At 36.3% G+C, this 229,668-nt stretch overlaps 29 protein-coding genes, 4 long non-coding RNA genes, 2 other non-coding genes and 1 pseudogene across 68 annotated transcripts; 20 read left to right on the top strand and 16 right to left on the bottom strand.

The window, feature by feature from the left end:
- The first annotated feature begins 939 nt into the window (after positions 1-939).
- Positions 940-3,221, top strand: LOC130713583 (uncharacterized). Its single transcript, XM_057563358.1, has one exon. It carries the CDS (start codon positions 1,027-1,029, stop codon positions 2,995-2,997), a length of 1,971 nt encoding a protein of 656 aa, XP_057419341.1. The 5' UTR covers positions 940-1,026; the 3' UTR covers positions 2,998-3,221.
- Positions 3,222-3,324: 103 nt separating this feature from the next.
- On the top strand, positions 3,325-11,446 carry LOC130713584 (endo-1,3;1,4-beta-D-glucanase-like; annotated as a pseudogene).
- A 954-nt stretch (positions 11,447-12,400) lies between these two features.
- Positions 12,401-13,820, top strand: LOC130715514 (40S ribosomal protein S15a-1-like). Its single transcript, XM_057565620.1, has 4 exons — positions 12,401-12,558; positions 12,674-12,811; positions 12,932-13,092; positions 13,541-13,820. Exons 2-4 carry the CDS (start codon positions 12,679-12,681, stop codon positions 13,637-13,639), a joined length of 393 nt encoding a protein of 130 aa, XP_057421603.1. The 5' UTR covers positions 12,401-12,558; positions 12,674-12,678; the 3' UTR covers positions 13,640-13,820.
- A 1,742-nt stretch (positions 13,821-15,562) lies between these two features.
- On the top strand, positions 15,563-20,543 carry LOC130711058 (mitogen-activated protein kinase 15-like). The gene is made up of 10 exons (XM_057560508.1): positions 15,563-16,189; positions 16,627-17,035; positions 17,136-17,263; positions 17,353-17,412; positions 17,833-17,982; positions 18,061-18,216; positions 18,299-18,510; positions 18,652-18,753; positions 18,884-19,062; positions 19,802-20,543. The coding sequence occupies exons 1-10, from the start codon at positions 16,166-16,168 to the stop codon at positions 20,092-20,094; spliced, it is 1,713 nt and encodes a 570-aa protein (XP_057416491.1). The 5' UTR covers positions 15,563-16,165; the 3' UTR covers positions 20,095-20,543.
- A 1,790-nt stretch (positions 20,544-22,333) lies between these two features.
- On the bottom strand, positions 22,334-34,564 carry LOC130713319 (uncharacterized). The gene is made up of 14 exons (XM_057563094.1): positions 34,244-34,564; positions 33,086-33,167; positions 32,212-32,315; positions 31,542-31,668; positions 30,903-30,997; positions 30,342-30,465; positions 25,043-25,123; positions 24,761-24,859; positions 24,448-24,600; positions 24,286-24,346; positions 24,092-24,162; positions 23,416-23,464; positions 22,974-23,161; positions 22,334-22,864 (listed from the first exon to the last, which is right to left on the bottom strand). The coding sequence occupies exons 1-14, from the start codon at positions 34,279-34,281 to the stop codon at positions 22,334-22,336; spliced, it is 1,803 nt and encodes a 600-aa protein (XP_057419077.1). The 5' UTR covers positions 34,282-34,564.
- A 2,636-nt stretch (positions 34,565-37,200) lies between these two features.
- LOC130712103 (membrane protein PM19L) lies at positions 37,201-38,332 on the top strand. The gene is made up of 4 exons (XM_057561943.1): positions 37,201-37,422; positions 37,550-37,769; positions 37,842-37,887; positions 38,006-38,332. Exons 1-4 carry the CDS (start codon positions 37,296-37,298, stop codon positions 38,114-38,116), a joined length of 504 nt encoding a protein of 167 aa, XP_057417926.1. The 5' UTR covers positions 37,201-37,295; the 3' UTR covers positions 38,117-38,332.
- A 72-nt stretch (positions 38,333-38,404) lies between these two features.
- On the bottom strand, positions 38,405-38,476 carry TRNAP-UGG (transfer RNA proline (anticodon UGG)). The gene has a single exon. It is a non-coding gene; the product is annotated as a tRNA-Pro (tRNA).
- A 7,257-nt stretch (positions 38,477-45,733) lies between these two features.
- On the top strand, positions 45,734-49,351 carry LOC130715076 (primary amine oxidase-like). The gene is made up of 5 exons (XM_057565076.1): positions 45,734-46,592; positions 47,542-47,923; positions 48,046-48,159; positions 48,269-48,810; positions 48,931-49,351. The coding sequence occupies exons 1-5, from the start codon at positions 45,784-45,786 to the stop codon at positions 49,127-49,129; spliced, it is 2,046 nt and encodes a 681-aa protein (XP_057421059.1). The 5' UTR covers positions 45,734-45,783; the 3' UTR covers positions 49,130-49,351.
- An 831-nt stretch (positions 49,352-50,182) lies between these two features.
- LOC130713551 (F-box/kelch-repeat protein At3g23880-like) lies at positions 50,183-51,574 on the top strand. The gene has a single exon (XM_057563322.1). It carries the CDS (start codon positions 50,316-50,318, stop codon positions 51,447-51,449), a length of 1,134 nt encoding a protein of 377 aa, XP_057419305.1. The 5' UTR covers positions 50,183-50,315; the 3' UTR covers positions 51,450-51,574.
- Positions 51,575-51,646: 72 nt separating this feature from the next.
- LOC130713550 (protein FAR1-RELATED SEQUENCE 12-like) lies at positions 51,647-54,316 on the bottom strand. Its single transcript, XM_057563321.1, is given in 4 exon segments — positions 51,647-52,031; positions 52,034-52,102; positions 52,105-54,133; positions 54,214-54,316. Coding segments are annotated over 3 exon segments (2,133 nt in total). The 5' UTR covers positions 54,095-54,133; positions 54,214-54,316; the 3' UTR covers positions 51,647-51,957.
- An 873-nt stretch (positions 54,317-55,189) lies between these two features.
- On the top strand, positions 55,190-60,966 carry LOC130714277 (uncharacterized). Of its 14 annotated transcripts, XR_009011221.1 has the most exons (8): positions 55,190-55,461; positions 55,643-55,702; positions 56,008-56,284; positions 56,393-56,496; positions 56,597-56,743; positions 56,984-57,034; positions 57,433-57,519; positions 57,868-60,966. It is a non-coding gene; the product is annotated as an uncharacterized LOC130714277 (long non-coding RNA). The 14 variants fall into 14 exon arrangements; XR_009011219.1 differs by lacking the exon at positions 56,984-57,034 and having other exon boundaries at positions 57,433-57,508; XR_009011216.1 differs by lacking the exon at positions 56,984-57,034.
- A 2,798-nt stretch (positions 60,967-63,764) lies between these two features.
- Positions 63,765-65,589, bottom strand: LOC130714152 (scopoletin glucosyltransferase-like). Its single transcript, XM_057564047.1, has one exon. The coding sequence runs from the start codon at positions 65,489-65,491 to the stop codon at positions 64,001-64,003; it is 1,491 nt and encodes a 496-aa protein (XP_057420030.1). The 5' UTR covers positions 65,492-65,589; the 3' UTR covers positions 63,765-64,000.
- A 9,798-nt stretch (positions 65,590-75,387) lies between these two features.
- Positions 75,388-77,207, bottom strand: LOC130710187 (UDP-glucose flavonoid 3-O-glucosyltransferase 7-like). Its single transcript, XM_057559368.1, has one exon. The coding sequence runs from the start codon at positions 76,959-76,961 to the stop codon at positions 75,516-75,518; it is 1,446 nt and encodes a 481-aa protein (XP_057415351.1). The 5' UTR covers positions 76,962-77,207; the 3' UTR covers positions 75,388-75,515.
- An 875-nt stretch (positions 77,208-78,082) lies between these two features.
- On the bottom strand, positions 78,083-80,740 carry LOC130710189 (UDP-glucose flavonoid 3-O-glucosyltransferase 7-like). Of its 2 annotated transcripts, none has more exons than XM_057559371.1 (2): positions 79,151-80,740; positions 78,083-78,233 (listed from the first exon to the last, which is right to left on the bottom strand). In XM_057559371.1, exon 1 carries the CDS (start codon positions 80,561-80,563, stop codon positions 79,163-79,165), a length of 1,401 nt encoding a protein of 466 aa, XP_057415354.1. In that variant the 5' UTR covers positions 80,564-80,740; the 3' UTR covers positions 78,083-78,233; positions 79,151-79,162. The 2 variants fall into 2 exon arrangements, with proteins under 2 accessions (XP_057415354.1, XP_057415353.1); XM_057559370.1 differs by lacking the exon at positions 78,083-78,233 and adding an exon at positions 78,457-78,824.
- On the top strand, positions 78,833-87,216 carry LOC130710191 (uncharacterized). Of its 2 annotated transcripts, XR_009010322.1 has the most exons (4): positions 78,833-79,004; positions 82,425-82,525; positions 83,018-83,118; positions 84,192-87,216. It is a non-coding gene; the product is annotated as an uncharacterized LOC130710191 (long non-coding RNA). The 2 variants fall into 2 exon arrangements; XR_009010321.1 differs by lacking the exon at positions 82,425-82,525.
- Positions 87,217-99,676: 12,460 nt separating this feature from the next.
- On the bottom strand, positions 99,677-100,009 carry LOC130713318 (glycine-rich RNA-binding protein 1-like). The gene has a single exon (XM_057563092.1). The coding sequence runs from the start codon at positions 100,007-100,009 to the stop codon at positions 99,677-99,679; it is 333 nt and encodes a 110-aa protein (XP_057419075.1).
- Positions 100,010-101,053: 1,044 nt separating this feature from the next.
- LOC130710188 (UDP-glucose flavonoid 3-O-glucosyltransferase 7-like) lies at positions 101,054-102,688 on the bottom strand. Its single transcript, XM_057559369.1, has one exon. It carries the CDS (start codon positions 102,632-102,634, stop codon positions 101,216-101,218), a length of 1,419 nt encoding a protein of 472 aa, XP_057415352.1. The 5' UTR covers positions 102,635-102,688; the 3' UTR covers positions 101,054-101,215.
- Positions 102,689-103,460: 772 nt separating this feature from the next.
- LOC130710190 (trihelix transcription factor ENAP1-like) lies at positions 103,461-105,095 on the top strand. The gene has a single exon (XM_057559372.1). It carries the CDS (start codon positions 103,609-103,611, stop codon positions 104,842-104,844), a length of 1,236 nt encoding a protein of 411 aa, XP_057415355.1. The 5' UTR covers positions 103,461-103,608; the 3' UTR covers positions 104,845-105,095.
- A 2,089-nt stretch (positions 105,096-107,184) lies between these two features.
- Positions 107,185-109,214, bottom strand: LOC130713514 (probable UDP-glucosyl transferase 73B6). Its single transcript, XM_057563280.1, has one exon. The coding sequence runs from the start codon at positions 109,042-109,044 to the stop codon at positions 107,521-107,523; it is 1,524 nt and encodes a 507-aa protein (XP_057419263.1). The 5' UTR covers positions 109,045-109,214; the 3' UTR covers positions 107,185-107,520.
- Positions 109,215-115,598: 6,384 nt separating this feature from the next.
- LOC130710166 (uncharacterized) lies at positions 115,599-123,081 on the top strand. Of its 8 annotated transcripts, none has more exons than XM_057559333.1 (8): positions 115,599-116,277; positions 116,893-116,996; positions 117,548-117,623; positions 118,751-118,804; positions 119,079-119,201; positions 120,524-120,586; positions 121,249-121,338; positions 121,842-122,268. In XM_057559333.1, the coding sequence occupies exons 3-8, from the start codon at positions 117,573-117,575 to the stop codon at positions 121,911-121,913; spliced, it is 453 nt and encodes a 150-aa protein (XP_057415316.1). In that variant the 5' UTR covers positions 115,599-116,277; positions 116,893-116,996; positions 117,548-117,572; the 3' UTR covers positions 121,914-122,268. The 8 variants fall into 8 exon arrangements, with proteins under 8 accessions (XP_057415316.1, XP_057415318.1, XP_057415317.1 ...); XM_057559334.1 differs by having other exon boundaries at positions 115,625-116,262; XM_057559332.1 differs by having other exon boundaries at positions 115,625-116,580.
- A 15,456-nt stretch (positions 123,082-138,537) lies between these two features.
- On the bottom strand, positions 138,538-141,009 carry LOC130714717 (uncharacterized). Of its 2 annotated transcripts, XM_057564651.1 has the most exons (7): positions 140,907-141,009; positions 140,671-140,707; positions 140,574-140,592; positions 139,902-139,982; positions 139,705-139,809; positions 139,461-139,626; positions 138,538-138,906 (listed from the first exon to the last, which is right to left on the bottom strand). In XM_057564651.1, the coding sequence occupies exons 2-6, from the start codon at positions 140,673-140,675 to the stop codon at positions 139,510-139,512; spliced, it is 327 nt and encodes a 108-aa protein (XP_057420634.1). In that variant the 5' UTR covers positions 140,676-140,707; positions 140,907-141,009; the 3' UTR covers positions 138,538-138,906; positions 139,461-139,509. The 2 variants fall into 2 exon arrangements, with proteins under 2 accessions (XP_057420634.1, XP_057420633.1); XM_057564650.1 differs by lacking the exon at positions 138,538-138,906 and having other exon boundaries at positions 139,195-139,626.
- A 302-nt stretch (positions 141,010-141,311) lies between these two features.
- LOC130711278 (uncharacterized) lies at positions 141,312-143,091 on the bottom strand. Its single transcript, XR_009010637.1, has 3 exons — positions 142,955-143,091; positions 141,610-141,779; positions 141,312-141,536 (listed from the first exon to the last, which is right to left on the bottom strand). It is a non-coding gene; the product is annotated as an uncharacterized LOC130711278 (long non-coding RNA).
- LOC130711277 (AP-5 complex subunit mu) lies at positions 142,092-147,630 on the top strand. The gene is made up of 7 exons (XM_057560828.1): positions 142,092-142,371; positions 142,458-142,769; positions 144,186-144,466; positions 144,585-145,477; positions 146,732-146,788; positions 147,065-147,112; positions 147,260-147,630. The coding sequence occupies exons 1-7, from the start codon at positions 142,187-142,189 to the stop codon at positions 147,329-147,331; spliced, it is 1,848 nt and encodes a 615-aa protein (XP_057416811.1). The 5' UTR covers positions 142,092-142,186; the 3' UTR covers positions 147,332-147,630.
- A 1,114-nt stretch (positions 147,631-148,744) lies between these two features.
- On the top strand, positions 148,745-152,441 carry LOC130712309 (probable protein phosphatase 2C 35). The gene is made up of 5 exons (XM_057562149.1): positions 148,745-150,314; positions 150,966-151,097; positions 151,392-151,607; positions 151,716-151,768; positions 151,852-152,441. The coding sequence occupies exons 1-4, from the start codon at positions 149,397-149,399 to the stop codon at positions 151,716-151,718; spliced, it is 1,269 nt and encodes a 422-aa protein (XP_057418132.1). The 5' UTR covers positions 148,745-149,396; the 3' UTR covers positions 151,719-151,768; positions 151,852-152,441.
- A 1,188-nt stretch (positions 152,442-153,629) lies between these two features.
- On the top strand, positions 153,630-157,861 carry LOC130711426 (putative E3 ubiquitin-protein ligase RF298). Of its 5 annotated transcripts, none has more exons than XM_057561036.1 (4): positions 153,630-153,794; positions 154,054-154,106; positions 154,450-156,541; positions 157,195-157,331. In XM_057561036.1, exons 3-4 carry the CDS (start codon positions 154,463-154,465, stop codon positions 157,210-157,212), a joined length of 2,097 nt encoding a protein of 698 aa, XP_057417019.1. In that variant the 5' UTR covers positions 153,630-153,794; positions 154,054-154,106; positions 154,450-154,462; the 3' UTR covers positions 157,213-157,331. The 5 variants fall into 5 exon arrangements, with proteins under 5 accessions (XP_057417019.1, XP_057417018.1, XP_057417016.1 ...); XM_057561035.1 differs by having other exon boundaries at positions 157,175-157,313; XM_057561033.1 differs by having other exon boundaries at positions 153,633-153,794; positions 154,420-156,541; positions 157,208-157,861.
- A 1,411-nt stretch (positions 157,862-159,272) lies between these two features.
- LOC130716235 (uncharacterized) lies at positions 159,273-162,307 on the top strand. 4 transcript variants are annotated; one of them, XR_009011900.1, is made up of 7 exons: positions 159,277-159,710; positions 159,786-159,845; positions 160,723-161,146; positions 161,435-161,509; positions 161,603-161,717; positions 161,841-161,966; positions 162,173-162,307. It is a non-coding gene; the product is annotated as an uncharacterized LOC130716235 (long non-coding RNA). The 4 variants fall into 4 exon arrangements; XR_009011899.1 differs by having other exon boundaries at positions 159,279-159,710; positions 161,435-161,481; XR_009011898.1 differs by having other exon boundaries at positions 159,273-159,710; positions 160,723-161,509.
- An 11,158-nt stretch (positions 162,308-173,465) lies between these two features.
- LOC130711422 (pyruvate, phosphate dikinase, chloroplastic) lies at positions 173,466-182,309 on the top strand. 3 transcript variants are annotated; one of them, XM_057561024.1, is made up of 20 exons: positions 173,466-173,613; positions 174,045-174,330; positions 175,917-175,973; positions 176,129-176,362; positions 176,978-177,115; positions 177,198-177,360; positions 177,462-177,697; positions 177,793-177,921; positions 178,099-178,278; positions 178,438-178,575; positions 178,942-179,106; positions 179,480-179,641; positions 179,718-179,807; positions 179,925-180,241; positions 180,657-180,786; positions 181,020-181,148; positions 181,314-181,451; positions 181,527-181,604; positions 181,750-181,841; positions 181,928-182,309. In XM_057561024.1, exons 2-20 carry the CDS (start codon positions 174,082-174,084, stop codon positions 181,968-181,970), a joined length of 2,868 nt encoding a protein of 955 aa, XP_057417007.1. In that variant the 5' UTR covers positions 173,466-173,613; positions 174,045-174,081; the 3' UTR covers positions 181,971-182,309. The 3 variants fall into 3 exon arrangements, with proteins under 3 accessions (XP_057417007.1, XP_057417009.1, XP_057417010.1); XM_057561026.1 differs by lacking the exon at positions 173,466-173,613 and adding an exon at positions 173,704-173,719; XM_057561027.1 differs by lacking the exons at positions 173,466-173,613; positions 174,045-174,330 and adding an exon at positions 175,115-175,334.
- A 135-nt stretch (positions 182,310-182,444) lies between these two features.
- Positions 182,445-182,563, top strand: LOC130716368 (U5 spliceosomal RNA). Its single transcript, XR_009011985.1, has one exon. It is a non-coding gene; the product is annotated as a U5 spliceosomal RNA (small nuclear RNA).
- A 2,556-nt stretch (positions 182,564-185,119) lies between these two features.
- LOC130714011 (uncharacterized) lies at positions 185,120-187,035 on the top strand. Its single transcript, XM_057563863.1, has 2 exons — positions 185,120-185,697; positions 186,416-187,035. The coding sequence occupies exons 1-2, from the start codon at positions 185,259-185,261 to the stop codon at positions 186,637-186,639; spliced, it is 663 nt and encodes a 220-aa protein (XP_057419846.1). The 5' UTR covers positions 185,120-185,258; the 3' UTR covers positions 186,640-187,035.
- Positions 187,036-187,894: 859 nt separating this feature from the next.
- LOC130714012 (uncharacterized) lies at positions 187,895-188,969 on the bottom strand. Its single transcript, XM_057563864.1, has one exon. The coding sequence runs from the start codon at positions 188,819-188,821 to the stop codon at positions 188,306-188,308; it is 516 nt and encodes a 171-aa protein (XP_057419847.1). The 5' UTR covers positions 188,822-188,969; the 3' UTR covers positions 187,895-188,305.
- A 3,825-nt stretch (positions 188,970-192,794) lies between these two features.
- LOC130714010 (uncharacterized protein At4g15545) lies at positions 192,795-197,174 on the top strand. The gene is made up of 9 exons (XM_057563862.1): positions 192,795-193,195; positions 193,286-193,354; positions 193,542-193,598; positions 193,844-193,913; positions 195,663-195,755; positions 195,967-196,206; positions 196,424-196,466; positions 196,734-196,812; positions 196,929-197,174. Exons 1-9 carry the CDS (start codon positions 192,920-192,922, stop codon positions 197,019-197,021), a joined length of 1,020 nt encoding a protein of 339 aa, XP_057419845.1. The 5' UTR covers positions 192,795-192,919; the 3' UTR covers positions 197,022-197,174.
- LOC130714009 (nucleoside hydrolase 3) lies at positions 197,166-200,536 on the bottom strand. Its single transcript, XM_057563861.1, has 7 exons — positions 200,153-200,536; positions 199,823-199,945; positions 199,442-199,639; positions 198,808-199,061; positions 198,397-198,598; positions 197,855-198,160; positions 197,166-197,568 (listed from the first exon to the last, which is right to left on the bottom strand). The coding sequence occupies exons 1-7, from the start codon at positions 200,426-200,428 to the stop codon at positions 197,278-197,280; spliced, it is 1,650 nt and encodes a 549-aa protein (XP_057419844.1). The 5' UTR covers positions 200,429-200,536; the 3' UTR covers positions 197,166-197,277.
- Positions 200,537-200,640: 104 nt separating this feature from the next.
- On the bottom strand, positions 200,641-203,372 carry LOC130713317 (nucleoside hydrolase 3). Its single transcript, XM_057563091.1, has 4 exons — positions 203,166-203,372; positions 201,650-201,829; positions 201,450-201,554; positions 200,641-201,338 (listed from the first exon to the last, which is right to left on the bottom strand). The coding sequence occupies exons 1-4, from the start codon at positions 203,370-203,372 to the stop codon at positions 200,958-200,960; spliced, it is 873 nt and encodes a 290-aa protein (XP_057419074.1). The 3' UTR covers positions 200,641-200,957.
- Positions 203,373-205,074: 1,702 nt separating this feature from the next.
- On the top strand, positions 205,075-207,842 carry LOC130710254 (probable prolyl 4-hydroxylase 4). Of its 2 annotated transcripts, XM_057559457.1 has the most exons (8): positions 205,075-205,302; positions 205,403-205,460; positions 205,555-205,659; positions 205,748-205,805; positions 206,530-206,705; positions 207,172-207,241; positions 207,366-207,694; positions 207,791-207,842. In XM_057559457.1, exons 1-7 carry the CDS (start codon positions 205,172-205,174, stop codon positions 207,659-207,661), a joined length of 894 nt encoding a protein of 297 aa, XP_057415440.1. In that variant the 5' UTR covers positions 205,075-205,171; the 3' UTR covers positions 207,662-207,694; positions 207,791-207,842. The 2 variants fall into 2 exon arrangements, with proteins under 2 accessions (XP_057415440.1, XP_057415438.1); XM_057559455.1 differs by having other exon boundaries at positions 205,076-205,302; positions 207,366-207,842.
- Positions 207,843-209,465: 1,623 nt separating this feature from the next.
- On the bottom strand, positions 209,466-218,978 carry LOC130710253 (nucleoside hydrolase 3-like). Its single transcript, XM_057559454.1, has 13 exons — positions 218,870-218,978; positions 218,474-218,719; positions 214,040-214,219; positions 213,769-213,879; positions 213,114-213,452; positions 212,778-212,954; positions 212,405-212,689; positions 212,070-212,192; positions 211,502-211,699; positions 210,998-211,251; positions 210,557-210,758; positions 210,029-210,334; positions 209,466-209,908 (listed from the first exon to the last, which is right to left on the bottom strand). Exons 2-13 carry the CDS (start codon positions 218,687-218,689, stop codon positions 209,618-209,620), a joined length of 2,682 nt encoding a protein of 893 aa, XP_057415437.1. The 5' UTR covers positions 218,690-218,719; positions 218,870-218,978; the 3' UTR covers positions 209,466-209,617.
- Positions 218,979-222,374: 3,396 nt separating this feature from the next.
- LOC130711887 (uncharacterized) lies at positions 222,375-223,137 on the bottom strand. The gene is made up of 2 exons (XM_057561660.1): positions 222,876-223,137; positions 222,375-222,778 (listed from the first exon to the last, which is right to left on the bottom strand). The coding sequence occupies exons 1-2, from the start codon at positions 223,021-223,023 to the stop codon at positions 222,648-222,650; spliced, it is 279 nt and encodes a 92-aa protein (XP_057417643.1). The 5' UTR covers positions 223,024-223,137; the 3' UTR covers positions 222,375-222,647.
- Between the last annotated feature and the right edge of the window lie 6,531 nt (positions 223,138-229,668).

Raw genomic sequence — 229,668 nt, 5'->3', positions numbered from 1 at the left:
TGTGCGATACGGGCGATACTAGGAGCGATACGAACACAAAAAGATACATGTATGGGATACGCATCGTTGAGTCGATTTTCGTATCGTATCGCGATACGTATTGTACGATACTTGTGATACTAACTACCATGGCTAGTAGGGGCATAAGTATAACCCTTCGATATTTTAATTTTCTTTCATGGATCTATCTATATATAACATATAACATTTTACTAATTCTTAATCCTCTTCTCCCAAATATTTTTTTATTTGCTATTATAATTTGACAAAAAAAAAACTTACTATTTTATCTCTTAATCCGATCCTCTAAATATTTTTGTAGATTATTAATCCAGTGCCCAATTACCATGTGGCTTCATTCTTTCAAAAAGATCAAATTAATTCAAATTTTAAAATAAATAAAAACGATTGATTAAGTTTATCTGTATTTCTCTATCAAAAAATTTATTTTATCTGCATTTCAAATTTTCAGAATTGAAGAATCAATCATATCTCTGACTATTTTTTTTTTGAAACACATATCTCTGACTATGATAAACTCTATTTTTTTCTTTTTTAAGGGAAGATAAACTCTTATATTTTTTTTTAAAGAAACTTTAAGAGTATCTCCAATGCAAGGTTCTTAGTTTTTATTTTGGAGTTAAAAACTAAGAACTTTACCATTGAAGGTGCTGACATGGACTTTTTAGTTCTTAAAAATAAGAACTCAGTTCTTATATAAGAGTTTTGCTTTTTGAGTTATTAACTTAAAATATTAATTATTTCTCTCTCATCCAAATTACTTTATTACTTTATGAGTTTTGTTTTATTATTTTATGAAAATAAAAAGTATAAATAATGTGGTTAGTAATAACAAAAATAAAAATAAAAAGTCAATCACATATTTCCATATAAAAAATAAAATGCAGATGAGATTTATTTTTGGAAACATCCCAACGAGGTTTGCATAACACGATACTCACTCACAACGTTGTCAATCCCGTCCACGGAGTTTACGAAATTCCCGCGATTCCAATCACCGCCACCATGTCTGGGTCTCCGACAATTCCATCTCCGTCAACCTCGGTGGTTTCCACCGTCAGAGCGTACGCGATTCCTCTAATTCTCCTCGCCGGCGCCATGCTCTTCCAACTCGTTCTCATTCCCAACGCCTCACCTCCTTCCCACTACGACGTTCTGCAAATCGAGAGGTACAGTTCAATCGAAACGGTGCAGGAGGCATATAACAACCTTGAATCCAAATGGTCTATGAAGAATTCGGATGCAGAAGCTTCTGATATTCGCGAGTTCATGAAGATCAGATATGCCTACGAGTTGCTCACAAACCGTTTGTGGAAAAGAGACTACGATAGATTCGGCATTGATGAACAATTCCATGTTCTTGAGAGTGCTATCAAGCTGAAAAACATTTCACAATTGAATTTGGACTTTCCTTTGCTGCATTCCCCTTCTGGGTCTGTTGATCATTCTTCTTCAAAAGAGATTTCTGCAAGTGATTTTGGGTCCATGTTTCCAGATTCAAAGCCATGGATCATTCAATTGTATTCATCCGGGAGCAATCGTTGTGTTGAGTTTTCCAAGCCATGGAATCAAATTGCTTCCTTGTTGGATGGTGTTGCAAATTCTGGTGTAATGGAACTTGGTGAGATTGAGAATGAGAATGATTTAGCAGTTTTTCTTGCTGATAGAAGTTCAACAGGAAAGCCTCTTTTCAGAAAGGGTCTTCCATTGATTGTTGCTATTCCTCCAGGATGTGTTTCTGCAAAATGTTTCAGTAGGTTTGATGGTGAGCTTACTGTTGACACGGTCACAGATTGGTTTGCTACAACTATATTGGCTTTACCCCAAATCAACTACTACTCCATGGGGACACTTGTGCCAAATTTTCTTGGAAAATCCAGCCATCATAAGGTGAAAGTCATATTTTTTTCGGAAACTGGGGACCGTGCTGCTCCGTTTATTCGACAAGCAGTGAAAGACTATTGGGGTTATGCTTCCTTTGCAAACATTCTTTGGCGGGAAGAGGATTCTTCATACTGGTTGGGAGCTTTTGGGGTGCAATCTGCACCTGCTTTAGTCTTTCTTAAAGACCCTGGTGTGAAACCTGTTGTGCACCATGGTTCAGTTAATGATACACTTTTTCTGAATATGATGGAGGATAACAAAAAGCAAGAGCTTCCACAACTGCGGAGCGCGACATCTATGGAGCTAGGCTGCGATCCTCGCGGCTACTCTCGCGCGGGATTTGATACAACTATTTGGTACTGTGCTGTTGCGGTAGGAAGGCCAAGTTTGGAATTGAACAAGTTGCGCGAAACCATGTGCAGGGTTCAAGAAAAATTGTCTGTAAATCAATCTTTAGCTCCAGCTGTGGATGCATTGAAGAGAAAGAGGTTGACATTTGCCTGGCTTGATGGTGAAAAGGAAAAGGACTATTGTCGATTTTACCTTGGTTCTACCGGGAGCGAGCATACTTGTGGACAACGGAGGGATATGACAGATACTCCTCGCTTATTTGTTGTTCGGTACATGAGAAATAGCAGTGCTCTTGATAACAGGAAACAGGAAATGGCAAAGTGGAAAACTAAAATTTCACTGGTTCAAGATCTAATTGATGATTCTGATCAGGCAGGGCAGTTTGTAGCTGGGTACAAGGGTGCAGTTGATGATGTTTCACAGATAAACGAGTGGCTTACAAATATAATTCAATATGGTGACTCCAGAGATTTACCGTTCTTTTTACTAAGCACTCCTAAGCTTGTTCCCGATGATGACACAGAAGCTGTTTGGTCCAAACCTTCACCTGTGGCTCCTTTGAAAAATCTGAAGCAGAGTATTCTGGGTGTTCTAAGTGGACTCTCAGTATACCGTGAAGATCCAAGAATTGGTCCAACTTTGCTTCTAGGCGCATTGATCTCTTGGGGTACCATATGGTTACGGAGGAGCCAACGAGTTCAGCCGTCTCAATCAAACCAACCAAGCCAACCCAGTTCATAAGCGCTTCCCAGGAAGACAGAAAACAGAGATAACACTTCTTGTTGATAGATTGATACATGTTGTGCTAACATTTCTTTGTTTCAACGGCAACAAGCTTTTTGTGCAATGAAATTTGTTAGGATTCGGCTTCGCAATAAGATAAAAGATAACTTAGAAATTTATGAGTTCTATAAATCGAGAGGAACATTGCTGAAAATTTTGTAGTTGAATAATTTTTTTCTTAATTTATGTATACATGTCTAACATTTACTGACTACAAGTTTTTATTATTTATTGACTACAAGTAGATATGCCCATGTTTTTGTATATATATCTGCTTTAGCTCGTCTTAGGTGTAATATTGGTTGTGTAGGTTTAAATATAAATAGTTTAACAATAAACTCAAAAAATTACCATGTTTAATCTTGGTTCTCTCGGCGAAGACTTTGTGTGAACTTGAAATTCAGACTTATCCAAGCTGTTCTTATATCACATCCAACATATATACTGTGGATGACATGGCATTGATGGTATGGGGTTTCAATGTTCAGATTATTTCTTAACTCTTGCAAGTTCTTTGTTCAGGAGTTCCATAGCACTTTCTAATGAGAAAAAATGCTATAACCATGTTGCAGCTTCTTTTAGGAAGATTAGTCAAATGTATATAGACAGCTAGATTAGAAAGATTAGTCAAACGTATACATTAATGTTAGATTATAACTAAAACAAAAAGGACAAGCTTGAAATATTAAAAGTCCTAATTAACTTTATCAATGGAAAAGCTGAATGGAGTTAGAATGGTTGAGTGAAGCAAAGCAAGCAAAGGAGTCAGAGTAAGAGAGACGAGGAAATGTCAAAATTAGGTGCAGCATGCTGTTCAAACCCTCCAAAACTGAACCCTTGTAGTGGAGATGGCCAGTTCAGAAATTCGCTAGCCTGGACTCTTACCTCACTGGCTCCCCTGACTCCTACCGAACCATTCTATTCATTTCCGATATTTTTGGTATTAACTTACAATCTCTTGAACAGTTTTTTCCTTTAACCAATACCTTCCTCTAACATCATATGCTTCATTTGTCTTGTAGGATATGAAGCACCAGTTTTAAGGTATGGCTCTTTCTCATGTTTGCTCATTTCTATCTCTAATTGAGAAAACTTTGATAATCCGGCAAGTTATTTATGGCTTCATTAGGTCCAAATTCAAATCAACGTAGACCTATTAATATGCTGTTAGATTATAGCTAGAGGTTTAATTTTCATAAATGATGCATTTGTGGTGTGATATTTGATTTATTGAGATGGCTTCCCTTTTTCACTTGCAATTTTATTTATTTTGTGGTAAATTATACGCCAACAGAGTTGGCTCTTAATTTCATTCAACTATTCTGCCCTCTTTGTCTATTTTCTCTTATGTATGCAATTGTGATAGAGACTCGAACACAAAAGGGGAAATGGGCTTAGGAAAGCCCAAGGTGTGGAAAGTTTATGAAAGAAAGAAAGGGAAAGGTGCTGAGGTGTCTCAGGCAAAATGGAGAGGAGGGAGTTAGTTAGTAAGTTAGTATATAGAGTAGTGAGGTGTGGGGTGAGAGGGGGAAAGGAGAATCATATTCGGTTATAGGAGAGAGAAAGAGGAATCTTTCTAGGAAGAGAGCCATTAGAGCTTCTCTGGGTTGTTAGAGCTTTCTCTAACAATACACCATCTATCTTTTTCTATTCCTGTATTACTCCCTACCTTCATCAATATAATTCTCATTTCAGTATTAATCTTCTCTGTTCTTCACTTGCACAATTTACATACTTATCAATTGGTCCGACCTGCCGGATCAATACACCCCCAGAAAACCAGTGTAGTAGATGCCACCCAAGATGGTTGATCGTATGGAAGCTCTGGAGACACAGATGGGCACCGTGACTGACACGTTGCAGGAACTCGCGCTCCAGCTGCAGCAGCAGAGCATGTTTCTGAAGGAGTTGAGCAATCAGATGGGAAAGAAAGTGGTCCACGAAGGGGAAACCTCGACGGGTGACTCCAGTTCCGGCGAATCGCGTCTCGCCGGGAAGAAGGTCAAGCTGCCCGTGTTTGAGGGAGACGATCCTGTAGCCTGGATCACGAGAGCGGAGATCTATTTCGATGTGCAAGGCACCCCCGATGAGCTTCGCGTGAAGCTCGCACGCTTGAGTATGGAAGGATCTACCATCCATTGGTTCAATCTGTTGAGGGAAACAGAGGATGAGCTTTCCTGGGAAAAGCTCAAACGAGCGTTGATTGCACGCTATGGAGGACGACGATTGGAGAATCCTTTCGAGGAGTTATCGACGCTAAGGCAACGCGGCAGCGTGGAGGAGTTCGTGGAAGCCTTTGAGTTGCTCTCCTCACAGGTAGGACGGTTGCCGGAGGATCAGTATCTGGGGTATTTCATGAGTGGGTTGAAACCACCGATTCGACGGCGGGTGCGTACCTTGAATCCCAGCACTCGCATGGAGATGATGCGAATTGCGAAAGATGTTGAAGACGAGCTTAAGGAAGAAGACGAAGAAGAGGGAAAGCGGGTGATAAGAAAAGGCGGGTACGAACGCTCGGGTCAAGGCGATTGGGCCGGGTCAGCCTCAAATAGGAGTGGGCTGTTCAATAGAGATGTAACCCGTTTTACCAAGGCCAGCGGGTCAAACCAAACCCGATTCCGGAGTTCTGTTGGATCCCACGCACACTCATCTTCATCGCTGGGCTCAACGGCGAGAAAGGGTGACAACGACCACCGTGCAGGCTCGACGGAGCGTTGGAAAGGGGTCAGGAGTTTCCAGGTTGACGAAATCGCAGAGCGAAGGGCCAAGGGACTCTGTTTTAAATGTGGGGGCAAATACCACCCCACTTTGCACAAGTGCCCGGAGCGCGCGATGAGAGTTCTCATCCTGGGAGAGGGAGAGACCATGAATGAGGAGGGGGAAATCGTGATGCTGGAACAGGAAGTAGAGGAGGTCGAAGAAGAAGAAGCTGTAGAATGCAAAGCTATGGGAGTTCTGGGTTGTTTGGGGGATCACCAGACAATGAAGTTAGCTGGCCAAGTGGGCGATGTGGAACTTCTCATCCTTGTTGACAGTGGCGCGAGCCACAACTTCATTGACCCAAAGATCACCTCTGCTCTGGGACTTACCATCACCCCGATCACCACAAGGAGCATTAAACTTGGAGATGGCCATAAGGTGATAACCAGGGGAGTTTGTAAGGGAATCAAAGCCAAAGTGGGGAACATTGAAATTACCATTGATGCACTGGTGCTGGACTTAGGAGGGCTGGATCTGGTCTTGGGAGTGTCCTGGCTCAGTACACTTGGGAAAGTCATCATGGATTGGAAGCACTTGACTATGCAGTTTGTGCAAGGGGAACATGTGGTGAAATTGCAGGGAATGAAGGGTAGAAGCAGCTATCAGAGCAACCTGCACTTTTTTTTGAGTGACACTCAAGGCAGAAACCTTGGGGAAGGATGGTGGCCTCAATTCCAAGCTACAGAAGCAACCAAGGAACACCATGACATACCTCAGGAACTGAGAGTTGTGCTTACAGAATTCCCAGCAGTATTCACAAAGAAAATGCAATTGCCCCCTGTCAGGTCCAAAGTACACCAGATTGTTCTTAATCCTGAGCATGGGCCAATTAATGTCAGACCCTATAGGTATCCTCATCACCAAAAGGAGGAAATTGAGAGGCAGGTGGCTGATCTCTTGGAGGCAGGGATCATAAGACCTAGCATGAGTGCCTTCTCCAGTCCTGTCATCTTGGTAAAAAAGAAGGATAAGAGTTGGAGAATGTGTGTGGACTACAGGGCTCTGAACAAGGCTACAATCCCAGATAAGTATCCAATTCCAATTGTGGATGAATTACTTGATGAGTTGAATGGGGCAGTAATGTTCTCTAAAATTGATCTTAAATCGGGATACCACCAGATTAGAGTTCTTGAGGCAGATATCCCTAAAACTGCTTTCAGGACTCACAATGGACATTATGAGTACCTTGTCATGCCCTTTGGGCTGATGAATGCTCCTGCCACTTTTCAAGCCATCATGAATGACATTTTTAGGCCATATCTGAGGAAGTTTGTGTTGGTTTTCTTTGATGATATCTTAATTTACAGTAGGAGTTTGTTGGAACACCAAAACCACTTAAAGCTAGTCTTGACAGTGTTATCATCTAATTGTTTTGTAGCCAATCAAGCAAAATGCAAGTTTGGTTGTGCCCAAATAGATTATTTGGGTCACATTATATCTGGGAAAGGAGTGGCAGTTGACCCCGAGAAAATTAAGTGCATTGTGGAGTGGCCAGAGCCCAAGAATGTTAAGGGAGTAAGGGGATTTTTAGGGTTAACAGGCTACTACAGGAAATTTGTCAAGAATTATGGGAAGATGGCCAAACCCCTCACAGAACTGACAAAAAAAGACAATTTCACATGGGGTGAAGAGACCAAGCAAGCTTTCCACAAGTTGAAGACCGTAATGATAAGTTCTCCTGTGCTAGCTCTCCCTGATTTTGAAAAACCTTTTGAGGTTGAATGTGATGCAGCTGGGAGAGGCATTGGTGCCGTTTTGATGCAACAAAGGCAACCAATTGCTTATTATAGCAAGGCTCTATCTCCTGGGAATTTATCCAAGTCAGTTTATGAGAAAGAATTGATGGCATTGGTTCTTTGCATCCAACATTGGAGGCACTACTTGTTGGGCAAGGCTTTCATTGTCTACACAGATCACAAGAGCCTCAAACATTTCTTGCAACAAAAAATTACTTCCCCTGATCAACAATGCTGGTTGGCAAAGCTCCTTGGATATCAGTTTGAAGTGAGGTACAAACCAGGTCAGGAAAATAAGGCAGCAGATGCACTTTCTAGATGCTATGATGAGAGTGATCTCATGAGCCTGGTATCTTTTCCTCTGTGGGAAGATAGAAAGAAGCTCTTGGAGGAGATAGCCTCTGATGCTTACATCCAGAACTTGACACAGGAAGTGCAACAAAATCCCCAAGCCAAACCTGGGTTCTCAGTCCAGCAAGGGGTGCTGTTATACCAAGGCAGGCTTGTGCTCTCTCCTACATCACCTTCAATTCCATGGCTTCTGCAGGAATACCACAGCACACCTACTGGGGGTCATTCAGGGTTTCTACGAACCTACAGAAGGCTGGCTGAAACTCTATATTGGGTGGGAATGCAGAGAACAGTGAGTGATTTTGTAAGGGGTTGTGACACTTGTCAGAGGCAGAAGTATAGTGCAATTTCTCCAGGGGGTCTGCTCCAACCACTTCCTGTTCCAAATGCTATCTGGGAGGATATATCCCTTGACTTTATCACAGGGTTACCTAAATCTAAAGGCTTTGAGGCAATCTTGGTTGTAGTGGATAGGCTATCCAAGTACAGTCATTTCATCTTGCTTAAACACCCCTACACTGCTAAGTCCATTGCTGAGGTCTTTGTCAGGGAAATAGTAAGGCTCCATGGGATTCCAAACACTGTTATCAGTGATAGAGACCCAATTTTTGTGAGTCACTTCTGGTCTGAGCTATTCAAATTACAGGGTACCAAGTTGAAAATGAGCTCCTCCTACCACCCTGAGACTGATGGCCAGACAGAGGTCATAAACAGGTGCTTAGAGAGTTATTTGAGATGCTTTGCCTCTGAGCATCCGAGGACTTGGTCTTATTGGGTTCCTTGGGCTGAGTTTTGGTATAATTCTACCTTTCATTGCTCCATTGGCCAAACTCCTTTTGAGGTGGTTTATGGCAGAAAAGCACCTCCCATCATCAGGTTTCTAGCTAATGAGACCAAGGTAGCAGCTGTTGCTCTAGAATTAAGTGAGAGAGATGAGGCTTTGAAGCAATTGAGGGCACATTTACAGCGAGCACAGGAGCAGATGGTCAGTTATGCTAATAAGAAGAGAAGGGATTTGAGCTTTGACATAGGAGAATGGGTCTTCCTCAAGCTCAGGCCCCACAGGCAGCATTCTGTTGTCAAGAGAATTAATCAAAAACTAGCAGCAAGGTTCTATGGCCCTTTTCAAATTGAAGACAAAATTGGAGCTGTTGCTTACAAGCTCAAACTGCCAGCAGAATCAAGAATCCACCCTGTCTTCCATGTGTCTCTTTTAAAAAAGGCTATAGGCAATTACCAAGTCCAAGGGGAGCTGCCTACTGATTTAGATATTGGGGAAACTCCTGACTTTTATCCTGAGGAGATTCTGGGCACCAGAAGTATCAGGCAAGGTGACAGAGAGGTTCACCAAAGTTTGATTAAGTGGACCAACAGATCAGTGGATGATGTCACTTGGGAGGATAATGAGGTCTTAGTTGGTCAATTTCCAGACTTCTGCCTTGAGGACAAGGCTGTTTCTAAGGGGGAGGGAATTGATAGAGACTCGAACACAAAAGGGGAAATGGGCTTAGGAAAGCCCAAGGTGTGGAAAGTTTATGAAAGAAAGAAAGGGAAAGGTGCTGAGGTGTCTCAGGCAAAATGGAGAGGAGGGAGTTAGTTAGTAAGTTAGTATATAGAGTAGTGAGGTGTGGGGTGAGAGGGGGAAAGGAGAATCATATTCGGTTATAGGAGAGAGAAAGAGGAATCTTTCTAGGAAGAGAGCCATTAGAGCTTCTCTGGGTTGTTAGAGCTTTCTCTAACAATACACCATCTATCTTTTTCTATTCCTGTATTACTCCCTACCTTCATCAATATAATTCTCATTTCAGTATTAATCTTCTCTGTTCTTCACTTGCACAATTTACATACTTATCAAATTGTTCCCCTAGTAAGTAATTTAGTTTGTTGTAAAGGAAGCTTGCAGACAAGGTTGCAGCAGCTGGGTATTTTGTGGTGGTTCCTGACTTTTTTAATGGTGATCCCTTTGATTCTGAAGATGCTAACAGACCTTTATCTGTTTGGATAAAGGATCATGAACCGGTTAGTTCTCTTTTTAATGATACTTGGCTGTTTATGGTAATTTTTATAAAGAGAAACAAAAACTCTTGAGTATCCTGAAATCTGATTTTTGGCATCCTTATTGGAACTTTGATAACTATTGATTTTGGGTGATGATTTCAATGTTTGCCCTGTATAATGTTATTGTCATTCTTGCTATTGGTTTGCCACCTTTATATGTGGTTTGAATATTTTGATTGAATATTATGGTTTGTTTCAAATAGATGTGCAAAAAATTATGACTTTTTGTAGATTGTAATACATCATTTTCTAGTGCTTATATTTATAGGAAACAGGTTTTAAAGCTGCGAAACCCGTAATTGAAGGCTTAGAAAGTAAAGGTGCTTGTGTTATCGGGGCTGCTGGTTTTTGTTGGGGTGGTGAGTGCCTTTCACTTATTTGAATTCGGATCCTCTGCTAACTCTGCAGCAGCAAAATGACAAGATTGTAAACATTTTGACCTATTTAACCTTTTTTGAATTAATCTGAAACATTTAGTATAAGAATCAATGGCTAAGAATTTGTAGCTGAGAATGTGGCTGCAGAGGATCCCTGTTGCACTTATTTGCTGTTGCCCCCCCCCCCCCTCCCCTTGTGTATATGGCTGCTTTAGCTCACTTAGGTGTAATATTGGTTGTATAGGTTTAAATACAACTATGTTAACTATAAACTCAGAAGAATTTAACATGTTTTCTTGCTTGTCTCCGCTAAGACCGTGTGTGAACTTGCGAAATACAGACTTATCCAAGCTGTTGTGAGAGCACATCCGTCATCTATCACCGTGGAAGACATGATGGTATGGATTTTCAATGTTTTGTTTTGGGGTTCCATAGCAATTTCTAAGGAGAAAAGATTACTATAACCATATTGCAGCTTTTCAATTGTTATGTCATCAATTTGACTATTTGAGTATGCATGGATGTAAGAGGCTCAGATGTTCACAACTTCCTGTTCTAAAAAACTTAAGTATTGGTTTTACTTTCTGGTGTTAATATTCCTATTGCTATACTTGGAGCTGAGCTTGACACAATTACTCCTCCAAAACTCATAAAACAAGTTCAACAAGTCCTGGCTGCTAAACCTGGGGTTGGATGAACCTTCACTATTTCCTTTTCTGGTTATATACATTACAAGATGTTATGTTAACTCTTTCTTTTTGTTTTGCGCAGGTTGATAGCTATGTAAAAATATTTCCTAACGTCTCACATGACTTCACTTTGAGGTACGATGATAAATATCCAGAAGCTGTGAAGGCTGCAAAAAAGGCCCATAAAATATTGTTGGACTGGTTTGACAAACATCTTGAGTGGGAAAACTTATTTTTTTTGCTGCAATTAGAGATTCTGTGTTGATTGCATCATCGTGCGCTGAAGTGGAGGATAGAAAGTAGCTCTAGATTACAATAAAATTTCATGTTTATGATTTGAGATCCTAAAGACATCATGTTTTAAGGCTCTTTATGTTGCAACTTACAACCTTTTGCATTATTTATAAATCTATACTAGTTCTTTTGACATTGGACTTTGTTTCACTAATTAAGAAGTTCGAGCGGGTATAGAAATTGCAAGAGTTAGAAAAGATAATGTGTTGCAAATAGAAAAAGGAACTACTCCCTTTATTCTATTTTGTTTGACGTTTTAGCAATTTTTTGTTCACTTTAATTGTCATTTGACAATGAACAATTTTTTCCCCTAATTCCACCCAAACAAGTAATTATTTCAAATGAAAAAAAAATGACTGATATGAGAAATAATAAGGGCAATGGAAAATAAAAATATTGACTTGATTGCATATCTTGATTCCCTTAAAAAGAAATGAAAGGAAAAGGATGAAGTATTTTAAAGCGATTCTATCTAAAGTAAATTCATCCTTGGGATTTTATAAAATTATGATGAACATTAAAAAAACAAAGGATACAACTGTTTTTATTCATTTATTTTATGATGAAGATGATGTGTGAAGAAGATGAATATCCATCATTTTATGGGTTTCCAATTTTATTTGTATTTTTTGTTAATTTTTTTTTCTTTTTCAAAATTGGGTTTGAAGGAGGAAGAGATGAAATGAGAGTTTTGATATGATTTTAGTAGGAGTATAAGTTAGGTTAGTGTTAGTGTTAATTTTAAGGTTAGAAATTAAATTAGGAAAAATTTGGGGGGCTTAATTAAAATTTAATTATGTTAGTTTTTATTTTATTTTAAAAAATTACACGCTATTCACTAAATGACGTGGCATGTCCACATAAGTTCAAAACTGCCAACTGGGCACGTCCCCCAGAGCTCCATCAAAGACAAGGATGATTTCGAAACTAAAAAGGTGGTTTAAGGGCGTCTTTAGGAAGATTTTCCGGCGATAGACGAAAATCAAATCTCGGTCAAAGTTCAAGGACGGTTTTGAGGTTTAACCCATTTCTTTTCAATGGATTGGTTTTCAATTCATTAACTTATCAAAACAAAAAAACTCTCCCCAGGCCCAAAAGGAGAAAGGTGTTGAGGCCCAAAAGACCCATGAGCATTGCCTGTCTCTATATTTCAGTGCTTCTAAAATCTAAACCCTAATTACACAGAGCCGTGCGTGTGTTCTCTTTCTTTCTTCACTGAGCACAAAATCACCGATCTCGGAGTTTTCTCTGCTGGTAAAGATCTCTCTGACCCTTTTCTTCTTCTCAAAACGTTTCGGTTCGATTGTGATTCGGTTTTAGGACACCATTTCATTGCTTTACTAGTGGTTTGATTTTCATTGAAACTCAGTTGCCATGGTGAGGGTTAGCGTGCTGAACGATGCTCTGAAGAGTATGTACAATGCTGAGAAAAGGGGCAAGCGTCAGGTCATGATCAGACCATCATCCAAAGTCATCATCAAATTTCTCTTGGTTATGCAGAAGCATGGTATTTCTCAATTAATCACTGTTTTTTTTTTATTTGAAATTTGTAGTAGTCTCTTAATTGTTTATATTTTTTAGGGTTTTGATTTGATTTTGATGATAAAGTTTGGTTTTTGATGATTAGGTTACATTGGGGAGTTTGAGTATGTTGATGACCACAGGGCTGGGAAAATTGTGGTTGAATTGAACGGTAGACTGAACAAGTGTGGGGTTATTAGTCCCCGTTTTGATGTTGGTGTCAAGGAGATTGAAGGTTGGACTGCTAGGCTTCTCCCTTCAAGACAGGTAAGCTGAATTGCCTTGTTTACTTCATTGCTCTGAATCGGATTGGTTGCTTTAGAGATGCACTGAGGTCTTTAATTTGTGCAGTAACATGGAAATAATTGATTTTACTTTATCTCTAATAAGAGCTTATTTAAGTGTTTTCAAGTGATACTATTGTGTCCAGATCAGTAGATTAGTTCAGACCAATGATCCTTCATATGAAAGTGTTGAATTGTTACTTGTGGTGATGTATTAATTGTGTTGTGGGATTTTCATGTAATGTTTGAGTTGTTTGATCAAGACTTTGGTTGGTAGTGTACTGAGCTTGATTTATTTTCTAATGTTGCTGACATTATGCCCTTATCATCAGATCAAACATCGGACTTTATGTGATTGATTACTTGGTTCTGTTGAATAGATATGGCTCCTCCTGTTATCTCTGACCTTTTGATTTTCACAAATTATGTAGTTTGGGTACATTGTTCTCACCACCTCTGCTGGCATCATGGATCACGAAGAGGCAAGGAGGAAGAATGTTGGTGGCAAGGTCTTGGGCTTCTTCTACTAGGTAGTTTTGGATTTGAGGATGGTACTGATTTCAATTTTGAGATTTACTGGTTGTAATGGAGGATGTGCTTAGTCCTCTTAGTAATATCAAGCATAGCAGAATCTTTTTTTTAATGTGCTTCATTTTGTTTGTAAAACCAAGTTGTTAAGTGTTAACTATAATTTATCTGGTTTCTTTGTCATTTTTCTTATACCACAATGTTCTGGATGAATTGTTTTAACTGGTTAGAATGTTGATTGGAAAGTAAGAGCACTAGTCACGTTTGAATTGGTGGTCCAGTTAGAGTTTGATATTGAACACTTAAGTTCCATTAAGCTAATTCATAAGCTACAATATGTAGCCTTTTAGCTGTTATATTTTGAAGTGTTCAACACATTCAAGTATGATGTGAGTCCCATATGTCCAAAGTGCAGTGAGTTTTAATTAATCGAACACAATAAGTCCCCCATAGCTATGTGTTCAATTCATTCATTTGTTATCAATGTTTTTATTAGTTATGGGTGATATACTGAAAGCTACGATGAAGCTTCACCAAATTGAAGTTAGGGAAGAGAAAAGTTAGGTGTAAGAAAAGGCAGGGATAGAGAAATAAATGGTAGTTACAACTTACAAAGGTGACTGATAGGCTTTTTCTTAGGTGTGAAAGAGATATACTATCAAAGATAGAGGTAGAAAGAGAAATTGAGGTGGTTACAAACATTAAATGGACACTGAGCTTAAATTTCATTAGCAGTTATGTGTCAATATTTTATTGGGATTTATAAGCCAAGGTTATAAATGGAGCTTAAGGTTTATCCTTTTCCTGTAACCCTTTTAAGCATCTAGAAATTCTGTATGGGTATAATGATAGGAACGTTAGGAACTATGTGGATGGAACACCATATAATTTAGAAGTGACAGATACAGCTGAAGTATGCTGGAAAGGAACACTTGGATATGTATTATTTTGTGGTTTGTCTTCTACAAAAGGACAGATGAAACAAAAATCTTGAGGTTAGAACTTTGAAGTTCAAACTTTGAACTCGTTACCCCATTTTTGACCTAATTTAAAGTTGGAGATATAATTTCCCTCAAGTTGGGAACTAAAAAAGTATAAATATTTTTCATGTGTCATCAGTGTTCGGCCAAAAAAGGATTTGTATGTGTGCGGATGTCATCATAGTGGAAAAGAGTGATAGTAAAATTTTGTGTTTGAAATAACATAGCGGGAATTAGATCATAATGTCACAGAATTAGATCATAATGTCACAGTACATAAATTAATCCGAACCTTGTATCTAACATCATTTCGACAATGATCATTGATTAGCTCTTGCTTGAATATGTAAGAATAAAATTCAAGTTATGGTTAAGATGCTTTGTTGGTACTTGGTAAAAATGAGGTTTGTGAACTTTTAAAATTTTGTTAGTTAATATACGAAGACAAATAATATTGGTAGGAAGAGACAAATTAATTGAGATTAATTTATATGCACCTAAAATTAATTTTGTCAACCAATTTTCATCTTCTCCTATGCTTCCTTTATTATTGTTATTACTCATTAACCATGAATTGATGCAAACTCTCTTCTAAAATTTACCAAGTCATTCGAGAAACCGCTCAGTTTTCTGAAAAGTTTTACATCCATCAAAGATAAGAAAAAAAAAACTCTATCACTCTATTCAACATTCTAACAATCGGTTCAATGGTACATGTCTATTTTTCCTTATGTATAACCTCTGGTTCGAGTCTTATAAATGAAATGATCCTCCACTCAGAAAGCTCCTACCTCAAACATTTTGTTTTCTATGGAAAATACATATGATGTACACAAAAATGACACCCACATGATTAGTCTTTTAATACCACAGAAAAAATATATACATCAAACGACAAAGCTGTCCTTATGTACCTGTCGTTTTTTAAATCAAACTCATCCTTAGAATTATTTTCCATTTATGTTCCCTTCATGTGTTTCTCTCTCTTTCTGAGCTCTACACACAATCACACCCTTCTTCAGCTTCAAACTCTCTGCAAATTCTCTCTTTGAGATCCAAAACTTTCCGTTTTGTCAACACCCGATTCGAGAACACGCTTGCTTCTTCTTCTTCACTCTCCGCTTTCTGCATAACAACAAAACCAATCTTGTTCTGCTCTCTCAACCATTTCCCATTATAGTTATTATCATTTTATTCACAACGCTAGTGATTATCGCCGCAATTGATCCTTTAAGATTAGTTTCTTCCGTTGATTCAACCCTTTTAACTCATGCTCCAACGTGATCTGTAACCTGGGCATTTTGTTACTTCCTAGGAATTGTCTTGTTTATGTTCCTTTGTTCCAACTGTAATTGTTGTTTAAGCAGTCCAACTTTACTGGGTCGTTCTTCTTAACGAGACCTGTTCAATTTTGAGTTGAAAAACTCTCTTTTTACCCTTAATTTCTCCAATTTTGCTTTTTACATTTTTGGAGTATTTCCCTAGTGAATTGAAGATTCTTGTGCCATTTAAATCACTCACCAGTTTGTTTTATGCTTAGTTTGCAAGATGCATCCTGATCAGAGAAAAAAGGTAAAGTTACTCAATTTGATGTAAATGAATACATACTTATCAATAGATGTGTGTTTATACAGCAATGCATTATTATTAGCATTTGATTGTTGGCTGATATTCCAGGGAACATTTTGGGTGGGTAATGAAGACAATGAATGCTCTTCCTTTTGTAATTATATGAATAGGATTTATTAGTACTGAGATTTTGATCTTTTAGACTACATTATATTCATAACCTACAAGTTTTTAGCTAGTTTTACCCTTCTTTGTTTATAGATGGACACAAACTTTAGATGCTGAGCTTGCAACTTTATTGTATAAAATATACGAAGCCTTGTATTGTTTTTCCTTCAGTAGAATATATGTGTTTTGTGTTGCAGAACATTTCAATCATATTTGTGATTTTGACTTTTGCTTGGTACCTTCTTTAAGTTTAATTCGCTGTGTTTGTGCAGTCGTCTGTAGATGTAGACTTCTTTACAGAATATGGTGAAGGGAGTAGATACAGAATAGAGGAAGTAATTGGTAAAGGAAGCTATGGCGTTGTTTGCTCTGCATATGATACGCACACTGGGGAAAAGGTCGCAATAAAGAAAATAAATGACATATTTGAACATGTTTCTGATGCCACCCGCATTCTTCGCGAGATCAAGCTTCTTAGACTCTTACGTCATCCTGATATTGTGGAGATCAAGCATGTTCTGTTACCTCCTTCGAGAAGGGAATTCAAAGATATATATGTTGTTTTTGAACTTATGGAATCTGATTTACATCAGGTTATTAAAGCAAATGATGATTTGACTCCAGAGCATTACCAGTTTTTTCTTTATCAGCTTCTTCGAAGTTTGAAGTATATACACACAGGTATCTTTATATTTAGTTAATTATGAGTTTTATAATGAATACTAGTTGCTATATTATATGATCATCGTTACTAACTATAAACTTTTTAATGGGCATGTAGCAAATGTTTTTCACCGAGATCTAAAGCCAAAAAACATTTTAGCGAATGCTGACTGCAAACTGAAGATTTGTGACTTTGGTCTTGCAAGAGTAGCTTTCAACGATACACCCACTGCTATATTCTGGACAGTAAGAATCTTCTCCCTCCGAAATATAATCACCTTGAACATAGTTCTCCTTCTCAGGTGATGATGTTGATGCCCATATGTTGTTCACAGGATTATGTTGCAACAAGGTGGTACAGGGCTCCTGAGTTGTGTGGATCCTTTTTCTCCAAGGTTTAATCTCTAATACAACTTTTATCTTTGACTATTGATCTTTTATCTCATATTCGCCCCTGTTTAGAATCTAAAAGTTTAGAGCAATCTCTTTCCTCCTCACCACCCTCCAGTCCTCCTTATCTCTTTCCTCAACTGAACGTGTCAAGAATCTCCTGTTCTTTTGTGTTTCGTATGGTACAATATTATTATTATTTTTCATGCTATGGATCTTGCTCCTTTGAAACTAGACTTTAGTTTTGTTTTTGGAATTATTCAATGATTTTTCTAAATGCTCTTAACAACTTATAAGGGGTTATTATAGGATGCTCATATTTGTGTAATAAAGATGGATAATGTTTCCAATTCTATGATGCTTTTTATGTTATTTATTATCCTGCTTTTGGTCAATGTATGTGGTTATTAACTTTTTTCTTTCAGTATACACCGGCTATAGACATATGGGGCATTGGATGCATTTTCGCTGAACTTTTAACTGGAAAACCTCTTTTCCCGGGGAAGAATGTTGTCCATCAATTGGATCTCATGACTGATTTTCTTGGAACCCCATCTCCTGAAGCCATTGCCAGGGTCTGTTCTATTGCCCATCCTTCCAGCAATTTGTATTTTATTTAATTACTTAATACAACCATGGTATTATATTAACAGATACGAAATGAGAAAGCTCGGAGATACTTGAGCAGCATGCGTAAGAAGAAACCAGTTCCTTTCTCCCAAAAATTTCCTAATGCAGATCCCCTTGCTCTTCGTGTGTTAGAAAAAATGCTGGCCTTTGAACCTAAGGATCGACCTACTGCTGAAGAGGTTGAATTTCCTTCTGTCTGTAGGTCAATTTCTGCACATCATGTTTGGTTTTAACAGGGAATATTGTGGATGAAATTTTCAGGCTCTAGCAGATCCATATTTTAAAGGCTTGGCCAGGGTTGAGAGAGAGCCTTCTTCTCAGCCAGTTACCAAGATGGAATTTGAATTTGAGAGACGCAGGATAACAAAGGATGATGTGCGAGAGCTTATTTATAGAGAGATTCTGGAGTACCATCCGAATATGTTAAAGGAACATCTAGAGGGTGCAGAGACACTGGGATTCATGTATCCAAGGTATTATTATTGTCAACAGCACCCATTTTTCTGTTTCCTTTTTCATTCTTTTGCATGAGTTTGAAACCTTGTTGAAATCTATAAATTTATAATCATTGTTTATTTTTTTATCCTTTTTTTCCTAACACCTATTTTGGATAGTGCTGTGGACCATTTCAAGAAGCAATTTGCATATCTTGAAGAGCATTATGGAAAAGGTGGAACTGTTACTCCACCTGAGAGGCAACATGCATCATTACCCAGGTATCCTAATTTGTTAATGCTTCAGAAAAATCTGGCTTTGTTCTTAGGCTACTGCTCGTTTATGTTGTCGACAGACCCATTTATCTGCTCTTGAACTGCCAACTGTGCTGATTTTAATCTGTAAATGCAGGCCTTGTGTGTTGTATTCAGATAACTCAAGACAGAATACGGCCGAGGTTGTAGATGATCTCTCCAAGTGTGTCATCAAGGAAGTTGAGAAGCCAGCCGTAGATAGGACCGGCGGTGTCCCTATGAACAAGATTCCTTTTCATGCTCCTCAAAATATGCAAGGTGTAATGACTGATCGGAGTATGTATTTTGTTCCTCCTCCTCCATTTCCCTCTTTTACTTTCTTCCTTTATCATCTTAAAAGAGTGTTCTGCTCATTGATTCTTTGAACTAATAAGTATGTTTCTGGCTGAGTGAATTTGTACCACTGGATGAGAATTATGTGTAAATGGATGTGTCATGAACCAATTATTCCAAATGCTTAAGCTATTGGATAAAAGACACATGAATGGTTTTATAATATATAATCTTTCTAACACGCCCCATCACACAAGAGCCCACTTGGGCTTGAAGCATGGACAATGCACAGGCTCACCTACCTTGTGCTGAAATCAACTTTTTATTAGAATAACTGGGTGCAACAAGGATCAAACTCTAGACCACTTGGTCATAGAGGCTCCGATACCATGTCATGAACCAATTATACCCAAAAGCTTATATTATATAATATTTTATATTATATAATATTTCTAACAGGATGAAAGCCACACAATTTGTGTTAAAGAAACAAAGCTTTAGATTATTTTCAGCATGTTATTCTTTGTGCTAGATACATGAACACATCTTTAGGCACATACGCTAGACAATTGGCTGTTCAGTGGCTTATAGGATATGGTGATATTGCAAAATTTAGATTTATAGACTCATGTGTTCCCTTAGACCTTTCTCGCGTGTACATCTTCAGGTGCGGTTTTATTAAAAGATGCTTCTGTTGAGTAGATTTAAATTTGCTGCTTTTGTTTCAATTTACTTGCTTCAGATATTGCTGCACGGCCCAGAAGAGCTGTGGGTTCAGCATTGCATCACAACAAACGTGGAGTGACATTGACAGCAGCAGAGGCCGAGCAGCGGAGGATGATTAGAAATCCATCAGTTTCAGCCGCCCAGTATGCTGCTTCAAGCTGTTCATATCCTAAAAGAAACCCAAGCTGTAAAAATGAGAGAGCAGAAGATGGGATTGAAGGCTCTAATGGACTTCAGCCGAAGCCTCAGTACATAGCACAAAAAGTTGTTGCTGCTGCTCAAGGCGGAGCTGGTGGTAATTGGCATTAAGTTTGGATATCTTGCTTTTGAAGCTGACAACAACCTCGTGCCAGCAAATGGTATCTCAGACCAATCATCTGAATTGAACAAAAGATACCAGTGGCATTACCTTGATTGTTATCAAACAGTGGGAAAGCTAAAAGGACTAACAGCTAAAGAAGTCTCTAGCTGATGTTCTATTAGTTCTTCAATTTGAAGTTTCGAAGGTTCCACGCGGTCCAGCTAACAGAGAACGAACTACATGAAAAGAGCATGAAAAGAAGGAAGGCAATGCAGTTGCTTTCCCGTATTTGTGTTGTACTCTTCTTTGTAGAATGTAAACTATTAATATTGCCTTCATTTTTGGGCGGCATAACATTGATGTTGTAATTTTACTACTTGCTCTTGTAATCAGAATAATCGTCTCTTTCACTGTAATGTCTCCTTAGACTGAATTTTTTATTTTCTAAGTTGCTTCACATGTATGCATATCAAATCCGATGTATTTTCCTCTTGTAACAAAAAAATATCAAATCCGATGTATTTTCCTCTTGTAACCAAAAAATATCAAATCCGATGCACAATAGATATTAGGGGGTTCTGCTTGCATGTTTTAAGCCTATGAAGGGGCTATGACTATATATCTTTGTTACTTTCTTGTAGAAAATGTAATCCGATATATAAAAAAACTCCACTTACTCATGATCATTGTATATGGTCCATTTTTTTTATTTCACGCCAAGAGACTAAGTGTATGCTTATGGTTTTAAAATAAAATATAGAGTAAAATACACTCACCCCCTCAAGGTTTGCAAGAATGACACTCCACCCCATTGTTTTTTTAAATCTACACTCCACCCCATTTTTTATAAAGGTAAAATTTAGTGACGAAAACAAATTCGTAACTAATAAAAAATAATTACTAATTAGTTAAAATTTAAATAAATTAAATGCATATACACTATCATACATCAATTTATGAAAATAATTTTACTGAATTAAATTTAAAAAAACCATCCACTCTGTCTGTTAAGTCCACGTCTCATCTATCTCCAAATCATATTTCTCACCACAAACGGTCACCACCAAACCTTTGCTCCCTTTAACACGACGACAACAATCCTAGAATGTGAAACCCCATGGCACCACCATGCCTCAAAGTTTTGTTTCGACCTGAACCCCAGAACGTGAATCGCACATCCCCAAAGCCACTTGTTCAACTACTTGTTGTGAACTTCACCCCTTTAAGTTGTGAGCGAACGCTTTGTTGGTTTAAGATGTTGTTGGATTTTGTTAAAAACGGTGCTCCACCGCATCGTTGGGTTCTAATAACCTCCGATCCACTTCATATTTCTTAATTTTGTTTATCTATTTTCTTCACCCATTTGTGTTGCTTTTTAGGTCTACAACCCAATTTTAAAAATTGGAGGTATAAATAGATTATTTTGATTAAAATTGAATTATTACCAAATATGAAAACATAAGCATGTTTCACTATGTTCGAGATATGGTTTGTCAACCGGTCATGTGTGCTATTGCAGAATTTGCATTGTGAATTTACAGAGGAAGAATGTGATTGAGAGAATGAGGAGGACTGTGATGTTTTCATTTTTATATTTATTGGATTATATTGAAAATATTTTTTGAAATTATTGATTAACAATTTAAATAATAACTAATTAGTAATGAAGAATATTTTTCGTCACTAAATTTGCCTCTATATAAAATGGGGTGGGGTGCAGATTTTTGATAAGAATGGGGTGGAGTATTATTCTAACAAAAACTTGAGGTGGGTGAGTGTACTTTACTCTAAAATATATATATATGGGCAAATTATAACTTTTTTGTGGTTTAATCAAGTCAACACTTTGATTGAGATTTAGACGCATTGTAGCCTGTGAGGTTTCAACTCCAGAACTGAACATGGACTAGTTCCCAATAGAACTAACACAGAATAATTGTGCCCCATGAGCTATTCTCATATAAAAACTCACGTTTTGTTAGGAAAATGATCATTTAATTGTTTTTTTTAGCTAAAAGAATTGACATCTAAATTCAGAAAAACAAAACTACAAAACTAAGTATGACAATTATCACTTACAGTCAAAGAATATTGCGATAATTTGTTAGATGAGAATCTGAACATAACTACATTTTACACACGTGCAACCTATTTCAGTATTTCTTTGGTACAAACTATGGCAATCTTTTTTAGTTACAAAAACAATGTATGAACAACCATGGATATAAGAGAATCTCATCTCTTATTTCATCTGTTGTTACCGTTTCTGAAAAAATTGAAATCCCAACGACGCATTAAGCCATCCATGACATTGCTTGCAGGGTTCTTAACAACAGTTACTGTGGCTTTTGTACTATGTGATATGTCACTCTCTGATGAACTTTGTAAACTACCAGAACTGTCACAACGTGCAGAACCACTTGCGTGGCTGGACTCTGTTGCTGATGATGTCTCCAGTGGCGGTGGCGGTGGCAGCACTTCCCCATCTGAGCTTGTCTCAGAACCCAAATCTTGGGAACGGTTCACTGAAACATGATTTGACTCAGTTTTCAATGGTGCACATTCTTCTGAAGCAGTGGAAATGGTTTTAGATTTTGAATCTGTGCAGTGTTTAACTAAAGAGGACGCTTTCTTCACAGTTGTAGAAATCTCCTGGGAAGAAGTATGTGAGTCATCTTTATCTGATGGTTCTACAGATACAGTACTAACACTACTTTCTGCCTTTGGATTTTGTACTTCCAGGTCCTTCAGTGACTCCATCACTGCTTGCATGAGCATCTGAATAACATGAACAACTCAAATGTAAAAAATATAATCCAATTTTCATCTCTTCATTCATGTCATCAGGGTATTTAGATAATGTAAGAGTCACATCAAGTTGACTCACTCTTTCTTCCTCCTCTGCACTAGATGGGAAGCCTGTGAGATCGTCAAGTTGATATTCCACATATTGATCGTCATCGGACGTGGTGGGAACAAGGGGACCATAGGGATGGCCATTTGACAAATCAAAGCTTATCATGGATGAGGACGGTGGGGAAAAATCACCGCGCTTCTCTTCCTGCTTGCAAGAAAATCATGCAAGTTGTAAGACACTAGTTCATTTGTGTGTTTGATCTCATCTTCCTTAACTCCTCTTGTTAGACTTTTCTTGCTTATACCAATGTTCCACTCAGTGTGTGATTGCTGATGATCATATAACATACAAAGGTACCGCAACCATACATGACGCGTGATGCCATGTACACAACAGCATAAATTGACAACATATATGACGAATAAAAGAAATCATGGTACAAAGAAAAAAAGGGGGGATAAGTGAAAAAGACATGCCTCATTTTCTCCATGTTCATCTTTTGAAGAAATATCCGATGGAACCTGACAAAAGTCATACAATATTTACTTCAAAAATCAAAAATTAAAAATCATGGAACAAAGAAATAAACAAAAACTGAAATCATCATAAAGCTCAGACAGCTACATCTTCGCTGGTCATGTAATAACATTTTACAGGTATTAATACAAAGGAGTTTAGTAAACCACAAAAAACACTCCCACAATAACTTTAATATACTTATTTCAATTTGGTCCCCATGAAAAAAGTTATCACTTTAGTTCGTATACACATTCATTTTCAATGTCATATTCACTGCCTGGCCGTCATAACACTTAAGACTAGCATGCAATAATAGTACAGGGACCACATATATAGGGACAAAAGTATTATATTTATGGACTATGGTCCTACTCATATACATGATACTCACTTTAAACTTGGTCCTTCACTAAATCAATTGACAGTATTATTTCTGTAGCAGATAGCAAGGAGCCGAGGACCAAATAAGGAAAAAATCATAAAGTTATTTCATATAAGGTCCAAATTCAAATGAGTATCACTTATAAACACCAAATTTTTTTAATATTTTATAGTACATGGTACATTTCCTAGAAAACCAATGTCATCATCCTATTCTAACAATGACCTAAGTGCTAATAAGAACAAACCTCCATCCTACTCATCGGTCGTTTTGAACGAACTTCCTTAATAGCATCTATTGTACTGCTAGTTGATGGTTCTGCATCCAACAAAACAACAAGTGAGAGGTTTTTCAAAACAATAAAGAAGTTACCAAGTTCAGATCCTCAAAGAAACCAGAACAGAAGAAATAGTTAAAGGAAACTAGGAATTCGAGTCATGCCTTTGTTTTTAGATGACGATTCATTGCTGTAGCCTAATTCATGCACAGATCTCCAGACATCCTGAGTAAAAAAACTACAAATAGTCAAATTTCAAAGATGTACAAGATGGAAAATTGCAATTTGATTAAAATGGAACAGATGAGGTGTATTTTTTATTTTACCTTACCAAAGTAATCGGTGTCAAAAATTGATTCCCCAACCTCATCCTCTGGAGGTTGCAAAACATTGTGAAAAAAAATGTTTATGGAATCAAAGTAAAACTGAGGACGGGGAGAATTGTGATCTCCCTCAAATTTAATTATATTTTTGTCTCCCTGCAAAGCATCAACAACCCATATTACAATTTCGAAACGATCACCTACTCTCTAAACTCCCATGATATGAGAACTTAGCCTAACCCAATAAAACAAGAAGTTCAACTATGTAAACCAGTTTGTAATTCAAAAAAATAAAAAAATCTTATTACATACTTACCATGTAAGCTTCAAATATACGATCAGAGTGATGGGGATGTATAAAATCATCGTCAATGGCATGGCCAAGCAGAGCTGGAACAAAACATGATTTTGCTACCTGCAAAATTTGTATAACCAAAAGGAATGCAATTTTATTAATTTTCCCTCAATATTCCCAAAAACAAACAGCTCATACTTTTTCCCCTTTTAAAAGATATCTATGCTCATGAATATTCCAGAAATCCATATCTACTCAAGAGGCCAGCAAAGCAATCGTAATATGTTATAAAGGAAAAACAACCTTAATAGTATTGAGGTCCGTAATGTCAAATTTTGCCTTCTTTTGGATTGCTCTTTTCATGTACTGGATTGCAAACTTCACCTGTAACAAGAAAAATAAAACAAATCAGCAAAACAATAAATGACGGCACTGAAAATTTAATTATTAGTAGCACAAATAAATGATTTATCAATAGATGGGGAGTGCTTATGGCACGTAATGTATTCTCATGATATGAACAAACAAGTATTGGCACTAAATCAGATGTCAGCCAGATAATGTAAAGTATTTAAAATGTTCACTATAAGATGTTTATTTGAAGCTTTGACTAAAAGAAGAAATCAGCTAAATTGATTTTTTATTTTTCACATGAAGTGCATAAGACAGCCCAGCTGTTTCACTGCTTAAAAGCTTTCTGATCTAAATGGTGTCTTATATGCCAGTGAGAGTGTTTCATGCCTTTTTCAAATGCAGAAATGAGCTAAATGGTTATTTTCTGAGAAGTGATTCCGACAAGTATTTTTTATCAGAATCAATTTCACTGACACTATAAGTTTCACAGGAAGTCTAAATAGGACATGGTAGGTGGTTTACAACCCCTATAAAAAAAGAGACTTAACCAAGTGTCTAATAATTTATTTCAATGCATCATGAATCTCTTATGTTGGTTTATTTAATCCTTTACTTTATTCTATCAATAAGATCAGTTGGTCAATGTTAGGAACCCGGTTTTCAGCAAGGAAATGTAGAAACAATATTAGATACTAGGAATAGAACTAGAAAATAGAGATGGAATTGCATAATATCACTGAACCCTCTGGTAGAAACCCAGAAGCAGTGCTGCAGAAGATTACAGGGAAAAGGAAAAACGAAAAGATAGCAGAGGCAAATTAGAGAGTGCCTCTATTCTCTCCCAAGTCCCAAGCCTAAACCCAATTCAAGCCTAACCTCTCTCTCACAATACACGCTTATATAGCCATTCTCACCTCAGCATTCTCTCTCTTTCACACTCCTAGCACCCTGAAGATACTGCCACATCAGCTTGGCAGTTATCACTAGTGGGAATCAATTTTATTTCCCTTTCTACCCTTCCTAACAAATACCTTAGCAATACTAGGACTACTAATATCTGGGTTCCTATCATCTCTCCCTTCCTCAAAAACATCCTTGTCCTCAAGGATGGAAGTTGGAAACATTCCTTCATGGCTGCCAAGGACTCCCATGAGCTGTCAGAATCAGGTAGGGTCTTCCACTTCATAGGCACTTCCCTATCTCCCTGCTGTCCAGATCTTGAAATCAGTAGTTGCTCAAGTTCAGGTTGCAGTTCCCCCTCTTCATTTAAGCAAGACGGAAGAGGTTGACTCAGTAATACACCTCCTGAATCTCATTGTTTGAAACAGGATGTAGACCAAGTCGTTGCTGAAAAATAAGAACAACCTCCAGGGTCCCATGTATTCATCTTGCATTCAATCGCAACAAGCAACCCAAGCAATAGAGTCTTAGCTGCTATCATATGTGTCCAGGACTTGCTAAAAATTTCCTCAGCAAAATCAGCTTGTGTGCAAGCATAGCAGACAGCCTGGGCAACAAGGTCAGGTGTCCTCACCCTTCTAGAGATGAACATATGGCTAGAGATCACCGGTTGTTGTTCAGTCTCTTCATTGGCCCTCTTGACATCAAGTGTACTACAAGTCATTGTGGTAATAATGCAGACAGCTGTGTTCTTCATTCTTACTCTTACTGTAACTATGTCACCTTCCCCCTCAATGAGCTTCTGAATTTCCTGGGTCAACCTTCCGTATTCCAACGAGCAAATGACATAGGAGGGGTCCATGTGCTTCTCCATTGGAATGTTATTTGTGTTTTTAGCAACTGCTTTAACAACTCTCAATATCATGTAAATTACACAAGAGTCTAGTAAGCATGACTTAGAATCTTTCTGCCACTTCACATACCAAATTCCATCTGTGTTGTGAAAGGAAACAGCTTGTACCCCTTGCTTGATCATCTCATTAGGAGTAAGAGCTTTTAAAGTACTGCAGAATGGTATTTTAGATTGTACCTGGAGCTGTATTATTGTTGGAAAATCCACATCTATACTCACTTCTACTGAGAGCCTTCTAATCCAGGGAAAACGCAAACCCGAACCAGTTGTGGCTACTTCAACAATAGCAATTTCAACCCGACATATCTGAAGTGTGAGAATCCATGAAGAATTCTTATTACACTTTTCAGGAGGATGAGGCAATTCCACCATGCCATTTTCAATTTCCCAGTAGAGTTGTGCTACCATCATGTTATCTTCTCCAGAAACCTCTAAAGGACCTCTTAGAACAGGTCCAGACCCAACCTTGCTATTAGTAAGTAATGATAAAATTAGATGTTGGGCTTCAATCAAATTTCCAAGTTCAGACAAGTTCAAAAAGCTTTGTCCACGAACTCCCAAGTTTGCATTAGAATGAATAAGAGATGAATCTTTGAGAACTTGTAGGTTGCTAGCCTCAAAGAAGGATATTTGAACAATTGAACCATGTTTAGCATCCATAAACATCTTGGGATTCAACCATAGATGAACTATAACACAAGTACGAAGAACTCCACATATCTGATTCCCTTTTTGAGAAGGCTTATTTCTATTTTCAGTTATTGGGCCACAATCTATTGATTCATATAATGGGCCCAAATTTTGTAACTTTCTCTCTATTTTGCCAAAAGCAATCAGAAGTTTAAGAAGCAAATTACCTGTTGCAACACAGCTACTATCACGTTGGGCCAGGCCCATTATGCTGAGAGAAGGGTCCAATTCCTGTTTCACCCACTTTGCCCATGCACTTGCCTTCAGACGTCTAGAAACTTCTGCTATCTTCTCTCTCATTCTCGTCGCCGGTGTAGCCTTGTCCTCCGACCTCGCCGGCGCCGGCGTTGTGGCGTACGCCGCCGGATTACATCCACAGTCCAAGTACTCCGGTGGTTTTGGTGGTGGATGTTTTTGAGTTTGCTTCCATTTTGCTCCTCTGAGCGTCTCTTCAACCACCGCATGACACGACTTATCTGGTGGTTGTGGTGGTGGCAAATTGGCCAATCCGCTTTCCGTTGCCTGCAGAGTATACAACCGTTGGTCGTAAACTGACCTTGTCCTCGTTATGAACATGGGCGTCGCCGATGTTAGCGCTGCCCCACGATATGATTGGTCTGGTGGTACTTGTTCGATCTTCTTCTCTTCCTGATTTATCATCTCCGGTGGTGGTGGTTGCTTGACACTTAGCATCACTCCCGCCGCCTCATCTCTTGATTCCTGAAGAGTGTCGCAGATCTGGAGTTTCGCAGCAATGGTCATCTCTTCCCTTGCAACGATGATGTTCTCTGTCAGATCCTCTTCAGTTTCCTCATTCTCTGAAATCCGGTCACCTTCGAACCGTTCATCACCAGTGCAACGAAACTTGACCCATTCTTCACACCAATTTCTTCTCAGTTCCAGGTTTGTGGCTTTGGCTTTTCTGGTTTCATCCGTCTGTTTTTCTTCCTCCCCAGTATCTTGAACTGGATCTGGCAGAAACAAATCAGAATCTGGTTCGAATTTTCTGAGTAGAGCTATCACAAAATCCATCCATGTTGCCCTCTGATTTCTTCTTTTCCAGTCGTTCCACCAAAGGAGCGCATCACGCGTCAATGCCTTCTCCGCCACTGAGAATTTCTTCTCCTCTGATATTCCCTTGGCCTCACAGTACTGCTCTACGGTGATGATCCATCCATAAGCCACTCTTCCATCAAATTCTGGAAACATCTTAGCAAATCAAAGGCTACCACAGCACCTAGATCGGTGCTCTGATACCAATGTTAGGAACCCGGTTTTCAGCAAGGAAATGTAGAAACAATATTAGATACTAGGAATAGAACTAGAAAATAGAGATGGAATTGCATAATATCACTGAACCCTCTGGTAGAAACCCAGAAGCAGTGCTGCAGAAGATTACAGGGAAAAGGAAAAACGAAAAGATAGCAGAGGCAAATTAGAGAGTGCCTCTATTCTCTCCCAAGTCCCAAGCCTAAAACCAATTCAAGCCTAACCTCTCTCTCACAATACACGCCTATATAGCCATTCTCACCTCAGCATTCTCTCTCTTTCACACTCCTAGCACCCTGAAGATACTGCCACATCAGCTTGGCAGTTATCACTAGTGGGAATCAATTTTATTTCCCTTTCTACCCTTCCTAACAAATACCTTAGCAATACTAGGACTACTAATATCTGGGTTCCTATCATCTCGATGTTAGGACCCCATTGCAAGGTATGAGACTTGTGCCCCACATTGGAAGTATGGGATTCTAATGTGGGGTTTATAAGGCCTTGGGCTCTCCAACTACAACAGCTAGCTTTTGTGGTGTGGTTCTCCCAAGGTTCTTATCAATGATATCAGAGCCTTCCACCATGTCTCTGAGCTGCAAACGAGCGGCGCGGGTGGTGACGCCGGCATTGCAGTGTTCGCCCGGGACTAGTCGTGGGGCTAGTGCACAGCCAGCCCGCGTGGGCGCCGGGGCTGCGGAGCGTGGTGGGATGTTAGGACCCCATTGCAAGGTATGGGACTTGTGTCCCACATTGGAAGTATGGGATTCTAATGTGGGGTTTATAAGGCCTTGGGCTCTCCAACTACAACAGCTAGCTTTTGTGGTGTGGTTCTCCCAAGGTTCTTATCAGTCAACCTGAAAATGCATTAAACTTGGAGTAATGAATTTGATATTATAGTCCACCGGAGGTATGATAGACACCCTAGTATTAAGGTCTATGCTACAAGGTAGGGCATGAGCAATAGAAAATCAGTACATGTGGGTAAAGAGGAAAGAATGGGAAATATTCAACTGTGGCATAATAGAATGCCTGTGGCAGTAATAAATGAGGAGGGAGGAGGGAATTCAGTTTGGGGGAGTGAGATAAATGTAAAAAGCAGCATAAGTAGGAGTTAGAGGTAAACTGTTAGAGGCTGTCGTCAAGTTCCATAGGCTCCATAATTTCATTGTGGGTCCCTTAATTCCCTCATAGTTTTAATCAAGAGGAACAAATTCAATAAAACAAATTTTGGTCACAATGTCATGGCAAGAAAAGTTATTAAGTTTCTGACTGCATAGACAGGGAAGATCATTGGTATTGATATGCCATCTTCAAACTTTTTCATAATAGGTCACAGCATAGACTGAAGATAGTTTCAATAATCTCAATGTGAAGTGAAATAAAATATTATGAGACTATAAATTCAAAACTTTGAATAGATTATTTCTATAGAATGTATTTTCACTTTCACCCAAAAAAGCATAATATACTCACTGTGAACTTTGGCAGACGAATTTTATATGTATCTACAAGCTCCATCATCAAATCAACCAAATCAGAGAAGGGACTGTCTAAAACCATCCCTGCAATTGAAGGATCCTCAGCGCCATACATTAGGCTGCAAGGAATAACACCATCAATGGCATGAAGAAAAGACATATATATTAGCCTAAATGGTAGGTTTGGCCGGCTACATAATCATAGAGTTCATAAATTGAGTACATATTCAAATCAGAAGAGAATAAACATTATGCATTAGTTTCTAATTCATGAATATGTTACCAAATTGGTCACCATCCAACAAACTGTAATTTTCTTACATTTTAGTTTTCTATGATCATTGTCAAATAATAACAAAATCTTAATGGCGAGAGTATTAAACAAATCAGTGAAAACTTCTTCGTCACAATTTACAATTTATGCAAGAATTGAGTAATTATGAAACAAATTACAATTTCTTGCTACAGGCTGCACAATGCCATGTTGCCTAAAAACCTTTCCTAAGCCACAAACCAAATGAAATTTCAGAGGAAGAAGTGAATGAGGAAAATGAACCTCGTTACAGCTCCCATTGAGCGGCCCCACAAGCCAATCATAGAGACATTTCCATCATCTCGCAGATAGTTGACCACAGCTTTCAGATCATCTTTCTGAGAACAGCCAAGATTGTCCAACAATCAAATAACAATAACAACAAAAGCCTTATCCCACTAAAAATGAATGTCAAACAATCATTTCACAATAAATGATGACAACAAAGCAAGTGGTAGTAATGCATATGCAGAGTCCAAGTAGAGAATAAACTCAGGCATTTTGTGTTTTAAAATGTAGAAGAAAATTGTGAAAAATTAATAAGGATAAGTGTCCTGCCCAAGAAAATGACGAGTTTTATACTTTCCACTGATGACATAGACATGGAATTAAATTTACAGGATAAGTGTCTTTAAGCTATCTTTACATAAAGTTCCCTAATGTATATTATGCCAATCTGCGTGCAAGATCACAGAAGGCAGAAAAAGGAACTTGTGAACTTATGCACTTCTGACATTAACTCGTAATAATAAAAGGACAAAAGTGGAGAAAAGTATCCCTCCCAAACAATGGATAAATAACACAGTAACAAGACTAAGCTATATCAATGATGAAAACCCAGATATATGATATCTTTAGAAAGGTAATTGAGCGAGTATTTACTTCATTCCAGCCCAAAGTGACATGCTCCCCTCCAGAAATTCCAGATCCCGAGAAATCCAGAGTAAAAACTGTAATATTTGAAGGAAGTAAAATTATAGCAGCTTCACTCCCATCAGCCCTACATCCACTGTCATAAACATTGAACACAGTCAGCATGATCTAGTAATATTGAAATCTATAAGCTATGCAACACCAAACAAACAAAGACCAGCAAAGAACCTCATAGAAGACATTAGAATTTATGTGCGTCTAAATTTCAAAACTGAAATTGGTGTAAATTTCTGTTCAGAGTAGTCCAAAACATGGAAGGAAAAAAGGATCTAATAAGATCATATATTATGGATGCAAATCAATTTCTAATTTCAAGTTAAATAGTATCCCAGTAAAAATATGTGCACACAAAATAGCTGTTGGAATTTATCAAATTGCACGTACCAATCAATCAAACTCACATAATCAAATAAAATGCACTTACATCCCTGTTAAATTATTTGTACAACTTACAGAAAAACACAGTAAAAACTAAAAAGTGAAAAGGAAAGGAAAACACAGATTTCAAAGAAGAAGAGTCTGAAATGCCCAGGAGGAAGTGTACAGTTTCAATGGAACTTTTTCAAATGACAACTATTTATTTGGCCAACAAAAAAGAAGAAAATTGTCACCCAGTCACCTGTTTCCATGACAATATATTACACAAGGCAGAGGCTTTCCTTCAGGACTGACGATAGGCAAGTAATGGCTGCATTGAAGAACATCACCCCGACTGTTTTTTATCTGCAGAATATCAATGTTACATAACAGGCAGACCATGCTCGTTGTCCAAGAAAATAGACAGAGTAAGACTTAATCACAAATATGCTTATGATGGGAGGGGAAAACAGTCAAATCAACAAGTAAAGAAGTTTTAGAAGTTAGAACATCACTTGCACAACTTATATGAATGGTAATCACCAAGAAGTAATGTAAAAAAAAGAAATTACCACACCACTTAAAGATACAAAGTTCAGTTAAAAATAGTTCGTCTAGAGTAGAACTCCTCTTATCCTCTTATTATGTCACTGTTTAAATCTGACCAACTTGTCCTTTCATGCTGACATTCTAGGAAATAAACCCTTCTCATGGCAGTTTCCCATAAGGGCAATAAAATAACTGAGGGATGAAAGAAATCATGAACTGTATTTCTTTCAACACAAAAGCCATGTCTTCATAATTAGAATCATAAGCATATTATCAAATACACTCTAAAATTTTATGGCACCGCACCAATTTAACAGGCTTGTAATCTTCATCAAAGTCAACAATGACCTGCCTATTGGATCTCTCTTTTGCCACTGATTTTGTCTAACGATGGTAACCGTTAAAGGAACTCTTTATTTATGATAAAATTATTAAGAAGACAAAGACAAACACAGCAACTGAAGGTTCAGGTTTGTAAATCCATTACTAAATGAAGTATGAAATAGGATAAAATAGTTCTTCGAATGAACTTCCACATAGCCAATGTTAAAAAATGTTACTGATATACTGTACTTTTTTAAGCTTACCTCTATATCCTTCCGTTGAAACCATTTCCCTTTCAGCATGAACTCTTGATCCAATAAATCGCTTTTGGGGTCATATTCAGCTCTGCATCCAAGTAATGGATACGGTCAAAATATCACACTGATATGAAATTGAAATGAAAAGAGTGCAAAATAATTATTGAGGCGTGATGACAACATAAGTCAATTCATCTCTAGGTCATCATTGCAGATAGATGGCCTGGAGTAGAAGTAAGTAGCTACTCTGTCATAGGCCTATATTGCAATTGAGCTTCTTCTAATAATATCCTCAGAATTGGAAGGATAATCATGATTCTTGAAAAAATAATATTAAATTATTATCTCTATTCCTTTTCTGTCTCTTTTTTGGGAAGAATATATTATATTCTCATTTGCCTAAAGTATGATTCTTAGGTGTAAAAAACAAAATATGAAATATCCTACTCAGATAATCAAATTATAAACAGAGAAATATCTAAGAGCCAAATAATTAAAACAGGCTAGAGTTTTTCAAAACTTTGGAAATTATTGTTACCAATTATCACTCAATTTTATAGATCTCACTTTCAGAACACAAAAATGCCATAAGAAATGACAAATTAAGCATAAACAACCAATCAAAAACTAAGTTTCAGATGTGTGTTCAGATCAACAAGAGTTTATATGCATATTAAGTGTGTTTATCATCTCAGTAGGCATGTAAAGCAGTAGTTACATGACAGAAGCATTGAATCCTCAAGAACACACCCCAAAAAAAAAAAAACAATACCAGTAATAAAACTAATTATATGAATATTTAAATAAGACCCTTTATTGTGAGAAGAATGAAAATTGAAAACCTACCAAAATTCTCCAAGTTTGCTTAAAAAAACAGATCTCAAAATTTCCAAATACACAAACAGTGAGCCAAGTAAACATGATGCTAAGCAAATACAATTTTGAATAAAAAAGAGGACTTTGGGAAATTCATGATGAAACCAAAATTCAATTATGCCAAGCTGAGTTGGGGTTTATCAAAAAGACTCAAAATTCAAAGCTTCGAATTGAATTCCAATACTATTCCAACTGAATAATACCATACCCATCTGGGAATTTTGATTGAAAAGGAATCTAGAGACACAAAAAAAGTGAGATTATCAAGAAAGGTGGAAATTTTGATACCTTGGTGGCCGGATGATGAAGTTGACAAGCTGTTCCATAGATTCAAACGATCAAGACGATAACTTTCAGCTCCTGAAAGCAAATATACCCTTAACACATACCAATTATTATTGATTTGGTATATAAATATTGGCAGGGGAAAGAGGATAATAAAAAGAGCAAAAAAAAAAAATAAAGGTAGTGGAATGAGGGTTGATGACGGTTTATTCAGAGAAACAAGTAACCAAGACCAAGAGAAGAAGGAGATGCTTTTGTTTTGTTACTGTGCCTTGTATTGTGGTGGGTCTGCTCTGTCTCTTTCCAACTTGTGTTTTCTTTTGTTACAATAAAGCTTGAATGGGTTCGGCTCAATTTATCATGAAGAATTATGGTTTTAAAGTTTGAGACTATATAGATCGTTTATAGATGTACTTATAAATTGTTCATAAGATAATTTTTTTTAGTAGAAATTGAACACACCATCTTTTAAAGATGTAATTCTTCCATACAAATATAATCATTTTTTTACTTTGTTTGTATCTTTTCAAGTTTACTAAGAATCATTCAAATTAAATTGAATTAGGGTTTAAAAATAGTCATAAATCGGTAATAATGAATGATAATTGTGTTTTAAAGAGAGAAAAACAACAAAACAAACCGAATAACATGTTTCTGTTGTTGCCTTCCTAGTTCCTACCTCCGTATGCGTGCTATGCGAAGCTTCCAAGTAGATAAAGGTGGTGGTTGCAAAAGTGGTAACCGAGGTTAATATTAATTTCGAGCTATGAAGAAGATTTTTTATAGATGGAGATTAATGTGTTTTCATGCTTTTTTGTTGCTATAATTTTTTTTATATTAACTTAATTAATATTCAAACACGTATTATATCATTTTCACTTGTGTGGGCTCATTTGCATGTGTGAGTTGAGCTCACCCAGTTTCATATTTAATGGGCTACTTGGACCTTCTAGTTTTTTTTTTTTTAATTTGACCCTATTTCCTTTATCTCTACCATTTATCATTCCATTTTTAAAAAATAATAATAATTTACGTAAACACAAGATGTGTAAACTACTCATATGAGATTGTTCTAATAGAAGTCTCAGATTTAAGTGTTTGTGACTGAAGCCGTCTTAAATTAAGTTATACCCAACATGAATATTGTTATTTTAATAGAAGATACTTGAGGTTTAAATTAAAAACTAATAAAATTATTATTCATGTAAATATTCTCTTAACTTTTCTGATTAGCACACCTTATGTTGATGTTAAGTGTTACCCACCATCACACAATTTTCTTGGTGCTACTACATTGATACACCTACCACGTAACATGATAATGATATGGTTCCACTTGCATTGGTTTTTTGGTTGTGTCACTATAACATTAATTGATGATGGATTAAATGCAGTATGACAAGTCTTACTGTTTCAGAATATATTACCCTGATCAGTCATGATGAATTGGTGATGAGTAGTAATAGTTAATGAATGTCCAAATTCTCCAGTGAATCAATCGGTGACTTCACATGTGCGGAATCAGCTTTGATTCTTTTTTGTCTGTGAAAAATCAGCTTTTGAGGCATGAATGAATCATGAAAGTAAAAGATTGCATCGGACAGGTCATAGATGTGCTCACCATGGTTGTTTAATTTAAATGAATAGTCATTATTTACTTAGACACTCAATTATTGTTTTGTCATATCAGCAAATTTACTTCCGATACTCAACTATTGCATCGGACCTTATTTTGGGGATAGATTATAAAAAACAATTAGGTTCCAAAATCTAAAATCCAAACAGTGATGGTATAGATAGGGTTTTTTTTTCTTTCAAGTTTTGCAGTCTTGTTGAAACTCCTTTAACTTCTTTTTTTTTGGTCAATAAACTCCTTTAACTTCAAACTAGTTCTTTGTACTTTCTTTGTAGTTCACGTGTCAGTAGCGTTTATTCTCTGGAGCCTCTTTTTGGGGTCCAAGAGTCAATAGTATTAAAAAGGCCGAAGCCAAGCCCATATGCTACAAGGGGAAGGACCTGGATCCTATTAACCATACTACAAATTTTATACAAAAAATTAAAGGAAAAACTAAACCAAAATCTGATTCAATCCAAATCAGTTTAAATTAGATTGTATGAGGCATCGAAAAATTTAATTAACTGTGGCATTTCCTTAAAGTTGGGACTAAGCTCCGTTTGATAATGGGGATTGGATTTGGCACTCCACTAATTAGAAATGTCACCCCACTTAAAACACTTTCGGGAACTTAATTTCCGAAATATTTCGGAACTTAAAAATCCGAAGTATTTTTCTCACTTAAAAGTGTGGTGTTACATTGTATTTTGCACTGCTCGGTATGTAAATCCCAAATTAATTTAGGAATATAAAATTCCGAAATAATTCGGAACTTAAAAATCCGAAAATATGGGATGTGAAATCTAGTAGTGGGGGTGGGAAATCTAATCCCTTTGATAATCAATAACCCTAACAATCTCCCGATTGAATAAAAAACACATGGATTGATTTTTCTTTTTGTTTCAATCTCTAATTGAAGTGGAATGAATATTCAATGTGGTGGAGCTATTGACCTATTTCATATTCAATGTGAGAATTTCTTAGTTACTGTTGAGCTGAGATAGGTTGAGGAAAACACATTAGAAAATTAATGATTTGAACATAATTCACATAAGTGAGTCTTCAACTATTGCTTTCTAATGTGAGACTTCTTTAATTTTCCCTTCTAAGATGAAGAATCAGTGATGCTCATGGTGAAATATAATATCATAATATATGAAGAAGAAAAAAAATTCCTTCCCCCTTGACAAGGCAAACCAAATAATGATCAAAGTATAGACGCCATTTCTTTGCATTGAAGAAAGCATTTTCAATGCATGACAGCAAAGAAGAACTACTCTGCAGGACAACCTTTTCTAGAAAATTTCTAATAATATAATCCAGACTCCAGAGGATAAGTCTCAGTCCATATATATGTCAAGACAACGACCTAAGCTAGAGCAGGACAAACCAAACCCCAAGAATTTTGCTTTAGATTTTTTTGGTGTTTGAGATTCAAGAATGGCTTCTGCAGGATCCAAATCAGCAGCCTCCTTCATCTTGGCACTTAATCTATTTCTGTACTTCATAGTGATTGTAATTGCATCCTGGGCAGTGAATCATGGGATTCATAGGTCTAAGGAAGCAGGTAATTAAAAGTGCATGTTTTATTTTATCAGCTGCAAAAAACAACAATAAGAAATTGTTATTATTTTTCAATTTTTAGTATCACATGATTTGATGACTTTTGCTCTGCATTTTTTGTATATATACAGCATCTGTCTTATCCCCTCCTGCTAAGCTATTTCCAATATACTTCCCAATGGGAAACATGGCAACCGGTTTCTTCGTGATTTTGACTCTCATTGCTGGTGTTGTGGGATTCACAACCTCACTCACCGGATTGCACAACATTTTGCAGTGGAATGCTCCCAATCTACATGCAGCAGCCATGTCTTCATTGGCCACATGGGTACTCACTCTACTAGCCATGGGGTGAGCCTTATTAAAATTCTGTTGTTTGAGAATAAATGTTATATGCCAAATTAATGGCTTCTTTTCTTGCAGATTTGCTTGCAAAGAGATTGAACTTGGATGGACAGACTCAAACCTGGTAAGTCCTATACTTAGAATGCTACAATTTCAAACCTTCCATAACTAGCTAGTTACTCAAATTGGATCATAAATAAGGGAAATTAATTTGCCTACTTTTTGTTTGTGTTTCATTCCAGCGTACCTTGGAGGTTATCACGATAATTGTAAGCGCAACACAACTGTTATGTACGGGAGTTATCCATGTTGGGGTTTCAGAAGTGATTCCACACAGAATGGGAAGAGTATGATGAGTTTCAGACTCAATTTCAGGTTTAGCTGGTGGCAATGACATGTATTGATGTATATATATATACACACTCAGTCTTGGAAAATAATGACCAGAATTGTAAACTTCCTTATTTCAAAGGAAGCAAATTTGTGGTTTTCTGTGTTGTCTTTTTTCTTAATTGTTTCATTTGTGAAGTGAAAATAAATAACTACAGATACATTTTTTTTTAAGCAAAGGCGTTTTCTTTTCCATAGAAGAAGTGTCAGATATATAGCTGATAAAAATAGCAGTATTTTTTCACAAAAAGGGGGCATTCGGAGAATCGAACTCCGGACCTCTCGCACCCAAAGCGAGAATCATACCACTAGACCAAATGCCCGTTGTTGGTGAATTCAAATGATGTATTTATTTAAACCCTATTTATTCAACATCCATGAACAAATTAAATGTGATAGACACATGCAAAAAGAATTTTAATAATAGTTTATGTGTGGGGCCTCATGTGTCTAAGATTATTTGACTGCTAAAAGTAAAATATATTTGTTTTTTTGTCAATATATAAAAACATGTTCAACTAAGGAATATTATATATTTATTCGAAATTGTTATTGCCACTCACATTTAGTTATATCACCATTAAATTTGAAAAAAATCTGAAAAGGCCTTTAAAATTTCCTCAGTCACATTTTTTAAGTGCGTAATGCGTCACTTTAAAAATACGTTACACACACATTTTAAAAGCGCAAAAGTTACGCACTTTAAAATGTATACATGTATGCGAGCCACCTGCAGCCAAGTTTAAATACTAGGGATTGAATTTGGTAAAAATATCATTGGGACCAAAATCAAAGATCGGCTATATATAGCAGAAGGACTAAAAATATATTCCAATAAATATTTTAATATTTATATTTCATTAAAGAATTTTTTTTACAATTAACATTAAATATGATATAAAATTCATATATAATCATTAAAATATTTTTTACTTACAACTTTAGAAAATTATAACTTAAATATATTTTTATATATTCTTTTTTTTATATCGAAAAGATAAATTGCACTTGTTATGAATTGATCGTTAGACCTCTCCCACCCATGCAACTTACATGTCTTATAGCTCTTGCCCCTTGAACTATATTTTTATATAAATCTATATTTATATCAATGAAATTAATTTTAAATACAAAATTTAATTAATTACTTTTAACATTTGTATTGAGCATATGAAATCTTCATGTTTTGTAAAATTAAAGAATACTCCGTGCAAAACACGGATATATTTATAAAATTATAAAAGTCAACTTAAAAATATTAAACAAACTAGATAGAGACAAGTCATTTCATGTAAACGAGGTATTTCGTTTGTCATCTTAGGAGTATATTTATGTAGATAGGTTACACCAACTATGCATTGACTAATTTGTAGTTCCACGCGATTTCATGGATACAGAAACCAATTAAATTTGCTGGCTTAGAAACTGGTTTAGTGTAAATGATACTTAATTGTTTGGGAAAATACGGCATGTTAATTTAGTGGATAGTCTCACTTCTTAAATTTGCTAGTACATCGTTATTAATATTAATATATGTATCACGTGGGAATTTTATTTAATTTGATCCAATTAGGTTAAAGTGTTAAACTACTATTACTATGGAGTAGAAGGGGGGGAAAAACGGATGGTGGAGCCTTGGAGGGACAACTAGTATATTAAAGGGCAAGGGGGGGCTTATGAATTGCACAATAAAACAATTAATTTGTCTCTTACTTTGAATGAATCCGGCCTAGTCTTTAAATATAAAGATCAATGAATGAAATTTAATTTGCTGGAGAAGGATCCTATCTCACAACACATAACAAGATAAGGCCTACCTAGCCAGCTTAAATTAGTCATTAATATTGTACCATGTGTAGATTTTATAAATCCAATTGGTTTAAACTATTAGTTTTTTAAAATTTTTATAGAAAAATGTTAATTGTTAGTAAATTAATTCTTTTGTGAGGGTCCAAGTATTTCTCACCTTCTCTTTGCTGATGATGTTTTGTTGTTTGCCAAAGCGGAGGTATCTCAGATAAGGGTACTTCAGGCGGTGCTCGATGAATTCTGTCATGCTTTTGGGCTTAAAATTAATTTTGCCAAGTCCAAGGCAATGGCTTCCTGGTGTGTGGATAGTGCTTTAAAGGATAGGTTGGTCTCGATTACCACTATTCCTTTCACTGATAACATAGGGAAGTTTCTGGGATTTCCTATTCATCAGGGTCGTGTAAAGAGGGATGATTTTGCGTTTATTGTGGATCGGGTCACTTCTAGACTGTCCTCTTGGAAGGCTAATTTATTGAATAAACCGGCTCGCCTTACTCTTGCCAAATCTGTGTTGTCTGCCATTCCGGTGTATGTGATGCAATTAAATTGGCTTCCTCAATCTGTTTGTGATCAAATTGATGTTGTTGTTCGCCGTTTTATTTGGGGGAATACTAATGGCACTGGTATTCCTTTAGTTGCTTGGGAAATGATTACGAAGCCAAAGCGGCATGGAGGGCTTGGTATCCGTAGTGCTCGGTTGAATAATGTGGCTTTGTTGGGAAAAAATTTGTGGAGTTTAGTGCAGCGGCAGGATAAGTTTTGGGTCCGGGTGGTTGAGGATCGCTACTTTGCTGGCTCTTCTGTGTTGTCTCATGAGGGGAATTAGGGGTCGTATTTTTGGCAGTCCATTCTGAAAGCTAAGAAAGTCCTTAAGGATGGTTTTAGCGTGCGGTTTGGTAATGGGAGCTCTTCCTTTTGGTATGATACCTGGTCCCCTTTGGGCCCTCTTTGTCATAGGGTCCCTTTTGTGGATATTCATGATATGGAGCTTAAGCTTCAGGATGTCTATGCTTCAGGATATTTTAATGTTAACCTGTTGTATTCTGGTCTCCCCCCGGATTTATTACAGTACCTTGGCAGCTTTCAGCAAGTGTTGTTTGATAAGGATACTCCAGATTGTTTGATTTGGTCCCATAATGTGAATGGTGACTATAGCGTCAGGGATGGGTACCGGTGGTTGGTGGATCGAGATCAAGCTTCGCCCGCTGTCCCCTTTTGGCACGCGCTCTGGAAGCTTCAGGTTCCGCATAATATTCAGTTCTTTGCTTGGCAAATTGTTCATAATGCCCTACCTACCTCTGAGTTTTTGTGTCGCCGTCATATATCTGGTTCTGGGATTTGTGGTCGGTGTGGCTCCGCGATTGAGACTGTGGTTCATTGCCTGCGGGATTGTCCGGCTTCGCTTCAGGTTTGGCGGGGGATTGGTTTGAATGTGTGCTTCCGGCGGCTTTTTTCACGCTACAGGATTTTCAGGATGTGTTGCATGAATTCGAGGGGTTTAGCCTGCTTGTAGTTTTGTCGACAGCTTGGACAATTTGGAAAGCTAGATGTAAGGCCTTGATTGCTGGTCAGAATCTTGAGGCCTTTCAGGTGGTGCGCGAGGCTCGTTCTCTGTGGGTGCTGGTGGCCCATGGCTTTCACCGTTCGACACCCCCTGCTGTGGAGCGATGGGTTAGATGGATCCCTCCTAAGACGAGCTTCGTTTCTCTTAATACTGATGGCAGCTCGATTGGGAATCCAGGTCCCTCTGGGTTTGGAGGTGTCGTGCGTACCTCCCAGGGTTCTTGGATATTTGGCTTTGCTGGGTTTGCGGGTGTTGGTGATAGCCTTCGTGCGGAGTTGTTGGCTATTCTTAAAGGTTTGACGTTGTGTTGGGAGCATGGATATAGGAGTGTGGAGCTTTTCACAGACTCTATGCTTGCGTTGGGGCTTTTGGCTTCTGATCATCCCCCATTTCATCAGTATGCGTGCATAATTAATGGCATCAAGGGTCTTCTTCGCCGGAGTTGGGTTGTCCACTATCATCACTTGCTCCGTGAAGGAAATGTTGTTGCTGATTATTTGGCTAAGCTTGGAGCGTCTTCTACGACCACTATTAGCTTTTGGGATTCTCCTTTAGCAGGGGTCATGCCTGCTTTGCATGCTGACGCCCTTGGGGTTGCCTTCTTGAGGCAGTAGTTTTCTTTCTGTTGTTTTTCTTTCTTTGCTTCTTTTATCCAAAAAAAAAAAAAAAATTCTTTCGTCATGATTTGAACTTTGGTCTTTCACCCTGTAAAACCCTATTAGTACAATGAAAATTTTGGCAACCATCACTAAATAAAAAACATTCACACTCTATGATTAAGACTTACTTAAAATTTGAGTCTCACTTTAAATTTAGTATGACTTATTTGAATTTCAAGTAATAGGCGACGTTGACTGTCAAAAAAAAAAGTAATAAATGAGTGAATGTTAAAATAATATATTAAAGTGAGTGTTGCTAACACTCTCTTAGTACACGTGTAATCATAAATACAATAAGGGACGACTAATATTTAAGAGTGCTATATATGACACGTATGATACGTAGAGACAAAATAAACCATACGCAGATTCACATGCATACACATCATTTTTTTCTTTATATTTCATTCCTTTGTGGAAAAAGTAACGTGTATTGTGAGATAATGATTGTCTCCCCCAACGCCTACTTTTGTGACTTTTTCTAACCGCCACATGTGATAATTTTTTCTTTTTATTTCTCACTTTGTTGTGATAAACAACCGTCGCTAAAGTGTGTTGGAATAGTGGTTACTATATATTCGGTAATACATATATCATGATTAATTTCTTTATTACTTCTCTATCTTCTTTTATTTTCTCACTTCAGGGGTCTACGTGGGTTAGGTATGATGAAGTGATGTTATGTTTACACTTTACTTTCTTTTACAATTCATTTTTGCTCAGTTTTTTCCTACATCTCTCTACTGTTTCTATCAAATTACATATCATATATATCATTTATTTCTCTTTCTTGAGTTTTATATCTCTCCAAATTAAAGTGTAGAGGTAGGTGTTAATTAATACCAATACTTAATTCGGTACGGTAATGTGTATGGTGACATCTATATATATTAGTAAAGCAGACTTGAAAAAATAGTGTCATTGCAATTAATTACATTCACTTGAAAAAATTGCATGATTGCAATTAAACACATTCAGTTACTTTTTGTATGTAGTAGCACAACACCTACGGGCAGAAGGTATCTGAAGAAAAGTTGCACAAGTTGCAATTAAAATTAACATTACGTTAGAATTGAAAATAACACTACAATTGAAACATTCACTTGAAAAAATAAAATCATTTCAATTAAAAAAATTCAGTTACATTTTGTATGCAGCACCACAAAGATTAAAATAAAATTAAAAATGGTAGAAATTGGCAATGTCAAGAACCTATCCATCTACCAACATTAAATTCAAAAAATGCAATGTAGTGGACTAAATCAGGCCCTACTCCATATCTCTATATAAACAAACCACTCACACTCAAATCATGCATATCTTAGACTCCAGCATCCTACAGGAAAAAGAATGGCAACTGTCATAAGCTATTTCAACAAGTATGTCATGTTCCATCACATTAGCAAATTTAAAAACTTTTATTTTTTTTATTACTCATTTCTTATTTCTTTGTTTCAGGAGAAAGGTCATCAACAACAACAAAAAACTCACATTCCTTAGTTAACTATCTTCCACTGCAGATGATTGGAAAATAAAAGTGCGGGTTTCACGGATAGTGCATTAAGTAATAACAAATTACATTTGTAATAAATATATTAAATAATAAGATTAAAAACTGAAAAAAAAAATTGTATTGTCAAAAGCTATTAAACTACCTACATTAAATATTCACAAAAATACATATATTAAATAATAATAGTTATAATTTTTAAAAATAACTTGAGTTGACAAATATTAAGAATTAAAATTAATTAATTTAGATAAAATATATTTAAAATTAATAAATATTTGTTATTAAATCATTATTGATGGTTAAGATTATCATAGAGTAATTTTTCTGTTTAACTAAATATATGATGATAAATAAATTAAATAAATTAAAAAATAAGTTAATTAAACTAGGAGATATATACTAAATATGTTATGCCTGTGATGTTAGTTATAAAAAATAATAAAATAATTTAATTTTAAAATATTTGATCGATAATAGTTATAATTTTGATTTAAAATATGTTTTCTAATAATATATAATATGACTTTATGACCTCCTATGAGATTTATCATTGTTGCACTCATTTACAACAGACTAAAAATGTAGTATGCAATGGTATTTAATAAATTTCATAAATGAAATTATATTTGATATAGTCATATAGCTACAATATTTCTTCAGTGATAAAAAATAACAATCATTCTTAACCAGCTTTCACTTTTGCACATTACTATGGTACACGAGTTAAAGAATCTTTTTAACTAAGTCCTTATAATTTATTTGTGCTAACCACATGTATCATCTACTGAGGGAATCAAGTTCTACTCAAGTGTAGTGAAAGTTAAAGATCTATCATAAAGTGCATTCCTTAAGGACAGAATCTCAGGGATCAAAAGAGTTAATTTTAACCATTGTAATAGACATTCATTAGGTTGAACGATTTGTGTTTTCAAATTGTCTTACGAGGTTCTATAATTTTTTACTTTCTATAAAACTATAAAAATTTATCGAATAGTTTAAATTATTATTCTAATTCATAATTAAGTTAAAAAATATATGCTCTTACAAATTACAAATTGCATATTAACTAATTAAATACTCATATGCAATAAATAGTATAATTTTTATATGTGTGACTAAGAATATGTTTCGGCATTAAATTTTTATTAGCACACTTACCATAGAGTTTCAACTGAAAACACAACTTTTCTTGGCCAAAACATGAAAGCAAGATATAAATACCACTTTATAAAAGTCTTTTTACTTTTATAGATGATTTTACACAAACACGGACTAAATTATTCAGCTCTAATTATATATTTTCATCATTTTACTTAATATTGAGAGTGCATTACTATTTAAACATATAATCACCAAATAAATTGAAAATAATTTTATTTAATAAACATAAAATATTAAATATGTGTTTTAATATACTAAAAAATTAACCCAAGAAGGGTAGCTCAGTTGGCAACGCAGGCTGAGTGTGAATGAAGAGCTCTCGGTTTCAATCCCCACACAGTACACTCTGGGGGAGGGATGATGAGCCTTAATTGTGACTAAATCTCGAATCTGTGGTATATCCTAATGGTGATGGTACCAAATTCTTATAAAAAAAACAACGAAAAAATTAGTGTACAATAAATTTTTTTTTAGCTTCATTAATGTTATTACATTACATATGTTTATCATATTCTTAATTATCTATTATTCAATAATTTTTCATATTCAAAAATTATTTTTACAAATAATAGACACATAACTTAAAAACAAACCCGGGCGTTGCACGAGTTTAATTTCTAGGATCCTTTATTTACATAGAGAGAACTCTAACTAAGTAATTTAATGCATTAAAAAAACTCTAATACTATCTATTTCGATGTCTAAACACAATAATTTTTTTCTGTTATATTTATATTTAATAAATATTTTAATATTTATTATTTATATAATTACACTATAATAATTTTCATATAATATTAAAAAATATCGTAAATAAACCCGTGCAACGCACGGGTATAATATCTAGTTTTCCTATTAAAGGGTACGAGGGGGAGCTTCCATTCCCCACAGCAAACAGCAAGCTAGGGCTTAAGCCAGCTAGCAATGGCTTCTTCCACCATGAAAGCAACACTACTCTTCTCTGCAGCTCTCACCTTATTCTTCTCCTTACCAATAGCAGTACTCTCCCAAACCCCTCCTCCTGTGTCTTTCCATCATCCACTAGACCCTTTAACCGAACAAGAGATAAACCTTGTCCGAACCATAGTCCTAGCCAAGTACCCAGCCACTTCAAGAAACACTCTAAGGTTCCACTATATCGGCCTAGACGACCCAGAAAAAGAATCAATCCTTAAATGGGAGCACGACAAAACCATCGCGATCCCTCGCATAGCCTCAGTCATCACCATCATCAACACCAAGATCCACGACATGTTAATCGATCTCAAGCTAAAGCGCTTTCTCTCGGACAAGATCCACACCGGGAATGGTTTCCCCACCATCTCTGTTGAGGAACAAAACGAGGCCAGCGCGTTGGCGCTGTCATATCCTCAGTTCATTGCTTCAATGAACAAGAGAGGACTGAACCTCTCCGCGGTGGTGTGCGCCTCTTACAGCACCGGGTGGTTCGGAGAAGTTAAGGACACGAGGGTTGTGAGGATCGATTGTTTCATGAATGAAGAGTCTTCTGCTAATATCTGGATGAGGCCTATTACTGGACTCATAATAGCGGTTGATCTTGACACCATGAAGATTATTCAGTACAGTGATAGAGAAGTTGTGCCGGTACCCACGGCGGAGAACACTGAGTTTCGAGCTTCACATCAGAAGCCACCATTCGGTCCAAAGCAGCATGGTCTTGCCTCTCATCAACCACAAGGTGCAGGCTTCCAGATCAACGGCCACAGTGTTAGGTATATATATCTCGTTTTTTATAAGTCAATAATTTTTTTGAAAGTTATTCAAATAGTTAAAAAAAAAATTGAAATTAAATATTTAATTAATTAAACTACGGGTGCGCTCAGAACAACTTTATTAAATATTTATTTTATGACAACAATAAAAATTATTTATAAAATAATTTGAGTATGTTATTAATAATGTAAGTTCAAATTTATAAATTAATTTGAATAGCTTATAAAAATATACAGTTTTCGATAAGTTATCTCAAATATTTTATAAGTGTTTATGTTAGAACAAATTCAAATATCGAGCCCTAATTCACATTGAAGAAAAATAGTTAATATTATTTATAGTCTCAAATGTATACAAATATTTGCTGCAGTTTATTTTACTAAAAGCATAAGTTAGTTATATATAAGTCTCAAACGTTAATTTTTCTATCCGAATATCTTAAGTGATAAGAGTTTGGTGATATATAGATTGGGAGAAAAAGGTTCAGATTTTAATTTTTAACGAGTGTAATTTAATTATCTTTTCAATGAAAAAATAATAATTTTTCTAAATTACTCCCATATTGAAAAACTTACCGGAATTATTATTAAGTTTTAGATAATTGAAAATGATCAATTGATACCGTTGTTGAAGGACATCCACAACACCTGTAATTTATTGTACTTTATAATCAACATAAATTACAGAGTTGAAGAAAAAATTGTGAGGGGATTAGAAACCGCCTTAAATTAAAATGTTACGTCCAATAAAAATAAAGTCTTCAAATCGCTACTATTTAGATAATTGAATATGGAACATGAAATGTTACTAGTTAATGTTAAATTAAACCTTAGAAAAATTTATTTTATAGGATTGGTGAGTTTGACTTTGTGATGTTAATCTAAGTTTGTCCTTAAAAAATGTGTGTGGTTTGATCGAGATTGACATGTATATATATTTTATGTTCAGCTGGGCCAACTGGAAGTTTCATCTAGGATTTGATGTACGAGCTGGTCTTATAGTATCACTGGCTTCAATTTACGATCTAGAGAAGCACAAGTCTCGTAGAGTGTTATACAAAGGGTACACTTCTGAGCTTTTTGTGCCATACCAAGACCCAGGAGAAGATTTTTACTTCAAGACTTTCTTCGATGCTGGAGAGTTTGGGTTTGGTCTCATGACTGTTCCTCTGGTCCCAAACCGTGATTGCCCTTCAAATGCTCAGTTCATAGATGCATACATCAACACAGATGATGGTAAACCACTCCTTGTGAAGAGGGCAGTTTGTGTCTTTGAACAATACGACAACATCATGTGGCGCCACTCTGAGTCAACCGTTCCTAATGAATTCGTAAGAGATCAATGGATCGATCGCTAATTAACCCACCATTTTAATCTTAATTAATTTGCTACGTGCCTACACGTTTGTTTCTATTATTTGCAATCTCACATGTTTTTAATTATGATTGACAGATTGAAGAATCTAGGACAGAAGTGAACTTAGTGGTAAGGACCATAGTCACAGTGAGTAACTACGACAACATAGTAGATTGGGTGTTCAAAACAACCGGCTCCATCAAGACCGTGGTATGTCTCGCAAAAAATACCTATTTCACATAAGGAGCATATTATAATTAACACACATTAAATGTTACATTTTATAACAAAGTAATATATTTTATATGTATGTACTTAGATTTCGCTGACGGCTATGTTAGAAGTTAGAGCAACGGATATTAAGCACAAGGATGAGATCAAGAGTGAACAATATGGTAGCTTGGTGTCAGCAAACACAATAGGCACTTACCATGACCACTTCTTCATTTTCTATCTTGACTTGGACATTGATGGTGTGGACAACTCGTTTGAGAAGGTTCATTTGAAGACTAAAAGAATCACTGATGGAAGTTCAAAGAGGAAGAGTTACTGGACAACTGAGACAGAAATTGCAAAGACTGAATCAGATGCGAAGATCATCACACTTGGGCTGTCACCAGCTGAGCTTGTTGTGGTGAATCCTAACAAGAAAACCGCCATCGGAAATGAAATTGGATACCGTTTGATTCCTTCTATCCCAGCTCATCCCCTAAACACACTTGATGATTACCCGCAAATTCGTGGTGCATTTAGCAACTTCAACGTGTGGGTCACGCCGTATAACAGGTCTGAGAAGTGGGCTGCTGGGCTCTATGTTGATCACAGCCGTGGAGATGATACCTTAGCTACTTGGACTCAAAAGTATGTATGCATCATTTAATTTTACACATTTAACTTTTAATTGAAGTTACAGTTTCTCAAATAGGTGAAGACATATGTTAAAAGGCCAAAGGCTAATAATTTGAAATTTGATAATTGCAGGAATAGAGACATTGTGAACAAGGACATTGTGCTGTGGCATGTTGTGGGAATTAATCATGTTCCAACCCAGGAAGATTTCCCAGTAATGCCGATGTTGAGCATTGGATTTGAGTTGAGACCAACCAATTTCTTTGAGAGGAACAATGCTCTCAAAACCCTTTCACCACCTGATGTTAAGTGGCCTGGTTGCCCTGCCTAAAATCATTAGAACTGGCCTAGCTAGCTAACTAGCTGCTGATTTGCATAATAATAAGTATGTGTATGTGTTACTAGTGTAACCACTTTGTTTCTTGCTGAAGTATGTAAACGTGCATGTTGTCTGTTCAATATTTGCATGTGTACAAGAATAAGATGATGAAATAATATGTACCATTAGCAGCTACATATTATATGTTTATAAAAATGCAAGTTCACTTGTCAATGAGCGGGTCATTTCTCAACCTTTTGTTCTCATTTTTTCTTTAATCTATAACTTTGTCATACGGTGGGGAAAAAAATCTAATTCACAAGTTAACATGATTTTTTGCAGAATTACTTTTAGTATATAGAATTTTTGTCCTCATTTTCTGAAATAGTGAAAAAAGATGTTAGAATAAATCCATTTTGAATCTACCAAAAAAAAAAATCCAATTTTGATTGTAAGTGTGAAACACTGAGACCAAAAGCTTGTTTAAACCTAAAATATAAGGAGGCTTGCCTGTTGGGCTGAACAGAAAAGCCTTTAAAAAAATAACTAGTCCAATTGTGACCAAAAGCATTGGATTTCCGGGCACCATTCTCGTGCTTAATCTTCCATAACCAGATCAAAATTTATGTCGCTAAATATGTTTCATTTAATTTCTTTGTGAAACTTTGTCACGTGAATTAACTCTTATATGTTTGTAACCACCTCATGGTTTTAAAATTGTCAGGAAAAAGTTTCAAATACTACATGAGATAGAGATTTTTAATAAAAAATAGTATCCACCGAATGAGTGTAAATTACTAGGGAGATATGAAGAGAGAAAAAAATGTGACAAATGTAATACATGATGTGATAGGACCGATGGTGTATGATCATCATAACTAGATTATTGTCCACTTGACATCTAGTTATTAAAATATATATGCATTACCGAATGAAACACATTATTTGAAGAAAATCTGTATTTTGTTGACGTCGTATGGTAACTTTATGTGGTATACAATACTTGTTGACTCATACTATTGACCGTTGATGTCCATATAGGAAGAGTGCTAAAGAAGGAAGAGTACCAAAGAAGGAAGAATGCTGAAGATGGAAGAGTACCATAGAAGGAACAAGAAACGTTACTTTCTCCTATCTATATATAAAATTATAACATCACGGACTTCATATATACTACAAAGTGATCAAGTGCACCAAAATGAAGAGATACAGCCGCAGAGGACGAACAAACATGAACAAAAAGACCCTCAATCTACCAATGGATTTGATAATTCAGATCCTGTTGAGGTTGCCAGTGAAGTCTCTTGTACGTTTCAAGTGCGTTTGTAAGTCATGGCTTTCACTCATCACTGATCCCCACTTTGCAAAATCACATTTTCAACTAGCTGCGGCACTCACCCATAGGCTCTTGTTAGCACCAGCTTCTGTTCCTGAAACTCGATCTATAGACTTAGATGATGCATCACTAAACGATGATTCTGCATCTACTACAATAGAACTTAAATTCATGCTTCCTTCATATTACTTTCATCTTAGTTCGTGTAGAGGGTTTCTGTTTTTGGATTGTAATCCAAACCTGTTTCTTTGGAATCCATCCACTGGTGTTCACAACCAAATACCACATCCACCTATTTCCTCCAATGTGGATGCCTTCCTTTTCACCTATCTATATGGTTTTGGCTACGACCCATCACAAGATGACTATTTAGTGGTTCTAGCTTCATATGATCCAAACTCAGCTGATTATTTAACCCATTTGGAGTTTTTCTCTTGGAGAGCCAATACATGGAAAGAAATTGAGGGTACCCATTTGCCTTATATGAACGCTGGCGATGATCCCAGAGTTGGGTCACTCTTGCATGATGCTATTCATTGGGTGGCTTTTCGTCACGATATAAATGTTGATCTTATTGTTGCATTTGATTTAGTTGAAAAAAGACTTTCTGATATACCTCTGCCAGATGAATTTTACCATGAATCTGCAGATTATGATGTGTGGGTGTTTCGAGGATTTCTCAGTCTATGGGTTGTGGAGGCTGATACAGTTAGTATATGGGTGATGGAAAGGTACAAATTGCAGTCATCTTGGGTTATGACTCTTGCTCTATCTTTAAATGACATTCCCAATAAATACTTTTCCCCAATATGTTGTACAAAAAATGGTGATATTGTTGGAACAGATGGTTATAAGGAGCTGGTGAAGTATAATGGCGAAGGAGAGGTACTAGAGCACTGCTCTTATGATGAATATCCTTATACTTATGTTTCCCTGGCCATGTATACAGAGTCTCTGCTTTCACTCCCTGCTGGTGAACAAGTTGAAGATGTGTGATGATAACAAACAAGAAGAATGAGGTTGTGTAATATGCTATATGACTTGTAAGAATGAGGTTTCACATCTTATTTGTATTATGATGATATATAATTTTTTTTTGAACTAGATGATATATAATATTAATGGAATCTAAGTTTTTTTAAAGACGAACCTTACAAAAACTATTACTTACAACAGAATAACTCAATAAAGTATGTGAAGACTGAAGGGATTGAAAATGATACCATATCAAAAGGTCCCTAGTATTATCAAAATGCCATAAAAGAACTGGCGTCATTTCATTTATGGAGTCAACAACACAATCTCCATTGTGCAAACCAATGGTTAAAAGAAACTGCAATCCTAAACCATGCATCATTGGCTTAAAATTAAAGTATTGTTATCATCTATGCAAGAAAAACATTGGAATTTTTGTTATAAAGGCATAAATGTCACTAGAAAGAACATCACAAACTATAATGTTTAATTGTGCAGCTATGTACAACCCCGCACAAAATAGAAGTATTCACCTATACCAACAGAGCTTCCTTCCACCCTCTCGCAAAATCTCAGAAGCAAGTTTATACGTTTCAATTGAGATGCAGTTTCTCTTAAACTCCATAACATCAAATTCCTCAGTTTCTGAGAGCTACTCTAGGATTCAATGTCAGGAAAACACCATCATCCGCATTTCTTGTCCATCGGTGTAAGATGTAGCGAGACGGAACTTCTCTCAATTCCAATATTTGGAAAACCCTTAAAACATGTCTACAAAGGACACCTTCATGCTCAAACATCTGACAGCTGCAACTAATGCCTAGATTGGACGCAATACATGTAACAAAATGCTTCTCCAGATCATTCCCGCACCTCCGCACCAAATATCTGCTAAGCCCCCCTTCTTCATAGCTTTTATATCCGAGATAACTATAGCATTGCAAAAGCTCTTTTTGAAATACTTTGAATATGGTAGGAGTGTAAAGCCTTCTAAATTGTTCTTCAACCGGTTCTTTTGTTTGCAAAGATGTTTGAAAATTGGAAGCATTTAAATCCTCTTTTCTTTCTTCTTCCCGACGTCGCTCAAGGCCTCTCTCATACCGTGAAATGAACTCCATGACAGGTGTTTGGGCATTTAAAAGTGCACCAAAGAATGAATCAACACTATCATTAATGGGAATGCCAGCGAAAAAAAATCCCCTCAAATATATTGGAACCCACGATGCACGCTTCTCATACATCTCTTTTAACCAAGCATTATCCTTCAATCCGTATTTGTTGAGCAAGGCATTCCATGCAGTGTCAAATTCGTCAACTGCTTGACTCTGGTAAACACACTTTTCATAATCATTTAAAAATTCATTGCCCATCAGACCCAGATTATCTTGTACCTTTTCCTTAATTTGCCATGATGAAAAGCGATGATGGGTTTCCGAAAAGACTTTAGCTATTGCCGTCTGGATTGCAATGTCTTGATCAGCTATTATTGAGAGGGGTTGCCGACCAGACATTGCCTTCAGCCAAGTCTGAAACAACCAGGTGAAAGACTCCTCAGATTCATCAGCAATTAGAGCACATCCAAGAAGCACAGGTTGCTTGTGATGGTTAACGCCAACAAAAGTAGCGAAGGGTACCAAATAGTCAGTTTTTCGATAAGACGTGTCTAAAACAAGGACATCGCCAAACTGACTACATGAATATCTAGATCTTCCATCAGCCCAAAATATGCTCATGCATTTACCGTTTTCAACTTCCACAGCATAAAAGAATCCTGTATCTTCGGCTTGTCTTGATTGGAAATACTGTAAAAGCACAGTATACCAGTCATCTTTAATGTGATTTTGTCTACACTCTTTTTCCATATCCAGATTATGATTGTAGTCTTTTTCGAGACGGTCCACTACCCACTTGCCAGATGACTGACTCTTAATCCTCAAATAAACCCCACAACCAACTCTCGAAGGGTGCTGAAACCCTTCCTTCGAGCACACAAATCGACGGGATGTGATCGAGCCATCATTCTTCGAACGAAACAGCTGACCAATTCGGACTCCAAAACCAACGGATGCTGCATATGCATGATAAAATTGGTAGGCTTCATTAGCTGAATTGAACACTTGACCTACAAATGGTTCAAACTTAGACTGTCCATCACCCCCTTCTTTTCTCAGGCGTTTGAAATCAATAACCTTGGCTTCTCCAAGCAACAATTTCTTCTTCCTTCGCCTGTGGGGCACATTAACAAAAGAATTGATAGTTGCAGCACCCTTCTGCTTCAAATCTGGATTGCAATATGCACTTTCAGTTTCAAGATCATGATTGTGGCTCTTGAAGCAATGATCAACAACCCACTTCCCAGAATCTTGTCTTTGCACCCTTATGAATGCTGGACAACCTGTTCTTGAACTGAGCTGATAACCCTCCTTTGAGCAGACAAATCTTCGAGAAGAAACAGACCCATCAGTCCTCGACCGGTACAGCTGACCAATCCGAACCTTAAATCCTGTTCGCTTTGCATATGATTCATAAAACTTAAGCGCCTCATCTGATGTATCAAATTCTAACCCTATGTATGGTTCACAGGAAAATTCAATTACTTCAACAACAACACTAGCATTGTTCATTGCTAGTTCAGTACCCACTGGGTTTTCCATTGCAATCATCATCCCAAATTCAAATTCTCCTCCATAAAAATCTAACAAAATCTGAGACAAAATCACATCAATTCAAAAAGGGGGAAAAGGAATAGATTGATGAAAGCTAGGGTTTTGTGAAGAAAATTTACCTCAAGGTTGCAGGAATCGATTTGGTGGTGAAAGTGAGATGGGGATGGTGTATGTTGTGAAGTGTGTGGGGGGAATTTATATGGATCAAGAAAATTTATTGACTGTTTTTTTACAAGAGGAAGAAAAGTAAGTCAAATTGACTTGAATTTTACATAATAATATAAAATATAAAATAATATAAAATATTTATTAATATTTTTTATATTATTCATTATTGGACATGTACATTAATAATAATATTAATTATTATTAATATGTTTCTTATATTATTCATTATATTAATTATTGACTGTAAAAATAATAATTCTCATGTTTAAAAATAAATGATTTGATTATTTTAATTTTAATTATTAATCAGAACTGGTGGAAAAAAATTAATAATGATAATAATAATATAAAAGTAAATTTGACTTGACATTCACACTAATAATAATATTAATTAGTTATTAATAACAATCTTATATTATAAATTATATTGATTACTAATTGTAAACTAAAATATTCCATTTATCATATTTAAAATTAAATATTAAAAAATAATACGTTGAGGAATTTTTTTTAATAAAATAATAAGACAAACTAAGCTGATTTGACCTTTATATTGATATTAATATTAATAATTTATGAATAATATTTATATTAATTACTAAAAGTAAAAAATTTCAATTTATTATATATTTAAATTAAGGTTATATTATTTTAATTTTAATTATTAATCAAAAATTGATGATTTTTTTAAATATAATCATTACTCTTTATATATAAAAAGTATATCAAGTAGCTAAGTATATCTATAATTAAGTATTAAAGTTAAGTAAATCTAAAATTTATATTTAAAAAGTTATTTTACCATTGACTAACTTTAATGTTTTATATATTTATAAAATATAAAATTTATCATTTTGTAAAATATATTATTATTATTATTATTATTATTATAATTTCCGTATTGAACCCAATAGGTGGGGTGTAAAACCCAAATCCCCACATTCACCATCGAGACGTTTGTATTCTCCCCTTTCTCCAGACCGTTTCAGAACGCAATGGGCATGAATTCATGGGCAGCTGGCATTCAAATTCCCTACAATTTCCATAAGCCCTTTCACAGTAAACGGCCGTGTGAAGTGAACTAAGAAGTCCAATCATCATTGTTGCTCGAGTGGTGGCAAAGGTTGTGCGTATAGCCGTATACGAAGACAGGGTTAGCGGACGTGGACAGCGCAAGACGAATAGTGGAACCGTGAAAGGTAAATAAGCGGTGACAATCCATCTCAAGCGGCACACGGTCCCCTCCCAATTTGATATTGTTCTTGCCTTTACATTCCCATTTTGTCTTCCTGTTTCGTTAAGCCATGTTCATTTCGTCTTCTACCTTCCAATTGGTTCTGCCTTATCAGATTGAAAATCTAATTAATTATTTCTGCACAGTTGGGTTTGGTTGCAATGGTGGTTACAGCAATAGTGGCAAATTTCTTCATCTTCCATCTGGTAAGAATTTTATAAATCTGAATTCTCTTTTCTTTTCAATTCACCATTTACTTATTTCACCCCAGTTCTTCTCTCCATTAGTAAAATCATCATTTTTTGAGGTTGAAAGCAGTGAGATATGTATAATTTTGAAATCTCATAGCATGTTTATAAGGACAATATAAGCCTGCATCAAAAATAAAAACTTTACTTCTCTAGAGTTTGTGCGTTTTTCCTGTTTTAGTTATCTTAGATTTAGGGGTTATATTCAACATGGTTGGTCGAGATCTTGCTTTTCTAATATTTCTTTTGGTTCCCTTTGAAAGATTCAGGTTGCATTTGAGGGTGCAATTTCAGGGGACATTGAAAAGCAAACAAGGAGATTATAGAAAGTCATGGTTTGATGGGTTTCTTGCTCCACTGCTGTTGTGCGCCTTTGATTTCTTCGCTGCTGCTATAAGCTGCCACTGCCTCCACCTTGGTTTTCTTACTCCGTCGCGGCTGGGTTCATAACGGTGTCACTTCAAACTGCTAATTGAACTTACTCTTGGTGCATGTTACTCTTTGATATGTATTATAGATTGGTTGGTGGTTACAGTTGAGGTTTTTGTACACTTCAAACTGTCCAGATATTCTTTTCATGGCTACATTTTACCTTAAAGATGTTTAATTTCATGGTACATTATTGATATTTGTCATATTTTCTTTCAGGTCCATTGAGCCTTCTGCTTGCACTTTTCATTCCCACGGGATGTTATTACTTCTAATAGCATTCTTAGTGCCAGATAGCATACCCAATTTCCCTCACTGAAAAGGTGGATCTTTTACTTTTTTAATTTTATTTCTGAAATCTATCTGTTCTAATCTCTTTGATGCTGTTAAAAAATGACTTCTTCCATTTGTGAAAAATTGTAGGTATTATTAAACGGAGAGAACATTAGAGAAAGACATAGGGAAAGATTGTCCAGTAGTTTATGGGCAAGACTTACAATGCAGAAGAGATGACACAAATCGAAATCAAAAGTATATATGGCCGTACTTTTAGATATGACAATTTTAAATGTGAGTTTACTCCTCTCCCACCCTTCAAACATGTTTATTTTGTTTGTGTGCTTCTTTTTCTTGAACCGACTTTAGTGCTTATTTTCTTCTGCATTTGGAGCTGATTCTCTCGACACAGTATTTCCATTTCTTATGTGTGAATTATCATTGTGATTTAAAATCGCAATACTTTAATTATTTTAAACAAACCAAACTTTTGAGTATTCGATATACCTGATTGTATCTATCATGTATTTTAAGGGATAAAAACGCCAATTTCAAATATGATTCCCCGTTTCAGTGAGTACAAAGGTACTTATTTTCTTCTTTGATTTCAATTTTTTATCACATCATTGTTCTTATTCTCTGTGATAAAAATACAAATTTCAAATATGATTCCCGTTTCACTGAGTACAAAGGCTCTTCTTTCCTTCTTTGATTTCATTTATTTATCACATCATTGTTCTTATTCTCTGTGATGCAAGGTTTTCAGTCGCATGAGAAGATTAGGTTATAGTTACAATTTGTTTCAATTTTGGGTTTGATTCGTTGATTAATTCTTCCAATTTTTGTTCCTTGAACTTTGTTTAGTGAATCATCTCTAAACATCCATTGGTGTCTTCAAAATTAGTAAGGCAAATTTCTCTTAAATTCAGGTGGATGCAGAGGTGTAAGGATTTGAGAGTGATGTGTGCTTATTTTTTGAACAGGGCGATCCCAATGTTAAAAGGAATCAAATTTGATAATTTCATTCAGCTCTCATTGATTTGCAATGACCCATTGCCAGTGAGTTAAAGGTTCATATATCACCAATTTACTATTTAGTTGATAAGTTATGAATAATAATATTGCTTATTTTGATTTTTGCCAATAACAGTAAAAATAATTGTTTATTGTCAGTTTTATTTTTTGCTCTTAATCTTGGTTAAAGTGTCTTTAAGAGTCAGTTACAAAGTGTAATGTTATTGCGCTTTATTGGGAGTCATTGAGTTAGTTTTCGGGTTTCCAAGAGTTACATTTCTTTGATACTTGCCAATTACTATTAAAATTAATTGCTTATTGTCAATTTTGTTTTCAGCTTTTAATCTTGGTTAAAGTGTCTTTAAGAGTTAGTTACAATGTCTAATGTTATTGCACTTTATTAGGAGTCATTGAGTAAGCTTTTGGGTTTCCAAGAGTTACATTTCAGCTCAATAATATAGCACCTTCTTCAAGAGGTAATGATTATGTGATGAGTATCCTTTAAATTTGACATTCTTTCTGTCTCTTTTTTGCCTTCTTTGTTCTGCATTCAGTACCGCCATTTCTTCGCCGCATTTCATTCTTAGGTTGACACCTTCATAAGTTTCCATTTCATACAACTTCTCCCAGATGGATTCACTTTGTGTCTTTGGTTGCCATTGCTGCCTACTATACATGGTATATTCCTCTTCTAATGTTTTTCAACTTTATAATTAACTTTTATCAGTATACCATAATCTAATATAACTTTTAGCTGATAAGTACGACTTCTTATATAGCTTCTCCTTTAATCGCTATTCATTTGTCGAGAATTGCAATGCAAATCCTTCCTTTTTACTATGCAAAATTGCAGTAATTTCTTCAAATGTATCTAAATCACATATTTAATATTTATAAAAATATAAAATTAAGGGGTGTTTTCAAATTGGCACTGCACCGTCTCATTTTACAGAGAAGGGTGACAGGGCTGATGGAGTACAAACCAGGTATCATAATCATTGTCCATCCCTTAATGCAGCATATTCCACAATGGGTTCTGAAGTTTCAAGGTTTGCAAAAGAAAGTATTGATTTTGCTCTTGATAATAGTTGTAGAGTGTCTTAGATGCTACTTGATTGATGGTTATGGAAGCTTTAATGCCAAACTTATCAAACCTACAAAAGAAGAATGATCAATCCTTTATTTAGTTATGTTTTTGTTTCGTATTTATGATCCATTTAATCTTTATACGCCGACAATGTATAATTTACTTTGAAATTATTTGAATTAGTTTTTCCTAAGTTGACCCCCAAAGGTCATATCAGATTGATAAAGACTAAGGTCCGTCAACAATTCATATGGAACATGGTGGAGAAGTTCTGAGAAGCAATTTGGGTCCCATAAATAATATGAAAAGAACTTGAAAAAAATGAGTGGTTGTTAATAACTTTAGAAAGTTACTATCATACAATTTCTTCTTATTACTATTATATCCCTCCCTCTTTTATCTCATGGTTACTGTTACACCCCTCACCCCTCATATTTTGCTTTGACAACAGTCGGACCCCATTCACCATATTCGGAAACTCACTTGAGATCAATGTCCAAAGCACCAAGACTTTCCTCACGAAAATCTCCACATCCAGTTGCAGCAAAATATAAAAATTTAAGCTAACAATGACTTCAAAAATTATTAAATTGTTCTATAGGATAAAAATTAAAAAATGTAGCATTTAGTAAAATTAGGGTAAAAACCACAAATAAATAAAATGATTGCGCTTTTACAAAATATAAACAAACACATTCATTATGAAAAAAACAAATTTTTCTTTTCTTATATATATAATTAATTTTTTTAATCCTTAAATTATCTTTTAACAACACATATTTAAAAAAAATACGCAATAAACTAAAATGAAAATCCCCCGTGCATCGCACGGGTAAAAGTACTAGTATAATATAATATCATATCATATCGTATAATATAATAATTATTAAATAGTATAAATCCTCTTCAGACTTCGATCAACCACTTCTAACAAGTTAGAGAAGGAATGAAAGCCATGGAGAACTTCACTTTCCCTGAAGAGTTGATGGTAGAAATATTGTTGAGGTTGCCGGTAAAGTTTGTAGTGCGTTACAAATGCGTGTACAAGTCTTAGCTCTCCATAATTTCTAGTCCCCAATTCGCTAAATCTCATTTTGACCTAGTCGCTAGACCCACCCATCGTGTTCTCACATCATTTGACAATGGTTCCCAAATCACGTCCCTCACTTTTGAGGGATTATTAACTGATGTCTCTGACAAATTCCTACCTGCACCTTGTAAACTTGATGTTCCTCTCCCTTCTTACAGTCATCTTGCTCTTCGGCCTGTGGTTTGTTGTAGAGGGTTTGTGTTGTTACCAATGAGAAAGGTTGTGATGTCGCTGTCTGGTTTTTGGTATGATAAATCAACGAATGACTACTTGCTAGTTCTTATACGACAATATTATTGTAAGCAGTGCGTACGCATCCCTAAGATTATGAATTCACATACTTCGCATCCTCGAATTCGGGTTTTCTGATTGAAAACCAATGCACCATCCTTTATTTCTGGTTTTGAATTTGATTATATGATTCTCCTAATATGAAGGGCTTGTTCTTGAATCAGTATATTCAGTGGTTAGTTGAATCTAACGTCACACACCTTCCGCTAATTGTTGCCTTTGATTTGATAAATAGAAGTTTATCAGAGATTCCTCTATCAGATGATTATGTCGAATTGTGGCATAATAAAGATTGTTGTTATCTCACGGTACTAGGAGGATGTCTCGGTCTCCATTATTGGGGTTTCCCGTACGAGGGTGTAAATGGTGTTCGTGGTCATATATGGGTCATGAAAAAATATAAATTGTCGTCTTCTTGGATTAAATGTTTTGTTCTGCAGGATAACATCAGTTGCAGGAAGAACCACTCGTGGACCATATGCTTAACAAGAGATGGCGCTCTTCTTGCATCAAGGGGCGATGGAAGAATAGTGAAATTGAATGACAATGGAAAAGTGTTAAAGCAACACAGAGATGATGGGTTGAAGAATAGTTACTTTCCACATCATTATATGTATAGAGAGAGTTTGCTACCACTCCCTTAATTGGTGGAAGGAAATATCCCAAGAAGCAAATGTAAGAGAAAAGTTATTATGCAACCTTCCTTACATTGTGCAGTGGGAGTGGTTCGCCTAACCTTCGATCCTAGTTCCCTGCTAGTTTTCCTGGTTATGTTTACTGTTGATGCAGGCTAGTGGAATCGTCTCTGCTCTCTTGGGCCCTTTGCTGTTGTGCATTGATGCTTCACCTTTCAGACTTGAAGCTTTCCTTGCCTTTGTCCTGCCGAGTTATTGATGTTGGTTGTGTTTGTATCTGTGTGTTTGTTGTTATTGTTTTTCTTCTGTTGTTTTCCTGCTCTTTTGTTTTTTTGGGCTCACTAGCGAGAGCTTTGTTCCCTAGCATTTGTTTCATCAATAATATTTAATATTTCCTTCATTTTTGTAAAAAAATTAATATACTAGAATATGAATATGAATATTGTAAGCAAGTATATATATATATATATATATATATATATATATATTATAGTAAGATTGATTTGAATGATTATTAAATTTTATATTTAATATTTTTTTATTTTTCAATTTCAACTAAGGTACCCTCACAAAATAGTGTAAGATCAATATTTTGTCTCACTTTCAGTGGTCGAACGATATATAGGGGTTGATCAATGCATTTTTTTCGTTCACCATACTTAATTAGATGCGGTCAAAACACTAATTTTAGTGGTTCGATCATGAAACCATATCAGTTGTTTTATCACACTATCATGTCAAAAAAAATCCATTTCGTGCCACACATCAATGAAGTTTGAGAGCATTTACTAGCTCAAATTTTAGAAGAACACCGTAAAATTGTTTGTTTTCTATACCCCATACGGCCATATCCATAGGGATCTCAAGTTCCGAACTCTCACTATCAAAGACAACAATTTCGAATTGTTTCGTTGTTTCTTTTGTGTGGGTCTAATTGTTGTTGAATTGTTCTACTCTGTTAATACATTGATCTGACTATATATGGACAAAACTCTTGCAGGAAAATATGTCATCAGAACATGGATTTTGACCGTTTCCTCTCAAACGGTATTTGATTCCTTGCCTCTTGGCTAGCTTGCAAGAAGCGTGAGGAACTATGTACCTTTGGGTTCAATGTTTTTCCGCCGTGTCTGTACTCTGTTCCTGACTAGTGACTACCATGATGCAGGCCAGAATTTTTATTACATAATATGAATATATGATATAAAAAAATTCTCTAGTGCTAAAAAAATACCACGAGAAAGCACATTTATATATATAATGAATGTTTTTTTTTTGAAATGATATATATAATGAATGGTTGTAACCCTTTACCGTTGTCTTCTAATGTAGATTTTAATTTGCTCTTGGGCCTACCACTACCACCAATGATATTTCTGTCGCGCATTCATTATTAAATATAATTTTTTTTATAGGCATTATTAAATATAATATGTTTTCTGGTTATATTATGTTCATCAAATCACCTTGCTACATAAGATGAGTATATTGGGTCCTCAGTCACTCTTTATCTTGACACAGTGAACCTGTTCCTTTCCATCTTGATTCTTGAGAGTCATGCGGCAGAAATAGTTCTTTTTACTGATATTGGGGTAGGTTGATGTCGACTATTCGAGTAATTAACAATAATGATACGACATTTTGGGGCCTAAAACGAAAAATGTTTAAGAGTTTTTTTTACAAGAATCTTAAAGAAACTTATAATATTATATAAAATATTAATTTTTATATTAAATTTTTAGTTTTTTGAGCTGCAAAATCATTTATATAAGTTTTTTTTAATAAATCATTTATATAAGTTTTATAATCAAGCAAATCTAACATTTCGCTTTCAATACATAAAATAGCTAACCAATTCAATTTTAATTTTGAGAAACATTTTCAACAGTAATTGTTACAAGAATTGTTAATAGAATTCTATTCGTAATATATAATTATGGATAGCAATTTTAATAGTTAGTAACCCAAAAATGCATCAATTATGATTCCTTATTTTTTGTAGTATTCCAATCTGCTTATTACCCAACTCCATTCACTACTCAGTTTGTACCAAAACCATAGTAATTAAATTTTTTTTTGGTGCCTTAGGCTATTGCTTCTTTTTTTTTATCTAATGGCCTACACGGCCCTGCTTTTATCACATTTATTATTTTCCTCTTTATATATCTTTAGTGATCTATACCCATTAAGTATACATTAATCTTATCGTTCGAGTTTGAAACTAAAATCCCTTTGAATATCAATTTAAAAAAAAACAAAAAAGTAATATAAAAAGTTCATCAAGATGTGTTATTTTCTAGTTTTTATATTCAAATAGACTCTAATTTCATGTTGTTTCTCTACAATACAATATAAACAATCAAGCATTATAAAATAGCATTACTATTGTTCTTCCTGGATCTTGTTCTCCTTCTCAACGGCGGCATGTAGGCTGAGGTGGTGACGGTAGCTCGACGGAGCTGCTTGAGCATGACTAACAACGTACCTACAGAAGACCACGCTTAATTTATGAAAAAAGCATAGAATCTTCTAACAGTTTAAAGAATAAATAGTATTTTAAGTAAATGAACAATCACTCTTGTATTTATAGGTTCGAGGTTCGTTATCATATATAATTATCTCTACAAGTTCATGAAAAGTCATTATGAAAACTCTTTCAAGCACAAGGTTGGCTCTAACTCACTTTACTTCCTCATTATGCTTTTAATTTTCGTGTAACTACTCGGCGTTTGGCTGGGTCGAGCTTCTCATTTACTAAGTTATTCAGTCTGCCCTTATAAAACTTTCTTAATCACAAATTTGCTAGGTCGTATAAAATGCTAGCTATTAGAGTTTTTGGTCTTTTAAGCCGGACGAACCAACTATTATTTATTTACATGTGAAATAAACACATTAAACAAATGTATCTTAAAAGATCATCAATCAGGAGACTTAAAATAAAGTCTTTTTTGGGCTCTTTAAATCTTAGTGGTCTATCAAGCAGTAAGAGTTAAATTTAATATTCAAACCGGATATTTATTTTATTTTATTTTATTCAAACCGGAAATTGCCAAATTGTATAATTGACAAAAAAAAAAACATTTGTGATAAAGAAGAATACGGACCAGTAATAATTATTCTTTCACACCTCAAAAATGAGGTGGAAAGAGATGGAGGAGGAGAGAGATAGAAAGAAAAGAAAAAATAAGAGAGAGAAAGTATAAGATATGATAGATAATATAAGGAGAGAGTTAAAAATAAAAATAGGTGGAAATGAAGTGGAGAAAAAATGAGGTGTGAATATATCATTATTGAACCGATACCTACACTTGATCTATAACGATAAGTAGCAATGCTACACCACAATTATACCTTCTTTTCCTGGTCTTAATTGATCCATTTTTCACCTCCATATTCATATGAACCATACAGCAAAGATAAGTAGATAATGAATACTAGGCTATGGATTCATGGACCACCTTACGGTCCCTCAATTGTTTAAGATCATCAATCAAAGCCGTTAAATTATTATGTGATGAACCGCCATCCTGAACGGCTAGTCTAGCCTTCACACCAAACTCTTCTGCCCGTCGTCTGATCTGCTCCGCTTCATCACCACCGTCCATCAACCTCCTCACCGCCTTCTCTATACTCTCCCTACTCACCACCTTCTCCCTCTCCCCAAAACCAATAGAGGTCCACTCCTCTGCACCCACCTCCACTCCAATTCCCCGCACCTGAGTTATTAGCCTCTCATTGTAAAATTGCTCCCCATGCACCGGCCACGTGATCATCGGAACCCCCGCGCTAACCGCCTCAACTGTCGAGTTCCACCCGCAATGCGTCACAAACGCACCCAAAGCACGGTGGCCGAGTATAACCACCTGCGGGGCCCACCCTCTAACAATCATCCCCTTCTCTCTATTCCTCTTTTCAAATCCCTTTGGCAGCCATTTTTCCTTCTCTTCTTCACTCTCTTCCTCTTCCTCTTTCGCCTTTTTCTCGGGAACCACCCAAACAAATCGGTAACCCGATGCTTCGATTCCGCTTGCGATCTCGTAAAGTTGTTTATCTGAGAATTGGCAGAGACTACCGAAGCAGATGTAAACAACCGAGTTGAGCGGCTTCGAGTTGAGCCAACTCACGCACTCGTCCACGCTCACCACACTTTTTTGCCCTCTCTCTGCTTTCTCTTGCTCTGTTCTGCGAATCAGAGATACAGGGCCGAGATGCCAAGCTTTGTGACCGGTGGTTCTCTCGTAATACTCAATGTACTCTTCTCCGTCAAGCTCAGCAAAACTGTTCACTATCAGCCCGTGGCTTTTGAGCTCTATTTCCAGCACGGACTCAAAGAATTCTCCTATCTCCTTTGGCGGTGTTGCTTTCATGGAGATAGGGTGAGGAAGGTCTGGAATGATGTAAGAACCGCCACCGGTGGCGGCATCAGCGGAGATGGAGTCTGAGTTTCTTCTGGCGGCTTCTATAGCGCAGATGGCGAAGAGGGAGAAGCCGTTGAAAACGAGCCTGGGGATTGAAAGCTTGTTAGCGAGGTCATCGACCCAGGTGAAGATGAAGTCGGCGACGATGCAGTCCGGCGGGTTGTCCTGGATGAATTGTTCGATGGGCGGTTGGAGGAGGGCGGTGGCTTGGAAGACCTTGATCAAGCCGTCGATGTCGTTGACGGCGGAGAGGCTTTCGACGCCGTCGGGGAGGCCAAGCTCTTGCGCGGGGAATTTGACGGCGTGGAGTTTGAGGTTGTGGGAAGGGATTGATTTTTGGAGGATTTGAGCGTTGGAAGGGGTGGTGATAATGGTCACGTGGTGGCCACGTGAGGCGAAGAGTGTGGCTATGTCGCAGAGAGGGATCATGTGACCTGCTGCTAGGTAGTGTATGAAGTAGAGTTTCAATGGCTTCTCTTCTGGTTCCTGATTCACCTTCATCGTCATCGTGTTCACAAAGAAGCTTCAATTTGCTTGCAAGTTGTGTTCAGGAGTGTGTGGTATAAATAGTCAATGGTTAACAGGGACAACAAACAATGTTGTGTGCTGGTTTATTGGCTTATTGTGGTTTTAACTTTTAAGTTTTATCGCCTAACTACATTGACAATATCACTCCCATAAAAAATCAACCCACCCTGCCACAATGATGAAATTTAATAAACTTTCAATTTTAAGCTATAACCTACGTAAGGTAGATTACTGAAAAGAATTTAAGCGGCTGAAATTTGCTAATTTATTAAATAATTTTGAAGAACATTTAAGCTAATTAAATAAGTTTTAAAGTTAAACGAATACACCCCCGGTCACTATTATAAACAAAAGTTAGCTTTGTAAATTCATTTAATGACCACATACATCATTTATTGAATGAATCTAAAATACTAACTTTTTGCTTATAATAGTGATCGGAGAGTGTAAGTTATAAGCTTATATACCTCTTAAATATAGCTTGAAAGAAAAAAAGTTAGTGCTTGGGCCTTGGTGTGCTAAGCAAGGGGTGAGAGTTTGGTGTGCTTGAGCAAGGGATGAGAGATTGATTTTACCCCTACTTTAATGAAAGTAAATTGTTTTAAGATTAAAAAAATTGTTTAAACTTAGTCAAAAGAGAAATATGGCAATTGAAAGAAAGGACTAGAAAGACTAACACGGTGCCACAATAGTCAATAACGAGTTATGATTTATTCATACACAATTTTACTCTTTTTTCATTTTTTTCATTTTCTCTTTTTCTTAATTTTTGGCATCTTGAGTTTCTCTTTCCTACTGCTTCTTCATTTAATGCTTGAACAACAAAATAAGGACGGGAAAATTTGAACAAAGGGCCCATGGACATGATATAATATAATAGCCTAATAGGGCAATTTTTTTTTTTTTGCGCTTCGGAAAATAAGAGGGCAATTTCTTATGATTACAGCACGAATAAAAAATTTCTTTATAACGAATAATTAATCTATATAAAGTTACTATATACAAAAATGCTATTAGTGATATCAAACAAAATTGAAATATATATATATATATATATATATATATATATATATACACTTTCGTATCCTATTTTAATCTCTTGAATCATTAAAGAAAATTATATTACAAAAACGGGAACTTAGTGTCTGTTGAAGCCGCCATAAAACAAAACAAAAATCTCACTAACAACCCAGTTTGCTACTTGGTGGCGCTTTACCCAAACCGCTGCAAATAAACCGCCTCCGGTTAAAGTGCCACTAATATAACTATTTTATTTTGATAGACAAATGTTAGTAGTTAGTTGTTAGTAAGTAAGAAAATTCCTTCAAATTTTTCTTGCAGAATTCGAACTCTGGACCTTCCCCACCCCAACCCTTATGTCCCCTAACTCTTACAACTTGAGCTAAACCCATATAACTATCTAATTGTTACCTCTATAAAGAAAACTCATTATAGGTAATACTAAATAAACTAATATATATACTAGCAAGCAAAGGTGCGGCTGGTGCACACTTTGCGTGAGAGAAATTTGTGCGTTGATTGTTTTAGCTAAGATGGAAGCTAGTCAAGACTCAAATTTCTTCCTTGTTGAGAATCCCCTCCTGATTTGGAGCCTTTGTTATTGGCTGAATCTCTAGGGTCAACTTTTGTTAGGTTGTAGAGGGTCTCTTTCTTTTTCCTGTTTTGTTTTCTGTTTTCTTTGTTGTTGAGCATAAAAAAACACTATTAAACTTTTTTTTTTCACAATAAAAAAACATAGTTGAGTTGTTACGTTCAAAAAAATAACTGAGCTGTTTAACGTTTAAAAAAAAACTTGAGTTGTTTAAATGACATATGTGAGATTCAAAAAAAATGATCTATGTGAATGATTTTACTCACCCTAATATATTGATATAATAAATTAATAAATAGAATATAAAATTCTTAACTCATTTATCTTAAATGTGATAAACCATTTAAAATTTGTGATCGATTTAGTTCAAACTTTACCATAAGTCGTTCACAGAAACCATTTAAATTTGATGGGCTTGGCCCAAAGGCACAAAAACAACTAAAACTAATTTTCTTCACACACTTGTACAGAAAATAGAAGAATCGGGGTAGGAGCCCGCTTGCTCTTCCTGGTAAGAGCCTCTTTCTCCCCAGTTATGGTGGAGCATTAATTCCACCTTATTCTCCAGCCATGGTGGATCTTTAAACTCACTTACTTGCTCCTAAGCTTTAGTGTTGTCCCCTGTCTCTACTTCTACCATAGTTATTGCTTTCCGTTCTTTAATACCTTCACCCTCGTCATTTATTGCAATACCCATGCACCCTACCAAACCACTAGCTAACAACTAAGCCCCTTTCTCTCCATATCCACCATTGTTCTCACTATAACCACCACAAAGACCCTTGTTCCGCAACTAGCCACAGGTTACTCCATTACCACCACATAGACCCCTCTACCCCAGCTACCCACTTCCCATCCCTCGCACCCTCTCTTGACCAAGAGGTTTCACCTCCATTTTCCCTCCCTGCAACCTTCCCCCTAACTGTTACCATTATGGATCTGAGGGGGCGAAACCCACATGATCCTGAGGGGACCACTGTAGAGCTAGATCTGGAGGACAACTGCCCTACCACGTTGGTAGAATCCTCCCTGGTGGGGAAATTACTCACGGATAAGTCCATCAACAAAGGGGTGGTGAAGGACATGTTGGAGAAAGCTTGGGGTAAACCTAGGGGGCTGTTGATCTCCGACCTAGGTCCTAACCTCTACCTCTTCCAGTTTCCTAGTAAGGAGGACTCCCTGAAGGCCCTTAGAGGAGCTCCATGGTTAGTTTTGGATCAAGTTCTGAGCCTGCAACTTTGGAAGCCGGAGGTCTCCATTAATGAGGTTAACTTCGACCTGGTACCATTCTGGCTCCAGATTCACGGCGTACAACTTGAAGCCATGAGCTCCAATAATGCAACCAAGATTGCTGCTAGTGTTGGTACGCTGGTTGAGGTGGAAAATCCCATTATCAATGGCCAACTCCTACGCACCTTCCTCAGAGCAAAAGTTTTGGTTAACACTAAGCAACCGCTTCCGGCCGGCGTCTGGGTCCCTAGGAAGAACCAACCCAAGAGTTGGGTGCACTTCCGGTATGAAAGGCTTCAAGATTTCTGCTATAACTGCGGATTAGTGGGACATGATCTACGCAAATGCAGACGGGAGAGGGTCGTGGCTGTCCATAATAAATCAAAGCCCAGGTATGGTCCTAAACTATGTGCGCCTCCGGCCAAGTCACTGGCCTCCGTCGTGGCTGGAATGCAATCGGGAAAAGTTGGTGAAGAGGAAACAGACTCGTCTGACAAAGGGGGTACAAGTGGGGCCCCAGACTTTAATGCTGAGAGTACTAGGAAGCATGTTACAGGGATTGACCCGGATCTCCTTGCATCCCTTTCCCTTGATAACAACACCCCATCATACTTTCAACCTCTCCCACCTGGGAAACCCCACCAAAATCCCAACTTGTCCCATCCTGAAACAATAGTCAGATTTGAAGAGATTAATGACTGTGTCTGCCATTTTGAAAAATCCCCTCCGTGCCACCCTAAAGGGTCACTTCTACAGAACAGCTCAGTACCTACTAGAGTTGACCTGCAATTTGGAAGGGTCCGTGCTGGATTGGGCCCCAAACACCTAGAAGACCTTGCACTCTCTCCAGAAGACATTGGGCTTTCCAGGCCCACTATCACCATGGATTATCCCAGCCCCACCCGCTGTGGGTCAGCTCACTTTGGAGTCAACCTAACCTTAGAGGAAATAAGGAAGTGCAAGATGATCATTCAAAAAGGCCCCACTGGCTCCACCAAACCCACCCAACATACACCTCTGCAACCCCCTAATTGGTCCACAAACCAAGCGGCCTCCAACAAAACCCCTTACACCGTGGAGTTCCCTCATGATGACCAAAGTGAGGAAGCTAAGGATGCCCTAGTCTCCATGAACCCTAATCATGGAACCAAAGATGATTATGAGGCAGGAGCGCGCGCTAACAGGATCAAACTCAAAAGAGGCCTTCTCCAATGTTCCTCTAATAACTCCCCTATCCCGACTTTGTCCAAAAGATCTAGAAGAGAGTTCCAGGAGGCAGTGGTTTCAGTTAGTAATGTTACTAGTTCCCTTGAAGTTCCCGATTACATGGCCGAGGAGGCGGGCCTTAACTTGCCCCCAATGGGGCCATGAGGACAATCAGTTGGAATTGTCGTGGTTTGGCGGCCGCCACGACAATCAATGAGCTTAAAGATGCGATAAAAAAACACAGACCGTCGATAGTGTTTCTCATGGAGACACGAGCTACTAAGAGGAAGATGGAAACCCTAAAGAGGAAGTTTACGTTCAGAAACTCCTATGTGATAGAACCGGTTGGCTTATCAGGAGGACTCTGTCTATTGTGGAACCAAGAGGTGGATATAGAGATTATCGAGGAATCCCAGAACTTCATTCACACCATAGTCACCCCCAAGCAGGACATTTTAGGGTGGCAATGCACCTTCACCTATGGGGACCCTATCCCTCGTAGAAGGAAGGATCTTTGGGATAAACTTACTACCCTGCATCTTAGAAGGGCAAACCCTTGGTGTTGTATTGGAGATTTCAATGAGATATTGCATCAACATGAAAAGGAGGGGCTGAAACCACAATCTGAAAGAAGAATGGCAATTTTCCGAAGCTTCATGGACACGGCAGAGCTGATGGACCTTACACTCAAAGGCCCAAAATTTACGTGGACCAGTAACCCTCGTCAAGGCTTCTATACGAGAGAGAAATTGGACCGGGTGCTGCTTAATTGGGCCTGGCGAGACAAGTATCCCCATGCATTAGCCCATGTCTTCCCTACCATAAGTTCAGACCATGCCATGATCCTCCTTGATCCAAAGCCACGTAACAGTAGTGGCAAACCCTTCAGGTATGAGGCCTATTGGGATGAGCATGTTGACTGCCCAAAAATTGTAGAAAAAGGTTGGAATGATGCCCCAACAATGGTGGATGCCTGGGCTGATTACTTAGCTCGCACCAAGGCTTGCAAAAGACATTTAACCTCTTGGCACAGTACCACCTTTTCTGCTGCAAACAAGGAGATTACCAAACTCCAACAGGAACTAACCTACCTCACCAACAAACCCCAGGCTGAGGTAGACTGGAACCAAATCGCCACAATCAAGGGTAGGATTAGTCAATTATGGCAGCAGGAGGAGATGCATTGGGGTATGAGGTCTAGGCTGAAATGGGCTAAGTGGGGAGACCGGAATACTAAATTTTTTCATGCCACAACTATACAAAGAAGAGACCTTAACAGAATGGAGAGACTAAAGGATGAGAATGAAATTTGGATGGAGGGTCAAGACAAGATTATGAGTGCGTTTGTCCATCATTATCAACATATCTACTCAAGTGACAACTCACAAGGGGTCGAAGATTGCCTAAGGAACATCACTACTACCATCCCTCCCTCCTTGAATGAGGACCTAAACATGCCAGTCCTAGATGAAGAAATCAAGTTGGCTGTGAATAGCTTGGGGAGCACCAAAGCACCGGGGCCCGATGGGCTAAATGGCTTGTTCTACAAGAATCACTGGGATACCATCAAGGAGACTTTCTGCACCTCGGTTAGGACTTTTTTCTCTACAGGAGAGCTTCCCCAAGAAGTTAATGAAGCTGTTATCACCTTGGTTCCAAAGGTTAACAACCCTGAAACTATCTTGCACTACCGCCCCATTAGCTGTTGCAATTTCATGTACAAAGTGATCTCAAGGATAATGGTCTCTAGGCTCAAGGGTGGCCTTGACCACATCATTACCCCGAACCAAAGTGCCTTTATTGGAGGGAGAAGAATCCAAGACAATATTATGATAGCACAAGAGGCTTTTCACAACATTTTGAAGAAGGGGAAGGAAAACAAGAATCATATTGCTCTCAAGTTAGACATGAGTAAAGCCTATGAAAGAGTGGAGTGGAACTTCTTGGAGAAAACCTTAGTAGCTTTTGGCTTTGAAAGGAATTGGATCAGCCTTGTGATGAACTTAGTCAAGGGAGTGACTTACAAAATCAAGATCAATGGCTTCACTTCACGGAAGATCACTCCACACAGAGGGCTCCGACAAGGGGATCCCCTATCACCCTACCTCTTTGTTCTATGTGCGGATGTCCTATCTCATATGCTAAGACAAGCTTTGGCGAAGGAAACCATAGAAGGAATCAAGCTTGCCCCAACAGCTCCTACACTAACACATCTCTTTTTTGCAGATGATTCTCTTGTTTTCATCAAGGCCAATGTCCCGGAGGCTTACCACCTTGTGCACATTCTCAATAGCTTCTCCCTTGCCTCTGGTCAACGAATAAACACACAAAAGTCCGGAATGATTTGCAGCAAATTCATTGACCACAATCTTAAGGGTCAGCTAGCGGACATACTAAAGGTCCAAGTTTGGGACACTCCCGGAATGTATCTAGGGTTACCGGGCATTTGGGGAAGGAGCAAAACGTGTTCCTTAAAGTGGATTAAAGATAGAATTGAGGGTAAATTGGCAGGTTGGAAGGAAGTGCTTTTAAATCAAGCGGGCAAAGAGGTTCTCATCAAGGCCGTTATTCAAGCTATCCCCACTTACACCATGGCTATTGTTAAATTCCCCAAAGGTTTTTGCACCACACTCAACTCATTGGTTGCAAGGTTTTGGTGGAGGGGCCAACACAACAATCGGGGAGTACACTGGAAGAGTTGGGACCTTCTCACTAGGCGTAAGATGGATGGTGGAATGGGTTTTAGGGAATTTCAACATCAAAATATAGCGCACCTTGCTGGCCAAGCATGGAGAATCTTAGATAACCCTAATGCACTTTGGGTCCAGATTTTGAAAGCCATTTACTTCCCAGATCATGACTTCCTTGATGCTCCTAAACCCAAACTCTCATCATGGATGTGGGACAGCATGCTAGAAGGGAGAAACTTCATTAAAAGACAAGGAAGATGGGCTGTTGCCAAAGGAAGAACCATTGATGTTTGGCAAGAGAATTGGGTGTGGAATGGGGAAAATTTACAACAGTGGAATAATGGGCAATCACTCATGGTGGGAGACCTTATAGACCATTCTACTGGTAAATGGAATGTGGCAAGAATTAGCTCAATCTTCCCACCTACACAAACAAAGGCAATCCTCCAGACCCCAAAGAGCATATTTGAAGACCGCGACAGGTTCTATTGGCCCCACCACCCCTCTGGAAGTTACAGTGTCAGTTCAGGCTACCATACTATGAAGAACTCTTCCTCCAATACAACAATGCAAAGTGGCCCATCCCACCTTATTCCTAATGAGCTTTGGTCTGCCATATGGAGTTCTATTGTACCCCAAAAAATCAAACATTTCATTTGGAAAGCTTGCCATAATGCCTTGGCAGTCAAGAGCAATCTGCTTAGAAGGAGGATCTCTCAATCTGGTATGTGCCCTATCTGCCAGTGTGACTCAGAGACCATTGAGCACACTCTCCTACTCTGCCCCTGGACTAGGGTTGTGTGGTTCGGGTCCCCTCTGCAACTAACCATCTCACCCTCCATCTCTAGCTTCGACCGCTGGCTTGCTTCCATGCTAGATAGACTACAAGCCGCTTCATCCCCTGAACCGAGTATTGCATTGTTGTTTTGTACCCTTTGGGGTATCTGGAAGGATCGAAACCGAGTAATCTTCAATACTGAAAGCCCCAACCCGCAAGCTGTTGTTGCCAACGCCCTTCTCCTACTACGGGACTGCACCAACACTGAAGAGAAAGTCAAGACTAACGCAGTCTCAGGTAACGTGAGGTCCAATACACAAACTGTATGGAAAGCCCCTGCCAGAGGGTTTATCAAAATCAATACAGATGCATCTTGGTGTACCAAATCCCACATGAGTTCCCTTGCTTACATAGTCAGAAACCATGAGGGTGTGGTTCTTACCGGGGGAGTATCCAAATTACCGTGCCCCTCTCCCCTTCTTGCAGAAGCATGTGCGCTGAGGGAGGCCTTGGTTTTCGACAATAATTTGGGGGAGGACAAAGTCCTTATGGAATCTGACTGTCTGCAACTCATTGAGGCATGCAACAGGAAGAAAACAATTGGAGAAATCCAAGTTATTGTGGAAGATATAATTAAGCTTGGAGGCAATCTGCAGTTATGTACCTTTACCTGGATCCCACGAAAGATCAACAAGGTTGCCCACTCCATAGCGCAGCTACACAGCAGGAACAACCTTCCTCCAAATTGGTGCTTCGCCCCTCCCCACAGCTTAGCCATGGACTTTCGTGCTGATCTGTCATTGATCGAAAGGGAACCAGATTGATTTTGCTGTGTATTTGGAAATTCACAAGGAGCTTCAGAAGGGGCACAAGGCATTCTGCGTTCTTGGCCTCTCCCTTAGTCTAACTTTGCCCCCTTGTGTTTCAGAGCCTAGTTATTACTGGTTTTAATTGATGTAGTGGGACAAGTTGTCGCTTGGACCGCGTTTTTTTCCACTGCCCCTGTTTTATTGTTTTTCCGCCAGCTATAATTGGCTCTGAATTTATGAAATAGCATTCCGTTGACCAAAAAAAAAGAAAGAAACGACTTCAGTGAGATAACATAACAGGGGATGAAAACAGAGTAAAGTGATTGAGAGGCAAACCGATCGAGAGGAAGAAAAACATAGTTAAGCTCGCAGCGGTTCACGGTTGTCCCTATGGAGGTCTTGTTGGATGGTGGAAGTGGTTGCGAGGGAAAACGACATGGTGGGTTGAGTTGTGTGCTGATTCGGTGGTTGTTCCTAGTTGTTCTGAATTGATACTATGTGGTGGTAACGATGATGAAGTAACGGTATGGTGATGTTTAGTTGTGAAGAAGATTAGGGAAGGAGAAGATGGGAGAGCTTAGAGTTATGGCTCTTTTATCTCACTGTTGTGTTGCTCTCCCCTCCACCCCCTGCAGTGTTGATCGATCCCTCTCTTTATGGAGCAAAGATCACCTCGAGTCTCTATCAATATGAACCAAGGGCATTCATCATCCCTCTCCCATTTCCCTTTTTTTATGATCATGTTCTTTTCTTTTTATTTCCTCTTTTCTGATGCTTCTATAAAATTCTCTTGAAGTTACACATCCTTGATCCTTATAGTCAACCCTTTCTTTTGTCATTTTCACTTGTTGGCATCCTAAGGCAGCAGAGGAACCTTTCCTCTTTTCTCTTTGTCTCTTGCCTTCTTCATTTATGCACCCACAATTTTCTAATCTTTTTAACATGACAAAAGAGAAAAGGCCATAAGGAAATATCATCTTCATATTTTTTGGAATTTTTTTAACTTTGTAATTTTTTATGTTTATGGAAAATTAAATATAAGGTAAAACTGAAATTCAAATAAGAAAATAAAGAGTAAAATAAAGCAGAATCTGGCCGAGGTTGAAAAAGGGAAAATGTGATGAGAAGCTTGAACAGAATCTGGGTTGAAGAAGATGGATGAAAGTAAAAAGCGAACGGGAAATTGACGGAAGCACATTGGAGAATGTTGCCTTCACACATCTCCACCTTCCACATTTATAGCGATATAGAAATAAATGAGAAAAATAAGTGATACAATAAGTGATGTAATAAAAAAATATATGAATGAAAATAATATGTAAGAGAAACAAGAGTATTATCTTATCAAAGTTCAAACACGTAGTTGCATGACTGACGTCGGCAGATCTTGGCATGGGCGGTTTTAGAAAGACGAAGAAATAGTTTTTGGCCATGGAAAAGTAGGGTCACTTTCTTTTCTTCCAGAAAGTGGTGAAGGTTTTAGGTGAGTTAAAGAAGCAACAAATTTTTTTGTATTCAGTAATTAGTTAATAAAACATGACTCTTCAAAATGACAAATTGGAGAGATATTATTGGATGCTAATGTAAAACACTTTTGCACTGACAGTGTATATTCATTAAGCTCACATTATATTATACTATATATGGTAATGAAAATAATAATGTCGTGGCATCTCAATTATTGAAGAGACTTGGAGGCTTTCAATTGCTTAAGTTCTTCAATCAAGGTCGTTAAATTCTTATGTGATGAGCCACCTTCTTGAATAGCTTGTCTAGCCTTTTTCCCGTACTCTTGAGCGCACTGTCTGATTCGCTCAGCTTCATCACCACCGTCCATTAGTCTCCTCACAGCCTTCTCAATGACATCTTTGCTTACTAACTTCTCATTTTCACGATAAGCAGAGATTCTCCATTCCGCCACACCCACCTCCACCCCGATCCCCCTCACCTCTGTAATCAGCTTCTCATTGTAGTATTGCTCGCTGTGAAGTGGCCATGTAATCATCGAAACCCCCGCGCAAACCGCCTCCACCGTTGAGTTCCACCCGCAATGTGTGATGAACGCGCCAACAGCAGGGTTGTCCAAGATAAGCACTTGCGGGGCCCACCCCCTAATGATAATCCCCTTCTCTCGATTCCTCTCTTCAAATCCCTTTGGCAGCCACTTTTCCTGCTCCTCTTCGCTCTCTTCTTCATTCCCTTTCTTCTCAGGAACCACCCAAATGAATCCATAACCGGATGCTTCTATAGCGCTTGCGATCTCGTATAGTTGTTTATCAGACCAATAACAAAGGGTACCGAAGGATATGTAGAGCACCGAGTTGGGCGGGTTTGAGTTGAGCCAACTCAGACACTCATGCACACTCACCACGCTCTTTTCCCCCCTCTCTGCTTTCTCTTTATTGGTGCGGCGAGTAAGAGAGGCTGGGCCAAGGTGCCAAGCCTTGTGACCGATGGTTTTGTGGTAGTAATTGACGTACTCTTCTCCGTCGAGCTCGGCGAAGCTATTGATGATGAAGCCGTGGCTTCTGAGCGCCACTGTGAGCAGAGGATCCATGAACTCCTTGGAGAATTGCGGCGGTGCTGAGTTAATAGTAATGTGATGAGGAAAATTGGGGATTACAAACGAACCGGAAGGGTGAGCGTCCACAATGGGGTGTGCTTTGAGGGCCTCCATGGCACAAATGGCAAAGAGGGAGAATCCGTTGAAGACTAGCCAAGGGATGTGAAGCTTGTTTGCCAAGTCTTCCACCCATGGGTATAAAAAATCCGCAACGATGCAGTCAGGCGGGTTTTGCTCCACAAAGTCCTCAATGTTGTTGCGGAGGATGACGGAGGCTTGGTAGATCTTCCACGAGGACTCCAGGTCGGTGCTACCGGTGAGATTCTCAACGCCATCGGGGAGGCCCACTTCTTGGGAGGGGAAGTCGAAGGTGTGGACTCGAAAGTGGTGATTAGGTGTTGTGGGAAGGGTTTTGGCGTTGGAGGGAGTGGTGATGATGGTCGTGTGGTGGCCGTGTGAGGCGAAGAGCATGGCTATGTCTACGAGGGGGATCATGTGACCAGCTGCAAGGTATGGAATGAAGTAAATCTTGAGAGGCTGTGGTTCTTCTTCGAAGGCCATTTTGGTGGGGCTGGCCGTGGAAGGGGAGAGGAAGTGCTAGCTTTACCTAAGACTATACAAACTTAACTACGACTTTATATTGTTGGAGAATTGAATACAATACTACAAGTTTGAGTTAGACAAAGCCAATTTGATATCATCGTTCTTTCTGTATGAAACATCTTTCGTATTGAAAGAAACATTTTCCATTGTTAATTACCAATCCCCAAGAAAAGTGTTTGCAGGAAAAAACAAAACGTCCAAGTACTTCCCCCTGTTGTTATCGATGTCGCCGGCCTTGGTCTGTAATATTGGGTATCAATGATGCGGCTTCAACAGTCTAGCAATTAAGATATTAAATGGACCACACCATAATTATATGAAGGAAAATACCATAAACACAGTAAGTTCGTGTTTCTTTGAAGAGTGCCCATAACTAGTATGAGGAGGTTACGTACGAAATATAGGATTTTCGTACTAAAATTATTTGACTAGGTCTGGTTCTTACGAGGGATGAATAATTGTTAATTGATTAAACTATGTCCCAAGCATAGCATATGAGAAATGCCTGAATTGCTATGCTATGGCCCTTTGTGCGTTTGTGGTTATTAGTAGGTGAATATGTCAATTGCTTCAGGGTTTTGATTTCATATCACTCCTATCATATTACTCATCACATCTCTCATTTTTCTCCTTGTTTTTTTCTTCTTACATTTACTTCATGTTGGCATGTTTTTGGCTCGAAGGTTACTCTTACTCTATTATGGGGCAAGGCCCAACATAAAAAAAGCCAGAGGCCTACATTTACGCCACAAACAAATTAGCTCTTTAACATAGACCCCGTTTAGAAGAGCTTATTTGAGCTTATCTGATAGCATAAGCTCTTATGCCAGTGTTTGGGAGAGCTTATGCAAACAGCTTATGACATACCATAAGCTGTTTTGAGCTTATTTTCATAAGCTATTCAGGATAGCTTATGAAAAAGAGCTTATGCTTATATATAGCTTATTTTCAATTTATTTCAATAAATATTTTAAAATAACTTATGCATAAGCGCTTATAGTATAAGCGCTTAATTAAGCTGTGTTTCCAAACGGGGCCATAATCAACTAGGCCTTGAGCTAGTATGTTGACCCCTCCAATCCATATGGAGTCAACTAGTTCTAAGAAAAACAAGTAAAAAAAATAAAAATAAAAAACCATTTTTCTAACAAGCATTTAAAACTCCTTCAAGATGTTTCTACCCCTCCAGCTAAAAATAACAGTAGAGCCCCTTCTTCTCCAACCCAACCTCTACAAAGAGAAATTTTTGTGTGTTTAGAATGATATAGTATAAAAGTTAGTACAGTAAATAGATTGACAATGGAGGAAATAAAAATTAGGATAAACCTAAGTAGAAAGAATTTTTTGAAGTGATCAAATCCTATTATTTACAATAATAAGAGCTTATGACATAATTTTAATTTATGTACAACTATGGTTATATATAATCACTACCAATTGTGAAGTTTCATACTACCAAATAATGTATAGATTAACTGACAGTCTGACACATAATTTTTCTAATTTAAGCATAGATTTTAGGCTTGATATCCTATGAATGCTACATTAAATATTGGTAGAGAGACCTCATGGGAAGCTCTGTCAGGATAAAACTCTCTAGATTGGTAGAGAGAGTTGTTATGTAAATACCAACCTAAAGCACCACATGCTCATTTGTTGCCTCACAAGACAAGACTACAAGAGCAACGTACTGTTGCTTCACATGCAATCTCTTGTAGCCTCACAAGACTGCTATTGCCTCACAGTATAGAAATTGTTGCCTCTCATGAACCTTGTTTGTGTTTGCCTTTGGTTGTACTATAAATACCCAACAAGTGCTAACTGCAAAGTGAATGTGCATAAGAGTTAAGAGAAGTGTTCGAGAGTTTGAGAGACATCATATCTATAAGAGGGAAGAAGTAGAGAGTGAGTGATTGTATGAGAAGTTTTGAATCAATATGGAAAATCTCTCTGAATGCAGGTCAACTATTAGGGGCTGAACCACATAAATCATGGTCTCAGGTTTGTTCCCTATCCTCGTCTAATCCTTACAATTGATATGAGAAGTTCCAAATTGCATCTACTAACAGAAATGCATGAGCAGCAAGAAGCTAAAGTAAGATGCAAGTCACAAACATTTTACACATTAAAAAAGGCAAGAAGCATACACATAAACACATTTAGGCCCTCAATCTTTTAATATCATCAATCAAAGCCGTCAAATTGTTGTGGGAGGAGCCACCTTCTTCAACAGCCAGCCTAGCCTTCCTCCCATACTCATGTGCCCGCCGTCTGATCTGCTCCGCTTCATCACCACCGTCCATCAACCTCCTCACAGCCTTCTCTATACTCTCCCTGCTCACCACCTTCTCCCTCTCCCCAAACCCAATGGAGCTCCACTCCTCTGCACCCACCTCCACGCCAATCCCCCGCACCTCCGTAATCAGCTTCTCGTTATAGAATTGCTCACTGTGCACCGGCCACGTGATCATCGGAACCCCCTCGCTAACCGCCTCCAAAGTGGAGTTCCACCCACAATGCGTCACAAACGCACCCACCGCACGGTGGCCCAGTATAACCACCTGCGGAGCCCACCCCCTGATAATTATCCCCTTCTTTTCAAACCCAATCGGAAGCCATTTTCTCTTCTCTTCTTCACTCTCTTCCTCTTTCCCCTTCTTCTCAGGAACCACCCATATGAATCCATAACCTGAAGCTTCAATAGCGCTTGCAATCTCGTAAAGCTGATTATCAGGAAAATGGCACACGCTACCGAAGCAGATGTAGAGAACTGAGTTTAGTGGCTTCGAGTTGAGCCAACTCAGTAACTCGTCCACTTTCACCACGCTGTTCTGCCCCCTCTCTGCTTTATCTTGCTCTGTTCTTCGAATCAGAGAAACAGGGCCAAGATGCCAAGCCTTGTGACCAGTGATTCTCTCGTAGTGCTCGATGTACTCTTCTCCGTCGAGCTCGGCGAAGTTGTTCACTATCAACCCGTGGCTTGTGAGCTCTTTCTCCAGCAGAGATTCCATGAATCCGGTGGTGGATTTCGGTGGTCTCGCGCGCAGGGTGATATGGTGAGGAAAATCCGGGATGGTAAACGGGTCGGTTTGGGAGCGGTGTTTTCTGATGGATTCCATGGCGGAGACGGTGAAGAGGGAGAAGCCGTTGAAGGCGAGTCTCGGGATTCGAAGCCTGTTGGCGAGGTCACCAACCCATGGCATCATGAAATCGGCAACGATGCAGTCGGGTGGGTTCTGCTCCACGAAATCTCCGATTGGGCCTTGGAGGAGCATGGCGGCTTGGTAGAATTTGGCGGAGTCAGCGAGGTTAGTGAGGGCGGTCATGGTTTCGACGCCGTCGGGGAGGCCAACTTGTTTGGAGGGGAATTGGACGGTGTGGAGGTGGATGACGGCATCGGAGATGGATTTTCGAAGGATTTGGGCGTTGGAGGGAGTGGTGATGATGGTCACGTGTTGGCCACGTGAGGCGAAGAGTGTGGCTATGTCACACAGAGGTATCATGTGACCAGCTGCTAGGTATGGAATGAAGTAGAGTTTCAGTGTATTTTCTTCATCCATGGTGGTCGGTGGAAGGCGGACGGTGGTGGAGACACTGACACAGTTGGAGCTTTTGGGTTCAACTTCAACTGGTTGCTTTCTTTGAAGACTCAAGGGCAGACTTTAGTTTAGTTTGGAAATTTAGTTCAAATTTTGTGGTACTAAAATAATGTCTTGGAGTGGGGTAATTTAAGTAAGATATTCAAAATGTGTTGATTCAATAATAATAAAGACTTATAAAATTTTTATTTTGTTCCGTGATAGTAATGCAATATTTCATTCTTAAGGACGTTAGATATACGAGTTGTGTTTTCTAAGGTTTGTTTATCGATTAACCTTGATTTTTTTATGCGTATCTTCATCATTATCATTCGTTTCTACTATTCGTTCATTTTTCATTAAAAAATGAATTTTATAAGATAAAGTTAATTGACAAGTGAAGTAAAATCTAAAGATGTAATAGTTACCTTAAATAATATGACAATAATCTATTAAATTATTTAAAATGGGGACCACACATGAAAAAAAATTAAGGTACCACATAATTTATCTTAAAAGAATGCATAAACGTGAACCACGAGCTCCTAGTTTGTCAATGATTGACGACACTACCTTTTCATTTATTTTATCTTATTTTTTATGGAAAAATCAATATCAATATCAATATCAATCAATCAATATATATTAGAAAAGAAGAACTTTCATAGTGACGTGTCAGCACCAGATTAATTCTTAGTGACGTGTCAGCACCAGATTAATTGTCATAAAAAATATTCCACGTGTCAATTTGTTAGAGGGTAGAATTTTCAATTCATATATGTTTTAATTTATATATTCTAAACTAATTGATTGATATTATTTTAGAAGATATAATTTTCAATTGATATATCTTTTAATTTTATATATTCTAAAATAATTGATTGATATTATTTTAAAAGATAAGATTTGGTCTTTTAATTTATTTTTAGAATATATTAATTAATTTTTATTGAATTTTCGAATTTTTTATTAATTCGGGATTTTATGAGTTTTTATTGTGATTTGCTAGATTTTGTTAGTTTTTATCTATCTTTATTTAGTACCTTTTTTAATATTAGATTTGATTGGGATTTAGGTTGTTTATTTCTTAATTTTATCTTAATTTATCTTATTATTTATTTAATTTTAATTCTATAAAATATTTTATTTTATTTTAGATTTATTTTTAGTTATATTAATTAATTTTTCTTGAATTTTCGGTTTTTTAATTAATTCAGGATTTTATGAGTTTTTATTGTGATTTGCTAGATTTGGTAGTTTTTATCTATCTTTATTTAGTACCTTTTTAAATTTTAGATTTGATTAGGATTTAGGTTGTTTATTTCTTAATTTTATCTTATTATTTATTTAATTTTACTTCCGGGATTTGATTAGAATTTAGGTTGTTTATTTCCTAATTTTATTCAATTAGGATTAGGATTTAGGTTATTTATTTTCTTAATTTTATTTTACATTTATTTATAGAGTATAATAATTAATTTTTATTAAATTTTCGGATTTTTAATTAATGCAGGATTTTATGAGTTTTTATTGTGATTTGGTAGTTTTTATCTATCTTTATTTATTATTTATTTAATTTTAATTTCGTGAAATATTTTATTTTATTTTTGAGTTATTTTTAGAGTATAAATGAATTTTTATCGTATTTTTATTGAATTTTCATATTTTTATTTAATTCAGGATTTTATGAGTTTTTATTGTGATTTGCTAGATTTTGGTAGTTTTTATCTATCTTTATTTAGTACCTTTTTAAAGTTTAGATTTGATTAGGATTTAGGTAGTTTATTTCTTGATTTTATCTTAATTTATTTTATTATTAATTTGATGCTAATTCTAAGAAAAGGGAGTTGATTTGGTGCTGAGGGTCCACAAAGCTACCATGGACACGTAGAGATTTGATAGCTGTTATTTCTACCTCTGCCACATGTCGCGATTAGGACAGAGGTATGTCATAAGATGATGTTACGTGAAGTAGAGTTTATCATGTTGTGATTGATGGTTTGTGCCATTTCAGTTTATCCTTTGTTCGTAATTTAATCATGAATTCTTAAATTTCACATATTTTGTGTGTTTCGATCCAAAAGTTTACAAATTTTTGAATATGCAAGGGACCCTTTAACGAATTATTATTATTGAAGACGTAATGTTTTGATTCTGATGTAATGTTTTTTCTATTGTTCTCTTTTCGCTTTCGTATTTTTTTAAACCAGATTTTGGTATAGTTTGTAGAAATCCATGCGTGTGAAGCTATTCTAAACCAGATTTTGGTATTATTTGTAGAAATTCACGAAACTTAGGATAGCCTGAATTTATATTCATTTCTCAAATTTTGCTCCTTTTTATTCATCATGTTTGAGCTGTGTGTATAAACATACTATTTGCACTGTATGTGAATGATGCACAACTTACTAATTTTATTTTTTTTATGATGCACAGGTCAGTCAAATTGATGAAAGCATATGAAGAGCTCATATTTAATCTTCATGAGTATGTTTAGCCCTGTTCAAAAAAAAGAGTATGTTTAGCACATTCTTAAGGTTGGTTCATGTTTTCCTCAAACTCATCAGTTTTGCATATAATCATGTTTTAGTATGTCAATTGGGTGACTTATCTTACTTTGCTCTATATATTTTCTTAAGTTCAATTTAAATTGATTGTTAGTATAAGTTCATTGGTAAAGTAACCACAATTATTTTGGGTGGGAGAATTATTTTGTTTTTTTCTCGCATATATAGATAATTTGTTAGGGTGTGCACATGTGGGGCATTGCACCATTTTTTGTTTCTCTTGACTGAAATGTGTCTTTGATTTTTTTTTACCCGCGCGTTGCACGGGTAATACATCTATTGTATTTGATAGGTCAATTAATACCTTGATCATTAAAAATATAATAAACAACTGATAAAATAGAAGAGTATGAAATGATGAGCAAAGTGGACAAAAACTCTTAAATTAAAACCCTTGTTGCATACATTAAACTTCGTACAATTGAATAACTAATAAAAAAATTGGTTAACCAAATCTCAAATTATGCAAAGCATATTAGAGGATGTGGTTTAATGATGACTAATAAACAATAGCTGATTTAATCTACAATGAAAAAAAGAGAAAAGATTCTTTATGTACGTGATTATGCGAGTTCATTTTTTACACAATAAAATAAACTAAGTTTGACCCATATCAACATGAAGTCGTTTCACATTCTTCATGAGCCTAAAGACAATAACACAAATTATAGATATGAAGAATCACCAATAAAGCATTCAGAACACATTTTAATCTTAGAAAAAAAAGAATGTACCGCGAAATTTGTTATTGTATTTGAGACATTAATTAATACTTAATGAAGGTACTTTCTTGTTAAAATATATTTATTCTCGTAGGAGAATTTAACTCCTATAATAATATGTACAAAAAAAATTAAAATGGACTATATTATTATGTAGTAAAAAATTAACATCAAACTATATTATATTATGTTTTTCTTGTAACAAACAAAAATTCCGATGAAATCTTATTAACATTTATTTTTATGTAGAAGTATTTTCATGTAAAATATTCTTCCTATATATAAAAGCTTTTAGGCTCTTTCTAATACATTTAGATCCAGCTTCTCCTTACTCTCAGGATGCCTGAAAGTCTTTTCTCAAGTCTATCTGGTGGGTAATATCGATGAAGATGATGACACCCACCATACCTTGCTTGCTTCAAGGTCGATCTCTTGTATCCTCCTCCTGCCGAAGACTTTAAGAGTAAACCTTGTCATTCCAACTTTCATCGATCGAGTTTCAGTTGCTTTTTCTGTTGATCCAGGTGAGAAAGCTTACTAATTAAGGCAACCTCTGCTTTTGTCTATCTCCCAATATAAGAAGCATGTTGCTTTGCTCTTATAGTAGTACTAATGGGCGTACTTTAGAACAAATTTCTAGCGAAGGTCTTGACAGTTTGGAACTGAAAGGTTTGGTTCATTAATAATATCTAGTAGTTTCATCATGCTATTCTGCTTTTGAGCTTGTTGTACTTACCAGAGCATTTCTACGATAAAAAAATTCAGAATAGTAAAGCAGTCGTAGTATGCTCCCTTTATTTGCTCTAGTGCTCAAGTGATAGCTGAGCGCATGCTGTTTGCATCTGAATTATATATAAAAGACTCTTAAAAACAACTACTTAATTCTCCATTACAAAGAATATACATTACATCAGAACCTAATTATTATTTGTCAGTGACATAAGTGTCGAAAATAATAGTAATGGAAATTTCGAATGGTGTGGAAAAGGGTTAAAAGTTCAATCTCATAAGAAAGAAAAATCTCCATTTACATCAAAATCTCTTTCAGATTTCTCTACCTCACTATCACCACCGTTTTTCTTATAAATTATCCACAAACACACTCACAAATTCCACACAGTACCTAACATCATATGCAAATTTTGTTTTCACTGCAACCAGAGTCTGTTCTCTGGCATAAAAAAACACTTCATAAAGTAAGAAGGTATCACATTTTGAATTTAAATCATTAAAATATTTATTTCTAATTAAAAAAACAAATGAAACTTGTTTCCAAATCAGCAGCAATCCTAGGTGCTATCCCTGATTGTTGTCCAACTTTAACATGAATTAATATGAACTCGTGCTAATTCAAATGAAACTTGCTTCCAAATCAGCAGCTTCCAGCCGTATCTGCATTCTAAATAACAGAAAATCAAGAACTCATGAAGTGAGATTGATAGACATGTTAGAGTAGGATAGACTAAAGACCATCAAACATAATAGCAATATGTGCAACATCAATCTAGCTATGATAGTGCAAAGATAGCAATCAAATTTGCAGACAGATATGAAAGCCAAAGAATGAATTGAAGCCACTTTTTGGCTATGGCCTTTCAGTGGTTTCCATAACCAATCAGATCTATTTGTAAGGGGAAACTAATCACATGCTACTAAAGAAGATGAATGGAAGAAAACCCCTCTAGAAATTTTAGACCCATTATATTTGTTGAACGGCTAAAACAACTCTTTGCTTTATGTAGCACTGTTGTTGAAAGTACAATAACCAAATCAAAAACATATGCTGATACTAAATCGTAATGTGATAATTACACACTCATGCAAGCAAGACTTCCAATCACACTAAAGTTTGATTAATTGAACCATAGTAGAACAATGATTAATTATAAAATCTAATATTGCCTTCGAAAAGTGACTTTTAATATATGTAATGATGATAGATAGATGTAGAATTGATGAACTAAGTCAGTAAAACTATATATGCATCACAGTAGTGCAACACCAAACACACATCTCTATCTCTTATCTGGTGAATATATACATATGTTTCACAGTAGTGCAACACCAAACACACATCTCTATCTCTTATCTGGTGAATATATATATATAATGGACTGAGAAAAACCTCCATGAGTACTGGTCTCACATGTTTCGTGGCTTACTTGAAATGAGAGCAAGATAAGATCTTGAGTCATCAATCATGTTTCATCTTCAGCTAGCTGAGAATCAGAGAGTGTAGTCAGAAAGAGGTATGCACCTCATTATCGTTCTGTACCTACGGATAAATTCATGTCAAATGTTTCCAGGGAAGCCAAGGAAATCAATTTATTGTTAGAACATTGGTTTAGGCGTTTAGCATATTAGAAAGGATAGCACCAGTTTTAAAAGTTTAACCTCAATAGTATAGCTTGAGCGAACAAAGATAAGCAGTAAAATCTCATCCATGATATGTAGTTCTGTAGTTGTAACGGCAAGCACCAACAATAATAATTAATTTCCTCGGTGCAAGAAGCCGGCAAAAAGAAAAAATTACCAAATAAAAAAGTTGCAAGGAAAAAATCTACAACTTCTCCTTTCTCTCCCCTCAATTCTTTCACTCCCTCAATCCACTTCACTGACAATGATTAGGTTAATCAAAACATACACAGATCAATGTTTCACCTCCTATAACATAGGACACAAATTTTAGATGCAAATTAAGAAAAACGAATAAAATAGAATCACATACAAAGGAGAATCAGAAAACATAAAAAACAAATCAAAATATTGCAAAATTTCATATAGAATATAAAATGGACTCACCATCCATGGCTTCCAAAGAATCTCTTTTGGTGGAATATCTATAAAAAAAACCTGAAGAAAAGAATTTGAAATTAGCATGGCAAGTGATGAACGAAATTGACCTTGAAGTCAAACATGAGTGAATGAAAGTTAAAGGTAAAGTAAAATAAAATTGAAAAAAACCATAACATATTATGCAAGCAAAGGAAGAAAATAATTTGAAACCTCCATCTGCAACCTTCCCAATCAGTCAAAGGCAGCAAATCGGAGGGATGCGATTGCAAGTCGATGGCAAAATGGTTCCGTTGAGAGATGAGACGATTTTGTGGGGGTGGTTCCGTTCAGTGGAGAGATGAGATGAAAATTGCATGGAGGAGATGAATTCCATGGAGGAGATAGTGGAGGTAGGCAGGGTTTTAAGAGGGTTTTTGCTGATGGGATGTATTATTGATTTAAATCACTTATCACAGATTTTATATTAAGATAAAATCATGAAATAAACAACATAAATCCTAATCAAATCTAAAATTTAAAAATGTACTAAATAAATATAGATAAAAACTATCAAAATCTAGCAAATCACAATAAAAACTCATAAAATCCGGAATTAATTAAAAATCCGAAAATTCAATAAAAATACCATAAAAAATAATTAATACTCTAAAAATAAATAATAATATAAATTAAGATAAAATACAGAAATAAACAAAATAAATCCTAATCAAATCTAAAATTTAAAAATGTACTAAATAAAAATAGATAAAAACTATCAAAATCTAGCAAATCACAATAAAAACTCATAAAATCCGGAATTAATTAAAAATCCAAAAATTCAATAAAAATACCATAAAAATTAATTAATACTCTAAAAACAAATCTAAAATAAATTAAAATAAAATTAAGAAATAAAAAACCTAAATCCTAATCAAATCTAAAATTTAAAAATGTATTTTTTATTAAGGAGAAATAAGGTAAGGAAAAATCAGGGCACGTGTGGCAAGTGGGGCCAAGGAGAAAGAGCTTACATGTAAAATATTAGGTGAGAATTAATCTGGGAGCGACACGTCACTAACTTTTATATGCTTATACGTTGTAAGTATTTTTAATATGCTTAAAGATATTTGACAGTTCACAGAATCTATGGTGGCAGTAACGTTGGAAGAATGCTTCAGGTAATCAATTCATAAAATTCTATGTAAATATACATATAATCACCATATTATTTCATTTGTTATAAATAAATTTGTGTCCTTCTAACAAACCCCTTGACGACATATAGTAGTGTTACAACCAAAGATTTTGGATGTAACACTACTATATTACGATGATTTTGGTGCATTTCCTCTTCTATCTCATTCTTATGTCTTTTTCTGCTTCATGTGGATTAATCTATGTATTAAGCTTCTTTTACTATGTTAATTAATCAAGTCAGATTATTTAAGCATAAGTAGAACTGTTTGAAATGTTTTTATTGTACTTTTCCCCTTGACAAGGTCCATCTTTTTTTAAAACAAAATTGGTGTTGTGGATTGAAGTGAAAGATTCATGTTTTGATTGTTTGGGTTACTTTTGGTTTCAGAGACATGGTGAGCATCTTTAAGGTATCCCAATGATATGTTTTGTTTCAGAATTCTTCTCCCCACCATCAACCTCTTCGTCCCGCAACATAATAAATTCAAACGAACTCGCATAATCACATTCATGATTAATTGATGTATCAAATACAATAGACATATTCCCCGTGCAACGCACGGAAAAAAAACACTAGTATATACCACTTGGAGAGGTAATTAACTAGTTAGAAAATCAAATTAACAAATGACATAAAAAGAAAAAAACTAATTTTGATTAAAAACATAATCTATTCAATATGTTCAGAGATGATGGACGAGATCCTTAAATGATAGCTCAAATCGTAAGAGTTAGGGAATGACGGTCCAGAAATCAATTTCTAAAGGATGCAATAAATTTTTTCAATGTACCAAACAAAAGAGGTGATTGAGGAAGCTTGGAGGTTTGGGGAGATGTGATTGGGAACATTCAGTGCACGGCGGAAGCCCTAGGAATGCAGTGGTGATACATAAACCACGGTAAGTGTTTGGACACGCAAAGTGAAAAATGTGAGAAAAAATAAACACGTTTACCGCCACAAATATAGGTGTCCAATGTGTTTACCACTGTAGAGTGGTTCACCAATCATTTTTTGTTAGAAATGTGTGGTGATATAACTCTTGGGTTCCTCCCGCGCCAAATAGCTGACTGTAAGGAGGTGCTTAAGGTTTTCTCCTAAAACAGAGGTATGCATTAGGAGAGATGTGAGGATGGATAGGCTACTAGATGCACTGCTTGGTTGAAATGCGGTGACCGCGACACTAAATTTTTTCATAAGAAGGCAACTCAGAAGCAGAAGAGGAATACCATTGATAAAATCCAAGAGGAATGCCATTGATAAAATCCAAAAGGACGAGGGCGTGAAAAGAGATAAATTAACATAGATAAACATAAACTAGATTAAAAACCAATTTTCTAGTGTGCACAATTCCTTTTCCATATAGCTTTATTGTTTCCTAATTCCTGGATCTATGAAATTCCTAGACCAAGGACTATTCTAGAGGAGAATATTACAACAGTTACATAGCTGAAAGTTAACTAGAACCCAATAAAATCATTGAGCCACTTGACTCTCAATTTGCTCCTTTTGGGTCTTACGTGTGGCTGAATAAAAGAGAGATCCAAAATTGGAGCTATCAGAAGATAACATCCATAATGCTTTCAATGAAAGATTTCAATGCCTTTATACATTCATGGTTCATTTACATCCAAATTAAAAATAAAAGGACAATAAGCTTGGGGGACAATTTGTATATGTTCTTGGAATGAACATTGAAGAGAGGTATAGTACCTAGAGGTAGAGGATTGAGCTAAGAGAGGGTGAGAATGAGAGAGAGAGTGCTGAATTTCATGTGCTATTTCATCAAATGAGCCAAAAGTCCCTTCCACTTGATAACTACCTCCTATTTATAGAGCTTGGGTACTACCTATTGGGCCAATTGGGCCTCCGAGGTCAAGGCCCATCTGAAGGCCAGGGCCCCGCCTCAGGGCGGGATACATGCTGGGCGTTGCTCCTCTAGGGGCTCGCCCAGTCCACTAGTCCACAAGACACCGAGCTCGAGGTATGAGAGCTAAGTGTGTCTTTTAAATGCTTTTACATATGTCTTACAGTACACCGGAATCTGCACTGCCAACATGGCTTGAGAAAAGAGAAGTAAACTATATCGCCAACATGGCGTGAGCAAAAGGAAACTAGCATTTTCGGTTACCCAGTCCACTGACTTGACGAGCAATCCGAGCTGGCAAGTCCACAAGTCCACAAGCGGCGAGACCGATTACTTCGTATTGGCGATAAGTTGGAGCAAGTGTATGACCGTTCGCCGGCGGGAAAGGTGGCAGGCATGGGTCATGTGCTGATCATTCAATCATTGACTGGCGGTAACCCCGGCGAGCGACTGAACTTTGTTGTTGGTGTCACCCGTCAGGCGATGGTGTTTGATCCTTATAGTGGCGAGGCTTTTCGCACTTTCCCTTATTTTAAAACCTTTTCAAATCTTTATCCGCCTCACGTGGCTGCCCCACGTGATGTGTCGGTTACATCAATTTCCCTCTTTCTCCGGAACCGTCACTTCACCTTTCATAACCGTCCCATCGTGCGCGGTAACTCCCCATTGCACGCGACCCACCTCCCCAAACCATCATGACTTCCAACCTTCCACACGCGTCCAACACGCGTCACCCTTCCAGCTTCTCCCCTTCCCCTATAAAAACCCTTCTTCCCCACAGTCATCCCTTTCCGAGACCCCTCTTTACTTCCCTAATCGCTTACCAAACTCCCTCTGCCCACTTCCGCTCCGGAGCCGTCGCTTATCACCCTTTCCGCTACCCACTCTTCACATCCTACTCCGGTGAGTCCCACTGTCCTTATCTTTGCATCACACACATACTAATCTTTTCCTTTCTTTCACTTCACTGTCTTCTACAAATGGCTTCAAACCCTACCTCCCCTAACCACTCCTCTTCTTCCTCCGGAAGCGACCCTGATGTCACCGCCGCCGGCGGCCTCCATTTAGAGGCCCCGGAGATCCCACCTTACCGACTAAAAACCTACGCCACTCTGCCCCTTCCAGTCCAAATAGCTCCCACTCACGAGGCTATAGACCAACCTTCTATTTTCCAGAACAGCGATCTCATCGTGCAGTTCGTGAACTCCCTGGGTGGTTTGTCGAATGACGATGAGTTTAGCGCGAAACTCAGGATCTGGATTTGCAGTCCTGGGGACCGCCCCTGGCTTCATAAGCCAGACGGCGACGTAAAGAGATCTCATTTCTTCTTTGCGTATGAATACATGTTTAGCGAGCTTGGAATCAGGCTTCCTTTCTCGCCCTTTGTCCAGACCGTCCTCCGCGACATCAACGCGGCTCCCTGCCAACTCCACCCTAACGCCTGGGCCTTCATTCGGTGTTTTGAAATCCTAAGCGCCGCTGTCGGCATCGCCCCATCCCCCACCAGTTTCTTCTACCTCTACGACGTCGACCCCAAGTCCATCAAAAACAAAGGATGGATTTCCTTGAAGGCCCGAGCCGGCCGGAAATGCTTGCATCCCCACAAAAGTAACGCGAAGTCCACCTTCGCACGGAAGTACTTCCGTGTGGCGGTTCATCCCGCCTACCCAGAGGCATTCACCCTTAGAGACGGGACCGCCCTTTTTCCTCTTTACTGGACGGAGAAGCCCAATGGGATCACCGATCCTTCAGAGGAATCTTTGTCCGCCAACGACAAAGCCTTTCTTAATCTCCTTGCCCCACTTCCCATCCTTGACTGCACAACAGTTCTTGAGGGCGCTGACCTCTCAAGAACTCCCAAATACTTAGGTTGCCCATAGCTCACTTTTTATTATTGACATTTCCTTTCTCGTCTCCTATGTTGTCACTGATCGTATTTCTTATTGTTACAGAAGATATGAATTTCACGAACGCCGAGCTCCTGAAGGCCCGTGAGAGGAGAATGGCTCGCTTTTCCCCAAAATTCAACACCGAGGGCGACGCGAAAAAACGGGGCGGTGCTGAGAACCAAGCCGAGAGCACCAAAGCTCCCAAGAGGAGAAGATTGGTCAAAGCCTCCTCCGGCGCCGGCACATCCAATCCTGGCGCTCAGCCCACCACTGCTGCTGCGCCTAAAGGCAAAAATGTCACTGAAGCCTCCGTCGTCGCGACTATCGAGCCAACCACCGTACCAGCTTCTACTCCTGCCACCGCCGGTGCGACCGCTGCTGCTGCCGCCGAGTCCTCTGTTGGCGCCACAGCCGCCTCTGCCGGCGCCAACGCCACAAAAGCTGTTGCGTCTTCCGACACTCCTATTGGAGAGAAGGAAAAAGAAAACGAAACTCCGAAGTCTCCCCCTCGCCAAGATGCGCCTCCTAGCCCGCCCCCAACACATGATGCGGGCTCCATGCCTTCCCCGCCTCATCAAGGGGAAAAATCCTGTCCTGGCGCTGCCACTACCTCTGAAGCGGCTCAAATTGAACAAGCCCCTGCTCCCGCGGTCGGTTCCTCAAGCTATTATAATATGCTCCCCAACGCCATTGAACCCTCAGAATTCTTACTTGCTGGTCTTAACCGTGACGTCATAGAAAAAGATGAAGGTATGAAAAACGGTAGAAAGGGGGGGGTTTGAATAACGTTTTCAGTACAAAACTACCACCTTAAAGATTTTGACAAATCTTTCGAGAACTTAAGTGCTAAAGATAAGAGATAGAAAAGCACACAAGTATTTTATCCTGGTTCACTTGATAAATCCCTCAAGCTAATCCAGTCCACCCGTTAAGGTGATTTCTTCCTTCTTAGAATGAAGGCAATCCACTAATCAGATAATTGTTACAACTGCACTTGAAACCTACAAGTGACTAACAATACACTGACTTAGCTCTCACTAAGATTCACTCTCTTAGTCTTCTCTAGGATCCGATCAACCTTGATCTCCTAAAGGAATCACCACTAAGATTCACTCTCTTAGTCTTCTTAAGGATACTGACCTACCCGGTCCCTTAAGGAAAATCAAACAACTGTTTGAGGTTGGTGTTTACAAAGGTTTGCTTCTAAATAAGCTGAGTGTAAACTAAATAAGAATAGATGAAGAAAGTAGAGGCTTGAATCTTTTCTTGTATTGCAGCTCTGGGTTTCTCTTACTCTTGGTCTTTCTTCTTTTCTTCAGCCTTTTATAGTCCAAGGTGCAAAGGATATTTCTGTTGAGAGAATATGACCGTTGGAGGGCATTTCTGGAACTTCCAGAACCTGCAGTGGCTGAACTTTGGTAGGTAGGCATTTCAGAATAGTACACTGCTCTTGTACTTCTCGATAGAGACATTTGCCTTTAACCATTGACTTCTGATCAGAGTTATGCTTCGTGTTGGAACTTGTGAAGCTTGGTGATCAGAGTCAGAGGGAAGCTTGGATCCTCTGACCTTCGTAACTTCTGCTTCTGGACCTTCAGAGCTTCTGAACCTTCAGAGCCTCTGGTCCCTCAGAGCTTCTGGTCTTCAGATCTTCTGATCCTCAGATCTTCTGATCCTCTGATCTTCTGATCCTCTGATCCTCAGATCCTCTGATCTTCAGATCTTCTGATCTTCTGACGAATATATCTTCTGGTGTCAGAATCAGAACCTGTTTGTCAAAACACTCAAGACAAACATTAGAGTATCATAGTTGTTCATCCACAAATAAATACTTGTTATCATCAAAACATAGAGTTGTACCACATGACCAAATCTTGATCTTACAAAAGAAGTTTTGAGTCGGGGCCTTAATGACACCAAGGAGGAGACTCTTGCTTGCCTCCTACGCGCTGGGTGCATTTTTGCTCACGCATTTGAGAAGTTCAATGCCGCCACCGTTGAAGCTGAGCGGTTGAAGGCCGAAAGTGCTAAGCATCAAGAAGCCGCCGCTGCTTGGGAAAAGCGTTTCGACAAACTGGCGACGCAGGCAGGAAAAGACAAAGTCTATGCCGACAAGATGATTGGCACGGCGGGGATTAAAATCGGCGAGCTGGAGGATCAGCTGGCGCTGATGAAGGAAGAAGCAGATGAGCTTGATGCAAGCCTTCAAGCTTGCAAAAAGGAAAAAGAGCAAGCTGAGAAGGACTTGATCGCCCGAGGCGAGGCGCTGATTTCTAAGGAGTCAGAGCTTGCCATACTGCGCACTGAGCTGGAGTTAGTGAAGAAGGCGTTGGCGGAGCAAGAGAAAAAGTCTGCGGAGTCCTTGGCCTTGGCGAAGTCTGATATGGAGGCGGTGATGCAGGCTACGTCCGAGGAGATCAAGAAAGCGACCGAAACTCATGCCGAGGCCCTCGCCACGAAAGATGCTGAGATTGCTTCCCAACTGGCAAAGATCAAAAGACTAGAGGACGAGCTAGCGACGGAGAAGGCCAAAGCCACTGAGGCGAGGGAACAAGCCGCTGATATCGCCCTTGACAACCGCGAGCGCGGTTTCTACCTCGCCAAAGATCAGGCCCAACATTTGTACCCGAACTTTGACTTTAGCGCCATGGGAGTAATGAAAGAAATAACCGCCAAAGGACTGGTTGGTCCCGACGATCCTCCCCTGATTGACCAAAACCTCTGGACAGCGACTGTAGAAGAAGAGGAAGAAGAAGAACAGGAGAAAGAAAACAATGAATAATGTAATTTTAACATTACTTTAGCTTTTACTGTCGCCTTGTAGTGTACTTTTCCGCCATTCGTCTATGTTTAAGCAACCCTTCGCCATAGCTTTTTATATCGCCGTTGGATATTTTGTAAATCATGTTGGAATGCTTCCGCCGTACATTTTTTAGTCGCCGCCTTCTTATGGCTTAAAAGATTTAAGAATAAGTTTCATAGTTTAACCCCTCAACACGCCAGAGTAGTAAAATACTCAACATCCTGAGTGACCAAGCACTCGCCTTCCACCTTATTCATTCGCCGACCTTATATCTTGCGCTATTTTTCACGCGTCATATGATTGAATTACGCCTAACGATTTCGTGCCTTAATTTTAACTAGGACTTGTTGCTTGGTATTCCACCACCAAGACTTTAGACGTTTTCCCCAATAGGAAGAAACGGCCTCCATTCTCGAGGACTTCGCCCGGGGCTTTGCCCGCTCGGGGCTTACAATGCTTGGATCCCAATGGCCATTTGGGGGTCCCAAGACTTTTGCCTAGCTAACGGCGCTCGTCGTATTCTGGCGAGACTTACCCAGCACATCGTTTACGGGACCGGCGATCACGTCAGACTTTCCGGAGGGTGATTCCCAGGCGTCAAAGGCCATTTGTGGAATCGCCACAACCTTCAGGGTTCCAGCAAGCCCCTTTGGGGATCAAGCTTGTCCCACTTAGTGATCGCCGTAATTCTTTATGTCGATCGGCAATTCCGATCGTCAGGGAATCCCTGGAATTTTTGGACACGAATTTCGTGAATTTTCGTTTTCTTTTATTGATGGAGCGCCTCATTAAAAAACTCCTTTCGGAGAAAAAGAGCACGCCTTGTTATTGCAATACATTGGAGAATTTGAAAACACTTCAGAAAATCTTAAAGATATCTGGCTCCGGCGATTCCGCCTTGTTCACTTTCTCGCCTGCGATCAACTATAAAAGTAGCGCAAGCTCAAACCATTGAACGATCGAGGTAACCGCCTTCCATCCAGCTCTTCTAAGTGATAGGCCCCATTACCAAGAACTTTAATAATGCGGTAGGGCCCTTCCCAGTTGGGAGTAAGCTTGTTCCCCGGGGCTCCCGACCGCCACTTGAGGACAAGGTCGCCGACCTGCATATCCCGGACGCGAACCCTGCTGTTGAACTTTGCCGCCACGCGCTGCTTCATCGCTGTTTCCCGAATGTGCGCCTCGTCGCGCGTTTCCGACAAAAGGTCCAGCTCCATTGCCATGTTGGCCTGATTTTCCCCTTCAAAACCTGGTTGAGTCCGCCATGTAAAGTTGTCAATCTCCACCGGCAACATGGCGTCTACCCCATAGGTCATTCTAAAGGGGGTTTCCCTTGTAGTAGATTGCTCGGTGGTGTTGTACGACCACAGCACCACCGGAAGTTCATCCAACCACGCTCCCTTAGCCTTCGCAAGCCGTCGTCTTAGTCCTCGCAGGATTACCCTGTTTGCAGATTCCACCTGCCCGTTCGTCTGCGGATGCTCAACAGAGGCGAACCTCATCTGTATGCCCATTTCCCTGCAGAACTCCCTTGTTTGGCTGCTTGAAAACTGGGTCCCGTTGTCAGATACGATCGCCCTTGGGATTCCGAACCTGCAAACAATATGCTTCCAGTAGAAATTGACTATCTTTGCAGAAGTAATCTTGGCCAAGGGTTCGGCCTCAATCCACTTAGTGAAGTAGTCCACCGCCACTAATATAAACTTCATTTGTGCCCTGGCGGTCGGAAAAGGTCCGACTAAGTCCACACCCCACATGGCGAAAGGCCACGGGGCGCTCATCGTTACCAACTCCTTTGGCGGTGCCTTAGACAAATCCGCAAACACTTGACATTTCTTGCACTGCTTCACGAAGTCCATACAATCTTTCCTGAGGGTGGGCCAGTAAAAACCCGCCCTCAACACCTTGCAAGCCAAAGACCTTCCCCCGATGTGGCTCGCGCACACTCCTTCATGTACCTCAGACATTATCACTTCGTACTTCTCTGGCGGTACGCATTTCAACAATGGCGTTGAGAAACCACGGCGATACAAGTGTCCGTCAATGAGAGTATAGTGACTCGCCTCCCGCCGTTGTTCCTTCGTGCATTGCTCCACTTCTGTCGGGTCCCCCGCCAAGATAGATTTTATGGAATCCATCCATGTTCCCCCTCTGTTCACGCAAGCCATGAGCTCGCCTTCGATGCTTGGGTACGCCAGCGTTTCCTGAATCACACTTTTGTTATTGCCGGGCTTCCGCGTGCTCGCCAATTTGGCCAGCGCGTCCGCCCGCTGATTTTCTGCCCGAGGAACGTACTCCACCACGACCTCTTGAAAAAGTGTCATCAAATACCGTACCCACTCAAGGTACTTGATCAGATTAGGATCTTTGACCTGGAAAGTTCCCTTTACTTGATTCTCCACCAATTGTGAGTCCGTTCTTATCAACAAACTCCCGATCTTCACTTCCCGCGCCAACTTCAAGCCGGCGATGAGAGCTTCATATTCTGCTTGGTTGTTCGTTGCTTTGAACTCGAATTTCAGGGATTGCTCCAACACTAGTTCTCCCGGCCCTTCTAACGTTACTCCCGCGCCGCTGCCACTACTATTGGAGGATCCATCCACGAAGAGAGTCCACTGAGTGTCCACTCTTTCAAACCGATCTGGAGTCAACTCGACCACAAAGTCAGCTAGCGACTGCGCACCAACCGTGCCCCGCTTATCATATTGCAAACCATACTCTGACAATTCAACCGACCAGGCGACCAATCTACCTGATAAATCCGGTTTTTGTAATACTTGTCTCAAGGGCAAATCCGTCCGCACCTTCACGGGAAAACTCTGAAAATAAGGTCTCAACCGCCGGGCGGTGACGAGGACCGCCAGCGCCGCCTTCTCAATTTTCTGATATCTGACCTCCGCGCCCTGGAGTGTGTGACTAACAAAATAAACAATTCGATGCTCGCCATCTATCTCCTGCAACATCACAGAACTCAGAGCACTATCGCTCACAGCAAAATACAAATGCAGCGGGTGTCCCTGTATTGGTTTCGACAAGATTGGCGGTGACGATAGGAGTTCCTTGAGGCGAACAAAAGCTTCCTCACACTCCGCCGTCCACTCAAATGCGACATTCTTGCGAAGACACTTGAAAAAAGGGAAAGATCTGTCACCAGACTTGGGAAGAAACCGAGACAAAGCTGCTATTCGCCCCGTCAAACGTTGGACCTCTTTCACATTAGAAGGGCTTTTCATCTGCTGAATCGCCTTGCATTTTTCTGGGTTTATCTCGATTCCTCTGGATGTGATCATGAATCCCAAAAACTTGCCCCCCTGAACACCAAAAGAGCATTTCTCCGGGTTGAGGCGCATATTGTGCTTCCTTATTTCGCCAAATGCTTCCTCCAGATCTTGATGATGGTCTAAACCACGTACTGACTTAACAATCATGTCATCAACGTAAACCTCCATGTTTCTTCCCACCTGCCCGGCAAAAACCCTATCCATCAATCTTTGGTAGGTCGCCCCAGCGTTCTTTAGTCCAAACGGCATGGTGCGATAGCAATAATTGACTCTGGCGGTCATAAAAGCCGTTTTGTCCTCGTCTGCCGGGTGCATGCGGATTTGATGATAGCCAGAATAAGCATCCATCAAGCTAAGCAGTTCGTTGCCCGAGGCACCATCAACAAGGCTATCGATGCTGGGAAGGGGATACGAATCCTTTGGACATGCTTTGTTTAAGTCTGTGTAATCTACACACATTCGCCATTTCCCGTTCGCCTTCTTCACCATTACGACGTTCGCCAACCACGTCGGATACTTCACCTCCCTGATGAACTCTGCCGCCAGCAACTTGTCGACTTCCTGTTGCACGTGGTCGTGGGTTCGATCCCCACAGACGGCGCCAAATGTTCTTGGAATGAACATTGAAGAGAGGTATAGTACCTAGAGGTAGAGGATTGAGCTAAGAGAGGGTGAGAATGAGAGAGAGAGTGCTGAATTTCATGTGCTATTTCATCAAATGAGCCAAAAGTCCCTTCCACTTGATAACTACCTCCTATTTATAGAGCTTGGGTACTACCTATTGGGCCAATTGGGCCTCCGAGGTCAAGGCCCATCTGAAGGCCAGGGCCCCGCCTCAGGGCGGGATACATGCTGGGCGTTGCCCCTCTAGGGGCTCGCCCAGTCCAGTATACAACTTGTTCCAAATCACATTCATTTGCAGCCTTGATGGAAGAGAAGAAATCGGAAAATCAGAAAATGTAGCAAATAACATTTTGATTCAAAACTGCCAGTGCCACAGGACATATTTATACATTTCAAAATTAAAGCAGATTCTATACTGTTAAAGAGATCTATTCAATACATATCAAAGGCTTTTAAGAGTATAGACTGCTAGCAATATGAAATTCAGTGGCACTTGCCAGACAAATTTACAGTCAATTGATGGAACTCAACTTGTATAAGAGCTAAATTTACTGACAAATACTGAACTTTATGTGTTGCTGCATTGGAATATAGACTAAACATAGTTATAAACTTAACTATATTGATGCCAAATGATCAAATAACATTGAATTCATGCCCTTCTTAGTTCTTGTGCCTTGTGGACAAGAAGATGCACCAAACCTCATTGACCATTGTTACTATTTTTGCTTGAATCGATTTTTGTGAAGTGCCCCATCCTTCCGATCGTGAGTAATTTGTGATACAATTCTGAAGTGTACAAAGAATTCTGACTCAATCAAACTATTTGATTAGCGGATTCTACATTCTCTAATATGCTGAAAATCAAATTCAACGAAAGTGAAAAATGACCGTGAGAGCAAAGGAAGGAAATGAGTCAAATGACAAAGACCAATCTAAGAAGTTACTCCCTCCGTTCCTTTTTTAAGTTCCGTTTTAGAAGATTTTTTTTTTCTTATTTAACTGTCATTTTGATGTTTGAATGTTACAATTTGTCAATTATACCCTTACTTTTTTAATAAATTCACTTCACATTTTCCATAAAATTCTTCTTTCTCAATAATTATGAAAAGTTTTATGACTTTATGAATAGAAGAGAGTGGTAAATGGTTTAATGATATCAGAGACTGGGAAAAAAACTAACAATTCACTATCTTTGTTGTAGAGCTTTATGACTTTATAATTGAAATGTAAGGGTTTCATAAACTGACCCACGGTGCTTCAGTTTAATTATCACCCTTCGATATAATATTAAAATATTCAATGGTTCAGATTTAAAATACAAAAATTATGCAATGACCAAAACACCCGTGATTTATCTTCCTCATTTCTCCTAACTGTTCAACTTGGAAAAACCATAGCCATTGCCGGAGAACGAGCCTCCGCCTACTGCTCCTCCACCGCCACCTCTTCCTCCTCCCTCCTTCTCATCATCTACCTCCTCAGATCGTCCTTCTTTCTCTCCCCCTTCCCCTCCACCGCTCCTCTGACCCAACACTGTGCCCCTCCTCTCCTCAGCCTCCTTCAACCTTTGTTTTGAGCCCAACCAGACCACAAAAACAGAGCCAACAAGAATTCCAGATCTACAACCAAAACATCCAGATCTGCCACCAAATCTCCCAGCTAGCAAGACCCACCGGCCTCGGGACCAGCTTTCCCCGTCCATAGGTCCACAACCACCACATTATCTTATGTTCTTCTCCACCAAATCATCCCTCTTATCATCTTCTGTAAATTTGTGGGTGAGGAAAAACCTTGTTGTCAAGAAAAAAAATGGAAAGAATTGGGGGTGCTGGGTTTGATAGATTGTTGGTGGTGTTCGTAGGGTAGAGAAAGAAATTAGTTGCAGTTTTATGTATTGGATTATAGGTAGGACTTTCCTTGTTGTTCTGCAATGTAACTACTTGTTGCGATGTGTAACAATTTATGTTTAAAATTCACTTTTATGTTCAATGATTTTTATTTTAACAAAAAAAAAGAAGAAGCTAGCAGTACCATTGGATCTAGATTTCGAAGAAGGAAGATGTAGTGTGGTGGCAGTGCCAGGTTCTAAGGAAGAGGAGATGGGCAAATGGTGGGGAAAGTCAGCAACCTGGATCAAGCCGGCAGCATGGCTCGCCGGAGAGCCAGCAAGAGTAAAGAGGAAGAAAGAAATTTTATAATTAAAATGGGTAATTTTGTAATTTACATGGAGAACAGTAACTGAAGCACCGTGTGTCTGTTTCAAACTGACACACGGTAGATGCAGCCAAATGTAAGAGGATAGAATGAGAAAAAAAAAAAACTCTAACAACTCACTATGTTAGTTAAAAAGGAATAAATGGAGTATTTTCTTTCAAAACTCTAGCATGTTGATCCAATTCAATCTAAGTAGTAATGCTGACATTTAGCACAAGTTTATTAATTACATATACAAAAATATCTTGATTTTGAAAAATAGAAGACACAAACTAAAACAAAATTTGACTGTCACTAAAATTAAAAAGCAAATATGTGTTACTTTCAATTTTTTTGTGTGTGTGATACCCACATTAAGTAATACAATAGATTATTATAATATTATTAAAGGTAAATACTACATCTTTAAATTTCATTTTATGTTGTCAATTAATTTTGTCTCATGAAATCTAATTTTTAATGAAAAATTGACGAGTGATGAAGATGCGAATGGTTGATAGATTAACAAAGCTTAAAAAACACAACTCGCAAATTTTACATTCTAAAAAAGAAATGTTGCATTACTATAATATAATAAAATAAAAAATTTAATCGATACAAAGTCTTTGTTATTAAACAACTCCTTTTAGATCTCACACCTCAATTTGGCCTGAGGTACTGCAACCAGCACCAAATTCAAAAACTCACAAATAGTTTAAGGCTTAACCCTCAATCTTTTAAGATCATCAATCAATGCAGTCAAATTCTTGTGGGAGGAGCCACCTTCTTCAACAGCCTGCCTAGCCTTTTCCCCATACTCTTGTGCGCGCCGTCTGATCTGCTCCCCCTCATCACCACCGTCCATCAACCTCCTCACAGCCTTCTCTATACTCTCCCTGCTAACCAATTTCTCCCTCTTATCAAAACCCATCAGGCAACACTCCTCTGCACCCACCTCCACCCCAATCCCCCGCACCTCAGTAATCAGCTTCTCATTGTAAAATTGCTCCCCAACCACCGGCCACGTTATCATCGGAACCCCCGCGCTAACCGCCTCAACTGTCGAGTTCCACCCACAATGGGTCACAAACGCACCCACAGCACGGTGGCCTAGTATAACCACCTGCGGAACCCAACCTCTGATAATCATCCCCTTCTCTCGATTCCTCTCTTCAAACCCCTTCGGCAACCACTTTCCCTTCTCCTCTTCGCTCTCTTCCTCTTTCCCTTTCTTCTCAGGAACCACCCATATGAATCCATAGCCCGATGCTTCGATGGCACTTGCAATCTCGTAAAGCTGTTCATCTGAGTAATGACACACGCTACCAAAGCAGATGTAGACAACCGAGTTGGGTGGCTTCGAGTTGAGCCAGCTCAGTAACTCGTCCGCACTCACCACACTGTTCTGCCCCCTCTCTGCTCTCTCTTGCTCTGTTCTGCGAATCAGAGAAGCAGGGCCAAGATGCCATGCCTTGTGACCGGTGATTCTCTCGTAGTGCTCGATGTACTCTTCTCCGTCGAGCTCGGCGAAGTTGTTCACGATCAGCCCGTGGCTTGTGAGCTCTTTCTCCAGCAGATATTCCAAGAACCCGGTGGAGGATTTCTCTGGTATCGCACGCAGGGTGATTTGATGAGGAAAATCCGGGATCACAAACGGCTCTGCTTCGAAGGGGTGTTTTCTAACGGACTCCATGGCCGCAACGGTGAAGAGGGAGAAGCCGTTGAATGCAAGCATCGGGATCTGAAGCCTGTTGGCGAGGTCACCAACCCATTGCATCATGAAGTCACCGACGATGCAGTCGGGTGGGTTTTGCTCCACGAAATCACCGATTGGTCCTTGGAGGAGCATGGCGGCTTGGTAGAATTTGGCGGAGTCAGCGAGGTTAGTGAGGGCGGTCATGGTTTCGACGCCGTCGGGGAGGCCAACTTGTTTGGAGGGGAATTGGACGGTGTGGAGGTGGATGACGGCATCGGAGATGGATTTTCGAAGGATTTGGGCGTTGGAGGGAGTGGTGATGATGGTCACGTGTTGGCCACGTGAGGCGAAGAGTGTGGCTATGTCACACAGAGGGATCATGTGACCAGCTGCTAGGTATGGAATGAAGTAGAGTTTCAGTGTATTTTCTTCATCCATGGTGGTCGGTGGAGGGTGGGGGAGACACTAATAGTGACACAGTTCAATTGTTATTTGAAGACAGAGGTCAGATGAAGGATAATATTAAAAAATGCACAAACGAGGAGCACGCGCTAAGATCGTTAGTTTTTGAATCTTTGCAATTTAATTTGACATAAACAATAAAATCAAATGATATTGTTTTTGTCAATGAAGGATAGCTAGTTTCCAAAAAAAATGAAGGATAGTTGCTATTTTAGTGGCCCAAAGTTGATCAAAATACGGAACGAATCTGGAGTCCATGGGCTGGGCCTTGAAATATACAAGTATACATGGACAGACAATATCCCATTGGCCTGCCAGACAAATCTGAACACCTAGTACTTGGATACTCCCTTAGATTTACTTACATCATCGAATTTACCAATTGGAAAGGTAGTTAAACCAAATGGTAAAATTATTCATGTAATCCCCAAACCTAGCCATTGCCTTTTTTCAAAAACCCAAATATTCCCCTAAATTCAAAACTTCCCCACCATACTCATTCTACTCTCTCACCACATTTACCTTCTCAAATCAAATCCATCATCTCCTTCAACAAAGACATTAAAGCACCTATGGCATCCAATAAGTTTCTACTTCATTGTTGTTGTTATTGGTATGTATTTTTTTTAAAGCTGGAAAAACACATACAATACTTAAAAAGTGAGGAATGTAAAATTTGGTGTGTAAGAAATAAAAGTGTGAAATGTAAATTTGGCTGCTCCATTTTTAGTTAGTGGTATGTAATTTTGAAATATATACCACATTTTTTTGTTTTGTTTATACAACTAACTAAAAGAAATTGCATGAGCTTATGAGTATCCTCTCCTTGTGTTTGAGGAGGGTGAGTGAAGTGAGCTACTCCTACTCCCACTCCCACGGGTAGCCCATATGAAACAGAAAGTGGTTAGTTAGTTACTGGTTAGGTTTGTTAGATTAAATAACCCAATGAAATGAAAGATGATCAAGGTGCGGGAAGTGGGGGTGGGTGGATGAGTGGGTGCGTGTTGTTGAGGTGGGCGCATGTTAGCCTCTCCCCCCACCAAATCGGTGGTGCCCTCCTCCTCATCCTATCCTGTCCCCATCTCACGCGCACCACCACCACCACCCAATATGTCCTTACCCTACTCCACCACCACCACCCAATATGTCCTTACCCTACTCCACCACCAAACTCCACAATACATACATTTTCTCCACACCCTTCTCCTCCTCCTTCTTCCATGGCTTCTCCTCCTCACTCCTCCCCTCCTCCAGATCCACCCTCCGCCCTCCCCCTCGCCCTCATCCCAATCCCTCCTCCCCCCACCGCCACCCCCACCTCCTCCCGCCGCCTCCCTCCCCCCTGCTGGTCCCCGGACGAAACCTTCGCCCTCATCGACGCCTACCGTGACAAATGGTACTCCCTCGGCCGCGGAAACCTCAAAGCCTCCCACTGGCAAGACGTCGCCGACGCCGTCTCCCACCGCTGCCCTGAAAAAACCCCGGCCAAGACCCCCATCCAGTGCCGCCACAAGATGGAGAAGCTTCGCAAACGCTACCGCACCGAGATCCAACGCGCTCGCTCCCTCCCCATCTCCCGCTTCACCTCCTCCTGGGCCCACTTCTCCCTCATGGATTCCATGGAGAAAGGCCCCTCCCCTGTCAAACCCGAAATCGACTCCGACCACAGCCCCCACCACGACGACAACAACAACGACGATCACGATCAGGATTTCTACGGCGGCAACGACGGCCACGGATCTAGCACCAGGAGCCTGAACAAGCTCTACAAGAACGGATTCTCCAGCGGCGGGTTCAGGATCCGGATTCCAACCGGGTCGGGCGCGGCGCAACCCGGACCCAAACTCTTCGGGTTCGGGAAGGTTGCGAATCAGAAATTCAATGCTAATCTGAATCACAACGCTAGCAATGACCACGAGGCGAGGGATTCGGGGAAGAAGAGGGAGAGAGATCCGGTGGGGGAAGTGGTGTCTGCGATTAAGGTTTTGGGTGATGGGTTTGTGCGGATGGAGCAGATGAAGATGGAGATGGCGAAGGAGATTGAAATGATGCGGATTGAGACAGAGATGAAGCGCACTGAGATGATTCTGGAGTCTCAACAGCGAATTGTGGAGTCGTTTGCGAGGGCGATTTCGGAGAACAACAAGAAGAAGAACATGAGAGTTTCCTCACCTCAAGAACCCTAGCAATAGCATAGAGATGATAATATACTTGTTAGCGAGTTTGATCTAAGCGTTTAATTAAGTTGTTTTCCCTAATTTTAGTAATTAAAGCAATGTGAGTTTAGTTCCTGCTTCTGCTCATTGTTTAGATGCTGCATTGTCTCAATTTTTTTGTAATTTTAGGATGTAATGCTGAGAAGTGGAATCAGTGAAGGTTAAGCTTTAGATGTGCTTTATTTTGTATGCGATAAACTCTTATGGTTATAAACACTTAATTAAGTTGTTTTTACGAAGACAACAGAAAGTTGTGTTGTTGCCATTGTGTGATATTTTTGTCTTACTTTTATGGGTTGCTGACTTGCTGTATCCTCTCTCTTGTGATGATTATTCCCTCTCTATCCAACATTTTTACATTCCTTGTCTTGTTTCCAATGCCATGTTGTTCTTTGGTTATATTGTTTTGTTGCCTACAACACTAACAACCTTGTCAAAGGGTTTCCTATGACCATGTTGGAGCCTCAGTCACCCTTTGTTCCTTTCATCTTGGAATGTCCTGAAATGAATTTGAGTAGAATCATTATTATTCATTGGAATTAACTCCCTTGTTTCTTCTTTTTAAGTACTAAAGAACATAAAAAGAGATCCATTGACCATTAGTGACAAGGTATGTAAATCTTTTCTGTTGGATATACCAAAGTTTATTCACGATTGAGCTATGGAATATTGGAATACTCAATACTACTTTTGGATAGAACGAAACTTGTCGCTTAACATAGCTATAGTTACAGTGAAGTACATCCTCTATTCATTGTAATTCTTTATAATTATCCAATAATGACTATGACTTAAATTGATTTAAAAGACCATAATGTTGGATAAAGAAAGGGTGGAAGTGAAATCTGATGAAAATGATCCGGCATAATATAAGAAAAGTGACTGGAATTACATAAGTGATACAATCCCCTTATTTTAATTTATTATTTCAGCCAACCAGCAAGCAAAATATCTGGAGGAGTGAATAAAGTGTTTAGGCTAATTTGAAATAAAAGATTGTAATTTAAGTAGAAACTTTGGAAGGTTATGGATTATTCGGTTAGGCAGATTGCACGAGGATGATCTTAAACAGGTTCAATCTGAGTTGTGAACACACATGCTCGTCTGAGACCGAGCATAATTGTGATACAACTGAAGGAGACTTCGATTATAGAAGATACTCCTTTCTGTCTAATGAAACCATGTATACTTAAGATTTTTTTGAGACTAGCAATATTTGTGACTGAGTTTGTATCAGGAATTTTCTGTGACCAAAACTGAAATAAGTTTTTTTTGAATTGTAATAATTCACATCATCATGGAGTTAGAGGTGTTCATCGGTTCAAATTGATCAATGAAGTCGTTGATCCACACCAAACTAATGTAATCGGTTTAGATAATAAGTTCTCTTTGCGTTAAAGTCGAACCAAACTGATCATCCAATCACCCGATTTGATACATAATTTTTATATCTATACCAAGATGACAACCCCATGGGTTGTCTAAATGACCCATGGGAAAGTTTAAGTTAAATAACTTATTATCCAATGAAGATAAGTGAGTTAAAATTTCAATATTTTATTTATTAATTTATTTCCAACTCACTTATCTCCATTGTGATTGAATGATGAATTATTTAACCCAAACTTTCTCATGAGTCATTTAGACAACCCCAAATAAGTTACATAAAATTATAATTATACAAATTTATGTTAATTAAAAGTGATATCAACATTTATATTTGCATTCGGGATTAAGCCAGTTGGGTCTGCCATCGCGATTAATTGTGATGGGAGCTCGCTTGGTTCTCCGCTGCGTTCGGGATATGGTGGTTGCCTCCGGAATTCTAGCGGAGATTGGATCGTGGGGTTCCTTGGTTATGGTAGGCAGGAATCGGTTCTCCATATGGAGCTTCTGGCGATTTTCCATGGGTTACGCGTGGCTTGGGACTTGGGAATCAGACATGTTTGTTTCTCAGATTCCATGCTAGCTATTTCATTGGTGCGTGCTCCCCCCTCTCAGTTTCATGTTTTTACTGTTTTGGTGAATAACATTTGTGCCCTATTGAGGCGTGACTGGGAGGTGCGAGGGGAGCATATTTTACGTGAGGGGAATTCGTGCGCGGACTTCTTGGCCAAGGCGGGTGCTATGCAAGATCAGAAGCTTCTATATGGTGCACCATCCTCTGTCAGGGATGGAGAGTCTTCTTCTGGCTGATTCCATGGGGACTGTGGTGATTAGGCAGTAGGATTTTTTTTCTTTTCTATTTTTCTTTTCCTTTGCTCTTTGTTGTTAAGCATAAAAAAAACATTTATATTTGCATAAAATATAGACGAACAAGAAACTCTAAAATTCATAAATGTATACATAAAGAATAATAATACACACAAATAAATTTTAAAAACTAATAATTTAAGTTTATGTACCAACCCGAACCAAACCGATATGATTTTAGTCGGATTAGTTTGGTTTGGATTTACTGATTTTTTTTACAAAATCAAACCAAACGAAACCAAACGAATTGATTGATTCAAATTATACTTGCTCCAAATCTGAATCAACTCAACTCGTGAACAACCCAAGGTGCAATGCATCAATGGGCTTCACTTCGCAATGGTTTTTATTTTGTGCTGAATGAATAGTAAAGTTGAACAAAAATCAAGTTGATTAATCAAGTGGCTTAGAGTCCCTTAATCGTTTGAGATCATCAATCAAGGCCGTCAAATTTTGGTGGGAAGAGCCACCTTCTTGAACAGCTTGCCTAGCCTTTTTCCCATACTCTTGGGCACGTTGTCTGATGTTCTCAGCTTCAACACCACCATCCATCAACCTCCTCATAGCTTTCTCAATGTTATCTCTGCCCACTAAAGTCTTTCTCTCCATGAAACCAATGATGCTCCATTCCCATGCACCAACCTCCACCCCAATCCCTCGCACCTCTGTTATCAATTTTTCATTGTAGAACTGCTCGTCGTGCACAGGCCATGTGATCATCGGAACCCCCGCACTAACCGCCTCAACCGTTGAGTTCCACCCGCAATGCGTCAGAAAACCACCAATCGCGTAATGGCCTAGTATAACCACTTGCGGTGCCCACCCCTTAACGATCATCCCCTTCTCTCGATTCCTCTCTTCAAATCCCTTTGGCAACCACTTTTCCTTCTCCTCTTCACTCTCATCCTCTTTCCCTTTCTTCTCAGGAACCACCCATATGAATTCATAACCAGATGCATCGATTGCGCTTGCAATCTCGTAAAGTTGTTTATCCGAAAAATAGCAAAGGCTACCAAAGCATATGTATAGTACTGAGTTGGACGGCTTTGAGTTGAGCCAACTTAGGAACTCGTCCACTCCCACCACGCTTTTGTGTCCCCTCTCTGCTTTCTCTTGATCAGTTCTATGAATAAGAGAGACTGGACCAAGGTGCCATGCCTTGTGACCGGTGGTTCTCTCGTAGTGCTCGATGTACTCCTCTCCGTCAAGCTCAACAAAATTGTTCACGATTAGCCCGTAGCTTTTGAGCTCTGTTGCTAGTAGAGGTTCCAAGAATCTAGTTAGTGTCTTCGGTGGCGTTGCGTTCAAGGTGATGTTGTGAGGAAGGCCTTGAATGATGGAGGAATTACCGGAGTCTTTGCGTGCTTTGACAGACTCCATGGCGCAGATGGCGAAGAGGGAGTATCCATTGAAGGCGAGCCTAGGAACGCGAAGCTTGCTGGCCACTTCATCAACCCACGGGAACAAAAAGTCAGCCACAATGCAATCTGGCGGGTGGTGCTCTACAAAATGTTGAATTTGTTGTCGGAGCATCATGACAGCTTGGTTGACCTTGAGAGAGTTGGTGAGTTCGGTGACGGCGGAGAGATTCTCAACGCCGTCCGGAAGGCCGACTTCTCGGGAGGGGAATGGGACTGTGTGAAGGTGGAGGTTGTGGGAAGGGATGGATTTGTGAATGAGTTGGGCGTTGGAGGGAGTGGTGATGATGGTCACATGGTGGCCGCGTGAGGAGAAGAGTGTGGCTATGTCACATAGAGGGATCATGTGGCCGGATGCAGGGTAAGGAATGAAGTAGAGTTTGAGTGGGCGTTCTTGAAAATTAAGAGCACCCATGAAGATGAATGAATTGTGATTAGAGGGAAGCAAGAACAATAAAGGAAGGGTCTGAATGTGTGATCGAGTAGACGAGCCATGCATTTTGAAAATACACGTATTTTTATAGTTAAATTGTATTTCTCCATGGAAAAGCCAAGTAGTTGTGCGAGTACTACAAAGTCTTAGTCGACAAATGACAGCAATGCTGATGATATGGAAAAGGAAAATCTTTTATCTAATAGCATGTGGATCCCAAGCGTACAATGAGACTTCCTTTTTATACTATTATTATTATTATTTTAGTGTTTGCTATGGTACTTTAACCCAAATCAAGATATGATATCTAAAATGAGATAATTCAATAATGAAGAAGCATGTATAAGTTATAATTTTGATGTTATTTTATCGTAATTATGCAACGTTTCATTCTTAGAGACATGAGATTTGTAGGTTGTATTTTTTTAGGCTTTGTTCATCCGTCAATCATGGTCGTTTTGCTCGCATCTCAACCATTATCGTTTATCTCTACAACTAAACCATTTTTCATTAAAAAAACAAATTTCATGAGATGAAATTAATTGAATAGTAAAATGAAATGCGAAAATGTAAAATTTACTTAAAAAAATATAATAATCATCTATGAAATTACTCAACGTGGGTACCAACCATACCCAAAATATTTTATGGGTACCACAGAAGTGCCATGGCACCGCTTGTTTCTAAATAGTTAAAAACAATTATGATTGGTAATACACTTAAGATATATATACATTATTTTTCTCGTTTTCACTTCATATTACATCACATCATGTCGTATATATATTCATTATTACTGTCAAAAAAAAAATGTCGTATATTCATTATTGATTTATATTTCATTCTTTTGTCACTTTGAATGTCTTTTTTAGATAGAAAGTAATTCACATCAATTTTTAAAAAGAACTATGAACATGTTTTCCTAACTTAGACAACTCACAAGACAGCATAGATAACTTGGAAAGGTCGGTAGGCAACTCACAAGACAGCACATATAACTTGGAAAGGCTGGAACTTGATATTGCAACTTGGCAAGGCTCTTGGATGAGCAATTGAGCATGGATGAGTTTAGGAGAATCCACCAACGAGCCCGCATAAGCAGAGGTCTGAATTAGGTAAAGTCCATTAGACTCACTCTAGATGTCAACACTTATTGAATGTCTACAACCATTGATTATCTACTCAACATTTTCCTTATAAAAACACCTTCAAAATTATCTGTCTAATTCTTTCAACCCATTGGGTTCTCAAACACTAACTGAATTATCTGTCCAATTCATGTTTATTCAAATTAACAATCAGGATTTTGAAACATTTGTTTTTAACTAAAGAACCATTATTATATTTGGGTGAGAAAATACAACTTACATGCTTAACCTCGGTAGTCTTGTTTGTAGAAATAGTTGATGCAAAATAAAGTGGTTAGTTAAGTTTCGAACAACCATGATTATTGTTTTACTTCACAAATTATTGTTTAATAAAATTAATAAACAATATTAATGCTGGATGTGGTTGTCACTTCCATCTGAAATGAAACTTTTTACTGCATAAACTGCTCCCTCCTCCATCCGGTCTGTGGTTTTGCTATTTACCCCTATGATAGTGCAACTTTCCCCCATGAGCTTGCTGTTGGTCTATATGTGAGCTTGTTATGCTCCCCTCTAGTTACTTTTGCTACCGGATTGGATAGGTTGCAGGAGCGTATCCAGGATTTGCTTGTTGGGGAGCGAAATATAAGACTAAAAAAATTTCATTGAATATTATATAAACCTTAAATAATTACAAATTATTTAAATACAACTCTTCGTTCTTTGTTAGTACTAAATTTATCTATTATTATTGTATCAATGAAGATTTTTTCAGCAATTTCTCTCTTGATATATACAACCAATAAATTTATGAGAAGATCATCTTCGATTTTGTTGCAAATCTGAAGTCTTAACAACTTTCATTACCGAAAAAGACCGCTTTGTAGATGTTGTTGAAACAGGGAGAGTCAAAACAAGACGTATCAATGTATCAACTAACTTCCGGTACGACTCGGATAAACTGAGATTTTTTCCTAAATTAGGATCTCGAGAAACATCTGAATGATAATGTCTCAGTTTGAACGACAAATGATTTAAATTTTTCCTTATGAGGATCTAAAGCTGAACTAATTAGTATGAAAAGTTCAACTACCTCTGGATTAAATCTTCTATTTAATTCAGATAGTTGCAAATCAATTGCAGAATAGAATACATATATTATATAATTATGTTCCATATCTCCATCTTGTTTCTTATGACAACCATTACCCATAAAATAATGAGTTTTTCTATCAGGAATTTCAACTTGATGAGTATCACAAAATGTTATAATATTTTCTATATAAAATCACCTATAGTCGGTGAAAATTTCAAAATTTTTGGGGGGCGATGACCCCTGCCTGCCCCTCCCTAATAGGTTGTGCATGTTAGTTCTTCCAATATAATGCCTAACATTTTGGTTTTGCGTTTTTGACTTCGTTCCGGCTTTGGGGTCTTAGTAGCTTTTATTAAGAGCCTTATTTTTGGGACATACTTTTATTAGTGCAGGGGGGTACCTCTTTGTTGTAAGTCTCATTGCGTGAACTGGTGCTTCCACCTATATCTTTCTGAAGGTAGTTCTTAGGTCTGTAAATATCATTAATAAATCTATCTTTATCTTACAAAAAATTAATGTTCAAAAGAAAATAAAGTACGAGATAAAAGATTAAAAAAAGAATTGAAACATAAGAATATCAAAATTAGTAAAAAAAAGGAAAATAATATAAATTGAATTTAAAATAATTTAGTTTATTATTTAACTTTTTCCGAAAGCAGAAATATTATTGAAAGAGAAACCTACCTGAGAACAACCCTCTCACAAATGAGAACGAAGCTCACGGATAAATTGGAGATACTTAGGCCACCTTTGACATCGTCATAAAGACATGGAAAAGTCAAATTCTCGCTCTAACCCTAGTCGTAGTTTGGTGTTGTTCCTACAACCAGGCGTCGTCATCGAACTAACCAATCTAATAATGTCGTTCCAAAACACGTCACAGAAAAGATAGTCGCATTGACATGAGTCAAAAACTTATAATCTTACTAGTATTGATCCCGCGCCATGCACGGATGGAAATAAAAGTATTTTATCGACATACATTAGACTTTTTCATATTTCTTCTCTTGTTTTTTCTCTTTTAAATACATATATCATATATTTAAGTTTTTTTAAATCCTAGTTTAATTCTAATTCCATTTTTTCTAATTTGTTATGCTTTGAATCAATATACCAAAACCATTTTAATCTTCCACATGTATATACGAAAACATAAAATATAAATTTTGTAGTAAATTTCCAAATCAATCTATAACTATTTGATATCAATTTTTTAATGGCATATTTGATATCATTTTTGAACGTAAGCTATTACATTCATATTTTGTAATATAAAAAATAAAGAAATATTAAAAAAAGACTTTGTCAGCAATGAGCATATATTCTAATGATAGAAAAATCACATTTGATTTTTATTAATTATTCTAATGTCATTTAAAATCATTAAATGTCAAATTAATACAGTAGTCCTTTTTTAAAAAAGTCACAAATTGACTTTTGTAATTATTCTAATGTCATTAATAACTATTAAATGAAATATTAATAAATTAATTCTTTTAAAAAATATAGAATTATTTAATATTTAAATTACTAAAAAATCATAAAATATAATTATGACATCAACTGCCTACTAATTATAGTATGAGAGAGAAAATTTATGAAGAAATGCATAGAATGAGGGTGACACTTATCGGAGTTTCCACAACGTTACAAATTAATAGCAAAATATTTTTTTAAGGAGATAGTAAAGTCACATTTGTCATTTATTTCTAATCCAAATCATATATTAATTTTTTTCTCATCCTAGTTACGTTCAATACCTTGATATCCAATTATATTATAGTTACTTTTTTATTTTAAATATAAAAAATAAACATAATCATTAAAAAAACATACTTTTTTCCTAATCCTAGTTATGTTCAATACCTTGATATCCAATTATATTATGGTATTTTAGTTTTTTAATATAAAAAATAAACATAATCTTTAATAAAAAAGATTTTGTCTACTTACATCTTTTCTTAAACTATTTTGATATACATATTTTTGATCCCTAGACCTCCCATAGTAGAAAAGTCACAATTTACTTTTGTTAATTAGTCTAATATCAATAATAACCATTAAATGTCATAAACTATTTTCGTATACAAATCTTATACTATATATGTCAAATATGTTTAATGGTAGAAAAGTTAAAATTGAACTTTGTTAATTATTATAATTTCAATAATAATCATTAAATGTCATAAATACGTTTAATGGTATAAAAGTCACAATTGATTTTTGTTAATTATTTTAATGTCAAAAATTATTTTGAAAAATATAGAACTATTTGATATTTAAATTATTGAAAAATCATAAAATATAAATATGACATGATGTACCTACTAATAATAGTATGAAAGAGAAAATTAATCAAGAAAGACATAGCATAATGGGGTGACACTTGTCGGAGTTGTCACTTTTTTCTTGGGAAAATAGTACTCCCTCCGTCCCCTATTATAAGTCACTTTTACCCAATTATCTAGGATTAAGAAAAATTGTTAAGAACAATAAATTTGTAGTTTTTTAAAGACACTTTCCAAAATCACCCTCATATGAAATTCTCTCTCCATATTAACATTGCACTACCTTTAAACTATAAGGGTCTTGGAAATAAAGCAAAATTTTGGGACCATAAAAATTCTTTGAATGTGGAGTATTAAATATGAGGGTAAACATGGAAAAATATAATTAATGCTCCATATATAATGTAAAGTGATGTATATTATGAGACAAAAAAACTCAAAAAAAGTGACTTATAATAGGGGACGGAGGGAGTATATAGTATATGATATGATATAAAAGCAGGCAAAGCACAATAAACACTTAAAAATAACTTATTAATTAATCGCATAAACTATATGGATCATTTTATATTTTTTTCACGTTGTATAACTAAAATTTTAAATATTTATGATACATATAAAAAATTAAAATTAATATAATATAATGGTCATTAGTAGGTATTAAATACGTTCATAAATGTAAAACTTAAGTCACCAGTTTTAGTTACATCATTAAAAATATTAATTTTTTTTTGTAAATAATATGGCCATAAATTGGAATTAATATCAAACATATTATTTATTAAATAGTGTTGTTGACGAATTATGATAAATAATGCATTTTACATATATGAAAATTATTAATTCATTTTTGCCCTTCAAATTCATAATAGTTTTTTTTTTTGAAAAGGAAAATTTATTAATAAAAAATATAAACAAGAGAACAACCCTCTCCTCAAAGAGGTAAAATCCACCCAACAACTAAATACAAAAGTCAAACAAAAAACCCCTCTAAAGGACTCACAAATAGTTAAAATGCTAATATTTTATTTATATAAAGAAATTTTTTAGAATTATTAATTAATAAATAGTTTCTATAATTTAATTCAGATTATATGTACAAGTCGATAATATTTAACATTTTAAATACTTTTGATATATATAAATTAATTATAGATTTATATGACAACTTTTACAGTTGATAATAATATAATGATCATTTATAACTATTATTGTCATTAATGTAAATGTAAAATCAATGGTTGAGGTAGTGGTCTATATATAACAAAAATTCTCAACTCAAGGACTCACAAATAGTCCACTAAAGTGAAATGGATCTATTTACACGAGTTTTTCTTTTACTATGCATGTTCTTGTTATCATACGCCAGGAACGATGGTCTTATTAAGACAAATCATGTGACGGTCGTAAATGCTCTAGATGGGAATCTGGACCTAACCATTCACATCAAGTCTGGGGATGATGATCTTGGAGTGCGCGTTCTCCATCCGGGTACCTTTTGGGATTGGAGGTTTAAAAACAGTTTTTTTGGTGTAACACAATTTTATGGTACATTTCAGTGGAAAAATGTCATTCAACGGTTTGATATATACCTAGAAACAAGGGATGAATCAATATGTGGTCATGAGTGTTATTGGCTTATAAAGCAAGGGGGACCATGTGTGAAGACATCAAGCCAAGTAATATGCTACCAATGGAATAAGAATTTAGAAATCGTTTAGATTTCATTTTAGTATAAATTACTTAATTACTTAAGTTGTATGCCTATTCCATGGGTTTAAAGAGTGTTGAATAAAAATTAACAAATTCTTGTCTATATTTCATTTATTTTCATGTTAGACTAATTTGTCAATTTTTTTTAAATCTTTTTTCAGTTTCATTATTAATGAACATCATTTAAGAATAAAACGAGTATATATATATATATATATATATATGGGGTTTGTTAACTTACTCCCACTTGTTTTTAAGAAGGAGTAAGTTAACACTCAACACCTTTTCTATTAGACAAAAAACTCCACTAATTTATTCTTAATGATAACTAACTTCAAGGTTATTTATGTAATTCAATTTTATTTAAATTTTAAAATTAACAATTTCTCTCTCCTCATTATTCTCTCTCATTAATTTCAAATTAAAGCAGTTTTTTTTTCTCTTCTTCTCTCCTCCGTCTTTTACCTCTGACTATGTATCTGGGTTTATGCTGCTGCTGTTTTAGCATGCAAAGTGATTTTGGCTCCAAGCTAGGCTGGATAGATGATGAGGTTTATGCCTCATCTACTACACTTGAAAGGGAACCTCAAAGGGGTACTGTTCATAAGAGAACTACACATCTCGACCGTTCAATTTAATTTTTGTTGATCTATGTTTCCATTCAAGCAATCTTGCCCGTTCATATTTGGCTGACCCAAAGAGACGTCATCAATGTTTTTTTTCACGCTTTCTCCCTCTAGCTAACGACGTCATTGCCTTTGCCGAAGAAGGATGGATGGGTTGAAGGTCAAGGGCGTGCGTTTGGCAGGGTCGCATCCCATACAAGTCAGTTTCTCATCTGTTCCTGTCAAATCGGGTCTCTGCTTCCTTCAATTTCATCATCACGCATGCTCGCTTTCCCTTCCGTGTTCAAGGAGGTTTCCCTCGCCGAAGAAGGAGAAGAGTGTTTGCTAGGGTTTGCGTTCGCGAGATTAGGTGAAAATGGTCAGGAGTGAGTGAGGTGACAATGAGAAGGAATAGAATAGATTGTTGAAGGAGAAGAGCAAAATCACAAGCCAAAGACGTCCTTTACTTTCGTCAGCTGATGCTTTCCCTCTCAGTTGAGTACAAGAGGGTTGGTATTCATCGTGGTCCAGCAGTTTCTTTCTTCCATTCAATTGTCTGTTTCGTCTCAATCACCATAAATTTTATTGATTTTTTTTGTACTTCTCATTCAACCTTATCTGTTTCACTTGATTTTTCCATTTAATTTGATTTTTTGAACAAGCAATGCAGGCTCTCTATAAATACCCCTGTTGTGAATTTACAATCAGTTTGCTTCCCATTTCCCCTTTGTTAAACTATTTGTTGATTTGTTGATTTCCACTGATTTCCCCAATGTCTGAACCTGTGAATTCATTTCGAAGCTTATGCCCAGGTTTGATTGCATTTCCAATGCCCACAAGGATTTAGAGTTTGTTGACAATTTTTAGTTTTTAATTTTTCCTTTTGGCAGGCCGATCCAGAAACAGATGAAGTTATCTTGTATTTGTTACTGCCAATTTGAGCTGAAGTTAGGTTTAGGTTCTAGCTGTAGAACTAGATTGTGATGGCTTAGCAGAAGCTCTCCTCTTCTACGTGTTTCTTCAGTTGGTGTTGGCTATAAATATTCCCACAATTGGTCTTTCATTTCAGATTTTGTATTTGTCTCCATGTATCTCATTCTTTTCCTCTTCTTCCATGCTTACAGAGAAAACACTTTAACCCACGGTGAGAGCACTCAGACATGGGGAAAGAAGGATGGAAGTCTGTAGGCAGAGGACAGGTGGAAGCTAGATGACCATGTGTGCCAAGGTATGTGAATCGCTCTATCTTTAGTTTTGAAATCCTAATTCTAAGTTTCAGTCTTATCATTCTCTTTTCATATTTGAAATCTTGTTCGGTTATTTTTTCTGGTTACATGAAATCTTCTTGTTTGAATTTGTGAACCACGAACTAAGAAATGTGAGCTAAGATCTACTTTGTAATGACAGTGTTCCAGTAATTTACTTGCTGGCATCCTTCAGTTTAATTAATTTGAAATTGAAATTTGTAATGACCTACCTGTCTCACTTTGTATCCGTCTATAAATACTGGTGTATGGTGGTCTCTTTGTTGCTATTGCTCATATCCTGGTTTGATTTTGATATTGCTATTGCTTCATTGCTACCTATCTTCATATCTGATATCTGATATTTGTCTTGTGCCTTAATCTCAATCATGGCCTTTACTTTTGCACTTGCACTTGTCTATAAATACTGTCATTTTGTGATCTTCTTGCTGTGCTTGCTCATAACCCTTTTCTTTTGCTATTTCTACATTTCTACATAACTGATAATTTTCTTTTGATTGTGATCGACTCACAGGTTCGTGTTATTTGATGCCTTGCAAATGGAAGACATCACTGAGTCATATGATGAGGGTGGTTCTTTTGATTCTGTGGTTGGTTCTTTTGGCTTATATAAAGTATTGCTTTTAAGTTTTTAAATTAAACTGCTCAATGGATTTACCATATTGTTCTTAGCATTGCCTGTTTGTTCTTCAATGCTATCTATGAAAAACCATCTCTGTGCTATGCTATCTACTGATTCCTGGTACATATAGTCACGTACCAAGGATTTCTGAAGGGACACTTAATTGTTGTATGGAATTATTCTTTGTTTTATTGTTTTATTGCGGTTTTGAAGATTTTTCAAGAAAAGAGAAATGGAAGGAAAGATTAAAACCCTACTTCTGTTGGTTTTATGCTCACCATGATTTAGTTAATGCTTAGCAAGTTCATTTTTGTTTGAAAAAACAGAAAATTCTAATCCAGTTTACCTCGTCTGTTTAGTTTGCAAATGATTTTGTTTTGTAAGCAGGTAGAACTAAGAATGGTTACTGAAGTACTTTCAATGGACTAATCTTGAGCTGTAGGATGTTCCAATGTGATGGCTTGTCCTGCTCCTGCTTAATGTAGATAATAGTTTGTTATCTTGCTGTGCAAATTATGTTACTTTGTTCTGATTTCTGAAGCTTAGGCTGAATGGCGTGGGCAATCTGGCAACATCGGAACTATGTAATCTTCAAGGAGGGGAGAAATCAAGATGTGTCAATCTTTGAAGGTGCTCAACTTAGAGCTTGGCATTGGTTTACAGGAAGAGTGAAGGGATTCAATTGCTCAACATATGAATGGTTGGCTCAACCTATACTATGTATTAAGGCAGCGGTTCTATGATTTTGATGCACTCACCAGTTCCTCTGGGCGGCGAAAAGGGATTTTTATTTTTTTGAAACAAAGAGAGAAAGAGAAGGAAATTTACCAAAAAGAAAAAACGCGAGAACGCTGTTCCCCTAAACTCTGATCAAATCGAGGTTAGCGATCTGTTCCAAATTCACAATTAATCCTCTCTATTGCTGTGTAGTTTATATTCGTAGTTAAAGTTCAATTTTTGGTTCAGTTTTCTTCATAAAAATATTGGTTCAGTTTTCTTCTATTGCTGTGTAGTTATAGATTTTTATTTTTATTTTCTGTCATTCCTTTTTTTCCTCCTTCATGTAAATATAATTGGGGATGTTGTTTTCTGCAGCTATTAAAGAAGCAAGGTTGGAAAGAAGGGAATGGTCTTGGGATATCTGAGCAGGTTTTGTTTCTTACTCTCTTTTCTTTTTCACTGAAAGATAAAATCAACAATTACAAATGTTGTTTTAGATGTTGGGAATGTGTATTTTGTTGGTGAAATTAGTCCCTATAACCAGCAACTGATTTGACCAAAGAAATTCATACTTGGTGATGAATTTAATCAGTGAAATGCTCCTGTTTGTGCACTTGTCTCATTCCCATAATTGTAGTCTATTAATCCTATGTTTGAAATTTTCTTGCATTGATTATGATAAATGGATTCATGATGGAAACAGGGTAGACTAGAACCCATGGAAACTTGTGTGAAGAATAACAAACGAGGTTTGGGAGCGGACAAAGGGAAGAAAAAGGCTGTGAAGTCTGATGATAGTAATGTCTCTGAAGGGAACTATCAGCAGGTAACTTTTTGCTCCTAGATCATCATCTATAAATCATCAGCTTATGGACATATTCCATAGGAATAAGATAACTATGGAAAATGGTAATAGTTCATTCATTTGGAATTGGAAGTTTATATGGTTGTCAAAGATTTTCTTATCTAAGATTGTGCTAGCTGTCCAAGTTATTTTGATTGGAATAGATTGAATTTTCAAGTTTTATTCCATTCAATTTGATGGGGGAGTTTAAGAAATATGATATAGTATTCAGTAGTGAATAAACTCTGATGATTGAGTAATTAGTTTATTCAGTGCAACCAAAGTAATGGTTATTTGTATCTTTATGTAACATAGTAGTACTATAAAATAAATGAGGTATTCAGTCAGCTTTTGTATCGAACTATTCTCAGTCATTACTAATTAGTAAAATACTGCATTCCCTTTGTCTTGCACTACTCCATTCTGAAATAAATTTATTAGTATGTTAGACATCTCTAATATCACCTAATGTCTAACATACCACGTTGCTAGAGAAGCGCTACATGGCAGAACTGAATCAATTTAAGAATCACTCTTTTACTATGTAATATACCATGAAGTAAAAGAAAGATTACATGGCAGTAGAAGATGCATTATATGTGGTAATACATGTAATTATTTGAATCAATCTAGGAAAACAAGAAGTCATACTAACTGCTTTATAATTTATGTACATTGAGAGTGGTAGCTTGATCTTTAAAATGAAGAAAAGCTTACCATAAACAAAGTAATACTGCATTGCCTTTGTGTTTGTTTATTGATCATGTTGCTACAAATTCATAAAATGTGCAGCTTGATTTTTATTTTAAATAAAGCTCACCTTGCTTTGTTAATTTCTTTGATAAGCTTGGCTTTCCTTAGCTTGCTGCACAACAGTCTTAGATTCCCTTAGTTTGTTTCATATTAAGCTTAACTGTGTGTTGTTGATTTGTTGCATTAAAGAAGGTTGGCTTTCCTTAGCTTGTCTCACAATAATCTTAGATTCCCTTAGTTTGTTCCATATTGATTCCCTTATAGATTGTTGCATAAATGACTAGGCTTTCATTAGTTTGCTGCATAATATGCTTGGATTTCCTTAACATTGCTGCATATTAAGCTTAGCATTGCTTGATGTTAATTTACTGCATACTAAGCTTAGCTTAACTACGGTGTAAGTTTAGAATGACACATTATTTATCATTGGAAATGTTTGACTTTTGAATCAAAGTGGTAGTATTTTCTCTTGATCGTCAAGTGCTCAAAGTGGTAGTATTTCAAATTTTGATTTACAAATATCTGTTAACCTCTTTCTTCTTCCATTGTAGATAACCAAGGGTCTGTTGGAGAAGTATGGCCCTGAGAGGGTTCTTGATACTCCAATCACTGAGGTTCTTTTTCTTACCTCACTCCAGGCACAATTTTTTTTCTTCCACGTAGAATTTACTGCTCCTTGCTTTTGTTTTGATACAATTTAGACACATTTGGAATAGAAGGACAAATGTCTCTGATTTTATCTTATTTCAACTATTTGTTGATTTATTTTATTGGCATATTTTATTTTATTTTCAAAAAATAATACAGCAGTCGTGCATCGCACGGGTAAATTACCTAGTGATTTACAAAGTTGGTAGTACTTTTATTGATCTTATGTGTTTTTGCCTATTTTTCCTTCAGCCTCAGATTACTTTTTTAAACTGGAAAATAGTCCCTTGACACCAAATTCCACCTCCACCTATAGCAAAAGATAGGAATAGAAGAGAGAAAAGTGAGACATATGGTGTGCGATTGGATAGGAAAAGAAGAAAGATATAACAAGGAAAAGTGAGTGGAAATTAAATTGAAGAGAAAGTGTGAACATATCAAAACTGTATAATCATCTTATTTTCAAAATTGAATCTTTATCCCATTCTTTGGTTACATGCATAGTAATATGTAAACACACTCGAGTAATTAAAGTGGTTTGTTATGTTTAATGTTGCATAACAGTTGTTGATGTTAAATTATTTTAGTGAATGTTTTGGATGTTAAAATGTGGGAGTGTTGTTGACAGATAGAAACAAGCCTGTACCTGAGGCAGTATGCACGTACAAATTCTGAAAAGTATCAGCTTTTCATCAATTTATATGCAAAAGTTCTTGAGGTTAGTGTGTTTGGAAATTTAGTATGTTCATTGTTGTGTAAAGTTAATTTAGTATGTTCATTATATGTTCACTAGCGTACTAAGTGAGCACCCTTTTTTGTGGTTTACTCTACTGGTGTTTCATACCAATTTATTGGTCTTCAAGGCTACTAAAATGTGGTTTTTGATTTATGTTGCAGTTCCTTTTTGTTTATTTTTTTATCCGACTTGGTTCATATATCTCTTTTGGTTCAAATGCCTTCATATTCGCTGATTGGTTCTTTCTATCATATGGGGTTGTATAACTCATGCTTTCATGAGCTATTTTGTAACATTGACTTATTACTCTTCAATACAATTTTTCTCTTTAAAGAAAAACCAGCAAAGCAAAAGAGCAAGAGTAACTACTTTATGAAATAATTAATTCCAAGTGGAGAAAATAACTTACTTTTTTGTTACTTTTAAAATGATGGTGCCTAAAACGTATTCCTGTTTGTAACTCTACCTGATTAATTTCCCCTCAGGGACATTCACCACTGAGCTCACTAGGCGTTCTCAATAATGACACCCTTAAGACCCCTTTGACACTGATCTAAGAAGTTGCGGAGAAAATTGAGGGCGATACTAGCCCAACTCGCTCTCTGGTCGGGCCTGCAAGTAAGGCACAGTGTGCTGCCTAAGATCACAAATGAGTCCAGGATCAACTGAAATTTTGATGTATTTGAGTTGTCTGTTCGTGAAGGCCTGATGGCCAAGTTCTCTGGTGTTAACCAAGCAAGTAGAGAGTTACTTAGTTTAATTTAGTTTTTCTTATATCTCTTAATATTTATTTGCTCTGCATTATTTTTTGAGGCCTGACCATATAATTGTGAAAATGTGATATTAATGCTAGAGATACTAAAAAAATTTCATTAATGCTAGAGATACTTGAAGCTCGCATGTTTTATGTTATTTGGTTCTGTTCCCCTATCTATCTACTACTTCTTATTGGTCTGTTTTCAAATTACTATTCATAAGAGACTTTTTTTTTACCAGGACTCATTTCTGGGCTCCGCCAGTACTAGGCAACTACAGCCCATTCACTTTAGTACTTTACTTCATTTTTAGGGTGGCCAATCACTTTACTACTTCACCCCATTTTTAGGGATTTCCCTGGATCCCTGGCACGAACGTGAACTCCAGCCAACACTGCAAAGCTATTCTGGATCTCTCATTATTTTTCTCTCACTTTCCTTCATTTGTCAATCTTGCATGGAAAATATATGAGACTATGGGCAAGACATCCAAAGTTGTGGCAGTGAACTTCTGAAAGAGGATAACGTTATAGCGTCATGGTCACTTGTGTGGGGAGGTTGGGTCGCTATGCTTGCAGAGAATGAATTTGAGGGAGAAAGGGAGAGTGCGAGAGGTAGTGCACTCCACTGTGGGAAAAAGATGGGGAGGAAAATCTTAATATAGTGAGACAGTGGGAAACAACTTCATAGCAGGCTATTTTAGATTTTGATGTATTCTCTTTTTCCTTTTATTCATTAACAAATTTTCACTTGGTTTAAATATATTTTAGAAGGCTTTTTTAATTTCACTGGTTTTAATACTTGTGCTACCTACAAGATTTCCCTATGCCTCCCCTTGTATCCATCTATATTGGAGAAAAATGAATTTGCAGTTGTTTGTTAATATATATTGGGTAATGTGTCCATGTAGTAATTTTAATTGGCTATTATTGCAACCAGCTTCAATTATCGTTGGCATCTCCAATTAACAGTTTGATTGAGTGGATCTGTTTTGCTCTTTCCTCACTTATGCTTGGTGACAAGTTAATTTGATTTGTAACCTTTCATGTAATATGTTTGAGGGTTTTTTTAGTCAAATTTGAAGTGAAAGTTAGGTTTTTTTGTGAATGTTAGCCGAAGTAATAGGACTAATTTCACGTAGGGGATGAGAAGGGTTAAGTGTGAAGGGAACTAGGTTCGAAGCTTGTGGATGTGAGTAAGTTATTTGTAAAGCTAGACTATCATTCGAACTTATTAGATTTAAATAGTTCAACTATTATTTTTAAGTATATTTTTTATTCACTTTGAAGATTGGAATATATTTCCGATTATATGCCTTAGTATTTTAGAGTTGATATTATTTCGCTTTGGAGTTCAAATTTGAAGTGAAAGTTAGGGTTTTTTGTGAATGTTAGCCGAAGTGATAGGACTAATTTCGCGTAGGGGATGGGAAAGGTTAAGTGTAAAGGGGACAGGGTTCGAAGCTTGTGGATGTGAGTAAGTTATTTGTAAAGCTAGGCTATCATTTGAATTTATTAGATTTAAATAGTTCAACTATTATTTTTAAGTGTATTTTTTATTCACTTTGAAGATTGGAATATATTTCCTATTATATGTCTTAGTATTTTAGAGTTGATATTATTCAGCTTTGGAGTTTAAATTTAAAATGAAAGTTATTGTTTTTTGTGAATGTTAGCCGAAGTGATAGGACTAATTTCGCGTAGGGGATGAGAATGGTTAAGTGTGAATGAGACAGGGTTCGAAGCTTGTGAATGTGAGTAAGTTATTTGTAAAGCTAGACTATCATTTGAACTTATTAGATTTAAATAGTTCAACTATTATTTTGAAGTATATTTTTTATTCACTTATTGGAATATATTTTCTATTTTATGCCTTAGTATTTTAGAGTTGATATTATTTAGCTTTGGAGTTCAAATTTGAAGTGAAAGTTAGGGTATTTTGTGAATGTTAGCCGAAGTGATAGGACTAATTTCGCGTAGGGCATGAGAAGTTTTAAGTGTGAAGGGGGCATGGTTCGAAGCTTGTGGATGTGGGTAAGTTATTTGTAAAGCTAGGTTATCATTTGAACTTATTAGATTTAAATAGTTCAACTATTATTTTTAAGTATATTTTTTATTCACTTTAAAGATTAGAATATATTTCATATTATGTGTCTTAGTATTTTAGAGTTGATATTATTTAGCTTTGGAGTTCAAATTTGAAGTGAAAGTTAGTGTTTTTTGTGAATGTTAGCCGAAGTGATAGGACTAATTTCGCGTAGGGGATGAGAAGGGTTAAGTGTGAAGGGGACAGAGTTCGAAGCTTGTGGATGTGAGTAAGTTATGTGTAAAGCTAGGCTATCATTTGAACTTATTAGATTTAAATTGTTCAACTAGTATATTTTTTATTCACTTTGAAGATTGGAATATATTTTCTATTATACGTCTTAGTATTTTAGAGTTGATATTATTTAGCTTTGGAGTTTAAATTTGAAGTGAAAGTTAGGGTTTTTTTAAGAATGTTAGCCGAAGTGATAGGACTAATTTCGCGTAGGGGATGGGAAGGGTTAAGTGTGAAGGGGACAATGTTCGAAGCATGTGGATGTGAGCAAGTTTTGTGTAAAGTTAGGCTATCATTTGAACTTATTAGATTTAAATAGTTCAACTATTATTTTTAAGTATATTTTTTATTCACTTTGAAGATTGGAATATATTTTCTATTATACGTCTTAGTATTTTAGAGTTGATATTATTTAGCTTTGGAGTTCAAATTTGAAGTGAAAGTTAGTGTTTTTTTAAGAATGTTAGCCGTAGTGATACGACTAATTTCGCGTAGGGGATGGGAAGGGTTAAGTGTGAAGGTGACAGGGTTCGAAGCTTGTGGATCTGAGTAAGTTATTTGTAAAGTTAGGCTATCATTTGAACTTATTAGATTTAAATAGTTCAACTATTATTTTTAAGTATATTTTTTATTCACTTTGAATATTGGAATATATTTCCTATTATATGTCTTAGTATTTTAGAGTTGATATTATTTAGCTTTGGAGTTCAAATTTGAAGTGAAAGTTTGAGTTTTTTTGTAAATGTTAGCCGAAGTGATAGGTCTAATTTCGCGTAGGGGATGAGAAGGGTTAAGTGTGAAGGGGACAGGGTTCGAAGCTTGTGAATGTGAGTAAGTTATTTGTAAAGCTAGGCTATCATATGAACTTATTAGATTTAAATAGTTCAACTATTATTTTTAAGTATATTTTTTATTCACTTTGAGATTGGAATATATTTCCTATTATATGTCTTAGTATTTTAGAGTTGATATTATTTAGCTTTGGAGTTCAAATTTAAAATGAAAGTTACTGTTTTTTGTGAATGTTAGCAGAAGTGATATGATTAATTTCGCGTAGGGGATGGGAAGGGTTAAGTGTGAATGAGACAGGGTTCGAAGCTTGTGGATGTGAGTAAGTTATTTGTAAAGCTAGACTATCATTTGAACTTATTAGATTTAAATAGTTCAACTATTATTTTTAAGTATATTTTTTATTCACTTTAAAGATTGGAATATATTTTCTATTTTATGCCTTAGTATTTTAGAGTTGATATTTTTTAACTTTGGAGTTCAAATTTGAAGTGAAAGTTAGGGTTTTTTGTGAATGTAAGCCGAAGTGATAGGACTAATTTCGCGTAGGGATGAGAAGTTTTAAGTGTGAAGGGGACAGAGTTTGAAGCTTGTGGATGAATTATGTATTACCATTATTTGATAACTAGGATATTTATAATAAAAAAGTAAGATAATTGTTTTACTTAAATGTTGTGATGGTCCACTTATTTCATGTGGATTGAGTGGGACATGATTTTTTTCATTTGTCTTAACTATGTAGAGTTTTTTTTTATGAAACTTATGTTATTTTTCTTTTTGTTTTGGGTAAGTATGTTAATTTTTTTTGCTAACTAGAAATTATCTCTATGGGCCAATTTATTTTCTGAAACTCTGGGCGGCTCAATATTTTTTTGTTGAATGAGGAAATTTAATTTTTTGTTAAATGTTAGGGCATGTCTATGATCTTTGTTTTTCTTTTCCCAGGGACGTGAATTTGTCATAATAAAATTAATTTTCTTATTCTCTCCCTTTTAGTTTGGGTTCACTTTTTCTCCTTTCCTTTTCAGCCTTTCATTGTTTGTGACCTGAGTTTTGTTTTGTTTCCTGTTCAACAATGGACAAAGTTGTGTTCGTCCCACTTTGTGCAGCAGTTAGGCTTCGCGTCAGCGTCGTTGTTCCTACTAATTGCTGAACATGGAGAAGAGATGTTGAACTCTATCTCTTTGTATATCTTCTATCATGTGACAAGTAGGTCTTTGACAAATTATATTTTCTAATCTCTTCTTCTTTGTGCATCCGGGTAAGATATTTATCAGTACATATAATGTACTAATTAGTAGTAAAAAAGTAACAGTAATCATGATTTTCATTTACGCACCCCCAACTGCTCTCAGATGTAATCATATTTGGAAGTAGATTAAAATAATTTTTTTACTTGATCATCATTTGTTTACATGACTAGCGTGGGGCAATTTTCTTGTGTAAGTAGGTCAATTGCTTGAACTAAATTTGTACAATAAGGAAATTAGTACTTTCTGTGTTTTTTGGTTGTGTATTTGACACTGGAATTTCTTTATGAATATATGTATGAGAATTGTTATTCAGACCCCCCACAACTATTCAGACCCCCTTAAATGTGTATAAATACTAAAATGTCCTTAATGAAAAAAAATATAAAAAATTCTCACTCACTTTCTCTCTCCTCTCTCCTTACCTCTTTCTTCAACCACCACCACCCTCCACCTCCGCCGCCACCACCTCCGTCACCACCACCACCACCATCACCACAACAACAACCTCAATATTCTCCTCTCTATCTCCTCTTTCCTCTTTCCTCCACCACCACCACCACCACAACAACAACCTCCATCTTCTCTTCTCTCTCTCTTCTTTTCTACTGTTAAAGTGTCGTTTTTAGAATTGCTGTTTTTTTTTTCTGCAACCTAACGCGCTGTCTCACTTTGACACCTGTCTGAGAGTGAGACAACTATCGCACTTTGAAAGTGAGACTGCGCTTTCACCTGTCTCACTTTCAAAGTGAGAGAGGGGTCGCACTTTCAAAGTGCGTTTGACAAGGGTATTTTTGGATTTCTGAAAATGTTTTGGGTCTGAATAGCTGTGGGGGGGTCTGAATAACAACTCTCTATATGTATACTGTTGACCATACCCTGTTGTGAAGAGATTTTCATCATTTTCACGCCGAGGCTTCGTATATTTATAACAGAAATTTTAAACATTGTAATTGTGTTCGAGTTATTTTGACAAAGACAAATGAAAATACAACTTTTGTTATACATATTAATGTTTATAACTGGTCGTTGATGTCTATGTTTCGGTTAAGCCATATTTTGTGTTGTGTTTAGTAAATGTTACAATAATTGATATGTGATTTAAATAGATGAAACTAAATAAGTTGATTGAATAAATATGATAAATTGAAGAACTGCTCATCCGTGCATCGCACGGAGACGGGCTAAAAGCCTAGTAACCCATTAGTTGGAAGATTGGCTCCAAGGCTAAGGGTAAATCTTGATAGGTTTTACCCCTTTCCGTAGGATCAAAATTACTCTTCTGAAAACGCATAAGATTTGGTGCATAAATAACTAAAGAAACTTGTTTGGTGCTTTAGTACTTTAAGCGGGTGAACAATTTTTGTATCCTAGCAATTAGGCATAGGCGAGACTCAAGAGTGCACAACGCATATACTGGATGAAGAAGATGGTGAGAAGGAAGCGCAGCAAACGTTTTTGGGAATAGGGCACGAACAGAGTGTGAGCTGTTAGGGGAAGTTGCAGTTTCTGTAAAAACCAATTTACAATTATGCCCACACATGTCTATTATTTTAAAACTGAACAATTTGGTTTTTTAGTCAAAATATAAAAGGTGTTGAGTGTTAACTTACTCCTTCTAAAAAACAAGTGGGAGTAAGTTAACAAACCCCATATATATATATATATATATATATATATATATATATATATATATATATATATATATATATATATATATATATATATATATATATATATATATATATATACTTACTTCATGGAGTATCATAATATCATAACACAGTTATAGGCGTTTAGACCCACTAATGATCATAAAACTCGCACTAATAGTTAATTTTATATGTGCACTAAGTCAATGAGACATTGTTTAATCAGTGGGTCATTGGAAAAACCAATTGATATAAAATGTTTTAAATTTACATTTATAAATTGAGATTTAAAAGTGAGTACGTACTAATTTTTTTTGAAATTGAGTACGTAGTAATTAGAGGCACGACTTTCCCTGGTCTACTGGAGTCACGTTTCTTTTTTCCTTGCCAGCTTTGGTTTTAGGTAGTTTTCTTTATTTTCTTTGTTTATCCATTTTTTTAGCCTAGCTCTTTAGTCTTCTTTGTAATCTTTAGATCTGTACTTGTTTCGTTTTCTCTGTTTCGCTTCATGTCTGTAAGGGTTTTTAGACCCTACTTCTTATTTTAATCAATATTATATCTTTATTTCTCAGAAGAAAAAAACAATATAAAAGCCTAAGTAAAGTCCGTATCATAGATTTTTTATTAATATTTTTTATTTTAATAAATTAAAAATAAAAGCTAAATAACATAGATTAATAAAACATTATTATTTGAAGTGAGAAAATAAAATTAAACGAAAAATAAATAAAAATTTAACTTGCCATTTTCTTGGTAGTTTTATTTTGAGTACTCCCTCCGTTCTACAAAAATTGTTATTTTAGTCTCTCTTCATATTTTCTAAAATGTTTGTTGTTTTATAAAATCAAGTTTTTTTTTTACTTATGTTCTTATTTAATAAATTTTTCTTTCACTTATCACCTTTCATATATATCAACCAACTACAAATCTTATCTATCAACTACATTCTTCTCTATCTAGAGTAGAATTTAATAATTGTACATGGTACTAGTAATATTAAATAAAGGTATTTTAGTAACATTATACTATCAACAATTGTCATCATACTCTTTGTGTCACAACCTTAAACAATAAATCTTTGTGGAATGGAGAGAGTGAGTTACTCTCCCTCACTTGGGAGATTCTTAAAGTACACTCATCTCCTCCTCTTATTCAAAACCTACACACCCTTCCTCTGAGAAAAGTTTAAATTAATTACATTTACCTCCTTATTATTTTAAAACCTACACTCCTCTCCCCTAAGATAAGTACATGTAACACTTTAGTATATTTTATTTTAAATAAATATTTTAATAGTTTAAATGACTATCTATCAATGAGTTTCTTTTAGAGAATCAAAAGGTTATATTAATATTAAGAATATGCATATATACAAAAGTGAAAGTCCACTACAAACACTCACCCCAACAAAAGTGAACAAAAAGAAAGGTATGTAACTAAACCATAGAGAAAAAGACCAAAACACCAAAAAAAAAACTCAAAACAAGAAGGAAAAACAAAACTCATAACAACAACATGCCAATTTTCCCTTAAATCCTCCTCAAGGCCACATATGGCGTCCTCATCGCTTCCATTGAAAACCATGTCCACTTTTTTGTCGCAAAATCCAAGCCTTCTTTGCACGCGTAAAGTAAGTGCAAGAAAAGGTAGAGGGAATGGCAAGTAGCGGGGTGTCTAGATTTCCCATGACGACAAATTTCTTGGAAGCCCACGAGGTCTACTTGGACCCGCCAAGGCGCCCCACTTTTGATCAAGCTTTTTCTTAGGACGACCACGAGGTCTCGGGTAGGGACCTCAAGATCAGGATCCACAAAACTCAAGTCCCCCACGTTAGAGGGGGAAGAACACGACGAACACTCATCTTCGACCTCCCTCTCCTAATCCAAACATTCATATCTTGCATTAATAAAACCAAATTCAACTTGTCTCGGACCAGAAGCGCCAAGCACAAAGCCTGCCGAAGTCGAAACAAGACAGCCAGCCTCCATGTGAAATAATGCAGGGGCACAAGAAAGGGGGGTGTGAATTATGTCTTTGAAAAACGACCTTTTTAGACAAATATTAGTTCTTAAAAGTTTTTTCATAAGAGTTTGATGCAGCGCATAATATATGAGCAATAAAGAACAAAAGCAAATTACATCGATAGGCTACGTCAGGTCTTGGTATCCACGCAAGAGATTTGTAACACCCCGATTTCGGTGGCGTCACTTTAGTAACCAAAAGTAAACTTAATGCGGAAAAACGTGAAATTTTTTTTTTTTTGATAATAACTAAGACAAGACTGAATTAAATAAAACCCAACAATAACAAAATCAGAACTAATATACAATATATAAACAGCCCCCGCTGTAGTAGTAACCTCGTCACGAGTAAACCTCCAGTGACGGAAAGAAAAGTGTAGCGCCCGAAGGCAATATGTACAGACTAAAAATAAAGGTGAAGTGTCCGCAACACCATCCCTCAAAACTGAGAATCAGCTGGCCCATCGGCCTGAAGCAAGACCTCCTAAGTCCAACCAACTCTCTGTGATTCCTGTAAAGAAACCACACAAAAAGCTATAGGTGGGAAGCTACCCTGTCCCAAAAGAAACAAATGATGTTCAGAGCTAAGACTCTACTCCTACACTAATCCCATCTTGAGGAGCTCACACCAGCACTAAAACCTACATGCTAGCATGATCGTCGTCCGAATTCGAAATCCAGAACGACCTAGTCTATGTACACCATCCGTCATCCTCTCGCTACCGCGACGCGCTCCTGTTCCAGCATCCCAACCTAGTTCCCCCCGAAGGGTGAACCATGGTGAACCAATCCGCAATATTCATCTGACAAAAGGCGTTGTCCGCCAAAACACACACAGAAGACGCGAGGGTCAACTCTAAAGAACTATGTAGATAATAAACCCAATAGGTACAAATAATAGATAGCCACTTAGGCTTATAACTAGAGATATCATTCCTAGGGTTGCATGTTCCACAAAATCATAACGACAATAATAACAATTAGCATGTTCCAAGTAAGTTTATCAAATAGCAACCACACTCATCAACTAAGTCAGTATGCATGTTGCGTGATATGTATGCAGGTTAACCCAGTCAACCAATATGCAATCCGGAACGGATGGACATCAACGGATCAGCCCTTCACCAGCCACGGTGGTGCCATTTCGGCCCGCGTGCCTCTTACTCCAACAACAACGGTAGTCAGATCAGCCGTAACCCATAGGTCTGCCATTTCGGTCTGCTACAAGAGACGTCTACAGACGCTCTATCACGGAAATCCGGGTCTTATGACCATTTTGGAATCCGACGAGGTCCAGAGTACGTCCTGTGTTAATACCCCATTAATGTTGCATGAATGCAGGATGATTAGTCAAACAACGTCTCCGTCCTCACTCGACACGTCGCCACGTGTTCTAGGTAAATTAAAGTCTCTAAAATCTTACCCTAAGGCAAAGTCGATTCTGCGACAAAAGACACACTTCACAACACACATCGCTGCTCCAACAGCACAAGAGTATCACATACTCGGGAACTAACGGTTCCCCGGACTTATCCCCAGGATAGCCCCACAACATAGCTGCTCCAACAGCACAACAACCAACGCTGCTCCAACAGCACAACAACAAACGCTGCTCCAACAGCACATCAACAAACGCTGCTCCAACAGCACATCAACAACAGACTCAACACTTGGATCCGATGACACTTCTCGTTTTCCAAAACTATGATTTTCATCCAAAGCCTCCTTTCGAGATTATTACCCTTACTTAAAGATTTAGAGGTTGTTTAATGTCTTATGAATTTTCTTTTCAAAATAATATCCTTTTTAGTCTTATCGCAATTCCTATAAGTTCTCGGGATCTTCGAATCCCCAAATGACTCCAGAGAATGTCTCGATCCATAAACCCCATACAAGGCCCGAACCTCGTTCGTCCTATCAAACTTTCTCAAAACTCTCAAAATAAAATCGGCATGACCTGCCCGCTATTCTCACCGTTCAGAATCTCAGATTTCCAGTACAGAGCATATTTAAATCATCACAATCAACAACATGTCATATATCAATAAATCGCATCATAAACACTTAGCACTTAGCATATAAAGCATGCACCACACATCCTAGATTACCCACATAGCACATAGCATGTAAGACAATCTCAAAAACATTAAGTAGATGAGTCATCTACATTGTCAGCCGAAGCCTCAGAAAACATTTTCCAATCACACACAATTCCAGTGCATAAACAGTAAACAATGTCGAAACATCGACCCTAAGCATTAACTAGAGATTCAGTGAGAAGCCCTCACCTGTAGGTTCTCCAGAGTTATCTCCTAAAGCTCCTTCACAATCAAAGCCTTGCTCCGCTGGAAATTCCTCAAAATCACCTTTAGAGCAAAACCACAGAAATACTATCAGAATCTATCGAAAACTAAGCTATCGATACTTACTAAGGTTACACGAAGTAATCTATACTCTAAGGTACGATAATCTAGCGCGAAAGACAAGTTTTCGGAAAAGGAAATTTCCTCCTCCCCCCTCTAATAGGCTCGACCACTTTTCACAATTAAGGGGCTCGATTTTTCTTCGATCAAACTTGGTTCCTATGCTTTCATAAGCCGTAACTAAGGGTATTCTGAACTCGGAAAAATTATCGGATCAAAAACTGTCGCAGGGGTATTTTGGTCATGATTTTTAACTTAGGATTTTCAAAACTGAAATCCCAAAAATAAAATTTTGCAGGGACGTCACCAACGACGTTTATGACAACTAATCCTACTAGCACTAAGCTAAGGCGATAGTTTTCAGCCTAGAGGTTGGAACTTTACTCAAAAACTACATAAATGGGTATTTTAGGCTAGAATTGATTCCGGCGGAATTCCGGCGACATAACGGAAAATCTAATCCGGCAGAAGTGATCTTGGGCACATATAGAAGAGGTTTAGAATCAGAAATGAAAGATACAGGATAGTTTTGCAAAAACCCATAAACTATCCGCTCAGAAAACTCTACAGAAAAGCTATGGAAAAAGCGATCAGAGGTAAGGATTAGCGACTATACCTCGAAACCTTGAAGTAGCAACTGATTGATCGACGATCAAGCAAGGATTGAACAAAATCTTCTCCTCCTCCTCTCCTCTCAAACTCGCGGCCTTTGGGTGGGTTTTGGGTAGTTTGTTTTGATTTTTCTTCCTTTCTTTGCTATATATAAAGGTTGGAAATTCGCGGGAAAATGAAAGTTTCGCGAATCTGATTTTTCCGGCGTCATTCTCCGTGAATTAATAGATAGGTTTTGGCGAAAGAATTCCAAAACTAAAATGAGGTCTCCTTATATTTTTGGCAACTAAAGCATAGTCGGTATAAAACTATTTTACCCGATAAGTTGCTTTTTGCATCGGATGTCGGAATGGAAAACTTCCTTCTGAAGAAAGATTGAAATCATCAAGAGAAATGGGTGTACGCGTGTAGAATATTCATTTGAAGCTCTGCATAGATAAAGTCTTCATTGTCGAGAAATTCTAGGGTTTCGAAATACCAGGGTTTCGGTTTCGGCAAACTTCCGATGATTGGAATCGGACGTTCGTAGATCCTAGAGTTTCGCCTCGAAACGATTGTGATATATGGAAAAAGAGAAGTTCTAACATTTCTCTGAAGATTTTTGGAATTAACTTCCGTCGTGCCTAAAAGTGAAAATTAGCTATATATTAGGGTTTCTGACCTAGGTTTAAGCGTATAACGATCGTGCTATAACTTTTATCGACTTCGATACGATCCTTTGACTTTTCCTGAACTTTCTCCTTCATAAATTTATTTCATTTGGTAAACTCTAGTTCAGGTTTCCCTTCACGATACATCAACCCTAATCGTGAATAAGACTTTATTCACTTAGCATAAGCTTAAAAACTTGGGTCTTACAAGATTTATCCTGGTTCACCTTAAATCGATGGGCTACGTCCAGGTCTTGGTATCCACCAAGATTTTCCACTAAGCCAAGCAAGTATCAATGACTTATCCTACACAAGTATAATACAAGACCTCTCCTCACAAGTATTCTAAATGACTTCTTCTTGAAAGTATTATCCAAGACTTCTCTTAAATACAATAGAAGATCTTTCTTCTACTTAGATCTCATCACAAATAGAGATGTATAAATATTTGACACTTATGAATATCAAGAGTATTTCATAGACGAATTAAACGTGTAAGAGCTCTAAAGTTGTTGAACAAGAAATTTCTTAACGCTTTGAGATTTTTGCTTGCTTTTCAATTATGAGTAAGTTCCTTGTTTCTTCAGTTCTTTAAGTCTTCCTTTTATATTTCTCACCTTAGGTCAAGAGATGTTTCATCGCATGTTGCCTTCTATTAGTTGACCATCCAAGGTATCCATGGTACAAACAGACATCTAGTTTGCATTTAATGATTTTTCTTGTTGTTGTACTTTGGTTCAGAAAAGACTTTCAAAAAGATGATCAAAAGGTAGGTAGAAGCCTTGAGCACTGGATCTTTGTTCTTTGAGTGAATGTTGAAGTCGGTAGATAGTTGTTTGATGTGACATGTATGACAACGTTATACTTTCACTTCATTCATATAGCCTTTTTGTAGCCCACGTGATATACTTTAGGTCTTCAACCTATATATTTCTTAGGCTTCGAACTTAAGCTTCTTCAGTAGACCATACTTGCTTCTTCAAAGGTATGGACGTTGGCCCTTTTGTTGACGTGTCAAATGCATTGGTCAATACATTCTTTTAAGTATGCTTTAAGGACGTTAGGGAGGCGGGACAATGACTTCCCTGAAATGATAAGGCATAAGATCTTTAGAGATTTTTTTTGTGTCTTATAGCAATTTAAATAAGAACATTGTTATTACTGAAAACATGAGATTAAGGAATTAGATATCTCATTTGAACTTTACACTCCATGCCCTCTACTCTAGATGCAAACGGCGAGAGCATGCCTCGAAAGAAGAACCTTGAATATCAGAACTTGAGTCATTTGAACAATGCATAAACGCTAGGAGAAGGAAGGCCAAGATGCAAACGGCGAGAGCGTGCCTCGAAAGAAGAACCTTGAATATCAAAACTTGAGTCACTGGAACAAAGCATAAATTTTTCAAAATATTAGCCATGAAGGACCCGAAGGAAAGATGCATCACATTTTTTTTTTGATAAGCAAAGAATTGTATTGATGGGACTACTAGGGGTACTCAACCCATAATACAAATAGCAAATGACCAATAAGAACAACATAACAGAACAATCAAAACAAAGAATGCAAGGGAAACAAAATAATATAATGAAAACAAAAAAAGAAGAAATGAGCCCAAGCCCCCCACCACCAGGACCTCGTGACGAGGCATCCTACAACAATCATGAAGAAACCCGAGGATACCACAACAACACTCTAAAAGAACCACTTCCAGGACCTTATGACCAAAACCAAACACATAATTCCATGGTAGCAGCAAGCACGACCCACCCCACAGTACCCCTTCGGAGAGCTTGGATACACAAAATTGGATTAGAATGCCATTCAAACATAGAGTAAGAGAAGCCAGCAGTGTTTGCCTTAATTCATTGCCATGAACTCCACTTAATGAGTTCTAACGCACTGGTCATACAAAATTCACCTCCCTAAAGACCACCTCATTCTGCAGCAGCCAAATCGTCCAGATCTTCACTAAGTTTTTCACTACCAATTAAGTGTGGATAATATATAATATTAATACAATTAATAAGAACCATTTCAAAGAAGAGAGCATCAAACTTGCCAAGTCTATGAATAATCATTTCAATGAAACTTGATAAAATAATGTCAATTATATGAAAGCATTTTAAATCAGAAATACAATTTAATAGGGTCACACATGTAGAATTGTGAGGTGGCTCCATCTTGTTGATAGCTCTCTCCTCCTAAGGGATGGCCTCTCCGATAGGGGCGGCTCCGTCTAACGGATAACTCTTTCCTCTCTCGTATCACATGTCGTATCGTATCATCGGGGGAAGCTACATTTCTTTGATAGCCCTCTTCATGCACTGACGGCTCTATCTAACGGATAACCCTCTCCTCCAAGAATTAAACTAGCTAGGTGCACCTAGGTTGTTACCTCCGCTAACGACTACGAGCTTCTGTCATGGATCCCAAAAACAGTTTCTCAAACCGTATAAAGTCTCATCAACAATCTCAACATCAACTTTTCAATGTTCATCAAAGTTTTTCAAGTTCACAATCAATTTCACATAATTTCAAAATCAAATCAGTGTAAATTCTCTTCTCATATCAATTCATACGCAAACTCAATATCAACTTCATAAAATCAGCTTTCAAAGAACTCAAGAACTTTAAAACATATTTTTCTAATTTAGATGAATACAGAATGACATATTAATTATAATATCAGTTATGGAATGAGTTTTTGAACTAGGAAATATGTAGGGCCTGCTTGTTTGCAGTTTTCAAAATAGTTTTCAGTTTTAAAAAACTGAAAACATGTTTGATACGATCTGTTTGTTTTTTAAAACAGTTCACATTTTTAGTTTTTAAAACTATAAAACCAAAACAGCTAAAATGTGTTTTCAGTTTCTTTTTTAGTTTTTAGATACCAGTTTTCTAAATGTTGGAAAACATATCATTCAGACTGTTTTCTTCTTCTGAAAACTATTTTTAAAAATTGTTTCTAAAAATTATTTTAAAAACTAAAACTATGATGAAACAGGCCCGTAATGTCTCGCACATGGTTATGGGAATGGGTTTTTGAATTAGGAAATATGTAATGTAATGGGTGGGGTGGTGCTGTCGTGGGTTTATTCTTTTTTGTAGGTAAGTTTTAGTTTTTTTTCTATTTCCCTTTGTTTTGCTTTAATTACTACTATTATTATATATTATTATTTTTTATAAGAGAAACACATATCGTTTCAATCTTCCCCCTTAAGGAAAATTCGTCCTCAAATTTTGAAGCTTTAACTAACCTTGGGTTTCAAATAAGAGGGGATACTTCTCACGCATGATTATCATGGTTCCCAAATCATCCCTTTGCCATATAATTATCGTCCAAACACTTTAACTGAACCAATAATCTTATAACAGACGCTTCACTCTTCTATCAATTATGACCACCAGACATTCCATATGAGATCAATGTTTATCTAATTACGAACGGTGTGGGATGGATCATATAGGTATTTTCGAAGCATAGGAATATGAAAAAATTGATGAGCTGCTGAAAGATCTAGGGGATGTGCTAATCCATAATCTGCAAGGTCAACTCCCTCTAAGATCTCAAACGGTTCAATGAATCTTGGACTTAGCTCTCCCTAACTTCAAAACTTCCTATTAGTGATCTACCTCACCAAACAAGACCTCAAATGGTGTCGTTTGTATGCATGACTGATAGTTGTTAGTATAAACGAATTCCAATAAAACAAGTACAAATTCAAACTCCCTATAAATTATAAAACACAAGCATGAAATATATTCTCGAATACCTTGATAGTCCTCTCAAATTAGCTATCAGTTTACATAGAAAGTTGTACCCAAATTTGATTGATACCCACAACAATTTTGAAAAGTCTTCTAAAATTGTGCACTCAATTGAGCTCCTTGATTTGAAATCATAGACTTGCTTATACCAAGCAAACAACAATCTCATCCAAGGTAAATCTTAGTAGACATAGCAGCATAGGCAAGAAATGTTCATCCTCAGCCATTTGATCCATAATCACCGATATAAAATCATAACGCATTAAATTCCTAAACAAATCTCTCACCAAGTTCATTACAACAGCTTCTCACTTCCCCTAAGGTATCTCAATAACTTGAAGCAACATTACTTGCTTTAATGCTCAACCTTCACTTGTAGACATGCTAAACATTCGGGATCAAGTTTCTAGGTCTTTCTTCATCATTTCCCATAAATACAATTTCTTCATATCTTAATACATTTTGTTAGAACCCATAATTCAAAAATAATGATAAGCATCCTCTAATATTTTCCTCCTCAACTATATGTGTTAGGCTCACACAACCAACATCAAAGTCATAAAATGTCGTCAGAGTCTACTTTTAACCTCTGTAGTCTTGTTTGTAGAAATGGTTGATGCAAAATGAAGTGGTTAGTTAAGTTTCGAACAACCATGATCATCATTTAACTTCACAAATTATTGTTTAATGAAATTAACAAACAATGCTGGATGCGGTTGTCACTTCCATCTGAAATAAAAAATTGTGTACTGCATAAACTACTCCCTCCTCCATCCGGTCCTCGTTATAACAAAATTAGCGGCATGATTTGGTCTTTTATATTAGAACAAGCTTGAATTCTGTGTTGCACTATTTTTTTAAAAAAGTACACTTATTTATTTGTCAACCATATACTACTTAATGCGTCACAACATAATAATCAATGATGTGCAGTTTCTGTTACAAATAAAAATTGCAGACTGAAAATCTACAACTTGAAAGCAAATGAACTCCCCAAAGAAATTCATAGTTAAGTCGAAAGTATAATAATGACATGCAAGAAGTACTCTTAGCACATGGAACTAATAGATGATAAATCTAAGCATGAAAGGGAAATGAAACTCAAGGAACACTTCCTAGTCAAGCAGAAACATATATTTATATATCAAGAACCTTGCATAAACTGCTACTAAGCATTTGAATTCAACCTTAGAATAGGAAATCGGAAAACAATCATATTTCGTACAAGCAAATGCCCCTTTTGCTGCATAATTTCTGCTTAGAAACAGGCAATTTTGACTGGTGCTACATCCTTACTACCAAAATCAACTGAAAACAAAAAAAAAACGACAATGATGGGATCAGTAGCAAGTTTTTTCTATTGCACTTATACTACGAGAAGCTATGATATGTCCACCAAACATTTAATTGCAGAATAATGCCAAAATGAGAAGTCACTAACTCACGGCATAATTTTCTGTCTGTCACATCACATATGACCGATCAAAACATGCCTGTAATAGTAATTGTCTCCAAATTGAACTTCATTTTCAAATCAAAAAGCAAAAGGGAGCAACAAAATTATTGTAGAAGCCAACAACCAAAGACAACGGCACATTCCAAAGTTAATGTACTCATCTTGCTGTTTATCCAATAACTCAGGAACCTAATTTGGGGGGGGGGGGGGATCTTCAATGAAAAGTTCCACAGAAATTCCACAAAAGTACTACATTCAAAAGCTACACCAAGTTGAATAAGCTTTCACTAAAACCTAACACAAATGGAACCATAACACATTGAAAATTACAGATTTCATTGTTTGCATGCACGAAATTAGCACAAACATTTAAAGCATTAGCTCCCCCAAGGATGCCATCCCGTACCTGAACGAAATACCTATTCAGAACTCAAACTGATGAACAAGTTACTAGCTTATTTTGGGTTCCTGAGGACGATGATGACAGAATCTCCGCGGAGGAACATTTTACTGATGAATCTATCCTTGTTGACAGGCTGAGCCTTTTTCTTTCCTTTACCAGTCTTAGGCACCTGATTGTACACACACAGCATTTAGATGATGTAGTAACTAGTAAGGGAAAGAAAATAAAACGAAGTAACAAACCATACCTCGGTCCACATTTCTCTGACATTTTCAAGAACCATGTTGCAGTGCCTATCAAAAGCCCTGACACGACCCAGAAGCTTTTTGTTGTTCCGACAATTTATGAGTACCTGCGTAGGTGAAGTAAAACACATCAACTACCTTTCTGGACTGCCTAAGAAGTGAGAACTCATAGTACTACATGATTTAAAAACAAACATACCTGGGTGTTATTTTTAACACTCATCATGAGGACAGATAGTGGTCCAGTGTTGAATTCCTCTTCCTCATTCTTACCTGGTGCCTGTAACAATTAAGCATGTTAACTACAAAAAATATTAAAGCACAGTAACAGCCTAGGTGAGATTAAAAGGTAAAAAAACAGTACAGTAGGGAAATCAATTTGTTAAGCATGAAGAGAGAAATGGCTAAAATTAGAATTCTAGCAACAAAGAACATTCCCTTCCATATGATCTCAAACAACTACATCATATAATGGAAACATAGCTACTAACTTCAGGCTTCCAAGTTTAACAGATCATTTTCTGTTCACAACCTGCAACCCAATCTAGGCGGAAAGATCTAGGTAGACATCATAAACTAAAATATCCCTGGCTAAGCAAATGGTGAAACCAAATTTGGGGGGGTTCAACAGAAATTCCACAAAAGTACAACATTCAAAAGCGTACAAGCTCTCACTAAAATCTAACACAAATGGAGCCATAACACAGACAAATTACAGCAGTCCAATAAACCAAAACCAAAGATTTCATTGTTTGCATGGTATTTAAAGCATTAGCATAAATGGTAAAATTAATTAAGATAATACGCGAACAAATTGCATAAATGTATACAGAAGATGGAGAACAAGCATTAAAGGGATATAAGAACTTACATCTTCCTCCATTGGGCGGCTTGAAAAGAGAAAACAAAATGTTAGTATATAATTAAAAAGCAGAAAAAATTGATACAAAATTCAGCAAAAAAAATACCTCATTTTGGAAGAAACAGCAGAGCAGTTGCAAAATCCTTCAAAAAAACCAGCATAAGAGAGAAAATCAGTCAAATGGAAAATAAAATAGAGAAAATAAGGAGCTAGATACATAAATTATAAATAATTGCAAAGAATAAGAAACATCATGATAGAAATTTGAGAAACATCATGTAATTTCCGCATGGATAACTCGGAAGAAGAAGAAGAAGCATGAGAGTAGGAGGAGGAACTCACCACAGCAAGAGCGAGAGATGTGCAGAGTCGAGAAGAAAAGTGAAGAATGTAAGAATTAGGGTTTATATTGACCCCATCAAAAATTAGAACTGGGGTTTCTGGAGTAATGGACCACTTTAGCCTTGGGCCGGAGTACTTTTAATTTTAATATACATCTTTTTTTTGTTACCAGTTTTTGCCATATCAAAATGTAAATTTTGAATTTAATTAAAATTAAAAATTCTACGATTGGTTAAGAAAAGAAAAAAACAAATTGGATTGAATTATGAAAAGATAAATCCGATGAGTTTGATTCAAATTTGGGATTTAAGGAAATGAAATCTAAACTAAATCATGAACCTGAACATATATAAGTTTTATTGTTCCACAACCCTAATCCCCCCCCCCCCTTCTCACTCACTTCTCTCATCTAGGTGAGTTGTTATCACTCATCCAACATCTCTCTCCCTTCTCACTCTCACCTGTGAAGCTATCTTCGACCATCACAGTCGCTGTTAATCTCAATCATAAAGCCGTCTCTGATGTCGTATTCCCTGCCCTTTCATCGTGAAGCCACAGTGCCATCTTTCTTCTTCTTTAAGTCACCGACTCATAACCACCACCACCACATAGGTAGGTGCAGCGACGAATCTATAAAACAAAAAAGTTGTGAAGCAATATATACAAACACATATACATAAACATATAATGTTAAAATACTAACTTAGTGGCAGATTGCTTAGCTAAGTTGGCGCATGTGTTTGGTGTTGGGATGCATTTGTTGTACCTTCCAATAGCGGAATGTCGTAGTTTTCTTATTCAGGACACTGATGAAGCTCTTGGCTTCTCCGTTTTCCTGTAGGGTAGCGTCTTTTCGCTTTCGGGGCCTTGGCCCTCCATGTTACAAAAAAAAATGTTAAAATACTAAACTTTAGTGGAGGCAATTCATACATTCTATATAGTATTTAGTAAGTATAAAATTCTTATGAGGTGCTTGTCCCCATTATAATGTGAATGGATTCGACCTTAGGTAGGTGATCTCCTCACCCTTCTTCTCCTTCACTTAATAAAGGAAGACAAACTACAAAAACTAATTTCTCATATTTCGAGACTAAAATCAATAAAAATAACTAAAGGATCAATTTCAATTCACCCATTAAAAAAATACTATCCAATTGTAATTTGTTTTTTCGAGGGTCCAATTGTAATTTCATTTTAACCGAAAACTTGCACACTGCGAGTTCATCATGGACACCGTACGCTAGTTCCTTCTCCGTCCCAGTCCGCTCGGAGAAACTACCATGCCCAGCGGTTGCTGCATCAGAGCAATCTGGATTCTCAACAACCTCGACGCCGTCGCTTTCTCCAGGAAGTTTCCGGTGGTAGAGAAGCGGTGGCGAGCTGCTTGCACCACCGCCGATCATGTCTTCTCTTCCTTACCCCCTGACTCTGACCTAGCCGATGCTTTTCTCCAAAGAAGACACAGGTTCCATTCATTTCACGCTCTAATTGCTTCTACTCTGAACGAATCTCATTATTCGAATGCGAAAATGGTAACTAAATTCCTTGCAGGGAAGGATCTGCGCGAGGATTTGGCATCCGCAAGAGCAATTCATCTGTGGGGTCAGATTCGTGGGTGGATGATCCTATTACTCGTCATGTAATTGGTCTTTACATTAACAAGGAAGAGGAGGACGATGATAATCTTCTGTGGCCTCTAATCTTGCACATTAGGGGCCATTACAGTATACTTGTTCTGCCATTGGTTGAGCCTAGGCATTTGAAGGCTTATGCCAAGTTATGTAAAAGAGCTGATTGTGGAAGTGCTCTTGGGCTTGATGGTAGTTTGTCTTCTCTCTTGCTGGATCTTCCTTCAATAACAGGGTATTATATTTATGCTAAGTTACTTTACTTGTAAATGGCTTCAGCATTCAGGAATTAGTATACCATATAGTTTAGATTGTGTAGTTGTAGTGTAATTAGTATTATAATTTTTTATTGGATCAATGGATGATTTATTGGGTTACTACCCATGTCAGAAGTTTTGATAAATTGTGTGAGAAATTTACCTAATTTTGCTGAGAATGCTACTGAATGAGGTTTTTGTTCAGCTTGTACTGGCAGATGCCAAGGCAATTGCCCATTGGAGCCCCAACTTAGATTACAACTAATAAGCCATTATGTGGGTTAAGAAAATAACACTGGCATGCTTAAACATTAGTGTCTTATTGGAGAAGTGGTTGATGCAAAAGGAATGGTGGGTTTAGTTTTCTTTTGGGAACTAGATTCCCCAAGGTATTCTAACTAAGAGATATAGTCTCATTGATGAGTCTCCACCTAACAGTTTAAACTTTGTAGGATACTGATCCTTTACATAGTAAGAGACCTTTATGATCAGATGGTTAGGAATATGATCATTACCACCCCTTTCTTCATAAATAAACAGAATTTTGGTACTAGACAAAGTTGGCATGGGGCAATTGCATGAGGAAGCATATTAAAGATAATATTAGACCACTCATGGGTGTCTCTACCTAACAGCTTAAGCTTTTAAGATGGTTAGTTCTTGATAGATCAACTACTTTTAAAATGGAGAGCTCTTGGGCTTGTTGGGTCTTCCCATCATGTTAGGATGTAAGCTTATTTGCTTGTAACAACTTCCAAGTATCAGTGTGTTTTTTAGTGCTGACTCCTCTCCCTTTAAGTTGAGGGTGGGAGGTGAGATTTTAACATCGATTTTCATTCATTTCGTGTATGTGCTCATTGTATTGTGTGGGAAAATAGAAGCCACATATCCCAATGCCCTTCTTACAATGTGCTTGAAGTGCACTTTCAGTGGACTTTTAGAGAAATTTTTTAGTAGCCCATACTTAAGAAAATATGATAGTCTCACCTTAGGTTGTCTAGACCTGTAATGGGAGGACCTATAGATGCACTGGTTAGGAGGGTTCACCAAATGGAGGATAGTCCTATATGTAGACTCGTAGAGGCAGAGGGAGACTAAGAAAAGGTATAAGCCAAATCATTAAGAGAGATTTACAGGTAAGCGGTCTATTTTAAAATTTAATACATTAAACATGATAGAGATATATGGGGTGGTGTGCATGTAGCCGACTGCACCTAGTGGCAAAAGGCAGAGTTGTTTATATATTTATGACACACACAGTCATGCACACACACACCCACATTAACATGGGTCCGACTATAGTTTGTTTGCAGTATTGATGGTCATGGAGTGTTACTTAATCGCATGTACTTTTAATGAGAGATATCAGGCTACTTTTTCCTTTAATTTCACAGGGCATTTATGATAGCTCATGCCATTGGTGACATAATTACTGGCGACACCGCAGAACCTGAAGTAATCGTGAGTGCAGCTCCCTCTGTTGGAGGGCTGTTTGATTCATTGACCGGCAGTATAGGCATCTCCTCCAGGGCAAAACCCGTGGCTCCACCAGTTGCCTCCTCTCCTTTGAGTGCAGCTGCACCAGGATCTGTTTCAGCTGATACTCCGAAAATTGGGTCTAAGCCTTTGGATAAAGATGCACTCAGGACATTTATAAGTAGTTCAATGCCCTTTGGTTGGTACCTTTTATTCTGGTATTTCTCATCTCGTAATTTTGTTGTAACGTTTAAAGATAACCTGACAGTTATCTATTGCTTGTAACTTTATTTTATCAATGTATATTTTTTATACAGGTACACCCTTGGACCTTAATTATTCCAATATTTTCACCATCAAGGTCAATGGCTTTTCTGCATCAGATTTGCCTCCTGCAGACCAGAAGCAACCAGCTTGGAAGCCATATCTATACAAAGGAAAGCAGAAAATGCTGTTCACGATTCATGAGATTGTTCATGCAGCTCTGTATGATAGAGATGAAATTCCAGATATTATATCAGTTTCTGGTCAAATAAATTGTAGAGCTGAACTGGAAGGGTTGCCAGACGTGTCATTTCCCTTAACAGGATTGAACACAGCAAACCTTGAGGTTTCATCATATCATCCTTGTGCTCAAGTTTCAGATCAGGGTTTGGATAAGCAGGGTCTGGTGTTTTCTCCTCCATTAGGTAATTTTGTGTTGATGCGCTATCAGGCAACTTGTACCCTTGGACCCCCTATTAAGGGATTCTATCAATTATCAATGGTTTCTGAGGATGAAGGTGCATTTCTATTCAAGTTACGTCTAATGGGAGGTTATAAGGCTCCTTTAACAATGGAGTTCTGTACTGTGACTATGCCCTTTCCTAGGAGGAGGATTGTATCTTTGGATGGGACTCCTTCTGTTGGATCAGTTTCAACTTCAGAGCACTCTGTTGAATGGAAAATTGTGCCAAGTGGACGGGGACTGTCTGGGAAAAGTATTGAAGTGACTTTCCCTGGAACAGTCAAGTTTGCGCCATGGAAAATCCAAAGGGTGTCTTCCTCTAAGTCATCATTTGGAACCATTGCTGATGAGGATAGTGATAATGAGGCAGAAAATGCTAGCAACATGGTTAATGAAGAACATTTGATGGAGAAAATGAACAAGGATCTTCCTCCAGTTGATCTAGAGGAACCATTTTGCTGGCAAGCATACAATTATGCTAAAGTACGTGCCTCCCCATTTTTATATTATCTTTTAGCACAGGATCTTCTTTATCTTTTAACATTTAATGAAGTTTGCATTTCTCTGTCAATTGATATTTGTTTCATTATTTTGTTTTCATTCTTGATTAGTTTATGCTGTTGGTAATTTTATCATGTAATCATATTGTCGTCTCCTTAGTGCTGAAATTAAGGGATGGGAAGAAGAAGAGATAACAGAGAATATATTTCAATAATGTGACACTGAAGCAGAATAACCGTATTGCTGTGAAAATGCTCAAAGCAATAATTTAATACCCCTATTTCTGTAATGATAGGTGCCAAGGGAAATATTGGTTTCTAGTTATGAGTAGTATCATCATCAATAAGCAGGGGCGGTCATATTTCATTGGATTTAAACATTTGTGTTTTAAGGGTCTTAGTACCCTTGTAACTCACCATTCAATAAATTTATTTTACTTATAAAAAGATAAGCGAAGTCCTACTAATATTCTAGGCGAGATGCAAATATAGTACACATTGTACAATACAAACCAATTGGACATGTTACGTACTAGACTCCTGACAAATTAATAATCTCAACATTCTGACTTTAACTCCTTTTGGAACAAATTTGTACTAAATATTCTATCTGTTTAATTTGTTACCCGATTTGTCCAATCTTCATTCTTCTAATTTTAGTTTCTCCTATGTTATCCAATCATCATAAGAATTTCAGGCATTAAGACTTAAGTTTCATATCTTATACCCCGAAGCAGATAAGGGTTGGCATACAGTATAATAAAGTAATATCTTTTTGTGATCATTTATTCATTTTCTTTTATTGTTTTTTGTTTATGCCAGTCTCTTTGATGGTTAGAGTAATAAATAATGATAATCTTTCCATGTTTACTCATTATGAGTTAGTTCATGGCCCTCAGGTATGTGTGTTATTGGCTTCTTTTTAGCATGTTATATGCTTTTCTGTACTTCTAAATTGGAGTATATTTATCCTAGCTAACTTCTTGATACGACTAGTCAGTCAAGCTTTCAATAGTTGTGCACTTGGACACTGTTCTATCGAGCTTTTGGGAAAAATTTCCTTGTTTATGCTACTTAACTGTCTACGAATAGATTGATTATATATTCCATGTATAAAAAAGTAATTATTGTAAAATTTAAGAGCATGCGTTTGGTTAGACTACATATCTTGAAATTACGTTGAAGCATCTAACTCCATGAGGATTATATTTTATAGTTGTTTTGTTATTAATCACAGGTATCATTCAAGATCATTGGGGCATCTGTATCTGGAATTGCGGTTGATCCTAAATCTGTGAGTCTAGGAGTCCATCTTTGTTGACATTCATATTTTAGATAAAGAATTAAGATCCATCTAATTTTGTTTTAGTATCACAAATATATGTTCACGGTAATTGATAATAACCTTATGTTTCTGTGTTTTGTTCCGATGCCACTCCCTGTAGTGTATTTATCGTACAACTTGCCCTTTCTATTCTTTGATTTTAACATCAAAGGGTAAAGAGGAGTCATCAGCCATAGTGAAAGTTCTATCTTTTGTTGTCCATCTGATAGTTTGTGCATTTTGTAGGTGAGCATCTACCCAGCTGTAAAAGCACCCATGGAGTTTTCAACTCAGGTATGTTTACAATTTTTGTTCGTTTTAGATCAGTGGTTCATATTTCAAGCAAGCCCCACATCTATGATAAATCTCCCAAAATTTTGGGCTCCTTCCAGTGTCGATGATATTTGTTCGGATTTTCACAATTTCTTGGTTTGTAAACAGGTTACTTCTGGAGACTATATTTTGTGGAATACTCTTGGTAAGTGCCCACATGTTGCCACAATGAAGGTGTAAAATATGAATGGCCACTGAGGATTGTCTGAAATGGCAGAGGCACCATCAGATATCTGATGGAAACTCTTAACTGATGTTCTTTATTCTCTGCCAAGTTATGTGGAGACAGGCAATTAAGAAAGAAAGAAAGAAATGTTGTGTTAGCTGTTAATTTTTTTTTTGGTATGTTTTGTAAGTGCTCGTTAACAAATTCATTGTTATTTTACCCAACAATAATAGTTTCTTTTTGTTTTTGAAACAAACAATAATAGTTGGTTGCAGTAAAAGTAAAGTATAAAGCAATGTCAATATGGGAAGGATTTTACTAATCTTCTTCTTCAACCCTCACGTCTCACTCTCTAAACTCTAAAATTAAAAATGGAGGTCCTCTTCCTTTATCCTTTTCATGAGACTGAAGGTGACCCAGAGAGCTGCACTGAAAGCGGTGGAAGAGCTCAATCTCTCCAACCGAAAACACAAAAACTTCCCACCTATTCATCATCACTACAACGCCAGTTTCAATTTTAAATTTGTTAGAGAAAAGTCTTCCCCAATGATGAAAAAAAACTCACTTCTTGATCTAAACCCAGATTCAACTCCCACATTCCCAATGCAATATAGTTCATCCTCCTAACAGTCACATTCCAAAACTCTCACCCCATTTTCTTCACCCATGACCAAGGCTAACAATGAGAAATATTGATCTGAAGGGCAAATGTTCTCAACAAGGATTTTGTGACGGATATGTTTTCTGTCGCAAAACTTTGGAGACAGACTTCTTTTCTGTCGCAAACAATGAATTTCTCTCTACCACCAACTAGCCCATGTTGATACAAAAATTTGGTAAATAGTTTTATTTTTTATAATATTATTTTAAAAAAACCAACAAACTGGTTATCAATCTTTTGCTATTTAAGAATTTCAAAAAAAACTTATTATTTAAAACATATGAATAAAAACATAATATATTTCCTTGAAAAATATCATATACTATTTCACTACAAATAAAAAGTCACATATTCTCCTATCTTTTTTTTGTTACATCGGTAGCAACACTAACACACACACATGAAATCCCTAAACATAAGGGGCTTCAAAAAATCTAACGCACGGATTAAAGAATCTCAATCTTGTTCTAGCCAACCAACCTGCAGCTATATTACAGTCCCTCGGAATCCATCTAATGACCACGTATTCTCATTTCAAACCTAAATTTACATTTTATATTCAAATTTATTAAAGCTTCACTAAATCTATATCCTAGATCATTTAAATAATTTTTCGTTTCAACACTCTCATAAATTCTAACTGCTTTAGTCCAACACGTTCTTTTTAGAAAATTAATTAATAAAAGAACATGGTTACCTTAATTTAAAAACAATTAAAAATACAAAACCACATATTTAATGACTCATTATCACGATATAGCGCGTAGAAAGTAAACGAAGAGCTGAATTTTCCAACGTTTTGTTTCTTGGAAGACGGGGTTTGGTTCTCTTTCTGCAGAGAAAATTCCATGGTGCGTCGTGTCATGCAATGCAAATATGCACGCACGCATTCATGGCAATAGAATCTGAATTCATCTTCTTCCATCATCCCTCTCATTCCAATTCCAATTCTCTGATTCTCAACTTGAATTTCAACTCTTCATTCTCCTTTTGAATTGGTGTCTGTTTCCTTCAATTCTCATATCTCTTCTTTTTTCACTCTCATACGCAAAGTACAATTCTTTTCCCCCTTTCTGATAACCCCATTTCACGTTTTGGGTGTAGCAGGTGTTTCTTCCTTTTCTGGGTTTGCTCTAGGGTTCTGTTTTTTCTCACCCTTTTGAGCTCAATTCATTGTTTTCTTTTCCGCACAATTGGACAAATACCCTCTTGTTTTTTCCACCCGCAGACCACTATTCCCACCTCAAAATCCTAAATTTCCTTCTGATTTTATCTCTAGGGTTTGTTCATGTTCTCCCAAATTCCCAAAATGCGACAATGCGGTAGAGTTTTAGAATTATCTACCCTGTAGTTACTGCTTGCAACATCACATTTGGTCTTAAGCTTTTGTTTCCAGCTGAATAGTTTGAAATTGAAACATGGGTTGTGTCAATTGCAAGTTTTGCTGTGCCAACCCTTCTTCATTAGATGGTGATTCTGGGAACTACAGAGAACATGGCTTCCCACGTGGCCATAAGAAGAACATAATCTCTCAGAGATCAGTGAAGTCTGTTCCTGTTCCTTCCCACAACTTCAAGTTGGAGTATACTTTTCTCACGCTGAGAGGATACTACCCTGACTCTCCGGATAAAGAAAACCAAGACAGTTTTTGCATTAGGACACAAATTCAAGGTAACCCCAGTGTCCATTTCTTTGGTGTTTATGATGGACATGGTCAATTAGGCAGCCGGTGTTCGAACTTTGTTAAGGATAGACTGGTAGAAAATTTATCAAATGATCCTGCATTGTTGGAGGACCCTGTTCAAGCATACACTTCTGCGTTCTCGACGACGAATCACGAGTTGCGTATTAGTGAGATCGATGATTCAATGAGTGGCACTACTGCAATTACGGTGCTTGTTATTGGAGATACCCTCTATGTGGCTAATGTTGGTGATTCTAGAGCTGTCATAGCTGTTAAGGATGGGAATCGCGTTATTGCTCAGGACTTGTCCTCTGATCAGACACCGTTTCGGAGAGATGAATATGAGAGGGTGAAACTTTGCGGGGCAAGGGTGTTGAGTGTTGATCAAGTGGAAGGGCTCAAGGATCCGGATATCCAGCATTGGGGTGATGAAGAGAGTCGGGGTAATGATCCTCCAAGACTGTGGGTTCCAAATGGGATGTATCCTGGAACTGCGTTTACAAGGAGTTTAGGGGATAGTTTGGCCGAGACTATTGGTGTTGTTGCAATTCCAGAAGTTTTACAACTCCAGCTGACACCTAATCATCTTTTCTTTATAGTTGCAAGTGATGGAGTATTTGAATTCCTGTCAAGCCAAACTGTTGTTGATATGGTACGATATGCAACCTGTTCTCTTAGTTCATTTTCTTGACTTTTAATGTCTAATTGTGTGTTTGGTTAATGACAGTCCTTTTAATTTGTATGGGAAAGTGGGATTCCACTTTCCAATAATCAAAACATCAAAGGAGCCTTCGGTCTTCATTAGCGTTCTGTCAAACGCAAAGAGGATACAAACATGTGCTAAGTTTTATCAAATGTTTGGATAATGTCTTCACAGGTTGAACAAAATCACAAATTGATTGACTGATTTATTCTGACTTACTCTGATGATTGTAAATCTTATTGTCTACTTCTGTTAATGAAAATCATGTCATCGGTTAACGGTATACAAGTTGCAGTATTAGATTTTAATGGTTAATAGTCCCTTGAGGCTATGACTCATTTGGCAACTACAGGGTAAAAAGATGACAATTAGTAATAGTTATTTTTACATTCTTAGTGTTTGCACAATCCTTGTAAGTTAGATGTTCAATTGAGAACCTTAAAATTTTGCACTTGCTGCTGATCATCCGTAATCTGCTGCATTTCTGTAGACTAAGATTTCAATGTTTACTTCCATGTTGCAAAACTGTAGGTAATATCTTAACTTCGGCAGGGTTCATCTTCTTGTCTTCGTTAACCTGTGATTCATTTTACAATGTAGGCAGCACGCTATACAAATCCTCATGATGCGTGTGTGGCTATTGCTGAAGAGTCATATAAACGCTGGTTGGAACTTGAGAACCGAACAGATGATATAACAATTATCATTGTTCAGATCAAAGGCCTCAATAATGTATGGTTTCTTGAATATTTTCCTTCGGTGTCATTTGCTTTTTGTGTTTTCAATATTCAAGCTTGTATAAGTAGCTGTAATATTAAATGAGCTGGTTATCACTTGAATAAGCGGTGTGACGGTGTCTTATCCCATCAGGTGGAGTCCAATTACACCAACTAATTGACTAACCAGAGTGTCAATCTTTTAAAAGTGCAGTATGCAAAATCAAAATTTCGCTACTGCATGTTCAATATTTAGATTTATCCAGTCATTGATTAAATTTTTCATCTAATCTTTAGTATGATATTGTAGTCAAGTGCATCTGGAGTAGAATCCGGTGAGGTCAATGTTGCTACTGCAACAAGGTCCAGGAGAGGAACTTCTGAGATATCTGCTACCACTGGATCTGATGTTTATCGTTCTGTGAGGAACAGTCTCTCTGACTTAGAATCCTGTCAGCATGTGGCTTCAATAAGAAGCCCTGCCACACCGGTTCACTCTTCAGCACATCCAGGATCAATTGAGTCGGTATGATCTCAATTTTCTTGGACATAGTTCATTTGTTTCATATTAATCATTTGATACTAATCTATGTAATTATTCTTTCTTTTCGGTTTTCCCCTTTTTGCTGTACAGTGATTAAAGAGAGATGCTTAATGGAAACTTCACAATTGTCCTTGTAGTTTCTCGTAAGTGGTACATTTTGATGTTCCAAATTTGTCTTTTGCATTGCTTCATTTACACTGATCAATGAATGGTTATTATATTTTAGGCTGCTCAAGGTTGCCATATGAGGTGCATTGTATTGACAGCAAAAGGACCTTGTTCAGAAATTGAAGTCACGGTTGAATTCAAGTTACGTGTTGTTTAACCATACTGAACCACCTCAAGGGACACCTCAGCTCGCCTTCCTGGGACGCCATTGCTGCTCCGCTCTACAGATTTAAACTTTGGAAGGGAATCAATGGTGAACTTGAAGCAAAAGGGAGTTATGCAGGGAGATTGGGTTGTGAGTTGTAATTATCATTTGCATTGAATTGTGGAAGAAACTGAAAAGATGGTTGAAAGGAAGACCTGATGCTACTTGACATTTAAATGCATTGATCTCTTTATCCTGTAGATGCTGGATCCGGCGTATGCTTCTGGAACATATCTGGCTTATTTGTTGCATTCAATATTAATTTCATGTTCTTACTATAAATTTGTCTTGGGTTTAGACAAATAGGCTTTCTAGCAACAACTGTGTTGATGAGAATTGTTGTTTCATCTGTTAGGACTTTGTTAAATGTGAGAGGATAAAGAAATATTTGGCAAGCACATTTTCCTTAAATATAAATAGAAATAGTAGCTGAGTTCAGGACTCTCTCATTATGAAAATATTAGTTGAGTTTGTGGTGGCCTTTGAGAGTCTTCCTAGTGTTTCTAGAGTTCAGATGTTAGGTTTATTTATTTCAGTTTTTTTTTTTAATTTTAATCTATTACTTCTAAAAATATTTTTTATTTCTTGAAAGATATGAAATCAGTCACTTTAATCCGTAAAATACAAAATCACAATTTTCATCTTTAAAAGAGAAAATCCAATTAGCTTAGTTCTTTAAGGACTAAATTGACTATGAAGAATTTATTTTTCATTTTTTAGACTTAGTCCATTTTCATATTTTTGGATGTCACTCTATTTTCACTTTATTTCCTATGGTCGTGTGTGTGATGAGACTTGTCATTGTTTTCCCCACCTTTTCCAATTGTTTCTTTTTCTTTCTTAAATAAGCTATTGAAGCTTCCTATAATTGATTTAACATGATAAAATTTGGGCAATAAGATTAATTATGGTACTAAAGTTTAGGAGATGAAAGTAACAAATGAAGACTTGTATCTAACCTTAAACATCACATAATCACATGTATCTAACCTTAAACATCACATCTCAATGATACCACCATAACCACCAGTGATGTGTTTGGGAAACCTTTAACTTCTACTCTTCTTCAATTCCAATGAAATATAAACCGAAAAACACTTCTCCCAAAATAAAATTGTGAAAGCTCGAAAATGGAGCATTAAAAAAATGTGGCCATTTAATTTTTAAAAGTTATCACAATTTGGTTAACTTTTTGGTTGGTAGATGACCATAGCCAAATAAAGTAAAAACAAAATGGGAATAAATTATATTAACTTAAAAAAATATATGGACTAAATTTTAAAAAAGTAGGGGCTCAAACCAAATAAATAAATGTATGAACTAAAACTAAATATTTCTCATATTATGAGACCTAAAAAAATATTGAAATCTTAAAATTTCAATATTAAAATGACTATTTATAAAGTAAAAAAATACAGAAAAAACTACAATAGCATGTTATTGTAGTAAAATATATTTTTGTGTTAATATGAACAAATTTTAAAGGGTAGGTGCAGCCTCTGGTTTTTCTTTTTTGTCCAAAATAGCTGATATCATTTAGAAATTGTTGTCTTATTTAGAAATTTAGAAATACTTGCAGCCCAAAAATTATCATTTTATTATTGTCTTATTTATCTTTTTTAGTGAGGAAGAGAGAGAGACATTCAATTCAATGCTAGCTCTGATGTCTCAGCCTCAGCACAAAAATAATTAATTAAATAAACAAAAACAAAACCAAACAAAAAAAGTGTGAATTCTCTTTTGGATTCTCCGATTTCGATCCTACCTTAGATTACTCGAAAAATCTCTCCGATCGGGTACGTATCATTGTCAGTTTCGTATCCGATGATTATTGAGGATCTTATGCTCTGTTTGATGTCAAAAACACAATCTCTGAGGATTTTTTTTTTGTTTTTTTATCACTTTTTCTGAGTATTGATATGAATTATAATTCATTTTGCTGTTTTCAATTTCCATTTTTGTCAATGGAATCTGCTCCTATGTTGTAATTACTGGATATATACGTTTCTGGGTAGTTGATTCATTCATTGCTTTTTTTTTTCTGAACCTTTTCAGGAAGTTTACTATTGTAGATTGCAGATTGCAGATTGCAATACTGAATTTCACAGGTGATTATTTTTCCAGTGCTTATATGCATGAAAATATGCAATGCCATATAATCTGGTGTTAGTATTACAAATTATATTCATTTAGATGAACAATGTTTTAAAATTTCATCTGTATTTTCCTCATCAATATCTTTTTCCATGTAGATACATCTATGTTACGCGCCATGAGTGTATGTAATGCATATTCTAATTCATGGAGCTTGATTTTTGAATAAGTAAATCATGGATGCTTGTGAATAGATGCTAGATAAATCTTGATAAGCATGTTCATAGGTTTTATGTTTTTACTCTTCTTTGATCTTTCTTATTTTAGTTTGCAGCTAAGATAGTTGTTTATTGGCAGTGGTAGCAGTCAGATGGCTCTTTCAGTTTCTGTTCAAGAAAAACGAAGCAGGAACAAGAGAAAATTCAGGTCTGATCCATTTTTAGGGGAGCCAAATAAGATTTTTCCGGCGCCTCAACACGAGAGCCTTTGCTATGAATTCTCTGCTGGGAAGTTTGAAATAGCCCCAGGTCATAGACAAGTTGCTGCTTGTGATCTGTGCAGTGTTAGCCTAGATCATCCTCATGGATTGAAGCTTGACCTTGGATTGTATGGTCCTGGAATTTCACCGGAGGCCTGGCCTCGTCAACCGAAGGAAGAGCTCGAGGCAAATGAATTCAATGATGCTGATTGGAGTGATCTAACAGAAGCCCAATTGGAAGAACTTGTCCTGAGTAGTTTGGACACCATTTTCAAGAGTGCAATAAAAAGAATTGTTGCGTGTGGCTACACTGAAGAAGTTACTATTAAGGCCATCTTAAGGTCCGGCACCTGTTATGGATGTAAAGATACTGTGTCTAATATAGTTGATAATACTTTAGCATTTCTTAGAAGTGGCCAAAGGATCGATTCTTCACCAGAGCACTATTTTGAAGATTTGATGCAACTTGAAAAGTATATATTGGCTGAATTGGTTTGTGTTCTTCGAGAGGTTAGGCCATTCTTCAGTACTGGGGATGCAATGTGGTGTTTGTTAATTTGCGACATGAATGTGTCACATGCTTGTGCAATGGATTATGACCCTTTAAGTAGTTTAGGAAGTGATGGCACTGCTGATGTCTCATCATCCAGCCTAGCAGCATTGCAATCAAACACGGAAACCCAATCTCTTGAATTAGGTCCTCCAAGTTCTTATAAATCAATTCCTGCACGTTCTCATAACCCTCAATCTAGGAAACCCTTCGTGGCAGGCGTGAACAACCCAAAAAAATCTCAAATTATTGGTGGACTCTTCCAGAATGGAGGCACTGTTTGTGGATCCAATTGTGCTAATAAATCAATTAGTACTGCTGGAACATCTCAATCTCCCCGGGTGGAAGAAAAATGTGGAACTGTTAGAAAGGTCCATTCTGGGAGCACCAAGCGGGACTACTCTCTTCGGCAGAAGTCATTTCATTTAGAAAAGAGTTATCGGACTTATGGACCTAAAGGGTCCTCAAGAGCTGGGAAGCTGAGTGGTTTAATCTTGGATAAAAAACTCAAATCTGTGTCGGAATCTTCTACCATAAACTTAAAGAGTGCATCCTTACAGATAAATAAAGCAATGGGAGTTGATGTGGCTCAAGACAATCTTAATGCTAATTTCTTATCTAATGTCGGACCATCAACCCTCACTGCATTTAGCCAGGATTCTGCTGGTTCTAATTCTAAATCAGCCAATACTTCGTATGCAGTATATGCAGCAAATACTTTACCTGTATTCAGTGCCTCAAGTTCATTACCAGCTACAGATACAGATCTTTCTCTTTCATTGCCTTCAAAAAACAAATCTTCTACACAACCTTTCGGCTGCAACAATGCGGCACCTAATAGTGTTAAAATGGGGATAACATGTGACAAGTCCCTGGGGAAGCGGACACCCCAAGATGGAAAGGATGAGATGATTTTGAAGCTGGTTCCAAAGGTCCGGGAGCTGAAAAATCAGCTTCAAGAATGGACTGAGTGGACCAATCAGAAGATAATGCAGGCTGCTCGTCGACTGAGTAAGGACAAGGCGGAGCTTCAGACACTAAGGCAAGAGAAAGAGGAAGTTGAACGTCTTAAGAAAGAGAAGCAATCTCTCGAGGAAAATACCATGAAGAAGCTTTCTGAGATGGAAAGTGCCTTGTCTAAAGCTAGTGGGCAGGTTAAGAGAGCAAATGCTGCTGTCCGGAAACTTGAGGGGGAGAAGGCTGCACTGAGGAGAGAGATGGAGGCTGCTAAGCTACATGCTACGGAAACTGCCACAAGCTGTCAAGAGGTTTCAAGGAGAGAAAAGAAGACCCAAATGAAGTTTCAGTCATGGGAAAAACAGAAATCCTTGTTTCAGGGAGAGTTAATGATTGAAAAACAAAAATTGGCCCAGCTGCTACCAGAATTAGAGCAAGCTAGAATGCAACAGGAGCAATTTGAGGTATGCTATTTCAAGTTTATTCAACTTCTTTCTCATGTCTCTTTGTATCTTGTAAACATCCACCTTATACTAAACGACTATAATATGGCTGAGTTAGTAGTTTCATGGTGTACTTTTAGATGAAGGAAATTATGATTAATGAGTAGTTATCTGAAGTTAAAAAGATGTAGATCGGCCTATATTGATTAAATGATATAATTGTGTTGTATCAAAAACCATTTCTTAAGAAATTATTTGAATCTTTATATTTTTAACTGTTTCACTTAGATTTTTTTTCTTCCTTTTCCTATCTTAATTTTTGAGGTTACCTCAGTTATAACAAGTGCATTCATTGGCCTCCATTGACATTGATATCCACCTCATGATCTAGTTAGCAGAGAAACAGAAAGAGAGGTCTTATGAAAACTCCGACAACTTTTTTCATTCCTTGTTTGTTTTGTTTTGTTTGAAGGTGTTATCCATATATAGTAGTTACAACTCTCATCCTTGAACATTTGACATGATAAGGACAAACACATAAATATAGTTGTGAAGTAAACATGATAGAACAGGTTGGTACACAATCACATGCGCCACTCGTAAAATTCCGCAAATGCAACCATTCTTCTAAGTGCTAAATGAGATTTGTTATAGGGTCTGTTCTCATTGTAAAGGGAAATATCACAGGCTAGATGGCAGCAGGAAGCAAAGGCAAAAGAAGAACTTCTCAAACAGGCCAGTTCTATAAGAAAAGAAAGAGGACAAATTGAGGAATCTGGAAAATCCAAGGAGGGTATCATCAAATTGAAAGCAGAGAAGAATTGGCAAAAGTACAGAGATGATATCTGTAAACTTGAAAAAGAAATCTCCCAACTGAGACTGAAGAGTGATTCTTCAAAAATTGCAGCACTAAGGAAGGGCATTGATGGATGCTATGCCAGCAGATGCATGGACATGAAAAATGACACTTCTTTTATTTCAGAACTAGTCATTGGCTACTCGATGACTGGTGGTGTAAAACGAGAAAGGGAATGTGTGATGTGCCTTTCAGAGGAGATGTCTGTTGTATTCCTCCCATGTGCACATCAGGTTGTTTGCACAACATGCAATGAGCTCCATGAGAAACAAGGCATGCTAGATTGTCCTTCTTGTAGGAGCCCCATCAAGCAGCGTATTGCTGTACGTTTTCCATGTACTTAATTTAATTTTTTTCTTGAGTGAGTTGAGTGTTTTGAATAATAATGTCTATGTGACTCATGCAATGAATAATGCATTCAAATTGTGCATCTCAAAAGTTTGAGATACATTTGCTTTCAATACCAGGGTTGATTCTTCTGTGCACTTGCTGTCTTTTGAATATCTATAAAATAAAAGATAGACAAAATGTTTCACTTAATATTGTTCATGTGAGAGTATGCTTGATTTTTCAACCATTAGCCCATTCAACCATATTTTGTTTATTGAAGGGCGGACATATATTAATAAATATATTTATTAAAATAAATTTAAACTAAAAAATGAAATATTTATTGTGGTATAATTTTTTTGTAGTACAAATTTGGTGCTATTTTTTTTTCTCTTATGAACCCATTGAAAGTATTTTTGATTTTTCAACATCTATGTTATGAATTTGTCTAATTAAAAGCTTTGTTTGTAAATTAATTCCAACACATAAGGGGCATATTATGAATAGCATTTATAGTAAAAACATTCCCTAAAAAAACTTTATTCATGGTGAAACAGGTTTGAACATGATACACAATAGAACTACCATTACTATTTACTTTATACCTGTTCATATTTTGTTGTCATTTTATTTGTGCGCTCATAATATGTTGGTGGTTAATAAAATGTAATTGGTATTCTTATTATGATAGTATTATTATGTATGTTAAAGTATTGACTGTCTTTTTATTCTTAGTAAAAGAAGTATTATATGAAATTCAAATATGTTAAAAAATGAAAAATGAAACAAATCTAATATATATATATATATATATAATAAAAATACTTAATTAAAATTAAATGTAAGATAAATAAATTATTTTAATAATAACAATACTATAATATGTATATATGATGTTGATATTATTAAATTTTAATGGTATACTAAATTTTTTGTTATTAAGATAATGAGTTGTAATTTTGATGAGTTATATAGAAATACTAAAGGTATTTGAAGAGTGGAGACAATGTTGATTGACACCACACTTAAAAAATTGATACGATAAAAAATATATTAAGTGGAGTGATTGAAGTGTCAGCGTAATAGTACGCGCTTCAAAAGTTATGTACTATAATAGAAGTGTGGAAAAGTGAATTAAATAGATGTGGTAAAACAAAGATCAGAAGGTTTTTTTTCTTCTTAAAATCAAAGATCAGAAGGTGAAAACACTACCAGAAATTCGCTGTTTAGTGACTGATTTAGTGACCGAATTAATTCGGTCACAGTTGTGACCGATTTTGTAACCCAATTAAGGTTTTTTTTCACTACCTCCAAATATGAACGATTAGTGACTGATTTTGTAACGGAAAAGTTTGTGACGGACTATTTCGTCGCTATTTTAAGTAATTCATCAATTGATAATTCGTCGCTATTTTTGTGACCAACTTTTCCGTCACAAATTCACGTTAAAATTCTTTGTAAAATTAGAATATAATACAAAAGTCTCTCAATTGGGGATTCGATCCTTGGCCTCCTTTGAATAGGTGTACTAACCTTGCTTCCACTTGCCAACTGGACTGAAATCTCTTCTAACCTGTGTAACGCGTTTGTTTTTGTTAAGTGTTTTATAAAACACTGGAAACAAAATCCTCAATCTTACTAAACACTCGAACCTTGATAGTTTCTTTCTCAGTACATCTTCGACTCTTTCTCTCAAACTCAACGATGTCGCTCCTTTGCTCTCCGTCGCGGCTGCACCGTCCTCCGTCGAATGGAGGAGGGGAGATGGTTCGGATCTGGGTGGCTCGCTGGAGGTTCTGGGTTCGTGGGGTTGTTCTGGAAGGGTTCTAGTGCCGAGGAAGGGAGGATCGTGGTGGTTCGTGGCTGGTTGGGTTTGGTTGTTAGTTAGGTGGTGCGGTGGTGTGGTGGGTAGTCTCTCTTCCAGTTCACAACTCTGCATCTGAGTTATGGAACCAGTTGCAGCAAAATGTCTCTAAGCATTCCTTCGATACCCCTCTTTACAGAGTAACCAACTACCTCATCTTCTTCTTCTTCAATTCACTACTTTTATTGATTCACAATTTCACATTGATTTCGCAGTTCAACGTCCCCAATCTCCGGGTCGGAACCCTAGACTCTCTCAGCGATGATCTCGCCGAAGTAAGTCCCCCTTTTCCCCCTTCTCGATTTCGTCGGAACCCCACCATGTCTCCGTTGAAGGAGATCGTGGATGGTATACAAAAATCTCATGGTTTTTATTTTGTTTTCCACCCTTGAATCTAGTTAGATTTAGGAGATGTGTAGTTAGTTAGTTTTGAGCATAGTATAAGTCTTTGTTATTCATGGTCTGTGTAGTGATAAATCATTGCTTTATAGTGATATAGCAGCTCTATCACCCAGCTATATGTGATTTGATTAAGTGATGCAGAGTTGAATACTCAGTTTGTGGAGTTTTTATGTTTATTTAGTTTAATGGGTTTGGGGGAGGAGAAGAATGAGGCTAAGTGGAGATTATAAAATTGAGAATAAATTTTTTTCCCTTAACCCACTGAATTGATTATAGTCAAATTTCACGTATTTATGTCACCTGCAATGGTTCTCTTGCTGCTCTCCCCCCTTTGTGTCTCCTTTCTTCATTAACAGATCAAAAGACCTTTCTTTCCGGCAGGGGGAGAGGGGCAGGGGGTTGTTAAAAGATCTTATGTGTAATTTTAGGAAGGTCTTACAAGTTAAAATGGTTTCCCCTTATCCCTGATTATATATATTTTTTTTTGCAAGAGAAATGCCTTTCCATTTTATATATTACATTATTCTTATCTGTTGATGCTGATCATCATGAGAGCAGCATCAATAATACAGGGTAAATAATATATACAGTAATATACAGTCATTTGCAACAAATTATAGGATCCAGAAGGAATGAGATATACAAATTTGGAAGAATCAACTTCATAAATTTTCCTGCTGTGTTAAGAATGTAATGTAACTCCTCTTTCCCTGCTCAGAATAACCTTATCTAGACTACATTTGTTGACAGTGAAACGATATTTATGTAGAAGCTGTTGCTGGAACACGAAGTACTTGTTGCAGAAAGCGTGCTGCAAGACGCTGAGTGATGCCACCCATAACACTCCCCCCAAGTCTTCGTGCCTTAGGTTGCTGAAGGACCTGTAGTATAGGTAGCAAAAGTGCTGGATCAAAATCATTAGAGGACTGCAGAAGTCTCCATATCCTGAATACTTGATCTCTAAGCTCTATCATGTATTGTAATTCAGCTTCTGACATCATAAGGGGTGCATTCGCATTGCCATTGAAAACAAGAGTCCTTATAAAATCAGGAACTGACTTGAATGAATCAGAAATTGTGCTAAGAGTAAAAGCTTCAGTGACACGAACAACCTCTTTGATAACAAGAGTCCTGAGCACTTCTCCATCAGAACTCAATAATACCTTTAGGACAGGTTGTAAAGATTCTTTAGCAGAGAAATCTCGGTCCACTCTCCCCTGAACAAGAAGCTCTGATTATATATTTTGCTCTTTTCTGAGGAATATAGTAAATAATAACATCTCTACTTTTTTGCATGATATGGATTGAATTTTCTGTTTGACCCTTAAAATACCAGCAAGTTGTTGGGAGGGAGTGTATCTAAATCAGTCCCCAAAAACCTTGTTTCTTCTTATTTCATTTATGATTTTTGTAGCCATCATGCCTTCTATCCTAAAACTCTTCTCTCTTTGTCTACTTGTAGGCTTACCAAATATTGCAGTATGTGGAATCATATCAGAAAGAAAATAGGTTCAAATCCATGTCTATTGTACTCTTAGTGAGTTTATTGTTTGAATTACTAGTGATATTTGAATTTCTACTGGAATCAGATGTCCTTATAGTTTGAACTCCATGTTTCAATATAATGCAGTGACTGGAATGGAAGCAAGCTTGGACATGTTTACAAGTTTCTTAGGTCCCAGAGGTTTGATTCATCCTATGATATTGCTAATAAATACATTGACAGTTATGCAGATGCTCACAAGGTAAATTATCTCACATTCTCACTAGTAGATAAAATTGTACGTATGCTTTGCTTTCAAATTATTAAAAGCACAAGGTTAACTGATTTTTATTTTCCATGGATTTTTATTTTCCTAAATCTGCAGTAGGTTAGTCATCAAAATCCTAGAGGAAATATCTGTGGTGTTGACTTCATTTGTATTTTCAATCCTAACCAAGCACTCAAACCCTTGAAGACAAGCTGGGCTGAAGCTGTTTTAACAATAATAAAGGTGAGTGTTTTCTGTTGTCTTATACCTCTAGAAATAGGTAATTAAAGTTGTTGTAAAACTGTTTGAAGTAAGTTATTTCATCCAAAGCAAGCAAATTTAAGGTATTTTGTTTCCTTTTTATTGATACTGTTATGGATGCTGTTGGAAACTAACGTTTTCTAGTTAAAGATTATAATAGGTCTTGGTTTGGTTTGCTTTTGATATAGATGTACAACAGGGGTGATCATGGAGCTTGGCATTTGGAGCATACCAGTTAGGTTTCTAGCTATATTTTGTAGATTAATTTAGTTCTATCACATACTTTCTACAAGACATAATTTCATGAGATAGTCTTTGAATAACAGGAAAGATTGGTTTGAGTTTGATCCTTGAAAGGTATTATACTATTATGTGTAGGTGCTTAGATAATTCATGAATTGTATCATGTCTATGTGCTTAGATAAGTTGTTGGACCTAAAATGATAGTGTGTATTAGATTTGATATCATCAATGCTACTGAACTAGCCGGCTAATACTAGACTGCATGCCATGTTGGAAACAACAAAAAAATTATATCTATTACGACGGTTTTATGTGCAACCGTGGTAGTAGAGGATGGAACAAATTCAGTCACTAAATCAGTCACTAAATCGGTCACTAAATCGGTTACTAATTCAGTCACTAATTCGGTCACTAAAACGGTTGCAAAATCAGTCGCTAAATTCGGTCACTAAATCAGTCGCTAATTCGGTCACTAAATCGGTCGCTAAATTCAGTCACTAATTTGGTCACTATTTCGGTCACTAACCGTAGCGACCAACGTTTTAACCACTGGTATAATTCGGTTACTAAATCGGTCACTAAATATTTTAGTGACCGATTTTACCCATTTAGTGACCGATTTTGCGGTCACTACAAGACTGTTTTCTTGTAGTGAAAGTAGGTTTAAGCACCTTATTTGTTATTTAATTAAATGTACTAGTATACTAATTTATTATTACTTGTTCGATCATGGTTCAAATTATAAACAAGTGTCTTCACAATAAATTAAACTGATTTTTAAAATATTGCAAGAAATAGCAATAAATGTTAAATTCAAAACACTACAACAAAGCATTATAAATATCATAAAATCTTATTTTGGGATACTAGCTAGACAGCTAGTGTCTTTACTCTTTAGAGAAGACATATCGGATTTGCTTTTGGGTATACTAGTAACAAACACTACTGGTTGGATATGTTATATGTTTGGTTGAAGAGAAAAAGTTTGATGCACTTTTTTTACACCGTCAACCAATCAGATTTCAAGGATGTGAGAAAATCTCTCTTTTCATTTAATTTCTTTAATTGACATGTCAAATCCTTGAAATCTGATTGGTTGATGGTGTAAAAAAACTTTACACCGTCGGTGCATCAAAATTAAACTCTTGGTTGAATTGATTTTTCTATTCCCATTTACATATATTTCTCTCATCCCATTCAATGTTTATTTTTTTCTACTTAATTTATTTGCTCTTTATTTTTCATCATTTAAATAAGTTAACCTATCAACTTACAACAAAAGAGGAGGAGTGAATTTTGCCGTGCTATTTTTAGAATATGATAGATCCACATTCCTTATTTTTTAACTTGAGTTAAGATTGTTTATATAAATAATGTATTTCAGTGATTATATCACGAAATATTTATATATATGAAGATATTTAGGTGTCTATATTCTTTGGTACATTAAAAAAAGAAATTGCATTATTCAGTGAATGATTTATGGACCTTTCATCTCTCAATTCATATGTTTCCAGCTCTTACCACTTAAGGTATCATTAGATCACATTTAAGCGTCTATATATCAATCATGAAAGATTTAATGTAAGTTATTTTATTAAATTTTTTCAGGTTAAATTAATGTTTATTAATCAATTTTTTTTCTCCATACACACATTTTTATGTGATTGAAATAAATAAAGGGAGATAAGATTCCGAAAATGATGGAGGTAATAGTTGCTGTTTCATAGTATGTCTTTGGCTTAGCCACTTGACTCTCATGGGTTCTCATAACACTTTTCAGTCACCATCATTAATATTGTCTCGAATTACATCATCATTCATATTGTCGACCACAAAAAATAAAAAAGTAAGACCTTGTAATTAAATGGTTCAATTATTCATTTAAATTGAATATTTTGTCATGTAATTGTCCACGTACCAAACATATGACTAGAAAACCTTGTAAGTCATCAATATAGCATAATTAGTATATAGTTGAATTTTTTAAATATTTAGTTTAGAGTTTGATCGCTGAATAGTTTCTAAAAACAGTTTTTTAATTTTTGATAAACATTTTTAAAATAAGTTTTCAAATATAAAAAACAAAAACCGCAATCATATCTTAAATATTAATGACTCACCTAAAACTACGATGATTTAGCTTAAATTTTCTATGGGTCATTTCGACAAGTCCCTCAAATATATAAAATTGTCACAAGTTTGTATATTTTAATAACTAGTTAATTAGTGATTTTTTTTCGAATAATATGATAAAACTTGACTATTGGAGTGAGTAATTTAATAATAGTAATTGTCAAATAATCATTTACCCCAAAAGTTTAAGTTGTTAGGTAATGGTTAAATCAATGGTTTTATATTATATTCTAACATGCTCCCTCACGCAAAAGTCATTTGGGCTTGAAGCGTTGATAATGCACAGGTTCACCTACCATGTGCTTAAATTTCACTTTTTAATTAGAAAGTGAGGGGAGCAATGATCGAGCTCTAGACCGCTAAGTCATAGAGACTCTGATACCATATTAAACAACCTCTTATCCCAAAAACTTAAGTTTGTTGGGTAAAAGTCACATCAATGATTTTATATGAATAATTATAACTTCACACCTAAAAAATGAGGTGTGGAGATGTGGAGGAAGAGAGAGATAGGAAGAAAGGAGAGAGAAAGTAAAGATGTGATAGATGATTTGATTGATAGAGAAAAGAGAAATAGATAGAAATAAAGGTGAAAAAAAAGTGGAGATGTGTGTATATATCATTACTCATTTTATATTATATTCTAGCAGTAATATTTGAATCACCCTAAATCGTGACACATGTATATATCTTTTAGGGGCTAACTAAAGGATATGATTTAGTCTGGAAAAAAAATCACTTAATCTATAGAAGATAGTATGTGTGCTACAATCTCTTTGGTTACAAGAGGAAAAATTATTTTTAATCTAATTATTTCTAGCTACGACGGTTAGTGAATGTCGTTTTTTAATTTCTGATTTTGATATTTTTACTTTATCTTTTGTAAGACGTTTTGGTAACGCAGTAGCTGAGTGTTTGGCTAGGAACGCTTCTACTTACGCTGATATGGTGTGAGTGGAAGAAGTTTCGGATTGTGCTTTCCATGTGGTGGCTCGGGATGTTTTGGCTTCTATGCCTCTTGATGCTTAATTATATATGATCAGTTTCAAAAAAAAAAATTATAAAGATTAAATATCATTAGGCTTATTAAATACTCACAGGTTCCTAGTTATAATATTTTTTAGAATTTTTTTGTGTTACTTTATATAAAACTCCCTACTAAATTTTAAAAACATTTATTAGTCATTTTTATATGCATCCTTTTATTTATTAATCTTTTGTGATTTCAAAATTTGATTAGTACTAGTAATTAATTAAGCTTTTCAAAAAAAAATAGTAATTAATCTTTCTCAACACTATCTATTATAAATTTTCTTAAACAAATATATTAATTAACCTTATTACATGTTTATTAGTAAATGTAACTATCTTGATAAATTCTTATAATTCGAAACGGATAAGTATGAAATACGTAGCTAAACATTTAATTTGGTTTTGGAATGAATGTGCATCTTTATCCGATGTTAGGTATATGTCAATTGAACCCGAATATAGATACACATAAAAGTTATCCAAGAATGGGAATGGTAAGGTATTTACTCATCAAATATAATTATCCGTAAAATTTATAGGTATGGACCATGCCCTTACCATATTCATCCCCATGCTATATTATTACCCTGCTTTATGAACTTGAGATAAAAATGAGAGAGCTATTAATTCGACATGAATATATTTTTTTTTATTCATCGGAAAACAATTCGACATGAATATTCATGGCTCAAACATAATTAGGGAAAAAACAAAGAAAAAATGTTTGCCTATAAAAAGTAAGTCATGTTATCGACAGTGGTAAATAATCTCGTCTAAACTAGGCCCTGACAATATTAAATTAATAAGTACACTATATGATATAATTAAAAAGACTAAAACTTAGATCATTTAAAAACTTTTTGAATTTGATAGGATGCCCAATTTTAAAAAATAAATTGTAAGTTTGTAACCTCTAGAGTTTGACCCTTAAATTTTTCCCTCCTTATTTCATATGTCCCCAACTTTTACCATTTAAACTATCTTCAAATATAATCATATAAATTTATTTTATTATTATTGTTAAATTATACTTTTATTATAACATCTTGAAATGATAAATTTCCGATGGAACGAAAAAAAACATCTTGAAATGATATATACTTAATAATTTATTTGTAGATTTAAACATGTTAGCCTATACAATGATTTGAGTTTAAATATGTTTTGGGTTTTTTTATTTTAATTCTCTACTAGTGTTTTTTACCCGCGCGTTGCACGGGGAATACATCTATTATATTTGATAGGTCAATTAATACCTTGATCATTAAAAATATAATAAACAGCTGATGAAATAGAAGAGTATGAAATGATGAGCAAAGTGGACAAAAAGTCTTAAATTAAAACTCTTGTTGCATAGATTGAACTTCGTACAATTGAATAACTAATAAAAAAATTGGTTAACCAAATCTCAAATTATGCAAAACATATTAGGGGATGTGGTTTAATGATGGCTAATAAACAATAGCTGATTTAATCTACAATGAAAAAAAGAGAAAAGATTCTTTATGTACGTGATTATGCGAGTTCATTTTTTACACAATAAAATAAACTAAGTTTGACCCATATCAACATGAAGTCGTTTCACATTCTTCATGAGCCTAAAGAGAATAACACAAATTATAGATATGTATAATCACCAATAAAGCATTCAGAACACATTTTAATCTTAGAAAAAAAAGAATGTACCGCGAAATTTGTTATTGTATTTCATACATTAATTAATACTTAATGAATGTACTTTCTTGTTAAAATATATTTCTTCCCGTAGGAGAATTTAAGTCCTATAATAATTTGTACAAAAAAAATTAAAGTGGACTATATTATTATGTAGTAAAAAATTAACATCAAACTATATTATATTATGTTTTTCTTGTAACAAAAAAAAAATTCCGATGAAATCTTATTAACATTTATTTTTATGTAGAAGTATTTTCATGTAAAATATTCTTCCTATATATAAAAGATTTTAGGCTCTTTCTAATACATTTAGATTCAGCTTCTCCTTACTCTCAGGATGCCTGAAAGTCTTTTCTCAAGTCTATCTGGTGGGTAATATCGATGAAGATGATGACACCCACCATACCTTGCTTGCTTCAAGGTCGATCTCTTGTATCCTCCTCCTGCCGAAGACTTTAAGAGTAAACCTTGCCATTCCAACTTTCATCGATCGAGTTTCAGTTGTTTTTTCTGTTGATCCAGGTGAGAAAGCTTACTAAGGCAACCTCTGCTTTTGTCTATCTCCCAATATAAGAAGCATGTTGCTTTGCTCTTATAGTAGTACTAATGGGCGTACTTTAGAACAAATTTCTAGCGAAGGTCTTTACAGTTTGGAACTGAAAGGTTTGGTTCATTAATAATATCTAGTAGTTTCATCATGTTATTCTGCTTTTGAGCTTGTTGTACTTACCAGAGCATTTCTGCGATAAAAAAATTCAGAATAGTAAAGTAGTCGTAGTATGCTCCCTTTACTTGCTCTAGTGCTCAAGTGATAGCTGAGTGCATACTGTTTGCATCTGAATTATATATAAAAGACTCTTAAAAACAACTACTTAATTCTTCATTACAAAGAATATACATTACATCAGAACCTAATTATTATTTGTCAGTGACATAAGTGTCGAAAATAATAGTAATGGAAATTTCGAATGGTGTGGATAAGGGTTAAAAGTCCAATCTCATAAGAAAGAAAAATCTCCATTTACATCAAAATCTCTCTCAGATTTCTCTACCTCACTATCACCACCATTTTTCTTATAAATTATCCACAAACACACTCACAAATTCCACACAGTACCTAACATCATATGCAAATTTTATTTTCACTGCAACCAGAGTCTGTTCTCTGGCATAAAAAAGCACTTCATAAAGTAAGAACGTATCACATTTTGAATTTAAATCATTAAAATATTTATTTCTAATTAAAAAATCAAATGAAACTTGCTTCCAAATCAGCAGCAACCCTAGGTCCTATTCCTGATTGTTGTCCAACTTTAACATGAATTAATATGAACTCATGCTAATTCAAATGAAACTTGCTTCCTAATCAGCAGCTTCCAGCCGTATCTGCATTCTAAGTAACAGAAAATCAAGAACTCATGAAGTGAGATTGATAGACATGTTAGAGTAGGATAGACTAAAGACCACCAAACATAATAGCAATATGTGCAACATCAATCTAGCTATGATAGTGCAAAGATAACAATCAAATTTGCAGACAGATATGAAAGCCAAAGAATGAATTGAAGCCACTTTTTGGCTATGACCTTCCAGTGGTTTCCATAACCAATCAGATCTATTTGTAAGGGGAAACTAATCACATGCTACTAAAGAAGATGAATGGAAGAAAACCCCTCTAGAAATTTTAGACCCATTATATTTGTTGAACGGCTAAAACAACTCTTTGCTTTATGTAGCACTGTTGTTGAAAGTACAAAAACCAAATCAAAAACATATGCTGATACTAAATCGTAATGTGATAGTTACACACTCATGCAAGCAAGACTTCCAATCACACTAAAGTTTGATTAATTGAACCATAGTAGAACAATGATTAATTATAAAATCTAATATTGCCTTCGAAAAGTGACTTTTAATATATATAATGATGATAGATAGATGTAGAATTGATGAACTAAGTCAGTAAAACTATATATGCATCACAGTAGTGCAACACCAAACACACATCTCTATCTCTTATCTGGTGAATATATACATATGCATCACAGTAGTGCAACACCAAACACACATCTCTATCTCTTATCTGGTGAATATACACATATAATGGACTGAGAAAAACCTCCATGAGTACTGGTCTCACATGTTTCGTGGCTTACTTGAAATGAGAGCAAGATAAGATCTTGAGTCATCAATCATGTTTCATCTTCAACTAGCTGAGAATCAGAGAGTGTAGTCAGAAAGAGGTATGCACCTCATTGTCGTTCTGTACCTACGGATAAATTCATGTCAAATGTTTCCAGGGAAGCCAAGGAAATCAATTTATTGTTAGAACATTGGTTTAGGCGTTTAGCATATTAGAAAGGATAGCACCAGTTTTAAAAGTCTAACCTCAATAGTATAGCTTGAGCGAACAAAGATAAGCAGTAAAATCTCATCCATGATATGTAGTTCTGTAGTTGTAACGGCAAGCACAAACAATAATAATTAATTTCCTCGGTGCAAGAAGCAGGCAAAAAGAAAAAATTACCAAATAAAAAAGTTGCAAGGAAAAAAATCTACAACTTCTCCTTTCTCTCCCCTCAATTCTTTCACTCCCTCAATCCACTTCACCGACAATGATTAGGTTAATCAAAACATACACAGATCAATGTTTCACCTCCTATAACATAAGACACAAATTTTAGATGCCAATTAAGAAAAACGAATAAAATAGAATCACATACAAATGAGAATTAGAAAACATAAAAAACAAATCAAAATATTGCAAAATTCCATATAGAATATAAAATGGACTCACCATCCATGGCTTCCAAAGAATCTCTTTTGGTGGAATATCTATAAAAAAAAACCTGAAGAAAAGAATTTGAAATTAGCATGGCAAGTGATGAACGAAATTGACCTTGAAGTCAAACATGAGTGAATGAAAGTTAAAGGTAAAGTAAAATAAAATTGAAAAAAACCATAACATATTATGCAAGCAAAGGAAGAAAATAATTTGAAACCTCCATCTGCAACCTTCCCAATCAGTCCAAGGCACCAAATCGGAGGGATGCGATTGCAAGTCGATGGTAAAGTGGTTCCGTTGAGAGATGACACGATTTTGTGGGGGTGGTTCCGTTCAGTGGAGAGATGAGATGAAAATTGCATGGAGGAGATGAATTCCATGGAGGAGATAGTGGAGTTAGGCAGGGTTTTAAGAGGGTTTTTGCTGATGGGATGTATTATTGATTTAAATCACTTATCACAGATTTTATATTAAGATAAAATCATGAAATAAACAACATAAATCATAATCAAATCTAAAATTTACAAATGTACTAAATAAATATAGATAAAAACTATCAAAATCTAGCAAATCACAAAAAAAACTCATAAAATCCGGAATTAATTAAAAATCCGAAAATTCAATAAAAATACCATAAAAAATAATTAATACTCTAAAAATAAATAATAATATAAATTAAGATAAAATACAGAAATAAACAACATAAATCCTAATTAAATCTAAAATTTAAAAATGTACTAAATAAAAATAGATAAAAACTATCAAAATCTAGCAAATCACAATAAAAACTCATAAAATCCGGAATTAATTAAAAATCCGAAAATTCAATAAAAATACCATAAAAGTTAATTAATACTCTAAAAATAAATCAAAAATAAATTAAGATAAAATCAAGAAATAAAAAACCTAAATTCTAATCAAATCTAAAATTTAAAAATGTATTTTTTTATTAAGGAGAAATAAGGTAAGGAAAAATCAGGGCACATGTGGCAAGTGGGGCCAAGGAGAAAGAGCTTACATGTAAAATATTAGGTGAGAATTAATCTAGGAGCGACACGTCACTAACTTGGCCTGTGAGAGCGACACGTCATGCTAGAAGTTGTTCTTTTCTAATATATATTGATATTGATATTGATATTGATATTGATTTAAGTTGTGTGAATTAACATTAGTTAATTATAATATTTTTTTGTCATTAATATCAATTATGTGAATTATTAATTTAATTCTTATACATGTATTATGATGATGATATATTATGTTTTTGTTATTAAATGGTCTATGATGAGTTAGGCCAGTTAAAAACGCCCAATAAAAGGACCTTGGTCTCATTTGATGACATATAAATCGTTTCCCCATTGTACAATTTACCTAGAGCAAAAAACATGTTACCATCATATAGGGAACAATTCTACTCTCTGTCGTTCACACTTCTCATGTGGAACTAAGAACATAACTAAAATAATGAGTTCTTCAATCCTTCCTGATATACAATTACTTTTACACTATTGGATCACAACATATTATAATTTGTATCTATGTCTATATAATATATTTGGATTCATTAAATTCAGCAAAATCTACACATAAAAATGGACCTATAGCCTATTTAATTTTTTTTTAGATAAGTCAAAATTGTACTGATTACGAAGTACAAGGGGTACTTCAACCCAATACAAGAAAAATAGAATACAAAGCTCAAAACAGAAATAAAAAACTAGAAACAGTACAAAAACAAGTAGAAAACCAGTTAATTGAATACCTCACTTGATGTATCATTTCAAAAAAAAAAATTAAGTTTTAAGAAGTTAAATACATCTCCATTATTCTTACGTTATCCTATAACATATAAATAATCATGCAATCCTATTTATGAATAATTTAATTTTAGCTTGTTGGTCTATTTACATATGTTTTTCTTATCAAGTTAATTAATTATCTTATTTATAGAACAAACCTTTAAATAAGCTAATAGATCTGGATTTTCATAATCAGATTAAATCTAGAAAAAAAAATCTATAATAAATAACATACTACACCAAGACCTTAAATTTTGTAAACAAACCAAAATCTATATTTATGCAACCATATATATGAGTGGAAATCTGTAGAGAAAAACAAAGTAAGTCAGATATGCTCTTATAACTCATTAGTATCTGGAAGATTCTTATGGCGAAACCTTATGAAGTTTTTTTTTTTGATAAGCCATAAGACAAAACCTTATGAAGTGATACAAGGGTGTATCTCAGCCACATTTAATTTGTTTTATTTCTCCTTACACACTTACGTGGTGTTTAGTGCTTTCATTCCGAAGCTTTGGGAAACACTGAAAATCAGAAATTTCTTTTGGCCAGTGATAACCGGAACATAAATATTTGAACTTTCTTTTTACATAGAAAAGGGAAATATTTGACTTTTCTTTTCTTGATCAAGGTATCCCACAACCGACAGCCGTAAGACTAATTCCTCGCCTCACGGTCAGCGCACTAAACGGTAGGGGCTGGCCAAAATAAGCGACAGACACATGTTTTATGACATGTTAATTTTTCATAATTTTAATTTTATAGTACTTTTTACTTTCCAAAAATTAATTCTAGTTGATTATGCCCAAAACACCTACGGACAAGAATTTTTTTTCTTTTAAAAAAAGTTTTTCTACATCCTAAATTGGGAATTTTTTTCTGTACTCTTATACTACTACAAACTCTCAATCTTGAAGCATGATCCCTATTTTTATGGTAAGATCAAGAAAATAAAAATTAAATATTACTTTTTATAAGAATTACATTTTCACTCTAAATATAAAATATTAATTATAGTACATAATTTATTGGGATAAAAAAACGGTGTAAATGAAAAGAAATGGGTTGTCTAAATGACCCATGATAAAGTTTGGGTTAAATAACTCATCATCCAATCACATTGGAGATAAGTGAGTTGGAATTTCTATATTTTATTTATTAATTTATTTTCAATGTGATTGGATGATGAGTTATTTAACCCAAACTTTATCATATGTCATTTAGACGAAATCATCTCAAACTCTCTCGATGTTGGCTGTTTAATTTATATCTTGTCGTTGCCTATCTCACATCTAACAATTAAATACAGTCTACGTAAATCATTGATGGTAATGAATAAGCATGGAGTAATTACACAAAGATATACAAATAAATAGTGTAGCCAATTTGGGTTGATATAATTTATTACAAGTTACAATTGTCCTTGAGAATTATCTCAAGTGATAAGAATCAGAGGTCACAAGGATTGAGTGAGATGAATAATGAAAATTCAGGGTTTTCGAACTCTGAATAGAGACTAATTTACTAACACATTTGCCTATAAAAAACTCCAAAATTTTAAAAAATTATTATTCTTAAATTAGAAAAAAGAGGATAAGTATTGTATTTCATTGTGAGCGGAATGCACGGTACTACAGGACTACCAGAGAATGACACTTGAGTCCTTAAATTGCGTGCCCGAAACCCTGATCCTGAAAGCAACAAGGTATTTAGTCAAAGTTCAGTTATGTAGAGGACTTAGCACCATAACATAACCGTAATTTCGTCCACTCATTCCTCATCATACTCACTTCACAGTCACAATTTCGAAATATAATTAAAAAATAAAACAGATTAACTGCCATTTCCATTTTCATCAGAACCTGCTCTCTCTCTCTCTCTCTCTATATATATATATATATATATATATTCATTCATTTTTCAGCTCCTATTTCTTGTTACTTCCTACCTTCAGGTACGTGATCAGTTCATATTTGATTCTATTTCTACCTATACATTCTTCAAGATCCTTTCAGCTTCATCACTTGTTCACAATTTGTAGCTACTGTATAGTTATTTTGGTAAATATTTTCTTCTTTTTTGATTGATCATTATCCCAATATAATGATGATCTGAATTTTTTTACAAAGATCGATCAGGAAAAAATGAAAAGAAGTTGAGTTAATTGATTGGAAAATCACTTTCTTCTCTTTCCATGGCTTTGTTTTGGGTGTTTCTGTTGAAATGAGATATTTGATCCTTTACAAGAACGAATACTGAATCTCAGTGGCTCGTGGCAGTGGCAGGATGAAATATTTAATCATTTATATTATTGATGTGTGCTTTTATATGTTTTTTGTTGGTGAATGAATTGAAAACATGCCAATTTCATGTTATCTGCATCAGAATTCCTTGAAGCAGAAGGACCAGAAACAGAGGAAAGATGTCTTCAATAGTGAAAGGCACACTCTTAAGAACCACACCAGATTTGAGCAACAATAATGGGATTTTGAATGGGAACAAGCATGTGCCGCAGATTGGTGGGAGAAGAGCCACAAAACTTCAGTGGCAAGACTTGCAGGTTCGAGTTAAATCAAATTCGATTCGAGGACAAGCGATCCTCAACCCAGCAACACCACCGTCAGCAACACCATCACCATCGCCACCAGCCACACCAAAAGCCATCACAAAGGTACATACACACATTAGTATTACATTTAACATACTCAAAGTTAAGACTCTTCATCTCTCGTATTGTTAGACAATAGAACCCGATGCTGAAAGCTCTTCACATACACTCCGTATGTGTTGAGAACTGTTTCTTGTAGAATATGTTCATCATATTTAACATTGATTACAAAATAAATAAATAAAGTACAAATAAATTTCAATTAAAATGAGGGGCCTGTCTCAAATAAGAGAATGTGAATCATAAGAAGGAAGTGCACTGAACATTAAATTAAACATGTATTCTTTAGATTGAGCCATAAATAATTGAACTGGACCGAGAAAATGATCAAATGAACCTTTTTTGAGAATATATAGTATTGCCCCTAAAAACAGAGATCAGCATATTACTCTTTTAAGAATTAAGGTTTATATTTTATTTCAGAATTTAATTACTATACACTAATAATGTAAATATGTTTACACAATCATTGAATTATAATTCATCGAATTTGCATGTTATAATACATAACTTACATAAAAAAAATGCCGTTTGTTATTTGCCACTACAAAAAATTTAGCATATAATGGTTTGTGCCTATTTGGGGCGTGGCTAAACTCAGGTCATGGGATTTTGGTGATAGCCCTTTCCTTTTGTCAAATGAAAGGAGAGTGTTGACTGTGACTTTTTCAAATGTTGAGTTATTAACAAGATCACTACACCACGAAGCTTGTTTCTGGACCACAAAAATGTCAAAAGAACCTCTAATATGTGCCCAAGGATTAACTCATACTTTCTTTCTTCTCCTTTTTTTTCTTTTCTTCTTACCTCTATCCTCCTTCGACCTCTTTCCACCCCAAAGAGGGGTGTGAAAGCAACATTATTCAAGATCAAGTGTCCATTTGTTTTAGCTTTGCACCACCCACAACGCGCATTTTTTCATAATGGCTAAGTGCAATGATTGTGCCCCAACACGCGTTGGAGTCTCCTCAACGCTCACCCAAACTGGCCCAGACAAGGCTGGACCGGTAAAATATATTTTTCCATTTATCAAAAAATAATTGAAATTAAAGTAAGAAAATATTTAAAATTTAATATATTTTTCATTTGCGGAGATACTTGTGTTAGATTAATAATGATAGCTCAAGTGGTAAGAGTTGGGAAAACATGAGTTTGGGAGGGAAAGGTCCGCGGGGTTGATTCTTTAAGGGTGTAATTTATTTTTCCAATATACCAAAAAACAAAAAGTGGTGAAAATTACTTTAAAAAATTGAAAAATAATTAATATTAAAAGCATTTTTATTTTAAATTACATTTTTTATTCAAATAGAAACTAAATATAGAAAAATTAATAAATTATGTTGTTTATCAATTGGGGCTAAGCTTTCTCTCTCCCCCCCCCCCCCGCCCCTCAATTTTGGATTCTTGCCTTAAGAATATACTTTTGCAGTTGTCATTCTTTAAAATGTTGAAATTTACACCACAATTTAAAAGTCAAATAGGCACATTTTTTTGAATTTTTCATACACTACTAGTAACTTAAGTATAAAGGAATTATGAAAGAAGAAGAAACTGAAGTGAATTTTTTTTCTCTGCTTTTGTTTAAACAGCGGGCATTCACTTTTGGCAAAGGTAAAAGTGAAGGAAACAAGGCCATGAAGTCCTTGGTAAGTATTCTTTATCTTGCTATACATATGTTATTTTTCTGGCTGATGAAACACTAATGCATGTTATGTTAAGCAAAACTTGACTTGCTACTTTTAATGTAATGATAAAAAAAATCCTTTGAATTGATGAACAATTGCATGTATGTTAATTATAGTTGGGAGGAAAAGGGGCCAACTTGGCAGAAATGGCAACCATTGGTTTATCTGTGCCCCCTGGACTCACTATATCAACTGAAGCATGTCAAGAGTATCAAGATAATGGAAAGAAGATACCAGAAGGCTTGTGGGATGAGATACTTGAAGGCCTGGATTTTGTGGAGAATGAAATGAAGGCTGCTCTTGGGAATCCTTCCAAACCTCTCCTCGTCTCAGTGCGGTCTGGTGCTGCGGTATGCACGAACGATTTTATATTATATTTCTAACAAACTCAATATAGATAAACTCAAATAAGCTTGTACCCAAACATGCTCTTAGTGAGGCATATGTAAAAGGCCTATGAAAAATGGTATAATGTATGTACTATGGAAGGATTGGACTGCAAATGTTAAGTGATAAATTTTTCTGCATGACTAGAAGTCGAGTTCAAGCATCTTTGGATCAATTTCTTTTTTCCCAGAGTTAATTCTAGACTTAAGTTTCTCACCAGAATTGATTCTGGTTTTAGAATCAATTGTTATGTATTTTAACATTGCCTTTAGTTTCCATTTATCAAACAACCATGCAAGAAAATTGTACTACTGTGATAGCTTGATGCAACTAAAATTAGGATTTCAATCCAAGTTTTAGCTTCAAAGTTATTGATATGAACCATTAATAACATTTGCTTTTTATCTAAACAATAAATTAGTTTATGCTACTTGTTATGAACATGATTTGCTCTGGCTATTGAAATGTTCTACTGTATTTAAAAGGTGTGCTTTACTTTGATTTGAATTTGATTCCTCTTTTTGAGGGGCTTAACATGTTTATAGCACAAACTTACTTGTTTCCTATTTGTTTACAAGATATCCATGCCTGGAATGATGGACACAGTTCTCAATCTTGGATTGAATGATGAAGTGGTTGCTGGGTTGGCTGCGAAAAGTGGGGAGCGGTTTGCTTACGATTCTTTTAGACGTTTCATAGACATGTTTGGAGGCGTTGTAAGTGGATCTTTTACACCCTTAATGAACTCAATCTGTTAGTGTCTTTCATTGCTCTAACTGATCTTTATATTATCTTAAGGTAATGGACATTCCACACTCGTTGTTTGAGGAGAAGTTAGAAAAGCTCAAGAATTCAAAAGGTGTTAAACTCGACACTGATCTAACAGCCACTGATCTCAAAAATCTGGTTGAGCAGTACAAGAATGTCTACTTTGAAGCTAAGGGAGAGAAGTTTCCCTCAGGTTCTGAGTGCAACACCATCAACTTCTTCCTGTTTTGTTGTTATTCATGTGAGGAAGTAAAAAGAAAATGCTCATCTTCCTTGTTGAATTACCAATTGCAGATCCAAAGAAGCAGCTAGAGTTAGCTGTTAAAGCTGTTTTTAACTCTTGGGATAGCCCAAGGGCTATTAAGTACCGAAGCATTAATCAGATAACAGGGCTAATGGGAACTGCAGTGAACATTCAATCCATGGTATTTGGTAATATGGGGAATACTTCCGGAACTGGTGTTCTATTCACTAGAAATCCAAGCACTGGGGAAAATAAACTTTATGGAGAGTTTCTGATCAATGCTCAGGTTGCATATCATATCCTAGTTATTCTTATACTTTCATACCATTATTATCTTTACTAGTTTTGGTGTTGATGTTTATTCTAAATTATTTTTAATAGGGAGAGGATGTAGTTGCTGGAATCAGAACACCTCAAGATTTGGAGACCATGAGAACTTGCATGCCAGAAGCTTACAAGGAACTTGTGGAGAACTGTGAAATTCTAGAGAAACATTACAAGGATATGATGGTGAAATTTCAACCCGTTATATATATTTTCTATTTGACTAGAGATATAGATAAATGATTTCAATAGAGCAATGCTCATGTCACGTATGAGCTAGCTTTTGGCTTAGAGGTATGTCTAACCTGAATTCTAAGAATGCCGAAAGGTAAAGCTTCTGATATTGCTATTTTATTATTGTAGGATATTGAGTTCACTGTTCAAGAAAACAGGCTGTGGATGTTGCAATGTAGAACTGGAAAGCGTACCGGTAAAGGTGCAGTGAAAATAGCTGTAGATATGGTTAAGGAGGGACTTGTTGATACTCGTTCCGCCATCAAGATGGTAGAGCCACAACATCTGGATCAGCTACTTCACCCACAGGTACATACTTTGTGCTGAAGTTGCCATTTTCCATAGATGAGGGCGCCTTCAACTTCCTGTTATAATTGATCAAAACAACTTTGAAACATCAAATTAAATTTCCATATTCAAATGTAAGATACTAAAGTGTTCTTGATTGCCTTATGTTTATTTTGTTAGTTTGAGGATCCATCTACTTACAAGGACAAAGTGATTGCCACTGGCTTGCCTGCATCCCCTGGAGCTGCAATAGGGCAAGTTGTGTTCACAGCTCATGATGCTGAAGAATGGCACGCACAAGGAAAAAATGCCATCTTGGTATTCCTTTTTATTATCAAGCAACAAATTTTATTTTCTCTTCTGTGTTCCCCTTCTTGATATAAGCTTGAACCTACCAATTTAGCTTTAGATAGGAAAATCTAGAGGTGCATTAGTGAAAATACTCACTTTTACAAGATTTTATGGTTAGGATGCAAATGCTGTCTTAACTTAGTTTCATGGTTAGGTTAAACAAACCATCCACTAAGCATGTTTGGATTCACATTTAAATCTTCAAGAATCATTTCTAAGCTACCAGGAGTAGCTCTCCTAGATTTAATTTTCCTTCCAGCGTAAAAATCTACCATGTACCAAACTGGCGCATTAGAAATCATTAAATGCTAATCCATTATTGCATTATTGAAGGTGAGGACAGAGACAAGTCCAGAGGACATTGGGGGTATGCATGCAGCTGCTGGAATTTTGACAGCTAGAGGTGGTATGACTTCTCATGCTGCTGTCGTAGCGCGTGGATGGGGAAAGTGTTGTGTTTCTGGCTGCTCTGATATCCAAGTAAATGATGTTGAGAAGGTAACTCCAGAATTTTTGTTAGCAATGAAGACATGTCTGTAAGAGTAAATACCCAAAATTGTTCACAAGAAATTTAACAGTTCTACACTTAGTTCCTGATAATGAAAAAATTCCACTATAGTCCCTAAAAATCCCAAACATTAGCCATATTAGTCATTCTGAGGACCAATATGTATAATGTCTTGAAACTAATATGATTGACATTTCGTGATTTAAAGGATTAGGATTAATTTTTTGAGTCCTCATGGACTAATGTGTCTGCTGCCAAATGTTTCAGTCTTTCAGAGACAAATTTGGAGATTTACTCTATTTGGTGAAAGATCTTCATGTTCTTAGTAACTAAGTATAATCTCAATTGATAATGATAATGCAGGTGGTTGTAATCGGGGGTAAGATGATAACGGAAGGCGATTGGCTCTCGCTGAATGGATCCACAGGTGAGGTGATACTGGGAAAGCAAGCACTTTCTCCTCCTGCTCTAAGTGAAGATTTGGAAACTTTCATGTCTTGGGCTGATGAAATAAGAAATCTGAAGGTGCTTCATATTCTTTATTTCAACAGAATTTGAGTTGAATCGAAGTATCTTCACTAATATCATTGTTGTCTACCAGGTTTTGGCAAATGCTGACACACCTGAAGATGCTCTAGCTGCAAGAAAAAATGGTGCACAAGGGATTGGACTTTGCAGGACAGAACACATGGTACAAATAAATATTCAACTCTTGCTAGAACTAAATGAAAGCATGAATTTATTACTCTTGAATTAATTGACACGGAGTAGCTACAAATTATTTGTTGCATGTTTTGGTGTGTTTTAGTTTTTTGCTTCAGATGAAAGGATAAAGGCTGTGAGAAGGATGATAATGGCCGTTACGCCGGAGCAGAGGAAAGCTGCACTAGACTTGTTGCTACCATATCAGAGATCAGATTTTGAGGGAATCTTTCGTGCAATGGATGGCCTCCCAGTGACAATCCGATTGTTAGATCCTCCACTTCATGAATTTCTTCCAGAAGGTGACTTGGAGCATATTGTGAGTGAACTAACTTCCCAAACAGGCATGAAAGAAGAAGAAATCTTCTCAAGGATTGAAAAACTATCAGAAGTGAATCCCATGCTCGGTTTTCGTGGCTGCAGGTTTGTCCCCCTTCTTATGATGCTTCTCTTAGAAATATAATATAAAAATATTCAATTGTGGCTTCTGCAAACAGCTTAAGCTTTTGAGATCGTTGGTTCATGATATGGTATCAGCGCTTCTCTGACCAAGCGCTCTAGAGTACTATCTTTGTTGCCCTCATTATTGTAATTAAAAAAGTTGAGTCTCAACATAAGATAGATAGGTCCGTGCATAGTCCACGTTTGAAGCCTAATGAGCTCTCGTGTGTGGGGGCATGTTTGAATTATAATATAAAACTATTCATGCCTCTTCATCCATATGTAATGCAAATCTGCAGTCACAAATGAAGCATCATGGCTCATAATATATTCAATTTATGGATCAATTAGTAAAATAACAATTCCTTATATTTGACAATTGAAATTTTGTGAGCAGGCTAGGAATCTCATACCCAGAATTGACTGAGATGCAGGCCCGTGCAATTTTTCAGGCTGCTGTTTCAATAAGTAACCATGGTATTACAGTTCTTCCTGAGATCATGGTTCCACTTATCGGTACACCTCAGGCATGGTCCTTTCCCTTTTTTATTCTCTTGTGTTATTCTTCCAATTGTTTCACATGTATGATGTATCATATATGAAAAAAAATCCCTATGCTATACTTTGGAACATTATTTATCTTGCATTCCTTTTTCCTTAACGATGTATCTCTTGAAATATATAACATGAAGAACTACTTAGAGTTCTGACATTGATGAAACCCTTGTAAATATTATATAAGCCCAAATTTTGTTTGCAGGAATTAAGGCATCAAGTGAGCGTAATCAGAAATGTTGCTGAGAAAGTGTTCTCTGAGATGGGTTCCTCTCTAAGCTATAAGGTTGGAACTATGATTGAAGTTCCAAGAGCTGCGCTTGTTGCAGATGAGGTAAAACTTATATTGTTATATCTTGAAGATTCACACTTTAACATATAATATGCTCGTTTTATCACCTTGAAACCAAGATTATCATTTGCTGCAACAACAGTTCCAAGGACCATTTTGTCATCATCTTATTACTATACTTTCTAACTTTATAATCCATTTGTGTAGATTGCAAAGGAGGCAGAGTTCTTTTCATTTGGAACCAATGACCTTACTCAGATGACATTTGGATACAGTAGAGATGATGTTGGCAAATTTCTTCCTATATACCTAGCCAACGGGATTTTGCAGCATGATCCATTTGAGGTAAGTTTCTTAACGTACATTTTATGATTACATGAAGGATGGTTTCTGAGTTTGAGTTGTTGACAATACTTGCAGGTAATTGACCAGAAAGGTGTGGGTCAACTCATCAAACTTTGCACAGAAAAGGGTCGTGCCGCAAGACCAAAATTAAAGGTATAAAAGAGTAACTTACCAATTGAGATTTAAACCAACAAATTTCATTACTCATATATTTATTCTTACTATGTGAAATTTTGTGATATAAACATCTGCTTCATTCATTACACCCCTGCAATTAATCTATTAAGTTGATTATCAGATTGGAGTATGTGGAGAGCATGGTGGGGAACCTTCTTCTGTTGCATTCTTTGCTCAACTTGGGCTTGACTATGTATCATGTTCTCCTTTTAGGTAAAATTTTCAGTTCTACATTATCTGCAAAAGAAATATTAGTATTTTCAATTGTCACACTGAAAAATCTGAGGACTCCTTTGCAGGGTTCCAATTGCTAGGCTAGCGGCAGCTCAAGTAGAAGTTTAAGAGACAATGCAAATAATAGTGTGGTTTGAAAGAACATGTTCATAAGAAATGGGGTCAGATGAAGGAAAGCTACTAACATGCTTATGGAAGTGAAAGAAAGGGAAATTGATAGACAAATCTTTGGAGATAAAAATAAAGACAATGGCGAAAACATTGTGTGCAAAGATTCATTCAATGTTTCTTTAGTGATTTGATTGCATAATGTGTCTTGGTATATTTCTTGTATGAGACACTTGTGTTGACATATTGGTATGTCATGCCATAAAATAAGATTGGTTATGTCAAGATCTTGTACATGTTCTATTTTATCACTAATAAAATCTTTGAAAGTTTCTTCAATGCATCATATGATATTTCTTAATGGATCATGTTGTCAAGAGAAAGTTAAGAATGAGTCCCACATCATGTAATAAACACTGAACTTGGCATGACAACTGATATAAATATGCAGAAGCTATGTTAAGTTGAGCAAGCAGCCTCGCATTAAGCACAAAGCGAACTATTCTTTCGCCTTTTACTAAAGAATACCGTGTGCTTGTTGCAATAAAAGGCAGACGCTAATTTTTTGAAGGGATTCTTTCATTTGAAAGGAACCCTATAAATTCTAGTTAAACTTTTAATCGTAATATCTTATTTTAAACTAAGTTTATTTGAATAAGATTATTCCAATACTTGTGAAATTAAATTATAGATCAAAGCCAGGTTTTTTTTTTATAAGCAAATGAAATATATTAAAATGAAGTACAAGGGGTATTTCAACCCAATACAAGAGGAGAGATGGAAAAGAGAAGTACAATGAATTTACCGAATAAAAGAACTGATCCCACACTAATAGATGAACCCACCACCCATCACCTCCAAGGAGATAGATTATAGAAATCAAGCCTCATTAAAACCTTACTAGGAAAAACCCCCTTGGGAAAATCTGGTGAAGGAAAAAGAGTACTACATCAAAGCCTAGGTACAACTGTATTATTGTGAACTGATTTAAAGTTTAGGAATCTCAAATATACATCCATGTATATCAAAATGTTTGATTGCTGTTACAAAGATACTTCCATATGTAATTGAATTGAAGAGGAACTAAAAGACAACACGCAACAGAAAAACAAAAACTAAGAGCAACAAAGCCTATAAGAAGCTAAAAGAGGGATAACACAATCAAGGAGAAGAGTCCAAAGCTTGAGGTTATCCATCTTACAAAACCCATAGGAAGGCATTATATCAGCACTATAATTAGCCTCCCTTCGAACATGCTTGAATATAACTATCCGAGGAAGTAAGGACACGAGATAGTCTCTTGCAAAGGTTGCATTTATAACCGTGGACCCTGAATGGCCCTCCTCAAGCTTAATAGCGTCTAGTGAATTACTCTCACATATCACTCTACCATAGCCCAGGTCTCATGCTAGAATTAGACCATGATTAATAGCTGAAATTTCTGGAAGTAAGACAGAAGAGCTCGAAAGTGAGCTTGAAAAAGTTTCCTGCTCAGGTAGCAATTTCTGCTCTAAGAAGCCCCCTATGATCTTGAAATCTAAAAATCAAATCAGGGAGGAACATTAGCTTATTAACTCTTAATCTCTTATTGATATATGTTAAATCTTTACTTATGAACATTCTTATCATTTGCTATACTTTTGATACAACAACAGAAGGAATAATGTACAACAATAGCTTACAAGTTGATCATAATTTTTTCCTATCAAAACTCCAAATTTGAGCATTCATATACTTTTAAAGACTCACGGTTATGATTCAAATTGAAACACCCAACTCAAATAGCTGAAGTGCCTTTTAAAGTCTAATATCAGCCTTGACATGAATGCTGGTCATACAAACGAGCCGTAAGATTAATCAGAGAGGAGTACACAAAGCCAACCAAAGTTTCAAAAGAACGCAATTAACGCAGCTCAAGTCCCACACAAAAGCAAAAGATAAGAAGAACTTTGATATTTTCAGAAAATCTCTTCATGTATCATATGATAATTCTTAATGGACATGTTTTTCATATAAGCTGCTTTAGCCTATGTCATTTGTTTGATTTTGTGCTTGACATTAGTATGTTGAAACTTAAAAGTTAAGAATGAGTCCCACATCATGTAATTAACACATGACATCTTATATAAATATGCCATACTAGCACCCGGTCTCTCAATAATCAAAAGGTCATTATTCTTTGACTATTTTAAAGGAAGGCAGGATCAAAATTCTTTTGACCGGTTGTGATCATCTCTTTCTCAGGTCTGGAAATGTATTCACATCATTTTTCAGATCAGGAAATTATGTGACCACAACTGCTAAAAGAAAATTATTTTAAAAGTGCTTTTAAACGGATTCTTCCATTCCATTTGGAAGAGACTCTATAAATTTTAGTTCAAATTTCAATGACAATTATGGAATCCTATTTTAAACTTATTTAAAGCCAAGTTTACGGGAATTGCTTATGCCAATACATTAAATTATTGAAAACAGACTAGTATCTTCTGTAATGTTGTTATCCATGAACTTCAAAAAAAATGATCTAATTAAATCAAAGCCTAGGTATAACTATTGTGAAGTGATTCGAAGTTTAGGAATCTAAATTATACAAATTTGAATATCAAAACGTTTGGTTGCCTGGAAAAAAATATTAGAAAAATATGTAATGAATTTAATAGTTCAGTATAAACATTTTTTACACAGACATTCAATGATGAGTTGCCAAATCAGAAAATAAGATTTTAATTTAATTAAAATTAAAAAAGATCATAAATGTTTTTGAGTACGTGACACTCAATTATTGGATGTCTATGTAAAACATTTTTACATTGAGAGCATAACCATTAAACTCAAATGTAATTTGTATGACATTGAAATCTAAAAAATCAAATTAATGAGGGAAGAACATTCATTCATTTATTATCTTGTAGCGTAATGATCAATTCACTTTTGTTCTTTAATCATGATGTCGGGGTACGATCCTCATCCATAGAAATGGAGCACATTTTGTGATCAGTTATTTACCATTTAGTACGAGTACCAGCGACAAAGAGATTAGTCATTACGGTCGTTGTGGATACATGGACTCACAAAAAACATGTTGAGAATTTGAAGAGGATGGAAGCAAGGAAGTTTGGGCCGGAAGTTTGGGCCGGATCGGACCCAAAGTTGGGCCTTTCAAGTTTTCGTCAAATTTTGACCGAAAGAAGGGGAAGAAGGAGAAAGCTCTGTGTCTTCTTCAACCTTCAACACCGAAGCAGTTTCGTTACAACGACGTCGTTTGATTGCGGTTGCGGTGAAAATCGAATGGGGTGGGAAAGCTACGTGGTGGTGCACAACATAGCAAAGAGGCACAACGTCGGCACACTCGCACGAAGCGCCACCGCCTTCGGCGTCACGGAGCTCATCCTCGTCGGCCGGAGAGACTTCAACTCTTTCGGCAGCCATGGCTCCTCCAACCACCTCCGCTTCCGCCACTTCCACTCTCTCCAAGACGCCCGCCACTACCTCAAGCACGAGAGGGACTGTGATATCTGCGGTGTCGAGATCACCGACGACGCTCTCCCTGTCAACCACCAACCTTTCAGTAAGAACACCGCTTTTCTTCTCGGCAACGAGGGTTCCGGCCTCTCCCCGAAGGAAGTTGAGATTTGTGACTTCTTCGTCTATATCCCGCAATATGGTGGCGGCACTGCTTCCTTGAATGTTACTGTGGCTGCTTCCATTGTTCTTCATCATTTTGCAGGTACCTTTGTTTCTATTCGATTTTATATAGCTTATTAGATCTTTTCAATTGAGACTTTACAAGTTTATAGGTAGAGCTTTTAGAAATATTGCACAAGCTTGTTTCAATTTATGGTATAAGATAAATTCATCCAAACTCACTGTGTAACTGTTAGTGCTGATGATAACTCTCTTAGGATATGATTGCTACAGGGATCTAGATCCTATGTTCTTTTGGGATACTGTTGTGTTTCTTCAGTTACCCTGAGCTTTTGGAAGATTATGTCCTGACATTTTTATGGATGGTTATTGATTCATTTCATACTGTGTGTTTGGAATAATGGTGGAGATATGATCGTAGGCACGTTAAGCCATAAATTGTGAGGGGAGCTTGATAGTAGAATCACTTTTGGAGTGAAAAAATGTTGATCAGCTCATAAACTAAGCTAATTGTATGTTTGGAAACTTGAAGTAAAATCACTTTTAAGCTACTGTGATTATCTTTTAAGGCCGATGGTTTTGATGAGAGAAAAGCTGAAGCAAACATGTTCTTGATTTACATCATACCCTTTATTATGATATTAGTTCCAACTCTTTCTGATATAGATTGGGACCAAGAAACACTTATTGGAGCTTATTCAGCATTTTTTAGTAGAGAAGCTCCAATAGGTGTTCTTTCGTATCCAAATAGGCTTGTATTTCATGTAATACTGTGGTTTCTGAACCTTTTTGTTTGTCAGTTTGGGCAGGTTTTGATGAGAGATCTCGCGATGGAAATAAATTTGTTGTGGCTGAGAGACCTGTAAAACAGAGTCGACGGAATTACTGCGCCGAAGCCGAAGAATCTGTCATTGAAGAGCGTAAAGCTAGACGAGAAAATGCTGCCAATGGTGGTTTCTTTGATGAGACTGAGAGTGGAAATTCATCTTCAAGCCTCCTTGATGCATTGTTTGTGGATGGTTGATGGATTCTGTGTGATTACTTGGGGAGCAATGATCTTTTCATTGTTTGGATGGTAGCTTGACCACTTGAATGCTTCAGTTTTGGTAAAAGAGAATTGACATCTTTCTTACCTATTTGGTGTTGGATTAGAAACTGACTGTTAGATGGCTGGCTTGATTTATGTAGTGTAAACAAAAGAGGTATTGTTTTAGCTGGGGAAGGTTTTTATCTTCATTAGGTGTGTATGTTGTAATTTACTATTTGCTTCACTGCCACCAGTTCAGGATATAATTGGAGATTGTTATACCAGTTTTGTATGGGCTAATTATTTTCATAAATGCTTCTACTGAGACTGCATTTGGAATAATTTGTTCATCCTTATAACATAAGAATTAATACATGTATTTGGTTAAGATTATCGAAAGAGCTTATAACTTACTCATAAGCTTATGACCAACTCTTAGGCAAACAATTCTTTCATGTATTTGGCTTGATAAAATATCCATGGTTTGTCCGAGAAGGGGCATCTTTCTTACCTTGTTGTGCTTGTTTTGCTCTGCTCATGCCCTGTAATGCACATAAACTGGATTTTCGATCTTCTGAGTGCACTTTTTCTGGGTACTAGTCTTCACATCATGGTTGTTATTCCATGAGTTTCAGTTCTCACTTTTCTCATACTACTGCACTTGTACAATCTCTCTCATTTCACATTCCCATCATGAACTACTTCTATTTGTTGTTCATCAGCTCCGTCCACCTCCTCATCAATCTCCCTCATTTCACTGAGACATTCTCTTCCGTTGTTAAACCAATCACTATTTGGACTCCTCTCAGACTCACGGTTTTTGTTGCAACTGTGTCTCACTCGTCCCTTGAATCTCACTGCAGATTGGGCGTCTAATCCCGATGATTGACGATCCACCTCTAGCATTGGTGTCTTCTTGGGTCCTAATTTGTTCTCTTGATCCTCAAAGAAGCAACCTCATGTTGCTTCACTCTAACACTGGGGCTGAATATCACAACCTTGCTCAAACCACAGCAGAACTCCTTTGGTTGCAAACCTTACTGTCTGAGCTTGGTATTACATCCCCTGCAGTGTTTTGTGATAACCTTAGTAAGGTTCTTTCATACAATCCAGTTCTGCACAATCACTATTATTTTCACTGCTTTGCACCTTCTTCTTTATGTTATTTAACAAGTGCCTTCTTCCATTTGAGAGAATTAATTAATGGTAAGTTACAGCTTAACCAAATAATAAGAGCACAGGAAATGAGATGTGAAAAAAGAAAATTTCATGAAATCCACTAAAATTAATATCTTCATAAGAGTAGTAATCACTTTACAAACAGTCAAACAGTGTACAAGGAGCTAGCAATTTCACACCAGAGCCGAAACCCAGAAACCCAAATCACCTAATTCACAATCTGCTTCTCCCTCTTCTTCTTTTCCATTAACTAACTAGTAGTAGTAACAAGTAACAACCCTAATTATAATTTAAACTTAAACCTAAACAAATAACATCACAACTTCACATGGTTCGTTCATACTTCATACCTTACGCTACTCCAAGCTTTTCTCCCCTAGTTCAGATCCACCCTTTCCGTTTTAAAAAAATAATCACGGTCGGGTCAGAACTTGAACCCGGGAGGGGCTTGATAGAAAAAGTAAGTACAAGAGTTTATTCTACGTCATTCAAGACGCAACAAACGCCTCAGATCTCGCGTCGCAGAGTCATCAAACGCCGCCGGCGACTGCTTCCTCGTCGAAAAAGATGGCAGAGGAAGCGCGCTCGGCGCCGGAGACATCGCACACGCAGATCCAGCGTACATGATGTCGCTCTTCACCGGCGCCGAGTCCAGCGACTTGCCCCTCCGGAGAATCGTCACCTTCTCCGAACCCAATCCGTTGCTCCTCCCCACCTTAGAATCATCAGAACTAGATCTCTTCGAGACCGTACCACAGTTTGATTGCTCTAACTGGCCGGAACTCACGTGAACCCGCTTCTTCTGGTCGGGTCGGGTAACTTGCTTCCTGTAGTAAGAAGAAGAAGAAGAAGAGGAAGAAGATCTCGCCGCCGCAGCATGATTGTTGTTGTTGTTGTAGTAATAACTTCTACAGTTGTTACCCCGGCGGGAACTTGTCGCCGGAGAAGCTCTGAACCGTTCGGTTAAACAGTCCTGTGGCTGCAAAACTTGTGTTGCCATGGTGGAAAAAACTGAAACAAGTTAAATCAGAAAAGAAATGAATCTTCTACCTCCTCACGAAGAAGATGAAAATGAAGGAAGAGGTTGTTTTGTGTTACAGAAACGAGATTTGGTGGTGGTGGTGAACGTGGTGATAGAAATGGAGGAGAGGGTGGTTATATAGGAGAAGAAGAAGGAGACAAGGGTGGGGTTTGGAAATGGGGTTGGGTTTGCACCGACCTGGCCCACCATCAAAACGACGCGTTACGAGGAGAGAGAGAATGACAGAGGAAGAAGAGGGTGAGGCCACCTCTTCTGACTCAACCACGGACAGGTGTACACGCTGACCCAGACTGGGTCACTCTGTTTGTTAACGGAAACTGTTACTTTCAGGTTCGGAGTTGCTGATTTTTTTACCCGAACCAGCTCATGAAAAAGATTTTTTTTGGTTCGGGTGTTAGCTGAGGTAACGGCGTCAGGTTAGTTGTCGTCTTTCATGGAAATTATTGTTGTGAGTGGTGGGGACCCACGTGACGTTGGAATCATGCATAAAATAAAAATTTATTTATTGAGAACCAAAAAAGTGGAACCAATGAAAAAGAAGAAAAAAGAAAACTGTATCCTGCTGTACCAAAAAAGAAAGCTAAAGGAATTTGATTTTCAAAAAAAGAAAGAGGTAGGAAAATGAGACCTTCACAATGGCAAGTTGCTAGGTCTCGGGTCAACAATAATACTACTAGTAGCTTTATCAAATCCATCTAACTATTGAATGAATTGTTAAACTATGGTGTTGGTCCAAACTAACGCAAGAAAATAATTATTGGTATTGTAAGATATAGCATTGAATTTAATCTCTTGGGTCACGTAAGAGATAAGCAATGTTACCATATGAGCAAAGATATTTCGTCGCTTGTGTTCTTTTTTGGCCACTACTTTGTCATGATTTGAAAGCAACTTAGTCTTAGTGATGATGGTTAAATCCCAATTACTCTGAATTGTAGAGCACTAGTGCACCCATACTTTTCATTTCATGTTGTCATTTTCTCATCGATGGAAAAGGTGCAAGTTGCTTGCTCCATAGTAGTGGACGTTACGAGGTTAATTAAGGCAAGATAAATTGTTTGATGAATGAAAGAAATAGAAGTGAAAGATATAGCGGTGATTTGATGCCAGGGGTTTAGTCAATATTTTTTTTATTGAAGATTGAAATAAAATAATAAAAAATCTATACACAAAACTTGGGACAAGAGCAAGGATAGAAAATATATACAAAAATACATGTAGTCACAAAGAAATTAAAATTCTTGGGACCGTGGCTCCTGCTAGCTCTTTACATATCTTTTTGTATGATGAGAAAAGAAAAGAAATATGAAAAATAAATGTAGAAATGAAATAGAAGATAGCTGAGTGCGAATATAGTTATTAGCCTATCTCGCTAAAGAAAAGCCTAGTAGAGAGGAAACTCACAACCACCATTTCCCCTCGGTCTCCTCCCTTTGGCGGATTCTCCCTCCTTTAGGGAGATTCCTTCTTCATTGTAATTGTTTCTTCTTGTAATAGGTTGGTTCATTACTTCAATTCCATATAATTAGGTGGTTTGACTATTCAAATAAGTGAGTTTTTTTCTCCTTTTAGTATGGATTTTCTCTCTTCTTCTCATGTGAGACCACCATTGGATTCCTCTACGTACCTTGTCGCCTCTGCCTCTAGCCACTACCATTTCTGTCAGTGCCACCACCATCTCCCTCCCTTGTCTTCTCCTGCTATATATCACTTATGGTCTGTAATGGAGTTGTCCTATTTTCGGGTTTTCAGTGTTGCCGCCATGACTAATTTAGGTGTCGCTAAAGCTGTGATATTGGAGTTACGAATGTTGTACCACACATTGCTTAAAAAAGGAAAAAAAAAATTATGCATAGGAAGTCGGCTTGAAAAAAAAAAAAACTGCTAACCAACAGCCACCCAAAAGAAAACCTACCCAAATGGACTAAATAATCCACTAACATATTGGCCTCCTAGAAACATATTGGAACTGATGCAGCAATGGGCATTGCTTCTCTGTTGAATTGATTACAACACCTCAACATATTGGTGAAGATCAAGAGGAGGAGCTAAAATCGTCTAAATGACCTCAAGATTATTTAGGGGCTTTGTATGAACTTTAATATGTTAGCTATATGTATTAGGATGAGTAATATGTTTTGTTCTTAATTTATGTATCTTGTTACATTGTATAATCACTCATTGTAATTTTATTCCCACTAATATAGGAGTAAGTGCTTTGGACAACTTTTTATTATATTAATTCATAGTCCCTTGAACAAACAAAAAAAAAGGCAAGCGGAACTAAATAATTTAAAGTATTGCAATTTACGAAATTATGCAATGGGTTTTATTTATTTATTTTATTGCATTGCGTTATAATATAACCAATGATTTTGCAATTCACATGATATTGTTCTTCCAAATTATGTGTCTTGAATATTTCATGTATATAATATCAAGTTGTCCGTATTCCCTGGCCGTCCCTTGTTCTTCTAACTTACGACATACTCCACTTATACTTTTAATTTAATTATTTGTGAATCATTTATAATAATCCATAAAATCTGAGGCAATCTTGCTTTTGAAGGATAAAAGAATGATAATGTCCATGTATAATGTATTCAAGCAAATCTTTGAGATTTTTTTTTTTTATACCTATCCATAAACAATCGAAGAAAATATCCACTTCTAGTACGTTGGTCATCTCTACCTCCTACACGTGTATTTGTAACCTCCCCCTACTTGGGCCGTAGTCCAAGATGACTCAAGTCTCGCATGTCCATTTTGGGCTACTACCATAACTTATGAGCTGGTTTTTTTCATTGTAAATAAATTTTAGTCTTGGCAAAAAAATTGAGTAATGACCTGCTTTGATTAACGGTTGGCACATAACATAAAACATGGTGATCAACTTTGACCAAAAAAAAAACATGGTGATCAAATTTGTTTTACTCACGAGTCTACGCTAATTTGTTTTGGGTTAGTAAACTTAATTCGTAGACTCTCATAAGAGTTCATAAAAAATGAAAAATACTTAAGAAACTATGTCATGATGTATAAAGATAGCTAACTAGAACTATCAAAGAGGCACTTAGTAACCAATAAGTTTCACATCCATCCAACTTTGTAATAAACCAAGATTCAACAAACCACAATAAGAAAGGCTAAGCACATTAACTTCCAAAACCCTAATTGATACTTACACCATATGGCTAGTTCACATTGAGCGTCGCATGCGTGTATCTACCCCTTATTCCTCCTCCCTTGATAGGTTTTTTTCTCTCATCTTGTTAACTTATTCCGCTCTTGTCACTAGCTCTTGTGCTTTAGTGTTCTCCAACTCGAAGACAACTCCTAGGAATGTGAAAAAGTCTAAAAAATTATATTCATACTTCTTCTTTTCAAACTCACAAAATCAGTCTTGACATTAACGATGTTTGATTGATTCCAATCAAGTCATAGAATTCGAGTTTCTAAGCGAATTGATGCGATTTCCTTATGCGGTCTTATAAACATTTTTTTTTCTAAAGGGGAAATCCACCAAAAGAAAATTCTAAGTTATTGACAAGTAACAAGTGATTTTGATGATTAATTGAGAGATCATGATCACATAATCCACATTAAAATCTATCCCCTTAGCTACAAATAATTCTTGCAATGCCACCGAAGGGTCTACAAAATGAGAAGAATGGAGAGACTCTTTTTGTAATCCCAGCCAAAACCAATAGACATCACTTAAGGAGATTCGAAAGAAGTTACAAAACAAATAAATAACCACTAATTTTCTTGTTTCTTCTTCCAGTCGTATCCAATCTCAAACCATGGCAAACCCACATGTTTTGGCACAAAATTAAGTAATACAAAGAAACTCATCATTAAAAAACAAAAAACTCTCCAGGACATGTCTCTCTGCGTTGTCTGCTTCTACACCACCAAACAAAGAACAGAATAACGCTCTCACAGTCACATACAAAACCATAAAAAAAAAAAGGAATATAGTAATAAAAAATAATCTATTAACAAAAATAAGGAAAGAGGAGGAAAAAGTGGCAGGAAATTATCGATTAACCAACTATGGCGGCGGAATCGGGAGATTTGAACTTCGATCTTCCCGATGACCTCGTGCAAGTGCTACCGTCAGATCCCTTCGAACAACTCGACCTGGCCCGCAAGATCACATCCATTGCGCTTTCAGCACGTGTCAACGCCCTCGAATCAGAGTCGTCGGAACTTCGCGCCAGGATCGCCGAGAAGGATCACCTCATCGCCGAGCTTCAGTCGCAGTTGGACTCCCTCGACGCCACACTCTCCGCCACCGCCGATAACCTCCACCGTGCCGAACAAGATAAGGTCCGAACCAACCCCTGAACTGAACCCGGTTCATCACTTTTCTTTGCTGGCTTTAACCAAATTTGACTCATCTCTCTCATATGAATACAGGAGAGTTTGATCAACGAGAATGCTTCACTTTCCAACACTGTTAGAAAGCTCAATCGAGATGTCTCCAAGGTTGTCATAAACTCAATTTTGATTGTAACACGTTTTTTGTAGGCGAAATTAACTTGGTTTGATAATTTCATTTTGAATTGGGGCTACTCAGTTTTTTTTTTTAACATGGAAATGGTAGTGAAGTGAAAAATTGGAATATTTTGATGCAATGGAGCAAGGTTGTTAAATTTGAAATGTTATGGTGCAGTTGGAGGTTTTCAGAAAGACACTTATGCGATCACTTCAGGAGGAGGATGATAATTCTGTAAGTTGCTGTCAATATTACTTAATTTTTGTGCTGGTTACTGTGATTGAGAAGTTCTGTGTTGCTTAATATGTGTAAGTATGTATCATGGAATGGTTTAACTTATTCAATGGGTTCATATCTTACTAAATTGTACTTTTTCATTTCGAAAACAATTCATAAGCTAGTATTATGAAAAGTCGAAAACAATTCATACAAAGGTATATCTTTGTCTAACTTTTGGATTTTACTGGTGTTTGGCATAGGGAGGAGCTCCAGACATGGTTGCTAAAGTACAAAGTCAATCAAGTTTGACTTCCACGTCTCAGTTTGGAGGTACTTTCGACTTGTTGTATGTCATTTCTGTTGATTCTTGGTGCCCTATGTGAATTGCTTTTTCCCTTTTGGCTGTTTGCTTAATTTGTTTTATTTATGCAGTGAGATTTAGAGTGTTTGGGTTTAGCTTTTATTTTGCCGTATAAGCTTTAGTGACAATTGAGCATCATCAAATTTCTATGGGGTGCATGAAGTGCCATGTTTGGAGAGAAAACTGCTAGTTTCAATTTAATGGAGTCTACTATTTCCTCTTCAGTGGTTTACATGTCCTGCATTTGAGTTGTTTATGACTTTTTCTCTGTGAACATTAAACTGTCATGTTGCTAAAGAAAATGAGAGGATCCAATCTATCCTCATTCCATCAGTGAAAGTAGCTTAATTGTTTTTATAAACGCTTTGGTAAATTAATCTAGTTTTGTCATTTATGTTGACGGAGAATCCCATGCACAGGCTAAGCTATTTAACTATTTTATCGAATTTGACATCAATAAGTTTATTGAATTTGATGGAGCGAGCCCTGTTAAAAACAATTTAGGTTCTATCGGGAGCAGTGTTGTTAAATAGCGGCGATAGCGGCCGCTACCCGCTATAGCGTAGCGGGAATTTGCTTCACCGCAATCGTTATGCCGCTACATAGCGGCCACCGCGATAATCGCGATCGCGGCCGCGAACGCCATAGCGGCGTTATGCCAGAAACGGAAATAACGGATTTCATGGAATTAAAACGTTTTTCTGGCTAGTTTTTAGGGTTTTAAAAACAGCATATAATGGGCCACCTCCTATTAACGCTAATTCCCATTAATTACCCTAATTCCCATTTTCAAAAAAAAAAAACCCTAAATCCCTAATAACTATTCTCTATATTAACGCTTCAACTCTCCTCTCCTCTCTTTCAAATTCTCTCTGGTTCTCACTTCTCAGAGACTACACTCTACAGCACGGTTGCAACTTGCAAGCAAACCTTCTTAGAGTTTCTGCTTTCTGCTGAGTAGATCATACTCTTTTCCGCATCCTCTCATTCCTCTGTTTTTTGTTGAAAACCTATACTCTGTTCTTCAATGTTTCTTCTTCCTTTACCTGTTTCACAGTTTTCTTCTCTGTTTTTCAATGTTTCTTCTTCCTTTAACAGTCATCTTCTCTTCTCTTTTTCTTTTATTTTTGTTCAAAACTCATGATCTGTTTTCCATTGTTTCTTCTTCCTTTACTAAACTTATAATATATTGTTTCACAGTTTTCTTCTCTGTTCAAAACTCATGCTCTGTTTTCCATTGTTTCTTCTTCCTTTTCTCTTAACTTATCTCTTACGTATTCTTATCTCTTTAAATTGTGCTCTTTTGAGACTTGCATTAACATTATGTTGTTTTAAGTACTTTTGTTATCTGTTTTGAGCTCTTGGACAGCCTTGAATTATGTTGTTTTGAGACTGAGTTAAAATTATGTTGTTTTTAACTGTTTTTTGTATAATATTGTACTTATTTTAACCGCTATGCGGTAACCGCTATTTGCCCGCGACGCGATCCGCTAAACGAAATAGCGGATTTTTGCCTCGCCGCGATTTTCCGCGATCGCGATTTGACAACACTGATCGGGAGAGGGAGAGTGGTAGAGAGATGGAGATGAACATATTTTAGTAGGCTTTCCCCTCCATATCCCTCCCTTTCCTGTTATTGCAAACAGACCCTTAAAATTGAGGTCCCTCAGCTGCGCTTTTCTCATTTTCAGTTTTGATAAGTTCTCATTTTATTGCAGATAATGAAGCTTCATTACCACCATCCGTATCTTCTTCAGTGCCCTCAATTTCTGATACTGGAAATTCTTTTGCTGAGGATCATGAATCTGATGGTATGTACTATCATTTATGAGGCAAATGGGTATACATACACTTCATTTTGTATTACCAAAAAAGACAGTATGGTGTCTTACATACACGACATTCATTCACACACGCGTGCGCGCGCACATACACAGACATATTGCTGAAAAAAGTAACAACTATAATTTTCCATGTGAATCCTGACCTTCTGTGTATTTATTTTCAATTCTGAAATTGCAGCCATAAGACCTAGAGTACCATATAGTCTCCTCTTAGCATCCCAATCTACCACCCCTCGGCTCACTCCCCCTGGTTCTCCTCCCAGCCTGTCTGCATCAGTATCTCCCACAAGAACATCTAAACCTGTGTCTCCAAGGCGGCATTCAATTTCCTTTGCAACCTCAAGAGGCATGCATGATGATAGGACTTCAGTGTTTTCCTCGATGTCAAGCTCTGACTCCGGAGCAGGATCACAAACTGGTGAGTTCTTTTAACTATGTTGCCATTGCAAATGTGCAAACAGATTTCATCTCGATATGTTTTCATTAAGTCACTCTGTTGTGAACTATTTTCTTGGATCTTGCATGCATATGAAGAATCAGATGCTTACTTAATATTTCAGTATTTCCAGCATTACAGCCATGCTGAGGTCATGACTTTTTCTCTCATTTTATTGTTTCTTACTTGGGTGTCATAGGACGAACACGGGTGGACGGAAAGGAGTTCTTTCGCCAAGTCAGGTGAGGGCCCTTGTCTTTGAAATTATGGAACCTAGTTGAGAAACTTATAGTTTTACCAAACAATGGCAACCTCAGTTGACTTAATTTAAGCACATAATTACATAAACATGTGCCCACATGCATGTTGTAGTTTCCATAATTTTGAAGGACCTTCATGGAAACTGGATCAGATTAGACAGGAAGAAATGAATCTTTTATCACTGGATGAACTATCCTACTGCTTAGTAGTCAGGGGTCTTTATTTAATCTCCTGTTGGTTTTTATCAGGAACCGGTTGTCTTACGAGCAGTTCGGTGCATTCTTGGCTAATGTTAAGGAGCTGAATTCCCATAAACAAACAAGAGAGGTAATTCCTCATGCTCCTGCCTCGTTTCCTCTCTCATGCTTCCTCTGATCCTCTCCCACTCCTCCCCTGTTTCGTCAATTGACGCACCTATAAGCTCTGTTTGTGCGAAATTGCAGGTGACGCTGCAGAAAGCTGATGAAATTTTTGGACCAGAAAACAAGGACCTGTACAATATATTTGAGGGGTTGATTACTCGCAATGTCCATTGACATTGTGCCTAGGAGAAGCTTTATTCCGAGTTTGTATTCCACTGTATATTACATGTTTATTAGTGTGTAATAAAACATTTTTTGAACATGAAAAAGCATGTGAATTTGAATTAATAAATGATATTTCATGATAGGGCAACAGGGTTTCCACTTTCCACTGGTTTCCTTGTATTGGTTGCAAAGCATGGAGTAATTATTAGAAAATACAAATTATAACAAAAGATATATTATTGCTGCCGAGCAGAGAATAAGGAAATTACAAATGAGCATAACGCCATTTTCTTGTTTGTTCTTTAAAGCTGCCAACCTTAGCTGTTTGATTATGATTGCCAAGCTTGTCTGCATACAAATTATAATAAGCCATGGCATTTACACCTCTTAAAATTCTAACTAATTTTCCATGTCTCCCATCCACCACAATTGTTCCATCAGTGGATTCAACGCCATCAGCTAAGACTTTAATAGGCTTGACCTCAAAATTTGGATCAAGATTAGTTGAAGTATCGCCCAAGGTAACTGCACCTAGAATTTCCCCCAAGAATGTGTCCTGCATGTGCAAACAATAAGGGCTTAATTACATCTTTCTACCAATGACTCTAAAGTCAAAATCAATTATTGAAAGAAGCTTCTATGAGTAGCTTCTGAGTGCTATGAAAAAATAATTTAACCCAAACATACTATTATAAAATAACAGAAACAATATAGACAGCCTGATGAGCTTCTGCCAAATGCAATTTCTGAACACCATCATGCTTATAAAGTTTTTATGATGTGAAAGAATATTGGCCTAGAGAAAATAAATTATTTTTGTGGATAGGAACTCATGTACATACCATATGAAGATACTTATCATTGATTTGCTTCAAGTGGTATAGCCATGACAGCAGACCCTGGGAAAACACAGCCTCTGGAGTTTTCTTAGCCCTTTTTAAAGAATCTATGGCAGTTGAAAATGAACTTACTTTACGCTGGGCACTAAGCGGAATCAATGTGATGTTAACTTCAGATTCGAACACTGCCTTGGCAGCCAAAGGATCTAAGAATATGTTGAATTCTGCATATTGGTTGGAAGGAACTGAAAAGATGTTTCCTTTATCATTGACATTTTCACTGATGTGTCCCCCAACTACATAAACCTCCTGCAACATTTAGGAACAGTTATCTCCTCAAATTATAACAATCTGAACTTTATTTCTGCACTAGCAGAATGTTTAATGCAAAAAAATCATGAATATTCAATTTATTTTTTTCTTGTATAACAAAAATGACAATAAGTTTTTCTAGCTATACTGTGGTCTCTGAAGTCCACTTTCATAGCAGTTGATTGTTATTGCTGATATATATAGCTATTTCAAATATATGCGCCATAACTGACCTTTATTCTGGATCTTATGTTTTCTACTGATACAACCTTTGCCAAATTAGTCAAGGGTCCATTAGTTAATACTGTAATCTCTGACCCTGGTTTAGTTGTTTGCCAAATAGACTCCCAAACTTCCATAGCTCGTGGTTGCCTGAGTTCAGGGTGATATGTATCTCGAGGAGCCCCGAACTTCAGAGAGTTTTCTGCTGTGTACCTGAAATAATTCCTATTGTGTTAGTCCAATCATGGTAGGAAACATTAGAAGCTACTCACATAAGCTTCTCCTTAGAATTGATTGTCTTCAAAATAAATTATAGAAGAGTTTCCAAACATGCGTATAATCAATATGATTTCAATAATTTATGATGCATCATAACATTGATGAGCAATGCTAACTAGGCCATGTAAATAACAGGAAAGAACCTTCTTGGGCTGTGTGGTAGATCGCGAGCAAGACCATAAAGTGTGTCAGAGTCTATAAGCCCCCCACTTCCATGTGGAATGGATCTAACATACTTGCAATCCCCAACACCTGATAATATTGGATCAGATTGATTCACTGCAAAAACATCTCCGAGACCAACTGGGATATCATCACGACCCATCATGTGCAGTAAGTCATAGATTATATCTATTGTAGCTGCATTTGCCCATCCAGTAGGACTCACAATGATTGCCTGAAAAATAAGGTACAAGAAGCACAAAGTAAAGGTGTTACTTCTCTCCAAATTGTGGTTCAAAAACAAATAATTCAACAGAAAAAAACTTAGGCCCGTAAGTACAAGTAAGTTTCAAGCAACTTAAGTTATCAAATCAAAAGTAGAAATTCTTAGTTGACCTAAAACATCTAGGGTTTCTCATTTGAACGCCTTTTCATATCTTGGTGTCAATATTTGGTTTAATGGAGAACTAAAACTACGTTTGGATACTTGTTAGCACTGGAAACTAAAAAGTGAGCGAAATCCTTATGAATTGGGATAAAAGTTCATTCAGATTGCACTCAATTGGTATTCAAACACACATTTATGAAACACTCACGAATGGAAAAACATATTACCTTAAGATTGATTACTTCAACAGGAACTTTAAGGAGGTAAAATAGAGCAAGAAAATCTCCTGCACTCATGTCCATGTCAAACACAACAGGTTTCCCAAGTGTTTTGTTATGAAAATCTGGCTTGTAAGTTACTTCTTTGTAGTAAGGAAACTGTGTGGTGAAGTTGAACTTCCCAGCATATTGCGGGTTGTTTAGAACCTTTGGACGACAAAAAAACAAAACAACAACAACAGTGAAAGCCTTTAGAATCCAATAACAATTGCAGCACAAAGAATTTAGTTGTTACTTGTTAGTAATTTCTTTATAAACTCATGTAAATAAAACAGAATGATTGAATGAAGAAATTAGAACAATATCTATATATCAAAAATGTGGACATACACTCAAGAAGCTTTTGAAATATTCTCTGTCAAGTGAGCTTCCAGTATCCTGATTAGGCTTTGCTTTTGTGGCAACAAGTACCCTAACCGAGTCTGGACCATGTGTCTCTGCTGTATAACCATCCTATAGAACATGTTTCAACACATGAACATTAACAATATGTATGCATGTTTGACAAATTGGTGCAGTGTTTCATGATTTGCACAGAATTCAAAACACGTTTACTTATAAGCTAAGACTTGTAGCTTGTACTGAGAATTGATTCTAGAGGTTTTCACTGTGGGACCAAACATGTTATTAAAGTTGAAACCTACATAGAAAAGCAACTACCTGGCATCTTCCTTTCCCATTCTTTACAAAGCAAAGTGGATCTCTAAGTCCTTGTTGAATATGACCGCTATGAACCCCACCTTTCTCTAAATTGAACTTGGGAACTTTTAGGCCATCAAAGAATGGATTTGAGCCATCAGATATCCCATAAGGCTTGTTTGAAGTAACAACAGTTATGTTCATATACTCCATGTCAGCAAATTCATTTTCTCCTTCGGGGTTATTGGATTTACTCATAGTTGAAGCAGCTATACCAGCTGCAAAAGAGTCCCACATAAAATAACTCTGCAAAATAATGATTTAATTCATTGTGAATATTAGTTCATTCCTATTCATAAAAAAATTACATGTTAATAACATAAAACAATAAGCATGCATAAATTGAATTCACTAAAAGATTACCGAATAGAATTGGTTGTCAAACCATGTATCACGAGCCATTTTCAATGATTTGAAACAATATTGTGCCTCATATGTGTCTTGAGTCTTTTCAAATGCATCAAAGAATTCTTCATTGATGGGGATTGTATTTGTTGCATCAAGAGGAACAAGGGTGACAGGAATTCCAGAATGAATCACCTAGAAAAAAGAGATTTATTTACCTTTTTGTCACTAACATAACTACCCACAGAAATATGTTGTCATGAACCAACTATTTAAAAAGCTTAAACTGTTAAGCTGAAAACACATGAATGGTTTTATATAATACTGCTAGCTGTCAGCTCATGATATTAAGGGCTACGGTAAACAACATGATTATTGTTTATTTCCATGAAAGTTAAAAGTATATTTCGTTCTTTAGATATCAATAAATGGAATTAATGTTATGCATATCAAAATGTCTGATGACCTGGTATGCAGCAAAAGGGTCTCCATATATGTTGAACTCTGCATAAGGGTCAGTATTATAATCAGTGAATATGTTGCCACGGTCACCGCACTGTCGAGGCACACAAGAAGATGAAGCATTCTTGGGGCAGCAACCAGTTGGGTTGCTAGATCTTACACCACCACCCATGATGTAAATGTGCTCCACATTTTTCTTCAGGTGTGGGTTATTCATAAGGAAAATTGCAAGGTTTGTATGTACTCCAATCGCTAACAAGGTTATGGGACCAGCAGATATTTTTTCAATCAGCACTTGCTGAACAGTTGGTTGTTGCAATGGAGTATATCTCCTTTTGCCCTGATATCATGAAAAGATTAGCAAGAAAATGAGTATCAGTATATTAATTAGGCTATAGGTACAGTTGAAGTAAATGACTTAACTGAAGACCAGTTCTTATCATGCTATTACCTTTGGTAGGAAAGCCTTCCTGATACCATAGTTTGTATCGACATCTAAGCGCCCTCCAAGAGGAATGGCCCTTCTGTATCTGCAACCCCCTACTGTTGTCATTCCCTAATTCATTATGTCAGAAACAAATTATTAGCATGTGAAGTAATATAGTTAAGATTGTACACATTTTTTTATTTGTTATAGTCTTAAAAAGAAACCTGTTCTATGATTGGAAGATATCCACCAACGTTAGGGAGGATGGTACTATTTGGTAGTATTCCACCTTCACCTCCAACTCCAACAGCAATATCATCTCGCCCCATCATATAAAGTATGTCATAAATTTGATTCACAGCATGTCCAGCATTTAACCAACTATTTGCATTAATCGTGATTCCCTGAAAGTTAATTAAGAGGCTTAAACTACAAAGCCAAATCTATAACTAACTAGGACAGTATACTACTCAATAAACAAATTTGGAAAATCGTTATCATCCAATACATTCTAAACAGTAATGTATATGAGAAACGTTATAATATATAATTTCAATACATTTTTCATATATTCTTTTACGAGTAGTTTATTTTTGGCTTAAATACTCTTTTGGTCCTTGAAATTGTAAAGGGAATCAAATCTGATCCCTATAAAAATTTCGCATCAAATTGGGTCCCTAAAATTGTTTTTTTAATCTAATTAAGTATTTTTGCTCAATTTTGACTAGTCAACGTTCCAGTGCCAAGCCTAGTCAGCTAAGCATGGCCACATGGACTTTTTTCACATCAATTTTAGTCCCTTGAAAAATATTTTAATCAATTCTAGTCCTTGTTCTTTCACCTTCCTCTTCCACCTTCTTCCTCTTCTTCCATAACTCAAATCCTTAAATCCAGAAATTCAAAACCCTAAAAAAACTATATGTTCATCATATTCACCTTGTTCTTACTTTTGAATTTATGGGATTTGAGTTATGGAGGAAGAGGAAGAAGGTGGAAGAGGAAGAAGATGAAGGTGGAAGAATAAGGACTAAAATTGATTAAAATACTTTTCAAGGGACTAAAACTGATGTGAAAAAGTCCACGTGGTCGTCTTTAGCTGACTAGGCTTGCCACTGGACCGTTGACCGCTCAAAATTGAGCAAAAGGAGTTAATTAGATTAAAAAAACAATTTTAGGGACCCAATTTGATGCGAAAATTTTACAAGGACCAGATTTGATTCCCTTTACAGTTTCAAGGACCAAAAGGTTATTTAAGCCTTTATTTTTAAAATGGACCAATCTTTAATTTGATATATCTGACGTCTATTTTTCCTATAGCAATTCTCAATACATATAAGTATTGTTTTTCTTTTTTTTTCCCTATAAATTTTATTTTGGAAGGCCACATTTTAAAATAATTTGAAAACAATTAATTATGAATTTGTAACTTTATTATTGATTAAATCGTCTATATTCTCAAATTTATTTAATAAATAATCAATTAATTTTTTTGTCTCAAGTGAATTCATTTTGAGTTTTTCCCTACGTTATAGTTTTTCTTAAAATTTTTTGATCTACATAATCTTTTATATGTTAGTTTTTCCTCTTTACCTTATTTCCATATTTTATTTTTTTCATCAAAATTCAAAATGTATGACTTACAATATTGTTCATTGATTTTTAAAAAACAATAAACAATATTTTTCTGTATATAGAGAAATATAATGTTGTAAATTATTAATGATTTGGTTTACTACTCACCTCCAATTGAAATTCGGATCTGTTGAGCTTGAGAAGGTATAGCAGAGCAAAGAGATCATCAGTGTCCACATCTGTGTCCACCAGAATCCGACGAGGTGTGCCTTCCGCCACCATAAACGGAGGAGCATCTTCAAGAAGGGTTCCTACAATCAACACTATCACTATAGGAACCCAACACATGCACCTCCTTCGCAACGTTATTAGCATTTTCGTTTTACCCCCTCAAACAACCCAACCTGATCAATTCAATAACTGCTACTAGCTGCAGCGAGTTCAAATATATATAAGTCAGTTCAGTTCAGTCTCATTTCTGTAAGCAACAAGTAAGCAAGCAAACATGCATATGAAGAAGATTTTATAGAGTCATCCACTTGCTGATTTATCATGTGAAAACTTGAATACATTTAGCTAGAGTATTATATAAGTAAACTTTACTTTTTTTATAATACTTAATTATAAAGAAAAGTTGAATTGAGCTATGTATTAATAACAATATTAAATGGCTGCTAATTACCATTTATATAATTAATTAATTATATTTATTATCTATATATATAACAAAATAAGTAAACTTGACTTGAACAATGCATTAATAAAAATATTAATTAAATTGTTATTAATTACCATTTATATTATTAATTAGATTGACTATATATATATATATATATATGGGATGTATTTCAATGAGAAATATGATTTTATGTGAGAATATGATAATAAATTACGACCGTTAAATCTAATCATAAATGAACACCTAGATTAAATAAATAAATAAATAAATAGTCATGTGTTCACTTCAAAAAATCATGTAACTTTTTAAAATATTTCAAAACTAACTTAATTATCTTTCACATTATTATGTAAATAAATTATTAAATCGGTAAAGTTACTTCATTGTTAATTATTAAATATCAATTATTAAATTTGAATAATATTAATTATTTACACAAAAGTAACTCTCATACTATTTATTCAAATATCTCAACACAATTATTTTTATATTATTATATTTATAATGAAAATATTTTAATATTTATTTATTTATTACAATATAGTAATTGACTTTTTTTACAATATTAAAAAATATCGTAAATAAACCTATGTAACGCATGGATAGTATATCTAGTATATAAATAAACTTAACTTGATAAATAAAACTAGTCGACTTCTTTTGAATCAAATACCATAGATTTATGCTAATGTCAGGTTGTCGCCCGGAGGCAACATGTTGTGAGTTAGAGTTGTTGCATCGACGCCCGATGTAATGTTAAATGGTCAAGGGTATTCACATTTTCGGTCGTAAAATCTTATAATTACTTATGTTTTACCAAACTTAATTTTGGGTCTGAAACCAAATGCCTAAAATGACACTAAATATAATGTTTTCATCCATAATTGATTTTACTCTAACACATTTGATGGTAAGGTCTCCCAACACGAAACCTAATTAAGACATCAAAATTAATGTAATCTTAAAATTGATCTAAGATCTATTTCAATGCAATTATCCATTTCACTCTAGCTATTTTTAAAAAATCACATTTCATCTTAGATCTTTACATATAAACATTTCGCTTACATTGTTTCTCCTATCTAACATACTAGAACGTGTTTAATTTTGAAGTGGAAGATCTTACGATAAAAAGAAGTTATTTTCCTTAATAGTAAAATTGTTTTAACTTCTACGAACGCAAAACCAAATATGTTGCATATATGACTTCTATGATTATCGTGCTTTAAATTGTGTGTCCATCAACGATCCAAACACACTATTAGAAGAGGATTGAGACGGTTATTGCTCTCATCTCTCAAAGTCTCAACATCATATAATTATTATTTTTTTGCAAAAATTCGACATGGTAAAAAATAAAAACATTTATTAAAGTCGAGGTTTAGTCAATGGTCCCACACAAAAACTACCCCCTCCCGCTTGGTGGAATTTTGAAGGAGAGAAAATCAGGGAAAGAAGAGAGAGAATTTTCCGGGAAAATCGTGAATCGAGAATTATGAGCAGCCTCTGGTTTCTGCTATTCCTGCCCCTGATCTTCCATTGGAACGAAGTTTCCAGCTCCTACGCAGGTTCCGCAAGTTCCATCATCAACCCTTCAAAGGTCAAACAGGTTTCATGGAAGCCAAGGTCTCTTCTGCTCGCTCTTTCTCTGTTTGCAATTTGCATCGATTTCAGTTTCTAAATCTTGCAATTAAGCTTACAGAACTCAAATCCATGTTGTTTGCAGAGCTTTCGTTTATGAAGGTTTCCTTACTGGCTTGGAATGCGATCACTTGATCTCCTTAGTGAGTAGATAGATAGATAGATAGATACACTCATACACATACATCTCTATCGATTTCACTGTTTTCTCAAGTTACTGTTGATTGTTTGATTTAGGCGAAATCGGAATTGAAGAGATCTGCGGTTGCTGATAATCTCTCTGGTGATAGCAAGTTGAGTGAAGTTCGAACTAGCTCTGGAATGTTCATTTCCAAGAAAAAGGTTTGCTGCTGCCTCTGATTACTTGATGGATTTCATCTTTTATGATTTATTTATTTTTGAAAATTTTTATTGCTTTCTTAATATGTAGGATCCTATTGTTGCTGGTATTGAGGACAAGATTTCAGCATGGACATTCCTTCCAAAAGGTACTGAACATCATGGAAATCTACATGCTATGCTATTGTTTCGACAATGCTCAACGTTTGATTTGTTGTACTGTTATTTGCTTGTGGTCGACGGGTCGACTGTAATTATAATTGTGCTTCGCTATCAGTCTATCACTATAACTTGTTAGCTTTTCTAGTTCTTTGATGTCTGATTTTCATGTAAATGAGTGGGGAACCAGGAATGTTTGATTTTAAATCCTCAAAGCGTGGAAGGAAATCCCATGGCTTAAATGGAAGTCGATTAATAATCAAGTATTCATGAGTCATGACTATGTTCAGTTGCTTACCTGAATGACAAGCGAGCAATATTTAATGAGCGGGCGAGAACTGACAAAAAGAAATTGAGAAAGTTGAAGTCTCAATTTCTGAATAAGTAGTATCCTTGTTAAAGTTTCACATTAACTAGAGATATCATATAACTAAACAAGCCTTTATAGATGATAGAGCAAAACTCACTCATATTGTGTAAAGTTAGGCCTTAGCTGAATTTTAAGAATCCCTTTTCAAATTAACTCCATACACCATATTGTTGTGTTGTGTCACTAGCAAAGCTAGGGATTGGAGAAGAGAATGAAGATGTATTTGTATGATCAGTTAAATGATGAAGATGATTCACATTCTTTTCACTTCCCTGTCCTATATGTAGAATCAAGCAATCAAGCACTAATCACTTTCTTTGTAATATTTTATGATTGAATTTCAGAAAATGGGGAGGACATGCAAGTATTGAGATATGAGCATGGGCAGAAATATGACCCGCATTATGATTACTTCACTGATAAAGTTAATATAGTACGGGGTGGACATCGCATGGCGACTGTCCTCTTGTATCTCACTAATGTGACCAGAGGTGGTGAAACCGTATTCCCTGTTGCAGAGGTTTGTATAGTAAATTAATCATTTTTCCATGTCTTTCCACAGAATCAAAAATGTATTATTGGAAAACAATTGGTGTTTAGCTGGGTTCCTATAGTGCAGTTTTCTTGTGCCAGTTCAATCTATCATAATGAATAATTCTCTTTTACGTTGTGCCAAAATTTCTTGTCTGATATCGTAAGTATTACTCTATTTCTATGACACTAAACAGGAAAAGCCTTAGAAACTGAGCAGACATTTTGATGCAGATAAAAACTTATGCACTCTGTTCATATTTTTGTTCTTGTAGTGACGGAGGAAATAGTATTTTCTTCGTATGATATTCTCAGGATCCTCTTCTGTGGTCTTTTCCAAGTATAAGCGTGGATCAGGAATATTTTAATTTCATGAAGGAGATTGTTTCTGCCTTTTATTACACATAAGGCCATTACTAATTTTGATAGCTTCTGAATTTCCATTCTGCTTATAGGAACCTCCCCGTCGCAGAGGTTTAGAAACAAACAGTGATCTTTCTGAGTGTGCCAAAAAAGGAATAGCAGGTGGGAAACTGTATAAGTAATTACTTTTATGTGTTTTCCTCTGCATTATACTTTCATGTCACATTTTCTGCCAGTCACCTTATTCTAAATGATTGCTTTTTGCTCCTCACCCGGTATTGCATAGTGAAACCACGAAGAGGGGATGCACTTCTGTTCTTCAGTCTTCACACAACTGCTACCCCAGACACTGACAGTCTTCATGCTGGATGCCCAGTAATCGAAGGTGAGAAATGGTCAGCGACAAAGTGGATTCATGTAGATTCATTTGATAAGACGGTCGGTGCTGGAGGTGACTGCTCTGATCAGCACGAAAGCTGTCAAAGATGGGCTTCCCTTGGAGAATGCACTAACAATCCTGAGTATATGGTTGGATCTTCAGACCTTCCTGGATCATGTAGAAGGAGTTGTAAGGCATGTTAGAATCTCCACCAAATGTTTTCCAGATTCTTCTTGGTAATGTTATTTCTGCCACTGAGTTTAAACTTTCATTTTGCTGGTTTGTAAAGTAATTCCACTCCATCGTGATGCTTAGCTTTTCACTTTTCACAGGGTTATACTTATACCCACACAGCCTCACACTTAAAGTGATGGAAATTGTTCACGTGGGATTCAGCTTTCTTTTTTGTTGTATTTATTTATAAAACAACTAGAAAAAACTAGTTAATTTATTATTAGCGTAGAATTTATAATAAATCATATTAATACGGTAGAACCAACGGTATATTAGGAACCACTAATCGCTCAGGTTGATAGATTCGTAAGCCTTGAGGCAGAAAAAAATATAGGCTTAAAAGCAGTTTCTACCCCTGAAGTTTGATGATATTGCAATTGATACCCCAACCTCAATTTTTTCTGCGGAGTGTACCCTGAATGTATCAGAAAGTTGCAAGAGTGCCCTTCTGTCAGCCTTCTGTTTAAAACTTGACGGAAGTGCTGACGTGGCATTTTTTTTATAAAATTTAAAAACTAAATTTACTTAAAAAAATTCAAGGACTAAATTCAGGGACAATCTCCCTATTCACCACCACCTCCTCTTCTTCTCTCTTCCTCTCTTCTCTCCATCTCCTCGCTAGTCAAGCCAGGACCACCAAACTGGGTCAATACTCTATATACTTCAATGTAAAAACACCATTAACAAGAATAGCAAAGTAAAAAAGGTAAAGTTTCAGTTTTAAAATAATTTTTTGATGAAACTTAAACTCAGTTCTTACGCTAAACTAAATTGTCAATCAAAGCTTCACTAATTTATCCCCAAATTGAAATTCTTTAATTACAATTCCCTTGCCATTCGTTCTCACGTGAAAAATCAAACAAAGAAACAACAGCAATCAAATGAAATTGGGGAGTGAAATCAAACGAGGAAGATGCGTGAGCCCGTCGGGGTTACGAACACCATACACAAAGCAAACCCCAATTTAATGGGTTCCTTTTCGTTCTGCTTCTTCTGCGTTCCTTTTCCTTCTTCTTCCAAACAGATCTCTCCTTTCCTTCTTCTATTTACTGTTTCTTCAGAGATAAATGTTGATGATGTGGGAGTGGCACGATGGGTTGCGTTGTGTGTTTTGGTGGGTTGGGGGTGGCAAGATCTAGTTGTTTGCTGAGTTTTTAAAATTGTTTTCTGTATTTGGGTTGGGGATTGATGGAGAATCAGGCAAAAAATATTTGTGGAAGAGTGATGGGTGGTGGTTGTGGAACTGGGTTTGGTCCCTGAATTTTTTAATTAAATTTAGTTTTTAAATTTAATAAAAAAATAAAAAAGAAATACCACGTCAGCACTTTCGTCAAGTTTTAAACGGAAGGGCTGACGGAAGGGCACTTTTGCAACTTTCTGATACATTCAGGGTACACTTCGCAGAAAAAATTGAGCAGGGATATCAATCACAATATCATTAAACTTCAGGGGTAGAAACTGCTTTTAAGCCAAAAAAAAAATATACAACCCATCATGTCCAATGGATCGAGTATGGAGAAAAAAACAAAGCCCAAGGAAGATCCTGAGGCAGTTTTTCGAGTGATGAGCCCCATTGCCAAGACCAATTAGTAGCGTTCCAGGAGAAATTTATTATTTATACACGGCTAGTAATTGTTGTAGAAAGTAGATGATGAACTATCTACGGTTATATTACATATAATTAATATGTTACGATTTCAATCCAGCTACAAGATGATGATTTTTTAGACCGATCTATCTCCATTGTTTTCTTGAAGTTGGGTTAGGAGAAAAGAAAAGAAAAAGGTACCATGTCGTTTTGGCATTTCCAAAATCAAATGTGAAAGTATGGGTTAAACTTAGGAAAATCACCCTATCAATTGTAGTGTATAATATAACAAAAGATATATTATTGCTGCCTAGCAGAGAATAATGAAGAAGTGTGCCTACACTTTATCAGGAGAATGACGCCATTTTCTGGTTTGTTCTTCAAAGCTTCCAACCTTAGCTGATTGATTATGATCGCCAAGCTTATCAGCAAGCAAATTATAATAAGCCATGGCACTCACTCGACTTAAAATTCTAACTAATTTTCCATGTTTCTCCACCGCAATTTTTCCATCAGTAGATTCAACACCATCAGCTAAGACTTTAACAGGCTTGAGCTCAAATCTTGGATCAAGTTTTGAAGTATCAGCCAAGGTTACTGCACCTAGAATTTCCCCCAAGAATGTGTCCTACAAGTGCAAACAAGAAGGAAACCTTATGTTAAAATGATCCTAAAGTTTTTATGCTGTGAAATAATATTGGGCTAGAAAAAAGAATTTAATTTTGTGGATAGGAACTTAGGTACTTACCATATGATGATACTTGTTATGGATTTGCTTCAAATGGTATAGGCTTGACAGCAGACGCTTGGAAAATACAGCCTCAGGAGTTGTTGATTTCGTACGTAACTGACCTATGGCGGTTGAAAATGAACTTACTTTGCGCTGTGCACTAAGAGGAATCAATGTTATGTTAACTTCAGATTCAAACACTGTCTTGGCAGCCAAAGGATCTAGGAACATGTTGAATTCTGCATATTGGTTGGAAGGAACTGAAAAGATGTTTCCTCTATCATTGGCATTCTGGCTGATGTGTCCCCCAACTACATAAACCTCCTGCAACATTTAGGAACAGTTATCTCCTCAAATTATAACAATCTGAACTTTATTTTAAAACGTTTAATTAAAAAATTGTTCTGAATATTCAATTAATTTTTTCCTTTTGTCTAGAACTTGACTTTTTTCTAGCTATGCTCTGAAGTCCACTGTCATAGAAGTGGATTGTTCTTGCTAATAACTGTTTCAAATAGATGATAACAAATATATGCCCTGACTTACCTTGATTCTAGATCTTATGTTTTCTACTGATACAACCTTTGCCAAATTAGTCAAGGGTCCATTGGTTAATACTGTAATCTTAGATCCTGGTTCAGTTGTTTGTAATACAGACTCCCAAACTTCCATAGCTAGTGGTTGCCTGAGTTCCGGGTGATCTGTATCGCGAGGAGCCCCGAACTTCACAGAGTTTTCTGCTGTATACCTGAAATAATTCTTACTGTGTTAGTCAAATCCTAGTAGGAAAATTAGAAATTTTTACAAGCATTTCTGTCACCAAGAAACTTCTAACATAAGTTTCTTTACATAATTGATTTTGTACCAAAATCTAACTAAAGAAGGATTTCCAAACATGCTATTAGACAATATGATTTCAATAATTTAGGATGCATCATAACATTGATGAGAAATACTAACTGGGCCATGAAAATAACAGGAAAGCACCTTCTTGGGCTGCGTGGTAGATCGCGAGCAAGACCATAAAGTGTGTCAGAGTCTAGAAACCCCCCACTTCCATGGGGAATGGCTCTAACATACTTGCAATCTCCAACAGCTGAAAATATTGGATCCGATTGATTCACGGCAAAAACATCTCCGAGACCAACTGGGATATCGTCACGGCCCATCATGTGCAGTAAGTCATAGATTATGTCTATTGTTGCTGCATTTGCCCATCCAGTAGGACTCACAATGATTGCCTGAAGAGTAAGGTACATTAACCCAAAATTAAAGGTGTTACTTCTCAATAATTTGTTGTTTAATAACAAAGAACTCAACATAATAAAACTTAGGCTTGTAAGTACCAGGTATGTACAATTAACTTAGGTGATCAAATTAAGAGTAGAAATTCTTAGTGTTTGAACACATTTTCATATCTTGGTCTCAATGTTTGATTTAACTGAGAACAAGTAATTCAAAGAAACACTTAGAAATGAAAAATCAGAATACCTTGAGGTTGATTACTTCAACGGGAACTTTAAGGAGGTAAAACAGAGCCAAAAAATCTCCTGCACTCATGTCCATGTCAAACACAACAGGTTTCCCAAGTGTTTTGTTATGAAAATCGGGCTTGTAAGTTACTTCTTTGTAGTAAGGAAACTGTGTGGTGAAGTTGAACTTCCCAGTATGTTGTGGTTGCTTTAGAACCTTTGAACACCAACAAAAAAAGTCAAATTTGCATACATTTATCATTTTAAGAATCCAATAACAACCATAACACAGAGAATTCAGTTGTTTGTAATTTCTTTGTAGACTCATCATGTAAGTCCATATTTTCCCTCACAAATGAAATAAAACAATGCACATGTTTGGAAATCCTTTTATAATTGATTTTGAAGCCAAAACCAATTCTAAGAAGAAACTCCTATGAAATCAGTTTTGGAGCCAAAATATGCTTTTGGATTTCAGAATTGATTTTGAGGAAAGAAAATTTGATCTAAACATGCTAATATGAATAATTGAAGAAATTAGAGCAATATATATAAAGAGAGAGCAATGTATCAAAAAGTGAACATACATTCAAGAAGCTTTTATAATATTCTCTATCAAGGGAGCTCCTAACATCCCGGTTAGGCTTTGCTTTTGTGGCAACAAGTACCCTCACTGAGTCAGGACCATGTGCCTCTGATGTATAACCATCCTATAGAACATGTTGCAACACATAACACATTAACAATATGTCTGCAAAAGTGATATATTAGTGCATGTTTAGTTTCATGATTTACACATAATTCAAGACATATTTACTCAAAAGCTAAGACTTGTAGCTTTTGATGAGTATTGATTCCAAAGCATTTCATCGTGGAACCAAACATGCTATTGAAGTTGCAACCTAAAAGGGAAAGCAACTACCTGGCATCTTCCTCTCCCATTCTTGACAAAGCAAAGTGGATCTCTAAGTCCTTGTTGAATATGACCACTATGCACCCCACCTTTCTCTAAATTGAACTTAGGAACTTTTAGGCCATCAAAGAGTGGATTAGAGCCATCAGATATCCCATAAGGCTTGTTTGAAGTAACAACAGTTATGTTTATATATTCCATTTCAGCAAATTCATTTTCTCCTTCAGGGTTATTGGATTTACTCATAGTTGAAACAGCTATACCAGCTGCAAAAGAGTCCCACATAAAATAACTCTGCATAGTGCAACAATGATTCATTATTAATATCAGCTCCTTCCTATTCGTAAAACAATAGGCATGTACATATTAACTACAAAGTTACCGAATAGAATTGGTCGTCAAACCATGTATCACGAGCCATTTTCAATGACTTGAATATATATTGTGCCTCATAAGTTTCTTGAGTCTTTTCAAATACATCAAAGAATTCTTCATTGATGGGGATTGTGTTTGTTGCATCAAGAGGAACAAGGGTGATGGGAATTCCAGAGTGAATCACCTGAAAAACAATATTTACCTTTTTTCGTTACGAGTATAATTACTACCCACATATTTAAGTTTCACACACAGGCACACAACGTGATATGTTGTCATGAACCAACTATGTCAAAAAATTGTTGGTGAAGACATTAATGTTTTGTATATCAAAATGTCTGACCTGGTATGCTGCAAAAGGGTCACCGAACATGTTGAACTCTGCATAAGGGTTAGTATTATAATCAGTAAACATGTTGCCGCGGTCACCGCACTGTCGAGGCACACAGGAGGAAGATGAAGCATTTTTGGGGCAGCAACCAGTTGGGTTGCTCGACCTTACACCACCACCCATGATGTAAATGTGCTCCACATTTTTCTTTAGGTGTGGGTTATTCATTAGGAAAATTGCAATGTTTGTGTGTACTCCAGTCACTAACAGGGTTATGGGACCTTCAGATATTTTTTCAATCAGCACTTCCTGAGAAGTTGGTTGTTTTAATGGAGTGTATTTCCTTTTGCCCTGATATCATGAAAAGATTACCAAGAAAATGAGTATCAGTAATTAATTAGGCTATATGTTCAATTGAAGTAAATGATTTAACTGAAGACTGGTTTTTATTCCCCAAAATTAAAGATCATAAAGGGTGCACTTTTAAAATTGCCTCATAAAACACTTATAACATGGAAACACACATTAGATGCCCATTCTAGTACATGTTCGGAAAATCTCTTACAATTTATTCTAAAGTCAAAATTAGTTCTTGAGAGAAACTCATGTAAGAAGCTTCTGGATGCTAATTCCCAGAAAAACAAAGCTAATCCAAACATGCTTTTACCTGCGGTAGGAAAGCCTTTCTGATACCAAAGTTTGCATCAATATCTAATCGCCCTCCAAGACCCAAAGGAATGGCCCTTCTGTATCTGCAACCCCCAACAGTGGTAATTCCCTATAGTTCAATATCAGATACATTTTAGCTTGAATGAATATAGTTAAGAATTAAGATAGATATACATACATATTTTTTTCCTTTTCATTTGCATTTGTTATTATTGTCTTAAACTTTAATGTTTACCAAACAACGATATATATATAGAAAGAAATAAAACCTGTTCTATGATTGGAAGATATCCACCAACATTAGGGAGTATGGTACCATTTGGTAGTATTCCACCTTCACCTCCAACTCCAACTGCAATATCATCTCGCCCCATCATATAAAGTATGTCATAAATTTGATTCACAGCATGTCCAGCATCTAACCAACTATTTGCATTGATCGTGATTCCCTGAAAGTTAATTAAGAGGCTTAACTTATAAACTACAAAGTTAATTTTTTTGTAGTGTATTACTAACTAGGACTCATTAAACAAATTCGGGAAAGTGTTGACCATCATCTAATACATTCTAAACAGTATAATATACACGAGTAAAGTTATATCATATATTTATAATCATTTTTCATATATTATCTTGAGACTAGTTTATTTTAAAAAAAGGACCAATTGTACATTTGATATATGTTTGTATTTTTTCCATAGCAATTGAAATTTTATAACTTTTATCTTGGAATATCTCAAGTAACTTTAATTAATGATAACAAAATTTCTATAATCTCTTTTTATTTATTAATTTTTTTTACATCGGAAAGATAATTACACCCTCCAAGGATTTATCTCTGGACCTTCCTCTCCCCAACTTATATGTCCCACAGCTCTTACCATATGAACTATCATTTGGGGACTAGTTAACTTAACAATAAATCAATATAATTTATACCTATGTAAGTATTTATTAACATAAATTAATAAGTTTACTCTCAAGTAATTTTCTTTTTTATTTACATAATCTTTTATCTGTTACTTTTTCTCCTCTTTACCTTATTAACATTTTTTTTATTTCTACATGACCCCCAAAAAAAATTACATATTTTATTTGATTTTTTTTATCAAAATTCAAAATGTAGGGATCATTACTGTTTATAAAAATGAATATATATATATATATATATATATAATATTGGGGGTATAAGCCCAAAAAAAATGAAGATATATAAGACCCAAATACAATGGTTTGTTGAGATAGGGGTTGAATTTTGTTGAGGGTGTGTAGTGGTTGGTTGAGGTTTGTTGAAGATGAGGTGAGGAGAGAAGTGTTGAGAGTTCTCAATAATGTTGAGAGGGGGTAAGGGTGCCACGTGGCGTGTTCTGGTTCGTTGTCCGGATTTTTATCATCTTAGTCTTTTGAACTCAATTATTTCATTGTAAAAAAAAATTTCTGGAAATTTTTTTTTAACCAAAATTCATGATTTTTTTTTCCTCTATAAATAGAGATTTGGTTCGTTTGATTTGGACACGGAAAAAAAACCAAATTTTTCACTATTTTTATTATCTTTCTATTAGCCTTTGTTTTGAAATGGATCCCAACAAAAAATAAAATAAGTTAAGGAAATAAAATAAATTATTGTCTATATTTAAAAAAAATATATAAATTGTTAAGTGTTTATTGTTTTAATTTAATTTAAATCGATAATTGTAATTTTATGTAAATCATAAAAATAAAAATATAAAATTAAATAAAAATATGAAATAAAAAAGTGGTGGGGTAGGGTGTTGGTGTTGAACGAAAAACCATTGGAGTGGGTAAAAGTTGAATGAGTGTTAAATTAGAGAGAAGATGATGTGAAGTGTTGGGATGAGAAAAAATAGTGTTTTTTTTTTTACAAACCATTGTAAATGGTCTAATAAGATCCTCAGCTTCTGCCAATGTCGGGTATACACATTTCAACTCTAGGGGACCATCATCATCATCTATATTACTATATATGGTAGTAACATGTTTCGGTTCCACACGGCATGGGGTTTTCAATGTTTGAACTTGCCAACTTGGGCTGTTTTCGTCTTTTCGATTCATTCCAGCCTATATATGTTGAATATTTTATTATTTTTTGACGGATTGAATATTCTTTGATACAAGTAAATAGATATATACTCCTAGATTACATTTAAGATAAAATCAAATGAAACTTAAGGGGTGAGATTTTGCTGCATAGTGCTCGAGGGAACACTTGCAGAGAAGAGAAGGACCCAAATTCAAGTATGTATTCTATATTCGCATGTAGTATTATTGATAAATATGGAAACTTTAAACACAAGGCTTGTGTAGTTAGGGATGGCAACGGGGCGGGTATCCGAACCCGTACCCGAACCCGCAACACTACCCGCGGGTAGTCGACCAGTATCCGTACCCGTTAAGCGTCAAACGGGTACCCGTTTACGGGCCTTAAACGGGTTTGGATACCCGCGGGTACCCGTTAAGCGCCAAACGGGTACCCGTTTACAATTTTTTATTTTCCTAAATTACTGCAAATTAACTTTTTTTTGTTGGAAATTTAAATTGATTTCAGATCTTAAATAACACCCATATAATTGAACATTAATTGAGCGGATGAAGCAAATAAATATGAATTAATTTCAATTAGTTTGAAATATCAAGTTCATTAAAACAATTCAAGATTATAAATATTCTTCTCAAATCGAAACTTAATTACCACCATTATACACCAAACTTTGCTTATATTTTACTAAAAAATAATTATAGAATATTGACTTTGAATGGAGAAGAATGAAACCCTAAAATTTTAATTTGGGCTTAAGTAAATAGTAAGGGCATTTATGTAATTTTACTCTAACGGGTACCCACGGATAGGGTACGCGGATATCCGCCCCACCCCGTTTTCGGACGGATATTTAAAATATCCGTTTTTCAAACCCGTGGGTACCCGAACCCGCGGGTTATTATACCCGTGACGGATTTTTATCCGCGGGTACCCGCGGGTTCGGGTTTTTTTTTTGCCCCATTGCCATCCCTATGTGTAGTTGTGTTCACTTATTAATTGATTTTAGTTTCTAAAGTAACCAAACTCAAATTAATCCAGGGCTGCCCAAGGGTAACGCTACTCAAGCAAGAGTTTTAGGTATTAAAAAATTAAAAAAAAATTACTAAGTAAAAAAGGCCTCAATTTTTTTTAAGTAAGTACAAAAGACCCCCAAAATTAAAATTAATAAGTAAAAAAGACCCCCAATTTTAAAAAAGAAATACTATTTTTTAGATAAAAAATTATCACTTTAAAAATCGATTTATGCCTCATTTGATGTTGGGCCGACCCTGAATTAATCCGCATAAAAGTATCAAATATATACTAGAAAAACAACAATTTGGGGTAGGAAGTAGCATTATGTTTGGTTTATGACAAAATGAGAAAAGAGCAAGAGAGAAACTTTACTTGGTAGAGAAAATTTGATGAAAAAAGTAAATTAATTATTTAAGTTGTTTGATATGAGATAAATATTAATAAAAGAGATAAAAAGAATTAACTTAAGCACTCCTTTTCTGATTTAGTTTAATATAAAATTAAAATTAAAATATTGCTTTTATAAATATTTTCACTCTAAGTATGAAATACTAGGGTTTAGGGTTTAAGGCATAGAAATCCATTTAAGGTAAAATTAAATGAAACATAGTGTTATCTTAAAATTATAAATAAACAGTTAAATAGAAACAAAATGTGGACAATTAAAATATAAATATGAACTGAGTACTATCATGATTCATGAGTTAAAACAAAATAAAACATATATTAAATATTATTAAATCATCTAAACAAGGATGATTGAGACAACTCGACAAAAAAGACACAACTCCCTCCAATTGATCAAGTCATAAATGTTGTGGGACCCATAACTAATTGTCTATATCTCTGTATTTCCCTTTTGTTGTGGGTCAACTAGATCTTATCTCACTCTTTTCAATGTGCAATCCAATAAAATGGAAATGTGGAAGATCAAACTCTTTGGAGGTAAACTAGTCACTTCGTTTCTATTTATCTATCCACAAAAAATAATTTGTTTTTATTTAACTGTCAATTTAACATTTTAAGAAAACATTAAATTATGTTTTTACAACTAATACCCTTATTAAAACAATAAATAAGAAGAGATAAAACACAGTTTAAAGGATATAATAGTAAAAACATGCTCAACTTTTCTAACATTTAAAAAAATTAATTATACTATTAATCTAAGTGTCATCACCTAAAGTGTACAGATAAAAAATAATGGAGAGAGTATTTAATTTATATTTTGTCATTGCCTATCTCACCTTCAACAATTAAATAGACCGTACATAAATGATTAATAACAAGCATGGAGTAATTACATATAGACATATAAATAAATAGTGTAGTCAGTTTGGGTTGTATAATTTACTAAAGTTATGGATTTAACTTTAAAGTTTCTAAGTGTGTTTAGTAAAATTTCAATTGGTGGATAATCGATTTTATGATGCTCATCATATCTAAGGATGAACTTATGAACTTATGTTTATCTTCTCAGTATGTCACAGACGCACTATGCTGTAATTGGAGTGTTTTCTCTTTGCCGATTTTTTCTTTGTTTTCTCTCAGTTTCAGCATAAGCCAACAAATAAGAGGAGAAAAGAGGAAACTAGCAAGCATTGATTTGGTTGTGTCAGTAGTTACTCACCTCCAATTGAAACTGAGATCTGTTGAGCTTCAAAAGGTAGAGCAGAGCAAAGAAATCATCTGTATCAACATCTGTGTCCATCAGAATCCGACGAGGAAGCTTGGCCTCATCCACCACAGCAGCACCTCCAAGATTAGTTGCTGCTACAATCAACAACACTAGTACTAGAGAAACCCAGCACCTCCTCAAAGTAGAAACACAGCTGTGTTGTATCATCTTGAAAGAATGTTTGAGCTCAAATAACCACTGCAATTCAATGTTAATTATAATTGAATCTGCAGCAGCTTCTTAATATATATAACTAGCTGCTCAGTTTCATTCATGTAGCCGACACCGGCTAGAAAAATATGTATATATATAAGCACATGCGGATATATATATGAAGACCTTCCTTACTTTAGACCGGGCAGAAGAGAGGAAAAGGACACAGAGATTAATTAAAACCAATGGGAACTTGGAACGTTCACTCCATTAGCAATGCTTTTAGCAAAGCGTGAAGATCTAACTGTTATATATGCTATTGCTAATATAGCTCTTCCGATTTTGACTAATCAACCAACACGAGATGCACACACAAGCACTTAAATAATAATTTTTATTTGACAAAAAAAAAAATCGCCATTCCCCAAAACCATAAAGCGTGGTCCTCCTCTTCTATTCTATCTCCTATCATTCTTTTTAACATGTGGATAATGGATTAGATCGAGTAATGATTTATGCTCTACACTCTACAGTACTACCATCCCTTTTTTTTTTATATAGTTAAATGTTAGTTGTTAGTAATGTTAGTAAATTATTCATTCTCAGGGTTCGAACATTGAACCTTTCACCCTTCATCACACTCAACTCTTACTTCCATAACTCTTATCACTTGAGCTATCATTCGAGGATCATATCAACCCTCTTATAAATATTTCCAATATTAAATGAATAAAGAAATAAAGAGAACGTTTGGAAAACATAGTTTAAAATTTTTGAATTTACTTAATGTATAAATTAAGAATATAGGAGTATTTTGTTATAAATAATTTATTTACTAGATTCTAAAAAAATGAATTCCTTTTTTTTGAAACCGAATTTCTTATTCAAATTTTACCTGGAGAAAAATATTTTAAACATGTTTGACAATATCTTAAACATGTTATAATTTCTTATTTATTTATGCTCCATATATATATCTATATATATATATATATTCACTTCTAATATGCGATTATTCTAAATATTTAGTTTACTCTAAAATTACTTTGTAAAAATGTAACATTTTTTGGAAAAATTTATAAACTCCCTTACATAACATTCTTTTATATTACATTTACAATAAGAACTTTTTAAAATGATTTATTATTCTTAATATTGATATTGATATTAAAGATTATCGATATGTTTATTTCTTTTTTATCAATGGTGGATTATTTGGCTCGTTTTTCTTTTTCTTGTAGTGACTCTATTTGGATTGATGAAGTCCTTCCGCGACCGGCCTCTTTACTCCAGCATCGATGTAATGAGTTCAATGTCTCTTGGTTTTGCTTAATGGATGAATTCATTTTTAAAAAAATTAAATCAAACTTCATTATGTCTCATTTTCTATCTTATTTTCCTCTTTTCCTTTGGCCACCGGTCTCAACGGGGAAAAGGGGCCCCACATGACTAATATGGTTCGGGATACGGTAGTGATGTCCCTGGCTACAAAGGTATTATTTTTTAGCTCAGAGGAGATCGAACCCGGGGCAGAAGCCTAGACGAAACCCTTTAAGGAAATCCACATTCACCACTTGTGTCATCCCTTGTGGTTTCTTATTTTCCTCTTTGATTGTTATAGTTTCTAGGTCCAAATAATGAACGGAAAATGAAATGAAACTGGGCCGAGTGGCAACACTATTTTTTTTTGTTGATAATTTGGAGGGCAAAAGCCCACAACGCTAAATTTCTGAATCCACACAGTCGCTTGCAATTCATTCGTTGACCAAAAACAAAATAATGTTGCAAAATAATTCATTGACATGATGTGTTACTATGAAATTATTTAAGGGAGTGCAAATAATGTTTTCTATCAAAAGCCGGCTTCAACCTTTTTCTTTGTTAAAGATGCTTAAATTAAACGTCGAAAGAAATGACTTATGACACTTACATCACGTGAGGATAAAATCTCAAAAAACGATACAATGATGCATATAAATAAGAAACTTAAGCACAAATTTGCTCACTCAAGCTGATACATCCAACTGATTGCATGAAGTAAACAACTCTAAAAACAATACAAAAGACCATAAACTCCCAATATCTACCAGATAGTTTTTTCTCTGTTCTCAGATTATGTTGGATTGTTGACGCTTAGGAGCTGATCTTTAGTTTTTCTTTTCTCTTTGTACCAAAAAAAGAATTAATTTCGCCGCTCCAATTTAAACAACTCATCTACCTCCTCCGGAGTTGCAATGTGTGAGGTCAGACTTCAACTGAAAATTATCTAATTAACATTAAAAAAAAATAAAGCAGGCTTGAACTTAAAGCCCTTGATATTAAATAATGTTTTCTTTTATTATTCTTACTATTACCATCCCTACCTTAATCATAAAGGTGAAGAATCAAAGAATTTGCCACACAAACGGGAAGAACACACATCACAACACATCAACAAAAAAACAAGATTTTAACATGTTGATTCAAACGTGGATCGGAGTTGAGTTCAACGAAAATTTAAATATACATGTGAACATTGGCAGTTTGCATCTAAAAATAGTAACCTGCCAAATTCCATGCTCATATCTTCTGTGGTAGCATGGAAGTTGAGCAATCTATCATTAATATCTATTCCAATCCTTGAAGGTTGAACAAGCACTCTCCTATCACATCTAGACCGACACAGCAAAGCATGGTTCGTCAACAAGAGAGTCTACTTTGTGGGATAGAACCAAGGTTTGAAAAGTTATTCAATTGATACTATTCAAGTAACATAATATAATTGCAGCAACTTTAGCAATCAGTACTCAGCTATTGTCATTGTCAGCTAATGTTTCCTTCGAAGGGATATAGGCAACCTGGTTTATTTCAACTACACAACACAATATAAGGAATGGAATCTTCCCTCCCTTGCAAATTGCGATGAGCCGATGACATTCTTAAGCCATATGAGCTCTACCTACCATTCACAAGTTCATAGCAGAATGCTAAACAAGATAAGAATTTGATTGGCTGGGGAATGCCATAAGACCAAAACACAAACCAATTTACTGGATGCTTAAACATATCCCTTTGCCACCACAACCAGAAATGCAGTGATATCTGACAGAAGCTCAGATCTCCATTAACATAGAAACTATGGTTTGAGCAACTACAATTTTCACATTTATTAGACCCGTCTATCAAACTGCTCAATTAATAAAACTCTTAACTTGCTGGACATACCGCTCATCACTTAACGAAAGGTCCCTATACTTAATAGGAAAATTTCAGGGATCTGAAGCTGAAGAAACCAAAAATGGAAGAATATACTATTTCTAAAACTCTCTGATAATCCAACTCATAAACAGAAAGAAACATATATAACTGTTCTATGACATGGACACATTTTCTTTCCATCTTAGTCCTATTCCTATTAGGAGTATCAACCTTTCCCTTCTCAAATTATCACAAGTCTCGATCTACGACTCATTACTAACTCTAACAACTATAAAAGTTCAACCCTCCACCTAACATTTAAACTCCTAGGTTCAACTAACAGCTCTTCGATACTTCAAGAGCATACATAACGCACATGAAGCTAATAAATCAATGACAGTGAATAACTGATGTCAATTTGATGAACACTGAACTGAACAGTCAAAGAGAATACAAGCTGTGCAATGACAGAACTGACAAAATTCACTTTTGCACTGATTCATTACAAAGCCCACATTCAATGTCACTCTTAAGTTGCATAAAATTATAATCAACTGTCTGTTGCTTCATAGAGTATCAACTGAGAAAATACAAGTATTTCTATATAACACAAGAAAAATAGACAAGAATAGAAACACTCCCAAACCTAGAATGCTATGATCATTTTGTAAGTCAATAACATAAGATCCTTTAACCTAATTGTTACTTTGTCCTAAAGGACAAAAACTACATATGCAAATCACAGAATCATGAAATAGAACAAAGAACAAAGAACACCCCGATCATATAACAACATCTAACCAACAAAAACCGATGAAAAAGCGTTATGAAGAAGAAGCTTTCGGCTCTTAGCACGAACCCCAGAATCAGACTCATCGTGATACCAACCCACCGATTTCTGAGCTTCCAAAACGATCTGGGAGAGACCTGTAGAGACCGAAAGAGGAAATGGGTAACTTCGAAATTAGAAATTGAAGGGAGAAAGGTTCCAACTTTACAGAGAGAGAGTGGAGATTGAACGAACCTTGTCTGACGGTTTGCTTGTTGTTGCGGATATCGTGGACGGTGGCGGAGATTTTCCAATAGAGAGGGCGACCAATGTAGAAGAGAACGAGAAGCAATAGTGACACCATCACAATACGGAACGCGATCCTTGATGTTGGTGAAGCCATTTGATTTTTATTCTTCTTCTTCAACTCACCTTCTTCTCTATTCTCTCTGCTTTTAACAGAAAGGGGAAGAAGAAGAAGAAACAAAACCTTTCTATCACTCTATCTAATAATTTGGTTTTTCTGCTTATATTCCTCATCGTTTTATCTTTTAAACAATAAAAAGATTCTAGAATTTTTGTCTTTTTTTTCGTCAATTTTTTGAATTTTAGTATTACTTAAATTGTTCTTTTTACACGAGGAAAGCTAAACAAAAAAAGAGACTAGCCTAACACATCATAGCAAAGAAGCATCGTAATAGATGACGGAGAGTCTACCCAAACACGACGAGGCTGACATAGCCGAGAAGCCTCAACATTGTTTTTCTGTTTGAGAATATGGCGTCTGTCAACATGGTAGTCCAACTCAAGCACCGTTGCTCTGGCCCAGAAAGTCGAAACATCAAACCTGAAGCACCTGTTGGTTGTTGCAATCAGACTAACAAACGATCTCTCTGGACCCTTGAACCCAAGCATGTCGCAAACCCAGCTCTACGGCTAGGACCTCAGCAAGAAACACATTACCTCCTCCAAAACTAGAGGCGACATCAGAGATCCATAATCCATGGACATTCTTCATAATTGCATTGTAACCCAATGAAGGTCTACTTAATTTTTTTAAATAAAATATAATTCACGACTGTTAAATTGTGTTGATGGTTGCATGGTTATCAAAATCGAGTTTTAAATCGTAAACTCGTACGATTTTACATGTTCAGGTGGTGAAATCGAGTTAAAACGGGTGTAAACTCGTTTTAGGGTAAAACCGGGTGAACTCGGGGTGAACTCGTTAAAATCGGGTAAAATCGCGAGTTCAAAACGAGTTCAACGAGTTTAGAACAAGAAAAAAATTCCTTTGCTTTTAACCCAAACGACGTCGTTTTGAGAGTTACAAGGTTAGGGACTTAGGGTTCTGCTTTTCATAACTTGAAACGGCCTGAACCATCATCGTTTTTCTTCTGCTTTCCTCTATTGACGACTCCATGTTTCTAGCTCTGTGAGTTCCTCTGCTTCTGGTTTGTCGAGTTCCTCTGCTTTTACGTTGGATTTTGTTTTTGGTATGTCGAGTTTCTCTGCTTCTGGTTCGCCATTCTCCGATTTCTCCACTTTTGCTTCTGTGTTTGGCGTTCCTCCCTCCACGTCTCCACCTTTTGCTCGTCATTCGTCATCATACCTTTGCCCAGCATTGGTATTTTTCAGTCATTTTATATTCTTCTCTGTTAAGTTTATACACTATAGTCTGAACTCTGAATTGATATGGCCATGATGATGGATTTCAAGATGTTGAAGTATCTGAAATTTGATATCCTGACCTCACCTGTTGGCTTTTGTTTAATGTTTTATTATGACTTGCGAAACCTTAAATTTGGATTATTTAGTGCTTTTATGTATGAACTTGAACTTGTTCTTACCATTATTGTTGGTGATTTGGTTCATTTTTATAGTTGTTAATGAGTGTTCATCACCATTATAGTGTTTTTATATGTATTTTTTGCATGCGGTAAACTCTTACGAGTTTTCGAGTCGAGTTTACCCCCCTCCACGAGTTTACCTAAACTCTCGAGTTTGATTACCTTGGATGGTTGATGACCATTATCTACAGTCCTATCTAGATTGATAATATTGTATCAACTATACATTTATCAATAACTTAATTGTAAAAAGTAGCTTAATTAAATTTATTTAAATTTGATTAAAAAATATAGGGCTTTTGATGATTGTTTCATGGCAAGCATGTTATTGACACTAATGCAAGTATGCATTAACAACTTCAAGATAAAAAAAATGAGCGAAACTCTTCTTATGAATTGATATGAAAGTTCTTCCATGCTCCACTAAATTGTTATCCAAACACACTCGCAATCATGAATTCTCCATCTTTGACATCTAGGCTAGACTAGTTTTATTACACTGGTACATGCTTGAATAATGTGAACTTTTTTTACCAATAAGCTAGCAATATAATAATGGATACATATCAACTACTATGTGATACATCAATGCAAATTGATTTATCTGTTGCTCTCAATATCCTGCATACATTTGTGTTCTGCTACTTTATGCATTGCTTGGTGTTGCAGATCCTATCCATTTTAAAGAATTTGACAAATAATAGTAATTGACCATAATTTTTAGCTCTTTTTTCACTCTATGAATTGATGCAAGCCTGAATTTCTTCCAGTGTTCTTCCTTTGGTTTCAGGGACTAACTTTGCTACAAAAAGAATAGTCAAAAGGGAGCATCCAGCATACAAAAATAAAGTACCTGACAAAGAAAGATTTGAAATATAATGTTAGTACCAATGAATGTCAGATGGAAATAATAATAATGGAAATAATAATAATAATAATAATAATAATAATAATAATTAAAGCCATCGATATTCCATTCGTCGAGGCTAGTTCCACTAAAGGTATTTTGAATGAATTCTTTTCTTTCTTCAAATCGCATATCAGAATAGGTGGGTCTTGGGTAGTAGGCTCTGATACCAGTTTTTACGGAAGCTATAAAACATTTTTAGTAATGGAAAATGAAATGAACTCAGAGAGTACTTACAGGAACAAGCTTTTATTCAAATCTCCAAACTTACAAACATTTAGAGAGAGAGAGAGAGAGAGAGAGAGAGAGAGAGAGAGAGAGAGAGAGAGAGAGAGAGAGAGAGAGAGAGAGAGAGAGAGAGAGAGGGAAAAACCCGATGCCTCCACTTCTTACTAAACTATCTATTTATACAAGTCTTGACCATAGTTACTTTCGAAAGTAACTCCGGTTTACATAAAAGTAACTATAGTTAATGAAAAGTAGCTTTAATAATGAAAGCTTTAATAATGAAAGTAGATTCCTTGTCGGCCAATACTGAAAAGCAGATTCTTTCTTGATCATGATGAGAAGGGCTGGTAATGACCTTTTGTCCTTAAGTGTATGGATGATAGTTGACGCCTAAGCAGTCATCTTCATTTTCTTGAAGGTAGTTCTGACTGTTGGTTGATGAAGTATCGGAGCCTGATTTCTGACTCATCATATCTATCTTCTTTTGAAATTCTTCGGGAGAACTAGTCGAGGTTAATTCGGCTATGAGCCTTGATCTTTCTTGGAGAAATGAACTTTCTTGATTGAGACGAGAAACAGGGGTAGTTGACAGCTGTTTCTTGCTTTGCTTAGTAAGCTGATAAGTTTTTATCCAGGCTTCAAGTTTTGTCTGTTGAATTAGAGATATATTGAATTTTGCCCACCATTTTATTTTAAAAATGCGGTAGAGCTGATAGAGTTCTGTATCCTCATAAATTTCTACAGTTCTCCAATCCCAGGTTAAAATCCAGGAGATAGCTTGAGAAGCGGTGAACATGAGAAGCTTATCTTCCATAATGAAATTTGACCTTTGAGCAAAGTATTTAAATAATGGTTTTACTTCTTCAGGAAAGATGGACTCATCGAGTCCTACCTTACAAAACCAAACTTTAAACCATTGAGGGAACTTTAAAGAGATTCCTTTTTGGAACCAAATGAACCAGGAGTGTTGATAAGGACGAAGATACAAGGCATAATACCAGGCATCTGTATAATCAAAGTAGTTATAACTAGGAGGGTCGAACTGCCTAGAAAACTGCTTAAAATAATGAAGAGGAGCATTCCAGTCCTGGGGTGTAAGGACTTTAAGGATTTTGATCTTGGAGAAAGCTATTTCTCCTTGCTTATCTTGGTTATGTGTGACTTCTATGGAGTCAGAGTCTACTATAATGAACTCATAAAATAATCTGGTCTTCTTGGGGTGTCCAGGGACATAATGAAAGTTGGTAGGGAACAATTGAGTGGCTATTTCTTTAGGACTCAAAGAGAAATGTTCTCTTTCTATAATGAGAGATGGCTCACCTTCTGGTTTTTCCAGATATTCGGTTGGCTCGGGTTTGACAGGGGATTTTGAAGGGCTTTGAGCTAATACTGTATACTTATTGGTTAATGGAACTAATGAAGTTTTTTGGTGAGGTGTTTTGACAATTTGAGCTGTGGTGAGTTTTTGAGAAGGTTTTGAAGGGGTGGTTGGTATTGAAGATCCAACAACCTTGATAGGGGTTACTACTATTGCTTTTGATCCTGATGGTGATGATGATGCTGACGAACCCAGTGGGGGTCCATATTGATCCTTTGATTTGGGTTTTGTATCACTCATGTTTTCCCTGTAAAAATTCTCTTGTTAGAAAATCTGGAAGGGAGTTACTATCTCCTTTAATATGAGTTATTTCAAAATCAAAGCAGGAAAGTAAAGATTGCCACCTAGCAAAAATATGTTTTGAAACTAGGTTTTGAACATCTTTTTGTAAAACTGAGGGTGCTGCTTTGCAATCAGTTTTTATCAAATTTTTTTTATTAAAAACATCATCTTGAAATTTTTGAACACATAGGACTATTGAAAGAATTTCTTTCTTGACTGTGGAATATTTTTGTTGAGCTGGGTGCCAAATACCTGAATGGTACCTAACAATTTGCTCTTTTGAAGATTGGGGTTTTACCTGCTTAAGTATCCCACCATATCCTAATTCTGATGCATCTGTCTCTATAATTAATGAGGCATTCAGATCTGGTATTCCTAAACAAGGTAAACTTTGAACTAATTTCTTAACTTCTCTAACACTATGGCTCATTTCCTCAGACCATGGCGGAGAATTTTTTCTAAGTCTTTTGAACAAAGGGGCACAAATTATCCTTATGTTAGGGATAAAGTCTGCCACATAATTAACACAACCTAGAAATCTCTGTAATTGAGTTTTCTCTTTTAATTCGTCTGGAAATTTTTTTGCAAATTCTAATGATCTTTGTATTGGGGTAATTTGCCCTTGATGAATTTCATAACCTAAAAATCTAGTTTTAGTTTCAAAGATTTTCATCTTTTTTGCTGAAACTACTAATCCATTTTTCTTGATGATTCCTATAAATTTTTCTAAGTGTTGAACGTGCTGATCTATACCTTTCGAGAATACTAAGACATCATCTAGATATACAATGGTGAAATCCATATGTGGATAAAATATATCATTCATGATGTTTTGGTACTCACTAGGCGCATTTTTCAAGCCTTGTGGCATAACATTCCACTCAAAATGACCAAAAGGGACGACAAATGCAGTCTTATATCTGTCCTCCTCCCTCACTGAAATTTGATAATATCCTGATTTCATGTCAAATTTTGAGAATACTGTGGCTTTGTTTAGTCTTTTAATGAGATCTGTCTTATTAGGTAATGGGTATCTTATCCATTTTAATACCTTATTTAAAGGTTTGTAATTAATGACTAGTCTAGGAGCTCCTCTTTCTAATTCAGAAGCATTCATGACATAGAACCCTGTGCAACACCAAGGAGATTTGGAGTGACGGATTAGACCCTTATTGAGAATATTTCTTCTCTACAATATTTTAAGTATTGTTCATTCATTTGAATGGGTCAGGCTTTTGTAGGGATATCTTTTTCATTAAACCCATCTATATATGGTAATGCTATGGTGTGTATCTTTCTATGGTGAAAGGCCATGGGATTTAGATCACATAGATCCTTTTCTATTTGATCTTGAAAATCTTTAATAATCTTTTGAATATTAGATCTCTTGAGTTGCTCCTCTATTTTGTAATATTTTATTTCTTTTTGTAAAGAATTAATATGACTCTTTTTTCTAGAGATCATATTTATTTTGGAGGTCGAGATTTCTTTTAATAAATTTAATTCTTTTACCTGGGGAGGTTTTATAAATGGAAAAGTAATGGTCTTTCCTAAGACTTGTGTAACTATTCCCTTTTCATCTATTTTATCGATAGGGTATAAAAGGCAAATGAATGGAGTTCCTAAAATGACTTTTTCTGTCATGTTTTTGACTAGTACAAATGAAGATTTAAAACAGATTTGGTTTTTACAAATCTTGGCATTTGATAGTTTGTATTGAATGTTCATTTTGGATCCATTTGCACTATTAACTCCTTCCTTAGTTTTTTCATAAAACTGAGTAGGAATTAATCCTTCTTGAATGCAATTGATATCTGCACCGCTATCAATTAGGGCTACTATTTTGATTCGAAAGTCATTAATGACTAAGGTTATCTCAGAATGCCATTTATGGGTTATGACTAAATTTAGGAGATTAAGGTAATTCTCATTTGGTTCTTGATTATTATCTTCATCTTCTTTATCCCGAATTTGTTTTATTCCTGACGCACTAGCTAAAGTTTCTTGGGTTTCAATAATCTTTATTCCAGCTAGTTCCATTAATCTAAATTCTAAGCTAAGATCATTTTGCTTTAGTTGATTAATTTCTTCTTTCAATATTTTCACTTCTTCTTGAAGATCTGATAAAGTTATTGTTGGCTTAGGTCGAAATCTGTTAAAGATTTCATTCATGCTATTTATTGGAGGACTTATATCTTTCTTCAAAGTCTCTTCCTTTTTGACTAAAAGATTTAGTTGTTGTAGGAATTCGTCTCTTAAGGGAGAGTCTTCCATTTTATCTATTATAGAGATCAAACTCATAGTTTGGTCTTGTGTTAGCATATTGACATTTTGTCCTAGGCATCCTGCACAATCACAGAATCCTGAACTATCCTTGACACATTCTCTTTCTTCTTCTGAAGA

Source organism: Lotus japonicus, chromosome 4 (assembly GCF_012489685.1).
Source record: "Lotus japonicus ecotype B-129 chromosome 4, LjGifu_v1.2".
Classification (NCBI taxonomy): Eukaryota; Viridiplantae; Streptophyta; class Magnoliopsida; order Fabales; family Fabaceae; genus Lotus; species Lotus japonicus.
The sequence above is the reverse complement of the archived record's forward strand: the minus strand, read 5'-3'. Positions and strand labels throughout refer to the sequence as shown.

Excerpts from the sequence above, each read along its gene's own strand:
- LOC130713583 (XM_057563358.1), top strand. The coding sequence starts at position 1,027 with ATGTCTGGGTCTCCGACAATTCCATCTCCGTCAACCTCGGTGGTTTCC.
- LOC130715514 (XM_057565620.1), top strand. The coding sequence starts at position 12,679 with ATGGTGAGGGTTAGCGTGCTGAACGATGCTCTGAAGAGTATGTACAAT. Across the intron at positions 12,812-12,931 it reads CTTGGTTATGCAGAAGCATG|GTTACATTGGGGAGTTTGAG; the intron begins GTATTTCTCAAT and ends TTTGATGATTAG. Across the intron at positions 13,093-13,540 it reads GGCTTCTCCCTTCAAGACAG|TTTGGGTACATTGTTCTCAC; the intron begins GTAAGCTGAATT and ends CAAATTATGTAG.
- LOC130711058 (XM_057560508.1), top strand. The coding sequence starts at position 16,166 with ATGCATCCTGATCAGAGAAAAAAG. Across the intron at positions 16,190-16,626 it reads ATCCTGATCAGAGAAAAAAG|TCGTCTGTAGATGTAGACTT; the intron begins GTAAAGTTACTC and ends GTGTTTGTGCAG. Across the intron at positions 17,264-17,352 it reads CCACTGCTATATTCTGGACA|GATTATGTTGCAACAAGGTG; the intron begins GTAAGAATCTTC and ends TGTTGTTCACAG.
- LOC130713319 (XM_057563094.1), bottom strand. The coding sequence starts at position 34,281 with ATGGAACAGCTTGTCAACTTCATCATCCGGCCACCAAG. Across the intron at positions 31,669-32,211 it reads ATATATTGTCATGGAAACAG|TGGATGTAGGGCTGATGGGA; the intron begins GTGACTGGGTGA and ends TGTTTATGACAG. Across the intron at positions 30,466-30,902 it reads TCAATGGGAGCTGTAACGAG|CCTAATGTATGGCGCTGAGG; the intron begins GTTCATTTTCCT and ends TATTCCTTGCAG.
- LOC130712103 (XM_057561943.1), top strand. The coding sequence starts at position 37,296 with ATGGCTTCTGCAGGATCCAAATCAGCAGCCTCCTTCATCTTGGCACTT. Across the intron at positions 37,423-37,549 it reads TCATAGGTCTAAGGAAGCAG|CATCTGTCTTATCCCCTCCT; the intron begins GTAATTAAAAGT and ends GTATATATACAG. Across the intron at positions 37,888-38,005 it reads GATGGACAGACTCAAACCTG|CGTACCTTGGAGGTTATCAC; the intron begins GTAAGTCCTATA and ends GTTTCATTCCAG.
- LOC130715076 (XM_057565076.1), top strand. The coding sequence starts at position 45,784 with ATGGCTTCTTCCACCATGAAAGCAACACTACTCTTCTCTGCAGCTCTC. Across the intron at positions 47,924-48,045 it reads CAACCGTTCCTAATGAATTC|ATTGAAGAATCTAGGACAGA; the intron begins GTAAGAGATCAA and ends TATGATTGACAG. Across the intron at positions 48,160-48,268 it reads CCGGCTCCATCAAGACCGTG|ATTTCGCTGACGGCTATGTT; the intron begins GTATGTCTCGCA and ends GTATGTACTTAG.
- LOC130713551 (XM_057563322.1), top strand. The coding sequence starts at position 50,316 with ATGAAGAGATACAGCCGCAGAGGACGAACAAACATGAACAAAAAGACC.
- LOC130714152 (XM_057564047.1), bottom strand. The coding sequence starts at position 65,491 with ATGACGATGAAGGTGAATCAGGAACCAGAAGAGAAGCCATTGAAACTC.
- LOC130710187 (XM_057559368.1), bottom strand. The coding sequence starts at position 76,961 with ATGGCCTTCGAAGAAGAACCACAGCCTCTCAAGATTTACTTCATTCCA.
- LOC130710189 (XM_057559371.1), bottom strand. The coding sequence starts at position 80,563 with ATGGATGAAGAAAATACACTGAAACTCTACTTCATTCCATACCTAGCA.
- LOC130713318 (XM_057563092.1), bottom strand. The coding sequence starts at position 100,009 with ATGGACGGGGAAAGCTGGTCCCGAGGCCGGTGGGTCTTGCTAGCTGGG.
- LOC130710188 (XM_057559369.1), bottom strand. The coding sequence starts at position 102,634 with ATGGATGAAGAAAATACACTGAAACTCTACTTCATTCCATACCTAGCA.
- LOC130710190 (XM_057559372.1), top strand. The coding sequence starts at position 103,609 with ATGAAAGATGATCAAGGTGCGGGAAGTGGGGGTGGGTGGATGAGTGGG.
- LOC130713514 (XM_057563280.1), bottom strand. The coding sequence starts at position 109,044 with ATGCATGGCTCGTCTACTCGATCACACATTCAGACCCTTCCTTTATTG.
- LOC130710166 (XM_057559335.1), top strand. The coding sequence starts at position 117,573 with ATGGAAGACATCACTGAGTCATATGATGAGGGTGGTTCTTTTGATTCT. Across the intron at positions 117,624-118,750 it reads GTGGTTCTTTTGATTCTGTG|CTATTAAAGAAGCAAGGTTG; the intron begins GTTGGTTCTTTT and ends TGTTTTCTGCAG. Across the intron at positions 118,805-119,078 it reads GTCTTGGGATATCTGAGCAG|GGTAGACTAGAACCCATGGA; the intron begins GTTTTGTTTCTT and ends TGATGGAAACAG.
- LOC130714717 (XM_057564651.1), bottom strand. Across the intron at positions 139,810-139,901 it reads GTGTTAAAAATAACACCCAG|GTACTCATAAATTGTCGGAA; the intron begins GTATGTTTGTTT and ends TCACCTACGCAG. Across the intron at positions 139,627-139,704 it reads TCAGAGAAATGTGGACCGAG|GTGCCTAAGACTGGTAAAGG; the intron begins GTATGGTTTGTT and ends GTGTACAATCAG.
- LOC130711277 (XM_057560828.1), top strand. The coding sequence starts at position 142,187 with ATGCCCAGCGGTTGCTGCATCAGAGCAATCTGGATTCTCAACAACCTC. Across the intron at positions 142,770-144,185 it reads GATCTTCCTTCAATAACAGG|GGCATTTATGATAGCTCATG; the intron begins GTATTATATTTA and ends TTAATTTCACAG. Across the intron at positions 145,478-146,731 it reads AAGCATACAATTATGCTAAA|GTATCATTCAAGATCATTGG; the intron begins GTACGTGCCTCC and ends TATTAATCACAG.
- LOC130712309 (XM_057562149.1), top strand. The coding sequence starts at position 149,397 with ATGGGTTGTGTCAATTGCAAGTTTTGCTGTGCCAACCCTTCTTCATTA. Across the intron at positions 150,315-150,965 it reads GCCAAACTGTTGTTGATATG|GCAGCACGCTATACAAATCC; the intron begins GTACGATATGCA and ends TTTACAATGTAG. Across the intron at positions 151,098-151,391 it reads AGATCAAAGGCCTCAATAAT|TCAAGTGCATCTGGAGTAGA; the intron begins GTATGGTTTCTT and ends ATGATATTGTAG.
- LOC130711426 (XM_057561033.1), top strand. The coding sequence starts at position 154,463 with ATGGCTCTTTCAGTTTCTGTTCAAGAAAAACGAAGCAGGAACAAGAGA. Across the intron at positions 156,542-157,207 it reads TGCAACAGGAGCAATTTGAG|GCTAGATGGCAGCAGGAAGC; the intron begins GTATGCTATTTC and ends GAAATATCACAG.
- LOC130711422 (XM_057561024.1), top strand. The coding sequence starts at position 174,082 with ATGTCTTCAATAGTGAAAGGCACACTCTTAAGAACCACACCAGATTTG. Across the intron at positions 179,107-179,479 it reads AAGTAAATGATGTTGAGAAG|GTGGTTGTAATCGGGGGTAA; the intron begins GTAACTCCAGAA and ends ATGATAATGCAG. Across the intron at positions 180,242-180,656 it reads CTCGGTTTTCGTGGCTGCAG|GCTAGGAATCTCATACCCAG; the intron begins GTTTGTCCCCCT and ends TTTTGTGAGCAG.
- LOC130714011 (XM_057563863.1), top strand. The coding sequence starts at position 185,259 with ATGGGGTGGGAAAGCTACGTGGTGGTGCACAACATAGCAAAGAGGCAC. Across the intron at positions 185,698-186,415 it reads TGTTCTTCATCATTTTGCAG|TTTGGGCAGGTTTTGATGAG; the intron begins GTACCTTTGTTT and ends TTTGTTTGTCAG.
- LOC130714012 (XM_057563864.1), bottom strand. The coding sequence starts at position 188,821 with ATGGCAACACAAGTTTTGCAGCCACAGGACTGTTTAACCGAACGGTTC.
- LOC130714010 (XM_057563862.1), top strand. The coding sequence starts at position 192,920 with ATGGCGGCGGAATCGGGAGATTTGAACTTCGATCTTCCCGATGACCTC. Across the intron at positions 193,196-193,285 it reads ACCGTGCCGAACAAGATAAG|GAGAGTTTGATCAACGAGAA; the intron begins GTCCGAACCAAC and ends ATATGAATACAG. Across the intron at positions 193,355-193,541 it reads TCAATCGAGATGTCTCCAAG|TTGGAGGTTTTCAGAAAGAC; the intron begins GTTGTCATAAAC and ends GTTATGGTGCAG.
- LOC130714009 (XM_057563861.1), bottom strand. The coding sequence starts at position 200,428 with ATGTGGGACTCTTTTGCAGCTGGTATAGCTGCTTCAACTATGAGTAAA. Across the intron at positions 198,599-198,807 it reads CTACCACACAGCCCAAGAAG|GTACACAGCAGAAAACTCTC; the intron begins GTTCTTTCCTGT and ends GAATTATTTCAG. Across the intron at positions 197,569-197,854 it reads ATGATAAGTATCTTCATATG|GACACATTCTTGGGGGAAAT; the intron begins GTATGTACATGA and ends TTGCACATGCAG.
- LOC130713317 (XM_057563091.1), bottom strand. The coding sequence starts at position 203,372 with ATGCTAATAACGTTGCGAAGGAGGTGCATGTGTTGGGTTCCTATAGTG. Across the intron at positions 201,830-203,165 it reads GATCCGAATTTCAATTGGAG|GGAATCACGATTAATGCAAA; the intron begins GTGAGTAGTAAA and ends ATTAACTTTCAG. Across the intron at positions 201,555-201,649 it reads ATCTTCCAATCATAGAACAG|GGAATGACAACAGTAGGGGG; the intron begins GTTTCTTTTTAA and ends ATAATGAATTAG.
- LOC130710254 (XM_057559457.1), top strand. The coding sequence starts at position 205,172 with ATGAGCAGCCTCTGGTTTCTGCTATTCCTGCCCCTGATCTTCCATTGG. Across the intron at positions 205,303-205,402 it reads CAGGTTTCATGGAAGCCAAG|AGCTTTCGTTTATGAAGGTT; the intron begins GTCTCTTCTGCT and ends TGTTGTTTGCAG. Across the intron at positions 207,242-207,365 it reads TGCCAAAAAAGGAATAGCAG|TGAAACCACGAAGAGGGGAT; the intron begins GTGGGAAACTGT and ends GGTATTGCATAG.
- LOC130710253 (XM_057559454.1), bottom strand. The coding sequence starts at position 218,689 with ATGATACAACACAGCTGTGTTTCTACTTTGAGGAGGTGCTGGGTTTCT. Across the intron at positions 212,690-212,777 it reads TTGACGACCAATTCTATTCG|AGTTATTTTATGTGGGACTC; the intron begins GTAACTTTGTAG and ends TGCACTATGCAG. Across the intron at positions 211,252-211,501 it reads TTGAAGTAATCAACCTCAAG|GCAATCATTGTGAGTCCTAC; the intron begins GTATTCTGATTT and ends CTTACTCTTCAG.
- LOC130711887 (XM_057561660.1), bottom strand. The coding sequence starts at position 223,023 with ATGGCTTCACCAACATCAAGGATCGCGTTCCGTATTGTGATGGTGTCA. Across the intron at positions 222,779-222,875 it reads CAAGCAAACCGTCAGACAAG|GTCTCTCCCAGATCGTTTTG; the intron begins GTTCGTTCAATC and ends CGGTCTCTACAG.